Source organism: Coffea arabica, chromosome 8e (assembly GCF_036785885.1).
Source record: "Coffea arabica cultivar ET-39 chromosome 8e, Coffea Arabica ET-39 HiFi, whole genome shotgun sequence".
Taxonomy (NCBI): domain Eukaryota; kingdom Viridiplantae; phylum Streptophyta; class Magnoliopsida; order Gentianales; family Rubiaceae; genus Coffea; species Coffea arabica.
The window spans coordinates 45,981,053-46,223,198 of record NC_092324.1 but is presented as its reverse complement, the minus strand read 5'-3'; the positions used below and the strand labels follow the sequence as shown (position 1 = coordinate 46,223,198).

The following is a 242,146-nucleotide window of genomic DNA, read 5'->3' as shown; positions in this document are numbered from 1 at the left end:
TTTATACACTTGACTTGATTAACTGTATTTTTCCAAAAATTTAATACTAGAACTACATTACTGGGCACTAAGGGTGATACCGAGTCGAGTTGAATTAGAGTATCGCCGTACTCGAACTCGAGTTCGATGCCTAGTAGCAGTTATTGAACTCAAACTCGAGCGAGTTGCTTGAACGAAACTCGACTTGACATAATATTGAGAAGGCTCAAACTTGACTCATTAGAGCTTGAGAAGTTAGCGAACTCAATATTAAGTTCGAGAGCTCGACAAACGGTTAGGGTCGTAAATATTGTAAATAATCAATCTAACAGAGTAATTTAATTATTTATAATATATTAATTAAATATTACATCGAGTACTTGATAGAATTCGACAAACTCTCGAATATATGATATACATACTTGAGCTTGACTCAAAAACTCAATCTGAGTAGCTCAACCTTGGCATTGGTCAAGCTCGATTCGAGAAGTTGATTGAATTACTCGCAAGTTCGAATCAAACTGCTCGATTGAGTAGCACACCTATCGGGCATTCATTAAACAAACCATTTTCTATTTATTCCAATTATACGATTGTTATATCATTAGGTGGAAAAAATTACCATAATGAAAGTTGTTTGGAAAACAAGTATGGGAAAGTAAATCAAAAGTTATTCTTTTTCCCCTTATGTATGTTTTGTTCGCAAGAAAGTTTAAAATTTTTCTTATATTTCGTATCGAGCCAAATTTACCTAATTGCAAACAAAAATAGCTAGTTAAATGCAAAACTCACAATAACTATCACTAATGATCATTAATTTTTTTTTTTTATCTTTTCTCAAAAAAATTTTTGGTAATTGATTGAAAATAGAACAATATTTTTTTATTTCCTCTACTTCATTTTCCACACAATTTTCTTTCTACTCAAATAGAGTTATATGTATTGAAAAAATTTTGGGATTTATAATATACAAGTCTTCAATACATCAAAATTCAAAGGACAATTGCACCAATTGCTCCTCACATGTTATTGATGTAAAATTTTAATTCCTCATATTCAAAATGAATGATTTTAGTCCATAACAAATAAAAGAAAAAACATTCATTTATGTCTTGATCACCTTTCCAATTGAATTTTGGTTGGAATATATTACGAACACATCACGTGGTCAAATTTTTAATGGCAAATATGACAATTTCCTTAATATTGACCCAATTTTTCACTTAATCTACCAATATTTCTAATTCTTTCCATTTAAACCCTAATTTCGTAAATCCAAAAACACATACACCCATTTTGCTCTTCCACTACTGCCATATTGCTCTACCATTCCCACGTCACCACCATCCTCGACCCTTTTTTTACTTCTTCACTGTCACCATTTCTCCTTTGTACTTTATCCTCTACTTCTTTCCCCACATTCTTTTCCTCCTTCCCATTTTTTTGCTTGCCACCACTCTTTTCTATTCCTCTCCTTCTTTCTGATTTACCCACCCACCACTTGTTCCCTTCTTCTTTCTTGTTTTCCATTTCCTCAACTTTTCTCTATCCCTTTATTTATCACCCAAGTTTTGTATCCTCTCTGTTCCTTTCACTCATCGATTTGGTCATGAGACTAGATCTAATCTAGTTTTATGACTAGATCAATAGGTGAGAGGAGACCGGGGGTAGAAAAGAAGAGAAAATGCAGGGAGAAAAATTGGGAGAAGTGGTGAAGGTGAAGACATGGGGAAGGGAAAGAGGAAAATAGGGTGGTCAAATGAGCAATGATAGGAGAAAGAGAAGGAAGAAGAAGGAGGAGAAAGCGTTGGGAGAGGGAGGGAGAAAGAAAAGAGGTCGTGGAAGTGATAATGGAAGTCAGAATGGTGGAATAGAGTGATAACATAAGAGTCAAGAATGAAAATGGAAATCAGAATGGTGGAATAGAGTGACAATAGAAGAGAGAAAAACATATGTTTTTGGATTTTAGAAAAAAGAAGAATCAAGTGAAATGGTGAATGGTGAATATTTTTTTTTTGTCAATTGTAAGGGAGGTGATCTAACAGAATCACGGAAACCAACGGAGATTGAAACACTATTGGATCATATGAGTTCATTACGCACCTATATGGATTTAAGAGAAACCATATTAAGTGGTAATTTTGATGGGAGGTAAGATTTGAATCCTTCACCTCCCACCGCACAAGACATGTGGTGGCCAACTATTCCAGAGGTAATTGGTTAACAAATGAACTAAATATGGAATTGGGTTAACAAATGAAGTAAGTTGCAAGAACTGTTTTTTAAATCTGATCACGTGATGTGTATGTGACTTATTCCGATCAAAATTTGATCCAAAAGGTGATCAAGTGCCAAAAATTATGAAAAAAAGTAGAAAAAATGAGAGTTTTTTATTCGTTAGGGACTATTACTCATTTTGATTTTGAAAACTAACAGTAGAAACCAATTGTTCATAATATGTGAAGGACACAATTTTCTAAAATTCAGAAATAGAAATTTGAAATTAATTGGTACGAACTACGAAGTAGAAACCAACCCTAGCCGAAGCAGAAACTGTTCATAGATACTATGCTGTACCACATACGAGACCATAGGGTTGGATGGTGTGACGCGTAGGGATGAAAATGGGAAGTGGGAACAAGAAAAGAACGTTGTCAGTGGGCCGGTTAGGGCGTGAGCCGACAGGGATTGGCATGGGCCCATGATAGCGGCGCAAAAGCAGAGGATGAAAGAGAGAGATTAGGGCTTTTGGGGCCAGAAATAGTACCAGGTGGCAAATCGTTGTGTTAAAATATAGCAGGAGGAATATTCGGCGGCGGCTCCTTACCTGAAGGGTAGTAATCTCACAATTAATTTTTGGAACGCAAATCTCGGTTTCTTTATGGGAATGTTTACGATGTTGATCTTGGTTGGTCCCATTTCTGGATCTCACAGTTCATTTCGTTGAGATGCTTTCCCTTTTTTTTTTTTTATACTTTATTCTTCTTTATTACTCAAAAAAAAAAAAAAGAGAGGATAAAACCTTCCTTTCATTTTTTTTTATAAAGCAAGAGCTGAGACCGTCGAGTCTTGAATATTGTACGTGCAAGTAAAAATGATTATTGATTCCATATGAGAACAATAGCTCAGATTAATTATATAGAATTTGTCTAATTAAAATTTTTTTTTTTGTAAGTGTGAAATTTTAAATTTAGGACATTCTATTTACCAGTCTTCTCATCGTATCGCTTGATTCAACCCACCTACTAATTATTTAGAATTTGAGTATTAGAGTTAGAGTGAATGGTTATTTCGTCATAAACATACAGTGTGACTATAATCGATGGTCGTAAATACCCCTAACCCTATACCAAAATTTCCCATCTTCATTGTGATACATTTTTTCCTTTTTTAACCTTGTCTTCGTTTCTATTGTTTGAGTTTAATTGAAATAACTTTCTTTTTTTTTTTTTTTTGGGGTTCAATTGATGTGGATTTAATCTTACAGAGGGTATGTGAATTGTTGGAATAGCTATTGGTTAAACGAATTACTACAATCCTATCTTTGAATGGACGGACCGATTTGGTTTTTAGCCTAAACAAAAATTAGGAAATAAACTGATACCGTGTTATCCAATCGTTTTCAGATCTAATTACAATAATGAACTCCACTTTGGATTTAATCCAGGGCAAAATTATTGATGGTGGTATTGTTTCAAAAGCGAATGAAGAAATGAAAAGTCAATGAAATTGTTAGGCAGTATTATCAGTGACTGATTTCAAAAAGCCTATGAATTGATTGTTTCCAAGTCCACTGAACACCACCAAATTCACCTCACTTCCAATAACACTACTGTTAGTTCATACATGAGGTGAGCAGGATAGAGCTATATATGTTAAATATACAATGAAAGAAGGTACAGAAAACAGACTGTGGTATAATTCTGAGAGCTGATGATCCAATTGGTTCATTATGGGATAAGAGTGAGCTTTTCTAGTAAAGTTTAAGGATGGTGTTTGGCGGAACAAATATCTTTCTTTTGTGCTAAAAGCCTACAATCATTCTTTGGAATAATTACTATTGTCCTTCGACTATATCCAATCTGACTTTAATTGATTATATCTCTTCGACTTGACAATAGTTAATCCATCCATCCATCCATCCATCCATAGCTCTGTTAGAGTTGTACTCAAACAATAGAAATTGGTAAATTTCAACAACGTGATGAAATATGCACGTTAGTGAGTTTCACATTGTGACAAAAACCAGACAAGTTGCCAGGTTTTATCACTTTACCATTTCCTTACACAAAAGTGCCAAACCATCATAATATTGAATAGTACCAGCTATAAAGTTTTATCACTTTACCACAATTTAAGACAAAGCACCGAGCAAAACAGGCAAATCTTGCATAATATGACCTGAATCATGAGAGAGTTTTTTTTTTCTTCTTTTTTCTTTTGAGTATAATAGTCTGCCTTATCGACAAGGGCGGAGTTTGTAGCCAGTTGAGGAACATTATGTGTAAATATTCTCTAAGACAAAACCCCTGTCAAAGCCCATTTTGACAATAAGAATTCCTCATTTCAGATGTATTCAGTCAAATGTACAAAGACCACTTGAAAGAGGGGCAAGTGTTCAATTTCACGCCATACCAGACTTTCTTTGGTCAGAATTAGATGTAAGAAAAGAAAAGTGCCGGGCTTTGGTGGTTGGTACATGTGGAGATCACATACCGAGAAGACTTTCAGGCCGGCGAATTAACGCAGTAGTTGAAAAGCAAGCAAAAGAAAGAAATTAGTTTTTCTTTCTCTCTTTCTTTTTTTCCCCTTTCTACTTGATTTACGCAGGAATCCTGCATATCCTACCTAACTTCCTACATGTGCAACAGTGCAAGTTCAGTACAAAATGGCAGTGCTCAAGTTAGTAATTTGACCAAATCACCGTTCAAATCAAAGACCGACTAAAATCCATATAGTAACTGGCTTGAGAGCCTTTTATTTAATACCGGCCAACCAAGCAGCGATTTAAATGTTCCTTCTTGCTTGATCAATTTGTCAAGAAAGCATGTTATAGTTATACATACCACGATTGAAAAGCACTTGTACCATATAAAAGTTTGAAGTTTTTGTCCCAGAGGACAGCTCATGCGGATGCAGTCCCGCATTATTAACAATAATAATGAGGTATCATACCTCAAGCTTAACAAGGTACGTTTGAAGAACTTGTAGGACTGGAAGTTACTGTTTAAAGTAATCAAGGGGCTTACAGTAGTATGAACTCAACAATTTAATTACTAGTAAATATGAGCACATCACTGTTAAAACCCTTTTACAATGTGAGTAGTGTTCCAAGTTTTACCTATTTGCCGTTCACGTAATCCAGGAGAAGCTTGTCCAGCTCAAAATGCCGGCAAAGATGTTTCTGCATTTTATTCACAACAAAATTATCACAATCACAAGTTAAAGAATTAAAGAGTCCAAAAAACATCTACATCATTTGTATTGCACAAAATCATGTTGTAGCAAAAAGGAGGTAGAGACCAGGTTGATCGTATGTTTGAATAGCACAAAGTAGCCAATTCAAGCAGTGATTCGTCTGTTTTATAACCAATATATATTATGACAGGACAAAAACAAATTTAAAACTGGCGGTTTTCGAGGATTTTAGCAGTTCACCAATTCCACGAAGTGGTGCAATGTTAGGAGACTTGGGAAGCTCAGAGTCCAAATAGGCCTTGGCAGCTTTTGACAACTGTTTGCCGGAGTTCAAAGTTATAAGTAATTTAGTGATGGGAATCATTCTATAATGCCACAGTTTCCTCTAGACGGAGAAAGATAAGGATCGTTATACTGTTGATGAGGTAATATAAATCTTTTCAGACATCCATCTCACTCCAGCGACTAGTATCAACCTAAACACTAAGACGGGGTCTTAAATGTTTGCTATCAACAGCTTCATCTCCCAGTCAATTTATTGTAGTTATCTAGCAACTGAGTGTCCCTTTGTATGGTTCATCAGAAACAAAATCCAGACTAACTATGAAACCACACACAAGTTCAAAATCTGTTATGAAACACGGAAAAACTGCAGGCAGCAGAACATCATTACAGATTACGCAGTCCAGTACTTATGATGTTCTTCAGCTGCCTCCAGCACACATATTGATAAGAAAGATTTGGAGAAGCATCCATGCACAGCAAAAGAATAGAGGCTAATTAAGAGACCTTATACCCCGTCTACTTATTATGGTAAACAAAGACAACCACACAGGCTAATCCTACATTGATTGTTTAAAGAACTAAAATAATATCTACACTCTCTTGTCTCTACATCTTTATTTTTTGTAATTGCTGTTCCTTTGTTTCTCCCTTTTTGTGCTGCTTGATTCAGAGAAAATGGGGAAATATCAAAAGGGGCTGCTGGGACAAGATTAATTCCTATAATTGGTGCTACTGCAACAATGAACTTCCACTTGTTTTCATTTTTATTCATCTGAGCAATGACTCATAAAGCAAAAAACCTTAGAATGATTTACACACATGCTTGATTATTACCTAAATAATCATCTAGATGCATGCTGCAAATAAAAAAGCTATTGTCAAATACCCTAAGTTTGTACAGTCAACAACAAATTACAGGCAACCAAGAAAGATTACCTTAGTCAGAGAAGGACTTAAAATATACGTCTCAAAATCCACCTCTGAAAGGCTTGAGACCTCTGTCCCATTGTCAAATAATTTGTAGATTGGAAGTTGGTTTAGGCTATCTGTTTCAATTATCCAATAACTCTTTTAATCAACAGGAAAACATCAATTTTAGGAAAACTATTTACGCCAGAAGTTCTTTAGAAGAAGAAATGAAAAGTTCCTACCAAGAGAACTTGCAAACTTTTCAGCAGCATTTGGAAAAAGCCCCAGATCAACTGTCCCAAATGACAGCCTTTTATTTGAATATCTGTTCAGGAAAACATAGACATTATTTGCAAAACGAGATGAATTTGAAACAGACGAGGCTTGAAATCCAACGTCTAGAGAGCATAAAAATGGACATTTCATACAAACATGAAATCAGCAACCTTTATCGATGGTGCAAGACTTAATATCACTACTCCATGAGCCAAAAACCGGAGACTGGTCTACAGTTTTATTGTTTTAAAGTCTGTATGTTTTCTTAAAAGAGATCCACAAGGCAGGTCGAAATAGTGGACATAATTGTGAGAGCACGTACTAGTGTCTAAGGCACTCCATAACACAAATTAACATTCCACTGTCTTAGCCCAAACAGCCCTGTTTTTGCTCCCATCTTATCAAAAGGAATAGCACTCACGTAATTGAGAGTTCTGGGAAGAATGAACTGGTTCGTATACACGAAGATACGGATGAAGCACGGAATTCGACCTGCCAAAGTGGATGCCAGAGGTAAACAAGAGCAAAGCAATGAGAATTGGGTTAGGTACATGCAAAACATATAAGCCGAACCAATCATTTTGCATGATATCTAGTTTGGCAGCCATTCATGTTCATAGTTACAAACAAAAACCTAAAAGGTAAATCTGTCCCTACTCATAAAGCAGAACCAGAGAATTTGCACTACCCCTCTGCATCCCAAATGATTGAACAGATTTGGGATGAACAAAAGAAAAGAACAAATAAAGCAACCAGTTTGGGTGAAATATCAACAGACTGATTTTGACAGCATTGGCCATGCATCATCCGGCAGCAGTACCATGCAATTGGGAATACATAGCAAAAGGACCTACAGATTTTCAAAATCACGAAAAGCATGTAAAAAGAAATGAATAGACAATAACTGGCACCAAAACGAAAAGTTTTTTTTTCTCCAAAATATGTTGACAAAAGGTTCATTTCAAGCTACAATCAAATATCATGTTCTGTTGGAAACAGATTTTCGAATTTGAAATAGCAAAATGTCCAAATGTTAGCATTTCTTACAGATCAAAGAATGCATAAATTTCTCATAGACATGCAGAGACCATATACGGATGACACATTGATACGGACACACCTCTCCTAGACTGATCTTTATATGTGAATTTTCTATAAGGTTCAGTCAGTAGAATAGTTATGTGGGCAAACCATAGCACAAAGCAATTTATCAAAAAATCCAAAATTTAGATGGAATAAGGAGAATGGTCACCAACCAACCAGAATCTTGATGTGTTTCCTTCAGTGAGTAAAGTTTCCAACTGCAATGGTGTTAAATGGTTTAAATCACCTAGACAAGTCAGGCATAAAAATCAACCAAAGAAGGAGCACAAAGAAAAGTTAAGTTCATCAGAAAAATATGACCTATCACTCCAAAAAGAAAGCTTGCCAAATGCTTGTGGATAAAATGTAAAGAAACACATGTATGAGAACACCAGAAATATAGATCATCATACCTAATCCTTCATGAGGAGGCTGTTGTGCTGAGAGGTAAATAACTGTGATAAAAAGAAGACAGATTCAGTTAACATCAGTTTATAAGCCTCCTGAGATACATTATCATGTAAGTTGGCAACTTCGCTGTCACAATATTTGTAATATGGGACTGACAATTAAAAAATAAGATTGCTACAATATGAATACCAAACGAGCAACTTGACAAATGCACTGATTTTCTTACAGTACAGTCACAATAAAGACACCTAAAGGCAGGTTCAGAAAAGGCTATAAAGCCCTAACACTAGACAAAAGAACAATTAAAATGTATACAACTATCCCACTAAATTGCAGATAGACATGGAAATTCTTCAGCTTAAATTTTTACCATCTTTACAAACATATAAAGAAGTCCTACCTAAGAAAGCCAATGTATACCAGAGTGCCACGTGATAATCCATGACAAAAGCAATGGCAGCAAGGAAAATCTGAAAACAGGAAATATGGACTCATATTAGAGGTTTCCCTTTTTGTTTTCCAAACGGGTACTGAGAGGACATATTTATTTGTCTCATCTTAAATTTAGAGAAGTGACACTTGAGCTATCATGAAGCTTTGAAACCACATGGCTGTGAAAGCATCGTGGGATGCTCCTTAAAAGGTTAGTACATCAACTTTTTACATGTCATCCTTAAAAGGTTTCGTTCACCTCTCTCGCAAAGTCTTAGTCAAGATTGCAATTATGCAGATCGATTCCAATATTAATTAATTTGGCAATAATTTCCCATTAGGTACCTGCCAACTGGATAAGAAATTCATGTGAAAGGAAGACATAATGACAAAAGGTTTTCTGAATTACAAAATTCAAAAAGCTACTTATTACTGTACATCACATGTTATGAACTTATCATGTGAATATAATACCCAAATTCAATATGTATGAGTAATAAGACTCCATTGATACAGAACCAAGAAAGAATAGATGCATATTCACCACTGTATAAATACATAGGCAACCATTTTCCATCAGGTAGATTATCAAATTGGCTTGAAATTCATGGAAAAGAAACATGACATGAGTTTTAAGAAACGAATTTTACGTTTATTATCAATCATGTTCTTTGGTTTTTTTTTTTAATTAACTAACTTTAAACTAAATGAGAACAGATGCTGTCAAGTATAGCTATTTTAATTGTCGTTATAAAGATGGTAAGCGGATTTGAAAGGCAAGCTTTTAGCATCCTGCTTGGCAGTTGCCTTATTCAATTGAGATAACATTTAACAGTCCTAATGTGGCAAGCAGAGATATTCAGCAAAAGATTTACAATCTACAGAGTTAAACAAACAACAACTTCTCAGGGATGAGAGATGACAATGATTTAAATAATCATAGTAAATTTACTTGGTCCATCCAAGAAGTTACTTTTTCTGGGAAATGGGGTAGAAGCCAATAATTTTAGCATATATCTACCAAGCTCCCCTGAGCTTTGTTGGGAATATAAGGATCTTTCCGCAATTCACCGAACTTACAGAGAAACCTCTCTTTACTTTCATTTAAATTTAGATAGAATTCCTCTACTTTTAACATCAAGTTTCCAGAATCCTTCAGGTCATTAGGAAAATTCTCAGAAGGGTAAAATAATTATTAAAAAAAAAAAAGGAAAGGAGCCGGCATTGTTCCATGTACAGTCAGACTGCATCATACCAAATATGATAAACAAAAAAAAAAAGCCAGGATGGAGCCACCTTAGCAAAGAAGAACGTGTTGGCAATGAAGGTCTCCCATGTTTCTTCTCTCACCAACTGCCAAATTTGAATAAAAGACAAGAAAGCTGAATTAACAACATATAGTAATTCAATCCAACGATCTTTCATCACTCAAATCACCCACCAAATCTCTAATCATGGATGAAAAAACTTCAGTTATTACACTTCTATCAATTTCACTGTCAACCACATGGCAAGCATGACTCAGAAAATTAACACAGAAGAAATAATAAATTCTACAATACATTTTACCATCAGCAATGTGGTTCCATCACGTACTTTCAGCAAAGTTATTGATAGCAAAAAATAAAAATTAGTCAAAATTTGAACCAAGTTGCTACAGTTTTTGGCCTTTTGTCCACTTGGAAGCTCTGATCAGGTCTCAAGCGAGTCCTAAATTCCAGAATCAAATAAATATGCTTTCCAGAATGGCCGTGTTCTACATGTAAGAATCAACTCCATGTCCATCTTTGAAATCGTCAACACCATATAAGCCTAATTATCTCTTTGACTATAATAATATAATTGAATCATGAAAATGTTCTAAGTTTTAGTTCTGATATTTATAAATAGAAACTAACACACTTTTAGGTAACTCAAGTCTACCAATGGTAACAATAATAATTCTTCACAAATCTACTAAACAATGAAAAAAAAATACCAAAGTCAGAATTTCATCCACATTCCCCTCTCTCTTAGAACATTCAACTAATTACAAATGCACAAAGTAAATGATCAATAAAAGTACACAATTAAATAATTACACTACAATTCAAGAAAAAACACACAAAAATTATATGATAAAGAATTTACCTTTATAACAGTCAATATACAAAACGCAACCACGGCCTGAATTTCCTGTTCAAAAAAAAAAAGGAAAATCACGATTACTAAGCAGATTACAATTTCATTACGTAATGATCAATAGAGAAAGAGAACGAAAAATGAATAAAAGGAATTAATACACGGATGAGAAGAGTGCCGGAGCGAGAAGGAGAGAGGACACCGGCGGCGGAGAAGCGTATGGGGATATAAGAGAAGAAAACTAAGAAATGTAACAAATAGTACGGCTCCGACGCCGTTTTGTTCCAAATTCTCGCTACAAAGTCGATCAAATCTCCATCTCTCTCCACGCTACTGCTGCTTCTGCTACTCTTCCTCGACATTTCTACTTAGCTTATTCTTCAATGCCTTCGTTTTAGGCGATCCCAGAATACCGGAGCTTCGAATGCTAGTATATACTAGCTCTCCGTTCCATTTTGATAATTCTAATTTTTTTTCATACAATTTCAAAAAATATAGTTAATTTTGTTGAAATAATAAATTTAGGTTGCTATTTTTTTAAAATATCCTTACATTAAATAGAATACAATTTTATATTAATTATTCATAAAAACTTGAATTGATGATTTATGAAAATTTAAATTGATGATAAAAAAAGAATCAATCCTCATTCTACATTATTTCACATTTTAGCTTGAAAAAAATAACAAAACTGGCTTTTCATATATAAATATGTTTTGAAAAATCTAAATGTATTAAATAGGGTAGGTTAACAATTTATATTAAATAAAGTAATTTATACTAATAACAATCTACATTGGATAAAAGTATTTTAAAAAAATTAAAAAATAATATATTTTTTTAATTTGAAAGTGAACTGTAATTTGAGACAGACGAAAAAGGAAAATATGACTATCAAAATAAGACATGGCTATATAACAAAGATGACATGGGCCAATAATAGACCCACTGTGTAAAGCGCTGATTTTGTATTGGGCCAACAAAGGTGTTTTTTGACTGACATTGGGCCAACATAGTTGGTTGGGTCCAATGTCTTGAAGTAACCAAATTCCGAACAAATTTGTAATTAGCACAAGCTTAGATAACACCAATGTTGGACAATTTTTTTTTTCTGTAGATACAAATATGAGAATCCCTATAATAGAGAAGATGGGCCATTTTTTATTTTATTTTATTTTTGCCATCTAAATTGTGTATCGTTTAATACAGGTCCTCGGCCCTGTAATAGTAACCACATGAAAATAATGGAGGACATTGTTCACTCATTGTTGTACAACAAGTTTTGTACTTGATATGTTTAACTTTTGTTTTATAAGTTCAAAAATGTGATCCATAGAAACCATGGGTCTAGGGCTAATTTTGACGATACATAGGGTTGTCTGACAAGTTTTCTGCCAGATTTGGGGCTTTAAGGAATATGAGGATAATATAAATCCACATTGTAGTGAAATCTTCGAGACTTTTCTTTGGAATACAAAGGACTTTTCTTTGCTTTTAATGATTTGAGCATGTAATGTTTTACGTCTATGTTTCTGATAATTGAAATTTGTTGGTACATAAATAGGGTTGGATTTTGGCAACTTGTCCACATGAATATAGACTTAAAACAAGTTGGTATATAAATAGTGTTGGATTTTGGCATAGAGCTCGGCTCATTAAATTGCTCGAGTTTGAAATTTGAAAATGGAGAGTACACGGCGGACATCTTGATCTCAAAAATTTCTAAAATCACAGGGTGAAAATTTCTAAAGGAGACAAGGGATAATATACTATAGATGTGAAAGAAGTAGTGATTAATCGTGGTGAGAGTTACAGCATTTTATGAAAATCTTGTTTTTCTTAATCAATAATAATAAAAAAATAGTAATCAGATGATAGACAAGTTATGGACGAATGTGACACTCCTTCCAATAGTATTTATATGGTTTAGGATTTTAAATAATTAGAAAAGTATCTAGAAATTAGGGGGTGAAAATATCTAAAAGATTGAAACAAAGAGATAAGATAATGATAGATTTTAAAAGAATCCGTCGTGATTGAAAGTGGTTTATAACTCTCATGGTTCTGGGCAATAAAGTGATAGGCTTTTTGGTTTGGGCCTACTCATATGAAAGAAGACCTAAGCCCGACAGACCATACCAGATGAACATTTAAGTCTTGATATTTCAATATCTCCTCCAAAGTAATTTATTATGAATTTGGGCCACTCAATAGAAATGGACCTAAGACCAATCAATAATCCAAAATTGTAAAGTAAAGAAATTATAGTTTTATTTAAGGAAGACATGAAACATATAATCTGGAGGGGAGAAACAAATATAGCAAACTCATTGCTCGTACACTAATTAATCCTAATCTATGGAGAAATATCCTAACATCACCGTTAGAATAAAAGTAAATCTTATATACACTGACAGTGTACATATTGTCACCATCGAATACGTAATATATGTATAAAAGTTGAATTTTAAATTCAAATTTTATATGCTTGGCCCTGTTTGGAAGCTAGTTTTTTGGGCAAGTTTTTTACCTACAAGTTTTTTGACAACTTTTGCTACAGGAACCCAAAAAACTTCTCAAAATTTTTTACCTACACACTTCAAAATACACAAAACACACACAATACACAAAACACACATAAAAAAAATTCCCTTCCCTTTGGCTTTCTTCTTTCTCTACCATCCCAACCCAGTCCACCACCTCCGTCGCCGACCACCACCACCTCCGGCGCCATTTTCTTTTTTTTTTTTTTTTTTGCCTTTCTCCCTCTCCCTGCCATCATCCTCCTTTACCCAATTTGACTGCCTTCCTCTTTTTTTTTTTTTGTGTCCCCCGCAACCCTCCCCCTCTCGCGACCAGATCTGGTCCCATGACCAGATCGCAAAAGTGGAGGGGAGGGGAGCTGCGATCTGTTCGCGCGAGGGCGACGGGGCTGCTGAGGGTGACGGGGATAGATGAGGGGAGGAGAAAAAGGAGGTGACGGGCAGAGGGGGTTGGCGGGGCAGAGGGAGAAGAGGGGCGGCGGCGGAGCGGGGAGGAGAAGAGGTGACGGGCGGAGGAGACGGGAGAGGAAAAGGGGTGGCGGGTGGCGGGGGAGAGGGGAGGAATATGGGTGGCGGGTGGCAAGGAGAGTGGAGGAAAAGGGGTGGAGAGCAGAGGCGGGTGGCGGGGGAGGGAGAAGAGGAGTGGCAGGGGAAAGAAGGGGAAGGGGAAAGGGAGGGAGGGGGAAGGGGAGAGGGAGGGTGACGGCAGAGGGAGGGAGAGGGGGAGGGGTAGGGGGTGCTGCGTTGCTGCGGGGAGGGGTCCTGGTAATGGGGAAGGGGGAAGGGAAGGAAGAAGAAGAAGAAGAGAAGAAAGAAAAGAAAAAAAAAAAAGTTTTTCCTCTTAAAAACTTCTACAAAAAAAATTTTCACCTTACAAAAAATTTTACACAAATTTTTTCAAAAACTTCTACAGTGTACTACAGTAAAGTTTTAGACAAACTCCCAAAAAACTCAGGTTCCAAACAGGCCCCTTGTCATTCATCCAATAAGTTTTTTAGGACGACAAATTTGCTGCAACGTGCATTTACTTTTTCTCTCTCTCTTTTTTTTTTCTTTTGAATTCTATCATCTATATTTGCTTTTGGTAAATTCACGAATTCAAAGCCTGTACTATTCTAGCTTGTAGAAAACTTTAAACTCCGCGCGAATTTTAAAAAAGTCATGATGTGGAGCGAAATTTGTGGGCAAGCGATTGGAATTGGATCGAGGAGCAAAAGGAAGAAATAATATGCTCAAATCCACATTTTCAAAGGATCTCCGCGCGAATCCTTTCCCTAGCGGATACGACTCAATAGTTGAGTAAACTTCTGGGCACAAATCACTACCCGATTCAGGAATTCGCTTCACCTTTTCTATTTCTCCTTCCCTATGTTCCTTCAAATTTGTTTACAAGGACTTTGGTTGGGATAGAACTCGAAGGGTCATGAAATGGCACGGAAGCACGTTCGCAGTTGATTCATCACAACTATATAATTCCTGATAAAAACAAATGTTCAAGAAATTGCCAAAGTAAAATAATGACATAGGTTTTGTTTGATAACTCAGTTCAGCACTTAAATTTAAATAGATTTACATCTTAACATATTCAAATCGTTTGATAATTAAAAATTAAAAATTTGAATTAATTAAGTGGCACTGAATTTTTTAGACAAAACTTGTTTCGAAAATTAAGTGATAAACTATTCACTTATAATTGAATGTAATATGCACTCAAAATGTAATAGATTTAATACTTAACAATTCAATGGATTCATACTTTAAATTTCAAATTTCAGATTTCAATTTTATCAAACACACTCATAATGAGGCTGAAGACATAGTAATCATTAAAAGCTTTACATTATCATTATTATTATTATTATTATTTGATTGACGTGATGGGGTTGCATTTCTTAATCCAAATCTAATAAGGTGTTGATGACAAAGCAAAACATGAGCAAAAGTAAAATAGGGCATCCATGGCACGTGACAGGTCACAAGAAGACCCACATCAGGTGCGTTGCATTATTGCGTGTACAAACTATACAGAATACCCAGCATTAGACTCACGTGGATTGACGGCACGTGCACTCACGTTAATAGTCGACCAATGGTTCGTGTGTTAATTAATCTTCTACAACTACCGGATTCCTCGACGGACGGAGGGGCAAAATCTAAAATGAAGAAAAACAGCCCACTCAGATGCCTGCCACGTGGTATTTGACCACCGTCACTGGTGGCTTTTGACGCCAGCCGAGCACTCGCACATGCTCAGCTGACACAGCATCAACCTCCATCACGTGCAATTTGGATTTTGGACCCCAACTATTTGTATTTTTAAGAATAAGAATTCTTTTGAGATAAAAAGTGAACATATATATATATATATATATATATATATATATATATATATATGTATTAGGAAGAAAAAGCAACAAAAAAAAAAAGGCCAAACCCTGCGAGTTCTTGTACTGGTAAAGCCTCCCATCCAAGCAACGACTTGGGTTCCTTTTCTTTTTCAGTGTTTCCTTTATTTCAAATTTAGGCATAAAAGTGTACTGCAAGAAAAAGAAGAACGAGTTGATACAAATCGTTCATAACTAAACTTGTAAAATTACCTTTACCCCCAATTTTCGATACCAAATACAAAATAGTGAAAACCCTTAAAAATGGTACTAGTGGATAACATGTGGGTTTTAGATTTAGAATGACGTGCTTGTTAAATATTAATATGATACATTTGGGCGTGTATCACATTTGAGTTATCATTTATTTTTTTGGAGGGAATTTTACTTAGAAAATTCAGTGTCACTTAATTAATTCAAATGCTATATTTTTTACTACCAAACTCGTTCAAACATGTTTAAGATATAGGTCTAATAAATTTAAGTGTTGAATTGGATTATTAAACAGGATCTTAGAGTTACTAATAAATTTGTGCGATTCATGACTCATCTACCATATAAGGATATAATTATGGCATAATTCTGCTGATTCGATCGAGTTGAAAAGATTTTATGGAACATATATCTTTATGGAAAATAATAAAAGCTACTGAAAATGGTGTTACGTATTCAACATCAATTGTGGCTTTGAAACGTCGCAGTCTATGATTGCAAATTGCAAATAATGTCAAGGCTGAAATGTAAGGTGAAAATAAAAACAAATGTTAAATATTCGCAGAATCAAATTTACAAGAGTAGTACATCCAGTAAGCCATTGACCAATGGGGACAAAGATCACATGTAAATGCGTACGGTTCAATCATATTCATCTATATGGACTTGTACGCCGAAATTTGCATGTTAGATGGACTTACAGAATTCGAATATTAATTAACATGCTTTTTTTCCAATGTTGAAAATTGAGCAAGATATTTGGTGTTTTCAAAAATCAGTCTTGCACCTTTTACTTAAAAAAAAAAACATGGTTTGCTTTCCAAGGTTTTTTTAAATGGTAAAATCATGGACTCGAGTATTACGCAAGGAAAATTCTTTGTGGTAATACTTAATTGGTAGCTATGTAGATGTGAATGTAACATTTCTTCTTCTTCATTTTTTTTTTTTTTTTTTTTTTTTGCATATCTATCATTTCTTAACTTACTCATTGTAGGCTCATAATTATACTAAGGCTCGGAACATTATTAATTGTCCTATTTTTTTTGGTACTTAAAATATAAAATTTTAAGAGATCGTTGCAGGAAGTTCATGTTTAAATTCAATTATTAAGTTGTAAAAAGAACCTTTTTTTTAAACCTCAAACTTACTGAGTAAGGCTCAACATTTTTTTTTGTTTTTTTGAGTGATTGAACGAGTTTTATCTTGTAGAATTATTATTTTGTGTAATGAGATAATTTGGTGGAGGGGTTTGGTATTTTCTTTCATACTTTCTTTGTCAGCAAAAATGGGATAGATTTTTGGCTAAAAGAATTGGATAAATTTTGATTTTATAAATTATAACAAAAAAAAAGTGGAAAATGAATGTGAGATCACACGTACAAAAGACTCCAAAGAGCAAACCAGGCCAACCATCAAAAAATCTCGGGCTTAGCCCGACTTGCTCCACATTTCTAGATTAGTTATTTTGCTGGTCTTAACGGATAGAATAAATATCTAAAAATTTTACTGCTACTTTTTCTGCAGTTGAATTGATCACGTCAATAAATGACAGCAGCGGACACCTTATCGGGTCTCTCTTACATAGGGATTGCTAACGTGGGACCCACTTCAACTAATCTACCTAGACAACTGACACGTGTTCGCCGCCCAGGTATTTACCATGGGATTGCTCAGCATCCTATGTGGCAATGACGGCTGTAAAAAAGAAAAGTGAAATAAAAACTTGAGAACCCATTTCGATTACTATTTTCTGAAATTCTTATCACAAGTGTACTGTAATAATTTAATACTACATATTCAATAAAAAGATAATTAGGAAATTTAATTACAAAAAATATAAATTTTTTTTTAAAAAAATGCAAAGCCAAACAAGGTCTAAATTCGTGAATTAAGTTCCTCTCCAGTGAATTCTCTTTCTATTTTCTCCAGTACACGTTTTAGTCAAATTGAAAATGATCAGGTCCCTTCTTAAGAAATGAAAGCACATATCATGCATTTATACGTGTTGCAAACAAATAGAGAGAAAATTCATTGGGAAGAAACCAAATCCTTGACCGGTGGCAGGCTTAGGGCCCGTTGCCGGTAGACACGTTGAGAGAATCATGACCGTCCGATCATGGCAAGCCTAGCTGTATCTGTCGTGCTTACTGGTGGGAAGGTCAGAATTTAATAATTAGAGCAGCAGTGGGAAAAAAAATTGTTAAATAAGATAAAATAAAGATGAAAAATCAGAGTTTATTTTATTTTCTATGGCAGAAAAGTAAAATAAATTAAGCGCGAGTCCCGATGATAAAATATAAAAGCTGAGGAATCGGGCTGTTAACTTGGACACTAATGCACGAGTCGCAGCGACAAACCTGCTAGATCGGTTCCAAAGGGGGTTGAATAATCAACACTTAATTTTGCTTAATCTACTAATTAATCACTTTTTTTTTTTCTAGATCAATTTACTTCTTTAACCCCCTAAGACAAGGGTTAACTTGTCTTGCCAATTTACCAACATGTCCTCAAGAAAAGCATTGGATTTCAAGCAATCTTTGCATGACTTGCAATTTCAGTACATGAGCTGCATTATTGTCCCACAACTAGTCATGAATCATCCATCATTGGGATGATTAGCCAATTTCTTCTTGGTTCTCAACCTAATTAGCTAAGAAGAAAGAGTGTTTCTTTCAATCCTAGGAGCTTAATTTAAAGACCAAGAATTGCAAATACATCTAATTGTGAAATGATTCAAAACCTTTAGCCCTACTCTATCATGGTCCCATGAGCACTTTTTGCAGAGAATTCTCTCTTATCTTATAAAGCTTGGGAGTTTGTGGGGGTGGGGGGGGGGGGGGGGGGAGGGGGGAAGGAGGAAGAGGAGGTGGGATGACCTAGTTCTCAAGTAAAGGCCATTCCTACACATTCATTTTCATTCATTCTAGCAACAAACACTCACGTGTGGTCCATCATCCAATTGAAGGTCTTGATCATAACACCCCATGACCATTTACCTCATTTTTTTGTCTCCAAATTCAATGAGCTAGAAAAATGGAAGGCCACACACACATGCAATATTAAGGTCTTGAAAACCAAGGACACTATGGTAAATTCATAATGCTAATAAGGCCATTTTTGTATGTAACTAGCAATTTAAAGACACTTTATCGGTTTTTTTTTTTTAAAAAAAAAAAAAATCTTTTTCCGTTTCAAAGTGACCAAATATCAACCTTTTTTTAAAGCCATAATTTCTCCTCGTCAAAATCCAATTTTTTAGCTGTCTGCCTGTCCCCTTCAAGCGCAAATAAACCCTCTCTTTTCTCTCCCTCTCCCACCTCTTTCCTCCAAGAAAACTTCACTTCCCTCAAACACATTCACACGCACAACACACACACAACACACACTTTCTCCATCTCTTTCACCTCCCACCCCACCAAGAACACACACAAATTACACACACTCGAACACTCTTTTCATCTTTTCACCAGCTACTGGTATATATACACACTTGCTTGTAACATTGACCTTGTCTTTAAAAATTTTTTTGGTTTTGAATGGAGACCCCGGAATTCTTTCAAGGAGGCTACTACAATACACATATGGCACCAGAAAAACGTCTCTCCGACGCTAAAAATAGCGACCATTTTATCATCGATGACCTCCTGGACTACCCTAATGATGATGGCATGGTGGCTGACGGCACTTTTGACACTACCATCACGGCGGGCACCTCCACTGATTCTTCCACGGTCGTTGACACTTCATGCAACTCTTCGTTCTCCGGTAGCACCGAACCTCATTTCCCCGGCGGCGATATGGGGTGCCGGAATTTCACTGATGGCCAATTCTCCAGTGAACTTTGCGTGCCGGTAAATATAAAGCATACTTGCAATTTCAAGAAATTATGTACTAATTTATTGAAAGTGCGTCATGCGACTAAAGCCTAAGGAGACTACTAGACGTGTGACTTTTACACTTTTGTACGTTAATATGCTCAGAGAATTTTGTTTTAATGGCTTTTGTTTTCTTCTAAAAAGAGCAACTTGGACCTTTTTCTATTTGGTGGCTTTTTCTTTTTTTTTTTAGGCAGAATAATTACTATTTGGTTGCTTGAAATATAAAAGAAAGAAAAAGATAGTAACATTATAATTATTCAAATTCTTGAACCTTATGTATGGTCCAGCTTGCATACTTGATTTTTTCTTTCTTTTTCCAAATCAAAGTTGCTTGAAATTGAGTTTTTCCGGCTAGTTGTTATGTCTAAGGGATGCACTGATCATCCAATTTCAAATACAAATTTTGCACGTACAATTTGGTAGTTGGAACATTTAATTATATGAGTAAATGAAATTAGTTTGTCTTACTAAAAATTTCACTCTTCTTTTCTTTTTTTTTTTCCCTTGGACTTGACAGTATGATGATTTGGCTGAGCTGGAATGGCTATCGAATTTTGTGGAAGAATCCTTTTCCAGTGAGGACCTGCAGAAGCTGCAGATAATATCAGGTATGAAGGCCCGTACTAATGAGGTATCAGAAACTCCTGACGACCAGCCGGAACCCAATCGAGAAACTGCCACACCCATGCTTCGGCCCGAAATGTCGGTCCCTGCGAAGGCACGTAGCAAGCGCTCACGCGCCGCTCCATGCAATTGGACGTCTCGCCTACTCATGGTCTCACCTTCCACTACTACCTTGACCGCGGCCACGACCACCACCATAATGGCGGCGGCAATGTCATCATCCTCGGACTCGGAAATGACCCCGAGCACTGGCAAGAAGGCGGTGAAGGCGCCGTCGAAGAAGACGGAAGTTTATGATCAAAATGCTAGCATGGCCAATGGTGAAGGTAGGAAATGCCTTCATTGTGCTACAGATAAGACACCACAGTGGAGGACTGGTCCTATGGGCCCCAAAACGCTTTGTAACGCTTGTGGGGTTCGGTACAAGTCGGGCAGGCTGGTGCCAGAATACAGGCCCGCTGCAAGCCCGACTTTTGTCCTCACCAAGCATTCCAATTCACATAGAAAAGTGCTAGAGCTGAGGAGGCAAAAAGAGATGTTGAGGGCTCAACAGCAGCAGCACCAATTTCTTCATCAAAATATGATGTTTGATGTATCATCCAACGGTGATGATTACCTGATTCATCAACATATTGGGCCCGATTTTCGGCAGCTGATTTAGCTATCATTCGAGTCCTAATCATAGTTTAGTGAAGTGTGGGAGGAAGAAGGAATGAAGCTTAACCAGAAAAACTTCTCTATAATTTTAATTTTTATCTAATTGATGATTTCTGTAGCTAGACTTGAGGTTTCCTGACTTAAATGAATTTTGTAGTACTCCTTTTTTGTTGCACATGAATTTTGGATCATTGGATGGAGAAAGAGGGCAACAGAGAGAGAGAGACAGTAGATGATGTAGGCTCTAGTCTAGTGTCCCTTTTGAGTTTCATCTGCCTCAACTTCTGGCGAAATATTGGACCAAAATTTCATTCCATCTCCTTTTGTTTAATTTTCGTTACAATTTCTGGTTTACTGGAGTTTCATTCAACCAGTTAAACTACTTCCAACTTACAATATCATGTTTATTTACTCAACAGCTAAGCTCTTGTTATCAATTTTAACATTCAAAGCCAGGGCTCTAGCTCTACTCACATTTTAATGGAAATCATATATATATATATATATATATATATATATTGATGATATATAAATGTACAATTATGTAGATACGTCCAATAAATATACATTGGCCTACACCATTTAACTACTGGTTTAGACAGGGAACTCACAGTGTCTGTACAAGTTTGGGTGATTGATAAATTGGTTCATGTCAGTGTAAAGAAGTATTGATGTTGATTGTGGGGGGGGGGGGGGGGGTTCTTTCTTTTCCAACAAGAAGAAAACCCTGTTCTTGTAGTTTCATTTGCCATAACCAATCTGGCACTTGCTGTTATTTCCAGCTTGCAGTTCTGTAGATACATGCAATTTTGCAAGAATATGTCCTAACTAAACCTGCTGTTATTTTCAGTAGCCAGTCAAGTACGAGCTGCATATATGTACAGTTTTTCTGTTTTCTTACTCAGAAAAAAAAAATATTGACCCTGGCTTCTATTTTGTGCTAATTAAGATAGCAATTATAACATGTCTAGACTTCACGATAGAACCCTATTTTTTTTTTGGTTTCCTATTGCAGGATATTCTAAGAAAAAGAAGAGATCAAATTCCTTAAGACTAGTTTGCAAAATTCCTTGTACATTTAACCAGTAATCAAAATACATGAATAGGATTAGATTAAAAGAAAAAAAAGACTAAGTTGAGGACACTTTCCATTTGTAACTCTTTCACAATAAAGGGATCATTATCTAAGTCAAACCCTTGTAGTATATCTCTGTCCTTGTCCAAATTAACAGACAATGAAAAGAAATGGACAAAAATGAAAATGAAAGCCAAAAAAAGGTTCCAATTTCTTGATTTTCGGTTGTCTAAAAGGCATGAATTTCAGTGAAGATGGAACAGATGAATCTGGTGGTGGTGAAATTCATCCCTCAAGATCAATTAACGTAATACAGAGAATGTTAGAAGCAGCACCATGGGATTTTACATCGTTTTCTGCTACGTATATCTTCGCACAGAATTCAATTCCACCACAACCCGCCCCTTGGTCCTCGAGAAAGAGGCTCACATATTATATGTAAGACTTAAGGTCAGTCCTTGGACGTGCCTACTTTTATGCACACCATGTGATAATCCATAATTCAGACTCTATTCACTTTCCCCCAAAATTCTTAAAGAAAAATCATGCCTCAACTTAACCAACACACTAGACTTGAATTGTACTCGCAATATTTTATTTAATTCGTTTCCCCCAATTTGGCATTTAAACTCTTACTTCAATGATAAATATATGAATTGACGGTAATGATTGTAAACATTTTGTTATTTGTAATTGATTTTTGCCTAATACGTTTCCAAACACATGAAGAGCAAAGGTATAAATAGAGATGACGTATAAATACAACTGGGTAATTATGCAAGATCGCTTCTTTTTTCATAATCAATACAAGTTTGAACACTGAACTCCATTTAATATGTAAATCGTCTTCTATTAATTCTTTCCTCAAATGCACGAAAGGTATTCATTTTTCTAGATTATATGTTTTGTGAAAATTTATGGCCCCTATATGATCACAAAATTAGATCTATATTGTAATTTAATATGCATAGATGGTTGGATAGACACAGATTATACGCATTATGCATATGTATATATACCAATTCACTACAATACAAGAATCAGAAATGTGTGTGTTGTGTGTAGGAAGAGAAAGAGGGATAATTAAGACTTCAATTTGTACTATTAATTTGTACATATGTGCGATCCTAGGCGTTGGTGATCCATAGACTGCACGTAGAATCTTAATAGATGGATGCCAATATGTGATCTGATTCTCTTTAACTCTGATCACTAGATGAAATTTGAGAATCTTTAAACTAAAAAAATTTCTGAAAAAAAAATAAAATTATATACCAGCATGTCTACTGCAGCTACAAGATGCCCTCAATGCGTCTTTGATTAATCTTCTGTACTCCTTTGTCATGCAAAGTAATAAATATTTCATTAAACAAATTTAGGTACTCAGTAGAAGCTGCAAAAAACTGTGGCAGGCAGGTGAATGAAGTATTAATCTGTGTTTGCAGCAGCTATTTTAGCAGTGTTCACATGCTTCCTTTTTTACTTTTTTTTTTTTTTTTGGTCCCCCTCATGTAAGCAAGTTTTAGTGCTTGTTTTTAGCTAAATTTCCATCTTTATTCTTCTCTTTCATATACGTAGGCACATGCATGAATCTTTGATAGCAAACTGTAAGAAAAGGACCAAAGTTTGCAAGGGCCAGAAATTGGTGTAATTTTTATAAAACAACTACACTTGAAAAAAAAAATTAATATCTGTGACCTTTCTTAACAAGTACCTATTAAACACCTGTTCGCCAAACCCTTATTTATTTTATGAATAAGGATAATAAGTTGATAACTATCTGAGCTTTTTGTTCTTCCTTTTTTTTTTTTTTTTTTTTTTGGGTGCTAACTGCTGAGTGTTTGGCTTTGTTTTTGAGGCAAAAGGCCTTCCACCGGCCAAAATACAAGATCACAACGATGCCATTGCATGCACGTGTGTAGCGCAATCCATGGGAGACATTGTGAGCACTCTTCTCTCACAAAATTGTAGCAAATGCTGCTTATTCAAGAATCATTACAATTGATTACTTAGAAACATATATGAATTCAAGAGCCCTTTATGCCTTGTAGAAGTATATGCTCTATCTTCAACGCTACTCCAATGAAATAGATAAAAAGTACCACTTAGTGCACTGAAAGTGCCTGAGAAATTATAAAAATTGTGTAACAAGAAGATGGCTGTATACATCCCAAAAATATTTTATTGTGAAGTGGTTATATGGGCTCCCATGCATGAGGATATTTCCACGTTCACTTGTATGGTGTCTGTCTCCTCTTTTACGTTTGATTCTGCTAATTACAGTAATTTACATGGTGACTATGGCTCCAAGCATGGATTCTCAAGTGATAATTAAAGACACTTAGACTTTATTTAATGTTTCTGAGGATTTTTATTTTCTCTCTTAGAATCTCATCACTGGCAATGTCTCTTGTGACTTAGATCTAAAACAGCTTATTAGTAGTTTAATATTCTACAGTAAGAAAAACACAAAGATAATTCCTAATTTTGAACTCCCAAATTCAAGCCCTTGATAAACTGCAACAAGAACATAGAATCCACTGTGAAAAATAAGAACTTTAATTATGAGACTTGAAACCCTTCAAGACTTCAATTTGATTAACGTTTATTGACTATCAAATCTAAAATCGTACTTCATCTTCACATAAGAAGATTTACCCTTTTTTTTCTTTCTTTTAAAGCAAATTTTTTTCAGCTTGATAAGAAGACTGGAAGGAGGAGGGGTTCATTAATAATAGCTGGGACAAGTGATAGGAAATGTACCATGAATGATTGATAGAAGCTAGGGCAAGTTATAATCAAGAAATTAAGAAGATAATGAAAGATGTAATGAAAGATGTGAAGCTTTTTATTATTTTCCGAGGAGCAAAAATGTCAAGAGTTATCCTTGGAAAATCGGCCATTTGGAGCAATCAATTTGAACTAAGAACAAAGCTCGTATTGAGCCAACTCAGGGTCAGCTTGAAAGTGAGACTACACCATGCTTTGACCGCATTTATTTCAAGCTGTTCAGTGGATTAATGAACAAAACTGCTGTCAGATAAATTCTCTGAATCCAAGCCCTAATTGCCTTCTTAACAATCTAAACTCCCAAGTATTTGAACTTGACTGAGGGTTCATTTGTATCCAAACTCAACCAAAAAGTTGTGTCAAACTTCAACTTGTAATCCAAACTTATTTGGTGATTGATGGACCATTGAAACTCAAATGAAAGAGCAAACATGAATGATGCGATGCATAAACTTGTCTGTCGAGCAGGAAATTTCGTACACAATATCCCAATGGTAACAGGAAGAGGTACATCTTTATGCCTTATGCCAGTCCATTTAGATACCCTGAGCAAAAGAATTGGTAAAATACTAAAATTGAACTCTTTCAAGAAGTTCCCTCTAGACCCTAAGAATTCTTCACTGCAGCAAACAAGACTGTAGCTGCGCATGGATGATTGTACAAGCTAGAAAGGAACTATAAAATACGGACTGTAACATGACATGAGTGGGAGAAAGAGGGAGAGGCCGACATGGAAATGTATTGATATATCAAGGGAGACAAGGCTGCAGGGGCCAAGGATCCCTTTCGAAGGGGCAGGAGACACATTAACGATATGCATCATCAACCTTCACACTTCCTCACGTGACATGCACGTTCCCCACACAATCCTACTTAAATATAGGCAAAATCCATTTAAGTACTTGGCTTATTCTTGGAGTTGGTAGGCTGGCCTCATGTGGTGGAAAGTGGAAACACTTGGTAAAAATTTGACATTGCTAATCCTCCAATATGGAAGGACTCAAATGCATCGGTTGCGGCAATGCATATGAGCTCTCTGCTAAATATTGAGACAAGCAGAAATTTTTTTTTATCATTACTCATTTGCAAGCTGAAGACAGGGAGCAACTGCCCAAAGAAAAAAAAATCCAACAGAAAAGTTCAGATTGCTTGAGGGTCATTCTTTTTAAGGGAATGGAATAGGAAAGGCAGAATCAATGGTCTGTAAGTAACAAGCAGCAAGAACATTAACATGTGCTAACCCAATTTGTGCATTTTCGAGTTCTGCCAATGTAATCTGATCATCACTACATTGTTTTCAAAATAAATTTCAAGTTAAAAAAGGCAAATCGCTTGAGAATGTTCAGAAATAATCTGCCATAATCTATAAGTTACACCAACGTATGTATTATACAAAATTGTTTCAAAGAAACTGAAGTTAGAGATGAATGAGTATTCTTCCCAAGAAGTCATCACTTTGATGGTGCAAATCAGTCCTCCACCTTCAACATTTGTCTCTTATCGGGGAACGCAGAGACCCAATTCTGGAGATAAGGAGAAAATATGTAAGCAGACAGTGAGCCAATAAAATGAGGAACAACTTCTATTTCTCAAAGAAAAATCCAGCAATGCTTGCCTCCACAAACTTTTGCAAAATCAGTCGACTTGAAAACAAATGTAGATAAGAAGAACAGCAATTTAACATGTTTAATCATGAAAATAGTATTCCTGCTGGTAGACACCATAAAAAAAACTAGGCAGTATGGATGCTACTATCCCATAGCACATAAATGGACAGGCAGCTAGGGATGCAATTGCCTATCAGTGAATTGATTGCAATCCCAAACATGTATTGACATGGCAGTGGAGCATGATAGAACTCCATCGAGGTCAAAATGCCCATGAATATAAGCTTCTTGAATGTTGGATCACACAAATATCTATTTTTTTCTACCTTTAACGGTCAACACTTTAATCACGTGTTCTGCTGCCTCATCATATTACTCTAAATCAGCTCACACAAAACCCAAAAGCTTTATGCCAGGCCCCAATTCCTAGCTTGCATGAAGAAAATGGAGACAACCCAAAAATTGCAGTAAGATCCAATCATGTCACATCTCACAACTTAATTCATAGGTAGTAAGCGCCTTAGCAAATAATACTAGTCTTGGGCGAAACACTATAATTTCCCTCATACACTGTTCCAATATGAAGTAGATAAAGAAAAGTTTCTGCACTTCCTTACCATGCAGAAAAGTAGCAGCAGATGTCCACTACATTTAACATGTGCTTGAAGTAACAAGCAAGAATGATTACTTAACAAAGGAGAACATCAACATTGGCAGACCAGAGCAAGACAAGTTAATATTTTCCATTCCTGACAATCATCTAATGAAGAGCCTCCCTTGCTTTTCCATCTTTTGTTCATAATGGTGCATAGCAATCCTAGTGAAAATTTTCTCTTCCGTAGGATTACTTTCCCTTGCTTTTGAGGGGTAAAACATAGATATTACACTTCAAAATAAACTGTAACTTTCCCAATTTTAATCTGTAAGGGAACTCTCTTTGACGGAAAGCTTTATCCATGAGGAAGCAAATGAAAACCATTAGATCATAGTGCAAAAACACTCAACTCCTTAAGAATATACAGAACCGTGTGGTCATAGCCCTATATGCCCCATGTGAAACGAGGTGTTGGAGCAAAACATTATGTATTCTCTTTATCCATAGGCAGGCATTATCACTAAACAGGAAGTAACCCACAATTAAAATTATATGAGATGGCCAAATATTATGAAGAAGTGCAAGGCAAGCAACGAACTTCTCTGTCTGAATATTCCCGCAAAAAAACTTTTAAAGCAGCCAAAAATCCTTGTTGTGTGCAGTGAAGAGAAAGTAATTAGAAAATGCAGCAACTTCAGTAAAATGACAGCAACACTTATCACACCCTCAACAATATTGATGATACACAGCTCATTGTTGATATAAACCAAAAAAGGAGTTTGTTAGCCCCATTACCTTATTTTTCATGCAAATCTTGAGTTTTATCTCTATGGGTCAATATGACATATTCGTCTATGAGACAATGTAGTGGTAACAATGACCACTACATTCTCTCAGTAATAAACATGACCTAGCTCAGTTCTTCAACAAACATGCTATGAACAGTTCTCCAATTGTAGCCAAGTTTCCAGAATTGAAATTTTAACTGATGCAGGAGCATCTTAGTCATATAATTGTACGTTGTTCTAACGTAATCATTCAGTAGGGTTTTACTTGAATGCTGCCAAGTACTGTAAATACAATTGTTTAGTAAGTACCCATATGTTACACATGCGCTTCGTTGAGGGTCCTGCATCATTTGCCATTATTATGCAGTCCTAATGTGATTCATCAAGTCGTACAACTTGGTCATCAACGTGGTTATTCTAAAACCTTACATTGGTCATCAATTCCTACTACCTTTTTATTGTCATAGGTAGATTAGTCACTGGCTCTTTCAACATCAAGTTCCGTGCCTATAAATACCTGCTCATACGTTCTATAAGCTTTTAATCTCAGGATGGCTGCAATTTGTTCAAAGGCATAAGGAAAAGAACTTCAAACTGCACTCAATACTTGAAGTTTACAGCACGTATGTGCGCTATTTAAGAGATAGTAAAATAATAAACTTAATGACTAAGTTGAAAGAGTTGATGAGTCACCCTCCAGTTCTATAGGTATTCCTGTTGTCCACTGCAAAAATAACTTTCCTCATTTTATCACCCAGTTCTGTAGGTAGTAGAAGTTGATAAGTAAGAACTAGTAAAATAATAAACTTAATGACTAAGTTGTAGGAGTTGATAAGTTGTCCTCCAGTTCTATAGGTATTCCTATTGTGCACTGCAAAAATAACTTTCCTCATTTTATCACTTAAATATCCAATTCAGTTCTCTTGGGGAGTAATTATACCCAGAAGCTATTCTCCTACAAAACTATTATGCCTTCTCTTCACCAATCTAATATCTGATGTGCACTGTACTTTTACGTTAACTATTGTAAGGATTGCTGCATTTTGATCAAATCTAAGTCTCAATACCATAGACTGGAGGACAACTCAAACTATATAACTATGAAAAATTTCTTCCTCCTACCTTCACATATGTCCCAAGGAGTGTGGTTGCCTTGGGAAATTCCATATAGGCAGCAGCAGAGCAGCTTCTTATTACCAGATTATGGACTGTCCTTGAATAAATGTCTAATAACAAAATTGGTTAACAGGTGGACGTCATCTTGCATTGTTTCCATTTCTATTGCTCCTGGGATAACATAATCCAACCACTCCCCAAGCTTTTTGTGTTATTTATTTTTTTTGGGGGGGGGGGGGGGGTGGTGGGTGGGGAACCACCGGTGGTGAAAGAAAGTAGGAAATTCAGAAGACAACGCAATCATGCCATCGGAACTTGTCAAATAACAAGCATAACTGGTTGCAAATTCTCACTTATCTCCACCATGTCCTTTTGCGGGCACAAAGTTTTTTACTTGTAAAACAAATATGCCTCAAACCAGAACCACTTGTCTTTACCAGATACATTGCTTGTAATCAAATTCTTCAATTGTTGTTTTCGGCACTTAATCAAAAACCATAAATCATCCAACATAGTGTAGCTTATATGGAACAAATATGGTACATTTTGTGTAGCACCATATACAAAATGCCACTAACGTTTTACCATTACTAGACTGAAAAGCTGCCAGAACACGCATAGAAAGAACATGTATTAAAAATATTAAAAAAATGAAAAAATTTTGCAGAAAATGCGGAGAAAGATGAAAAGCTAACTATAAGCGCACAGAGATATGATCAATCCAGTTGATGGAGTTTGCTTACAGATACATTAGAAAATAGTATCAAACTCCTGGATTGGCACTGCAGAGCATACCCTGAGACAACGACCTGGAGCCCTTCGAGTCCAAACCAAGGCACGATGTCAGCCGAGCTGAAGATACTGCTGTGTGGAGTGGCAAGAGAGATTGGAGACAGCCCATTTGAGCTAACGGCCTGAAAATTCCCAAAAACTAAAGATTTAAAAAATTGAATCTTGATAGAGACAATCTTGAACCAAATAGCAAGTTTCATCCAGAGTAACAATTCAAAATCAAATCTTTGAAAATAAATAAGAACAACCACAGAAGAAAAATGGCTCAAATTCACATTAGACGGTCAAAAATCAAATCTTTATGGAAGATTTGGAAAAACCCATTTGAGAAAAATCATATTTTGAGGAAAGAAATGAATAGAAATAAGAGGGCTTTGTCTGTTTAGGGTTGAAGGGGATTGCCTTGAGAGTGTTGTTGTCGTGGGAGAAGAGCGTATAGGGATGCCAAATACTGAAGATGAAGGTGAAGTGGGTCTCCTGATTGATGAGGGCTGTGTCATGGTGGATTTGAAAAGGGAAAATGCTGGTCTTGAAAGGGTGCGACAGCGAGTTGCCATTGGAGAGGAAGCGATCAGTTTTTTAGCCGGGCACTTATGGGTTTAGGGTTTAGGGGTATTTGAAGCAGCAGAGTGAAACTGTGAGAGATTAGAATTAGGATTTGGGATTTTCACTGTTTTTTTCCAGTAAAAACACAAAAAAAAAGGTGTGGTTAAAAAAAAAAGAAAAGAAAAAAGTTGATTTCTCAAGAATATGACTTTGCTTTGGTTAAATAACCTTTTTCTCCTCAAATTTATTTCATCCTATTGACAACTTGATGAATCTATTTTAAATGCGAGACTATAATGACAGTATAGATCTCAGTAAATGTTACAAATGTTATAATCTTTCCTTTATCTGAAATGTATGCAGTCATTCATTAGGAGTAGGAATTTTTTTTTTGGTCCTCAAGTAGAAAAGTGTTAAAAGGAACCTAGCTGCATATTTGGAAGAAGTGAAGCTACTGCTGCCTTGCTCCTTTCCTGGTGGCAATTCAGTCGATTAAATGAGATTCTTACAGCCAATTTTCATCAACTCTATATCTTCCCTGTAACGTTGCAGAAGCAAAAGAATCTCCCTCCAAGAAATTGATAGTTCAGCACAGATGTACAACTGAGCTAACCAAGTATTTGGTTTAGCTGAGATCATTATCAAAAAGGGATATGTACTCTCCAATTACACAACGATTAGCAGGACGAAGGAAACAGAGCAAAAGAGCCTTGTGCGGATTTGGCATATTGGTATCAATAACAAAGGCAAATAAAACAGCATATCAAGAATAAGAATCTGTATCTAATTTTGCTTAATAAAACATAGATACAATGTTAAGAAGAATGCTATGTTGGAGTTCTATCTTGTAAACAATGCACACATCCAAAAACTCGAAAGCAAGGACACTTGTGCAAAGGCCGTCCTTTCCCAAGATCTGCAATGAAGAACTCTATCGGTCAAGAACTCCAGCTGCTTTAGTAAGCTGTCACTCGAAAAGTTATCATCATCATAGGAGGCGTAGTTTCCCAGTAACTGAATCTACAGTTGATCTACTTCCTGCAAAACAATAACAAGTAATTGACAAGACTAGACACGGATTTTCACAAATAAAGCTTGCAGGAATTCAAGGTATAATTGAACAGAAGCAAACCAGGCCCAATGGCAAGTACAGTCTTCGACCCAGAAGAGACCTGCATAAAGAAATAGGTCTGAGCATTGTATATGTTTCCAAAGAGTCTATTACTTGTAAGGAGAGCAAATAGTATGGTCCTGAATGCATTACTTTGAGTCCTAATTCAAGGCTAGACTAGTTCTGCACTCTATTAATCGGACTCTTTGTTTTGCCCTACCATACCCATGCTTAACTCTTCATTTTGCAATATAGTAGCCATGTCGGGTGGGACTCCATAACTCCAAAATTACTTTGACTCTTCGTTTACACAGAACTGAAGCTATCTGTTGCAGCTTATGACCAAATCTTGTACCGTGTTGCTTTATTCTTTACGTAGTGATTAATTCTTAGCAAATAGAGTTCATAATATGAGGTTTCATTCTCTGCTTTTTTAGCTAGAATGACTCACATCAAACAATATGCTTGTGTTCTATGTGGGCCTATAACTTCCCTCATCCCCACATAATATCTGAAAATACAAAATAAAAAAAGCAGCTTTTATAATTCAGAACCCGAAATAAAATTCACTGTGCAATTTGTATACACATTAGTTTCTACGTTGTTACTCCTTGTACATTGTGAGTTTCAAGAGATGAGTAAAGGATATGCAAGACAGCAAGCATTACCAGAATGATAGCAATAAAGAACAACGGCTAATCACGGTATTGAAAAGCATATATCAATTCATCCTAATCATCATCTCCTTAGTTGGTTAGTTCAACAGTTTGCACTTTAGGTTGTCCATTGCACTATATTTCCAGCTGGATACAAACAAATATTTCAATAAGTCGAAGTGGATACCTGGGTCCGTCCTGCATCAGCCACAACAAAAGTTGGAAGACCAATGGACTCAGCTGCTTCCTTCAGCTTATTCCTGATAAAAACCCAAAAATTACCGAAGCAATAACTATTGTGCCAGCAAAGATGTTCCTTGAATACATCTAAGTGAAGAAAAAGAACAAGTTCAGATCACCTGCTTACATTTCTTGCAGATTCTTGCAGGTAACAACTATTTTGGCTTGACCACAGAGTTCCCATTGTCTCAACAGAGACCGGTGGCTGCTTTCAATACTCATGTAGTCAACAGAAATGCAGTATATGTAAATTTCATGGGATAATCTGATGAATTATATAACATCTTGCCATAATCCAAAACTCTTCTGGCAAAGTGACAACATTCTCTAATACCTATTCAATGCATTAAATGTGGATTGGATGTTCCTTTATGCCAGCACAGATAAGAAACATAATAACACTTTTGTGAACAAACGTAGGTGAGCATGTTAATATGCATGTACAAAGAGATTGTCTAGGTGCTATATTAATAAGTTATTTCAGGAAATATCTGTAATAAAAGGAAAACCTTTTAATCTTTGATAAAACATACAAAATTGCAGCAAATTGGACACTTTAAAATGGTGATTATAAACATACCTTTGAACGAGTTCTGAGTAAATGCCAGTTGCAGCATCTGCAGGTACATCAATCAATGAAATGAGCAATGAAGCAATAGCAATAAAATAGCAAAATGGAAAGAGGAAACCCTGAAAACGTATCAAACCAAGAATACTAAAATCTTACGAGCACATTGAGATGCAATTTTTCCTTGCCCCATCTTCAGGTCTTGTCTAACTACCAAAACCTGCAAATCAACATGCCCATTTTCAAACTAAGATGGCCTACAAAAAATATTCAGATTGCCTCTGTAACAAAGATGAATCAATACCTCACCATCTCTATTTTATGAGATTATGTAGTTTGCAGCAACCCACAACCAAGACAAACCTTTCCTAAATGACTAAACCCCATTTGCTCAATAACTAAAGAAGGGCAGTTGAAAAGGAATCCATCAAACAGGAAGACTCTATTGAATAGCCATCCCATAAAAGAATGGTACACTTCTATATTGTAGAAAGTTCCAATCCAATAAAGGAGACGTAATCCCTCAAAATACTCATTGTCAGCAAATAACAATCGAATTTAGCAGAGAGTAATAGAGACTCAGATATAGACAAAATCAAACATAAGCTTATATCCAAAAGCATTCAAATTAAGCATATTTCTACATGGTATAACAGTCAATAGCAACTCAATAGATGACAAAATAGTGATTACAACCAGTGGTCTATTTGCATGTTCCACAACCAAAAATTTTCTCAATGGAATACTGCACAATTCTCTCAAACCAAGGTTCTACACTACTGCCTCTCCTTCCAATTTGTTTATATGACTAGCATGTATTAGTATCCACTGCTATTCAGTTTCAAGATTACATGAGGGATTAAAGCAACCAACAAGAACTGCATCACAGTTTCCATAGGATACCTTCATCCTAAAAGCCAAAAGAAGCTAAAAATTTACTAGTAACTCGGTATTTCAAATGAAACAATAAAAATCAGAAAGTACCAAAATGCTATCAACTTTTTAAAATAGGACAAAGCATGCAATAAAAAGGACTTAAAAAATGCAGTGAAAAGTCACCATTTTTAGCTCTTCATCAGCAGCATCAGCTAATGATGTCAATCTTTGATTTTTGCTGGGTAACAAATTTCTCCTTTTAGTAGCACTAGTAGAAGCTTTATTGGGCTTGGACAAATCCAAGAACAACCCAAAAATAAAGCCAATTATCAACCCTGGAATGAAGTTTTCTGGCTTGAAACTTACTCCCAACCATTCTTTCTTCTCTTCTTTCTGCTGAATTATCATTAAAACATCAGAAAAGCTTAGTAATTAAATGAATAAAAAAAACAACCAAGAAACAAAATAATGACATGGGATTTTTTTTGCTTTTTCTGTTTTCTTTCTTGAATGTAATATGACCTTTTTTGATGGCTGGGAAGTGTTTCTATAAGAACCCAGCATTGGGTTTTTAGCTGTTGCAAACTTTCTGTTCTGATACGGTGGGCGACAGAAAAGAGATGGTTGGCTGCATTTATATTTGCAGAGCGAAGCAAGGTACGACGTCGTTATAATTGGAGTATTGACTGCATTTGATCTTTCACCCTCACGGGCCTTCAAACGTTTTAGGTGGAAATGTCAAGACAAGAACAAAGTCAATGGAATTAAGACGGGCAGCCCAATCCAGCAGCTCAACAGCCCACCGAGCAAGGTCCAAAAGACTATTTTACAAACCTCCCTAGAGATTTTTGACAATTTCAAACAGTACCCCTCAAGTTTTAATAATTACACGTACCTCGCGTATATAAAAGAAGATACTGACCATCCCCACATCACAATTAAAGTCTAAACTGAAAAATTTTTCCAAAAAGAAATATTGAAAAAAAAGAACTCAAAGTTAGATTTTAATTCGTCTTTAATTAATTCCTACAAACCAACGACCCCCCAATAATGGACATTCTAAATGTCAATTTCATTTTTATTTGCTAGATGTCAAATTTATTGGAACAACTATTTTGGTAGCTGGTCTCAATAATACGTAGCCAATAAATACAACTATGTATATGTGGATTGAATCCTTATTGGGAGAGGGTTTGGATTTGAACTTCAGAGTTTGACCAGTGAATGAGTTTTGGGCATTAAGCGGTGCCCTATTGCTTGTAGATTGAAAAAATAAATAAATTTTGAGAGGGTTGGGAAACTTGACCAGATAACAACATTTGGCCAATGCTGGGAGATTGGAAATTTTTTGTATACTAGTAGACTTATATATTTTTAAACAATATATAATGATCAATTTGTGTACAATATATTTGAGATAAATTTCATAAGGGCAATGACTTGAAACTTTGTTAGAGTGGTAAAAAGTTTAGAGTGGTAAGATAATATAAATTTCAAGAGATTCCAAATTTAAGGGTTTGCAGATCCAAGAAATTACAATAGACCTTACAAAAAATTTCCTCATGCGCCAGAAAATGTTTCCACTTTTTCTCTTTTTTTTTTTAAAAAAAAAAAAAAAAAATTCAAGCAAAAACTCTTCGGATTTTGTCCCTCCATTTATTTGATTGATGATATACATGTCCATGTAGCAATTCATAGCACATAGAAATCAATTATTAGCCTTCAACTAAATTATGGGAATACGAACCAGTCATATGACTCTTCATGGAACCTCTTAGATTTCTGCTCTTTTGAGGTCCCAACCAATTGTTCTCTTTATTGGAACTCTAAAGGTATAGTTCATTATTTATAGCTCTGAGATAACACTACTGTCCCAGAATTCAAATAGACAGATGTAACGATACATGAACTTTTCTCCTCCATAAATATGATCTTTTGCAGCTTCAATTGATGTCATAACCTCAAAACTTTCCACAATGCCATCAGGTTCAAAGAAGAGGAGAGCTGCCAAGAGAAAGAAGGAGGAAGAGCTCCAAAAAATCTTGGTTTCAAGGGTTGCAACGATATCTGAAGGTAATATCAAGTAATTATTCTTGTTCTTTTCTTTTCTTCTTAAATGAACCATTTCAGCTACATTACCCTTTTGAATATTGTGCAGTATTCAGTCTATAAGGTTATGTAAACATGACATTCTGATTGACTGTATTTTGTTATAGATGCGATTGATAAAAGCAACTCCTCAAAAGATGCTAATCTAGGAGATCATCCAGTCGTAGCAGCAAGCACTATTGTTGATTCGACGGAACCAGAAGGTAAATCTGTAAATGATGATGGCGAAGCTATTTCAGATGAACAAAATGTGCTGCCCGCAGTCGGTACAAAGACTTCTTCTTCAATTGTTCTAGATTTGAAGGAGGAAGAAACTTTGCATGAAGTGATATCACCACTGTATAAACAAGGCTACCTGGTTGCTAATGACGATGATCCCATGATCTATCATGCAGCCGAAGGTGAAAATTGTGCGAAGGAATCCGAACTTGGCTTGACATCCAACCAGGATTCTGCAAACGTTTTCCCTAAGAATTCATCTGAAGATGCAGTTCATGATGTTGATGCTCCAGTTGACATTTTGCATGAATCAGTAGAAAAAGGAAATGGAGATACTTATGTTGAAATGAATGATGATGCACCTTTCGATTCACAGACAACAGCGATATCAAGGTCTGATAAAGGAAGCCCAGTTCAGGAAAAAGGTGATGCAACTTTGACTGATCATATGGCTTCTGAAGCCAGGGAGGATAGTCTTTGGCAAGATGATGGGGCATTACAGGCTTCTCACAATCGCCTGGTAAGTGATCATAATTCATAAATAATACAGAATTTATTAGACATAGAAGGTGATGTGATTAACGAAACATATGAGATTCATTCAAGCATTGTGATTCTTCCAGTTTGTTTTCCATGAACAGGTTGGGATTCTTTCTCACAAAGAAATTGCTGTTGAGGATAAAAATATTGGGCATGACAGGAAGACTTTGGCTGTTTCGGAACAGGATGACATTTTAAAGAATGCTATTGAAGAAGTATTGGATACAACAAATAAATTAAGGGAACTTCTGATAAAATTACTTCATGGCCTTGATACTATTCAGCCTATGGAAGTTGCATAATGGAGTCAGTTGTCTCATTTACTATTGTTTGGTTCAGTAAAGCTGAGTGGAATTTTTTTTGTCATCCTTAAATATATTAGTAAGAAGATTGGAATCATTTCTTTGATGGATTTGATTACGGAATTATCAAGAAGTCTATGGATTTCTTTTTCCAATTATATCATGTCTTCAGTAACTATGTTGTTTATTTTTGTTCCTTTTCTTTTTTCTGTTTGATTCTTTTCTGAAGCCATTGCAAGTCTGCCAGACAAGAAAATACATTTTGCAGAATCGAATTTCGGGTGGACGAGTCTTGCTGCAAAAAAAATTAGAGAACGTAGAAACGGGTGCCGTAATTTAGAAGTAATCGGAATCTTTCACTTTTCGTCTGAAGAAGTGAAGCACTAATTAGTGGTTAAAGATAATTTTTAGGCCTAAATGGCTTTAAAAGAAAAATTATCCACAGCCATTTTGCGTATGGTGCAATCCATCTGATATATTATGATTGCTAAATAATTGACGATTTTTTTTGGGAATGTAATTGAGTTTTAGTTGAAGATTAGGGAGGGACTCAAACTCCTAATTCGCATCCATTATTTATATTTGCTGTCATTAGAGTGGAATTATCTTATTGCTTATCAAAAAAAAAAAAAAAAACTCAATTTGCATCCTTTTTACCAAACCTAACCTCTCAATTTGCATCCTTTTTTAAGTTTTGGAAGTCATATTGTATAGGCATATCCATACATGTTATGTGTTGCACATCTCCTCCTACCCTTTCATATTCTAAGTATGAGTAATGTCCAAGTCGATTAGTATTAACTATTTTGCTACGTTTCATTGAAAAATGACCAGAGTCTCTGTTCAAGGAATCTTTGTGAAATCTAAGGAATCAAATCTAGACATCCCATAATTTGTATTTGATATACACTTTTTTGTTAACAGAAACTGTTATTAATGGTTAACTCAATAATCAACAAGACTGATGATCACCTCGTCTCGTTTCGATTATTATTTTTAGAATTTTTTGTTAAAAAAAAATTACTGTATCAATTTGATATATATAAGGTAAAAAATATGTTCACAAAAAATATAAAAATTATTATTCGTAAAATAAATTACAGTACAAATAACTTGGCAAATTAAGTAGCATGGAGAAGTTGGATAACATCTGACGTGCCTTGAGGGCAACCATTGGAGGGGTGACCAAGTCAAGTCAAGATTTTCCATTTCTTCACCTTACACAATCCCCTCACGTGTCCCTCAAAACTGTCCAAAGAATCCCATCCACAATATTCCTCCCTCTACAAAACAACGCCACTTCCTTTCACATTATTTCTAGCAGCATATGATCCTTTTATCCTATCCTATGACAAAATAAAAAAACATCTTCCCCTCCAAAGAAAGACCTAACTGCAAATAACTACCTTTCTATACCTATTTCCCCGCATATGGAATCCATTGCATCCAGTTCATCCCCTCCTCACGACCAGCAGCACCACCGTTTGGAGCCGACGCAACCGCTCGCCGAGCGCATTATCCGAGCCCTTCGCCACCGCCTCCGCCTCCTCCACAGGTTTGATTCCTCCTTCTTTGTGTTAGGCGCCACAGGAAATGTTTACACTGTCAACTTATCTGACACCCCATCATGCACCTGCCCTGATCGCACCGTCCCTTGCAAGCACATTCTCTTCGTGTTTATACGCGTTCTAGGCGTCCCCCTCGATGATTCCTGTCTCTGGAGGAGGAGTCTGAGGCCGTGCCAGCTCAACCGCCTTCTCACTTCGCCTACGTTGACGGATGCCTTAGCCGGGGCTACCGTTCGAGAGATGTTCCACCAGCTGTTTTTTCAGGCTGGGCCGAGTACTTCAGGCGGCCCTCGTGTTGACATGGAAGATGGCACGGCTTGTCCGATATGTCTTGAGGAACTGGGGAAAGGAGAGAAAATCGTAGCTTGTGGGACCTGCAGAAATCCAATTCATGAAGAATGTTTAATGGCGTGGAAGAAAAGCAGCAGAAGAAGATCAACCAGCTGTGTACTTTGTCGCGCTAGGTGGAGAAATACGGCTGATCAAGACAAGTACTTGAACTTATCAGCATATATTAGTGAGGATGACATGGTTGAAGATGAAGGCCATTGCAGCTAGCAACTCTTCAGGCCTTCAAGCATCCTCTGTGGGGATGTTAGATAGAGCTGAAGGAGTGGAAATTAGGGAAAGAAGACTATAACTGTATATACATGCCAAACAAAACAAAACAAAACAAATTTGGAAAAGAAAAGAAAGAAAAAGTTGATTGTTTAAGAGTCAATTTTGTTGGAAACGGAATTAATATTCCAACTCTCGTGCTCTTCGAATTATGGTTTTCTCGCAAGCATAAAATTAAAAGTTTTAGGGCCTTGTATGTGTATGTGTATGTGTGTGTCTCTATATATATATATATATATATATATATATATATATTTATATATACCATTGCTTAGGGCTTTCAATATATAGTTTGCATCTTGTATTTATGAATTTTAATTAATTAACATGTAGACCGCCTTTTATCTATATTTCCATCAATTAAAGTAGTACTTGTAAGTCTTCTCTTCTTGAAAAGAATTTCGTGCTTGAAAGGAAGGGAGGGATCATTCGATCGATTGCATTTTGGTCTAGATTGGAAGTACTATAAAATTTCTTGAAAGCAACGGCATCTATAGTAATATGTCAAAATCAACAATAACTTATCGTGTCATTTCCGCTAGAAAACTTTCATAAATTAATTTGGTTTCATATTCCCTCTCTAGCCAATAACCTGAAACATCCTTAGTTTGATTTATCATGCATATCATCTAAATTTAAAGGGAAAAAAATCTTTTTTTTTTTTTTAAGTCTCTTACATTTTCAATCTGTACTTTTTTTTTAAGTCCCCCATGCTTAAAATTCAACTTTATGATCCTTTGTTCTTAACAAACGTTGTATTTTGATGTTTAAAAGTTTGTGGCACATAATAAATAAATAATGCATGCCAAGTGCCCTACGATAATGCGACAGAACATGAAGAGTTATCACCATCCACCGGATAGCAACACGCAAGCATGCACCACGTAATAATATGTGTCAAAATCTAATGGACTAAGCAAATCAAATCTTAACACATCGACCCGACAAACGGCATTTTGATTTGTGCCTGATCAATTAAAAGTCTCATGAGGATAAGAAGAAATTGATTGATCATCATGTTTTTGGAGTTTCTTATCAGGATAATGAGAACAAATGATGGGCCTGATCAAGTGAATTCTCCAATAATATAGCAGCTGTCTTTGGATTCTTCAAACTTCATCGTTGCCTCTCTTCCTTTTTAATTGATTTCAGTTCATACCAGCACAATACGATCTCACGGTTAAGTATTTCTGGCAGAAAAAAAACGAGTTTCTGGCTCAATTTGAAGGATAAAAGGCAACGTATGGGAAACTTTTAATGCTCTAAGTCTTTTTGATGTATAAATTTTGTTATTCTTTTGCTGATAACGAATGCAGTATTCATTTCTGTTGTTGTTGTTGTTGTTGAACTTCAAGGAGGTCTTAACTTGTGCTCATATTTTGGTCTCCAATCAATTGATGGATTTTGAGCAGGAAGTTGTACAAGTTACACTTTCATGAAGCATTTTTGGTATTCTACGTATGGGTTTTAGATGTCAATTTTCAAAAATTTACATGACTATGAAATTCAACAAAGGTGGATATGTATTCAAAGATTCAGGGGTAAGAACCATAGGGCAATTGAAAAAAAAAGGAGAGACAATTAATCATCTAAATTAATCTTCATAAACATCATCGATAATGAATTTCTATAATATTCATGTGATATCATCAAAAATTTTTTTTTTTTTTTTTGCTTCTATAGGTAGAAATTCAATCATTTGACTAAACGAACATTTTTTTTATGCCGCCTCGAGTTCGAAACCTTTCACTTACACTATTTACTTATATTTATTGTCTCGTCATATATATAAAATTTAACTTTGCACGTACATATTTTTAGTCCTCTAGACATATTTGTTCGACTTTTGATCCTTAGTTTTTTCCATTTACCAAAGATTCAAAGTGTCTCTTAAACCACAAAAATGGGTTTCATACTACTAGCAGAAATATACCGTGCTTGCGCACGGTGAAGAATTAATGTAATGCCCACAATGAGCATCACAGAGCATGAATTTAATAAAGTACTATAATTGGTATTTGCGGTATGATGTGAATAAAGTATGCAGTGCAGGGGAGATTAATTAGAAAGGAGATGATTAAGGTAGAATATAACAAAATTATTTGGCGCACGTTTAGTGTAACAGTTTTTTTTTTAAAATTGCAAGCAATTAAAGTGAACTGATAACTGCTTGTAGGCCAAAAAATTGGTGTAATTAATAGAATTAAAGAATATTTATGCACAATTAATATATTAACACAAATGTAGCTGATTGCAATTTCATCAACGCACGAATTATGTTAAAACAAATGTACAATATTTTGACTGGCCATGAATTTTCTTAACGTATTCTTTTGTTTGATAGTTTCCTGGTTTACGACACAATATATTTCAATTGTACCATAGTCATAATTATCACACTGTTCTTAATAAAGGTACGAGTTTAAAGATAAAATTGGTATTTTGGCTTTGTGAAAAAGCCTCATAAAGGTGCATATGATATGAGAATAATGAAGCGGTGACAGTCGAGGTTGTAAATTTATTTAAAGTTTTTTACAAGGAACAAGCACGGTCCTGGATACAAGAAACGACAATAAAAGCTGGCATTCATATGTTTACTGAACATATAAGGAGGACAACGTTTTTCGCAGAATAAATGTAAGACAAGTTATCTAAGTTCTACCGGTTGGTGAATCAGAGAAGATGCAGAACTTATTGTACCAAGGAAACAGTTTTTCCACTCCACGTTTGTCGAAGATTAGAACAGTATAGCAGAACTGTGTTTCAGGGACAAATAGTAAAGCGTCGCCAAATTGTAATCGATGCTCAAACTTAAACGTGTTCCAATTAGTTGTAAATTGTCTCCGACGCATTCCAAGAGAGACTGTCTTGTTTCCAGTTCTTAGGGTGATCAGAGGAATTTTGTCACCATGTATGAAGAAGGATACAAATTTGGGGACTTTCTGTTGGTCAGCGAAAAAAAAAAGCATTATTGGGAAAGAAAGTAATGAATGAAAAAATAAAGCAGGAGATAACCGAGGCTCACAAAATTATGCTGGTTTTGCTGAGTGAAGATCTCATAGAATGATAGACCATCAGCGATGTCTTGAACGAAATCTGGTTTCATTGCGGATGCTACTCTCTGACAATGCATTTTGTGTTCCGTGTTTCATTAAAAAAGGTAAGTGTACAAAGCTGGCAAATAAAAGAAGAACAATGCTAAAATCTGGAACTGTCTAAGCACGAGTAAAACTAACTTTTCAGGATAACATGCTCCAGAGTATCTAACAGATTAGGTAGTGGCTGAGTCCAAGGTAAGTAGCCATGCGTTTTTGTTGCTGAGTAATGGAGCACGTCGAACAACAAGTTGCCGGAATGTCGAAGGAACATTGTGTCATTTTCACGGATGATATTATTCTCGCAGAAAGCTTGCCATCCTTCTCCAAACCAAGAGTCTGAAATGCTGATTGTCCATGTTCTATACCCTTCTCGAATAGTTATCATACATTGGTGGTGTTTGCTTAGAAGCAGCATAAACTCAGCAGGGAATATCTAATAATATTGAAAACAGTTTGGTTATCATTAAAGAATTTACATTGCATGAGAAAGACTAAATTAGATGGAAGCAAAAGAACCAGCTTATAACTGTCACTCCTAAAGAAGAAACAGCATTCCATGTTGCCAGTAATATTTGGTGGAAGACTGGAGGATCCAAAACTTTCAGAGAACTCCATGCTTGTTTGTTAGAACTGTAATAGGCTGTTGAGACTGTAGATTTGAGTAGGTTGTTCTTGTCATATATATATATATATATATATAGGACTCATAATAAGAACAGGTAGCATTAATTGGTCTGTGAGAGTAGCTGTTAACCAGTGAATTTATTTACAGTGGTTGAACGAATAGCTATAGGATATGTAATGAATGCAGCAAGGCAGTCTTGGGAAGGTTCAATGTGGTTTGATGTTTGGAGCTAACAGTTAATTCATGGTACATTATTTGAGAAGAAATGAACTGAAAAATGAAAAGCTCTGATAAATATATTGACTGGTGAAACGTTCTGTTGTTGCCAATCAATGCTACTCTGAAACAGCATGAATGGTACGGGATGATGTGCAAACATTATAGCGTCTATGGTACTGTAAAAGTAAGTTGAAAAAAGTCATGTAGATTAACAGGTAAAGCTTAAAAGTGTGTAGAAATACACAGTTCAGCTGTTATGAATGCTTCAGAGCATTTCAAAGGCACAGCAGTAGCATCACAGTGCTAAAAAAAATGTTTAGACCTGGTTGGCTTAACCACAAAAAAGGGACATAGCAGGGAATGCAGTAAAAAACAATACAGCCTGTTTGGAAAGGGAACTATTCTAAGCTTGTCTGGTTTTTTTGCTGGGGCTGGCCTGAAGAGATTCAGAATTGAATTGTCCCCTATCATCAGACTCGTCAAATTTTTTAAGAAGGCAAACTTTAGCTTTGGAAGAAGACGTTCCACCTGTTGAAAGGAATAACCATACTTGACTAAGTAAGCTGGCTCTTGCATAGAAAAACAAATATGTCTATAGTGCAGATTAAATGTAACAGCACTTCTTATTTATAAAGTTATTCATTCACATGTAAAACAAAGATGATTAAGTAGAGGTTATAACCTGATGAAGGACAAGTGAAGGTCTGTTCACTGGAGTCTGTAACAGAAATGCGTTCATGAGAAGCTTCTTTATAGTATATCAGTGTGAAACGCTGCTTTGCATCAGCCAAGGGAACTTGCACAGGCCTAATGTACGCAAGGAACTTTTTTGTTTTCAGGTCCTCGTGCAGAGTTTCAAGCGGTAACACCATATTCTGTAATGTACAAAACAAAAGAATATATATATATATATATATATATATATATACATTTATATGCATATGTAGTGGTGCGGCATGGTAAGAGAAAACCTGAAAATAATGGTCCATTGCTTCTTTTGCTGTGAACGTGAGCAGTTTCTCAGCTAAATCACCAAACAGTGTGGCTGTGACAGTTCCAGTGTCATCAGAGAGGTCAACATCAAATTTGTACCTGTTAAATATGCAAGCTTTATATAAGGAACAACAGAGGAAAAGAAATGATAATAGAGTGAGCAATAACAGCAGAAAGATAAGTAACAAATAAGCAAATCATGAGCAGACCTTGGTTCAACCTTGTGCTTTTGTTTACAAGTATTGCACATGAACAAGACACCATAATCCGCAGACGTGGAACGGAAGCATTTTTCACACCCCATGTACCAAAATTTTTGAAAGATGTGTTCAAATGAGATAGATGCTTTCACCCACACATTCTAAGAATAAAGTCAGCATATAAATTAGCCAAACTATTTGCAGGTTGAAACCGACTGATCATGTTGCAATCAAGACAGTACCTTGTGTTTCGAGCTGATATTTGATATATCAGTAATTTTTTGATCTGCTTGGCAAGAGATATCAGGATTGTATCGATTGTATGTTCTCTTTTCAACAATGTCTGCAAGGTACTTGGCATTTCTACTTGCCCTGTATGTAGGATAGAAAAAGAGTCAGCCAGACAGGGAGAATCTCATTTTTTTTTATTATGCACCTGAGAGTGAAAATTACAAGAGGGAAACTAACTCTGAAGTATCCCTGATTCTAAAAAAACAGAGAACTTATGAAGTTTATAGGCAACAAGTATTGAAAGTATAAGGGCAGAACCAGTTCTTGAGTTCCCTTGCTTCCTGGACAGGTGGATTTACAAGGATTGCTGAATCAAACCAAGTAGAAAGAGCTACTCCTATGAAAAAGAAAAAGGTGAGCAACACTATGATTTGGAAAAAGGCACAGATAGAAAGAGGTTAGACGGCCAAAACATGTAAGCGGCAATTGTTATACGTACCATTATAATTTTGAACTTTTAGCCTTCTGCCAATTAGAACAGGATAGGTCTGAATGTCCGAAATAATCTTGGAGCCTTCATTGTTGATAAAAGCATTCCACAAAGATAGCATAAGGGTCTGCAACCTGACATGTTTGAAAAGAGCAAGTGCATAATATTTTTCTTAGAAAAGGCTGCAATCTGTAGCAGCAGATAGTCACTGTATAAAAAACAAAGGCTTCTTACTCTTCATTAGCAATGACAATTTTCTGGACCCGTGCTTCCTTTGAATTAATCATGACTGTTTTTTCATCCATCGCAGCAATAACAATTCCTATAATATCTATTGAGAAGAACTTTAAAAATAAGGCTAACATCATATAATAATGAAGGTGATCAGTTATGGTTGAAAAGAAAAACACGCACCAACAGAAACGTCCTTGCGATCCATGTACTGTGCCAAGTCCCTAAAGTTGGTATATGTAAACTTTGCAGCCATAACATCCTCATCGTCTACAATTTCTTCAATACTTGTTCGGCAGGTGATTATCCACTGCTTTGCTAGATCGGTGGTTCTGAAGGTATCAGGGATCCTTTTCACCTGAGCATTGGAAATAAGGTACTTTTTGTAAACCTCTATTCTGGGGCTCACTATAGCAATATCAGCATTGAAGATGATGCCTTCAACCTTCGATCCCTGAGGAAGAATCAGTATGATGGGGGACAAATTAGTAGTGCAATTGCAGATAGGATTTTGAGGATAGTTGCTAAGAATAGAAGTTAAATAGCAGTAAGTACCTCTGAATCAATAAAGATAAATTTCTGTTTCCTAGTTGGTGTGCTAATTGATGAGGTAACTTGCTGTTTTTCCTGGACAGTGATCTTTGCTGTCCACTTCTCCATCCCGACCTCAACATCATTGATAGCTAATATAGTGCACATCCTATACATATTAGCAATAATAACAGTAAATAAGCAAGAACTTTCTGCTTGGAAGGCAAAAGGAAACTGTAAGCTGTGTTTCAGCAGAGGCAATGTTTCAGCAGGAAAGTCGACAAAAAGGAACAGAGGCAACCCAAAAAACTAGGTACAATCGAAAGCAAAAAGTGAAGCCAAAACAATAAGAGACAACAATGGAATGAAAATGAAAATGAAAACGATAGAACAAATACAAGCGTAAAGCAACTAAGAATGCAAGATGAATAATAGTAGCACAGTCAGGCAGAATAAAGCAGTAAGCATGCTGAGTAGAAAAATATGGGGGAAAATTAAGCAGAAAGATATGTGGGGAGGGGGAATAAGGCAAAGGGAAGAAGGGCAAAGACTATTACAAGAATAGGGATACCGAAATCGGAGCAACACTTACAGCAGATGCAACAGGGAACAACAGCAAAACAGCAAGAAAGCTGACCGAAGAAAGGCGCACAAGAAACAGAGGGAAGGGAAAGCGCGACGAAGAAGAAGCGGAAGCAATGCACAAAACGAAGTAAAAAAAGTAGGAAAGCAGGTTGAAATGAAAGGGGAAGAAATTAAAATGATTACCTTGCTGCTCTTGCATGCATGAGAACCCGGGAAAGCATGTCTAAAGACGTGCAAATTGTACATGGAGACGCCCAAAATTAATGGATTGTAGGCTGCGTATGCTCAGAGGCGAATCCGCCGACCAATAGAAGAGAAAGGGAAGGCGTCTGGTCATAATGGCTCGATAATAAATTTTCTATTTTTTTTAGTCGACTAATCTAGCATTAGTATTAGCAGCATAATAACAAGTGTTGTTATTATTATGATGAATAATAACTGAATAACAGCATAGATAACACATGAATATGAATAATTCAATTACAATATAGATAAGACAGATAATACAAGGAAATAAAATGAATGGAGAGGCGAAAAAACAAGTAAAAGTATCATGCAATAGATAGGATATGATTAATAATAATTTCATTACAATTTAGATAAGATAGTTCAAATGAGAAAATATACAAAAGGGAAATGGAAAAAGGAAAATTTAATGAAAAAGTTATAATGCAAAAGCGGAAAAAAGACAGTGAGGTAGTAATAAGAATAGAATAAGCAAGATTAAATACGGGATAAAGGAAAAATAATTTTGTAAAGAATGGACTAAATGTTTATTTTAAAGGAGGAGAGAAAAAAAGCAGCATGGGTAGTATAAAAAAAGAAGCAAATACTGGAAAGTGAAATAATATATAAAACGAAGAGAATAAAATTAATATATCTAAAAAAGATTTAGACTAAATAGAAGATAGGTATATAATATATATATAATAATAATAACAACGTATAATATAAAAAAAACAAAGAAGAAGTGGAAAAAAAAAAGCATGAGTATTAAAAAGAAGGAAATAATGGTTAGTGACCAATTTGAGTTGAGGTGGAAAAAAAAAATAAAGAAGGAAATAATGGATAGTGACCAACTTGAGCTGAGTTGGAAAAAAAAAATAGAGAAGAGAAAAGATAGGTGGTGCATGAATGACAGAGAAGCAAAAAGAAACAACCCATATTTGCATTGGGGTCTGCAGGAGCACGTGATTTGCACTGGAGTAGAGGACGAAAGACCACCAACAATCCAAACAGCATTCCCACTTTATATAAAGTTCTTTATATACAATACTTCCAAAGTTAAAAAAATAGGTTTCAAAGTTAATCATGGTGATACTTTATAATTTGGTTATGTTTAATTGCGATGACTTAACGAGCATAGTTGGCATGATTCTATGCATTGTGTGATTAATTGCTTTATGTTAATCATGGAGGTTCCACGACAAGATCAAGACAGCAGACCAGGTCATAGTTTAACATGGACTTATAGTAGCATTTATTCATTGCTATCTCTACACAAGTTGATCAACTGGTAACAACGATTACTTTCTCGTAAAAGATCGTGTGACTCATGGTGATGATTCATGATGGTGATTGGAGTCGAATCCATCCAAATATATATATATATATATATATATATATATATATTTTACAAAATGAAAAAAATTTATTCATTGCCTACTAGCAGATGGTTTGCAAGATTCCAACTTCAAATGTCACATCCACCATATCGGCTATAGGAGGTTTTACTTGGATTAGATATCACACGCGGCACTGCCCTGAGAGTCTGAGACTGCTTTCTTCTAAATCAACCAGTCCAAGTGAGTTATCCACTGCAGAAGTTTTCTATTGGAATGTTGGTTTGAGAGATCAAATTATGTGGCTTACTACAATTATAGGTTGAGCAGGGGATGAAATCTCAGTAGTATCTGACGCCATCGCCGCCCTTCACCTGTCACTACCAAACGCTGGCCAACAGCAAGGTGGAACGCTGGATCAGCCATTCTTCTCCAAGTTTAAACTTAGCTTCTGCCTTTTGATTTCCACATTTGTGTGCCTCCTTTGAAGAAATCAGATTTTGAATCCATTATTGAATTTGTTTGGCTTGTGTGAAGTTGGAGTAGTTATGTTTGGACAAATAATAATGTATTACATTATTTTCTACTTTTATAGTGTCTTAATTTACCTCAGATTTGGATTTGAATTGTTTTACGAGAGACTTGATTTTTTGATTGTATAATTGGTCTTGAACGAAGTTGGAGCATATAATTCGAGCTAAGTTTCCTGTTATGTCTGGATTTCAACCCGATTCACTAATTCATTACTGACCTAATTGCCACTCCTAGTTCAAGGTGGCTTAGTCCTCCTTGATTCCTCTAGATCTACTCCTCCTTTGATAGTGTAAAAGTTGGAATAGGTTAATATTATTGTCAACCAAAAAAGAAAAAAAAAACTTAATCTTTACTAAAAAAAATCGGTAAAAAATAAAAAAAACCCCTGTGATAAGCCTAATACACAGAAAAATCCCCTTATAGTTTTAAAATATACAATACAACATCTCATGCTTTGAACTAAATTATAAAGGTGACGGAATCCGTTAAACTTAACGAAAATGATTTATTGGAACCTAAAAAAAAATTTTTATGCCTAATTTTTATCAAATATACCTATTCTACCCCTTAACCCTCAATTCTCTCTGCTTAGAGAATAAAACAAATGATTTTTTTGAGCTGTCTTTTGCTTAATTATATCAGTGCATTTTGATCATTTCGTCCATTTCCGTTAAGTTTATCTGTAAAAGTTGCTTCTCCATATATGATTTGTAAATAAAAACACACAATTATATGACACTCCTAATCCATTTATTCAACAGGGTTGTTTAGAACTGAGAAATTTTCTACTAATAGACCAATGGCAAATGTAAAGGTTTATTAAAGGATATGGCAAATTGTCGAGTGCCACATCCCATCAGTGTTCTAGCAACTTTTCAAAGAACTTTGCCCAACTCAAAATGCAAACCGAGAAGTCTTGTCGGTCTAACGATAGATAAAATAGATGATCACTTGACACCTGCAGCCTGCAGGGGTATATAGAAATCGAATTTGGTAGAAAAGATACAAAGTAACACCTGCAGTCTTTGCAACGTCAAGTCCACCTCTGTTTTTTACTACTACTATTTTATCTTCTCTCAGAAGCAACCGGACGACTACTATTGACTTTGAATCCTGAATTCTATCTTTTGAGCTGAACATGGATAAACCCACAACCTCCAACTTCCTAGACTCGGGCAGCAACAACATGGCTCACAAAGTCATTGCAATTGCCACTGGTGAATCTCACACTCTGGCTCTCACCGGTAATTCGAAATTAATTGACATGTGTTTCTGTAATCTTGTTGAATTTTTGGATATAACTCAGTAGTGCAGTTTTTGTAATGCATCTTTTTTCTTGGTGAAACAGGGGATGGAAATGTGTATTCTTGGGGCAGAGGAACCTTCGGTCGTCTGGGCTCAGGTTCAGAATCTGACCTACTTTTGCCGACCAGAATCAGATTCTTTGAAGAAAACAAGCTTAAAATTGTTGGGATTGCCGCTGGGGCTTATCATAATCTTGCGCTTGCAGGTTCTTTTATTTTCAAGATTGATTATACAAGCTTTATTATTTATCTTCGGTTGCTTTGCTTTATTTCCTATTAGATGATTTGTTCATAAAGAAATTTTGGGTATGCCAATTATTTTACTACTATATTTTAACTTGAATTATGATTGAATTTATGATATGGCGGTGGCAGATGATGGATCAGTCTGGGGCTGGGGACATAATGTATGTATCCTTTTGCAGTTATTTTTGCCTGTAACCTGTTTGATTTAGTGATCAAGATTGAATATTGAAATTTCAGTTCATTTCTTTTTGTGGGTTTGCCATTTTTTTTTTCTTTTTTGGTGGTGGAAATCTGGTCTATCCTTGACTCTTTCATGGATGGCCAAATTGGTAGCCATGAAGAGAATTCTTCATTGCCTTGCTTGTTAGAAGGGTTTCTCGGATTGGGATCACCGAATTTGGTAACAGATGATTTGGAGACTGTGACGAAGACGCCCTTTAAGGTATTGAATAGCTTGCATTTCTGGGTCATCTTGGGGTTTTTCTGGGTTTTGACATTGAATTTTTAGGTCTCTTCTGTCAAAGCTGGAGGAATGATGTCTCTAGCAATTGATGATCTTGGTGGTCTCTGGATATGGGGCAACTGCCCTCATCCTCAGCAAAGCATGTCACCCCAGGGGGAATTCTCTCTTGTTAGCTGTTCTGCCCCAATTCCCCTCTGGAGTCTTCATGGTCAGACTGTGGTTAAAGTGGCATGTGGGAATGAGCATGTTGTAGCGTTAGTGAGTGCTGAAGAAACTTATAATGGCAATGACCTTTTATGCTATTCCTGGGGTTCTAATAGCCATGGCCAGTTAGGCTTGGGAGATAAAGAGAGCAGGTTATACCCTGAAGTTATTCAAACATTTAATTTGGAATCTCCATGGGAAGTGTATGAGGTAGCATGCGGTGCTTTCCATACAGCAGTTCTGACTAACAAAAAGGAACCAAGTGACACATTAGAGAGCTTTTGCTGGACTTTTGGCCTTGGGGACAATGGGCAGCTTGGTCATGGAACAACAAAAAGTGTCCTATCCCCTGAACCTGTGTTGGAGTTGCCACAAAACACATTCCTTATATCTGTTGATTGTGGGTTATTTCACACCAGTGTTGTTTCATCAGCTGGAGACGTTTGGTCTTGGGGAATGGAAAAGGGGCTTGGTCTGTGCCCTGATGCTAGTTTCACGGGAACCGATTCCGGAGATGCTATTTCTCCCCTGTTGATTACATCCAGTAGCCTCTATGGGCCTAGAAATCCTGAACCTGTTCAAGTTGCTTGTGGTGCAGCCCACACTGTTCTTGTTGGAGATAAAGGCTATAAGCTCTGGTCTTGGGGAAGGGGACGAAGTGGAGTCCTTGGAAATGGTAAATCAGATGATTATTTTGCTCCTACCCTTGTATTGTGGCCACCGCTGGTAGAGGACTTCAGGAAAGAGGTATCAGGAAATGGTGGTGGTGGTATGAAAAATGAAGCAAAGAATCCTGAAGCAATTGCAGAGACGGAGAAGATGTTGTCTGCCGCAATGGAGGAGATGAAGCTCCTTGCTTCCAAACTTTCCGTAATGGAAAGGTATGCAAGCATACTTCATGGTTCAGTCTTTGGGAAGGCTTTTGAAGAGCAAGATATCCCAATGTCGCTGCAGAGATCAGGTACATTTGACATTGCTAAAGAGTGGGAGAACATGTTGGAGTCATTGAATCATGGCAACCTTGTCCGACTGGAGAAGTTTTACCGTAACATGCTTGCAGGCGTTAAAGACAAGCTGATGAAGAGGAGGATACAGGAATTAATTAAAGAATGCCGCAATTCAACAAGTAATGGAAACTAAAGGAAAGGAAGTAATAGCATGGTCATGAAGATTTGAACTTTGTTACGAATTTGTGCAGGATGGAGTGCTAAATTAAAGTTTTTCTTTGATCAGGAAGCTTGTATACCTATGATATTTTATTTTTTTTTTGTAAAATTTAGTTTGGAATAATTTTGTATTTATGGTTAATAATACGAATATCAATGGTCCTGGGATAGTTACTTTTGAACGATTGATTACTGGTCCTATATTGGATCTTGTCAAAGGATGGGAATCAGTTTCTTCTGAATATGTTAGAACACATGATCTGGAGATGCTTGGCATATTCAGTTTTATATATCAGTTCCTGCATATAAGATAGCGCTTTGGAAGACATTTTTCATTCATCAGGCCATTCCCTGCTTAAAAATGTGCATGCTTTACCGTGTCCAAACACATGACGAAGTGGCAGACAGAAGACATCACGGAGTGACTGCAACCTATCTTTGCCATCTTGTAGAGAAGGAGTGTGATATAATTACAGCCCAGGTAGATATAGTCGCTAAATAGAACAAGGCCGTAGATAGCTGCAACCTCAAATTTTGAAACCATAGAATGATCCAAGGCGCACTGTACAAAGAGAAAGTTGTAATCCTCGAAAGTTTTGTTGTTTTTTGGAATAAAAGGTCAAAGGACTTTTAACTGATCTTTACTCGAAGTTGCTTTTCAAATTATCTCTAGGATTTAGATTGAGAATAATTCCAGCAACGGGTTGACTAAAACCCTGTAGTGTGACTTGAACAATTCATTGGTCATTTGTAGATTCACCCTTCCATCATATTTCCTCATGACCAACAATGATGAATAATGTAACAGAAGTAAATTACACTAAGATAGATGTGCAGGATTCTGCCCCAGAAAGCAGTTACCTCCCTGTGAAATAGAAACGGAGAGCTCCTTGAGTTGCTAGCTTAAGAATTTTTCTGGCTTTGTTTGGATTGCATTTTTTTGGATTTTCTGTAGAAAAATTACTGTAACGATTTGATATATATGAGATAAAACAGTGATTGGAAAATGTGTTCACGGAAAACGTAGCAATTTTTCAAAAAATTGCTTTCAAACAAAGCCATTCTATAAGCTGCTTGTAGAATCAATCCTTACTTTTTCCTTTCTATAATCTGCTGTTTAATCAACTGTATAAGAACATTGCTTCCTTTTAGGCACCCGGTAACTAACCTGGACACTCATGGTATTAAGCTTAACATGGATAACAGACGTCAATAGTTTGCTAAAAGTAATTTAGCATCTCAATTATGCTTGTTTATAAACCTTTATTAGTATAAACCGGATATTTTGATATTCATCTCGGAGAAACAAAGATGTTATTGGAATAATTATTATGATAAATCAAGATTTACTATATAAGAATCCTATTATGAGATCTGGCCTTATTTTCTTATAGTACATAACATGAAACCAATGTCTTCACCATATGCTTAGTCAAAGAGTGAAGAGAGATTGATCATCTCTTGCATACCACACCACGGCCATCAAATCCACTTGCACAATTCATGTTAGAGTATTCCACATTATTTGTAGTGGTGATTGGAGGAGTTCCACTGAATTGATCAACAGAACAATCTGTGGAGAAGAGGCTTGAAGAAGCAAACTCCTTCTGTCCTCCCAAAACTGGCATGTCCACCCCCATCTTGGCCCTGCTGACATAATTGCTGCTGTATGTCTGACCCAAGACTCCATTTACTGCACCGCTCAATGAGTAGAACTTAAAGCTCAAATCAAGATGGGCAAAGCAGTCTTCATCAGTTACGCCATACTTGTGTATCCTTGATTCCTTCTCTGTGATTGGAACCACAGTTGCTTTTATCTGGAAGTTCCCTTCCACTTCTATAACTGCAGCATTGACGTCAAGAGACCTTGTGATGGAAACGCCAGGTGCTGTACCTGGTAGCCATTTGGAACCTTCACCTTCGGATAGGAGTATTTGTTGTCCATCAAAATCTAGGTCTAGGCGATCAACTGCATTGTCCCATGTTGCTGTCCTCTTAGCACCAACAAATATTTGATGGTTGTCAAATAGAATACCAAGGGACTGAACCCAAGTAAAGTCCCTTGTCCTGTTCTCGCTTTTCTTTCCAATGAAGTGAGCATTGATGTGTAAATTAGAATCGGAAACTATACAGAAGTCTTGATCCTTTTTGCCATGGAAGTAGAAGGTAATTCCATCAGCCCCAATAAATCGTGGATCCTGGCAGACAGCTCCTGGCTTGTTGCAGTCTGGACATGAAGAATAGGATGTTTTGATTAGTCTATAATGTTTTTTGTTACAGTAGAATTTGGAAAGAAACAAAGACATCAATATTGAAATCACCCTAGCTTCAGACAACCATTTTAAGTTCTACGAATCCTAACAAAACGAAGTGTGATTTTTCTTTTTCTTTCCTTGATTGACCAGAAAAGAAGATAAAACTAGAAGAAACGGGACTTACTGCAAACAGGACTGCAGGTGACGCAGTCAACCTCACATTGGTCTGGACAAGAACTTGGGCAACGTTGTTCCATGCGGTAGCACTTGGTGTAATTTTTGTTCTTGCAATGGACTCTTTTTTCAGATACTTCTGGTGGTGGACTAGGTGTAGATGGAGGGGGGCTCAAAGTTGGTGGGGGTGGTGGAGCATTGACAGGAGGAGGTGGTGGTGGAGAACGAGGTCGAGGTGGTGACCGTCTTCGTCTTGGTGGTGGTGGAGGACGAGGTGGAGGCGGTGACCGTCTTCGTCTTGGTGGTGGTGGTGGACCTGGAGGTGGCTTTGGAACACAAACAGGTAGGCATCTAAAACAGTCAACTGCACAGTAATTTGGGCATTCAGCGGGGCAGTACTGTGCCGGCTGACTGTAACATGCACTGAATTTCCTGTCAGCACATCTAGCCGTCCGATGTTTGGAGCCGGTGGGTTGCCCGTTTGCCATGACCGCCATAAGGAGAACAACGCTTGCAAGAAGATGGCGAATCATGGCTGGAGCCATTGATTCTCGTTCTTGATTCTTAATGCAGTTTTCAGCTATGTTGGAGAGTTGTGCTTCGATAACGTTTATTAGCACCTTGTATATAGGTTGTAAAAGGTGAACGCACAATTGCTTGTTAAGCCATCTACCCTTGAAATGGCACCAATGACCGACTGGCCAAACTATGCCTGGTGGAGTTGAAAATGGGAGTGTTCCTTACTTCATGCCTGTTAGATTTAGGTTCATTTACGTTCCACATGGCCTTAGCTTCAAAAATGATCAAAAAACCACCGAAATCTATCAGAAAGCTTCAACTAGTTCTAGCGTACCTTTTCTTGGCTCTTGCAAGTTGTCAAACTCAAGGAATTAAGGGTATGTATTAGAGACAAATCTATCTTCCATTCAGGTTTTCTTTCTACCACTTAGATTGCAGCTTTATCTGGCGGCGACTGGCATTCACTTTGAGTTGAGTAGAATCTATATATATAATTTTCACTTTCATCATCCATTATTAGATGTGAAGGACAAATGCATAGCCCCTTTTTAACCACACGGGATCCTCAGTACCACTTTTCCAGTAACAATTCAATGTCACTTCTATATTTATGTCAAGTGTCCTGTTTATTTAATTTGTCATGTGCTATTTATTTAATTTTTTTCTACCATCATGTGATAAGTGGGATTGACACTAAATTTGATACCGAATAGTGGCACAGAGAATCCCAAGTGCTTTTTAACTTGCTCGTGCTCAAACCCTGGATGAAAGAACAATAGACCACTATCATAGGAAAAAGGGTTCATTGTGTATTCTAATGATTCAATTTTCACACACAAGAATAGAATATTCTACAAGTTGTACTTTTTCTAGACTATATATGAAGTTACAAACACACGTGTAGAACTCCTCTTGCCATGAAATATTCTTATAGATATAGAACTCCTCTTGTAAGATTTTTTTTTTTTTTTTTTATATATAAAGTTAAAAGTCCTTTGGATCTAGTTTCTAACCCCGCAAGCAAAACGACACTCAATTTTGAGTTTTACACGAAAAGATATGCCTTCGGATTTACTAAAAGCACGATGGTACTGCAATGGGGATCCCACCCGAAGTATTTTCAGCCTCAAATTTAGGTCTTAGCCCAATGCATTCTACAGGGAGGTGCCATTTTGAGCCCTTTCTCTTTTTTTTTTTTTTTTTTTTGTCGACACAGGGATGTTCGGATCAATCCTTATAGGGTCCAACTAATTCCCTGCGACCCGGGCCTTGGCGCCCTAACCCGACCCAAGCACGGTAAGTGCGCGGAGGAATCCAGCAGCGCAGGGACTCGAACCTGAGACCTAGAGATTTATCAGGAGGAGGTGCTGACGCTGGACCATTCACGCGGGACCCATTTTGAGCCCTTTCTCTTCATTTTGAGCCCTTTCTCAGCAGCTCACATTCGAACCAACCAAATCAATCACTTTCCTTCCCAAACCCATTTTAACTCCAATATCATCATTTTTCCAGCCTAAATCAAGCCGAAACGATCACAATTACTCGATAATAAAGTTCTAAAGAGCAAATGGACAAAATGATCACTAAACTTTTTTTTATGTCCAAAAAGAATATTCATCCAAGTGAGAGGCCCACTCAACTAGTTGATTTATCAGTAGAAGGCGATTAAATTAACCATATAGTTCGTTTTTTCAAGTTGAATGACCTATTTTACCAAAAAAAAAAAATTTAGTAATCAACGCGTTCCATTTTAAATAGTTTAATGACCATTCTGTCGGTTTACTCAATCTTACACATCAAACTATCCTCAACATATTATCCAAACCCCTCAATAACCAAATAATTCACCAACTCACATATAAGAAATTTAGCAAATCATTCATCCAAGTCCAACTCAACTAAAAGCATCATCAATCACCCCAAATCTTGAATTTAATGTCAAATCATAATAAATACTTAATATTATCTTAATCAAAACCCAAAACATCATAGAAAATCAAAGAAACATCCTAACTAGGCTTACCTTGATTAAATGGTTCAATGAAACATCCTAACTCCATTTTAATAGTTGGGTTAGATTCTTCTAAGATTATACCTTGGAAAATCAAAGAAGAAGAAAAGGGATTCTTCGAAAAAAATGGAGATGAAGAAGAATGAAGGAAGAAAGAAATGATAAATATGAATAGTAAATTTTACTACAAAGATGAGTGTACAGCTTATGTTTGGTCAAGACTAGAGAATCTATCTCTAAATCAGACCGGTGCACCATTTTAGATACCTTTGGCCTGCTCTAAACCTGTGAAAAATTGTAAACTTGATAAGTGGGCTACTTGACCAACTCAGATTGGATTTGAATGTAAATAGCTGTTTTACCTTTTAAAGGTGAGTAAAGATTGACAGACTAACAGCATGTTCACCCAAAGAAGTAAAGCTTGTTATTTGCTTGAAGTAAACCAAAAAGATGCCAGTCAAATGCATTTTATTTATAATTTAAATTTATATAAACTTCGAACACGTTACAATCTTATGGTCTGGACTCATATGACAGCATACAAGTTAACTCGAACGAACAATCAAAAGAGAGATAATTATTTCTTGCACACCACACCACGGCCATCAAGCCCACTTGCACATTTCAAATCAGAATACTGATCAACACTCTTTGAAGAGGTAATTGAAGGACTCCCATGGAATCTTGCACCTGCACAATCCGTTGAAAAGAGATTTGAAGAGGCAAATTCCTTTTCTCCACCCAAAACTGGCATGTCAACTCCCATCTTCACCCTGCTAACATAGTTACTACCATAAGTTTGACCCAAAACTCCAGTGACTGCACCACTCAGCGAGTAAAACTTGAAGCCCAGATCAAGATGTGCGAAGCAATCTTCATCAGTGATCCCATACTTGTGAATCCATGAATCCTTCTTGGTGATAGGCACGACAGTTGCCGTGATCTGGAAGTTCCCTTCAACTTCAATGATCACAGAATTCGTGTCGTGAGACCTTGTGATGGAAACGCCAGGTGTTGTAATTGGTTGCCATTTAGCACCTTCACCGTCGGTTAAGTATATTGGTTGTCCATCAAAGGCCAAGCCCAGATGATCGACTGCATTATCCCAAGTTGCTGTCTTCTTGGCACCGACATAGATTTGATGATTGTCAAAAAGAATGCCAAGAGATTGTACCCATGTGAAGTCCCTCTTCATATTTTGATTCCTCCTTCCAATGAAGTGAGCATTGATGTGCAGATTAGAATCGGTAACTATGCATAAATCGTGGATCTTGGCATACAGCTCCTGGCCTATTGCAGTCTGCTCATGTATTTTAGCAAACGCGGTATGTTATAAATCTATCAAGAACTTAATATGCAGTTTTTCTGGAGGCATCAATATCAAATTACCCTGAATATAAGATTAACCAAAAAGTTGTACTAGTTGCCAGTAATTATATTACTTGACACAATTTTCAGTGAATACCAAGTCTTTTAGGTCTCAAATAAAAGGTGGTAATTGTTATACATGAACTGTCTCCTCCCTCTTATTCTTTTTGGTAAATTACCAATGTATTGATTTAATATTATTATTTTCACTTCGGTGATTAGTAGCTCCATTGTGACAGAGAAAAATTAGCATTTTCAGTTGTTTTTGTCACTCTTACATTGTCAGAATTTGCTCTTCTTGCTTAATCGGAAATTGTCATAAATATTAACTCCTCTTGGCACACTCTGCTCATGCATGTCAACTATCTGCTCATGGAAAAGTATGTTACCTGGATATATATATATATATATATATATATAGCTTCGTCACTATTATTTGCTAGTAAATCTCTCTAGAGGAATGCCCAAGTTATAAAAGGTTGCTATCTGTCCGTTTGTGTATTGGACGTTTGTTTTTGTTGTAAAATCTGGTGTACAATCAATTGTTAAGCCACATGATGTTTGGGGTGGGTGGGAAGACTGCCCCCTCAACTTTCAAGATATTCAAATCAACATAGTAAAGCTTTTAATGTTTAGGATTTGCATTACATTTCTCACCCCCGGCCCCTAAATTAATTTGGAAAAACTTCCTTCAACCCTTGCCTTCCTAAGCAATATTAAGTTTTATGTCTACCCTATTCAACAAGAGCCACCTAATGAGAAAAGAAATTCAAAGACTTGGCTACTAAAAAGAATAAAACTAACATGAAATATCTGTACCTCTACTCTTCTTATTTAGTGATGTAAAGTGTAAACTCAACTCCCTTTTTGAGGGTTGTAGGCTCTGAAGTGAAAAATTACTCACATGATTTATCCTCCTCTTCCTCCTATACTTTCTAGGGAAACTAATATTTGGATGGCAAACAATATTTTTTTTAAAATTTTATTCACTAATAATTCATGTGTACAATGGGGAAACTCAATAGTTATAATAAGTCAAATAGCTTCAAGTTCAACTAATTAATATGGCAAATGGCTGACAGGTCAACTATAAGTAAGTTGGCAAGAATGTAAGAAATTAAATGTTTTGGCAGAGTATAAAATAAGGAAAAGGAACAGAAAGGGAGGGAAGAGAGGAGGGGGGGGGGGGTGGGGGAAGACTTACTGCAAACAGGGCTGCAGGTGACACAGTCAACCTCACATTGGTCTGGGCAAGAGCTAGGACAGCGTTGCTCCATGCGGTAGCATCGGGTGTAGTTTCTGTTCTTGCAGTATACTCTTTTTCCAGATACTTCTGGTGGAGGAGTAGGTGTAGATGGAGGAGGGCTCCCAGTTGGAGTTGGTGGAGGAGAAGAGCTCGGAGTTGGTGTTGGTGGAGGAGGTGGGATGGAAGTTGGAGGAGGAGGTGGTGCAGAAGTTGGAGTCGGAGGAGGAGGTGGCGAATGCACGTAAGGTGGTGGGGGAGGATGTATTATCTCCGGCGGTGGAGGAGGCAGCAGAGACGGAACATCACAAACAGGTTGACATGAAGCACAGTCAACATGACAGTCTCGAGGGCAAACATCAGGGCAATACATATGGTCATGGTAACAAGGGGAAGCTCTATCTTGACATTGCACCATCTTATTCTTGGGACCATTAGGTTGAGCCTCGGCCACGACCACCACAAGGACGAGGACAACACATGCGAGAAGGCGAATCATGGCCTGAGCCATTCTGGTTTTGATCGAATTACTAGCTAATTATTACAACGTAGGATCAATGTAATAGGATTTTGGTATATGCAAGTTCGAACCTGGTTTCTTTTATAGGCTTCAAAAAGGGAACTACAAAATTGAGTATGAAGTTGTGTGACCTTTAATCTTGCATGCATGGCTAAATAATAATACCTTCTTGCCTTGAGAAGTAAAGTGCTCCTCACTTCAAGCTGCTTCTATGGTTCCACATGGGCTCATAATCACGAATTTCCGGAGTGAAAACTTGAGATATTACTTCTTTTTATTGTGGTACAAAGTGCAAACCTCTGCATAAAAAGGTCACAGCTTAGCACTAATTAGAAGTCAATTCGGAATCAAAGCAATCAATTAATTCATTGTACAGGACAGAGTCTTTCGTCGCAGGTTTCGTACCTTTAAGCTGTTGATTCTTCAAGTAGCATCAACTTTTCCAAGAACCCTTTTGACCCTTCTAAAATAGTGTGGTTTGTAAAATACTAAGCCGACACTATAGCTGGGCTAAGTAGTTTTGTGGGAAAATGTCCATGCAGAATTGGCATTGCAGACCAAAAGCTTAAGACACTACAACTAGTAAATAGTAAAACGCATGGCCTAAAGATGGGATCTATTAGATGTAATAAATTTGTAGGTTTTCTATATAAAAAAATTTTGCTTTTTTTTTTTATACGATACACCTATACATAACTACACTAGGGGAGAGGGACCTGAATAGGTCTAAGGGAAAATCGGAGGCTCATCACCGATCCAAATGGGTACACTATGCACCCATCTAGAAAGACACTTAAAGTGGTATACCATAAACAGTGACAAATAGTAGAAGATAAGATTTGAATTTTTAATTTTCCACTTCACCAAACCTTACAAGCTATGGTGGTGAAAAAACTTCTCATATCCGTACTTTAAGAACTTTGACTCAGTCCTGCACTTCCTCACTACGGCTGCCAAGCACGTACGCCCAGACACCCAAGACAGGAAGAAAGAACAAATGATATACGTATAAATCAGTTAGCAAAATATCTATTCATCAACATCGCAATTAATCTCTAGCTTGACAGTGTTAACTCGGATTCTAAGAAGCAAAACTTCTGATTTCAATTTAATTAAGCTTAGCAAAAATTTTGATCCTTCAAGGGATGGAGGATTTTCGAAAATTGGTTCTTGCTTTCAAAGCTTTCGAAGACAAAGCCCTTTTAGTTTTAAAGTTTTTGAACCTACAGTCATTAAAACAAATTTTCACATTTCCAAATTCAAATCATGCAGGTACAACATATATTCAAAATTGTTAATAGAAAGAAATTATTAGATTGTCACAGTATAGAAGGTTAATTTTTTCAAATAACTATATAAAGTGTCTAATTATCCGCCCTCCACCCCCAAAAAATAATAAAAAGAAAATATCCGGTGCAATATATAAGATGGATGATTAGTCATATTGGACTTCGACAAAGCTGAGCAAATTTGGACTTTGTCAGCCAGTCGATGGTTCTTGTACTATGACTAGAGCTCGTTAGATCAGCAGGAAGAGAGTCCCCATATCATAACTTGGTTTACCAGATCTGAAAGTATGTCAACAGGGACTGGGAATGTCAGCTACAGCATGCATGGAGGGAGGCCAATAGATGTGCAGATTGGCTAGCAAAACGGAGGATTGCAAATCATCACAGAACCACCTAGGGAGCTTAGAATGTTGTTAGGAGCAGAAATGAGTGGGGCTGCAACCCCACGTTTAATCACTGTTTAAGAGGCTTGGCCTCATCCCTTGTACACAAAAAAAAAAAAAAAAGGAAATACTTTGATGGGTGAGTTCCGATAAAACCGATTATTCAGAGTAATGAAACCGATTTCTGGCACCAAGCGCTTCAGATAACATGAAGCCCGAATAAGGTTGTACAAGGTGACATGGTCAGCCGAAAAAGATAGATTCGGATAAAATATATGTTTATATACCATCTGATACGGTCATACCAAGAACAAGGAACAAAATACCAAATTGTCTTTAGTCAAGTAGTTCCAAATTCTCCAGAGCAGGGGCGGAGGGAAGGGGGGGTCCAGGGGGGCAACCGCCCCCCTCCAATTGTTAAAAAAAAAATTTCTAAGTAAAAAAATTTTTATTATTATATTTTGCCCCCCCAAAAATTGATCAAAAAATTCACTTTGCCCCCCAAGTTTCTAATCTTGTGGTATATATGTTCACATTATTTTTTTGTAAATATATTTTACTTTCATTGCTATAGACTCGCCCCTCCTAGCTCCGCCACTGCTCCAGAGTATCCTGTTATTATCTTCCGGACAGTAGCAATCCCAGAAAACAGAATAGCCATTGTTAGAAGTCAGGATTCTCGGGTAAGACCCCGCATTTCTACAACTGGCCGGCACAATCTCTGCAGATTTACTCTAGAGTCTGCCTTGCTCTATAAATAAAGTGCTACTTTTTTCATAATGAACATTGTGAAGTGAGGGGGAAAACATAGTCGAAGATAACATAGACATGGGGTATAGAACTTTGTAATTCATTTTGCTTGCTTCTATTCTAAATTTATCATCAAATTCAAGTTGAATTCAAGTTCCATTCATGGCTTCCCAGCTGGGCTGTATCTGGGCTTAGGAATTGGCGGACACTTTAGTGGTGGCGGAGTCGGTAACCTGATCAGAAAGTACGGGCTAGCTGCTGATAATGTCATTGATGCTTGCATCATTGACGCTAATGGTCAAATTCTCGATAGTCGATCGATGGGAGCTGATCTTTTTTGGGCCATCAGAGGAGCTGGAGGAGCATGTTTTGGAGTCATAGTAGCATGCAAAATCAAGCTTGTGCATGTTCCACCTGTTGTTAGTGTTTTGACAATATCTAAGGCTTTAGAGCAAGCAGCCATAGACCTTATTCACAAATGGCAATATGTAGGACACAAGCTAAGTGAAGACTTGCTCCTGAGCATAGTTACAACATCAGGAAATGATGGAACAATCCAAGCCACATTCAATTCTCTGTTCCTTGGAAAAGCTGATCAGCTCCTTAACATGATTGACGACAGCTTTCCCGAAATTCATTAGAAAAAAGAAGATTGCTTAGAGATGAGTTGGATTGAGTCAGTCTTCCATTTTTCTGAGTACCCAGGAGGGGAAACTATAGATGCAACTAAAGAATTGAGTAGCTCCTGCACCTCATATGCATTTCAAGAGCAACTCAGACCTGGTTCACAACACTCTACCTTATGAAGCTGTAGAAGAGTTCTGGAAATGGTGTTCAGATATCAACTCCTCCGGGCTAGTCATACATTTACATCCTTATGGAGGAAGAATGAATGAGATATCAGAATCAGAAACCCCATTTCCACACAGGAAAGGCGTGCTATATGAGCTACTACATGTAGTGATGTGGATGGAGGATAAAGATGGTGAATCTTTAGAGAATTACTACAACAAATGGATAAGAGGGTTGTACGAGTTTATGGCTCCTTATGTGTCAAAACGGCCAAGAGGTGCTATTGTCAATTCCAGAGACCTTGATTTGGGTTCCAATAATGTCATTGGCAATAGCTATTCTATAGCTCGGGTATGGGGATCCAAATACTTCAAGAATAATTTTAAGAGCTGGCACTTATTGAAGGTATAGTCGATCCTGATAACTTTTTCTATCATAAGCAAAGCATTCCACCACTGGCTTCCCCTGCAGAAAGAAGTGGAATGCGATAATTCTGATCTACCATATCAATGCTCTTCTGAAGTGTCTTGTTGTTTCCATTTTTTTTTTTATTCTTTTATTGTAGGATGTTTGTGGTAAATTATTTGCCCCTTCACCTGTAGTTGACATATGTCAAAATAAATGTTTTGCATCTTTCCAGCTCTTTTCCAAAGATTGCTGGTACGAAATTCTTGCAGCAATTATCTTTATATTATTCCACACGAAAGCCAAAATGTTGCAGCAATTTCTGGTTCAAGAAAAATATTTATTGGAAAATTTCTGGTTCAAAAAATCGGTGCTCTATAACCATAATTCAATCAAATGAAAAAAATAAATAAATAAAAATGAAAAAAAGAAACAAATGCAAGACCTAGGTCTGACAGTTAGGGATGGAAAGGGTGTTGGAGGTTTTAAAAAATGCAAGACATTAGTTCATTGTAATACTTAGCTGACAAGGCTACCATTTCCATTCCATTAAGACCCTTTGCTGCAAATTTGGAAATTAGATCACTAAGACTTGCAGAAGGACTTAGATGATTTCAATTTGGCAGAGAATGACTTGTAGAGCATGGTTGAATCTCTTCTTCCAAGCTTTACTTGCCATGTTGGAGAAACAAATCGGAGACATATCTTTCTGAACTCCCGTTTCGCGGCTTCTATGACTTAAAAACTCTAGCTGAATTAATTTTTTCCAATTCTTTGAGTTGATAAGAACTCGTCAAGCAACACTGATCCATCACAACCATAAAAAAAAGGGAAAATCGCCAATTTAGTCCCTAAACTTTTTTTTTCCGTCAATTTAGTCCCTATATATTATTTCTAGCCAATTGGATCCCTAAACCTATATATCGGTTCCAATCAAGGATCTTTGCAGCGGCGCCACCGTATAATTTCCATTAGGTTCATAATCGTGCAATACAAAAGGGGCATTTTAGGGAATTCCATTCTGGCGCCTTTTCCAATTAAAAAGTAAACGAAACAAGTCTGCGATAAATACACACCCAAAAATCCAAAATGAAAACAAAAAATGTCTTGGACAAAATCCAGGGCTTGAGTCGATGATCTGCTAAATAAAATCAAAGCAAATCGTGTTAAATAAGGAATCAGAGGGCATAAGAAAGCAAATGACTCGACTGAGCAACAATTTTTTAGGGTAAACAACAAAAAAGCCCCCTGTGGTTAAGCAATCATACATAAAAGCCCCCTGTGGTTTCATATCATACCAGTCGATACCCCGTGGTTTGAATTAACCTGAAAAGTGGACGGAAATCGGCAAAACAGACGGAGCTGAGTGAATAGACGAAAATACCCTTTTGAAGAACGCAGCTTGCATGTAAATTTTTTTTTTTTTTTAAGTAATTTGTTAAATAGCCTTCCTGAAACCCGCTTGCGGGTTTCCTGAGTGAATAGACGAAAATACCCTTTTGAAGAACGCAGCTTGCATGTAAATTTTTTTTTTTTTTTAAGTAATTTGTTAAATAGCCTGTCTAAAACCCGCTTGCGGGTTTCCCCCTTATGTAAAATGACTAAAAGCTGCGTTTCTGTTCTATTTATATCAAACACATACTCTCAAACCCTCACCTGAAGGGTGAGGATGAGAGGGGAGGTTTGCTGGGCATCCTAGGGCCCTCCGATGGGCATGTGCAACTCAACGCAGCTTGCATGTAAAAAAAATTTTTTTTTTTTAAGTAATTTGTTAAATAGCCTGAAACCCGCTTGCGGGTTTCCTTCTTTTTTTTTTTTTAAAAAAATAAATTCTATGCTAAAATGACTTAAAACAAAAATAAAAGACTAAAAGTAAATAAAAACTAGCATGAAAAATAAAAATAACAGTAAATAAAAATACACTAAAAATTTGGTGTCTACAGTAGTTAATGAATAATCTGGAAACAGATTGAATGAAGACTCAGAAGAAACGGAAGCTGGTCTCTTATTATTAAAGAGTGAAGGCTAAAATAGGCATATCAGGTGAAAGTTTGTGGTGGAAATCTGTTTTTCGCATATGCACGCGCCTTTGCAGTTCGTTTAAGACACACGCCGAATATTTGACGATTTCCGTCCACTTTTCAGGTTAATTCAAACCACGGGGTATCGACTGGTATGATATGAAACCACAAGGGGTTTTTATGTATGATTGCCTAACCACAGGGGGCTTTTTTGTTGTTTACCCAATTTTTTAATGGCCATCACTTCTGCAATTCTTCCACTTCAGTCAACATTGTCAGCATAACATTGAACTTGTCACAGAAACTTACATGAGCAATCCAGATGCAAAACAGAGTAATAACAAATCCAGAAGCAAAACAGAGTCAAACATAGATGAAAACTCAATTGTATTTACTTCATTTTAAAGTACAGATGAACCATACAATTCCATACATTCTTCAAAACTACTGCAACATCTTCAATTCCAGCAAACCTTGTTTCTTCCTTTCCTTGCCTCCAAGTACAAAAACAAGTAAAACGCCAAAACAGATACAAATTATAAACAATATTTTCACTTTTGCCTTCAACTTGTTCATTTCAATCAATAATGCTGCGTTTTCTCTCTCAACACTTCTCAGGTCCCTTAAAAGTGCACCCATTATATTTTTCATCTTTTGGGGTATGGGTGGATCATACCACAAAAAAAATCTGCAAGCACCACGTTTCTGCATTTACCACCATTTCATAGTTAAAAGACAAGAAATATTTTAACAAATTCTAAACTTTATGCACATACAAAAAAATTACCCCATAATTTCTGCAACCATGAAACCTTCTTGATGGATTTGCCTCTGTCCAAGCAGTCACAATTCGGCATTGTTCTTGGCAATAGCATCGCACGATGTTGTCTCCACTGTAGTATTTCTCGTTTCCTTCATAAATCGAGTTTCCTGTTTCTGAACCATTTGATCCTTTGACGGTGTTAATAAATTGATCACTGGCTGAGCTTGAGGATGCTTTGTCCCAATTCTTTCTCGAATGCATTGAATTACAGTGCTTTTTCTACGCGGGTCTGCAAAAATTGGACAGCTCTCTTTGGTGCAAGAGAGGTAGTACCTAGATTTGGGATTTACATCGATTTACTTTTTAATTGGAAAAGGCGCCAGAATGGAATTCCCTAAAATGCCCCTTTTGTATTGCACGATTATGAACCTAATGGAAATTATACGGTGGCGCCGCTGCAAAGATCCTTGATTGGAACCGATATATAGGTTTAGGGATCCAATTGGCTAGAAATAATATATAGGGACTAAATTGACGGAAAAAAAAAGTTTAGGGACTAAATTGGCGATTTTCCCTAAAAAAAAAAAAATTTCGGAAGTTGCATACGTCAAAAGAAAAGTTTTGTATCCGTCAAGCTCTTTGATTCAAGCCTTGCTGGTAAGAGTTTCTTGCAACAATTATATTCTAATAAACACGTATTGGTATACCAAATTTGAGTGTCGGAATAATAGAGAAATTAGGGTGGTCAAAAGTCAAAACCAATTCAATTTCTAATTCTGTGATGATAATGATATTGAGTATATTATTAGCAGACAAGACAGTGAGATTAACAAATGATTGTACTGTCTCAGTTGAAAAAAAAAAAATAATACAAGAAAAATTCACTTGTACACGGGAATAGAGCGAAGATGTACACTTGCAAGTTACAAGAAGAACAAATGAATGAAAAACTAATTATTTTTGGACGGACAAGAAAAGTTTATTGGACGTAATTATTCTTCCATGTGGACTCTGAAGGGAAAGCCATTCAAATCAGAATTATTTCTAGTTCACAGCACTGCATATTTTCCTTATGATACCATTTTGGCCTGTGAGGGGTTCAATATCTCCCATCTTCACCATGGCAGAAGCGAAATCGGACAGAAAAGTCCTGGGATTTTTGCTGTATTCGGAGACAATGCTGTCGGTTGATCCTCCACTGAAAAGGACTTGGTCTGATATAAGAAGACCTTTCTTCCGCATCAAATTCTTGAAGTAATTATTGTCAAATGAATTTGGTGTAACCAGATCAAGTGGTGCCAGCTTGCTATCTCCCACTCCATTGGCTGCTGGGCATTGGCGCCTGCGGGTGCTTGCAAATCCAGCATCAATATCTGTTCCATTGCTATATATTCTGTTGCGAAATACAAAGCATTGAGCCTGGCCTAGGGTGTGTGATCCTGCATTTTGTTTTTGATTGGAGATTTAGATACTTCGAAAATGTATTAATTTTCTGTAAACATAATCAATGCAATTTTAACCAACCAAAAAAAAAATTTTTTTTTTTTTTTTGTGTGTGTATCCTCCTCACCTGACAAGGCAACCATTTCCCTTGCACTAAGACCCTTTGCATCAAATTTGGAAATTAGATCACTAAGACTTGCAAATGGACTTGGAAGATCTCTTTGTGCCAGAGAAAAGCTTGCGGTGGTCGAATCTCTTCTTCCAAGCTTTACTTGCCATGTTGGACCGCCAACCTATAATCATGCAGGAAATCAATTTTAGATGATAACTGTTGATCTAAGCCTTCAAAAGCTAGCTAGCTGCCAATTATCATGAAGAATGTTTACTTGAACAAGCATGAATTTTGTCAATGTTAATACTTACAGCAACTGATGCATCTCTTGCTGCGACTGAAAGTATGTCTGCACAAGAAACAACTCCGGGGCATATTTTTTCTACCTCGCGTTTCGCGGCTTCTATGACTTCAAAACCTCTAGCTGAATTCCTGTTTGCCGGTGCCGTTTTCTCGCTTTGAAATGAAGAGGTCGCATCAAGTAAAACTGATCCATCACAGCCCTGTAAATAATAAATTCTCTTAATCTTGCTTAGCATTGAATCAATTTTTTTTTTTTTAAAAAGCATATAATAATAGCGGTAAATTTTGCATTTTATTCTAACCTGAACAAAGCAGTCGTGAAAATGGAGGCGAATGAGAGATGCTGCCATGCGCCGCTCACGTGACACTGCTCGACGAATAGAATTTCGGATAGTACTCAGTGCTTTTGGACATGTACCATCGTAAAATTTTGGAGATAAATATGCTTCACATTGTATGTTAGCTAGCAAGAGTACAAGTACAGAAAATATGACACCCTTTGCAGCAAAAGAATCCATAATCTTTGTTTCGAAATATTGAAGAAAATGAAGATGCTTGAAAATGCCTCCAGAGAGAAGATCTTTGTTGTTAGAAACTTAGAATTGAAGATGTTTGTGAAGGCCTAGGACAAGAATATATTTATAGGGATTCAAGGTCGATGCTGCTCCCTTTCTTGGTTTTTTTATGGTCACTGTTTTCTGCTACGCGTTACTTGCCAGTTTTCCTTGTGCCAGTATGCCAGCCAACAATCGAGAAATTTTTTTTTTTTGTAAGCCTGACTTGTTCTTCTGCAGTAGTTATAATTTGAACGCACTGGACACAGCCACGCAGAAAAGTAATATAGGGTAACTCAGAGGTTCAGTTTGGACTAAACAGCTCCCCTTTTTTCATACTACAGCTACTATAAATCCAGAATTTTCTTTCTTGACAATTGTTACTCAGGGAAGCTTTTTGTTTTGATTTCTGCATTCTTTCTAAATATTTCCCACTAAAGTTTTCCCCATAATGCAATGTTCAAGAAAAAGTTATTTGAAATTCATTCGGAATTAAAAAAACTATTCAGTAGCTGTGATTCTATGTTGATTTTGCTAATGTTACTACTTCACAAGGGGCACTCTCCCTGTTTTCTAATGTCAACTTTTAGTTTTCAAAACTTCTAAAAAAGATATAGTAGTTAATTTTCTTGGACCTTGTCTTTTGGGGCTTGCCAAGACAGTCAATCGCCAAAAATCAATCATGGGTACCAGCAACTTGCTTACCTAATACCATCAGGAATCTTATTCAATGCATGAAGATTTATAATAGTAGTACGTGTTGGGAGAGGGGGGCTAGTGCTGTTGGGATCTGGTAGGATCAATCTGATTATTATACATTTTACGTTAATCGGTGTATAATTATATTTATATTACATTATTACATTGGGTTAAAAACAAAAAGGCCCCCTGTAGTATACCTAATGCATAGAAAAGTCCCCCATGATTTCAAAACATACAAAAGGACACCTCATGTTTTGAACTAAATTGTAAACTAACAAAATTCATTAAAATTAGTGGAATTCGGTAAACTTAACAGTAAACTTAACGGAATCCGATAAGTTTAACAGCCGAAACCGTCATTTTCGTTAATTTTAACGAATTCTGTTAGTTTACAATTTAGTTCAAAACATGAGGTGTCATTTTGTATGTTTTGAAACAACGGGGGACTTTTTTGTGTATTAGGTATATCACATGGGATTTTTTTTTATTTTTAACCCTATTACATTCGAGGTGAAATTGACATACATAAATAAAATATTTAATATATATTCAGTTCAATATTATGATATAATTGTACACTAAAATTTTAAATATGTACAACGATCGAATGGAGTCGCACAGAATACAATTGTACTTAATCCTTATCCAATAAGTGTTGGCTATATTGGCTGATTTAGTCACAATTGACATTAGATAAATTTTTTACACTTGTTGACAAATCTAAAATATGCAGAGTCAATTGTACACCTAGACACGTAAGTTTGTAATCAAATGAACTATAGGAAATTTCTAGGATGGAAGGGCGCCTGCGGTCGAAGGTAGAAACCACCATTTTTTTTTATTGCTTTGCTATCATTTTCAGACGGTTCTTTGTTAACAGGAATGGATTAGGTAATGAGTACTTGAGAAATTTCGACTCTAGTCGCTTTGTGGAGGTTTCCCATTTAATCTTCATTTCAGAGATTGTTACGTGTGGCTAAGTGAAGCCCATGAAGAATTCACATGCGGCTAAGTTAAAGAAAATATTTAGGTAGACTAGTCTTGTAAATAAATTGTTTTAATTAATTATTCATTGGTATTATTCTTTGTATCTTCTAAAAAAAAAAAAGGTACAAAAAGTACAAAGATTTTTCTTTAAAGCATAAAAAAGGTGTAGAGATTTAGAGCACGTTGATCGGAGAGACAAAACGTCCGTTAAGTACGGCCGTTGAAATGTAGGCTCGTTGACATTAATGGCGGACTTAGGGATGGTCAGAGGCCCGCACCCAAGTTTAGAAATTTTGATTTTTTTTTGAGTTAATTTTATATATATTGACAGTGACAGTGTATGCATGGTTGGAATTGGATGGTGTCTAGATGCATTTAAATTTCAAATTTAAGTTCAAATTATGTATTTACGTGTCATGCATCTAATAGTACAGTGGTGAAAATGTATATGTAGGGGTCAAATTTGAAATCTTTCACTTAGATCCTATTTGATAATCTAATTCAACACTTGAAGTTAATGGATTCAGATTTTAATTAAAATTAAAACATCTAAATTCATTAAGTGGTATTGAATTTTCTAAAAAAAAAATTTTTTTGATAAAAATTTTCTAGACAAAATTTGCTTCAAAAAATAAGTGATGAATTATGCACTTATCACTTACTGTGATATACGCTCAAATGTATTAAAATTAGTACTTAATAATTCGCTAATTTAATATATCCAGATTTCAATTTTCAGTTTTCAAATTTCAATTTTATCAAATGCACCCTTATTACACTTTTTTCTCTCGAATCATCCAATCCATCCTCTCATTCAAACTTTTACTATTGCGAATATAAGAAATTAGTTTATGCAATATACTTATATTTAGACATCTTAAAATTTGCTCAATCAACGTAAATTTTCTTATTTCATCTATGATGTTTCGATAAGATTAGGACATAGAATCCGATGGGGCAGTACAATCCGGTCTCGCGGGGTTTGTCAAATCAATTGTTTTAGCTTGATCAATTGTCACGTGTTTGGCATTGAAACCTCAATCTATTTCTTGGCCCGCAACGGAACCAAAATTAAAAGGGAAAAACAAACGCCCATAGGTGATAAGGGGTTTTGGCTAAAATAGTTATTAAATGCTTAGTCATACTTACTTGCGTACGAACTTTTTTGTTTTATAATGTGTAAGTTTGAATTTTTAAAACATATTATCTCTTCATTTAATTCAAAGTTTATAATAAAATGGTTAAAATTAATTTTTTTATTTTTAAGATACAAAAATTATTCTAAAAGCGCCAATTTTGAATTTATTCAAAAAGTGCTCTATGACCAAAATTTCGACTGCTAAATTCAAAGAACGATACTAATCAAATATGTTAAAAGTTTTTTTGTCTTCCAAAAACACCTTCCTTTTTTTTAACAAAAATACGATAGCTCTAAACGGTCCATAGTGTCACTGGGAAGATAAGGGCTGATAGGGGCAGCTAAATCTTATCATCTAGACTAAATTTGAGTCTTCAAACTACTTTGAGATTATATTCGGGTTTCCACGTATTTCCCTTTTCAGAACTTCTTAATTGAGAATTTTGAGCTACTAAACAATATTCTTTTTGTCCCAAATTGATTCGTTTCTAGTTGTCTCTTTTTACCAAACTAATGACCAAAAAATGTTGAAGTTGGAATTGGTTTTTCCTTAAATTTTTTATCAAGCCAATTTTGGTTTTTCCTTATGTTTATATCTTAACTAAAGTTCTTATTAAAACAGCTTAGTAACCTTAATTGCACTCCTTACAGATAATTACGTTATAGATTATGATGGTAAATGAAGTCCAGTATACCATTCACGTACGTTTTTCTAACAGGTGTCATTAGAGCACTCGTTAATGATACTGTAGAGGAGATGACAAAATGGATATATGAACCGTAATTGGTTTCATATAAATGGTTCATCGATTATATCATCCAATCTGTTTAAATTCATATGATAAATGGTTGTATGTGAATTGGATTTAAATGGATGATGGATATCCAATTATTTCTGATATCCAACTTCAAATTATAAATTGAGTTGAGCTGTATACTGGATTACTTTCTGCGTATGAAGAAGGCTTCTGATGCCAAACGGACTTACATTGTGCGCAGCCTGCTTCCTCGGTCCTTGATTAGTTAAAACATTTTAATAGTTTGAGTGAAAATCAATAAGAAACAAACAACATCAACAATCATTCCCTGATCAGGTTTAGAGTGTCTCACAAGCTTTAAAAAAAATTAAACTTACTAAAGTTTTATGTGTACATAACCTTTTTTATTAACTTTGTATTGTGTATAGCAAGCTTTAGGTAAGAATTGCACACTTTTAAGACTCAATTTAACCGGTAGGACATTAGTTTTGGAGACTCAAATTCTTCAATCTCTTTGTCTTTCTCCCTTTCTATTAATCTGAAGCCCAAAAAAAAAAGAAAGAACCCTCCCCCCTGGGGAATTGATCTCATTAATTTTTTGAGCAATGATGTACTAACCAATACCTATTGAGCATCCATTTAGAAAATCTATTTGTTAAACTGGGGCAATAATATTGGTTATTGGAATGAATTACCTTTCAGCAACAACAGTGGCTAAGTTAAAACCAACTAAATGTTGGAGTCCTTTATTGTTGATATAAGTATTAATTAAAGTTCATCAAAATAATAATGACACAGATTTTGGCCAGTTAATCAATTGTAATTATAACTGGCGTTTATTTTTCAAGATACCATGAGAACATTATTATGTAGGAAAGGAGCATTCGTTTGTCTCTTGCACACCACTCCACGGCCGTCAAGCCCACTAGCGCAGTTCAAATTGGCAAACTCAAACTTCTTGGAAGAGGCCAAAGCAATTCCACTGAATTTAGCTACAGCACAGTCAGTTGTAAAGAGGCTTGACGAGGAAAATTCCTTTTGCCCTCCCAAAACAGGCATGTCTACTCCCATCTTCACCCTACTTGTATAGTTGCTTAAGAGTTTTCGACAAGATGTGCTTAAAATGGCCCCAAGCCCTAGTGTCAAATGTGATACTGTACTTGGTCATTTTATGGATGGCTTTTCGCAAAAAAAAAATTGAGGAGAAACTTAGCTAGGCGTCCATTGTAATTGCCATTGCAGCACGCGTGTAGCCAAGCCCATCCATCATAAGTGTACGCAACTCATTGAGTAGAGTCTCTAATATTAGCAGGTTCCGTAGTATTATTGAAGGCTCTTAGCTACTCCCTTTAGGTTAGGACCAAAGTGCTGAATTAGGAAAAGCCCTAGTCATGGGAAGAAGTATAGCGTTTTGTTTCACTTGGTTACCTCAATAATTGGAAGTCAGGCTCAAGAAAGGAAATTCAAGATTACTTCCAAGTTGCAAGTAGTGGTGGGAGGTAAAATCCTGCAAACGGAGGTACTAAATTGATGCATCCTCTCACGAATCAGTTGGAGATTGAACTCGGATTAACTATACATATTTATTTGCTAATTGAATCAATTTGGTAGCACTAAGAGACATGATTGGATGCCCATAAAAAATGTATGGATGCATCCTCTCACCAATCCCGTCGTTTTCTATTCAAGAGAACAAAAGAAATGTAATCATATGTGTAACTCTTTGAGCAGTCCACATTCTATAATGATGCAAAAACTGTATAAAAAACAACCCATTTCTACGAAATGCCATTGAGGTGATATGTGTATTATTTTGTAACCACAATGATCTCAATCATCATGTGCTATATAGTTGACTCGACTATTCTATCCTATGAAGACAATTTTAACAAAGATAGATTGCTTTAAATATTCTTACGAAAACGATAAACACACAAGTGGCATATTAGCCTTAAAATTTATTGAAAAACATACAATAATTTGACTTTTTCTTGATTGTCCAACCTTCAAACTCAAATACAATATTGGAAATCCTAAAAGCTTAAGTCCAAATTATAGTTCAAGGCCTTTACTCCATATCAAATATCAATTAGCTGTCGAGAACAACACTAATGAACTGAACAAATAAAAAGGCAAATTCAACAACAAAGAAGAGAAGAACTACTTGTGAAAGAACAAGACAAAGACTGAAGGCACTAAACGGCCAACCTTAATCACAACAAGCAAAGAACCAAACAGGCTATGTGTTCAAAAGTATAAGACTATAGTGCAAAAATTTGTAGCTCAAGTCATATTGAACATTTTCACAAGGTACAAATAGAACAAATAAAGCACTTTCGCTTCTAATAGGGACATATGGTTAAATAATCAACTCTATTATTTTCACATACCAATGGGTCTTTCCAAGCAATATGTAATTGCATGTGTTATATAAATTTGGGTAAAAAACAAAAAGTCCCTTATAGTAAATCTAATATATTAAAAAGTCCTCGTGATTTCAAAACGTACAAAACAAAACCTCATGTTTTGAATTAAATTGTAAAGGTGACGGAATATGTTAAAATTAACAAAAATGACATATTGGAATCTAAAAACAAATTTTTTATACCTAATTTTTAACAAATATACCTGTTCTACCCTTTAACCTCCAATTCTCTCTCTCTAGAGAATGAAACAAATGATTTTGTTGAGTTGCCTTTTGGTTAGTTATATCAGGACATTTTTGTCATTTTGTCCGTTCTTATTAATTGTACCGGATTCCATCATCTTTACAATTTAGTTTAAAACATGAAGTGTCGTGTTATACGTTTTGAAACTATAGGGGGCTTTTTGTATATTAGATTTATCACATGAGATTTTTCTATTTTTTACCTTTAACTTCTCGTCTCATTTTCTGTTTCTCAATAAAGAAGTGCAATTGTAAATTGATTAGTTACTCCCGCGGCTAAAAGCACTTTGTATACTGCAATACTAACCAATCCATCACAAACTTCTTTTTCTTATTATTGATTAGGGGGAAAAGCCCGCGCAATGCGCTGGAGTTTAGTATCTGTAATTAAAAATGTTTGATAATTATTATTTGGTATTTTGTAGTATAAGAATTGAAGTATGACAATTTTATTATGTGATATTAAACAGAAAAATCATAAGTTACATATTGAGTCAAAAAAATATAATATGCAATGAAACATAATTATAAAATACGATCAACCACTTTGCGTCTGACGCAGTAAAATAAAAGACCTACTTATATATGCTCATGCACATTAGGGATATTAAAATCTACTATTTAGTTTGAATTTGATCTTGATATGAGGGCAATCCATCATATTATCTTGTCATATAAGTGAGATTTGAATAATTAGCATACTTAAAGAAATCATTGCTAGTGGAATTTTGGTTCTTGCAAGCCAAATTCTTGAATTTATATTGATTCCAAGAACATCATCATGAGGTCTCCACCTTGACCAATCAATCAATTGTGATTTATGAGCAAATTGCGCGAAATGTCACTAAACTATTGCGATGTGTCGGTTTTGATCACTAAACTTTTTTATTAGCCAAAAATATCACTGAACTAGTAAATCTGTACCGTTTTGATCACTCCGTGTACTTATGTCGTTAGGAGAAACGGAAAGTAACTTTTTGATGGGCAATTTTGTCTGCACAGCGTTTTCCTTGAAGCTTTTTAACATAAATTGCTCTCAAATGTGTCAGACAACTCGTAAGTTCAATATGAATATGTTACTACCAGAATATCAATGACAGTCTCGTAGGAAGGCATCTTAGCATAACCGGAAAAGTAGTTAATATCAATGACAAGGTACTGATTCCCAAACCAACTGTCTTTGATTACGTCAAAGTTGAAGAGATGCAAGCCCAAGGCATTCCTCAAGGCCTTGGCCAAGCGAGTAAGGAAACTCACCGGAAGCATTTGGGCGGTTGCCTCCTCCTTTATCACATCCTCCTGCTGCTGCTCATCATTGTTCTTAGAAGACAAAGAAGAAGAGGCGGCGGCGGCGGTAAGATTTGAAATTTGGGAATAGGTCAACAAATTGCGGTGAGAGGCCTCTAATATTCCTAATGGTTTGTCGTCATCGTTATCCATGAGGATGTTCGGTAAAGACCTCCGTTTGACACATTGCACGTAGTCCCCAACAACATAGACTTTGAAGACAACGCCGCCGTGGTTCACAAACTTCTGCAGTACAAATGGTGCCTCCTCCTCCTCCTTCTCCTCTAATTGCTTCAATCCTTGCTGATTGAAGACCAAGGACATCCGGTGAGAGCTGGCAATGCCATCGGCGAGCAAGGGCTTCGCGATCACCGAAAACTCGAGAGGGCTAGGCAATTCCTGTCAACAGAGATGTTGGGAATCTGGGACCAATACCTAGTGAGGGATTCCGAAAATGCAAGAAGAAGAAGAGGAGGAGTCGGATTCGTCAGACTGGAATTCGATTGGTTCCCGTAGATGTATGTCGTTGGACTGGAACTTATGCCTAACAGGAGCTTGGACTATTTTATCTTCGGTCCGATTTCCTTTCTCTAATCTTTAGGAGAATTAAAGATGGCTTACAAAAATAACAGAGAATCCACTGATAATACCACATCCTGCCTGCAGATCAGAGTAGAAAAAAGTTGCTTGCTTGGAAAAATCACTTTGAAACTGCCTTGGGAATATCAAGAGGACTTCTTTATCTTCACCAAGACTCCAGATTAAGAATTATCCATAGGGATCTCAAGGCTAGCAACGTTTTGCTACATAGTGAGTTGAACCCAAAAATTTCTGACTTCGGTATTGCTAAAAGTTTTGGAGGAGATCAGACAGAAGGCAAGACAAGAACGGTGATAGAAACATAGTAAGCACTGACAACCACTAGCCCTGGATTTGTGAAGTGGCAATTTCTTCTGACTTAAAAAACGAGTGGCTGGAATGACCAAAACGGCATAAATAGATGAAATTGTCCCTCAAAAAATTACTTTCCGTTTTCCCTAATAGCATAAATAGACGGAATGACCACAACGGTATAAATTTACTAGTTCAGTGATATTTTTTGCTAATAAAAAAGTTTAATGACCAAAATCGGCACCTCGCAATGGTTTAGTGACATTTCGCACAATTTGCTCGTGATTTATTGTATGATTTAAGATATATAGCAAAGCATCTCCATCTTGATAGGGGTTACAATCATGAAGCATCAGTTTTTGAGTTAGTTGCAATGATATACAACAATTAACATGCTAATTTAGAGGAATAATTACCTCAAAAAAGTACTAATGTGGCGACCCCACTTCTCCCTAAGGCGAACCAGAGGGTTGACGGGTCGCCTGCCTAGCTCTCGCCAGGACTCACGCAAGCAAACCGACCAAATATCCACGTATAACTTAAACCAAAACACAATTCGCCATCCGAACATGCCAACTTTTAAGCGGCTTGAATACTAAAACACATTATCTTCAAAGATAACAGCATCCGAAGTTAGCCAATTGGCGGCTCCTAAACACCTCACGCATTACATTCAAGAAGTAAAGTCTTACAGTTTCCAAAACATAAAATTTCATACAGCCCGAGTATATATACACATACAAGCCAAATATTATAATCAGGGTTTACACTTTTCCAGCTTCAAGTGGTAATCCCAAAACAAAACTATATCGTTTAATTCAAATACATTACAAGCCACAAAACGAAGTAGGTACATTCTTAAGAAGATATAAGTAGCTCAGATTTCTCAAACCTCAGTACCTGTCAAGGAAAATAAATAAACGTGGGGTGAGCTAACGCTCAGTGGTGCCTCAAAATCATGCAATCACTTGAAACAATTAACACGTATTGATTCGACTGAAGTAAACAAATAGGGAAGCAATAATATTCGAGTATACCTTAGACTGGTCGAGGGATTCACCCAACGACATTACGTCCAACACTTATATTTATAGACTGATCGAGGGATTCACCCAACGACTTTACGTCCAGCACTTGATTGTTATAGACTGATCGAGGGATTCACCCAACGACATTACGTCCAGCACTTATATTTATAGACTGATCGAGGGATTCACCCAACGACTTTACGTCCAGCACTTGATTGTTATAGACTGATCGAGGGATTCACCCACCGACTTTACGTCCAGCACTTGATTACCAGGACAGGATAAGAGACCCTCCCACCCTTATGGTGTGGTACACTTCCCTGCCTAGTAATTTAGCCCTTAGCAAACGCAAGCAAGATATTCACGAAAAACACTTCAAGCAAGTCACCACTCGAAAGGCAAGTGTGATAAAGTTCACACTGCTCACTTCGATGGATCAGCAATCATTTTTGGCAATTATCACAGAACGAGTCGATAAAGCACTTTAATCAAATAGTCATAAAACAGGCAGGGACACTCACCAAAAGTGAAGTTCAGAGTTCAAGCTGGGATTCAAAATTTCGCGTCCTCGCTATACCCTAGAAATCCAGAATTTAAAACTATAAGTGTTGTTGTACGGTTCTTGGTTTATAAATACAAAGTTATCTGGTATATAACTAGTTTATCTACTCCAAATAAATTAACAATTTCCCTAGAGTTAAACTAGTGAAGGTGATAAAATACTTCAAGGATTTCTTTCTTTCTAGAGGTGCAAACCAGAACCAATTTGCTTTGAATAAGGTTTCTTGTCAAACAAGTTTTCTGCGTGAATTATTAAAATCAAGTTTGACCTTTAAAGTACAAATATAACATTTTCAATTTCTATTCAAGTTCTAGGTTTATAAGTATAAAAGATTCTCTAGTTTATAAATGGTTTATTCTCTCGAAATAATTCGACAATCCACTAAGGATTAAGGGTTAGTAAAAGTAGGAAATGTTTTACATGGCTTTCCTTTAAATACTTTTCTTTATAGGAGTGCGGCTAGTATTATTTCATTTAAAGTAAGTTTTCTTGCCAAGTAAGTCTCCCAAGCTTTTCACTAAAATTGGTAAAGCTCGTATTTTAGACCTTTTCCTATAGTTAACTATCCAAGTGCAAAGCTTAAAGAAAGAAAAGAATTAAGGTAAGACTTAGATTTTCCAAAAGCTATATATAACTTATTTACTATAACTATCAAGGCTAGTTTGATCTGAAGGAATTTGTCGAGATGGAAAGTTTTAGGCAAAAACACTAGGTATAGAATTTTATAATATAGTATTAGCTGGAAAATATTTTTGGTTAATTTTGAACGCAGCTACTCGGGTTCGCAAGGTCGATACAAATTTTCCCCGCTCCAAATCCGTTTTGAAATCACAATATAGATCAAAATATGGCAAAAATCACATAGCAAGTTACTAGGGCTTCGTCAATCATTAGCCCTAGTTTTCAACAATTGCACTTCCGAATAAAATAGTCAACCAAGGCTTCATCAATCATTAGCACTTGGTTTCAGCAAACCCAATATAAGCAAGTCAAATAAAAGTGAAGTCCCAAAGACATTCTAGCAATCTAACTTCCATCATCCAGTAATACTTTAAAAATCATTTAAATGGCCAAGGGCTTCATCAATCATTAGCCCCTAGCACCCATCCAGTAATTCATGTGACAACCACGCTAATATTTCAAGTATTTAAATCTACTAACAGTAATTTAAAACCAAAGACCACATTTGCAGCAGCCTCCTACTCAAGTATTTGGTCCAAAGCCAAGAAATTCCATCCATGATTCTTTATCAATCAAGACCAAGGCTGGAAAATTTTCCAGCTTATCCAAAGCTACACTTTACTTCTTTCCAAAATTGGATTCCCAAGATATCAAATGATTTATTGCCAAACAGATTTACAGGCTACTTGTGCATTTAGTCATGCATTTCGAATTCCTAACATCCCAAAAACAATTCAAGACTCTATCTAGCAAGCCACGGATGAATCTTGTATGAAGGAATTTTCTGTTTTCACGTTATTTACTCAGGTGAAGTAGGCTATTAAACTCTCACTTTCTCATGCAATGACTTAGCTAAACAATGCACAATTTCCATTCAGGAGTTGAAGTTATACCCCTGTTAAAAGAAATCTTCAAAATTTCCAGGTTCAAGTTACCGGTAATTCACAAAGGAATTCCAGCAATAGCAATGATTCCAAAACAGAATTTTTCTTTGGTTAAAACAGGATTTTTGGTACTCTATTAGCTCTTGAAAACATGTGGTTAGCTAGTAAAGATTTCCAAATCAATCCAGGTTCATACTATAACTGTATTCATCAAACACAAATCCAGGATTTATATCAACTAAGCTCGAATGATAGTTCATGAAATAATTTTCTGTTCTCATTTTATTTCCTTGGTTAGCCGAGCTACTTAGCCTCATGCAAGACTTAATTTCCTTCTTATTAGTGAGCTAATCATATTCGCAAGCTCTGGTGTATCAATTAACCAAAATTACAGCTGCGTTTCTGGTTTAAGCTCACGGCAAGTCTAAATTTCTTGCGCACAACAGAAATTCTGTTCTTAAAATTCCCATTCGAGTGCCTAACATCAACATGCATGTCCCTAGCTGACTTATCCTTATTGTAATTAATTAGTTAAACACTAAATCAAACTCAAATTGTCGCAGGAAATCAGAAATAATGCTACATTTCTAAAATAGCTATTCGGCAGAATGTTTAGCCCCAAAACAGAATTTTTGTATACTATACCACATCATCCGAATGCACAAATCAACATGCATGGTATTAGACTTCAAGTTTTCATTCAGCTAAAGTCACTTAGGTGTTCAGATGTCCCAGAAAAATGAACTTCTCAGCAGAAACATCAACATTCAAAACAGAAATTTTCTAATGGCTTAATCTCATTCATCCGATTGTACCATAGTACATGCATGCCTCTAGATAGCTCAAACTACCTCTGATCAGTCCTTAAACGATCCAGAAATTTACCTCACAGCAAGCTAAGCTTTCACGCAAAAATTCTGGAAAATTTCTGCTCCCTCTCGGCTCTCACGAACACTGGTTGGTCCTGGTTCGATTTGCAGCTGGAAATGGTGGTCTGAAGTGAACGAAAATGGTGATGATCAGCAGCTCCTCCGACTTCCACTTGCTCTCCCTGGTTTCACTCCGACTGACGGACAGAACCAAAAACATTCAATCCTGCGGTTTCTTTTCTTCCTCTCGGCTGCAGAATGCAGCTCGGCCTCTCTCACGCTCTCTCGGTTTGTCGACACTAGCAAGGCAGAGTGAATTGCAGTTGTGGCTTGAGATGTGAAGTGGAAAGGAAATGAGGAGGGTGCCGTGGTTTTGAGAGGTGTTTGTGGGTAGAATTGGTTGAGTGTTTGAGAGTTTTGAGTGTTTGATTGGGGAAGCTTTTCATTGGCCGAATGAAGAGGTTGTGAAGATGTTGTCCGGCAGGTTTGATTTTGGGATTGCATGGCTATTTTGAGATTGTATGGAGGGCATTTTGGTCTTTTCACATCTCCTCCTAATATCCCCTTAAGTCCTTGGCCCTAACTAAAGTCCAAAAATTATCCCCAAGTGTGATTTAAACGTCGAATTATACACTAGTCCTACAAGACCTTAATTATCGTAAGTCTTACGTCCTAAGTATATCTAGGATACTTTTATCGTTCTTGTCCAAAATTTATCGATTGCATCTTAATACTAAGGTTTCTGTATACTCTTAATCTTATTCGTAATAAAGTTAGCTATTGCAAATTAAGGAATTTATTTAAAGAGTAAACTTAATATAGCTCAAGAATTATTACTTTTAGTATAATAAAACCGAATAATTCAATATTGGCACAGTTATATTATTTATTTCATAAAATTTATCTTTACACTTTTATTTCAAAACAATTAGTTACAAGACTAGAATTCAAAGAAATTAGTGATTAAATCAGTGAAATAGTTTACCAGCGAAATATGAAGTTAATGTAACAAAACTAAGAAGTTTAGTAGTTTAGCACAATTCTTTTATTAGTATTTAACGTTATTCACTAATTAGGACTAATTATTGAAATTCAAGAAATTAAGTAAAAACAATGGCACACTCAACGTCAAGAATTATTACTTTAGCTTGGCAGGAATTCAAATAATCTAATGTTTTGCACAATTGAATTATTTGTAATCTATAATAAATTATTTTTGCACACTTATTTAAGATCAAATAATAATAAAGTTTATTAAAAATCTAAAATGCACATAAAATTTATTTCTACGCACTTATTTAAAAACAATTAGATTTACTGCTATAATTTATTAAAGAATTAAAGATGCAAATGAAATACGCACTAATATTTATATATATATATATTTTTTTTTCAGGGTTCTCACAACTAAAGCATCTTAATCCACTCTATTTAAGAAAACAATTAAAAGTAATGAAGTACATACTTTAAATTTGCAACCAAATAGTTTTAAGTAGATAGTTAAACATATTGGCAAATCAAATGAAGTAAAAAAATTGCCTAAATGGAATCGTTTGAAAATTTCCATAACCAATAGTTAAAACAACAAAAGAAGTAGATGCAATCTATAAATGAAAAAATTTATAATGATAAACTTATTTTAAACCACAAATAACAATTAACAAATGTGATCTCCTTCCTATCAAGCCTGTCTAACATGGACAATTGAATTGAAATACTAAAAAATTATCGCACATACAACCTACAAGATTACAAATTTCTTACAACGAAAAAGTAAATTGATTAAAGAAAACATATCTATTGAGAAAAGGTGTTGCAAAATAGGGAAGAGAAGTAACTAATGTAGAAACATCTGAATTCAATAGGCTGCATGATTGTGGTGTAACAAAACTGTAAGTAAATGAAATGAATTTGAACATGGGGTTTACTATGGTGACGGATAAGAAACCAAACTTATCTACTAATTGGCATTAATTGTCTTACATCTATATATCATAAGTTTTTAAATAATTGATGAGAAAGGTTTTAGAAAATTAAGAGACTTGGATGTTAATACAATTAAATGATTAGAAGGGTTTTGATGTAATTCCACTAAAACACAAGTTGAATTTAGTTGTTCCCATGTTCAATCGGATATTGAACACTATTACATGTCAAACTTGCCCCTAACTATAAATGTCTGAAAGAACATTTAAGTAATTACAACAAAACCAAATTAGCCATAATGACTTGTATTCAATACTTCAATTACTTTCACATTCCTAAAATAGCCCCACCCTTGCAGTTGAAATCCAAAAACCATCTTTGCCCTAAACTCATTCTTATATAATATAAGAATTTTGTTGATGAATACTTATTATTGCACCTAATTTATACTAGAATTAACACATGACCATGCCCCAATTAACATGTCTCCTTTTGCACTTGAAAATTTTACCTAATTAATTTCAATTTTTTTTTCGAAAAACTAGCAACAACCCTTCTCCTTTAACAAGTGCACATTAGTTAAGCTGTGTTGATATCCTCTGAGTCTTGATGGACTAAATGACTTGAGCAGCTAAGCATGAAATGTATATTAGTGGTTGGAAGTTGGAATGCTTAGATCAAAGGAATCACATATTATTATTTCTTTCTTTGTATTCCTCAATTTATGCTTAGATCAAAGGAATCACATATTATTATTATTTCCTTTTGTTTGGCTTTCTCAATTTTTAAAAAACAAGTTTTTCATATATAATGTTACAATAATAAGCAAATAAAAAAACTTAAAAAACATCACATCAATACAATATATAAAAAACAACTCTAAATATACCAAAAAAGTACACCACCACCACCACCACCACCACCCATCACTCTCCACCACCATTGCCACCACCTTATCGTCACCACTCCCACAATCACGACCCTTTCTCCTCTCACCCCATCTTTCCTCCCTGTCTCCTCTTCCTTCTCTCTCTCCTTCTGCTTACTCTCTTCTTCCTTCCCTTTCCCCAATCCCCAATTCCCCCTCCCCTCCACTGACCGTAACCTTCTTGGTCGTGACTAGAGTGGTGACTAGTCGCAGTCATTACCTGCGAGTGGAGAGGGGTTTAGGGTTGGGGAAAAGGAGAAAAGGGGGGAAGAAGGGTGAGGAAAGAGAGAGGAAGAGGAGGAGGAGAAAGAGGAGGAGAGGAAGAGAAGGGCCGTGGTGGGTGGTGTAAAATTTTAAAAAAAAAATATTCCAAAAAAATTGTAAATTATAAAAATATCCCAAAATATATTTTTAAAATACGTCTAAAAATAATTCAAAAAATATTTACAATAAAAGTTTTTTATATACAAAATTACAGTAAAATTTTTGAAAAACACTTTTTAAAACAACTAATCCAAACGCCACAGTAAACAATTGTTACCTTACCAACGAGGAAACTAATATCCACCTTTGAGTACACACTACACTGCAGCGAGTACAATCGTCAAGGCATACGGTACTACCTTACAACATCGATTGTCATTTCCTACGATTTTAAACAGTCAAAAACCCTCCAAAAACGACACCAAAACCCAGCAAACATTCAATCAGTCAATCAAGCTAAGGCCCTGAGGGTCTAATTGTTTCTCCGGCGAAGATGCCCGGAATGACATCAGATTCCGGAGACCACTCCACTTCCGTCGTCCCGATATCCCCAAACCCCCAGCCTACAACCTATCCTCTCCACCACGGCCTTAAACCCCCAATCGCTCGACTCTCAATTTCATGGGCGCGTGGAAACACGCTTCGCGTCACTGTTCTCCGTCAACCTCAGCCGTCTGCTGCCAACGGCGAGGAAGAAGCCGGCGGTAGAGTTTTGGAAGTGAAGCTCAGCGACAACGGGGACGGCGAAATTGACGATGCTCAGTGGCGGAGGATCGCCTACGGCTCGGTAACTCCATTTGCGCTGCTTCAGAGCCGGAAGAATTCGACTTCGACTTTGTCGAAAATCTCAGCTTTGGACAGTACAGAATGGTAATAAAAGTAAAACAATGGAAGAAAGTTGATAATTTTCCGTTGATTTTTGGGTTAATTATTACTATGGTGATCCTGCAGAGTAGATATTTTCTAGTTCACGTTTCCTTCTATTTTTTTCCCTTCTTCTGGCTTTCTTTGTACATAGTGACTTAAGGGCAATGCTCAAATGAAAATGTCTTCTCTTGATGACATGGGGGCCTTGTTCTACACTTAAAGCCAGGAAACTTTTGTAATTTGTCCAAGAATTATGATATCTATCCATTAATTGATCAAGGTGAACTTTGAATAATTAGGTGGCAATACATTATGGAATATAGTAGGGAGATAAATTCTCTCCTTGGTAACCCAAAGCCGTCTCCTAGTTTAGCCATTGAAGATCAAAAGACAGTGCTAAAGGTGAATCTTTACCTTTGAGTGGTTCCTTGCATCTATTAGTGCACATTAGCTCTTTGCTTGCTTATCCATCTTGTGTCTGTTAATTTTAGGATGTCCAAAAGCCAACATGTTTCAAAGCTGCCTGGGAGCTGATGGAAATATTTTATGCAGACCAGCACTCTCAAGCTTGGATCCCTGAAAGGCTTCTTGATTGGTTGGCTGTATGGATATTTTCTCTTTATAACCTGTGGTTTACTTTTTTGGATCTCTATTTCTGCTGTTACCGTCTGAATAAAGTTTAGGTGATCTAACGATTGGTTTCTCTTTCAGGATTACGATTGTCTATTCTCTGGTACTCAGCCAACTGTCCATTCAGAACTTGTAAACTTTCAAAAGGAACTGGTCACTCGGCAGGTTGCTACCCTGATAATTAACTTATTATCAGACAGAACTAGGCACTTATGGCTCTGGCCATGTTCTTAGAAACTACTTTTAATTCTTATTGTTTCAACGATGAACTGAGTTTTATAAGCTTGCTTTATATGTGACTGGGATTGGCAGACATGGAAATTTCTGTACCAATTTCTGAGGCAAGATTCAAAATAGAGATATTCGTGTAGCTCTTGATGTTCACAAAAGACTCAACATTTTTGTTCTCACTCCTTTCCTTTCAGTTAAATATTTTGACTGTAGTACTCCTTTTTTTTTTGGGGGCTGCATCAAGGTTATGCTAAATTTATTTATCATTCTGGACTAGCACTTAGCATCAAATATTATTGATCAGTTAATGCATTTTCTTCTGGAAGCAAACACTTGTTTGAATCATTATACTCATTGATGCCTTATTTTCTTTAGAAAATGTTTTCATTTGGTGAACCATGTGATGTCTCAGGCAGTTGAAGATCACCCCAAGTATTGGGAAGCAATATCATCAACATTGGCAATTGGCTGGCTGGAAATTGGGGTATTCATACCTTGTTTTTCTATACTTTTTTCGACAGTGAATTTTACCATGAAGCCTTTTACATGAAAATTAGGAGTGACTGAGTTGTACTTTATGATTCTTGTATGAATGTGCATAAAAGTACAAGTTCTGCTGCAGGTGAAATTGCTGCGGTTGCATGGATCATATGACTTTGATCAGCTCGGGAGTCGTGAAGTAAGTTATGGTAGTTAGTAGTTTGTGGCATGACTGTTACCTTCTCATTGTCTGCGTGTCATGATTTTCCATAAAGATAATGTTGCTGTGATCTGGTTGATCTTTTCTGGAGTACATAATATTTGCTTCATATTTCAGAACTTCCTTCTGTAATGGAATGAGAATCAAGCATTATTGGCTAGTTTGGGAGTTGAGGACAGAAAAGAAAAGAAGAGAAACCTTAAGTTGTGAGAGAAAAGAAACGGTAAGAAAAGAAGAGGAGATTTTAATGTTTTTTGGGAGTTTATGAAAGAAATGGGATGATTTTGGATATAGACATCATTAAAATTTTAGTTTAGAAGTCATTCCAGGACAGAGTTGGTATTTTCAAAAATTATACAATGCTTTCCCAGCTTCCTGTCCAAATCTGGCCATAAATGGGCAGAAAACTTTTGAATCTACAGCAGCTACATAATCTGTCCAATTCTGGCCCTTTCCATTCTTTTCTGTCTGAAGAAACTTGCAAACGTAGGAATAGTTCTGATTTCTCTCACTTTCTCTTCTTTTCTTATCAAATCCAAGCTCCCAAACAGCCTGTAAAAGAAATTGAATGTGCCAGGGAACCATTTTGTGTTATTTGTAGTGTATGAAAAAATGACCCTTATTGCTGTATATCTCCGTTGCTCCATATTCTGGCCAAAACAGGGGAAAAAGTTTTTCTGTTTCTCCTTTAACTTGAGGAGGATGCTAAAAGGAAGCAAATCAAATCTCCTAGTTTGTTCTTGATATTCAGTTCTGACATTTCTATCATGTAATAGATGTTTGGGTTCAAATCTTTTTTTTTTTGGGGCAAGTTTTTTAAAGAGATACTACGGCATAGATGTCATTTACTTACTGCGAGTGCCCCATATGAACTGAAAGCCTCACCCTTCTTAGGGTTTTCTATACCTCTTTTATTGTTTTCTTGCCAGATATATCTGTGCTCTATTAAGATAAAAGGCTGCTAGAATACTCGTGGGGCAGTGAGGGAAGGGGGGGATGGCAACCAGGTCCATGAAGCTTTTGCTAATAGGAGGTCATGGAAGACTTAAGTTGATGAGGATCCGGACTGTATGATTTGGATCCTTTGTACCAAAAAAAAACAGTTCAGATATTTCTTTGTCCTTGGAAAATGCTGGTGGGTATGTATTTGAACATTTGAGTGCTTCAAAACAGATGCAAAAATGAAGGGCATTTACTTTCTTTGAGCAAAATTTATATCTGCTTGCTACTTACTCCATACTGGCAATTTTGCATCTTTAACCTTTTCTTCCTTGGGGTTGGAAAACACATGCATGTAGCATATAGTTTGTGCTTAAGTGGAATATCCAGTGCTGCTCATCAAATGGAGTTCAAATGTAACTGTTTCTCTTCAAGGTTTTACTTCTATTCAACTGATATAGGAATGGAAGCTTTCAATATTTGACTGAATTTTTTTTTTGGGGGGAGGAGGGAGAATCACTGAAATTTGGTTTCATTTTTGACTGTGTTTTTATTTTTTCCCTTTTTGAAAAAGAAGTTGATCTCTTAATTAAGAATATCATTTAAGTTTCCAGACATGTAACATAGTACTTCGTGCCTTTCACCCTTTCTAACAGACTGAAAATGGATTAGTGGAAGCAGTCGCTGTGCTTATATCAAAGATGCCACGTTTGCGCGCTGATCTGGGAGCAGACAAATTAGGCGAATGTTATAAGAACAAGCCTGATTTTGTGAAGGTAATTTTGGTACTTTTGGTTGTCACATAACTCGTATCTAAGGTAAAAAGATATTTGGCTGATTATAAGTACATTATTCTCTGCTAGGCTTGGGAGAAATGGCGAGCACAAATAACTAAGCTGGACTGCAGTGCATTTTGGCTTCAATGTGAGCACCACCAGACAAGGGACGGGCTGAAAAATATACTTCAAACCATGCTTGGAAACTCCACTAGTTTGTCCAATGCAACATTTCATTGGATGGAGTTGTACATTGCTCATTTTTTGTACATCAGACCCTTCACTGCTGTTAGTAACTCTAAAATCCCTATATGTACTTGATGATTACCATCATGTATTTGCTGTGACTTCTGTTCAGTGTTAGACTGGAAATTGGCAGGAAATAGGGTTGATCATTTTTCCTGGTGCAGGGTTTAGAAAGCATGTACAACTTAGCTCAAAAGTGCATGCAGATAAAACCAGTTTCTGGTCACCATAAATTGATTGGACTTCTAATTGGAATTCTTGGCGAAAATCCAGAGGTTAAATAAGTAATTTGGTTAACATGATGTTCATATTGTGGCATTTCATCTGAAGATAAATAATTTGGTTTTTATTTCTTATTCAGGTTGTCTTAGCAGAGTGCTCAAAATCATTTGGCTCCTGGTAAGATTGCTATGGTTATTTTTCGTTTACTGATTCTGCGAGTAAATTATGGTGGTTTAACAATGAATAGAGAAGTAGAATCTAAGTTTTCTTCATTTTTCACTCCCTAATCTCGGGGGAGTATGGATTACATGATAGCAGCCAAAGGGGCTTTTTCTATTGAACAAAGACCAGACTCCATAATAACACAGGCAACCTGAATCAAAGCAAATTCTTCTCTTACCTTACTCTGGACCTGTTAGATGGATTGGTCATTGAATCCTTCCCGAACTCAATTTTCACATGCCTCTGAAAATTTTCATTAACAGTTTTTTATTAATCACTGATTCTTTAAAGGTAAGCACATGGCATTTTTACTTAATAATATCCAGCAACCGTTTTTCTTGCTCATCGTGAAAAAATTTTGAATCTCGCATATGGAGCATGAATGGTCCATTTTACTTTAACTTGATGGAATCCGCTGGAAAACTTGCAATATATCAGTTTTAAGTCTGTGTAGCATTTTTTGCTCCAAAAGAATAGCAAAAACATTAGAAACTTCTGCAATATCTGATCATTTTTCCCAGGCAGCATGATACTGTGACTGCAGCCCTTCTGTTTGTCTTTTTCAAAATACTTCCTGTATTTGTTAATAATTTATCAGGACTGTTTTATCTTCTCTATGTGGTGTTTGAATACATAGGGACAAGTAAATCCTCTCACTTTGGAGCCATTTTTAGTAGTTTTCTTTGGCATATAGTATGTTGTAAGAAGAACACACGACATTTTTAGTGATGACACTGCAGGTGGGGGATTTACATCTGGCACCTTTAGTGTCTGTGAGTGTCCTTACTGACCCAAATGAGGTGGTTGGACCAAATACTTATGACATTAACCTGCATCTTGTACTTAAAATTCAATAGGATGATGGCACATGCTGCAGAATTGTTGACAGCTGGGAACATTCAAGCTGAAATGCTTTTGCAGAAGGAACAATTTCAATTGGGGGGAATCTGCATTGAGGAGCTGAATCGACTTGTATATGCCCAAGTTCTATCTTCTCATGCCTTGACTTGGCAGGTAAGTGTGAAAAATAATTAGACATTACCTTAACAATTTCATTTCCTCGGCCTCTTTATTTCCTTTCAGTTAAAACATTTGCATGTGTTCCCCTGAATATTCATATGCATGAGGTAAAAGAGACACAGAAACTACTATTTGAGTGAAAGGACTGCCTAAACAGAGAAATGGATTGATTTATTTATACTAGAAGGAAATGGTCTTTGTATGCACGTCAAGTGTATTTCATGGGATATCTCTGGGGTTGGTTAACCTTTCTTTCGTTGCTCTATTAGTTTGTATATGTTGTTTGCCAAATAGTATATATTTACGACATACAAGTGAAAGTTGCGGGCTGTGCTATTGTTTTCCTTTCCACTTTTTCCATTATGGTCAGTCCTCTGAATGTACTTGATTTACCTCCCTTCGTTTGTCAACTACTAGTTACTATCCATGACGTTCATTATTTCCCTGATTTTGATATTCTCACAGATTGCTCCAATATATTTGTCTTCCTGTATGAAACAAGGAATGGGTTTGTTGGAGACAGTATTGAGCAAGCAAGCCCTACAACATGATCAAGTACTTCTAAAGGTTACAGACTCAATCTTGTATGACCACCTATTGAATGTCTAACACCCTTCCTCCCACCCCCCCCCCCCCCCCTCCTCCTCCTCCTCCTCCTCCTCCTCTGGTTACCTTTCTGTCTCCACGTATTGTATTTGAAGTGATGGTTTCTTGTTTTCTGATGGAACAATGAATTGCATTTTGCTTTTAAGCAGAGCATAGAGATTTGCCGCCTTTACGAACTTGGAACTGTTAGTTCTAACCTGATGAAGGTATGCTAAGATGCAAATGGTGATTGATTCATATTATGGTATCAGCAAGCACATTTGTAGGATATTTTTCTTTTGTAACTTAGGATAGTGTTCCTGATACAAGCATCCTTTTCTTGGTGAGTCTTGAGACTGCAGAACAAAAGAATAAATGTATTTGTAGTCTTCACTAACATTGTGCTATATTGTCAAATAGATAACTGCAGTGCATGATTGGAAACATGGAAAGAAAGGTTCAGGAGTCTTCTGGCTTCAGCAAGCTCGAGATGAAGTCCGTTTAAATAGAATTGCAAAGCATTTGTTTGATTTTGTCGGAAAGTCATTATCTGATGACAGTTTCAAGGTAATGCATGCATAACACTAGCCACTAGGTTAAATTAATGAAACATTTTCTGTTATTTGAATTGCTAAATTTGCAATGGATTTGAGTGACGGGGAATGGAATACCTTTTTTATTTTTCAAAATTCTGATTTTGGTAAGGTTTTACTAGTAGTTTATCTGGATCATAGGTGATGTTTATGCTAATATATTCTGGTTGTCCTTTAAATTATATATGTGATCTTTATAGTATACATTAAGGATATATTCGAAGTACAAGCACCATCTTCTTGGCCACATAGCCATGAGGTGGTTTATTATGTATCATGAAAAATTTTTACTGGAGTAGTTACTTCCAGATTCAGAAGGGGAGGTTTTGCAACTATGACAAAGTCAATTTTGAGATGTGTCATTTACCCTGACATCAATCATAAATATTTGATCTTCCCTGGAATTATGCTCTACTTTTGAACTTTGGTTTAACATTATGGAAAGTTACCCAACTTTTATGAGTTATTTGCTAGCTCTTAGCTGTTGTGAAAGTCAATCAAGCAAGTGAAGTCATGTTACATTGGATCATAAACAAACTAAATTTTGCAAATTAGTGTGGTGCCTTTACCTAATTACTTCGCTTTTGTTGTTGCTTCCTCTGTAGCAATGGGAAGGACTTATTGAATTGCTAGGACCTGAGTCAGGGATTGCTGGGGGACTCGAGTTTTTGAACAAGTATGGACTTGCTGATCTATATGATTGTTTGTTCACACAAACCAGACTCAAAATTAGTAGCATTATTCTCATTCTCATTTCATTCTACCTCTCCAATTTTGTTGACAGGTACAGGGAATTTAGGCGTTCTCTTCAGCAGGTTCACAGTGGAACAGCTACTGATGCTGCTCAGAGAGCTGCTGAAGCCCTTATATCAGTATGTTCCACACATTTTTAACCCATCACATATTTGCATCCATATTCAATGAAGAGACGATGATTGATTTAAAAGCAACAACAAAGAAATTAATCTTTAAGAAATTCTAGGTTTACAAGCTTTCGGTACTTTGTGCTAGTTTCTAGACCTCTTATAAGAATTGATAGAAAGCCTTTTAATGGATATGATGGTCTTTTGTGATTGTTATCATGGTGCACTCCCTTTAAGGATAACCTATTGTCCATTATTCTGTATAGATAAATGAAATACTTTACTATTGCAATTTCAACTTCATATTCTTCTGAGCAATGATCAGGCTAGTAACTTTGTGCAGCTTATGAAAAACCCCTCTACACCTCAGAGATTTTGGCTGCCTATTCTACATGATTCGGTAAGCTGCTTCTAATCCTATATTCTTTAGTTTTGCGGCCTTGCAAGTTTTAATTAGTTCATGGCTTTCCCTACACCCTGCACTTTTCTGTGAAATAGTTTGATGCATGGAATATAAACAGCACTGCCCCACTATTAGTTGGTACTTACAGCCGATCACATAGTTGCAAGATAATAGTTTGAAGATGCTGTATGTGTTAACTCATAGTGGTTTCACAGAGTCCCTGCTGACCTGTTTTTGTGTTTTTGCAGTTGAAATTGTTTAACTGGGCAGGGCGTCCATTGCTTAATGTCTCACAGACTAATGTGTTGTTGAATAAACTGCAAGAGTTGTCAATGGCAAGATTGCGGCCAGATTTTGTCAATGCTGACTTGCCACCTGAAGCCTTGAACTCTGTCAGATTAGCTATTGCCACTAATCTTGGACGTGCTATTCTTGAGGAGTGACACCAGTGATTTGCTGGATTTTCTCCTTATAGAGTTGGTGGCGCTTTTCTGGATCATCCTGTTTGCTGGGCTGGGTTCATTAATTGTGTACCTCATAATCTACTTTGGCGAGTGACCATTGACAGGATTGTTATGCCCAGAGATGTAATAATTTCCTGCCACAGAGATATAATAATTTCCTGCCACAGAGATCATTCAAGGTCACCGATTGTCCATGCTCTTGGGAAAATGGAGAAGAGAAAGGACACTGGTTCATACCTGCACTAATTGATTTGTGACGTGTGTTGGATGATCATTATGTGCTGAGAATGTTGGTACTGTGCCTCAAAAAGAAGGGACCTTTCAACGTAAAATTACTCTTAGATTACAGGATTAGAAGTTGCTTTTTGCTCAGTGTGATGAGATGTATGGTGACTGAATTGGTCTGTGGTGAAGGTTCCCTGTGTACCAGTTGACGCTATTGTAAGTTTGTAGCAATACTGTAGAGATTAACCGCTCTCATTGTACATTCTTTTTTAGTACAAGCCACGTGTTACTTTTCAAATTGAACACACAGTGCTGCAGTATTTGATTTTGTAGCTTGGTCCCGTTTGGATGGTTATGTTTTGAAGTTTAAATAGGAAAATATATTATAATGATTTGATATATATATATATATATATAAGATAAAAAGTGATAGGAAAATATGTTCACGGAAAACGTAAAAATTTTTCATTAGAAAGAAAGAATCCAAAGTTTTCAGTTCTGCTCTTGGGCTTTACTTAGCATGAAAAGTTTTAATGTATTATGGAGAGAACTACGAAACTCGTAATGCAGGATCAACCAACCTGACTATTTGACTCGCATAACATTAACTTATTTTATGAATTTGATGATCAACCTTATATACGGATTTAACAAAAAAAAAAAAAAAAACTTATGTGTGGATTAATCTACTATTATATCTTGAATAAACCAATTACATTAAGTGTAATTGCTTTATTGGATAATCTCCAAAAGGGTGCATATGAACAGTTAGGTTTATTCTTTTCCTTGCACAAAATAATAAAAAAAGAAGAAAACATGTTTGGCTTCTGGGAAATGCTTTAACTTCCTTGTTAACATAAAAAGACAAACAGAACGCCATGGTAATTACGTGGTCTTCTTTATACATTATGCAAGTTTCCTATGAATTCCTTGATGCTAATTCCCAGTCCCACTTACAAGGCGAAAAGTAAAACCCCTTCATTTTCTTTTCCAGGTTTCTAACCTACGAAGGGCAAGACCAAGCTTTGCAAATTCAAATGCTATCTTGAACCAGAAACTGATTTACCCTAAAGATATATAAACAGACATTAAAGAAATGGAATAAACTAAAAAGGTAAGGGACGACATGATACCAAAAAGCACAACACATTAATCAAATATTACTACATTGCTGCAATAAGGGGTAAGGCCCCATATCTACATTACAGGTGATCAGAATAAAGATTATAACCAACAAATGAATATGGAAAGACCAATGATGTCAATGAAACGAATAAGAATAAATGCAACGCAGAGAAAAGAACAAAACTCTATCCTATAATCTACAGATGATCGAAACCACTAAATACCATCTCCCACTACCACTCCCTCCCTAGGACAAACCTTTAAATATTTCTAGAACCCTTGATCCTCAAGAAAGCAGTGAACAGGAGATAAACAACCAAGATTTGAATGTTTCCTATACAAGAAATAATCTACTTCTTAAGGCACTCGGAACTCTGAAATTGCACTAGCAACGCTTAAGTATGACACAAGCATCCTTGATCAATATACTAATTACAGGCCAGAATCTTTTCAATATGCTGCCGGTATCACTCTTCTGAGTAGCAGGTTCAGTAGAAACCCAGGCACACCATATATCCCTACAGTTTTTTGGGCAAGTTATAAGTCTTCTTAAGGAATCTTGATGCTGCTTCATCATTCCGATGACACAAAACACGCAAAAGCGTGTTTGGTTCAGTTGGATTCCACTGGCCAGATGTTGGTGGCAGTGGAAGCCTAGATTTTGCCGAGGAACCATATGCTTCCAGAGTCAACCGTCTGAAACGCTCAATCAGGCTTTCTGTGTCCGTTCGGAAAAGAGGAAGGACATCCCTTACAGTGGTAGAAAACTTGTTTATTACATCAGTTGGTAATCCATCACCATTGGCCCAGAATAAATCTTTGAGGGACTTGAAATCATCCTCAATTATCTGGAAGTCCTGCTTGGAGAAAGCACGGGTAGGTCCTCCAGCCAGCAAAACCAACAGGAAACCATCAAAAGATGCTCTCATTATGTCGGCAACAATACGCGTACGAACCCTTTCATGAATAGTGTCAGCTATGACTGTCAGTTTCTGCTCAAGCTCCTGAAGGAAAGGCTCAATTCTGGATGAAGCAGGCTCCCCAGCATACAAACCATCCCATAGGACATGACCAAGATCGTGGAAAACGATTCTATAGGCCACTGCCTCGCAAATATGTTGAATCCCCTCAACACAAGCAGCTGGCGTAAGCTCAAACTTTTTGACCAATCCATTTGAAAAGTCTTCTGCATGAGCCGATTCAGAGTTTCGGAGGAGGGTAATAATTCTCTTTTCCACAATTTCCAAATCTACCCTCAGCCTCTGTAAAGTATTGATACGCACACAAAGTTGTGGTATCCCAAATAAGTCATCCCCATTCATCGTAGCAACCTGTGAGTTCCTTTTCTGGGTATGAACTGGCTTCTCTTTCTTCTTAAACACCCCCTGAAATTTTGCCCCCATTGTGCATCTTGTCAAAGCTGGCATAGTTGGCAGATACATGTTCCTTGATCCTACATTTGAGTGCAATTAGGGAAAAAGAAAATATGAGAGCAGATTCTAATCGCAAATTTTCTACTGCAAAATCATTGAGATCTACAATAATTACCACAGCCAGATTTTGCCTTTGTTGCATAGTATTGAAGGCATCTGTCAAGGCCCATCATCAAGTCAGGAAGGAGTGCTGGATGCATTGGTATTGGCAGCTGAAAGAATGCATCCAATGTTTCATCAATTATTCGTAAGACCTCAACAGCAGATGGGGCATATCCTTCTTGATTAGCTTGGGGATTCCATACCTATATGTTGAAGGCCGCAAAGCAACAACTTTTAGCACTAAAGTTAAACACAAATGGTCATTGATAGAATTGCAATAGTAGCACATATTGTCAGATTCACACGAGTAAAGCTTTTCAATCTTCAGACAGCACAAGTAATAAACTGAGCTGTAAAGGAATAAAGAGAGATGAAGTGTATGAAAATAATTAGTTCCCATCAAGCCTACATATCCAGTTTTGTCATTACTAATCAATTCAAATAGCAAACTTAACTACAAAATATTGAGATTCTTCATGCTTATTTCTTATCTCAGTTCAAAGATTCTTCCGTCTCCTTTCCCTTTTAGCCGAAACAAAGTCTGGCATAATTTTGAGGGAATCATAGAAAGGTTGAAAAGTATATTCCATCACAAGCATCCTGGGGAATGCAGAGCAATTAGCATACCTCTTGTTGCAGATTTCTGTCAACCCATTCCTTTAACCTGTCTATTCTTGCCTTAATCCAATCTTTCACCATCTTGGCTATTGCACCTTCAGCTTCATAAGGCGCCATTTCACGAATAATCGCCTTTCCACCATCATCACTGTCCACTGAATCTTCAACGGCAATCTGGACAAGATCTTTTTCCAACTTATCTGCAGCTCTCAATACCTGAACAGCATCTGGTGTCAACTCTGTTATACCTGAAATAAATTGCTTCAGCTCATTTCCATAGCAAGCATGAAGGGTGGCAACAGCAACACCTGCAGCAAAAGGATGCCAACTCTTCAGGATAGGACTAAAGACCTCCTTTTCATTACTAGCTAGTTCGCCAACATCTTTAGCAAGAATGGCAAGGACTGGAAGAGGATTTGGTTGATTTCTCAATGCCCTCCTGCTTGAATCTGCCTTCTCCATTCTCTGCAAGTCAAAATTCAGAAATCTTTTTACTTACTAGATAATTTACAATCCATTCAGAATAGTTATGCAGTTCTTTCTTATATCAGCAAACAACAGGACAGTATGAATCAGCAGTCCTTGTTATTATTATTTTTTTCTTCTTTTGCAATAGAGAGCAACGAATGACAGAAACCTTTATAGCTTATTGCAGACTATAAATTGTATAAACTATTTAGACATCAGATTGATTCACTAATTGTTCTATCTTTATTCTGGAACACCAATCGAGTGAAGCTTTGAACAAATCAAGCCTGAGCTGTTTGCGAGGAGCTGAGACCCAATTTGTGTCTTTTGATAACAGCAATAATGAAGTCAATGCACCCTCGTAAACAGTCTGCTGATTCGTCAGGATCTTGTGGCCCTTGAACCAAATATCAACAATTTGTTGTATTCCCTTCAGTAATGAGTACATTGGCAAATAAATTTATATCAGAGCAATCAAACCTCAATAGTCCATATTCCTTTCACGGTTATAATACAATATTACCAAAGTCGAGCAATTGGTAAAAATTGTTCAAGGACCAGTTGAAACCTGACTTCACCAACTGTCCAATGTTTCTTCAATTTTGTTCATGGATGTTTCCTCAGCTACCGAGCCAGAGCATGTCAAATTATTTTGCAGCAGCTCATTTATTAATTCGAAATCAACATAATGCACATCAACGATGTATCACTAATTCTCTCTGCCAGCTATGTTGCCAGGATGAAATGCTGCTAGATAAACATATCTCCATCATAACTATTAGTAAATTTGTATGCCCTTAAGTATCACATACTCCCACAAAGTTGCCACCAATTTGGTTGGTCTGCCACCAGATGAGCACTCCAGAGAGAAACATTAGATAATTCCTGCACTCTTAAATAATAGATGTATATAGGATGCTATAATCACAGTTCTGCTGTAATGCAGCTTTTAAGAGATGGTGAGCCACAGTGCCACCATTCCTTAGATCCCTGATACCCCCCACCTTGCCCATCTTTGTTTAAAAAAAAAAAATAGAAGTAATGGAATTTTGGATAACTTTGCAGTTTGTTAAATTTTTGTCATATTCTTTTGACAAGCATGCATGACTGGAGGGAAAATCATCTGTAAAAATTCCTCCATACAAAATTCAAATATTGATTCCATTGAAAGCTGCCTTCTGTTTCTCAAAAGCAGTAAAGACTGCAAGTAACACAGAATATGAACTTGCCTGAGCAAAAGCAGTGCGAAGCGAAGATCTGATATAAGTGTCAATCCTGCTGCGGACAACATCAACTTCATTCTTCCTCCGGCGGCGGTATTCATTAGATATATCTTCAACCAAGATTTTAGCTGAGGATACGCCTAGAGAAACAATGCTTTGCATGGAATCAATATTTCCACTATCAAAGGTGTCATGATAAGCAAGAAGCCTTTTCTCAGCCCAACCAAGCATAGCGGTTAAAGTAGAACTCAAGATCTTTGCATATGATGGATCTTTTGTTGTTTTTGCATCTTTTGCTACCTCAGCAAGCTGATTATCAGCAGCATCTAGCAAATCATTTGCGACTTGTCCAGTTGCTACATATCGGTTGAACAAAACCCAAGTAAAGCAAAGATTATGGAGCATTTGATTTAATCCAAGAATACCCCATGTTTTCTTTATGAGTTCCATAACCTCATCAACTTCCTCGATGATAGATGTTTCATCATTAATGTCAAAGCAGGCTTCAAGAAGCACTTCGTAAAGTCTGAGATTCAATGGAAAACCATCAGCCCAGTGGCATGAATCCAGGATTCCATCAGATGATCTGCCTGCTAAAGCCATGACGGCACTGCGCAAAACTTGCAGCGGCTCATTGTTTCTGCCGGTTTCTATTGGCCTATCCAAGGCCCCTTGAATAATTTGCCTCAGCCGCTGTGCAGCAGCATTGGACTTGTTATCAAGAGGAATCTGAGGATGTAAAAGAAGCCCAGCCTCAAGAAGCCTCAAGTTTCTTTTCTGCCACGCATCATATTCATGTGGACCAGTAAAATCTGATGACTTGAACTGCTGTAACAGCTCTAGAGGAAGAACCATTGACTCGATTCTTCTGCCAACCTATTGCAAGAAAAGTAAGAAACTTTATGATATCAGTCAATGTAGAAGAAGCGCAGGCCATTTGTAACCTATAAAGCTCCAACATTGAAGCAAAGTCTGTGTTAAATACAGAGAAAAGAAATCCCACGACGACTTAGTTTTGCATTAAATATTCACTTGACCAGCTTTTATTTTTTACCATAATTTATGAGTACTAGCGTCCAAGGGAGACATTTGTCTGCAACATTCGTGACAAATTAACATCTAAACAAAAACTTCTCAAACAGACAAATGGTGCAAAACAAACATACCAGGTTTACAGAAAAAGACAACAAACTGCCTCATTAAGAAGTTTAATACTACTTTGGATACTAAATGTTGTAAAGGAACAACGAATCAAAAGAAATACAGACTTTGAATTAAACCAGGATAACAATACCAAGAATTTCAGGATACATGAACAAATTTAATGACTTGACATAGCTATCAACATATCTGTTTGACAATCACATCAAATTGTTACAATTCCATCAGAGAACTTAATTTAGAAGCAAAAATTATAGCCTTTGACTGCTTTCTCGTGGAGAAGTCATGTTAAGAAAGATATGCTAATCTGGATCAGAAGAAATCTAAAACTGAAAACCTCAATACAATACAAGGTGATTGTGTTTCTAGAACCTTCCATTCGCCACAAAAACAAAACCACAAAAAAAAAGGAAATATTATAAAGAATCAAACTTTTTACAAATTGTTCAGCAACCAGTCATTACAAAATTACCGATAAGCAACATGTCTTAAAAAGTGAATAAGCATCCCCAGTGCTCTGTTATTCCTAAAACTGCAAGAGGATCACCCAGATCCCATAAAATCAATCTCACCCCACTACAAAATAAGCATAATTCCTGAAAATTAACTCCCAACCAATGCTAAAAGTTGAAAAAAGGATCATAATTTCCCCATTCATCACCTAAAACTTCTAAAGATTCCAAATTTAAAGTCTTTTAGCATAATAAATGAACACTAAAAAAGGAGAAATGTTGACTAAAAGCAGACCTGTCCAGCAGAAACTCTAAGCAAGGCCCTACGAATTCTCGAATCCACACTCTCCGAAACCCTCATTTGAACCCTCATTAGCTCCCCAACAGTCACCGGCTTCTTCCCCTTTCCACCCGAGCCCGAACCCGAACCCGGACTACCCTCCCCTTTCTTCAAACTAGAGCTGGATCTCAACCCCAATGCCTTCTTCATCTTGGACGCCGCCGTCGACGTCAGCGATCTCTGCAAAGACGGCGAACTCGAGTTCGAAATCGGAGAGGAACTCGCATGATGATTATTAACATGCCCATTAACCGCAGCAGTACTCGTAGGACTGCTTGTGTTGTTATTGGAAACGTAAGCAAGTGGCTTTCCGGTGGAAGTCCGACAAGCGGCGACAAAGACCTCGAAGGCGGTTTCCCGGAGGTCCGAGGAGGAGAGAGTTGAAGTGAGGTCCCCGAATGGAGAGGGCAGGGAAGAGAGAGACAGGGTCGTTGTTGTAGCAGCAGCGGTGGAAAAACGGGAGCTGGCGGAGGAGGCAGCGGCGGCGGCGGCGGTGGCGGTGGAGGGCATTGTGATGGTGGTGGTGGGGGTGGAAGAGGAATGGGAATCTCTTCTGGAGTGGCCAAAAGTCCTCTCCCTACTAAAAAGAGAAGCCATTGTTATTTTTCCTTGGAAAGGAAAAAAAAAAGAGAAAATACCAGAGAAAGTATGGTAGTAGTTTGGCAGTAGAAGAAAGAGTAGAGGAGAAGACTAGAGAGTTAGTGTGTGAGTGTGTGAGAGAGAAAGATAGAATGTGATTGGTGGTTTGGGTCGGATTTGGGTTCCCTCTCCATTTCTCACAACGTTCTCTTCATTTTTTTTACTAGTAATTAACAGCGTATCATTTTAAGTTTGACTAATGCTAATCAGTTCATACTACTGAATCGGTTGCTTTATTTTTAATACCAACAATTAAGAATTGTTTTCCCCGACTTTCGATTACAACGATCAAGTCACGAGTTTCTGATAGAAAACGAACAGTTCTAGTAAGATTTGTAATCTGAGTACCTTTACGTTTAAAACACGTGTCATGCATTCAAATGTACAGTGCAATGCGAGAAATAGAGAGATAATCCATTGTAGTCCAGAAAAGAGTCAAGTTTTGTTTGGGTTTTTGGGATTTTGATTACTATAAGTTATGATTTTAATGTGGTTTCAGTTTTTTTTTCTTGTTTTAATTTTTTTTTGCTAATTTTGTGGAAATAATTTAGATGGAGAGGTGGGGAGAAATAATCCTGACGTGTAAGGATTGAAAGAGACAAATATTTGCATGGTTTGCCGGAAACGATAAGGTGATTGCACAAATATAGAGGATGATGTTTAGCGGCAGCAACAGCACAGTCCATTACGAGTAGAATAAAAACAAAGGGTTGTATATGCAAAGTGATTTGTCTGGGAAAAAACCAAAATATTTGACACATTTAACAGCTGAATTTTTTTGCTGAGAATCGATTTGTAATTGTTTGCAAAAATCTATAGTGAATTACTTTTGTGATGCTTTTATTTTTATAATCTGATACACAAATAAATATTAATTTGAAGTAACGTTTAAGAAAGCATTTTAGATAAAGATAAAAAAAAAAAAAAGTTAACGATGCTTAATGTTTATTATGGGCATAATAATCTTTTTCTTTTTTAATAAGTCAGAGGATTCAAACTCGAACTCAAATCTCTTACCTACCGTCCTCCTCTCGTATCAACATCGTTCAATCCATCCCTTTCAGTGAAGAGTTATTATTGCTAAAAACAAAGAAAATCAATCGGGTTAAAATTGAAAAAGGACTCTCTCAAGGTGGTTGGTATTTCATCCAAATTTTTGTTCTACTAGTTATTTCATTTGTAACTAACAACCTGCTAGTAGTAGGTACAAGATTCAAGAATGATGGCATGTCAACCGGCATCCTCTGGCTACTATAGCGGGAAATAAAGAAAAGGTCCTTCTCTTGCCCCAAAGAAAGAAAGAAAGAAAGAAAAGAGAAAGTTTCATAGCTGCAGAGCACTGACGAGTTGAAATTTACTGCGAAGTAACATATTATTGTGCTCATCAATTTTCACCCAAACACTTGAGGAATATTATGAATCGTTAGATATACTTGGATGTTATCATTTGTCATCAAGAATTTACTTGTGAAGATTATTAAGAAATATTTAAAATAACACTGTAATATTTTTTGTAATATGATGGATGTGAAATAAAGATGTTGTTAGAAATATTTTTAAAAAATATTAAAAGATATGTTTCTGTTATAAGAAAAATAATTTTTTATAAAAAAATTTCTGCATCCAAACAAACAATTTGCTCCGAAAATGCTAAGGGCTTTATTTGTTTATAATTACCTCTATTTTTCCCAAAAAAAAAATGCATTTGTAATCAAAAGATGGCTAAATAAAAATGCTGGTCAAATGGCTCGCATATTTATCCGTGTATCATGTTTGAGGATATTCAATCTACTCTCCCCATTTTAAATATTAAAAAAAAAACATGAATAGGACATCTTACCTACTTTACTTCATTATTTGGAACAAAAAATGAACAAAAAAAAAAAAACCATTTACACATTTGATCTAAAAGCCACTGCTTGTTTTCCTTTTTTATGTCTCTGTCCTTTTCTCCCAATGTTGTGAAAAGATCAAGTATCACAAAAAGCTGGAATAAAGAAATAGCTTGCTCAAGTGATAAAGCTATTCCTATTCATAAACAGAATCCTAATTTCTAACTGTTCAGAAAATATGAGATATTAAAGAATGGGAAGCAAGATCCAACTGCAAGAATTAACGATATATTAGTACTTAACTACTTGTTTATCAAGGGCTGTGATCATGATTGGATAAAAAAAAAACAAAAATCGAACAAGATGCCAAACGATATCTAAAATTACAATTATCATACAAGACACACAATTAAACTCAATTTTTTTTTTTCAATACGAAGCGGATGAGATTTAAAAAACGGAAAGACAGAGAGAATTTGATCCCAATACCTCTACACTTTAATGTCTCAACCGTAAGTTGGCAGAAGAAGCGAAGAAGAAGCCCATATGGGTTAGACAATTTCTTTTTTTTTTTTCCCCTTTTGATCTATACTTAATTATATGCCTTGACTTTGGATTACTAGACTACTAAACTGAAAATATACAACTGGCTAATGGTAATAAATAAGCATAATCGTGGGATTAGGGTTTTCTCCTTTGCCTGGATCTTGAAACATTGGTGCGTCAGCACAAATCTATTTACGTGTTAGAAAGTTCTGATATTGTATGTGTTAGAGAATTGGATGTCGAAAACTTTTCAGTGAAAAAAAAAATGTGGTGACAGTTGCTTTCTTCTAGCAAATTGGTGAAGTTGGAAATGGATTACGATGGTGAGTTTGTCTTGTAAAGCAGCTTAGTTGTCAATTGAATAATGAAACCTACATCTAGCTGTACATTACTAATGCCCCATGTTCCCAATATTGGTTCCTTTATGTAATAGTATTTGTATATACTAGTTTTTATGTATAGATGGATTTTGTAACTGTAGGAGAATTTGTTTAAAAATGGGTACAAAACATAAATTATGAGTCATCTTGTTGGCAGCAAATTTTTGGCAGGTTTTAAGTGGTGAATGTTTAAAACTTTCCATTGTTGATATGTTAGGGAATGGACTAGACACAGCTACATTGACTAATTCACAAGAAGAGTTGCAAAATGATTATGGTTTAGTAGCTAAGAAGTCATTATCACAAAGTTGTGGACGCAGCTTTGCTATCCAATGGGATTGGTTGCTTCGATTTTATTTCTTGTCAAGTCATCAAGTGCACAAAGATTTTGGGATAATAAGTACAATTATCTCTTACTTGGCCTTTTAAACAAGGACCATGGTTTCTCGACTTTTTAACTCCACTAAAAGTATTAGGCTCAGCATAGGACTTCATATTTGTGAAAATTTTGATGAAGAAATGTTGGCTCGAATGGCTAATCCAATGCACTAACTAGTAATAGAAAGGGTTCTATAACTACTAATTGAGTTTTTCTAGCAGGTGTTCAATAGATACTCGTTAACACGTCTAAATTACGCTTAACCTATCATATAAACGCATACTCTAATAATTAACTTCCCAATTAACTTTACTTTTCTAAAACTGAACACTTGAACTATATATTATCGAGTGCTCGAGTGCCAAGTAGACACTCGTTAAACACGGTACTCAATTAGACATATCGCTATTAATAAAGTTACATGTCATTCTTCCTTTGTACTACAATTTTGTGCAAGAAAATTGCTTTGTACTACAATTTTGTTAAAATGAGAAAGCAATTCAGTTTGGTACTACATTCTATGCAATCTTCGGATTGGACATGGTCTTATGCTTCAAATCTCGAAGTACAATTTCCTCTCATGTTTTGTATTCCTTCTTCCCGTGGTTTCTTCAATATCTTGACCATCTGATTAAGTTCAGCAGCCTTTTTCAAGACAATTAGCTTTACATCTCTCTGCAAGAATGAGGGCCTCTAACGTCATTATTAATAATACCATTCATTACTTTATAATAGTGATTAGTACTGTTATTCATATAGGGACAGATTGTCCAATGAGTTGGACAGCTGCCCCGCCCTGTGTATAGATGCCAAACTGTGAAAGATTTAAGAATCAGATAGAAGTTCTAAGAAGACAAATTGCCACATGCTCCTGTCATGCAATAAAATGTTGGAATTAGCAAAGCATATTTTGACAGTATAGTTGCAGCAATCATCTCTAAACTAAACTGATAAACTTATGAATTTGGTGATAGATTTTTAAGATAGAATCTGTAATCTTTCAAGTCTTTGCAAATGTCACATTAATGTCTTGACCAGTTTCAGAATCCACTAAGGTTACCATTTTGTCTTTCTGATTTTTTTTTTCCCGGCCCACAAGTCTATAAAATTTTATTATATTTGAGTTTCTTCTCACATTTTTTGTGGCTTATTTGTAGTATAATTGAGTTGTAATTAATACCATTAATGAGTTAGTTTATTGATTATAATACCTCCACCATTATAAGTTGTTTGCAATCTTATCAAATGAAAAACGAATGATTTGACACCGGCTAGAATGTTTATCTATTTCCTGACCGACAATTAGCAGCGCCGATGCGGGGAAACATGGTACTAGTAGAAATTGCATAAAACATTCCAAGGCAGCGACCCGGATCAAGAAGAAGCCTACAAGACTTATAACATTCTTGATTTCATATTCGATTTTCATTAATTACTACAACGAAAAGGATGATATTCTCTCCTTGGAGAAGACGAAAAACAAGAGTACGATTTTAGTTATCCAATGAGTATTTTAACTACAACTTTTTTGTTAATATTTGATAGACGTGTCAATGGATAGGATCTGAGTTGCATCATTTGATTCAAATTTAAATTCATTAAATTTAGATAAACCTCGATTCAAACTCAAATCTAAACCTTTATGAGTCTGAAAAAACAAATCGAAATTCGGACCCTCGTGGATTTGATTATCTAATTAGTATCCATGGATATTTTTCTAGATATACAGTCAAGAACTAAAATAAAAATATTTAAAGTTAAAAAATGGTATAAATATCATTCAATTTTTATTTTCAAATAATAAAATTATCATTTAAAACGTAGAATGCAATGTTATGAATTCAAAGAAAGAACTATTGTCAATTACTTCTATTTAGGTGGTGTTTTCTTGTATTAAGAGCACATCTTTTAATCTAATAGTCACGAAGTGCTATTGTAATCAATCCAATAAATATATGTGTGTATGTGTGCACTCATCTATATCTATAAATATTGTAATTAGACCCTTGGATTGGGTCTGATTTGGATTTGAGTTTGGATATGAATTATAGAAAATTAGACCCTATCCATATCTATAATATTCTTACAGGGTTTGGATTTGATAAATTAAATTCAAACCCTGTCCAAATATATTAGATCTGGATTAGATCTAAGTAAGACACGACTCGTTGTCATGCCTAATGATATCAGTAGCATCCAAAGGAATATTTTCTATTTACTTCTCATTCTAGTTAATTAAGGTAAAAGAGTGTAGCTAGGTAACAAAAGTTGCAGATGTTTTTTAACTCTATGGGGCTCAAGTTTTTAACTTCATAATTAAGCAATAAAGTACTTGTTTTTATTCATGTTATGATACTTAAAGAATATTTTCTTTTGGGTTTAACTTGATTCAAATGTAGTTGGATATTTTCAACCTATCATTTTCAATAACCGAAAAGAATTAGATCCTAGCTCTGATGACTATATTACAGAGGTGAGTAAAAGTCTTGCATCCAACCAGTCATGGTAAAATTAAACAAAGTAATAAAAGGTCTGTACGAGTTCAGTAGAAATCGGCTTCTCAAACTCGAAAGAGAAAAACTTGGCCGAACGTTAAAATAAACTCTGAAGATCGATCAAAAGTCAAATTAATCATATGAGAAAGCCCACTGGCTGAATGACATAAGGTGCATAATTGACCAAGACAACTAGCTTCAAAATCTGAAGGGGCCCCAAATAGAAACATGTGTGTTGTTAACAAATGGTATTTTTGGCGACGGACTACAATCCGTAATAAAATGGACCCAAGGAAATAATGGTGAGCCCATGTAGTTTCTAGCACTTGACTTAAAAGCCTTGAAAAGAAGAATTGTCATTTATTCTTGGGTAAAATACATAAAATTCTCATGTGGTTAAGAAAATTGACACGAAACTTCCTCATTGTTTAAAAACTCCCACATAACCTCCTTGTGCTTTGGACTAATTTGGAAAACGGACGAAAATCATCCAAATTAACGGCGTTTGAGATGCACTCGTGTATTAAGAGAGCTTCAAGTGACATTGTCAAGGACAATTTAGTATTTTGCAGTGTTTTGTCATTTTTTTTTGTTTATTTTCCTTCTCCATTTCTTCCCTGCTTGCAACCAAACTGGTCAATAACACCAAAATGGTCAATGACATTGGTGAACACCAATCATCATCAGTACCGCCACCGATCACCAGTAGCTCCACCATCACCACCAATCACCAACAACTCTAGATTGTGTCCTTTTCTAGATTGTGTGTGACGTCCATAGCATTTCAGCAGAAAGAAGAAAGCTACCATTAGTTGTCATCTCCTACCGGACTGTCTTTTTTCGGAAGTGGATTCCCTTGCTGGGCTACTTGACATGCTATTCTTGTGACAACATCAGGCACATTAGGAAGAGTTCTAGTCTTGAGAAGGTTCAAGTACTGGAATGGGAGTTCCTGGTATGACGCCCTAAAGTAAAGAAGAAAATGACCCTCGGAGTCAATCGCTTCCTTAAGCCCGGAACATCCACTTCTGCTTCCACTTTTCAGGAGAAAGGGGAGGATGCTAACTGTCGGGCTTCTATGAGTGGCGTTTTCGATTCCTCTAAGCTAAGAAGACGATCTTCAACACCAGAGATCCTAGACCCAAGTACACTCTTCTAGGTACGAAAGCGGTTGGTTTCGTAAACAAGAAAAGAAGATTGGTTTGGGAAAGGAAGGAAAGGGGGTCCACTAGTAGATTATCCATGTGCAAATCGAGATGCGGTCCGGTTCGAGCATATCCAGTTTCATATCCATATCTCGCAGATCCTGATTCTTTGATTACATACCTATCAGCAGGAGCAGTACTTCTGAGCCACTCGAGAGCTTGTAGTTGTGGATCCTCTAGATCCCTAAGATGTAGTTGATCCCATGGACGCAGAGCGTCAGAGCCGATTCACTAAGTGGATTACCCAGTTAAAGAACCACACCATCAGTTGAAACTCTTAATTTTATAAAACCCTGCATGCGCTCTAATGATTCAGACGAGAAAGAGACTAAGCAACCCAAGTCTTCAAAGAAAGTTGCTGCTTAGATTTGGGTTCTTAATTTTACAAAAGAACACATGAAAAAGTGTTGAATCTGGACTGGCAGTGATAGAGATGCTATTGAAAATGAAGATGGTGAGATGGTGGCAGCAATGAAAGGGTGCTGTTGGTTGGATTGATGGGGCAAGAAAAGGAATGGAAAATCAAAGGGGAAAGGGAAAACAGGAAAAATGTTAAAAAAAAAGGAAGAAACAAAAGCCCAGAACGTTCTGACATTCCCTTGAAGAAGATGATACATCTTATAAAATTTCAAATGAGCCCCTTAGTCCTACCTTTGTTTCAAATGAAGGAAGAAAGTTTTTAAAACTTTAATTGAGCCCTGAGTTAAACTTCGATTCAGTTTGTAAATAGGGTTAATATAGGAAATTTACATCTTTCCGTCAATTTGGATGATTTCCGTCCATTTTCCAAATTAGTCCAAAGCACAAGTAGGTTATGTGGGAGTTTTTAAACAATGAGGAAGTTTCGTGTCAATTTCCTTAACCACAGGGGGGTTTTATGTATTTTACCATTTATTCTTTGGGATCAAGATGGGATGTAATCAAATCGAATTGAATTAGTGTCGAATCGAGTAGTGTACTACTCATGCTCGACTCAAGTTAAAAAACTTGAGCTCGAGTTCGTCGAACTTTTGAAAGTTGAATTCGAACTCAGTTTTGTTTTGTTTTACTCGAGCTTGTCAAGTTCTTGAAAGTTGAATTTGACTTCGAGCACGATTTTGTTTTGTGTACTTAATTAAATCAAGCCCAATTTAAGTCGAACTTTTGAAAGTTGAATTCAAACTCTGTTTTGTTTTGTTTTACTCGAGCTTGTCAAGTTCTTGAAAGTTGAATTTGACTTCGAGCACGATTTTGTTTTGTGTACTTAATTAAATCAAGCCCAATTTAAGCTAAATTCAAATTCAAACGAGTTTAATCAAGCTCAATCAAGTGTAAGTAATATAAAATTATATTTTATATAATTTTAAACTGGAGACAAGAGAGACATTTCATACTAATAAATAAATAAAAATATATATACATAAAGCTCGATTAAATTTGATTAAGTTTAATGAATTTTTGAGTTTCATATATTAAGCTCATTCTTGAGCTCGTCAAATTGTCGAGTTGCTCGAACTCAAACTTGAGCTTGTGTCGAGTAAGCCCGCAAACTATTCAATTACGTTCAACTCGTTTGCATAATTGAGGAATATTCAGGATTTTAGCTGAAGGAGCTTTAGTACATAAATTGTGCTCTAGAATTTATAATTTTCAATTTTTGCTTATTCTCATCTTGCATGTTCGAAGCAATTCTACTTTTTGACCGGTAATCATGAAAGGTTCAACTACATTACATGTCAATATTAGTCATTAGCGTTAAATCCATCTTCTCATTGCTGTTATATTTCCTTAGCATCTTTTCACAATTTTAGCATAGAGTGCATAGATTAATACGCTCTGAAGAAATGTACACAATAGTTGTTTCTTCCTTTTGGATTGTATAAAATACAGGTCGAGATAGACATGAAGAATGTAACACCGACAAGACTTGAACTTTTTTCTCTTTTTTTCCTTCAAGAAACAAAAATAAAATGGGAGATGAGGAGAGCTATTAAGAAGATTGATTAATCTAACTAACGGGTGTATGTAGAATAAAAAAACCCTTCTTAGACTTGGTCATCGTCTCTTGTTCTTTAGCTTTTTCCATGTTTAACAGCTATTCAATTGTAGCCATCTCATAATTTATTCTTATCATATGCTAATAACAACATAAGAGTTGTTCATATGATGATGTAAATCCGTGTCAATAAACTACTTAGTCATACACCAAACCTTACTCCACTTCTTCTCATCATTGATCCATCAATCCTGTCCTCATCCTCCAAGTTGACCTGAAAAAATTCTTAAACCCTCCATCGTAGAATCTTATTCTTTTCAAATCCTTTTGATTTTAAGAGAATTTAATGGGACAAGGAACCAAAAGACTTGACGATGAATATGAGGTGACTGATGTTTTAGGAAGAGGAGGCTTTTCTGTTGTAAGAAGAGGGATAAGAAAATCCAGTGGTGGAAAAATTCAAGTTGCTATCAAAACCCTGAGAAGAATCGGACCATGGCAGCCTTCCCCTGGCGGTCGCGGCCGGAGCGTGACTGCTCCAAACTCAAGACAGGCCCTGGTTTCTGATGCTTTACTGACAAATGAACTATTGGTCATGAGGAAGATTGTGGAAGATGTTTCACCTCATCCGAATGTGATTCATCTTTATGATGTTTGTGAAGATTCTAATGGGGTTCATTTGATTCTTGAGCTTTGTTCTGGTGGGGAGTTGTTTGATCGGATAGTTGCTCAGGAGAGGTACTCAGAGGCTGGAGCTGCGGCTGTTGTCAGGCAAATTGCTGAAGGGTTAAATTCTCTTCATAAAGCTAAGATTATTCATAGGGATTTGAAGCCTGAAAACTGCCTGTTTTTGGATAAAGATGAAAATTCTCCGTTGAAGATCATGGATTTTGGACTGAGTTCTGTAGAGGATTTTACTGATTCTGTTGTTGGATTGTTTGGTTCGATTGATTATGTATCGCCAGAAGCACTTTCCCAGGACAAAATTACTCCCAAGAGTGATATTTGGTCACTTGGTGTAATCCTCTATATCCTCCTCTCCGGGTATGTTAACTGACTTCGGGCAGTGATGTTTTAGTTTCATGTTTACCAATTTGCAACTTTGGAGCTTAAGTTCGACCAAAAATTAGTTTAGAACTCTCCAGCCAATTTTTTTCAAGGGACAACAAAGAAATTCAAGAAATTACATATTCCAGCTTCAGTAACAATTGAAAAAAAAAACTTGGGTTTTTGTTCAGCCTTTTTTTTGGGGTGACATTATTGCCTCAGTCGGACAAATATTAGATTTAACAGAAAAAACACACAAATAGACCATTGAAGCCTTTTTTTTTTTATTAATTGTGGGCTTTGATTTTAGCTCTTGTTAAAGGTGAAACAAGACTAACTTCATCTTACATCCTTGACAAAAAAAGAGTATTTATTCACTCCCTTGTCGTTCCTTGACAAAGAAAGAATGCTAAGGAAAGGGAAACTAAAGTGAATGCTGAAGTAGGTTTGGAGATTTGCATAGGATAGTAAATTACGACTGTCCCCCCCCATGGATTGAAATTTGATACAGTATAATTTCTTCATCTTTTTTTTTTTTTGTTTTTGGTAAGAAATTATTTCTTCGGCTTTATCAATATACTGTTAAACTAACGATATATTCAATGTTGCGTTGCTAGGTATCCGCCTTTTATAGCACAATCAACTAGGCAAAAGCAGCAGATGATTATGCAAGTGAGTCTTCCTGTTTATGTATATCTTGCATACTGATCAGTTGTGGAATTGTAGTTCTTTACACACAATAATAAATGCCTACGCTAAATCTTAAACATGCAGGGATACTTCAGCTTTCATGAAAAAACATGGAAGAGCATTTCTTCTTCAGCTAAGCAACTGATTTCCAGTCTTCTTACTGTTGATCCTCAGTTGAGACCAACGGCTGCTCAGGTCTGATGTAAAATAGGTTAAGCACAGTTTGTTCGCAATTATATGCTAATGGGATCCTAAAAATCATAGTAATGCAGACTCAAATGGTCTTAAAAATTTTGCTTTGGAATAATTAGTAGTCGAAAGTCGAAACAATCCCAAAATTTTTTTTTTTCATTTTGTAATTATGTTTTAGGTTCTTCAACATCCTTGGGTTACTGGGGATTTGGCAAAGGAAGAACAGATGGATGCAGAGATTGTTTCACGCCTTCAGAGTTTCAATGCAAGGCGCAAGTTCCGGGCTGCTGCAATGGCAAGCGTGTTAAGCACTAGTTTTTCCTTGAGAACCAAAAAGCTTAAGAATTTGGTCGGATCCTATGACCTCAAGCCTGAGGAACTGGAGAATCTCAGAATACATTTCAAGAGAATGTAAGTCACCAAACCTTGTTTCAAAAATAATACTACTATTTTGTAACTTTTTTTTTTTTCTACAGCACTCGAGTACCACGATAATTTACTTAAAGTGTGTGGGTAAACCTTTGAATTTGCTCAACTTAATACTTCATTTAGTATACAGAATTAGAAAATTTACTTTTGAGTAGGCAAACTTTTTGCATATTTTGAATTTAAGAAATAATATAAAATAGTTTCAAGTTTGTGGGGGCAAAAGTTTGTGCTTATAAACAAAGATTAATCTTTCCTACACCGACAGTATATATACTGTCAGTATTAGATGAATGACAACTGTGCAAAATTTGAATTTGAAATTTAACTTTTGCATGTATATCATGAATCTAACGATGATAGTGTATACACTGTCACTCTGTCAGTGTATATAAGATTTATTCTATAAAGATTTTGAACTTGCTAAGGAGCGAAACCTAGTTTTGCAGTAATTCAACTTGGTTTGCAAAACTGGGTGCAGTGTTCTAATTCTTTTCCCCGGTCAAACTTCCATTCTTCATGTGTTTCTTCAACTGCAAGGGTTTATATATAATTAGTCTTTCCTCGCCAAAAAAAAAGAAAAAAGAAGCCTTTCCTCGCAGCCAAAAGTTTACAGATGGTGAAATGAACATTTTTAAAGGATTCAAGGGCCTTTGAGCAAATTGTGAGAAGTTAATAGTACTAAACTTTGATGTTTTCGATTCCAATTGTCATTTTCTGAATTTTTTTGTGTGTGTTTAATAAGAGTATAAGAAGCCCAAAATTTTATTTTATTTTTTTTTGTATCCGTTCACGTAATCCATAAGTTAAACAAAATTCACAGATTTTAAATAAATACTTTTAAATTTTATGATCTCAACCTTGACCATTAGATCAAGACCTCATTGGCTGGATTTTTTTTGGTTTTGGTTTCACCAACTAAAGCATACAGAACTAGGGGAAAAGGGGAACTTCAAACAAGACTTAATGAGAGTAGAATGAGTAATTTGCAATTGTATCTTTTCATTGAAATATCTGCAGATGCACGAATGGTGAGAATGCCACATTATCTCAGTTCGAGGAAGTGCTAAAATCAATGGAAATGTCATCACTGGTTCCTCTAGCAGCTCGGATCTTTGATTTGTTCGACAACAATCGTGATGGCACTGTTGACATGCGAGAGATAATAGGGGGCTTCTCCTGTCTCAAATATTCACAAGGAGATGATGCACTTCGCCTTTGTTTCCAGGTATATTAATTTGGTCCCTCTTCAGATGCCAATGATCCACATCCAGCAATGATTCTTTGCTTTAGACTGCCAAATTGATCTAGCACTGACAATAATTAAGGGGAAAAAAAGAACATGACATGAAGTATTTTATTTATCTTCTGTACATTAATTGTTGAACAACATGATATTTGGTTAAAGTGAAGAAATTTGGTGTTCAGATGTACGACACAGACCGGTCAGGATGCATCAGCAAGGAAGAAGTAGCCTCAATGCTTAGAGTAACCCTCTTCCCTTTTCCAACCACAAGCTAATTCTTGAGACCTTTTGGGTTGTATATATAAATTCTTGTACCATAACATTTATGTGATACACTAGAATTTCTTGAAACAAAACTTGCAGGCATTACCTGATGACTGCCTTCCGGTGGATATAACTGAACCTGGGAAATTAGATGAGATATTTGATCTAATGGATGCCAACAGTGATGGAAGAGTCACCTTTGAAGAGTTTAAGGCTGCAATGCAAAGAGACAGCTCACTCCAAGATGTCGTCCTCTCTTCGCTTCGCCCTACCTAATTAATCTATTAATAAATCTTATATGCACTGACAGTATATATATACTCTTATGATTAGATGAATGACATATCTGCAAAATTTGAATTATAAGTTTAAATTAGATTATGTGTCATTTATCCAACCATAATAGTGTATACACTGTTAATATATATAAGATCAATCCGTAATTCTATATGTTCATTCTAGATTTGCCAATAAGTTCTGTGCAACTCATTTGATTCTCATTTTAATTAATCCGTATTCTGCAGAAGATTTACTTGTATGAGCAGAACATGGTAGTTTTGTGACAGAACTTACTCTAGTCTTATGCAAAGTACAGGTACACACCTGTGTTGAGAATATTAATAACTATAATTTTGTGGTATAAATGTATTCGATTTCCACAGAAAGTTTTGGAAAATAAATAAATAGATTTTAACAGCTTCTATAATATGTATTACACTTAATTTATTGTGCGAATAGTCCATGAATATTGAATATAATCTGAATGGTGGTTCAAGGATATCTAGCACAAGTTGAAGAAGAAATTTTCTCTAAGCATACTTGACAAATTTGATCATTGTTCTTCCTTTGCACTTTCTTTAGTTTTTACCTTAATTAGTACTTTCTGTTTATCCAGATAAAGTTGTTTGTCACATGCATTTGCAGTTTACCTAGAAGCATTATATGTAACGACTTCAATAATTGGGGAACGGAGTATAAGTGAGAGATCCCAATTTCGAACTATCTCACTTACACTAACAAAAAAAAAAAAAAAAACTTCAATAATGTATGAGCGCAGGTTAGGTGTATCATAATTTTTATTAGTCTAAAACCTAGTCAATATTAAAGAAAAGAAAGATCATAAAACTTATCGATAATTCTAGGAATATAAAACATAGAGAATATGCAAGCCTTTCCTTGAAATAGTTCTATGGATATGATTTACTGAATTAATATACAAATAATAGAAATATTGAAATAATATATAATTTATTCTATGTGTGGTCAAAGGTAACATTATGAAAAAAACCAATAACTCAAGGACTATAAAATTTTGAAAATATGCCCTTTCAAATCTAATAAATGAAATGTTAACTTACCAAAACCATAGAATATTCAGTTATGAAACAACATGTAAAAGCGGTAAAGAGTGTTGTTACAAACATTTAGACTATCAGGATAACAATAATTTTCGAAATTGCACTTTGACCCTCTAAATTTTTACAAAATCATATTTGACTTGAGAAAATAGATGGAAAAGGAAAAAAAAAAACTAAGATATTAAAAAGAAAAATGCAAAAAAAAAAACTAAAATTTGTGAAGTTATGAATTCATTTATTTTGTAGTTGAATTTGACAAAAAAAAAATTAGATAATTACACTTTAATCCAAAGTACGACGAACTAAAATGTGTAATTTACCTAAAATCGAGTTAAAAACTGATTTGGGTCATTTTGGGTATTCGGGTTTGAGTGAACCCAAGTTCACTTTTCCCAAAAGTAACCCATTGAAAGTTTAGACTAGTTGGATCATAGCCCAACCATAATAGTAAACCCATCAATAGGTGGCCCAATTCCTGCTCCACCCGCCCAATTACCGCCGCCTCTTAAAGAACATTGAACCCCCTCAAACTCAGTTCTGAGCATTAGGGATTCAAATATTTTTGCAAAATCTTAGAACTCACATCAGCCGAAATTGTGAAATGGATAGGCTTGGGGAAGATGAATTAGCCTCAATTTTGGAATGGATTCAAGACCCTCGTGACAGAAATTCATTTTCTCTGGTTTGCAAGCGTTGGTGCAATGTTGAAGGCTTGAATAAATTTTCTCTCCGCGTTTTTGAGCCTAATTACCTCCTAAGTTTTCTACCAAGATTCCCAAATTTGCTTATGTTTGAATCATCGGAGCCAATCTCAGATGCCCAGATGGAGTTTCTTGCAAGAACATGCCCCAGCATTCAGAAACTCAACCTCTACTACCACGAGGCATTTCACACCTGGGCATCAGCTAGACATTCCGACTTTGGCCATGTTGGTTTACGTGCTCTGGCAAAAGGGTGTTGCAATTTGAGGTCAGTGGTGTTGAGGCGGAGAAGAGGAGTCAGCAATGCTGGAGTTTCTTCGCTTGTTAAGCTTTCGCGAAATTTAGTGAATTTGGACGTGAGATGGTGTAAAGGGATTAGTGATGAAGCACTTGAGGCAATTGGGACCATGAGTGCTTTGACAAGCTTGAATTTGCAAGGTTGTTGTTTAATTTCTGATGAGGGGCTGGCTTCTTTGGCAAAAGGGTCTCTGTGCAAGTCCCTTGAGTTCTTAAATCTTGCAGAATGTGATCGAATTTCGGATGATGGGGTGATGAAATTGGTGGCAATGAAGTCCTTGGAGGTATTGAAATTGGCAGAATGTGGTCCAAAAGTGACTGATGTTGGTGGGAGGGCTGTGGCTGCAATTGAAAGTCTCAAGAGATTGAATTTATCGTGGCTGATAAATGTATCTGATGACACAGTTTTTGCTCTGGCTCAAAATAGCAAAAATTTGGCGACACTTCATTTAGAGGGCTGTGAATTGGTTACAGGAGATGGTATCCGTGCATTTACTAGCCACAAGTCTTTACGTAAGCTAGAATTGTATGGTATTTATAAATTTAACGTAAATGATGTCGAAGAGCTGGTGCTTGGATGCCAATCTTTGGAGTTTATTGGGATGGATCAAAGATTGAGAAGTTGGATTCCTGTTACAGAGCAGGGGAATATATTTAGGCCAGATTGTCGGATTTCTTGGAGGTTATAGACCAATAAAAGACTTACATTTGTTAGTAGAAGGAATTGTTCTGCAGGTAACTGTGTCCTTTTCTTTTACTTCCCGTTCCTGTATGCCATTTTTATAAAGCAATTTGGTTTCAATGCGGGTGACAGCTCTTATACTGTGATTTTTGCTCCTCATTGTATTCTAGACAAACATGATGATGATAAGTGCAAAGGCAAAGACAAGACAGAAATTCAAACTTCTATTCTAGGTGAAGGGATTTCACATTAGGACGTATCCCTACTAGAAGGCCAATTTGGTGAATCTGCAAAAGAATTGGATATCTTGTAGCATGTGGTGCCATTATAATATCCTTTACAAGATGCTAATGTAATGCTCATTCATAAAAGTTAAGGTCAAGAATAGCCTGTGGTTCGTGAACCATTATGAAGTATAACATAACATCCCTGTAGTTTTAGAATGCTCACCTTTCGCATGTGGTCTGAAACGTGAGCCAACTAGAAGTTGGAGTTCGTACTTTCTCCAGACAGCTATGTTCGTGTCTGACTGGTGATTTTTCTTTTTCATTGTTTTATATTTTTTTTCTTTTTGTTTATGTAGAAATGTCAAATGGATTTGAGTTAATGGTGCTCAAGTTTGTCAAGGTATATTCTTTCTGTTTTTCTAGTTGTCCACTTTCATTACTATCGTTCCCATGTTTCTGTCTCATAAAATTTATTTATATTCTTTTGTGAGTCTTGTTAGATCATGTTAAAGACTCTCTGTTTGGGTAAAGAAGCAGTTAAGGAGCAGTTGCATGGAATCCTAGAGATGATAGTTGTAATGATACAAAGCTTCTTTGTGTATGCTGGATGTACAATTCGTTTTCCTTGCGGGGATATTGTCTTTCTGTTTGCCAATAACCTTCAAATGTTAAAGTAATCTTGATTAGAATTTTTAGCAATCTGATCTAGTGTCTAGGAAAGATTAGATTACTTGTTAGTACCTAAATGGCTAAATCTGGTCTGCTCCCACTTAAATCGGCCTTTGTATCTTTACAGTCACATCACCCTACTCTTTGCTGGCTTTCACTTATGTTGTGTGACTGACTTGCTCCCAGGATTTCATTCTGTTCTGTAAAGGTAGGCTTTTTACTAAGTCTAGATTGCTGGCCTAGGGATCCTTATTAATACATCTTGTGTGCTATGCGATACTGATGTAGAAACCACAAATCATTGTTCTTGCGTGTCCTTTCTTCTGCCATATAACGTCATGTTCAGGCTCTTAACTCCATATACGAGGGTGTAATCTCTAGAGTGAGGAGTTACCTTGGGCTTGTTGTACTTGATCAACATTTTTTCTCTGTTGAATTTGCAGATTGTCTTCAGCAGGCACAATATATCATCTTTAGAGGGCTAGGAATGGAGGTGTTCAGTTGTTCAATTACACTTGATATTGCTAGCAGTACAAGCCTTGATGGTCTTCTCAATGTGTTCCAATACGTGCTTTTGATGTTGTCAGCACAAGTTTTAAGTATTGGCATATGAATTCTTGCCTTTCAGGCTTTTATAGAGGAACTCTGTCTACATTTACTAGGATTTTAGATTTGTGGTTAAAGATGTGCATTTAGCAGCCTTCGTATGCAGGAATTGCCATATAGAAGTATTTGAATTTGATAGTTATATACATCTAGAAAACAAGAATGCTTGCATTACAACTGAACACAAGGGGAGTTACAAACTTACAATTGTCACTCCATATGTGCTGCATATATTTCTGTTCCTTTTCCAGGGTCTGAACTAGAAAGTGCCCTTCTCTTGAATGAGTTACGTTGCTCCTCTAATTTGAGCTTCAATATTTAGTGTTTAGAACATAAGTTGGGGTTAGGCACTCACATAAGTCAGGTCATGGATTAGTTGTGTGTATCGGATTTTTGTATAGTTTTTTTCCGCAGAAAATTTTTTACGTTTTCCACGAACATATTTCTCAATCACTTTTTTACCTCATATACATCAAATTGCTACAGTATATTTTTCTACAAAAAACTCTTAAGAATAGCAATCCAAATGGAGCTTAAGCTTTCTATATTTTGTGAGGAGGATGTTGTCCTTTTTCCTTGCACACATTTAATCTAATGAGTGGATTTTCTCATCTGCATTGTCCTTTCACTTATTTAGAATCTGGTTTCATTTTGAAGGGATAACAGATTATGGTTCTATATTTCAGAAGATTTGACGCGTTGTTAACGAATTGGTTATCATTTCTTCTAGTTAGAGTTACAACTGCTACAGTTCGTTCGATACTTAGTATGAATTCATTACTAGTTTGAACATCCTCAAAGATGAATGTATTCTACCTTACTAATACTTGAAGCCTCAATTTTTTTCATAGCAATCTCCATGAGCAAGCCCAAAATATAAATGCATCCGAGGCACAAAATCACGCCTTCAGATTTATCTTCTCTAAAAAACATCAAATATTTGGTTCATTTCTTTTTTTTTTTTGGTCAAAATCAAATAGATAGTTTTGAGGGTCCTAACAACAGCATTCTAAAACTATCTATGTGGGTTCTTTTGGTTATCTGTATCCGTTCTCTTGGTTCTTGGGACATTGGAACGATATAAAATTGAACTTGATTTATGCGATGATACAAGATTGAATTACTAACATGTATATGTATCTGTACCTATACCAGAAGTGTGATGGCGCTCTTGACACTTTTTGGTTTTTTTTTGTCCCCCAAATTTAACCTTATAAATCCAATAAAAATAATTATTGATTTGTTTAGATGTCAATTCAATATTTCTATTGGAGGTTGGGGAGGCGGGAGTGGGGAGCGTAGGAGGGGCTTATTTCACCCAGAAATTCTTTCTTAGATATGAATAATCTTAGGGTGCATTTGATAAAATTAAAATGTATTAAGTATAAAATTTTAACATTTCAGCATGTTTTGCATTAACTGATAAGTGAGTAGTTTATCATTTATTTTTCGGAGTTAGTTTTGTTTAGAAGATTTACTGTTACTTAATTAATTAATATATTCTATTTTTTTGTTATCAAATGCGTCTGAATATATTATAACCTAAATCCATTAAATTTAAGCGCTGAACTGGGTTATCAAATGGGGCGTTACTCTCAGTCTCAACCTTCGATTGGTTTTAGAAGGACTTTTTATCTATATTTGAGAAAATTCTTGCACACAACAAAGAAAAGAGAAGGATAAATCCAGAAATTAACCCTGTTGTGCAGGTCACTTAGTGCTCAAAGGAATAAACGACATGCAGGAAAAACATGTAAAAAGTTGGAAATTCGGAGGATACAAATTACAGTCGCTTAAACCTTATACGCTCATTTACAAATTACATAGCTTCCACAATCCTCTAATCGAAATTCCAGTCAACATAGACACCCGAAAGGGGAATGTGACTGCCAACTGAATTGGAAAAAAAAAAAAAAAGTGTGCAGAGATAAAGAAGAGCAATCATCAGTATGGCTTCTTCTTCTTCAATTAGATCGTTTGGTTCATTGATTTGCAGATTCTCAAATGGGGTTTTTCTTAGGCCCTCTCACTCATTCGCTCTTCAAAGTAAGCACATTTTTTCTGTGTCGCCCCGCCACAGACAACTTCTTTGTCTTGCTACATAAAGTTTTGAACTTGTTTCTTTGGATCCAGGGAAGCTATTTTTCAGCGAAAAGCTATCATCTTGCTCGCGGTATTCATCATCAGGCAAATGGGTTTCGGCATTTCACTTCGGAACTGGGAATTCTGTTAGAAAGATTCGAACTTTCGCCCCTCTTTTTATGGGGAGGCGCTCCTGCAAAATTGCTGGTAGAAAGGTAAGTACTTGTATATCTCCAATTTCGTTTTTGTGTGATATTGGTGGCTCTTGTGACTAGTTGTTCATTGTTATTTGTTGATAATTTGATGATACGTGGGGTTATTGAGCAACTCTAATTCAACTTCAAGATGTACCTGTTTGATTAATTGCTTGAGAGAATATATTGAATTAACTGCAAAAGGTATAATTTATGAATATTTCCAGTGAAAAACTAGTCTATGTCGTGTGGCTGAAGATGAGTGCAATTTCTTTGGCAGTCGCCATGAATGGTGTTAATCAATGTCCTTTATTAGATAGTTAGCTTGAGCTTTGAGTACATATTGAGTTGTAGAAAAAATGATTTTGGTAGTAGATTTGCTGATCTTACGAATGTGGAGCTTGTTGTATCAACAACCCTGTTCAAAATGATAAAATTTCGATGATTGCTTGATCTTGTGTTCTATTGGCATTTCATTCAATCACTTTGTATAACTGTGTTCTTTCTGGTTTCCTATGGAGGCATGCAAAGCATATAAAGTTGGTGATTACTGCAAATTAAGAAAAATTTGAATTGGAGGAATATCAACGCATTTCTATTTTGATCTTGTGCTTCCTTGGCATTGGATTAGAAGTTGAGGGTCTGCATTTATAATTAACCTCTATGTTCAGTGAATCTCTTTTTGATTGCAGACAGCCCAAGATGCTAAGAAGACAAAATTGTATTCAAGGATTGGAAAAGAGGTTGTATCAGCGTAAGTTTGCCTCTGATCACCAATTTAACAAATAGGTTGAACCTTTAAAGTGTACAAGGAACTCCTATAGAAGTCTTATTTCTGTTTTTCATAAACAGGGAAGTATTTTCTGGACTGGTTACCCCGAGCGACATTGCTAACTGATAGTCATGATATGTCTATTATAGGGTTAAGAAAGGAGGTCCTAATCCGGTATCTAACATAGTTCTTGCTGCATTACTTGAGAAAGCTAAGGAGTTTGATGTGCCTAAGGAAATTCTTGAGCGTAACATTAAGAGAGCTTCAGAGAAGGGTCAGGAAGCTTACATCGAGAAAACATATGAGGTAGCATTCATCTTGTATGTATCGTCCAGTCCATGATTAATTTTTTGCGTGCTACATGTTCATCTCCATTTCCATGCTAGTTTTATGTTTACAACTTTGATGGATATAACAAGCTCTGAACTTTCTGCCTGTTATATTCAGGTATATGGTTATGGTGGAGCTGGTATTGTTGTTGAAGTATTAACAGATAAAATAAACAGATCAGTGGCAGCTATCAGAGGCGTACTTAAAGACTGTGGTGGAAAGATGGCTGATTCTGGTTCAATAGCATTCAAGTTCAAACGTGCTCGGGTTGTGAACATAAAGGTAACAGATGTTGAGAAAGACCAACTTCTCTCTATTGCTTTAGATGCTGGTGCTGAAGACATCATAGAACCTTTACTGGATGAAGATGATTCTGAAGAAGACAAGTCAGAAAGGTGTTTGGAGCTCGTTTCCATATGTGTAACTTGAGCTATTGCTTTTATTGTTGTTGTGCAGATTTGCTTGTTTTTTGTCCCTTAAAATCATAACTATCTGCCTGAAAATATATTTTGCCACAAGGAAATTCTGTCACAAGTCCTATCTCTCTCAAGGTTCCCTACTTTATTGGTGAATCTTGTTCATTATTAATGTTCATTTGGGTTGAAATGGTTGAGAAGTGTGGCCTTGAGCAAATTCCTAATCTGTTATAATCTTTAGGTGGTGATGATAACATGTAATGTCTGCTCCAACCGCAAGAAAGAAAAAATGGTGTGTGTGCGTGTGTCCAACAGAGAGGAGAGAGAGAGAGAGACTACAATCAGTTGTGTCATTCGTAAAAATTCTGAAATCTCCTTAAGTACATTTGGCATCAATTTAATTGCGCTCTACCTTATGCAGCATCTGGAGGAAGTACTTTGACTTTTCTTTTAATTTATAGTGCTTAACTGTTGAAGTTTTTAATGTTTTCATGGTCCTTTGGCAGACATTATAAAGTTGTGAGTTCAGCTGAGAATTACTCTGATATGCTATCAAAGCTTCGTGATGCTGGAATTCCATGTGAAACTGATAATGGATCTGAGCTACTTCCCATAAATCCGATTGAGGTAAGTAAATGTAAAAGACTGTTTTCCCTGTCCTTATCACTCTATTACGGGGGAAGTTCCTGTCTAAGGTAGACGCTATCAACTGATCTGAATGATGGTAATAAAGATTCTTGCGTCTAGTGAACTTTGAAAATGATTCTCTGATTCTACGAGAGACGCATAAATCCAGCTTTTTAATTTTAGAATGATAATTATGACCATGATGACCATCAAAGTTCTGCATTTTACTCGCGTTTTTCTACGAAAGAACTTCTGATGTTTTGAGGAACACTTTGGTAATGAGGTGGGGAATTATTAGGCAACAACAAAGAAAATATGTAGGAAGATGTGCCATCTTTTATCTCAACATACCCAAGAACAGCTAACAGGCTTTAGACATCGAAGCCTCAGTGAAGAGAAGAAAACAACTCTATTCAGACTGAGACAAGAGTGAGGGCTGATAAAACTATAAATGGTCTTATGATGTTTTCATCTTATTATTTGGGGTTAAAAACAAAAATGCCCCTTGTGGTAAACCTAAAATACAAAAAGTCTCCATGGTTTCAAAATATACAACACGACACCTCATGTTTTGAACTAAATTGTAAAGGTGATGGAATCTGTTAAACTTAACGGAAATGGATGAAATGACAAAAATGCCTTGATATAATTAAGCAAAAGACAATTCGACAAAATCATTTGTTTTATTCTCTAGAGAGAGAGAACTGAGGGTTAAGAGGTAAAACAGGTATATTTGGTAAAAATTAGGTATAAAAATTTTTTTTTTAGGTTCCAATAAGTTATTTCCGTTAAGTTTAACGGATTCCGTCACTTTTACAATTTAGTTCAAAGCATGAAGTGTCGTGTTGTACGTTTTGAAATCACGGGGGATTTTTCTGTATATTAGGTTTATTACAGGGGGCTTTTTGTCTTTTGCCCTATTATTTGATAAATTGGAGAGAGCTTTGAAGATCTATCACTTTGCTTGGAATAATTATTTTAATTACAATAACCATTTCTCCGAGATTTGTTATCTCAGGTAGTTCTTCTGGTAAACTGACATGTTGATACATATTTGCCAAGTATATAGCAAATACTTTAACTTGACTAGTTTATGCGGTCCATACATTCTGGATATTATCATGTATGATTTTCCAGTTATCTCAAGATTTTTGTTTGCTTTAAGAAGCATTGCAACAATAAATCTATTGTTCGAGTGACTGAAAGGCTTTCTTGTGGTCTGCAGGTAGATGATGAGGCTATGGATTTGAACAGAGAACTCATGTCCAAACTGCTTGAACTTGATGATGTTGATGCCGTGTATACAGATCAGAAGTTATGAGATCAATAATTGTAATAAACACCTAAAATGTCACTGAGGTTTAGATCTGTTAGGCTTAGCATAAATATTCCATGGATGATGCGGATGGCTTCATCCAACATTCATTGGAGAACATTGCTTAGAAATATCTGGTAGCAGTAGCATTGACAGAATATTGCACAGGAAAATATACATATTCGATTTTCAGTTTTGATGAAAAGATCGAGTTGTAACTAATGCCATATGCTCTTTTCTTCTAGATACTAGTTTAGATTAACCCGTAGATTCCGATTTTGAAGACAACCCTGGAGAGCGACCCTTTTCATCATGATCTCATTGGCGCCTGAATTTTTGCTTATAGCTCCTCTAATTCATCTTCTGTAAGGTTGTTCACAATCACAAATATAATTTACTGGAGTCCTGAAATTGATTCATGATTTGCTTACTGACACTCATTTGCTGTTGATCCTATTTCATTGGTATGTAATGTATTCTCTTTGTGAAAGTCTAATCGTAATAATTCTTTCCCTTCTTTACCTTTCCAGAGCCTGACAGATTTGCCATTTTGGTAGGCTGTTGCACCGATATAATCAGAACTTTTATTGTCTCAGTCCCTTGACTCATTGCCCCTTCACTTGCTACAAAAACATTTGCTCAGCTGTACATATGTTTCCACATTCATGTTTATGACTCATTTTCCCTTGAATCAAGAATGTAAGTATCTACGCATTCTCTGTGTGACTTCTTGCTCAGAATATGCAATTTTGCAGCTTAAATGCATCTTATAGAACATGGAAGATGAGAATTACCCATTGGCAAAGATGAGAACACACATTAGAGTTGTTTTACCACAAGAGTTCGTTGATGCAATTTTCTTTCCAAGAAAGAGATCTCGACCGCCTGACGCTAACATTATTTAATGTCTCCACGAGGTTCAATCTCGTCTTTAGCCATGTACCCAATAGATCATTAGAGGTATAAAAACACCAGAATTTTGTTCACCTAATAGTTGCGAGTACGTCTTTAACTGGTTGTGTAAGAAATTTCACACCCTCGATTGCAATTGCTGGCCTTTTTTTTTTTTGTTTTAGCAGACCATTTCCTCTATGATTGCATGAGGAGTTGGTAGTCAACGTTCAGGTGACCAAAAGGACATACTTTTGTTTTCATTTCTATGTTTGTGCACATTGCCTGTGTACTTTAGCTAGAGCTTTATAATTCCTATATTAATATTGATGTATTCTGATTTTGTTTCTAACAAAAAGACATAAACAAATAAATTTCTCTCCCTCACATTTTCATTTTTTCACCAGTTACACGGTATTAGTAAAAACTTTTAGCAGTTGGAGTTTCGGAAATTTGCCGTTCTTCACTGTGAATAATATATCACAATAGATCTTCAACTTCATTACCAAAAACACAGATTTACAAGGAATATCATCGCCTCAGTGTTCAGTTAACAAGAACACAAAAGCACTATACTGATAACTAACCACATTGCTTCACCATATATATATATATATATATATATATATATATAGAGATGAACAAAATTGCTTATTGATGGCTAGTTTATGATGCCCAAAGATATCAAATCACCATAAACATGGTGGTGTTTCTTGATTAGTTCAGTGTATAATTCTGATGGATGTCTGTCAAATATCATCTTCTTTTCTCTGTTTTACTTCTTTGGAACCCAGCAGCCATGTAGCCCATATGGAAGACCATAGGGGAATTTTGCTCTGGCAATTTCTTCAAACGTTGTTCCATCCAATACTAAAGCATATCCGTCCCCATTTTTGTCACTGATCATTGAGATCACAGCTCCTGTATACAAATGGTAATATGATTCAGTCCCAAAGCCAAATGTACGTACGGTGTTTTTTCTTTAATTGTTTTTCTGAGATTGCGTAGTTGGTGGGAATGGATGATGAAGAACAGGCCAAAAACAAATTAGTGCTACAATTAATTGACTTTAGTTCGGCTGGATTATATTATTATCATTATTATTATTATTATTATTATTATTATTATTATATAAAGCAATGGGAAGAGGCCTAATCAAACCATACCATCATCTTCCCTTGTTGCACCTGGTCGAGCCACAAACAATGGTTCAGAGGGCACGGAGCCCTCATCATGCCAATTCTTTGCCTTCTTTTCAAATAAGTCAATCTGCAATAACACAGCAATATTTTAACAGTCAATTGGAGTTTGCTTTTCGCAATCCGAAAGTAGCTCTTTTGGATCTATTCTCCCTCCCAAATTAAATGGCTACAAAAATTATGAACCAAAAAAAAAAAGAATTGGCCCTTAAAGGATCAATAGTATAGTACGTACCTTAGTGAGTGTATTTGGGAAGTTACAAGGCCTTTGAGCTCCACAGGCGTAGGCATATCTGTACTTCTTTCCTAAATAAGCAGGATTTATGCTACACATATCCATGCCTTTCCCATGTTCATCAGGGTTCAATGCTGCCTCTAATTTCCCATATCGGCTGCCATCCAACGGTATTATGAATCGGCCAACCCTGTTAATATCATTCATACACTTCTGTCAAATTTTGTTTTTTTTTTTTAATTTCCTCCACATCAAGAATCAGTTTACAAGTCAATGACCCCTTGATTTGCGGCCAAAATGTGTTCTTGGATTCAAGCCTAGGCAAATAATCTGAAAATGATGTGTAACTGGATTACACCATTGTTATGAAAGCAAAGAAGGTTCTTGTAAGTCAAAGTGATGAATGGGTGAACTAGCTAGCTAGAAAGAGACGTGCATGCACTATCCGAGGCCAAAAAAACAAGCAGACGAAAAGCAGATTTGACGAAATATGGGCAGCCGAAAGCCGGCGCTTTGATGTTATAATGCGATGTGTTGACCATGCATGCAAAAGGGTTCTTATATCTATCGTTTTCTTCATCAACTTTCACTAGGTTAGGATTCCTTGATGAGGCTTTCACTTCTTGTCAAGTCAGATATATATATATATATATATATATATATGGCCATGGGTAACTATTTTCCAAATTGTTCCCACGATGTTTGGCCACATATATATGACACATATGAGAAAGACGATGATTCTTAAAGTCCATGCATCTGCATGCAGAGCCGACTGTTGAAGAAACTCGATTTTATTTTCCCTTCTGAAGATAGAGTTCTTCAGAAGGGAAAATGAGTTAGACAATCATAATCACTAATTTATTAAAACGTTTGTTCTTTTGTGATTTTGGACGGGAAAGTTTGACATGAATCATAATTATCATAAAGAAAATCTTGATAACGGTTAGACTAACTCGGTTGGTGATAATGACAAAGAATTTATTACATAACCTAGAAAATGACAGGCTAATTATCAACTGACAATGAACCAATTCAAGATTTGCAAGGAAACAGGCCTGCGTAATTATGCCATTTGATCAAGACAAATTAATATCCTATTTGTGGAAATGTTACTAACCAAAAATTTGTATACCTATTTAAAGTTGGATTAATTAACTTTCTATATATTAACAGTGTATACACTATTTTCATTAGATGCATGATAACTAATCTGAAAATTTTCAATTTTCTATACTAATTTCAACTATAATGGTAGTGTACATAGGACCAGTGACGGAGCCAGGATTTTTTTTTGGGGGGGCCAAAATTGAAATTCCATTCAAAGATGACTAATTCATATATATATATATATATATATATATATATATATATATCAACTCTCATAATATAAACTAAAATTGAAAAAATTTAGGGGGACCAATTTTATTTTACACACATATTTACATATTATGAATTAAAATTCTCAAAACTTAGGGGGGGCCATGGCCCCCCTCTGCCCCCCCTTGGCTCCGTCATTGCATAGGACTAACTCTAAAAAATTTGATGTATATATAAGAGCAAGGTACCTTGCATCTGGAAGGACATCTTCGCCATTGAATGATCTAAGATGCTGTAACCTCAGCTTTTCAAGAATTGTTGTATCAGCATTATGCTCACAACAATCAGCAATCACTGCCTTAATCCTTCCATCTTCGTCTGTCTCTTCATATGCATTGATGAAGTGGAATGTGACAAATAGGGGAACTTCTACGCTTGCCACCTTAGCAACACAAACAATAGCAGATCATGATCAAGGGAACAAAATTGGACCAGAAAATGATGGCAGCATACATCGTATTCATACTGGACAAGAGTAGACATGTTATCAAGATTCAGAACATCGAGCATATAAAAATTCGATGTAGGATTCTCTTGTGATTTCCTGTAAAAACAAAGTTAAACCGGCTTCTTCTTGGTTAATTTAATGTCTCTAGGATTGATGTCATCCATACCCTCCTCTTGTTTGTAGTTAAATAAATGCATCCATATATGATATGATAATAGATTATAGTTAAATCAGATTAACAGTGTGTAGGGAGTGAATGAGGCAAGCAAACTTAGATTAACATTATTTTATACGAGTACCTTTTTTTGTTTTTTAAGATTTCTTATCAAACAAGGTTAAAATTTATATCCAAACTTGTTTTACTACTCAACCAAAAGTCGTAAAAAATGTAGGGAACCAAGTCAAATCCAAGTCGAGCAGATCCTTAAACCATTTGGAAATGATTATCAATTAGTCTACTTTACGAGTTGGGCTTGTCAAATAAAGAAAAGCTAAAACCAATAGTTTTGATTAGTTAGCGACTCAACTTCAAGCAAGTTCACGAAATACTAGAATTAGCAGTCCAGTTTTGTATAGCATAAATTTGTAATTATCTCTATGTATGTATGCGGTGTTCGAATTGCTTCGTGACAATGAGAGAGAGAGAGAGAGAGAGAGAGAGAGAGAGAGAGAGAGAGAGGGACGTACTAATTTGCCACTGGCTTTACAAACGACATGGATAAACCCTTTGGACTTAGGGTGCCACTCAAACTTGTATAGTGGAGTGGGCTCAGCCCTGAGTAGGTTTTGTGCACAGTATCGCAGCGGCATCTCCGGTACAATCACATAGTGTTCGGTCACAGGGAAAGAATGGACCCAACCAGGCGCTGGTCCTCCTCGGCAATCCACCCTTCCAATATATTTCCTCTCGTTTGTCCCTGGTTCCATCCTCACAACAGTATATCCAGGGTTGATCAGATCAGGCAACAAAGATATAAATTCCTCATCTGTCACAATTGGATGAGCCGAATGAATCAGCCCCCCAAAGTTATCATCGTACTCGAACTTCCCAATCGTTTCTAAAGTCGCAGGATCGACCACGATCGACCCTTTGATGGTCTCCGTAAGGCAAACGACACGGCCATCGCCGAGCTTAACGACGCCGGTGTTGGCATTGTCAGTCAATGAGGCACCGGAGAATAACTTAGCCATGTCTCCAATGTAGGACAGGAAATTATCAGGTTTAGGTACCTCGGAAAATTCTCGGTAACAAAGTTTGTTGTTCTTCTTTGCTGCCTTGTATGCCTCGGACTCAAGCTGTCGGTGTCCCATGATTAGACGGCCATTTTCGAAGTGCAGTCGAACAAGGGTGGCGTAACCATCGAACAAGTGTCGGAAATTGTACTCACCTAAGTGCCACAAACCTGGGCCATTCCTTAGATATGTTCCATTCTACCAAAAAAAACAAAAAAAAAAAGACATCGGCCACTGGTTGATAAATGCGTCACAGGAAATAAATAAATCTGGTAGTGGGAATAAGGCTTTATGTTAGGAAATTGATTTGATTTGAAACAGATGCTATGATCATCATGCAAGCCTTACCAGTTACCAACCAACATGCACTATCTCACAAGACAAGTTCTTTCAAAAAATTATATAATCAGAATCAATTCAATTATCAGTAGAATGAGGTAATCATTGATGCAGCCGGATCAATATTCCCTGCACAATAAAAAAAAATTAGAACACCTCAGGACATCTCATGTGTAATCATATCTGATTGTATTGGGGACCGGTATGAAAAAATATTGGTGGTCTCCATTTTCATTCTCTGGGATATGATCCCACCAGAACAAAATATTTACGTGCAACATGACAACACTGCGACAAACAATTATCTTATATTTAGCTTCCATGCGTTGGATACCGATGTGCAAAGCATCACAATAATCAAAGTTAGAATATTCTTCATTAGATAAATCAAAATCGTACAGTTTTCGCTAGATGTTGGGATGATCAAATTTTTTTAAAAAAAAAAAGGAAGAAGGAGAGGGGCTTCTCTAATGGAATATAGTTTGACTTACCAGCCAGAGTGGTATTTCACCTTCAACCTCAAGCTCTCCTTCCCACCTCTCCTGCTGGATGCTGGTCCATGCTCTGAGCTTGCATTCGTTTTCGACAGTTTTCGTCGTTGTGGGAGGTGGAGCCGGTGGAGCCACCACTGGAAGTTTGCTAGCAACGTTGGCAATAGTCAAGTCCCTTTTCTTGCAGTTAACCTTCCCAAAAACGGAACGATCATTTTTAGGGCCGTCAAATTTTTCGAGAAGGGTCATGTACGTCGGACTGCCCCAAGTGCTGGTGGCAGAAAATGCTAAAGAAGCCATTGGAAGTTTTACGTATTTTGGAATATAAAGTCTAAAGGAAACTATATATGTGTAGCCAAGCTGGAGTGAGCTGGAGAATGGAGGCTTCAGGTGGGCTGTATTTATAGGACCAAGAAATATGCAAGTCGTAATTGGTTTTTAGTCCCTAACAAAGGCAAATTCCCCCCATGATCCGTAACCCCACAAGAAATATTGAAAATGTTGAAAAAGGGAAAAATGGTGCATTCAAATGTTGGTATCTTGATTGGTGGAATTCCTTCTCACTTGAAGACAGGTTACAAATAGTTATGCCTACTTGCAAACAGAAATATACAAATCCTACCAGCTGGGAATCAGTGGAAATCAAAGTTGAGTTGACACGTAAACCCAAGTTGTCTGTTTTGTACTAATGAATCTGATTAGCTTAAGAAAAAGGTATGTGAATCTGATTAGATGGGGTAAAACCACTAAGCTGTTGGGATTGGGGTAGGATATCAATATGCTAGCTACATGCTGATAATATGCTTACGTTACCTTTTCAGTTCAACCTATTTAAAGATCAGTTTTTGAACAGAGAAATGAGCATGGGAGAAAGGTCAGTGCAAAAGGTGTTTTTATTTTGTTGCTTCCGAAGTTAAGTAAATATGCTAAAGAAAAGCAAACTTGGTAAACTTAATACTTACCTGGAAAACCTTTTGGGGAGAATAAAAATGTAGAGAAGTTAGAAGAACAGTAATTTAATAGAGGAACACAATTTTATGGCGGTGGAGTACACTCTAAAAATAGTTGGAGTTTTGGATGACCATCCTAAATAGCTTTTTGGATACCCCTTCTCGATGAAATTCGAGCAAACTTGATGTACATATATAATTCAACAAGGTAAATTTATTTTGGGGTTCTTTCCGAAACTAACTAATGTAAGGTAAGAGGGTGAAACCCTTCTACATAGAATTCCAGAGACTTGGCTTCTAGATAGAATTTCCTCTTCGAAATGTGCATCATGCTTTTGAGGCAGGGGTGATGCATGTACAAAATTGAACAAGGTAAATTTATTTAGGGTTCTATCCACAACCACCTAATGTAAGGTAAGAGGACAATTCAATTGGTTTCTAGATGAAATCTTCTAGATATAATCTTTAGAGACCTGGTTTCCAGATAGACTTTCCTCTTAGAATGTGTGTCATACTTTTGAGCGGAAGAATGAAGAACTCGAAATTTTTTTTTCTGTTTTCTTATCTTAGCACTTTCTAATGTTTTTCTTGGTTTTTTTTTTCTTGACTACAATCCCTCACCATCCTAATTAGGGATAAGGAATGGGACAATTGTATGCTCGTTTCAAGCATGAAAAGATTTACTTAGGCCGAATGTTCTATACTCCAAGGCATACACACACTCTGATAATTGTTGGAGCAATTTCATTTTTTTAACAAAATTAGCATTTCATTAAAAGAGCAAACAAGGGAAAACCCACAAGTACAACAAAGCTGCATATACAACCAATTTCATAAATAATACCAAGCAAATTACAATGTAAAGCAAACGAATATAAAGACAAACTAAACAACAAAATTAACTGAAAATTTGCTGATTTAAGTCCCAACCTATTATACTCAACTCTCAATTCCTCTTGCTTCTTTCAACTTTTCTACAATTCACTAGTGAGGATTTGACATCACTAACCACTCTTTGAAACACATCAGAACAAGGCCCCTTTTACCTTTTGAAAACTTACTAGGTTCCAGCAATTTTATGTCCTTGAGGTTTTCTATTGTTAAAAGGGTTTTTCTAACGGGTATTCAGCGAACACTCATTAAAACACTTAAATTATCATGTAAATATACACATTGACACATCTATCTCACATTTGTTGCACTCCCAGAGTTATAACTTTTTTTTTCCAATAAACTACATTTTTCTAAAAAACTAACACGTGAACTTCCTCTTATCGAGTGTCCAATAGACACACATTAACTAAACTATTGTTAGCAATATGTAACTCTTTGATAATTAAAATTCTAGGAACTGATTAGGGCGATGTCATATTTCAAGTTTGGCAAATTGCAAGAATGCATTTGTAAACAGCTGGATTCTTCCTGTCAAGTCCATTTCATGAGGTAAAGAAGCCAAAAATCACGTCCTAATAACGTGGTTGAGTAGCTGAGAAACCTATACCATTGGAGAGAAGTTGGATACGGAAGCATTTAAACTCGTCCTTTTCATTTGGACGAGAAGCTCAATGGACTTCCTCAACATCGCTTTTTAACTCACAGTTTGAATACTTTTAAGAGTAACATCTTCTAACAAAAAAAATGTTCCTTTTATAAATTACAACTCCTTTGTTGTTTGGACTTTGGCATACTAAGAGTATATACATGTCCCTATATTCGGCTAAATTAATAGATTCTCTACTGGGAGAGGAATGGTGAAGATTGGAAAATGTCAATCACGTATATTTTTGCAGGCCACGAACTGATTATTTGTTAGCTATTGTTGTAGTATCAATCTTGGTTCCATAGACATCTCATTTCGAGCTTGATTCTTTGGTTGCTAAGCCCTCTGATTTTGCCACTAAGCAACTGAAGATGAGTCAATAGTTTAGTCTCCGGCCTAAATTTTTTATTATTTTTCCAGTCCAAAGTAAAGAGAGGAGAGTTTGATCTTGATTCTTTTCTCACGAGCATGTCATAGAGCAGTGTAAAGTAAGATTGGATAATTTTTGTTGATGTCCTTCAACTTTTTTCACAAAGTTTTCTAACCTTAAAACATAGAAAAGGTCTTTTTTTTTTTTGTTTCCTTTTCCTTGTAGTATAGGATCTTAATAAGGAAAAGTGATTACCCAAAGAGTCACTGGTTTGACAATTGAACTAACTGAATTGACCCACGAGCTGTAGATATATCACATAGTAATTTCAATACTTAAATGGGTAATCAAATTAATTATTTCTGAAATTACTGTTAGTGCCAATTTTGAACACAACCCTAAAGACACCCGAATTTTCGTTGTTTTCAGTTATTTCTACAAAGTAATGGGGGTTTCTATATTAATTAGTGTACATTTATAACTTATTCCGTCATACTCTTAAATGGAGAGGGAGCCCAACTTCTATAACCTATTAATTAAAGTACCAAAATTACTTATATAATTTTTTTTGATGTATCAAAAGTTTTAAGCTTGAAAACTTTTTTTTTTTTACGCCTTTTAAGCTCGGAAACTGAAGTACTGTATCTAACGTTGTAAATCAAAGGGATGATTTCAGAAACCTCCCCTAAGTTTCTGATAATTTCACTCAACTCCCCTGAAGTTTAAAAAATTACACATACCTCCCTTAATTTGATAGTTTTGTAGCAAAACTTTAGAATAATATTGACTTGGTCAAATTTTTAAATGAATATCCAAAAATATCCTTGTGTAATGAATTTTAATTTACTTTTCTATAGAATTATAAGAATATATAATGTAATTATAAGGAAAAGGTGCCGAATTTTTCATGTCCATACCTACTATTTGATAAATAACTATAATAATAATTTTATCAGTATGATAGGATACTTTTGATGGTATTTTATTATGAATTTAGATTTATAAAATAGAAATAAAATGTTGAAATAATTGATTCAGAGTTTATGAATTTTTTGAGTAGTGGGATTATCATAATTTAGTAGTGATTTTGGACAATTTTTTGATTTATTGTTAATTTTAATACCAAAAAATAGAAAACAAAGATTAGCAAAAAACATCGGATTACGTATAAAGTTAACTCATCAAAAAAATCATTAGTTCGACATTTAGTTACAATAAAAACTATAGATAATAGTGGTAATTTTACAATTTTATTGGCAACAAATTAAAATAAAAAGGAATAAGAAGGAAAAAGAATAAAAAAATAATTTTAAAGTCATTTTAAGTATAAGCATACCAAACAAGGGAATTTTATTAAAACATTTAAGAGTAGTATTGTCATTTTAAATGACAAGGGAGGTATGTGTAATTTTTTAAATTTTAGGGGAGTTCAGTAAAATTATCAGAAACCTCAGGAGAGGTTTTGAAATTATCCCTAAATCAAATGTCGAATAAGGCTAGGCCGACATAAGAACTAGTTAAAATGATTCTGAGCTGATTGCTATCAATCGTTTTTCTTGCCTACTTGACGTCATGATAGGCTCCCCGGATGAGCTTGACCTTGGCTTCTTTAGCTGTTTTGTTGAGTATATGTGCAGCGAAAAAAGTTTTGTCGATCTAATCTTAATTGGAAAAAAAATTAAGCATTGTTTGAATTGCAGTTTTTTAAGAAAATTTTTTTATAAATTTCATGAATATATTTTTCAGTCACTTTTTTATCTCATATATATCAAATTATTATAGTTCATTTTTCAATGACGCTTAAAACAAGGCTTAAGTTGAACTTATTCACAATAATTAGAACGTCACCCGAGCAAGCACTACGAAAAGAGAAATTGCATTAAATATATGCCAACAAAAAATGTTCTAAAACAAATATCCTGTGGCCTAAATGGCCTAAATATCTTGAGGGTCTTGGGTCCCATCAAGATGCATAAACACTTGATTGTGGAGTTGAGTAGGTGTTCAAAGATTATCAATTTCCATCCTAGAGGAAAACAGTGGAGACTTGCCGGGTATTGCCAGGTAAAGAAATAGATTTTTATGTTAAGCTGATTGTAGTTTCTAAATCGCATAAAATTTTTTTGTGATGCTTTCACTACTTTTTAGTAGCATGTTGAATCTCAGTTGTCAAAGGATATTCATGCACTGGCATGATGGAATCAGAGATGGAATTTGGAGGCAAGACTGGTGAAGATGTATGTATTTAAGGTGGTACTCTTATACTTTTAGGGATAATTTCAGAAACCTCCTTCGATGTCTGTGACAATTTCATCCAGTACCCTTGAGATTTTCAATATTACACATACCTCTCTTGGCCCTACAAAATGACCATAATAGTTTTAACATATTAATAATTTTTTATGCAATTAAACAATTCACTTCTAATCTTGTTCATATGAATGAATCACACAATTAGACATTTAATAGAAACAAAAATAAAATTCACTCGTGAAATAATCGATCATGTCCTAGACACAATAATAACATATTAAAAATTAATTTTAACTTTACTTGGAGGATCTGAATATGAATAGAAGAATATGTAAATTGGGTTTAAAAAAGATAGGTTCGTATTGATACTTCAATATATAGTTGAGGGATAGGATGTTATATTGATGCGGTAATTAAAATTTTTTGAATTTAACAATACAAATTTTTTAAATTTCGATTGAGGTTTTAGAATGTAGGAATTGGTAGTGGTAATGGTCATGGTCATGGTCATGGTGATAATAGTACTAATTTGAAATGTGGTAATATGAAAAGGGTTAAAATAGTAGAGATGAGTGTTGAAAATGAGTTTGAAATTTTGTGCATGTTCCATAGTTTGTGAATAATTTTGTAAGAAGATAAAATGAACTTCACAATTTCATGAGGGCATTTTGGGTTATTCATTTAAAATTTTGACCATTAAATAATTTTTGTTACAGAAACGGTAAACTCGAGGGAGGTATATGTAATTTTTCAAACCTCAAGGGAACTAGGTGATATTGTTAAAAACCTCAAGAGAGGTTTCTGAAATTATCCCATATCTTTATAAGAAACTTGAGGGCAAAGTCTAATAGTTATAATGATATAAGTGAACATTTTAATGTTTTAAGAAGATAGAAAAGGATATTTTAAATCTTGGGGTTGGACAAATACTAATTTCTATAACGATATATATATATATATATATATATATATATATATATATATGAAATGTTTAAGAGTTTTTAAGGGATGTAAAAGAATTTTTGTGGTCTTCTAGGGGTGGTAGCCCCTCCCCGCCTCCCTTACAATCCAAGTGTACTAATGTAAGATATAAATACTTTTGGAAAACAATATAACGATGCAACCTACTTTATATACGTCCATCATAAATGTAGTAAAATTGAGAAACACCTGCAGAAATGGAGGAGGAACATACAAAAGAAAATAGTGGGTTTCCACAGCCATCCAAAAGAAAATCTATGCATCCTGCAAATTTCAAATTTTATTCGCAAAAACTCCTGAGGAAGTATATCATCCATTGCTCGCCATAGGGGTCATATGGAGATTTTGGCTCTATAGGGTACTTTCCATGTACCCTTAGCTTCCAATATTGTGGAATGTTCCTAAGGGAATGAGCACACAGCATTCGGAATATAGTAGCAAGTGTCTACAAAATTATCTACTAACTTCTTGTCATCATATAATTGATCAATAATTTCTTTCTTTTTTCAATTTCTGCACCAAAATCACTGAATAGAAGAACATTCATGAGGATATCTGGAAAGGAAGAAGGGGTGTTTCCTGTGGCCCATTTCAAGCTCAAGGCGATGGGGACACCATTTTCATTCTTTTGGTAGTCCACACCCTTTGGGAAAGTGGTTTCTCAAGAACTCCCTCTTGATTCATCAACGTTGCTGCAATCAGCAAACATTTTAATGTCCGCAAAACAAATCTATATGGGTCCTCGTGTCTGCCACCCGGCATCCTTTCATGCCAAAGCTTCACGAGTCTACTAGTATTTACTTATAGTTTACTTCATGGGGAATAAAATTTCTTTTCTTTGTGCAGAGTTGTGGTGGAAAATGACAGACCTTAATTACGCACTTGGAACTCTTAATTATTACTATTCCTGAATTGATGGGAATCTTTCAAATGTTGAATTGACGTCAGACACTGTGCTCGGCCATGCACACGACAAGAAATGCCCAGTCTATCGTGGATCGGCAGCTCTCCAATCACATAAGTTGGTTTAGGACTCACATTGGATCATACTTGTGGATCCACGGTTCTGGTTTAATATTTTAGCTCGGTTTATTATTTTTGGATCCGAGGCTGTGGTTGCAGAGAAGAGAAGGTTCACATTGTCAATATAAATTTGTTTAATTGATAAGAACGGATCATTTTTCTTGCAAAATATTATGCATTCAAATTTTGTTACTAATTAAGGTTTCTTTTGATGAATAATCTGTAAATCTCTCGACAAGTAACTTATGATAGTGAAAACGTATCATGATTTGAAATGGTGACCAAAGTTTTTTTTGTTTAAAACAAAAGAAAGGAAAAAAAAAAAGCAAAGATTGGTTCATGACCGGAATTGGCTGAAATCAATCCTGGTTGTTGCATTCAAATTTGAAAAACACAAAATTTGCTTTCAAAATTTACCATCCAGACCTTGGTAAAATTAGCTCGACTGCTCGAGCTGACCCTTCCACTCTTGATTTGTCTACGTTTGGTCTCAATTTTTTCAAGTTGAGAATATAGTTTAGATACTAAAATTCATGAATGAATTTAACATAAGAAATTCCAAAAGAACTGCATCCATATAGTCAATATTCACCTTCATGTTCTTGTTTATAATCCAAATAGAACGGACTCAAACTTCTAAAAAATTACATCGTTATCTTATTTGTAAGCACTCCCCCCCCCCCCTCTCTTAAACATATCAATTTTTTGTTGTTTTTTCCATTTTCATAAATAAGTAATTTCAGATGAATAATAGGATTTACTGATAGGATACCAATAATTGAGAGATGAAAATGTGATCATATTTGGATAAAGAAGTATTATTGGCTTTAATAATAGGATTTTCTCACATTCCCTACTAAAAAAAATAATAACAAACCATATTTGAGTATTACTAGATGGTTCGAAATTGATTACACTTACACAAGGTCAATTAACTGCATTCAGTGCCCTAATTTTATTGGGTAGAAAAGAAGGCAGCGGTACAGCTGAAACTGATGGGAGCCCTACATTCTCTTTTCCTATTCTTTTTTTGAGGGTTAAGTCGAGCCCTACATGTGTAATGGCTAAAGTGATTAACTTATAAAATAACTCATGAATTATGATCCACTAAACCTAAAATGCCTTGAAAGATGTGTCCTATCTGGCTTGCAATTGGAGGATTATACATATTTAAGATTGTTGAAGTGCCTGTTGTAATTGCTTCTGTCCCTTCATGCCTTCTTTGATTCCCACAAACATCAACCAAAGAGTCATGGGCTGACCTAATGTGGCAGACAAAATTAGGGTTTCCCAATGGCAACACTAAAACTCAGAGAGAGAGGGAGAGATTAATTTGGCCTGTCAACTAACTTAGAATTCACTAATGGGAGGCCCCATTTACACATGAACCATCATTTGGAATTTGGGGCTAATGCTGACTCGTACTCACGTGTCAGGTTGGTAATTTATCTGATAACCTCCCTTGGTGTAAAAGAATATTTGACGATTGATTGATTTACTTGCACTAAGCTTTTCTTTCTCTCTGTTCAATTTTTATTATGTGCTTTATCATTTCAAGCTTATCAAAGTCAAAATCAATACATCAGAAGTGGGAAGCGAATCAAAAATGTGGAATGTCTCAAGGGCTTTAGTTTGTGAAAATCGAGATACGGATTAGACCTCATGTGTACGTCCAGTCCACTGAACTTTGATTACCATTTCTTTGGCTTTGAAAGAGAGAATCTGAGGGTGAAAAATGAAACGTAATTCAATACAAAATATTACCATTCAATGAATCCAATTCTTTCAAATGTAAAATTCAACTTTAATTCATTAATTAACTGATTTAGGCCTATATTAGAATTTTTGGAGTTGGGATTTTCAAATTTAAGAGATGACACAAATTAAGTACAAAAGAGTTCAGCAAGCAACCAAAAAAGCCAATGTTGACATTTGATCTAAGTGTTGTTTGATGACACAAGTTAGCTTCTAGAAAACCATAACTTACCATCAGGAAAAACAAAGTAGGAAACAACTAAACTTGGAACAAAAAAGTATGAGATATTTCATCCAAATATAAAATGGGAAAAACTTTCTCAAAATGGATGTGAGAAAGCATAATCTTTAACGCATATTCTAGCCTGTACTTTCTGTCAGAAATGTAAGACATCTTAACTCCAAAATAGGTGATATACTCGGTGCTACAATTAAATAGTATGTACGTCTTTTTTTTTTTGGTCATATTAGACAAAGTATAATAGAGTCCGAATATTCCTCTAATTGTCATAACTTAGTTTTGTAAGCATATGATTGTACTTTCTCTTTTCCGCTGCATGCTCCTTGCGGCCGTGTGGTTTCTGTATTGGACCTCGTGACAATTGACATTGATGTGCATATTTGAAAATATGAGATGATGTAATTATATTATTCTTTCTGTAAACATCAACTTAGACTTCTACATGTTCTAGAGCTTGTTCTTTATCCATAGACCATGATTGCTTGCTCTTAATAATTTTTTTTTTCTTGACCATTTACAAAGCATTCCATAACTTCACCTTTCCTTTTGTCATATTGTGCATAGGGCCTTGTGAAATTGTGGGATCATTAAAAGGCATTCATAGTCTATACCAATATTTAATCCGGTGGACTAATCCAACACTGCCATTTATTGTTGTTTGGACGACCAAATCTTGGGGCTTTCGAAATTAAAGGAATTGTTTTCTGTATTCGTTTGATTGATTTCACTGCACACTCATAGCCTTCATAGGGATTCTAATTTACACTCTCGAGTTATTTATTGCACACCACCTATTAAACCTATTGTATGGTGTCAATTGACTTCATGTTTCATTTCTTTAACTTTGATCAGCTATCAGAATTACATTGAAATGATGCAATAGCATAAAGTGGTAATTTGTCATGACAATGGTAAGACAAAGAACGAATTTCTTAAAAAAGTAAAATCGTGCTGTATGATTTTTAACAACGTATTAATGAAATTTAAATTTTATCAAAACAAAAGTACGAATTCCTAATCACTACCATAAATTTTTTTTTTTTTTTTAAAAAAAAGGGTTAAAACGTGATTTGTCCTCTTCCTACCAAAGAAACTTGAAAAAAAGAACCAGGAAAAGAAAAAAGGAAGAGAATTGTAAGGCGTCAAAAAAATATCAAAATTTTTTTTTGAGTTTTGATGAATTCACCTTTTGTCAATTCAATGGAAGGCTCCAAGCCTTACAATGGAAAGATTTTATAATCATGTGACTAATGGTCTTATTAGTTAAACTAGGTTTTGGGGCAATTAACTTGGCCTTAGCTGTGGCCATGATTACTTCTGTGTTTGGATGGAAAGAAAAGCAAAAAGTTTGGAAAGAAAAAGCAAAATGTCCTTCACTTTACAAGTTTTAAAAGAAATGGAAAGAAAAGAGATGGGAGGATTCTTTATACATTATACTTGTCTAGTTCCTTTCTTCTTCTTTTTTTCTTAGAATAATCCCTAAGAGGAGAGCAATGGAGACAGACAACATGAGTGCTCTCAATCAATAATGTATTACTATCATTATTGTCTACCCAACAAATCATCATGATTCCAAATTTAATGGTACATCAAACATGTCAAAGACCCATATCCTTATTTTATTTGCTAAAACTTTCCAACAACTCGAAAGAAAGTTGTAATCATTTTCTTCTCCTCTCTCTCCTAAGTTTCCTCAAGGAAAAATTTTCCCCCACCTAAACTCTCAAACATGGCCCTACACATCGGCCCAAGAATGAAGTATAAATCCAATTAGAGTTTGTCTAGGTGTAAATTCTAATTCCCACTTAGAGATCATTTATGGGCCCAAGATTCACCCTGGCCGAGTCCCGTTACGTCTAAACGAGTTGGGTCACCAAGTCCATGTTAAATGGAGAGTAACCAAGTGACCGCGAGGTAGACTCTTGAATCCTGTTCTTCCTCCAGCCTGTTGGTAAAGTTTGGAGTCTCCTAAGGAACACATACAAGGGAAAAAAAAATTCAAAGTTCAATTTGGACTTTTTGGTGGAATGATCTAGGATTAGGTTTCTTTTCATTGAATTAGAAAGAACTTCTCTCTATTACGTCATGATAAATTTAACTTGAAAATTATTTTAAAGATCAACAATGTTCATGATATATCTCATCACTTGCATTAATTATATAGAACAAAATTATGTGTGAAATTGACTATGTTTTACCGTCTGAGTAATCATTATAAATTTTGAACCCATTTTTTTATCATTTAATGTTTCATGCAAGTTGAATGTCAAAATATTTTTTTTAAAAAAAAACCATTTTCTAGTATGTTGATATAAAAATCAAAAGAAAAGTAATGACATAATTGGGTGATTTAATAAAAATATACTAATTTAGATATAAATAAATAAAGAGAACAATGGAGAGGATTCCAACTCGGATACTCCTTACAACTGATATTCTACTAGGTTTTTTGCATATTTACTTTTTTTCCCCATTCTCTTTTCCTACTTTGGAGTGGAACTATAGATAATTGATTGCTAAACTAAAAGATGGAAAATGATTCACCGTTTGAGTTCTGATCTCAGAATAACATTTGGTATCAATATTATCACTCTGAAACAAGAAAAAGAAATATTATGTGATATTATACAAGATTTTCTTAGAGTAAATCTTATATACACTGACAGTATATACATTATCATAGTTAAATGCATAATACATATGCAAAATTTGGAATTTCAGAGTTCAAAGCATATATCACCACTCATAAGGGGAAAAAACACAAGGAGAAAAAAAAAAAGAAAAACAAAGGAGTTTGGTATATGTAATTAGATTGACTTTTGAATTTTGAGAGGTTTTAAGACGGCAAAAGCATTGGATTAAGTGTTCCAAATTATGCAGCGTTATCCATGATTTTTGTTTTGAATTCCTATCTATAAATAATTCCTTAACTTTGAAGAATTGAACCACAACGAGTTGGAAAAAAATGCAATACACTATGGATGCTACTTAAAGTAAAAGAAACTAAATGAGTAAAGCATAATTAACTTGAAATTTTAAAATGATAAAAGTAGAAATAAGGAAAAAAAATTTGTTGGGGGGGGGGGGGGGGGAGGAGGTTGCCCCAAACTCCAAAGGAAAGCAATTCATGAGGAACATGTTAATCATAGTCTAATTTTGAGAAAGTTTCAGAGTAAGTCCAAATTTTACAGGTTTCAAACGCATTACTGCACATTCAAATTTTAGTCGACTGCAAGAAAGATTGATCTTAGTGGTAAAGCCACCTTCTTAGTCGCAGATCAGGAAAACCAGACGAAATGGATGCTATACTTTAGATAGTATAGCAGAATGGATCTTCAACTGCATTACTTAAAAACATGGATTTACGTATTACAAGTTTACAACCAATGTTTCGGGCGATCCCTCAGAGTTCAGCTGACGAGAAGACAAAAGCACTATGATGACAACTAACCACAATATTGATTCATATAATACATGGATGAACAAATTCCTTATTGATGGCTAGTAATAATACTAAAGATACTCCATTAAACTGCAACATGACTATTTCACTTCTTTGGCACCCAGCAGCCATGGAATCCATATGGAAGACCATAAGGGAATTTTGCTCTAGCAATTTCTTCAAATGTTGTTCCATCCAACACTAAAGCATAACCATCCCCATTTTTGTCACTGATAATTGAGATCACAACTCCTATATACAAATTGTAATATGATTTAGTCCCGAAGCCAAATTCGGAAGGGTTGTTTTTTTTTTTTTTAACGTCTTATTTTAGATTGGAGGGTTGGTGGAATGGACAATGAGCAACAGGCACAAAATCAAATTAGTGCTACAACTTAACTTTAGCTGTATTATATTTATTATGTGTAAAGCAACGGGAAGAGGCTTAATCAAAACATACCATCGTCTTCCCTTGTGGCACCAGGTCGAGCCACAAAGAAGGGTTCGGAGGGCACGGAGCCCTCATCACACCAGTTCTTTGCCTTCTTTTAAAATAAGTCAATCTGCAGAACAAAAATTTTAAGAGTCAATTGGAGTCAGCTTTTCCAAAATTGGAAAGTAACTCTTTTGGATATATTCTCCCTCCCAAAGAAAAGACAAAAGATATGTACAAAATAGGTAACCACCCTTTTGATGTTGAAGGGATGAAGAGTGCTATACCTTAGTGAGGGTGTTTGGGAAGTTGCAAGGCCTTTGAGCTCCACAGGCATAGGCATATCTGTATTTCTTTCCTAGATAAGCAGGATTTATGCTACACATATCCATGCCTTTCCCATGTTCATCCGGGTCCAATGCTGCCTCGAGTTTCCCATATGGACTACCATCCAACGGTACTATGAATCGCCCCACCCTGTTACTCAATCAAACTCTTTTTCAATTTGTTTCCATCATAGAAATTTAGCAACAAGAAATTTTTTTAAAAAAAAAATACAGTTTTGGTGCTTAATGTTTAGCATGTGTGCCAAACTACTTGCTAATGTTTTGCCGAAAGAATTTTGCCCTCAAATTTTCTGATTTCAGGCATATTTAACACGACTAATGAAAAATTGACTACTAGTTAAAATCAAATTGTCGTTAGTCAAAAGTTTGGACTTATATTTTTGGTCGTTAGTATTTGAAATTTCGATCCATATGGCCCCTTGAATTTGAAACAGTTATAATTAGGGGTTATAAGATGAATAAAATATGAACAAAAATAAATATATGACAAATGTGTTCCAACGTCCCTATATAATTTTATGAAAACACGTTAAATTGGCACAAAATCATTGATTAGCCTAAAGAGCATCTCTTTGTTAAATAAGTTACAATTGGAGAACAATATATGGATAACTGCAAATTAGTGGAAGAAAAAGAAAATTTTAGTTTTGACATTCAAGGTCTTTATAATTAATCCTATACAAATTTTGTAGTGAAAGGCCTCAAATTATTGTAGTTAGGAATATGTTAAAAACTACTAAAAGTAAGTACCAATATGAATTGCTTTTGGAGATTTTGGAAAATTTTTCCTTTCTTTTTTTTTTTTGTCTTTCCTACCTATTAAAATTTAATGTTCTAATACTAAGGTTTAAAGTATTTACTTTAATATAAAGTACATTGATAACTGTTGAATAATTCAAATAATTTTACAAAACATTGTCATCATTTTAATTTGCATGTATCATACTTTCCTTATATATGAAAGGGATAGTTAATTAAGCTATTTAATTATCACTACAAGTGAAAATATGATAGAACTCTTTATAAGATAATTATTAATTGTGCAAAATGACAATTACATATATTATACCGAATCTGAGGCCAACTAGCTCCAAAAAAGAAGGTAAGTGAGAAGTTACTGGCATGAATAAATGACAAAAAAAAAAAGACAAAATAAGTTTAGTTAGCCTTTATACATTTTTTATTATTAGAATTCCTATTACTTGTTTAACACAATTTTGTTTTGACTTGCATCTCAGTTCATCTTAAAACTCATAATATCATCACTTCAAAGTTAGGGGATATAATGATTCAAACTCCGAATATTAAGGATCAAAAGTACAGAGTTAAACTTGTTGACTAATGGTAATTTGATTTTTACCTGATTATCAACTTTCCTTGGTTGTTTTAAATATGCCTAAAATCAAAAGTTTTGGGATCACATTTGTTTAGGTCGAAATGTCGGGGGCATCTTCACCGTTCAAATATTATTTCCTAAAAACAAGCCTGCCTAAATATCCTATTTGATCTAGACAAATTAATATCTTATTTACAGAAGTGTTGTTGACAGAGGACTTCACAACTCTTCAAATATTGATACCTAAGTGCTACGTACCTTGCATCTGGAAGGACAACTTCACCATTGAATGATCTAAGATGCTGTAAATTCATCATTTCAAGAATTGTTGTATCAGCATTAATGTGCTCACAACAATCAACAATGACTGCCTTAATCCTTCCATGTTCATCTGTCTCTTCATACGCATTGATGAAGTGGACAGTCATATATAGTGGAACTTCTACGCTTGCCACCTTTGCAACACAAACAGTATATCATGATCAAGGGAAAATAATTGGACCAAAGAATGATTTGGTATAAACTCGTTAGTGTTAAGTACTGTTGAGTTCAAACCAATTTATGTAATTGTTATCATATTTGATATAAACTCGAACAGTTTTGATGCAATTTTGAAATTTTCGTCAATTTAGTTGAAAGAGCATACACCAAAAATCATAAGAATTACATTTATCAATTTGAATTCGATGAAACTCAAGCTTATGAAGCCTCGTTTCCAAGGGAGACTTGCTAATTTGCCACTGGCTTTACAGACGACGTGGATAAACGCTTTGGAGTCGGGGTGCCACTGAAACTGATAGAGTGGAGTGAGTTCAGCTCTGAATAGGGCTGCAAACGAATCGAGTCGAGACATAATTTCATGGAACTCGAACTCGATCTCGAGTTCGACGAACTGCCAATTTCAAGCTCGAGCTCGAGCTAGAGCTAGAAAAAAATAAAAAATAATTATTTTATTTTTTTAAAAAAAATAAAATAATATTTTTTTCTTAATAAATAATAAAAATATTAAGGATATATATGTAATTTTACTATTAAAATTAAAAAATATAAAATATATATATACTTAAAATTAAAAAATAAAAATATATATACTTAAAATTAAAAAAATAAAAAAAAAATATATATATATATATATATATATATATACTCGAACTCGCGAATCAGCTTGCGAGCTAACGAGCTTAATATTTTGAACTCGAGTTCGAGCTCGATTTCGACTCGAGCCAGCTCGAACTCGACTCGAGCGGCTCGACTCGTTTGCAGCCCTAACCCTAATTAGGTTCTGTGGACAGTATCGCAGTGGCATCTCCGGCACAATCACGTAGCGTTCAGTCACGGAGAAAGAATGGAGCCAACCAGGTGCTGGTCCTCCTCGGCAATCCACCCTCCCAATAAATTTCCTCTCATTTCTGCCTGGTTCCGTCCTCACAACAGTATATCCAGGATTAATCAAATCGGGCAACACAGTTATAAATTCCTCATCCGTCACAATTGGATGAGGGGATTGAATTAACTGCCCAAGACTATCATCGTACTCAAACCTTCCAATGGTCTCCAATGTCGTTGGATCGACCACGATCGACCCGTTAATGGTCTCCGCAAGGCAAATGACACGGTCATCCCCGAGCTTAAAGACGCCGATGTTGGCATTATCCGGCAGCAAAGCACCCGTGAATAGCTTAGCCATGCGTCCAATGTAGGACAGAAAATTATTAGATTCATAAGGTGACTCTGAAAATTCTCGGTGACAAACTTTGTTGGTCTTCTTTGCTGCCTTGTATGCCTCGGACTCAATCTGTCGGTGTCCCATGATTAGACGGCCATTTTCGATGTGCAGTCGAACAAGGGTGGCGTAACCACTGAACAGGTGTCGGAAATTGTAGTCACCTAAGTGCCACAAACCTGGGCCATTCCTTAGGTATGTTCCATTCTGTACCAAATATTTGGACATGATAGGCCACTAATTGATAAATATGTCACAAGAAATAACAAATGCGGTACTGGGAATAAAGCTAGAAAACTGATTTGGTCTATTGGCGATTTAGTGCTGCTAATACTCCCAATAAAAAGCATCATTTCACGCCACTAATTTGGTGCTTGGCATATCTCAAGAATCTTTTTCTAAGTTTAGTCTTGGATTTATTTATGCTGAAAAGATTCGATAGTTTCTAATTTCTTTTCTTAGCTCTATTTTGTTTTGTTAAGCAATTGAGTTTCCTTTTAACCCAAAGACTCGATTTATAAGACCAATTTATTGGTGAATGAGAGAAAATTTACCATCTCTATTGTTTCATCTTTTCCTGGTGTGTAATTATTACACTTGCATGTTGTGTGCATGATCTATACTTCCATTAGTTTTTCTTAGCAGTGCCAAAAAGCTGGACTCAAAGGTGAAGAATCAGAGAGTTTAGGGTACAATGCATGCAAAATTAAAGTTTATGGTGTAAAGTAAAAATTGGGTACAAGATATGAGTGTAAAGTGAAAATCAGATATAAGTTAGGGGTGCCAAGTGAAATTAGTTCTTTTAATCATGTGCAATTGCTATACTAGTGCATTTTGAAATGCTCCTAAATTTGTTAGTTTTGCTAATAGTACTAATAATTTGGCACGAATGGGACAGACTTAAGAGTTTAGGGTATAATTTATTTGAAATTAAAGTTTAGGGACCAAAATAAGAATTACATGCAACAATGTAAGAATTGGATGCAAGCTAAGAGTGCAAAATGGAATTGGTCCTTTTAACGACATGCAATTGCTATACTCATGCGTTTTGTGCTCGCTTCTTAATTCTATTAATTTTGTTTATAATGCTAACGATTGGACTCTAATTAGACGAATATAAGAGTTTAGGGTAAAATATATCAAAAATTAAAATTTATTGTGGAAAGTAATTATATGATCCAATTTAGAGGATGTAAAGCGGAATTAGTCCTGAAATAAACAAAAAGGCAACTCAAATGGAATATAGTTTGGCTTGCCAGCCAGAGTGGTATTTCTCCTTCGACCTCGAGCTCTCCTTCCCACCTCTCCTGCTGGATACTAGTCCACGCTTTAAGCTTTCGTTCATTGTCGACCGTATCAATCATCGTCGTCACTGTTGGAGCCAGCGAAGCAGCCGCTGGAAGTTTGCTAGCGACGTTGGCAACAGTCAAGTCCCATTTTTGGCAGTTAACCTTCCCAAAGATGGAGTGATCATTTTTAAGGTGGTCAAATTTTTCGAAAAGGGCCATGTGTGTTGTTGGACTACTACCAATTCTGGTGGCGGAAAATGCAAAAGAAGCCATATGTTTTACGGAAAATAAAGTCTCAATGAAACTATATACTTGAGCCAAGACTGAAGTAGTGAACTGGAAATTGAAGGCTTTACTTGGGAGATATTTTTAGGGCCAAGAAATTAATGTGCAAGACCTTGCTTTTAAGTCCTCAAGAAGGCCATAGCCCCCTCCAATCAGTAACCCCACAAGAAATAATGAAAATGTTGAAAAGAAAAGAATGGTGCATTTAATTGCTGGTATCTTTTTGGTAGAATTCCTTCTCACTTGAAGACAAGTTACAATCAATCATGCCTACTTTTTTTTGGCTAAATCTCAAGGCTCGATCCGTAGTTTGGTCAAATCTTAGAGGAGGTAAATATAATTAACCCAAAATCAAAGTACCCTTCTCTTTAGAAGCTTTGAAAGAAATGAAAAGAAAAGAGATGAGAGGATTTTTTATACTTTAAACTTGCCAAGTTTCTTTCTTATTATTATTTTTTTAAAAAAAAAAAAAATAATCCCTAAGTGGAGAGCAATGGAGACAAAATGAGTGCTTTCAATCATTATATTAAGTTATCCTCAATGGCTACCCAACAAATCATCATGATTCGAAATTTGATGGTATATTATACATAGAGGTGGCAATTTGGATTGAAATCCATTTATCCATCCATATAATCCATAATTAAATGGATTTGGATTATCCATTTATAGTGTTGGTTTTAAATGGTTCATCAAAGTAAAACCATTAAATTAAATGGATTTATATGGATTATCCACATAAACCATATATATCCATTTACTTAAAACTAAATAAAAGAAATGGACTTTCAGTCCCCATTAATCCCCCAAATCAAAGGTTTGTTTATCTTTCTTCATTCTTCCTTGTCCATACGCGTACATATTCAAAATTATCAACATCGCTCCTCCAACTTGAAAGATGTTCTCGGCTACATTTTTTCATTTCCTGTCATGTGTTTTCTAGTGGTGGTTCAACGTGGGCAACATTTCACTTTTGTGAGTTCCTTGCAGAGGCCGTAGCCTACGAAAATCACAGGGCAATCCTCATATTCGACAGTCATGGAAGAGTTAACTCTAGCGCAACAGATTTACCGTTGCTCCTGTGTTGGAACAAAAATGTTGCAACGTTGATTCGTAAATGATCACGCAAGGGAACAGAAATCAACATTGCTGTTTTACAAATATCACGTCGTGGAATTGCAGAGCTCTTATATAGTATTAATTAGTACTTTTGTTTATCAAGAAAAAGAAAACGAAACACTAGTAGTACTTGTGTTCATGGAGTTCAAACTTGAGTTTGAACAGCTCGAACTGCTTCACGAATTTAGTTTCAGCCTAACATGTGAAGTTTGAAAGTTCGTCGAATTTAATCGAATTTCATACACACACGCACACGTGTATATATATATATATATATATATATATATATATATTATTTATTAGTATAAAATGTCTATTATATCCCTTGTTTAAAATAAAATTATATAAAATATAAATTATATGACCTCCCTCCTTTGATTATGATGTGATTCAGTCCCCATTAATCCCCCATTAATTACCATATGGTTATTTGTACAACAATCTTCATGGTTAGTTCCAATTATTTTTGTAATTTATTGATTTTTGTCATTTTCAACACCTAAAATTTACAAGTACATAAAAAAGTATCTTCATATTACAAGAAATGGTAATACAAAAAAAAGTAATCAAAATATTTAAATGGATTATAAATGGATAATTGGTTTTTATTTAATCCATTTAGATCCATCCATTTAGATCCATTTAATAAATGGATCTAAATGGATTGGATAAATTTAATCCACCATCCATTAAGTCAAAACCAATTATGAACCATTTATCCATATTGCCACCTCTAATTATACATGTGTCAAGGACACATATTTTATTTGCTAATACTTTCAAACAACTCGAAAGAAATTTGTAATCATTTTCTCCTCCTCTTTCTCCTGTTTCTCTCCTGCAGATCGGCCCAAGAATGAAGTGACCAAAAAGGAGATAAATCCAATTGAAGTTTGCGTAGGGTAAAGTCTAACCGCGACTAAGAGGTTGTTGATTGGCCCAACACTCATCCTTACTGAGTCCCGTTACGTCTAAGCGTGTTGGGCGTCAAGCCCATGTTACATGGCGCCTTTTGACTCTAGTACCCTTTCCTCCCTTCCCTTTGTAAATTGTATAGTTTAAATAAATTCTTCCGATGAACACACAAAGTAAAACCAAAAAAAGAAAAAAAAAATCAAACCAATCCAAGGTTTGTTTTGAGCTTTTTCTGTGGAATGATCTCGGACTAGGCTCCTCTTCATTGAATTGGAAAGAACTTCTCTCTATTACATCACAACAAAGTTAATTTGAAAATTTGTTTTTGAAAACCAACAAAATTCATGATATATTTTTATCGCTTGTGTTAATTATACACAAAATGACGTATGAAATTGACCAAGTTTTACCGTCTGAATAATCATTTAGATTATTTTTGTAATTTGAACCCATTTTTTTGTCATTCAAGTATTTCATGCAAATTAAATGTCAAAATATTTTCAAAAAAAATCATGTTCGAGTATATTGATCTAGAAATCAAAAGAAAAGTAATTAGGCGGCGTTATACAAGATTTTCTTATTGTAGTTTGAAAGCTCAAAGCATATATCACCACTCATAAGGGGAAAAATACACAAGGACACAAAAAAAAAAGAGGAGTTTGGTATATGTAATTAGATTGGCTTTTAACTTTTGAGAAATTCTAAAATGGTAAAACCATTCAATTAAGTCTTCTTGATTATGCAACGTAATCCATAAATTTTATTTTGAATTGCTCAATTTAAATGATTCCTAAACTTGTCAGAACTACACCAAAATGAGTTGGAAAGAATGTGATGCACTATGAATGTTACTTCAAGTAAAAGAAATAAATGAGTAAAGTATAATTAACATGAAAATTTAAATTGGTAAAAGTAGAAATTAGAAAAAAAAAAAAATTACAAAACTTACACCTCCAAAGGAACGCAGTTCGTGAGGAATGTGTTAGTAATAATCTAATTTTGAGAAACTTTCACAAAAGTCCAAATTTTTACTTAAAACGCTGCATATTTTTACTTAAAAGGAGCGAGTACCAGTGGGACTTTGATAACAAAACTCAACCATACACGTTCTTATCACTAGATGGTACGAAAAGATTGAATATTCACGATTAATATTCATAGAACCAGTAACCTGCCCGACCCACCCTCTTAATGAAAGTCAAGAAAACCAGTGGAATTGGATGCACTATTTTCACTTAAAGAAAGTATATCAGCGTACAAAATTTATCAAGGAAAGTAGGAAGAACGAATCCAAGATGTCAGTCAAAAAACCTTATCTTATCGGATCGGGGCTGGAGCGATTGCAGAAGCAACTGTTTCAAAGGTTATATATATTTTGCACACGATGTAACTCTGTTTGCACACGGTATAATTTACTTTTAAGAACGTGTAACACTAGAACAAAATTTTATAAATCCCATATATATTAAAATCTGGACCTTATAATTTTGTTTGGCCAACTCTTGATCGTAAACGGTAACCGTCCCTGCCTCTCGTCCTTATCTTATCATAGTATCGTCACGATTCTCAAAAAAGCATATAACACTCAATAGTCCATGTCAGTTTGAAATTCAGAAAAAGGTGTCCCTTCCACCATTGGAAAGAATCAGACAGACAAACATGGATTGGAGTCTGAATGCTGTCCAAACTTCGAATTAAATGCTTGATATCCATCACCGAAATTTTTTTGGAAGGACGGCAGGAAGATAATAAATGAGAACTGTCTTCACATGCATGCATGATATGATATTGACAGTTAACGTGAAAGAATGGAGCAACATTCCAGCCCAATGATCGTTCTCAATCCTGATATTTTCGACCACCATTCCCACCATGGAAATGTTAGTTATACAGATCAATAGTAGCAGCAGGCTAGTCTCACATGGGGCTTGACTAGTTTGTCTCCAATATTAGGGATCAGAATTTCCGACAACAGCAGGTTCATAGGCATATGTATCAGCCAAATGCTTGCTGACATTATTGTTACCATCTATGAACATCAGTGCATGCAAGTCACCAAAGAATCTCTGAGTTTATTGCAGCTGGTCAATACTGTTCACTTTCTCTATTTATGGATTTACAGTCTTCTGTTGATAATAATTGATCATGGCAGAAAGCTCAAGCGAAGAAAAATGAGTAGATGGAGAACTTTATTGCCTAGAGAAGCCAGCAGACCTGCAGACGATACTATGCAACATCCAAAATCGAAGGATATATATATATATATATAGTTGTTCCACTTCAGCTGTATTTGACGAGCTGCATTTGTCTTTCATCAATCATGATCATCCATCATCTTTTTTTTTTTTTTTTTTGGTTATGCTAGTATAAATTCATCACTTACGTTGACCAATCTTTTTTTTTTGATACGTTGACTAATCTTAACCCATGATATCAGAAGCTTTACCTATTAAACATAGCGATTTGGTGCGTGACTATAAATTGATATCATGATATCAATTTTATGTTATGCTTACAGTACTTATATATGTAGTATTGCATTTCATGCCAAGAAAAGCAATTTTAGCTATAACAAGCAAATTCGGAAAATAAAATTACAGATTCAAACTTATGTATAGCATTGCATTTCATGCCAAGAACAGCAATTTTAGCTAAAACCAGAAAATTTGCAAAATAAAATTACAGAATCAAAGAACAAGTACTAGTTACATTGGACTTGCCAGCATGGGATGGATTTAGGGGTGAAGGGGGCTGCCACGGGCAACCACCTCTAAAGTTTTCCATTTGTTTTTTTCAAATGTGTACAAGGACTGGTAGCTTTCAAATTAAATTTTATCTTCATATATTTATTATTAGGCTTTTTACTTCCTTTAATTTCTCATTATATATATAAGTGCACTAGAACAATTCAACTCTTAGTTTCCTCATTTAATATGCAATTAGCACGACTTTACTTTTAGTAGATGAGTAATAGTCAGTAAATTTGAAATAGCAATCAATAAATCTCCTTTAATTTCTCTTTAGAATAATGTTTAAAGCAACCCGATCGATTCTTTATTTCTTTAATTAATATACTATTAATGTATTAATCAATGTTCTAATAGTAATATACTATTAGTATATGACTTTAGTAGTATAATTTTGAAATAGGAACTAAAGAAACACTACACAAATAGAAAAAAAAAATACAAAAAGAAGGAAATTTAACCATTGGTACAATTTTATTAAAAACAATGGTAGGAGTATTATTAAAAACAAACACGAAAAGTGTCGACTCTAATCAAGCATCAACTTACTCATCTTCATCGAATTTATTTCAAACGCTGACTCTTCCCCAAACTCCATTGTTTCCAGGCAATTCTTTTTTTCTTTTCTTTTGTTGCATCACAATTTTTTCTATTGTAACTTAGTTATTGGCTATTATTTATTTAAATAACTATTTTTATTCTAAATTCGTGATTCAAAATTTTATAATGATTGCTAATATGTCTGTTTCTTATTAATATGGTGAATGTTCTCGCCCCCTCCCCTAACCAAGATCCTAATTCCATCCCAGCTAGCCAATTTCATTGTAGTTTCTTAGTTGTTCTATTTGTTCTATGTTTTAGCTCTTACCTATTGTACTATTTCCATAGGGTTTACCCCTCACTTGTGTGGATAACATAAACATACTGTACTATTTCCACTTGAATATATTACTACACGAGGAAGATTATCTTTTCAGATTATTCAAGGGAGAACATTGAAAAAGAAAAAAGAAAAAGAAAAGAAAACATTGCTCTCATTTTTACCCAATTAGCTTGTTCTAGCAGCTATAGTGTTTTTGGAACTTGTCTGGTTGCAGAAGACAAAGGGAGGGAGGGTAATTTTATTATAAAGATAAACCAAAGAAAAGTTTAATTTTATTGTTATGATTGTTTGGATAGGAGGTTATTTGAAATAACTATTGTAGTATTTTTTGTGATGTGATGTATGTGAGATAAAAAGGTGATTAAAAATTGTGTGTATGATGCAAGCAAAACAAAATTTGCGATTTTTATTTGAAAGTCTTGCAATCCAAACACACGTGTTGGGGAATTGTTTTGAAATGCGAATATTTTTCGATCATCTTTTCATCTCACATACATCACATCAAAAAAGTGCTATAGTATTTTTGTTTTAAAAATTATCCCAAATAACCACCTATCCAAACACTTATTTGCCTAAACTTTGCTATACGGTATTCAGTTTCGCAACTACAGGCTGTTTCCGTACTGGATAAATCGACGGGCTAATTAATGTTTGCAACAAACTTGGCCCATGATTTTTGTGTTAAGGCCCAACTCTTAGTGGGCCACAAGTTTTAGAAGCAAAGGGCAGCGGTTTTATTCATATCTCGTTATCTTATATTATTTTTTATATCATGAAATTTGTATATTTACACATCTGGTGTTCTTAAATTTTTGCAAAACTTCTAGGGCTGATGAACTATAGAACTTCATGAACGGTAATGGCGCAACCAAATGTCTAGGCCACAGCTCTAGGATTCAAATGCTGTATCCTTTCAGAATTTAAGCCCAATAAGCAGATTTTATGTAGGGAGAATTGCAGTTTTGATGTCTATTATTTAACATATATGTCAAATTGGTCCTTTATGTTTCGACTAAAATAAATTTGATCCTCAAGATTTTAGGCACAATTAGGACAATTGACGACATTCAACAATGACTAATGCTTAAAATTAAATTGCTTTTAGTCAACAGATTTAACTTTGTACTTTTTGTCACTAATATTATAGATTTTAACTAATGTGGTCTCTTAAGTTATAAATAATCACAATTAGCTTGCAAAGATGAAATGAAATGTGAATTAATTAAATATATGACATATGCACTCCTAAATCCATACAAAATTTCATAAAAGAATACTTTATACGGGCACCATATCGTCATGTAACCTGATGACCTAATGAGTACCTTTTCTTTGTGCAAGTTACAATTGGATAACAATAAGTAACATATTGTATAAAAATTATTAGAAAAAAGGGAGAAAGCATTATATTTTTAATATATAACTTTAATAATTATTAAATATCAATTAAAATATATAATTTTATTAATTACTGCTAAGCAAATTCTTGCATGACTAATGAATGCTATAGTTTTCAAATGGTTGTAGTTAATAATTGTGATTATATAAATTAGTAAACGTAATTTTAAGTATACAAAGTGATTTTAGGAATTTTTGAAAATAAAACTTTCTTATATTTTTTGTTATCTTGTCTACCTATTAAATAAATACGTTCCAATTTAAAGTTTTAGAGTATTGATTTTTCTATTTATGTACCTTGGTAATTTTATTGAATTATTCAAATAATTCAAAAAAAATCTACTTCATTTGCAAATGCAATTGATAACCTATTGAAATAGGGGGGATAAAAAGACAATCAACCTGATTTACATATAGAATATATTCCTCATAGTTTAAAGAGATATTTAATTGAAGGTTTAATTATCAATAGAAGTGAATAAATGATAGAACTCATTATTAATTAATAATTTGCAGTGCAAAATAATAGATACATATATTGCCAAATTTGAAACTAGTTATGCATGAGAGAAGAAAACCTATGAGAAATTAGTGGGATGAATAAATAAAAAAAAGAAAAAAATTTAATTAGCCTTTGCGTGTTTTTTAACATAATTTTGATCTATTTCACATTTTCTTTTCATCTTAAAACCCTCAATATCACTATTTAAAAATTGAGGAACATGATGAGCTAAATTTGAAATACTAAGTGGGCGTTTGGTAAGAGGGTATCGGATTCGGAGAATGGAATGAACCCCATAAATGGTGTTTGGTTCACTGGAATGGGAATTGAAATCTTGGAATGATTTCTAAAAATTTGGTGTTTCTCCATTCCCAAGTATTTTGGTGGGTTTTGTCCGATTCCCAAGTTTGATTCCAAGAAACAAATCCAATTACATATTATAATTATACAATGATATAATTAATATTTATATTTATTATATTTATTATATATTATAATATATACATATATATAATATATTATAATTATAATATTAGTACATTATATAAATATATATTATAATTATAATATTAGTACATTATATAAATATATATTATAATTATTTAGTTAAATATAATTATATTCATATAATATATATTATAAATTTATTAATATTATATAATAATATATTTATAATATATATGTATATTTATAAATGCATATTATATGTGCACATGATTATAATATACACATGTATATAATATTAATAAATTATATAATTATAATTATATTTATATTTATTATTTTAAATACAATAATATATAATAATTACTATATCTAATATTAATATGCATTATACTTGTATAAAATATGAGTACAATTAATATTTATATATTATATAATTATAATTATGTATTTATTTTATAGCGTTTGTATAATTATAATTAATTATATATATAATATTTAATTTAATTAGTTACAAACTTATAATAATGATGTTATTGTTTTATATAATTATATATTATAATTATTTAGTTAAATATAATTATACTTATATAATATATATTATAAATTTATTAATATTATATAATATTATATTTATAATATATATGTATATTTATAAATGTATATTACATGTGCATATAATTATAATATATACATGTATGTAATATTAATAAGTTATATAATTATAATAATAATTATTTTAAATATAATAATATACAATAATAACTATATTTAATATGTAATATATATTATATTTATATAAAATATTATTATAATTAATATTTGTATATATTATATAATTATATAATTATATATTTATATTATAAAATTTGTATATTTATATTTAATTATATATATAATATTTAATTTAATTAGTTACAAACTTATAATAATAATAATATTATTTATATGTATTATATAATGTATATTAATTTATGTAATATAATTAATATTATCCATTATACTAATAATTATACATGTTTACTAATAGAAATTATTAATTGTTAGACTAAATTTACTAATACATTTATACTAATATATTTAATTAGTGAAGATTTCTTATATGCCATTTACAAAGAACCAATAACTATCATTTACGATGGAGTTTATAATATATTTATTATATTCCATTCCGAAAGAGTCGACGAACCAAACATCAACTATAGTAATGATACACATTCTAGGTACTTGAACCAAACAAATATGTTGGAATGAATGACCTCATTCCAAACCCAAGATATCCGATTCCGAATCCGAATCCAATACCGATGTGCGAACCAAACGCCACCTTAGGTGCCCAAAAGTGCAAAGTCAAAGTTGTTAGTGCCCAAAATCTTAAATTTTGAGGACCAAATTTGTTTTGATTGAAACATTCAAGACCAGTTTTACATACAGGCCAAATATTGGAGACTAACATTACAACTTTTCCAGAAAAAATTAACAAACTATGGATTTAAGACAAAACAATTACCTTTAGGGTCCGTTTGGTTGGAAGTAAAATGTTTTCCTTGGGAAAATATTTTCCATGGAAGTAATTTTCCAGGAAAATCATTTCCCTTTCATCATTTTCAGTGTTTGGTTAGCCTATTGAAAATATTTTCTTACTTCATTTTCTGATGTTTGTTTAACTTTTGAAATATTTTCACTTTTACCTCTATCTATACTTTCTACACATTATAACCACATACATCTTCCCATGCAAAATAAAAAAAAAATTTATCTCATTGTTTAACTTTAAAAAAATCTTGGAGAAATGTATATATGAATAAAAAATTTATCCTTAAGGAATAAACAAATTGTTGGCCATTCATTATCAAATATCAATCACACGCAATGCTTATTGTGATATATATCTTGCATTCTCATTGCTAAAAGTTTCTCTAGAAAAGAATGTCCCTATCATATATAATTAATTACTAGCATAGGATGAGCAGGGTGAGATCTTTTTTTTGATTTTGAACATACTACAAGTTTTGAAAGTTTGACAGATACCTTTATCAGTTGGGATGCATGCATTTCGGAAAACAATTTCAGTAAGTTTGGAAGGGAAGCTGTTTTCCATAAGATGAGTGAAAATCTATTACACAGTAAAATATTTTTAGTAACTTTTGTGTAACCAAATACGGAAAATTAGAAAAATATTTTCCTGGAAAAGATTTTCACCCGAAACAAACGGACCCTTAGTCATTGTTTGATTTCTAAACCAACAGAGCAACTTGTTCATCGTTTAGTAAAATGATTAACCAAATCCAGAAGGTGAAAAACTTAGTGTGGATAACCCCAAAGCATTTCTTATGTCGATTCACCAACAAGTAAGTGCTTCCAATACCCCAAAATTCAGAACTATGCTCTCTTACCATGAGAAAATTACTGTGGCCACCTAACACTATATGTTGAACTAGTTTGGTGCATGGTCTTGTAAACTGACTCATGCATATGAAGATAACCGGTTATGATTGTGCCTTTTGGATCCAAGAAAAAAGAAAAAAATTTGCAGATTATTAGATGTGTAACTCATTATATTGCACGTTAGATCCTCAAAAAAAAAAGTAATTTGTTTGCTTCGTCTAAAGCCGCTTTTAGTTGGTTCGTATGCTTGAATAGCTGTTAGTTACATGATTGAATTGCCTTCTTACGGCAAAAAGTAAAGAACCAAAAACTTTTACCCCAAAAAAAAAATAGTAATCCAAAGCAAATGGCCAAAATATCCATGAATTAGTATGACAAACAAAGAGAAAGGTGATTTACATCCACCAGGTCAGTTCATAAAAAGGCCTCCCTTTGCAGCCCCAGAAAGAGCTCAGAATTGGACAATAGATGAATGATCTCGAATCCAATTCTTTCCAATCTCTCAAAAGGTTTTGGAAGGACAAAAGAAGTATAACAATTATTGAAAACTGTCTCTATATGAATGCGAATGATTTTGACAGTAACTACTGATCAAATGGAGAAGGGTCCATCCTTCAGCTCACTGGTCCAGAATCTTGATTTTTTTCCTCTTCCGTACTCACCATGGAAAATACCTTCGTTGTTGTCACACCTTTATACCGGCACAACACCTTCATTTGACCTAATGCGCATCTTTTCTTTGTGTACGTTACAATTGGATAACAAATAATACTATATAAAATAAAAATTAGCAGAAAAAAGGAGAAAATGTTATAGTTTTAATATATATATATATATATATAACTTTTTTAATTACTGCTACGCAAATTCTAGCATAACTAGTGCATGTTATAGTTTAATATATAACGCTATAGTTTTCAAATGGTTGTAATTAGTAATTGTGATTATATAAATTAGTGAATGTAATTTAAGTATACAAAGTGATATTAGGAATTTTTGAAAATAAAACTTTCTTATATTTTTTGTTTTCTTTTCTACCTATTAAAATCATATGTTCCAATAGTAAATTTTTAGAGTATTGATTTTTCTATTTATGTACCTCGATAATTTAATTTAATTATTCAAATAATTCTAAAAAATATCAACTTCATATGCAAACTCCATTGATAACCTATTGAAATAGGAAAAAAAAGGACAATCAACCTAATTTATATATAGAATATATTCCTCATATTTTAAAGGAATATTTAATTAAAGGTTTAATTGTCAATACAAGTCAAAAAAATAATAGAAGTCAATACTAATTAATCATCATATTGCTAAATAGTAGATAGATATATTGCTAAATTTGAGACCAGTTATGCAAAAGAGAAGAAACCTATGAGAAATTAATGGGATGAATAAATGATAAAAGAAAGAAAAAAAGTTTATTAACCTCGCATGTTTTTCAACACAATTTTGATGTATTTCACAATTTTTCATCCTAAAATCCTCAATACCACTACTTAAAATTTAAGGAATTATAATGATCTAAATTTGAAACATTAGGAGCCAAAAGTGTAAATTCAAAATTGTTGACTAACAGCAATTTGATTTCAATCGCTAGTCATTGTTGAATTTTTGTCAATTGTCCTAAATATGCATAAAATCTAAAAATTGAGGACCAAATTTGTTTTAGTTGAAACATCAGGAGCCAGTTTTATTTTTATACACAAGCCAAACATTGAGGAAAAACTACAAATTTTCCAAAAAAATAACAAACTATGGATTTAAGACAAAACAACTACATTTAGTCAATTATTTAATTTCTAAACGAACAGAGAAACTTTTTTTTTTAATGTTTAACAGGAGATGAATGAGATTTTACAAGCGGGGTGGAGGTAAGGGGAGTACAATTCAGGACCTCTAAATCCTAGAGCCACCAATAGAGCAACTTGTTCATTGCTTAGTAAAATGATTAATCTAATCCAGAAGGTGAACAACTTCTTTTAGAAAACCCCAAAGCATTTCTCATGTCCATTCGCCAACAAAAAGTGCTTCCGGTACCACAAAATTCATAACTATTCTCTTTTACCATTAGAAAATTACTGTGGCCACCTAACTAATGTACTAGTTTTGTTGTGCATGTTCTTGTAAACTGACTCGTCCGTACGAACATAAAAATTAATCATTTGCAGATTATCAATATGGTTCGTATTTGCAGATTATTAGATGTGTAACTCATCATATTGTTTGTTAGATCCTCAAAAAATTAATTAGGTTACTTTGTCTAAAGCTGCTTTTAATTGGTTCGTATTCTTGAAGAGTTGCTAGTTATATGATCGTAGTGCCTTCTTACGGGAAAAAGTAAAGAACAAAAACTTTTACCCCAAAAAAGATAGTAAACTAAGGCAAATGGACAAAATATCCGTGAATTAGTATCACAAACAAAGAGAAAGGTGATTTACATCCACCTGGTGAGTTCATAAAAAGTCTTCCCTTGCAGCCCTGGAAAGAGATCAGAATGGACCATAGATTGATGATTTCGAATTGAATTCTTTCCAATCTCTCAGAAGTTTTTGGAAGGACAAAAGAAGTATAAGAATTATTGAAAGCTGTCTCCATATGAATGCGAATGATTTGGACAGTTCTTACTGATCAAATGGAGGAGGGTCCATCCTCCAGCGCAATGGTCCAGAATCTTGATTTTTTTTTCCTCTTCCATACTCACCATGGAAAATAACCTCGCTGTTGTCTTACCTTTCCTAGCTAGCTACATGAGATGAATCGTCTCTGGCCACTCTCACATGGGCCTTTCTTCAAATTGTCTCCACTGTACGAATCATCAGCCGGACAATAGGCTAAGATAGAGCTACCATAAGCCTTGCGACTGGCTGACATTGACTATCTACTGGTCCATGCACCATGCACGTCTCAAAGGATATCTTCAATTCATTTTCATTTTCTGTTTATTCTTTGCAGCTCTCATGCAAGAATCTGATGAAATTTGAGCTATGGCCCAATTTTTATCAAAAACAATGGGGGTGTTTGATTAGGAAAATATTTGAAAAAAAAATTTATTTAGAATAACCCTGTATTGTTTTTTGTAATATGATATCTGCATAATAAAAAGGTATTAAAAATATAAAAGCTTGACTAAAGGATGTATTTATAATGCAAGAAAAATAGTATTTGAAAAAAAAAATTCATATCCAAACATATCGATTCTTATCTTTCTTTTTTTTTATGGTAAGATATTGGGGCTAAATGGTAGTTGCAGTCTTGTAGATGAGGATTGGACTAGGTGAAACTTCATTTTCCTCGATCCTTATGGCATCAAAAGCTTGTACTTTCTAACCGATTTAAAGCCTTTCTTATAGGCGATATGTCTCTCTATTTAGATGCAATGATTGAGTTGGGATGGTACTTGCTAAAACTATGTGTTTCTCTATGGTAAATTTGTTAAATTCTTGTGTGTTATTCTGGGCAGAGAGATTATCAGTTTACTGCATTAGTACATGTTTTTGCGCCTTTCTACCAACATCCCTCTATTTATTGAGAAGTAAAATTAACTGTACTCCCATATGGAAGACAGCTCAATGCATTTGTATTTGATCAATCATGCTGGTCCATATTCCTCAACCCAAAAATAGGGAGAAATAGAAATGAAAAAAAAAAGGGTCGCTGGTCCAATGTCCCAGAGTTTTCTGCTTAAATTATTTTTGAATTTTGCAATGTCAAAGTTTAGCATTTTGTTTCGTATTTTGCCAATGACGTCTCGATTTAGTTGTTAAAGTTGAGATTCCAAAAGTCTTAAGTCCTGATTTTAAATCTCTTGTGTGTACATACATACATACATATATATAACAAGAAGAAAAAAAAAATTATTCACGTTTTAGCGCCCAATGACTAGAAAAAATCTGGTTCTCATCTCAGATACAGTAAGTTAAAGTTCATACAAAGAGGGTGTTTGGATACCTTAGTGTTTCTACATAAAGAATAAATGCATGTGGCTCACCTGGTGTTTTTAAGCTAAAAAGTGGTTAGACACTTAGGTTGAGACGAAAATTTATTAACTTGAATATGTAAAGGACGTAAAATTAACGTTTTAAAAGTGAAGGACGAAAAAATTTATTTGAAAAAATGCGAGAAGTGTTTTGAATGATTTTTTCCTAAAATAATATAGTAGAATGTGAGGAGAAATGAGAAGGTAAATAATAATAATAATAAGAATAATAAGAATGATGATGATGATGATCATAAATCATGAGGTATCCATATTTTTTTTTTTTTGGTTGGAAGGAGAAATCCGCCTAACTAAATAGAAGTCCATACTTAATGGAAAAAAAAAAAAAAAAGAAACGTGAAAAATGAGCTTCGGCCCGTACAAGGATCATAGTTCTTCCAAAACTTAAAACAGTGACCACTATTTGGATTTGTAGGAGCCCATGTGGGATTGGGCCGGATAAGGATCACAGATCCTCCACACATGCACATCTTGAGAATGAGCTTTGGTCGTACAAGTCCAGCTCATTGATTGAACTTGCAAAGAAAAGACTTTCTGTTTGGGACTTGTTTTTACGATTAAGCCACTCTTTTCCTCGGCGTTATGCTGTGCTTTCATCCTATTAGGCGATAGCTGCTTGTGTTTTGGCTGGATTCTCATAGTAGCTTAATGCCTGTTCTTTCTCTAGTGATTCTTGAGTCAAATAAGTTCAGTTGAACTGTAGATCACCAAAAGATTAGCATTTTAATTAGGATTGAAAGATGAATCAAACTATTCATTACTTCAATCGAGTTCAATTTGATAAGAGTTTGTTCGAGTTTGGTTCACCAACGAATCAAGTTTGTTCGAGTTTGATTTACCAACGAGTCAAGTCAAATTTGAACAGTATTTTATGATCGATAACTTTCAAATTCGATAAAAAAAAAATTGTTCAATCTTGATTTAACAAATAAACAAACCAAACCCGTACAAAATCTCAAATTCGTTAAAGTAATGAAATAAATTTGAGCACTAGAATGTTCGTATTAATTAGATTCATTTAAATCTCTAATTTTGACGCAAAAGTGAATTATACGTACCCGTGATATACATATGATAACTTTGTATATTTTTAACTCGTACAAACACAAGTGTCTTATCAAATGAAGATTTTTTTTTTATTCAAATTAGGATGTTTAACTTAATTAAAAACAAGCAAATTGTTAAGCTATATATGTTGTCCAGGCTTCTAACTTAACCATCAAGAGGGCTCAGCAGTTAGAGCCCACAAAATTGTACGTGGTGCTGTTACAAAGAATAGCTAGTGGCTCTGCGACTCTCTCTTTAAGACGTCCTCTGCAGGGCCGCTTTCTGTCTTGTGTTGACAATAAAAAGGAAAAACACGATCAATTTTTGTACGGAAAACGTGTTAAGGAACGTGGCGACTTCAACATCAACAAAAAGCAGCAGGACGAGGGCTGTGACCTTTGTATCACACTGCAAAGCTAGCCATCTGGCTCGTCATGGCTCATCCCCGGCCCCTAATGATGGGGAATTGCGTACTTAGTAGGACATGAGCCAGAGTGACTACCAATTAAGATTGAGATATAAGCAAAGGGTAATAAAACCAAGTGGAACCCTCTTGTATTCCAGCTGTTGAACCAATGCCCTAGTCTTGTCCAATGGTTTGTTTAGGGCTGTCAACGGGCCGGAATTCATTATTCCGGACCCAAACCCGAATTACTATACCGGATCCGGATCCGACCCGTTTACCCGACGGGTCTTTTATTCTATGTTCCGGATCCGAGTCGGGTCTACTCGAACAAATTTAGCAAAATTTATAATTTCTAATAAAAATGAGAAAAAAATATATTTGTAAACTAATTTCTAACTAATGCAAAGAAAAAACCAAATAAGAAAAGAAATCAAATTGACTTTACTCAAATACATCATCCTAATCAAATTATATTGATAAATATATATATTTTAAATTATTAATTCATTTATAACCGGATCCGGGTCTAATACGGGTCGGAATACTATATTCCGTATCCGACCCGTTTTTTTGTTTGACAAAACGGATCCGAATCCGGATCCGGGAAACGGAATTAAATCCCTACCCATACCCGCAATAATTTCACGAATCCGGTCCGGATCCGGGTCTAGACCCGACCCGTTGACAGGCCTAGGTTTGTTCTAGGGGCATGCACCCCATGGGCTGCCACGACTAGTGTGTGCGGGCAAAGCATCCCAAACGATAGAAGCTTCAAAATCACTAGTTTTGGGTTGGTGGGCACCACCAATGAATTAAGACTTGGTGGAGTGGGTGATAAGGATTCAAACTTTGCCTCCCATCAATTTGTCACAATTAAATGTGGTTTTGTTTAAAAAATTCACGCATCCATCTGGTTCGGTGGTGGTTCAGTTTTCTTCGGGTTACTCCAAAACCTCTTCAGACCCTCCTCTCCCCATAATGTAGGAAGCTATCGTATCGACAAAAAAAAAAAAAAAAAATAGAAGCTTCAAATTTGTAACTCTAATATTATTAATATGTATAGAGCTCACATGAATGGATGATAACAGGATATTTTGTCATTACACTGAGTTCAATAATTAATAACTGTCATACTGTTCAAGATCAGCTGCGTTGTTGTCCCTTATTAATGGATGTTAGCCACTTATATATATATATATGGTTGTTTCGAAAGACTTCTTTGATGTGGTTTATGAAAGGTTAATCAAAGAGATGGCAATTCTAATTAGTAGTAATATGATAAAACAAGTAGCTAATTATTAGTCAAATCACTAGATGTGTAAATTAATTTTTACACATAGTAACACAGGTATACGGTTTGTATAACTTGGCAACTTCCAGGTGCACTAAAAGGTACGGATTCAAAAAGAAAAGGAAAAAAGAGATGCCCTTTTTGGTATTGAAAAGATAAATCATCATGAGTTTCATTTCAAATATATTTATCATAGCCAATCTTTTAGGTCTCTTGACAAAAAGTGTTTTGGCACTTTAATAAGCAGGACAAAGGAAAAAAGATTACCATCACATCTCAACATCTTGAATTCATTAAACAAAAGATTGATCTTCCTTCTTTTGCTCATAGGATGCAAGATTAATTTGCAATTTGACACTGATAGGCTGGAAATCTCAATTATAAGGTTGGTGTTAAATTGACTTTGTACACGGTCCAGCTTCCATTTCATCTTCATCTTACCGATGCCCTAGTGTCCCCTATAAGCAGATTACTTTGTTTATATTCTTCTTTTTGCTTATAATAAGCCTAATTGCCATTGTTTTTTGTTTCCTTTGATTTAAAAAAAAAAAATTGGCTTAGTGGAAAGGGACATATCTGTTTCACAATTCTCCAAATTTTATTAATAGATAATGGAGGTTGTCAAATTTGTCTGTGTTAAGAGAAGTTTTCCGTTTTAGCCTGCCAAAGCTAAACAAATATCCACCGTCCGGGGAAGAAATGATTGATTATAGCCATTCTCTACTACTAATCTGTCTTTCATAACAAAAATGGAAAAGTTTAACGCAGGAATAAAAATAATAGCTAGGATAAGGGAACCATTTATCCAAAAGAGAAGCCTATACAGAAAATCATCATTGCAGCCCGTAGAAGAGGAAAGATGAAAAGTAAGAATGCTCAAGCAAAGAAATTAAAGTAGGAGTTAATTTGATTTGGAGCTAATGGATTTTAGCACGCCATTCATTATTTAGGACTAGTGGTGCATATAGCAGATCCTAGTTGATTGTGTTTTTAGGGGATGCAAATTTCAAACGATCTGTCTTGAGAAGGAATAGACTAGCTCTAGGTGCCTCTGGATTACTCCGACATGATGGTGTGCTTTTATCTGTAAACATCAAGCTGACCTTTTTAAAAAAAAAAAAAAAAAAAGTATGTCCAAATTACTGATTTGAGGATGCATCTCCATTATTGCTAGTAGATTTGTATGGTTACATCAATTATGAGTCCAGAATATGTCACAAATTTAAACTGATTGGACTGATTTTTCTTTCTGAGAAAATATGTAATCCGGGTTCGAATTGTTAAAAGAGTTTCCACACAATATAGCCATACAATTAATCAGGGTTCAAAATAATTGGCCTGTTAAGGTCTCAATCCCCTGTTCGAATTGTCATTTTTCACCAAAATTTTTTTATATTTTTCGAGAACACATTTTATAATCACTTTTTTATTTCGTATGTATCAAATTGTTCAGTACATTTTTTTTTTTACAAAAAACTTTAGAAAACAGTAATCCAAACAAGCTAAATTATAATGGCTTTCCAGTATCGTGTATTGAACTTATTAATTGACCTTGATGTTAAAAAGGATGACATTAGAACCATTTGGCTCGCTCTCGTTCTCAAATTTCCTAGTGTCACTAGCACAATCATCAGAAGTAAGCATTATGCAATTATGTAGAGAACATTCTCCAATAAGACACTATAATCTAGATGCAAACATCTAAAGGAAAAATCGGAAAGAAGTTTCTAAAAAAAAAAATGCCAGCTGCTAACATATATTGCCACCATTAGGGTTGCATAATGGCGAAGCATAAAAGAATCAAAAGGAGTAACCCCACTCATTTCTTAATTCAACAATACACGTAAGCTTCTTTTCGTACTCGTTCCTCTTGCTGCATTTCTTTTCACAGTTAACCAACTGCAAGGACCTGATGTAGCACGATAATTCCATGCAACCAAGGGCCTCATTTGACAAACGAGTTTTTTGGGTATTTATCTAAAATTTTACTGTAACTTACTGTAAAAATTATAGAAATTTTTTTTGAAGTATGTAAATTTTTGGATACTTTGAAGTGTATAGTTTAAAATTTTTTAGAAATTTTTTGAAATTACTGTAGTTAAAGTTGTTAAAAAACTTGTAGTAGACAAACTTGGTCAAAAACTTATTTGCCAAACAGACCCGATTTTCTTATAATCTCCAAAATGCACAAAAAAATTTCCATTGAAACTAGTTTGTTACTTAAAATTAGAAATGTTATACTTCATGGTTTATTCATGTAGGGGAGCACTATTTGAAGTCAGGAGATATTTGCCCAAATATATTTGCTTACATCACCATTACAATTTCTAATACACCTTTTTATCTCATATACATTACATCGTAAAAAGTGCTACAGTAAAAATATCTCAAATAATTTACGATCCTAACACACTCGCATCATGCCCACTGTGGACCCAAAGATAAGCACTTCAGATTAATTAACCAATTTATTTGTAGGTGCTCATTAGTTTAATTCTTTAACTACAACTTGGTGAATTGTTAATTATAATTTGACGTGTACAGTTTCTATTATTGGAAGCTGGAGCTTTGTCTCTGATATATAAACTTGTCTCCAGATTCTTATGCTGGAACATAAGGTTAAACAAAGGCAATGATGTTCCAACATGATTAATCCTTAATGACTATTGCTCAACCTAGATCATTCCCCAACATTAATTATAACTGAGGATCTTGGTGACAGTTACATGTAATCGTACAAAAAATGGCAGTAGTTTTTATATTAAATAATCAAGGCTACGTTTTCGGATACGCGTCACTTTGTACACCACTCCTTATTTGTACAGTCCCCGAGAGAAACACAAAGCCCTTAGTTTGGCATAAGAAGGCAGTGAGCTGACCTAATACTAGTTTAAAGACCTTTATATCCTAGCTAGAAATATAAATGTTGGAGGACTTTTAAACCAATTTTATTTGCACATTAAGATCCCATTTGAATTGCTATTTTTATGAGTTTTTATTAAAAAAAAAATGTATTGTAACGATCAGATATATGCTAGGTAAAAAAATAATCGAGAAATGCTTTCAAGAAAAATATAAAAAATTTCTTTAAAAAGCTGCAATTCAAACGGGACTTAAGTCAACTATTTTTTTTTTCACTTTAAACTTGCATTTGTCGTATTCAGTTACATACTATTGTTATTTATTCTACTAAACCAATGACAGGTTCATGTATATATACTTTAAGAGCAATGGTACTATAATTTAGTACAAAGAACTAGTCAATTGTTAGTCTTAAAAACAAAGCATAGTCACCATATTTATCTTTTGTGAGAACCCGGGAGTGATTAAAATGAGTTATGGTTGAAGTTGGGAGTACTAGAAAATTAGAACAATGCTAATTTTTCAATTATGAATACACTAAATAGGGTACTACTTGCATGGGTGAAAGTATAAGAATAATCTAATTGATCATCTTATTCATTGTTCTGTAATTATGCTTCTTTCTTCTAAAAAACATGCAGATTATCAGGGCAAAAGAAAAATTGTATTTTTTTTTGCAGAAGGGTGATTACGAATGTGCTTATTCAATAATTAGCTCAAAGTTTTGCTGTCTTTATGAATTAGCAATTAATTAAACAGATTGTGAACTTTTAACCAATTTCTTTAAAAGCAAATAGTTCCCTCACTAAATAACTACTGTCTTAGAAAGATTTTTTCTATTGAAACAATAGCCGTTGAATTACACATGCCTTACAGAAACCATCTGTCTCAAGATTAGCTCTTGAGTAATAATAAAATTCATCACAAACCTTACAGAAAAGATCTGTCATTACAAGCAAAAATTGAGGATAAATTGTTAAAAAAAAACCATAGTAAAATTGTTCGAAAAGTGCTAATAACCTGAAAAACACTTCTTGCAAACATGAGAGCTAAGCGTACTTTAGTTTTATTACAAAATCTTTGAATTCAAGGTTGAAATTTTTTAGAGCAGAATGCCAGCTGCCTACACTTACAAATTTTTTGAAACTTGTGACACTTTTTGGGTATAAAAAGTCTTCTCCGACACAATGTTAATCTACCAGAACAAATTAGAAAATGAGGGTTGGATCGATATATGCTGGAATTGCAATCCCTTTCATGAATTCTTAGATGAATCTTGTTGTGGTACCAAAAACTGCAGACACTTTTTTATTTGCTTTGCTTTTCAAAAGAAAGAGGAAAAGCTGCCGACCTCAGTGCTGCAAAGTGAAATTACATGTCGGAGCGGTACCGAAAAACAGAAGCATGAATAAATCTTAAGAAGCCGCAAAAATTGAAAAGGACTGTCCTTTTAATACTACTGTGTCATCATCCTATGTGCACGATGGTGACAAATTTATTCAACAATGTGGATATTGTTATCTACAGTGCGGTTATACTGATACTACATTGTATAACAATGTACTTTTATTGGGTGATTTTTTGTGGGGGAGGGGGGGGGGGAGGATGATTCAAATGTTCCTTGCCAACTAAATTCATCTGTAGTACCGACTTCTACATTAGTGAGACAAGTGTCGAAAAGTAGCAGGCCATTTTACATCTTATAGTTTTAGTTATATTTAACTTGGAAAGTGACAATTGCTTTCAGATCTTGTGATGGATGTTAATTTGCAAGATAAAGCTCACGAATTGTTGTCCAGTTCAGGTGGCAGGATTATCGATCAATCTAACAAAATAGACCAAGGGTCAATGTCTAAATCAATTTCCTCATGGTCCGCTCCACCTGTAATCTACAGTTTAATCTATATATTCAAATCAAATAAGAGTTATTCAGAGTTTGAACAAGAAATGAATGTCTCCGATCACCAATTGAAAATGTTTAATCTATATTTTCAAATCTTTGTTATGATGCTAAACTTTATTCTAAGTCATGTTTGAGCAATTTGTTAAAACTAGACCTGAACCGTGTAAAACTGCCTTGTTTGGATTGTAGTTTTCTTAAAATTGTCAATCATTTTTTTATTTCACATAAATTAAATTATTATAATATATATATATTTCTTTGACAAAAACTCTGATAAATAGCAATCCAAACGTGCTCGAAAATTGATTGCCAAAGCTGTTTGTTTTATTGCGATGAAAAAAAAAATCTTCCACCCTCATTGCGAGGAATTAATTGTGTGATTGAGGCTTAAGTAGCCCTAAGTTTTACGTAGAGACAGAACCGAAATATCCATAAAAACAAAAATGCCCTCATACAGTATTCTTGTTTATCTTTCTACTATTAAAAGTCTGATTTCATTTTTCTTTTGACAAAAAAATATTTGATTTGTTGTATTAACGTATATTACTACTAGTATCTTTATATCATTTCATTGTCCTCTGGTCGGGACTACTTCAAATGGACACGTTGCAAGAAGTTAGAGTGCCGACAGTCGCTATCACATCATTATCTCATTAATACAACCTTATACTTTTAGTCGTTGAATTAAAATGAGTATACAATTCTGCTTTCTTGGAGTATTCTTTCAAATTTTTTCTTCTCCTTTTGCACTCTTTCCGACACCGGTTATTTTCTACGTTCTAAAAGGAGGAGAGGGACAAATTGACAGCGATGTATTATCTGCCATTATACCATATTGCTGCACCTTTCGCTGTTCATTAATATGTACTACTCAAATTGATTCTTGGACCATGTATAATTGCTATTTGTTCTTTCCAAAGGTGTAAACATCTGTTGCAATCTTGGTTTTATAGCCATTGAAGGGTTTCAAACTTTAGGGTTATCTTGTCATGACTCGATATCCTAGCCAAATTTCAGGGTTGTCTTGCAGGGAAAACTTTTTTAAAAGGGTTAATCACAATTAATCCCTTAAAGTGTACCTTATTTTTCACTTTATCCCGTAACCAATTTTTTTTCTCACGTTATCACCTATTGGACAAAATTATCCCTCTATTATTCTAAACTCTTATTTTTCTCTTTTTTTCCCTTTCCCCTTGTGTGCTCTTTTATTTTTTTTGCCTCTTTCTTCTTTCTTTAATTTTTTCTCTTTCCCACAAAAATCTTCATCTTAATGATTGAAATTAAAAAAGAGGAATTGCAGAGATCTATCTTCTCCTTAAATGATTAAAAAAAAATTCAAATGACTTTCCTAAAATACAATTTTTTTAGCCTTTTAATTCTTTTAATTTTGATTTTTCCTCTTTCCTTTCTAGTTTCTCATTTTATTCTAAAAAAATATCATAAGATGAAATTGTGACCGGATTAATAATCATCAATTGAAATTTGTGACACGTGACATCATACAAAAAATCAAAATTAGTTTTTTATACCTTTCAAACCTTCACCCAAAATTGCAATTACAACTCAAAATAAAAATTTCTGTTGAGATAGAGTTTTCTATTGGGAAGGATGAAAGAGAGAAGAAAGAGAAAAAGAAATGAAGGAGAGGAAAAAAGGTAAATGAAAAGTCAAAATCATGGAAGGGTAATTTTGTCCTATAGGGCGTTAAATGAGCAAAATTAAAGATTAGGGGGTAAAGTGAAAAATGAGATATATCTTAAGGGGATTAATTGTAATTAACTTGCACGACCTATTTACAAGAGGCATTTTCAACTCGGATTGTAGTTTTTCAAAGAAAATTATTTACATTTTCTATGACCGTATTTTTTAATTATTTTTTATTTCATGTACATAAAATCGTAACAATATATTTTTCTATAAAAACTCTTAAAAATAGTAATCCAAAGGAGGCCATAATACATATATGTTCCATGGGTAATGTATGTATATAAAACAGGAGTGTCTTAAATAGGTATGAGAAAATTATGTCACAATGCATCAATACATATATGTTCCATGGGTAATGTATGTATATAAAAGAGGAGTGTCATAAAAAAGTATGAGAAAATTAGGTACACGCTGCATCAAGTGTAGAGCGTAAACTTACCGACGAAAGTGTGAGACAAAAATTTGTTTTTTTTTTTTTGACAAATTCATCTGTAACATGAATGTCTAAATCCTAACTATTCCTAGTTTTTCAATCTAGGATCTTTAATCAGGTCGGTCAACGATTTGTGCACTAAGAATCATATATTCTTTTGGAAAAGTGGTTTGACTTTCAAAAAGCGAAGCCACCCTTTGCAAGTGACATATCAGAGAAATTTAGGGTAGGCCAAGGATGCATCCTGTGAATCATTTTCTTATATGACCAGCAATTATAGAAGTCATACAACATAAGAAGCAAGAATACTTATTCTCATGGGATAAATATGAATAGATATTCATTTGCATTGACGGAACTCTATAGTCTATGCATCATGGTGCCAATTCACATAGGGTTTAATTTGTGGTTTGGATCTCATCATCTCATTCTTTAGGGATACTTAAGAAAATAGATGGTTAAATGTTTGAATATCTTCAAAACGTAGATGATGGAGTTCTACCTTGAAGAACATTTGGAAATGATCTTTATTGATTTGGAAATATTTGTTATAGATCCAATCTACATGGATTGTATGTTACAAGAAAGTGAGGTTTAATTAATATGTAAACTTCGTTATAAGACCTGCAATTTATGTGAGATAGTTCGTTTCCATAGCATAACATCCCAACTGTGAATTCTTGCACAAAAATTCAGCAAAGGAGGGGGAAAAAAAATCCCAACACAAGGTATGAAGCAACAATAAATTCGCTCTGCATAGGCTTCCAAGAAAAAGTTGATTTCCATTCATATGATTGTAGAGTATAAGAACTCGAGCTTGAGTTCAAATTTTAAATTTCCAAATTAACACTAATTAGTTTACAAAGAATTTAGCAATTGCATCAATTAAGCCAGACGTGTGAATTTGATTGGTTTCAGCTCCGATCTTTAATCATATGTTGTCCGTAAATAATTGGTTTTGCTGAAGTTTAGTCTCCTTTATCAACAAGGAAAATATTTGAGCTCTCTTCATTTACTTTATATTTATATATATAAGCCTACATCTAAATCCTTGAAGAGGCAGAAAGTTTAAATATCATTGATCAAATCAGACTAATCTTGAATCTTGGCCTATGGAATTGTTGCTTTAACCAGCTGTTTCGTGTCCCTTATTCTTCTAAATCCATAAGAAAAATACAAAAAAAAATCCAACATGATTTGGGCAACTGCCCATCACCCTAATCAACATCAGGACTCTGGTCGACTGATCTGTGAGTCAAAGAAATCGAGTGTCCTGTGTACGCCTTCAAAGAAACATGTACATGTGTATCCAAAAAAAAGTACAGTTATCTGTTGCTACGTGATTCATTTTCAACCATGGATATTATTAGGGGGGAAAAAAAGAAAAGAAGAAAGAATTTATACCATCAAATCCGTTAGGCTGGTAATTTGTCTGTGTCAAATCATGTAATAACTTCCTCTAAATGATTTTACGTTCCTCTTTTCTTTGGTTTTTAGTCATCTTTTTTTTTAAAAAAAAAAAATATCCTCTCCTGTGAAATATGATTATAAATTTATGAAACTGATATTAATGGGAAATAATAATAGTAGGCATTAGGCGATGACTTCTCATCCTGAGTGGTGGGCAAGGCGGTGAGGAAAAGGCCTAAATCAAAAGGACCTGGAATTGTCCCATCACCCCAAACATGCATTATCCTGGATAGCCTTTGATAAATGGCAGTAGCCAGTCCCATAGCAAAATTTATTCTTCTTCAATTTAAATTAGTTTATTTGTGCTACTACCGCAAATAAAACTATATATGACCCATCATTTTCATGTCAATTTTTTGGTTCATAGAAAATGTCCAAACAACCCCTATAGAGGTTGCAGTGCATTAAAAGATGTTGGCTAGATTGAAATTGTTCTGTGTTCTGTACCTTTTGGGCTTACAATGTGCCCTCAAATCATATCTGGGCACTAAATATACGTTTAATTTTTTCTATATTACTATTGTATATACTCGTAGGTCTGGATGCATGTCATATTACTGCAGTATACATCGTTAGCGTAGAAAAAATTAATCCTATGTTACAAAATCGTGTTTTTTTTACTCCAATTGCATATGAGATTCTTTTAATGTCTTGATAAACAATAACAAGCCACCATGAATAAGATAGAAGGAAATCATGTTTACAAACACCACCATGAATAAGATACCCAAGTTACATGTTAGGATTGCACTGTTACATGTTTGGTCTGTAAGCTCTACATGGTCGTTAAAGTAGTTGATCAAGTATGATTTGTTAAGATTCCATTATTATTCTCTTGCTTGGGAATCATTATATATGTTTCTTATATGATTCCCAAGCAAGAGAATTATATATTACTTGGGAACCATATATTGTGTCGTTTGATTTTGTAAATGTAAAGGAATCACTAGTTGATCAAATTAATGGCGAATTATTTGTGAAGATCCTATAGGTCATCAGGAAACAACCAATATGTCTTGTTAATCTTATCATGTCTTTCTTCATGCGGAAAAGAACCTGAAACTTTAGCTTGACATTGTCTCTTGTTTTCAGATATGAACCAGAAGGCACAAAATAACTTTTTTATGATAAGACTTATAAAACTACTAAGAAATTGTTTGATACTTCAATTCAGCACTTAAAATTAATAAATTCAGATCATAACATATTCAGACTGTTTGATAATCAAAAATTAAACATTTGAATTAATTAAGTGGCACTGAATTTTTTAGGCAAAACTTGCTTCCAAAATTAAGTGATAAACTATTCACTTATCACTGACTATGCTATGCACTCAAATGTATTAGATTTAGTGCTTAACAATTCAATAATTTAATGAATTCAAACTTCAGATTTCAGATTTCAATTTTATCAAACGCACCCTAAGTTCAATTTTACTAAACACATGTTAAAGTTTATTATTATTGTTTTCCACAATAGTTAACAATATATATCTTATAAATAAAAAAAAGGTATTTAAATCTCAAAACTAACTTTGTCTACCTCCACTTTTCCAAATTCCAAGACTTCTTTTCTTGGTGTGATAAATCTTGAGAATTGTAGCTAGTTCTTAATACATTTACAATACCACCCAACCCTCTCAGAAACTAGGATGAGGAGAAGATGGTCCGATGATTACCATCACCATTTGGTTATCTGAATACAGAAAAGAAAGAAAGTAAGAGCAACAATGCAACTCGTCTTATTTATTACTTCAGCAAAGAAGTTGATGAAAGGCCTAAAACTCAGAAGGAAAAAATGCCATATTGACAATATATATGAGAAAATAGCACACGCCAAAACAATAAAAAAAAATGAATGAGATTATTTAGTTATTTTATTCGTCATTGCTTTTCTATTTTTTAACTTCTACTTGACAAGTTGCACCTAGATGACGCAACATTCACAAGCAGCAAATTTTATTAAAGATGCGTGCATGTGCATGTGCTTTGATTGATTAGCAATTAATAGTTCTTAATTATCCAAGTTGGGATAATTATGTTCTAATTAATTAATAAATTAAATAATTAACATAATTAATTATGCGTAAAATAATTGGTCGTGCTGCAGCGTATTTTTATATATATATATATATATACAGACGTGAATGACAATAGATTTGCTTGACATGTTTCATGTTTTGGTGGATGAAAGTCATTAACAGGTTAAGAAATCGCTATCCTTAAAAATATTGTTGTTGCAAAAGAATGATTAGTTGATTGATTTGACCGAAAGGTGAAGTTTATGAATAGATTGAGGGTGCAATATCCGCTAATACTAGTTATTCATGAACCCTAACTAAACATGTTTGTCTATGATTAACAGTATTAGTCACGTGGTTATTGTTATTCTTTTGCTAATAACAAGGTCGAACAAACATTATTGGTAAACATAACTGTTTTACGTACAAACATATTAATCAACCAACTCTGTTAGGGGAAAATAAAGTCAATAAATTAAATTTTATTTATTAAGGATATATAAAAGGGGTTCATAAAAGAGTCAGAACATTTAATGGTTAGGGTAAATAATAATTATTCAAAAGTACTGAAAATATGAGTTTAAATTATATGTGTCAAATTGTAATAAAATAAAATAAGTAGGTTTTTACCTTTTCATGGTCTACACCTTGGGAGTAAATACAAGGAGTTGGGTATCAAAATTGAATAAAATGTTCCAAATTTCATGAGTCTTTTCTTAGGAAACCAAAAGTTAGCTTTTTATGTTAACAATTTATGGAAATTGAAATTAATATACCATGTGTATGGATGATATAAAATCTACTGAACCAAATTAGATCCATCTTGTCTCTGAAAATTACCCTAACAAGCGATAAGAGTACTAAGAAATTAGCGTCCAATCTACAACTACCAAATTGAAGAAGAAGATATTGTACATATTCATCAAGATAAATGGGACAACACGATCAAGAAGGTTTGTTTGGTAGGATCGTAGTTTTCCAGATTGGTAGCTAAAATACAAAGAGGAAAAAAAATTTTAAAACATGGTTCCTCAGCAACATGGGTCCTTGAAAAACTAGTGGTTCCAAGAATTGGCTAGAGTTTTCGTCTTCACAGCTAAGTATGGGGTCCGGGTGATTTGATTTCTCGTACGAAAAATCTCTTGCGATTGAGAAACCATACTCTCTTTTAAGAGAGATGGGATGTGTCGCTTGGGGATTCAAGATTTTGGTGTCTTATGTGAGTGGAATGCATATATGAAACAAGGAGATCCATTGAAAAGCTGCCCTTTATCTTTGCTCAATTATTTGGGTTCCCAAAAGTTGAATTATGTGAGTGAAAATATATACAAAGGATGCTACAAGTGGAGGTGTGGCCTGGTGTTGAGAAAGAATATGGGTGTGTGGAAAGCGCCAGCCGCCGTGACTACAGAAGTTCCTAGGCCTCGAATGGTAGACTTCTTGATATCATCCTTCTGAGATAAACATGCTATGCTTTTAGACAAAACAAAATAGAAAAATTCTGAAAAGGACTAAAATTTGATATGCATTATGCGAAAACACTGTTAATTGTACTGAGACTTGGATGTCAAGGACAATTAAAGGTATCTAGATAACTGTTACTTGTGCTACTTACTCAACAAACTCTATATTATTGTGAGGACAAACTTTGAGAAGGTTAATTTTGACTTTTCGACCTTTATTTCTAATTTTGTGAGGATCTATTTGCAACTCTTACAAATATCATTGGGTTTGTTTGGACTAACTTGATTTCAGATAAACTAATTTGCTTCACAAATTTCAACCATCTTTTTATCTTCCCAATCACCTTTTTATCTCACATACATCACATCACAAAAAGTGCTACAGTAATTATCTCAAATAAATCATCCAAATAAATTTCTATCCAAACAAACTCGTTGATTATTGATTTAAAAAAGATTCTTCTACTCCATACCCTCAGAGCATAGCATAGGACATTAACTTTTGTTCACACAAATTTATCTGGGTGGATGATAATGGTTAAATTTTATTGGGAGCCCATCTTTTCAATGTTGTGCGCTTATCATGTACCCTTAAAGCACTGAATATATAGGAAAAGCCTTTTAAAAAATAGGATTAATTTTTTATACACTAACAGTGTATACATTAGCGGGTCTAGAAGCACAACACATATATAAAATTTGATGTTTAAATTCAAATTCAGATGCTGTGATATTCATCCAATTCCGTTAATATATACACTGACAGTGCAGGAGAGATGAATCCTTTAAAAAATATATAGTTTTAGTGGAGACAGTTGCAATTTTTGCAATCGTGGGCAGGCTATTGCCTCCCAACCACCTTAGATCCTGCCCTTGTAACTTTCTGATTTTTCTTAAGTTTGTGACCGTGAATAACAGTTTAGCATATCATGCAAGATTTCGTGCTAACCAATCCCACACTTGATCATCCTCAGAATGCACAGTTTACATAAAACTAAAAATTGTACGTGTGTTGTTTGTTTGCCAAGTAAATCACGGAAATTCATTCACAGAGTTTTTCATATAAAATTTATGGAGCATTTACATCCCACAGCATAACCAGAAGTGAGACAACGGATCATTTGATTAGTGTTTTGATTGGACTCGATGAGGTTAGCCATTTTTCCTTGTCGACTACAAGGTTTGCCTGAAAGAGAAACCAAAACGTACGTGGGCTAAAGTCATCGAGTGAAAAAGATTGCTGTTTGTCTTCAGTTCAGATCTAAAAAAAAATGTGCCAAGTAGTCTAGCTAAGGTTGCTTTAGTCATGCTACGGGTTCCATAATGAACCAATTGATTAGTCAAGATATTGGATACCCTTTCCTCCAACCATGATCATGACTTAGCTGCCGACCTCAAAATTCATTCTTTAATTCAAATTGCATTCAAAAAGTAGAGGACAAATCAATTCTTGAAGCCTCGTGAATAGATTAGAGAAAGTTCAAATTGCAGTTTTGGATTTTTAAATTCGTCTACTTGACAAATAAAATATCTCGTACATGTATTTCTATGTATATTTGCATTTTATGACTGATTAAGCATATGAAATAGAACAGAAGATCGATCATATCTAAGAGTTCATGAATTTACTACGGACATGACTCATTTTTATTGGAATATTCAAACGTAGGAAATCATGTAAAACTGTATTGGATAACTTACGATTTGCATTAATAAACTTAAATGTCAAGAACCCAAATCAATTTTGTGAAAAAAAAGCTTAATTTTGATTCTTGATTCCCCTTTCCTTTCTATTTTCTTTTTCTTTCTTTTCTTGGAAAGTGCATTGAACGTTCAGTCCTGCATAGAGAAGAATCTACTCAAATTTTGTGTGGTTCTGACTTCATGGGTTGGGATGTGGTGCCTTTGATATTGTGACACATGTCTAGATGTTTTTTTTTTAATTTATTTAGCCTTTGTCTTTTTATTGTAGCTTTGCTGCGAAAGCCCTTTATGGAACAAAGCCCCAGAGGGACACAGCCTATTGTTATGACCCCTCCACAACAAATTGATTTTGTAATGCTGACTTTTCCAATTAAAGAAATGGCAGGAAAAGTCATACACATCAAGATAATATATCAAACTCAATAAGTAGAAAAAAGCAATAATAACATTATGTACTTGATAGCTAAAAAATATTCTTACACGCATTTTCTGTAAAATATTAACTTGATAACAAAAGATTCTCACATTCATTTACTGTAAAATATTAAATTGAAGATATTAATTAGCTCAAGAACACCTTTTCTCTTGCCGTTTTACTCTATAGATACCTTCCATATTTACAAGTAATTGTTTGAAGATATATGATTTAAAGCTAAAATTGACAAGATTAAATTACATCTATTTTATACCCGGAAACAGAAGGCTAAATTCAACTCATCTAACTAAAACAGGCAGAGAAAATGAAAAAGAAAAAACTAAAACAGGAAGAGAGTAATTGCATTTACAAAATTATTTTTCCAAGGTGCTAACAAAAGGTTGAGTCAGTCATGTTATATATATGCTTACATAGGTGTTACTTCGTAATAAATGGGAGTTTTTATTAATTCTTGATTTCAGAAGTGGAATACAAAATTAAGTTGAGTCTTTGACCAAATTACCACAAACTCATGGAAGACAATTTTTTTTTTTTTTTGTAATATATTAGAATTGAATCCCTTTTAGAAGAATGTCAATTCAATACCTCTTGGTAATGTAATTTGAGGTACTAGAGCCAAATATAGGTTTTTTTTTTTTTTTTTGGAGCCAAATAGAGAGCTTAAATGATTCTTTATAGCTGAACAAGAAGCCAGTAATTCAATATCCTGCTTTTTGTTTTTCGTCTTCCTCCTTCTCCTATTAAAACATGTTTAAAGTTTTTGAATAACTGCCTTGAGTTATTGTTTTTCCAACAAACGTCATATTTTTTTATCTTTCACTCCACCTAGTCACCAAATATTATCCATAAAATGACTTTCTACTATTCTTGTGAAAAAATTATAAAATTTGAACACAAAATGTGGAGCGGGAATGAAGAGTATAATATTCATCTTTTGGGTACTTTAAAGAAGTGTCAATCAAGAAAAAAAAAAGAGAAATGTCAATGCATAATGATTTAAAACTATATATAATGATGATCAAAGCTTTTAGGTCAACGTCCAGTATTGTAATAGAAATGAATACCCAAAAAAAAAAAAACTTAACAATATCTATAATTGACTTATAAAAATGTAAAATTGTCGATTGATTTCACTTGACTTGATATTCGATTTTAATGTGGGTTAATCCAACTAAAATTAATTTTAGGGATGGATATGCCCATAAAGGGGTGCATTATTAATCCTTCATTTTGTTACTTGTTAGTACTCGAGTATTACCTTGCAATTTACAAGATTAGCACATAGCAATGGGTTTTATGGCTCTCGGCGATGTTTGATCATGAGCTCCACTTTCTGAAGTTATGTGTCCTGATTTTCCAAGTCAAACTCAAAACCGGGAATTATTTTAATTTTCACTTTGTCAACCCCAAAGAAGGAATTCAGATGTACATGGGCACGCCACTTCCTTAGACTTCCTATTAGATTTTTACGTTTACTTGGAAATTGATTTAATTTATAAAAGCGTGACTTTTTGGGAAAGAGAATACCGGAGAACGAAGACTAACTACTCTCTCCGTCCCACTTTGATAGTCCTGGTTCATTTTTCACACAATTTAATAAAAAGTAGTTAACTTTGTTGGAACAATCAATTTAGGTAACTATTTTCCTAAAATATCCTCACATTAATTAGAGTACAACTTTATGGGAACTTGAATTGATGTTAAAAAAAGAATCAACTCTCATTAAATGGAGTAGGTTTATAGTAACAACAACTTACATTGAATAAGGGTATTTTAAGAAAATTAAAATACAACTACATTCTTCAATTGGAAAGTGGACTACAATTTAGAACAGACGAAAAAGGAAAACATGACTATCAAAGTGGGACGGAGGGAGTATTATATTTCAGTCAAACACCTTACTGTTCATTTGTTTTGGCTAAAAGGTGCCTAATGGGCATTCACTAAAAAGGATATCAGGTGCTAGTTTTTCAAAAAAATATATAAAAAAGTGTAGTTAATTGGGAAAGGTGTTTAAATTTAGAGGTATAACAATTGTGATTTTGTGTATTTATGTTTGGATAGGAGATTATTTGGAATAATTACGTACTGTACTTTTTCTAATGTGATGTAGCATGTGCGATAAAAAAAGGTGTTTAGAAAGATGAGCAAATGATTAAAAAAACGTATTTATGATACAAACAAATAATATTGAGAAAAAATTTCTATCCAAACATATACATTTGTATGCAGTATCTCAAGAAAACTCGATACTAGGAGAATGACTGAATTAGGCAATAATGCGAAGAAAATTATAAATAAAAAGTTCTAGTTTCAAAACCTTCTACTTACACAGATACAAAATAAAATAAAATAAATACCACTGTATATCATTACCAAATATGGAATGCGGAGGTGACTTGGGAAAGCACTATTCTTAACTAATTTAAGAAAAACACTATAGGGAGAGCGGCATCAAATTCAGTTCACACTTGATAATCCAAACCTATGTAGGAGTGTTAAAGTCTCATTAATGTTGGCTCAAGAAAGTAAACTCGACAGCCCTACAAGGCGAAGCTGTACCCTATGCTTTAGCTGTCAATTACTATCTTTCTTATCCTAAGCCTATCTTGGACAGAATTCCAGCCTGCAGCATTCAAAGTACGTATTTCCTCGGATCCTCCATTCATAATATCAGCACTCCAATCAATCATCTTCCAATTAGTGTATGCAAATGCAAGAACACCATAATTGCAATCTCTAGCCAACCATTTAAACCCCTTGTCTCGGACGGCATCTTGAAAGGATTCATCAAGTGAGGTAAAAGCCTCGAGGCGTTGTGGGTGCATATGCCTCGCAAGTTTATAAAATGTGAGTAAAAAAAAAAAAAAGAAAGAAAAAGATTGATAATATTAAAAGTATATCTTATAATATGCTATATAATTTAACTATCAAGTAAATTATTGTGTTAAATTAACGGTTATCTTGACGAGAAATATGAAATTAGTTGAAGAAATTATAGAAGTTTTATATAATTTAGGGCTCAATTATAGTTTTACAAAAGGTGAAATGACAATAAGCTATAACAAAATAGGGACAATTAAGTTTAGAAATTGAAAAGTTTGAGGGTGTATAGCCAAAATATGTTACACCCAACCCAATCTCTATCTTGTTGTCCTTCTTGCCACATTTGTCCCTTTCAAATTTTTATTTTTTTTTTCATCTTTTTTTCTTTTATCTCACATCAGAATGTGTAATTATCAAAGGCGATAATCGCTCATTGTGAGCCCTAAGTGTTTGGATACCACAAATATCTCAAATAATATTTCGCTTGCATCATAAACACATTTCCCAACTCACCTTTTTATATTCCTAATTACCTTTTTATCTCACATACATCACATCACAAAAAGTGCTACAGTAATTATTCCAAATAATATTTCAAATAATACTCTATCCAAACAATATTACGTATGTGTGCCTTGGGGGCTCTTCCCAATTTAGCATTTTAAAACATTAGTCTCAAAGCATGCACTACCTAGAAAATTATAAAAAAATTTTAGCTGAGGCTGTTTGTATAATATTCGAATGGGGTGAAAAGAATCATAAGTTATGGGTGTATAATGTTTAATCCTAAGAATTCATATGCTAATGCAGTATTTTAACAAGAACGAAATGGTGGTAAAGAACTTGAAAAATCAGAGCCTAATGAGGAATTGGAATTTTTTGCCAATCGAACATTAATTTACACATAATTACTTTTGTGAAACACTTTAGAGTGATATATTATACACAGTTAGATTTGAGGAGCACAATTGGATTTGGAAGGCTAGCCTGCTTATCTAAAACAAAAGGCAAAAAGTAAATTTGAGCCCACCTGGGGAACTAGAAACAGGTATAGGTACACTTAAAAAAGATTTCTGAATTCATCAGTTATTTTAATCTCTTTAAATAAGCTCAAGAAGTACTCCTCTCCACGTAGGAATTGATTCACGAAGTGCACAAAAATTCAAAATCCGGTTTTAGAATATGTTGGGAGAAGAAACCATCAGATCTGATTCGAGCATTCCTCGAGAGTCAAGACAGATATTCTGTACAAACATACACATAAAGGCAAAGGTGAGACAAGAGAATTTGACCTTCAAGAGTGTACCTTGGCTGCTCTTTTTTCAATCCTTTTTTTTTTTTTAATTTGCAATTATTGTACGTGATGGTTAAAATTTCTAACTCCTTTTTCTTGCGAGTAACTTTTTGATACACTATCAGTAAATAATTTTTTTACAATACAAATTTAGATCATATTACATACCATGATTCAAAATTGAAATTTAAATCATGCACATATGACATATATCCATAATGCATCCATAACTGCTAGCATTGAAAAAATTATTAGCATATATTCATAACTGCTAGCGTTAAAAATGTTACTATACTGCCAATGTATAAAAAATTAATCATTTGCTTGCTTTGTTGAGGGAAATATAATTACGTGGCTAAATCATCACCAATTTATACTAATCCAATCTAAATAAGTGGGCTGTCGACAATATTAGTCAGAAATCTTCCTTTTTCCTTCGAGGGGAGGGGATGTATTAATTAACATTACGAATAAAGGCAAACTGTTTCAATTTAAAAAAAAAAAAAAAGCTCAAATGGCATATCCTCCTAAAAAAATCTTTTGGCAAAAAATCAAATCATTAACAGGGCTTGCAAATTCTGGGAACTATAAAGTGTTGAGGTTTTTGTGACATATTCCTCCTATTCGGAAACCGAAATGGTTTCAAAATATCCCTTAATGTATTGAAACTTTAAAATTCTAAGTATTCATCTTTGCCTCTGTCACACAATCAAACCGAACTTGAACTTCTTGTCATTTGTCTATTAATTCTGTTATTCTCAGTTTATGTGAAAAGAAGGCTCGCCTTGGAGAAATTCATTTTTCATATATATACCAGGAATGAGGAAGAAAAGCATCGGAAATTGAGAAAACAACGGTCAAAATCACCTTTTTTTTTTGGCCCATACTTTTGTACAAAAACAAATACGGAACATGTGGTGGCAGAAAAATGATGGTCCTATAGTCCTTGCTGGCTGCTGTTTTTATTTCAGCAGGTCATAAATGTTTCTCTTTAAAAGAGAAAATATCCATAGCTTCTCCAAGCATAGGTTGAATAGTGAACAAGAAAATCCATGAACATGCAACGTCTGTTACCATAAGTAGAAAAAGAGAATCAATATCACACAGTTCCATAATTGAACACGTTGCTATCTGCCAGATAGCAAATTGCTCAAGCTGAATAAAGAAACTAGGGTTTTGAGATGTTAAAAAAACCTTTGCAAAAAATGGAAACTAGGAATGGCAAGGAGGAAAAACAAAGGTCAGTGGGGGATCCCTTCATAATCAGCTTCTTTTAGGATAATTTTCTAAAAGGCTTACTGAGTAAAGTTCCTCTTTCTGCTTTTTCATGATTGTGTTACTGTACAATGTCTTGATGCTAGGACCAAGGGCCTCTATAATTGTAGGTCTAATTGTATCCTGCCATGAAATGTACATCTCAAAAGAAGTCTTAGCCAAATTTGGAGGGCAAAATCCCTAAACATAAATTAGAGATCACTTGGACTTTACCAAAAATGAGTCTGCATCCAGCACCTGCAAATTCTTTAGCGAAAGCAATCATCTCATCTACCCTCAGTTCCCCAGTCCCTTTGTCCCAAAAGAAAAAAAAGGCAAAAAAAAAAAAAACGAAAGAAAGAGAGAAAGAGGGAGGTGTTAATGTGTGTGCAACAACCATTCAAAGGAATTTATGACATTTTCTCTTTGGCTTCTAACACTGTACAGTTAGATTCATTGAAGAGGTTACAGAAGCAAGCAGACAAGGACAGAGAGAGAGAGAGAGAGGGAGGGAGACAGAGAGATTATTTTCAGCCCTCCAAGAAAAAGTAGGAGGAGCTAAAATTCATCACACATGTACAAACAACACCAGCACACAACAAAAATTAATCAACAACAAGCCCACCCACATATGAAAAATTCACCAATATCCCATCCCATCCCATCACTAACTATCTAACTAATAATAATTCCACAACAAAGACTCAAAGCTGCTCGAAAATCCACCTTGATCATCTTGATCATCATGACCATTCCTGCTCATCATCCACAGCTGCTGATCAGGAGGAGGATACAGCCATCCATCTACCGAATCAGAATATGCAAAATCATCATTCCTCAGCTCCATTGATGTCTCGTTAAAAATCATCGTCCCTAGACTTGGCAACTCCACAATTTCGCTCAATTCCTCTGAGGTGGTTGACAAGTCTATAGCCGAGACTAGTGATGATAATGACGACGACGACGACAAGGTCAATGACGTGGCCGTTCTTCCATTCGACGACGATGGTGACGTGGACGACGTGGATGACGATGAAGATGATAGAGAATCAAACTTTTCCATGGCTGCAGCTTTCGCTGCTGCTGCCTGGACATCTCGTGGGCTGAGCGATGCTGGCCGCGGGAGCGACCCCGCCAGTTCTGGAAAATTCAATATTGCAGACGTGCCTTTAATGCTTAAGGCCGCCACGTCGTGTGCCCGGGCAGCCATTTCTGGCGAAGGAAAAGTCCCCAGCCAAATGCGGGATTTTTTCCGGGGCTCGCGAATTTCGGATACCCATTTGCCCCAGTTTCTCATTCTCACCCCGCGGTAGACTGGATGCTTGCTGCTATCTCTGATTCTCTTGATTTTCTTGGACTCTGCATCATGACTGTTGTTGTTGTTTGATTGGTTTTGTGATATTTTTAAGGCTGTGTTTGGAGATAATGGGGAGGTTGGGGATGATGAGAATGAAAATATTGAGTTAGAACTGCTCTCAGGCTCTAAACTCTGAAGTTGATCAGTAGTCATAGTCAAACAAATCATCAAAGTTTTTTATGCTTTTCTATAATTCTGTATAGCCAGAAGACAGTAGCAAGTGCATGTAAATATGCAAAATTAGGAAAGGGAGAGTGGAAGTAGTTGTAGTAGTAGTACTAAAGACAAAGAAAAATTGAGGAAATGATCAAGATGGATGTTTTCAGGATTGCGTGAAGACTTGTAGGAGAGAAAAGGGAAGGAACATATATAGAAATGCAATGAGGTAATGAAGACCTTTTTTTTCCATCATTTCCCAATGACTCATACCACACTTATAAGGGGAAAGAGATGGGGGTCAGAGAGTGAATAGAGGTTGGAGGAGAGAAAGGAGTATCTGGTGTTGGGTAGAGGGATAGGTGATGGAAGGGGAGGGCAGCCGGGGGGGGGGGGTGGTGGGGGGTTGGGTATGGGGTCCCAATGAAGAAATGGGTTACCTTGCTAGACCCTATGAAGTATGATGCACTGGGGTCCCTTCTCTGGTACCACGCTACCCTTACTGATTTTATCATCTATTTGATATCTTTCTGGTTTCACCTATATTTCACTGTACATTTATCCCCTTATGTATCATTTTCAAAACTGTAGTCATATGTGTAAGTGTCCTTATTTATAGTCCTCTCCTAGCATGTCCATCTGTACCCTTGTGTGTGAGTATGTGTATGGACGATTGATCAGTTGATGTTGCCTTTCTTCACATGTATGATTGCATGGATTTGGTTAGGAAGATAGGTTAATTAAAAAAAATTACACAATCATGTTAGCTAGTATAATTAACTGTTAACAAGGAATGTTGTGCTACTAGGCCGGAAAAAAAAAGCTACAATTCTCAATCTAGGGAGTGTAAAAAATTGGAAGGGTAAAAAATCTCAACGGCTACTAAACTATTGATCAGATAATATTTTGACCATCAAATTATTTTTCGTCAATAATTGGCTACTAAACAACATGATCAGTAAACGTGTGACCATTTGATCGATAATTGTTCTTAATTTATGAAATTAGGAGTTAATTTATGAAATAGGATCGCGTAGTTGCTGGACAAAATTGCTCCCGCACTTTGCCATGTGTATTTCTAATTTCACATATTAAGAGCAATTATCGACTAAATGGTCGCAGGTTTACTGATTAAATTGTTTAGTGGCCAATTACCGATGAAAATAGTTTGATAGCCAAAACATAATTCGACCAATAGTTTAATGGCCGCTGAGATTTTTGGCCCAAATTAGAATCACTACTGCAACACTAGTACAATGGAACATGGTTGGTTGAATTGAATGTCTTTTTCTTTGCTATATAATTGTAGTATAATAAAGAGATATATCTTGATACCCAAGATTTTGCTAACCCTTGTTATTAATATCTCTTTTGGATCTTTGTATAGGTCGACCGAGTAATAATCTATTTTACTTATCACAGCAGTACTGTCATCATGCTTACAACACTACCAATCCTCCATTATAATAGTATTGGAGCGCCTTAGGCTATTAGGTTCAATTGTTGGGGAAAATGCATGGAGAAAGTTACCCCAAGAGTTTAAACAATGGGAATATTTTTTAATAACTTGTGGACAATGTTGAGTTGATCCCATTTGTAATCAAGAAGCAAAAGAAACAACTTGAAGATTTCAGCAAGGGGTCCATTCAAGAATTGTATATATATTTGTATGGGTCATTATGTTTTGGTACATATATCTTCATATTTGCAGGTGCCTCTTACACTATTTCTTTAATGAGTGCATACAAATATGTGACAAGATATCTTGTCATATTCACACCACAAAAGGAAAAACGGAAAAATATAAAAGTGTGATTTTTTTTTTATTTCTCCTAAGAAAAAGTTTTGTTTGGATAGAGGATTATTTACCAAAATTTATTTGTTTACATCATCATTACAATTTCCAACACACCTTTTTATCTTCCCAATTATGTTTTTATCTCACATACATCACATCACAAAAAGTGTTACAGTAAAAATATCTCAAATAATTTACAATCCAAACTGACGTGCCCAACACCCAAACAGGAAAAAACTTCAAAACCCCAAAAAAGAAAGCCAAAAAGGAAACCTTAATTATGAGCTGCTGAAAATAACTACACAATATAAACTACCATATACTATATATCTCCAGCTGTTGGGGCCTGATCAAGCATGAAATTATTGGTTTACGGTTCCCTCTGCCCTATTTCTGCCGCTTAATGCTGATTAACAAAACATGAACTAGAAAAAAAATATTAACTTGTCAATTTGGCTTCCCTCTAACCTTATTGTACATTTACTATTACCAATTACTTTTATTTCTGAACCACTGAGCTAGGCCACCGCCTCTCCTGGTGGGGTGGGAGGTCTGGGGTTCAACCCTTGTCTCCCACCAAATTGTCTGTCCCTCATGGACAACTCAGTTGGTCTCAGCAAACCTCCTTAGGAGCTGGTGTCCAGTGCCCGCAAGGGTTCGAGTCCCGTGGTTATCGTGTTCGGGGGGATAGGGCCTCTCCTCCGGGATCGAAGTGGGATTAGTCGGGCCCGTAAGGATTGACGGTCTAATTGATCTATAAACTATTACCTCGTTCATTGATTTCTTTGTGGATCAAGTTACTTGAGCAGTAAATTCACCCAGGTCAGGCAAACAAATGAGCTAAAATCATGCAAAAAAGAAAAATGAATGGTAGAGATTGACCTTAATAATTGGGATGCCAATTATTTAGGGAAAACATTGTCCTGCTAGTATTTTATCTGTTGATTCGTACACTCTCAGAAATCAATCATTGTAGTCGTACGATTTCAAAGGGTTCATTAGAGATTTAAGTCTTTCTTATTGAATCCCATAACAACTCCGTTTCCGAAAGCATCAATTCCCCTTGTCGTCATCGATTACACAGCATTTTCCACACAGTTAATGCTTCAGTCCAAAATATTAAGAAATTAACTTCATCACAGCAAGACATGCAAACACAAGAAATTAACAACAATTTGTTCTCTGATTAAGAGTGAAAAAAGAAAATAACCGGGTCCCAATTTGTGTGTTTTCAGAACTTGGGATTGTTCTTGGTTTGGTAGTAGTTTGCATTTATCCGTTGCCTCTTTAAGTTTTGAGTCCCCATGCAATAGTCACATCCAAGAAGGGGTCCCTAAATAACTTAAGTTTTTGTGTGGCTCAAATCCTCAACCCCTTGACCAATTCACTCTTGCCTTCTCCAAAAAGATATATGGTCACATATCACAAATCAGAAATTAATTTCTATAGTATGGTTTAATTGAAGTTCAGTTAATGTACTTAACCGCCGTTTCTTTATCCATATTCATCATTCTGTGTAGTTTATCAGAGCAGTGTTGACGGACATATCAATGATGAAATTGAAGGAAATTACTATAATGTCCTGAACTCCCGGGCTAGCCCAACAACCATTGAGCAAAATCATGGGTTTAAAATGGTTAATTCAAACTTTTAGTAGTCCATGATGATCATATATAATTTCATTCCACCCCAAACTTTCCAAGTGTGGGACAATTGTGGGTGTTACAATTAATACATTACTGGCTCCTGTGAGGATGGATTGAATCTTATAGAGAAGAATTTAATGGTACTGCATAAATTTTCTAATGCATCCTTTTCCTGCATATGAATGTTCATTGCCCAAATGAGGATTAACTAGATTTATAGCATTCCATCTTCTTTTTGCTGCATAATCTGTTGATTTATGAGTTATGAAATTTTAGTTTTAAAAAGTAAATATGACCAGAAAATATTTCAGAATAAATAATGAAAGGGTAAATAAAACATTGGAAGAAGGGATGGCAAAGGAAAAGGAGTTCTTGAATGGGACAGATGTTAAGAGAGAATAAAAGCAAAATATCTTTTACACAGTATAGGGCACTTAACAGGGTAAAATGCTCTTTGTCCCTTTGAAGTTTAAGATCTCTTAACTTGTTTAATTACATAAATGATATAAAATTTGTTTGAGTTATTCAACAGTATTGCACTCAAAGTCAAGGTAAAACCACCTACCTATACCAAAATTAAGGTAAAATTCACTGAAACATTTGAAATCTGTTGGCACAATTTTGTTTCACTTGAGGGATTTGTGCCTGTATTTGCTTATACCCTTTGGCTGCAGTACTGTACAGATTGCTTGTTCAATTTATCTTGATTTTATGCTTAAAGCATGCTAGGAGATGTTGTGTGTTCCGTAGTTGTTGAATCATTGGAGCACCTATTTTATTAATGTCTTTCTTATGGAGACAAGTCATCCAGTTTTTAAGTCTCCTATGCAGGGGATATCCAAATCCTTAAAAGATAAATTGTGTAAACTTGCTTTAGCAGTCACTAAGTGTGATGTTGGCAATTAAGGTTCTCTGTTAAAAGAGAAGAGAAAAAATGTAAGAAGGATCGAATTGGAGTTGAGCATTGGCTGAGAATTGAGTCTAGAGACTTACAATCTGCAGGATTTGGTATATCCAAGCATTAGTCTTTTTCCTTGTGTAGCCTGTTATTTTGAGGTTGTCGCATTATTCGTATCGAGTACTTTGGCCTCTTCAACTCATCTTCTTGCTCCATTGACACGAGACTTCAGAAAGTACGACATAGATGCTTAAAGTTTTAAACAATTTATCAAAAAAAAAAAAAAGATGTAAGAATAAGTAGGCATTATATGTGTTATCGTGTAGCATATGAAATATGTCAAAGTAACGTGTTACCCTCAAGGGACAAACTTGCATTCGAGTCTCGAGACTCTTAATATAGCTGCGCAATCCCAAGGGCAAAAGCAGGTGATGGTCAGACACAGATCATTCTATGGTCACTCAAACCCTTGCTCCGGCCTGGTCAATGCTATCTGCTGTAGATGCATTTAAGTTGTCTCTAATTTTACAGGTCCAAATCAGAAGTTAAGTTGTACCTTCTGTACCCAGATACCTTTTGAAAGGAAAAGGAATATCAGTAAGATCAGGTAATGGACACAGAATCCAGAAACGAATTTACAAAATCTGCACAGCACTTTGTAGTCTTGAAGCAAATTATTCACAGAACTGAGTCACATTGACTAGTTATTCCTGCGCGATCAGTAGATAAGTTGGCACTTCTGCTACATAAAAGAAAGGGAAAAAACATGACAGAAGGGAGTTGGCCTTATGTATAATACACTATTATTGATGGTTTTATTAATGAGAGTGAATTTTATTAATTGTATTTTCACCCTAACACGTCCAACCACTCTTAGGCTTCGCTAGAGTGCAGATTTTCCTGGGTTGTGTTCGATCGCAAAGAGTCAAACCAGCTGCAGAAAGTGAAATACTTGATCTGTTTTAACCAAATTTTATCGTAAGTTTATGCTTTTAGCAATGGTACACTAGTAACTTTGTCATTAAAATATACTACAAGCAAGAGCTTGGCCTTTGCACCTGTTTTCGTACTTCCACTGCATAATCGTACAAGAACAATATGAGTTGTTGATTGACACTAATTTGTACTTGTAAAGAGAACATCAATGGTTCACTGTGCTCAAGCATGGAAGACACATTCACATCCATGTCCATAACTGTTATTAAACTGTAGTAAAGAACAAAACTATACTAGACAAATACAGAGACTTTGAGGCGTGAAAGCACTTTCCTTAAGGTGTTATTTGCCTCTATTAGACAAATTACCTCTAGGATACAACAAAGTCTAAGAACTATCAAATGAAAAGTAAAAGTGATTTAATTCTGTCCCTCTGATTGACACCCTTTCAGAAAGCCCCAAGGTGCCCCAAGTGCCCAAGTGCCCAAGTGCCCAAGTGCCCTTGTCAAGATTTTATATATCTTGAAATAAGTTTCCCACCAAACTTTCCCTCCAAACTATTATCTTGGAACAAGTTTGTAAAGGAATAGGACAATGACTCATATATAGGCAACATGCACTTTATCCTCTTTCAATGTGGGACAATGGATTTCAACATACTCATTACAAACTATTACCAACAATCCCCCACTTAGTTTGTAATGAAATCAAATCAGCACTCATATTATCTTGCATAGAGAAAGGTGTTTGTGAACTTAAACCCTTCTCTTAGTGTAAATATTTCACTTGTTCTAACAAGTTATGGTGGCTACATTGCTTAAACCATAACTTTAAAGTTAAAACAGAAATAGCACACACAAGATTATACCTTTTCGGAGAATAGTTCACGAAATGATTTTAGCACTTTTACTGGCCGTGTGCTCCATCCTAGATTCATGATCATTTACAAAAGAAAACCCCCACTTTTGCTGGGAGCGGCACCACTCCCATGATCATATAGGTGAAGTACATTTCTAGCCTTTATTACCAAGGCACTATGAAACCATATTTAACTTCATTAAGAGTATGATACTCAGCCTCTTATGTATCAAACTGCACTAGTACCTTGGAATGGTATGATACAATTTCTAGTGCTCACAACCACTTATTAGTAACTTGTTATTACCCTTTAAACCTTTCACCTAGTGTTAGTGCTAGAAGAGAGGTTGGGTTACCATTACTAGTGGTTTTAGACAATGGGTTTTAACCCCATTCCCAATGACGTTGCTTTCACTACATCTCTTGAGAGAGCTTTAGTGAATGGATCCGCCAAATTGTTGAATGATCTAACATACACTACTGTGACTATGCCATCATTCAATAATTGTCTGACATATTCATGTCTTAGACTTATATGTCTAGATTTGCCGTTATATATTCTATTTAACGCTCTAGACATAGTGGCTTCGCTATCACAATGCAAAGAAATGGCTGGCATCGGGTTTGGCCACAACTCGATGTCTAACAGTAAGTTTCTTAGCCATTCGGCCTCTTTGCATGCAGCTGCTAAGGCTACAAACTCAGCCTCCATGGTGGAATGAGTTATGACTGTTTGTTTCTTTGATGCCCAAGAAACAGCTCCTCCACCCAACATAAAAATCCATCCAGAAGTAGACACTTTGTCACATACACTGGTTACCCAACTTGCATCGGAATAACCTTCAAGTACAACCGGAAATTTGTTATAGGAAAGCTCTAAATCTTTTGTCCTTTTAAGATATCCAAGCACTCTACCTATAGCTTTCCAATGCTCTATACCAGGATTCTTAGTGTATCTAGCGAGTCTACAAACTGCATATGAAATATCTGGCCTAGTACAATGTGTAGCATACATTAGGCTACCAATTGCACTAGCATACTCTAATTGAGCAATTGGCTTTCCAGAATTTTCAAACAACTTAAAGTTAGGATCATAAGGAGTGCTTACTTCTTTTATCTTCAAATGTTGATACTTGTTCAAAACTTTCTCAACATAATGAGATTGACTTAAAGAATAGCCCCCACTATGTCTCTTAACTTTAATTCCTAAGATAGTATCTACTTCTCCAAGATCTTTCATCTTGAATATAGAAGACAAATACTTCTTAGTTTCTTCAACGCCTTTGTAATTAGTACCAATAATTAGCATGTCATCTACATATAGACAGATTATCACACCATACTCTCTAGTAAACTTGGAATAAATACACTTATCAGCATTATTATATTTAAAACCATTAGAGAGTATAGCAGATTCAAACTTTTGATGCCACTGTTTAGGCGCTTGTTTTAGACCATACAAAGACCTTGTTAGTTTGCAAACTTTCTTTTCATTCCCTGGTAGAACAAAACCTTCTGGTTGATCCATATACACCTCTTCATTTAAGTCACCATTTAAAAAGGCCGTTTTCACATCCATCTGATGTACACACAAATCAAACATTGAAGCCAATGCTAATAGTACTCTTATAGATGTAATTCTAGCCACTGGTGCATAAGTATCAAAATAATCGATTCCCTCCTTTTGCCTAAATCCTTTTGCTACTAATCTTGCCTTGAAAGTTTGTACAGATCCATCAGTAGCATATTTCTTTCGAAATACCCACTTACAGCCAATTGGTTTAGAACCCGGAGGCAAATCAACTAGGATCCAAGTATTATTACTTAATAATGAATCCATTTCATCATTAATTGCCTCTCTCCAAAACGATGCATCTCTCGATTTCATAGCTTCACTAAAAGTTTTAGGGTCATCTTCTACAGTTAACAAGATAGGAATCTTGTCAAGTAGAAACTGTCTATCGCCTTCAACTAGGAAAACAATAGCTTGTGAATCTATAAAATCAGAGGATAAATGTTTTTCTTTCCGTTGCCTTTGACTCCTCCTTAACTCACTTGGAATGTCCCCTGCATTCCTTTTATTATTATTGGAGGGTCTAGCATTGGAAACAGGCGGTGGCTCTTGGCTTGGATCTGTACTCATTGTCGAATTATAAAGAAATTTATCTTCTAAAAATTCGACATCTCTAGATTCCACAATGACGTTAGAATCTAAATCTAGCAACCGATATGCTTTTGAATTTTCAGCATAGCCTACAAACACACTTTTAAGTGCTCGAGGTCCCAATTTTGTCCTTTTATGATCAGGGACTCTATAAAAGGCTATACAACCCCAAACTCGAAAATACTTCAAGTTTGGTTTTCTACCTTTCCATAATTCATATGGTGATACCTTCGATTTAAGCGAAGTTACTCGATTATGTATGTGACAAGCAGCCAGTAAGGCCTCTCCCCACAAATTTTTAGGCAGTCCAGAACTTATAATCATGGCATTTACCATATTTCCTAAAGTTCTATTTTTCCTTTCTGCCAAACCATTTTGTTGCGGAGTATAAGGTGCACTAGTTTGGTGCATAATTCCATTTTCTTCACAAAATTGAGAAAAATCAGCAGGGAGATATTCCCCACCTCTATCATTCCTCAAAATTTTAACCTTCTTTCCTAGTTGATTTTCCACCAGATTTTTGTAACACTTAAACATATGAAATGACTCATCTTTCGTTTTCATCAAGTAAACATACACATATCTTGAATAATCATCAATGAATGTGATGAAATACTTATTTCCTCCTCTTGTTAGAAACCCATTAAATTCACAAACGTCAGAATGAACAAGATCCAACAATTCATTGTTTCTTTCTGCTTTAGGAAAAGGTAATCTGGTCATTTTTGCTTGTATGCATGTTTCACACCTTTTTTCAACATTATCTTTGAACGAAATTAGCCCATGTTTAGACATAAACTGCAAAGTTTTATGATTAGTATGCGCTAATCTACCATGCCAAAGAGAATATGAAGCATCAACAATATACACAGAAACATTATTTTTATTGATACATAACTTGAACATTCCATCACAAGAGTATCCCTTGCCTACAAATACACCATTCAAAGAGAAGATAAGCTTATTAGACTCTATTACAGCCTTTAGCCCCTTTTTGTTTAAGGCATCAGCCGACACAAGATTTTTCCTAATTTCTGGAACATGAAGTACATTGGCCAGTATAAGTTTCTTTCCGGAAGTAAACTGCAAGTCTACACTTCCTATGCCAATGACCTTTGCTGTATCATGGTTTCCCATCAATACTTTATGACCATCAGGAACTTCTTCATAAGTCTTGAATTGGGACTTATCATTACAAACATGCACGGTGGCACCAGAATCATACCACCAGTCACACGATTTGGTTGCAGCAGCCACATACAACTCAGAAATCATGCCAATGTTCCAATGCGAAATCATTGCAACAATCTCAGCAACATCTTGTTCAACCAGATTTGCATTTTTGGCATTGTCTTTCTTTTGCTTTTTGTTGCTATCTGCTTTGCACTCACGCTTGTAATGTCCCTTCTTGCCGCACTTATAGCAGATTCTATTCTTCTTCTTGTCCTTAGATGTACTTGCATCTGGAGACTTTCTTTTGGAACCAGAAAAATTCTGTGAATTCTTCTCACTTAAAGCATTCACTTTGACATCAGATTCTATTTGCTTCTTTTGAAGATTTCTGGTATCTTCTTCAATACGCAAATGTTTTAAAATCTGATCTGTAGTGAATGATTCAGTAGTATGGAGCAACTTTTTCTTATAGTCATTCCAACTAGTTGGAAGTTTGGCTATAATTGCTCCAACTTGCAAGGATTCAGATATCTCCACTTTCAGATCATGTAACTTAGACACAATCACTTGGAGATCATGAATCTGATCCATAAGAGAAGAATTCTCAATGATACGAAAATCAAAATATTGCATAATCAGAAATTTATCCGCACCTTGTTTCATCGTATTATACTTGTATTCCAGCGCATTCCAGATTTCCTTTGGCGACTTGACTGCAGTATATAGATCATACAAGCGGTCAGAAAGAGTGTTCATGATGTGTCCTCTGCACAGCAACTCGTCCTCTGCGCGTTTCCTGTGTTGTGCCTTGACTTCATCAGAATCACCATCTTTAGGTTCTGGAATTTCAGGAAGAGAAGGATCCAAAACGTAAGCAATCTTCAAAGCCGTCAGGAAAAACATCATCTTATCCTTCCAACGGGAGAAGTTAGTGCCGTCGAATCTGTCCAACTTCACGAAGTCCTGATTCATCACTTTGAACGCAGATTCAGAACTTGACTCCATTGTTGATAATAACACCTTAAGATTGTTATTAAACTGTAGTAAAGAACAAAACTATACTAGACAAATACAGAGACTTTGAGGCGTGAAAGCACTTTCCTTAAGGTGTTATTTGCCTCTATTAGACAAATTACCTCTAGGATACAACAAAGTCTAAGAACTATCAAATGAAAAGTAAAAGTGATTTAATTCTGTCGAAATCCTACTATTTAAAAGGATTGAAGCACCTATTCAAGGCACTATCAGAGGATGCAATCTTTATTGAATAGGCGTTTGGGTAGTTAGCCAATTAACAGATATGTCTGCAAAATGTAACCGCCAACCGCCATTAACTACCTCTGATTGACACCCTTTCAGAAAGCCCCAAGGTGCCCCAAGTGCCCAAGTGCCCTTGTCAAGATTTTATATATCTTGAAATAAGTTTCCCACCAAACTTTCCCTCCAAACTATTATCTTGGAACAAGTTTGTAAAGGAATAGGACAATGACTCATATATAGGCAACATGCACTTTATCCTCTTTCAATGTGGGACAATGGATTTCAACATACTCATTACAAACTATTACCAACAATCCCCCACTTAGTTTGTAATGAAATCAAATCAGCACTCATATTATCTTGCATAGAGAAAGGTGTTTGTGAACTTAAACCCTTCTCTTAGTGTAAATATTTCACTTGTTCTAACAAGTTATGGTGGCTACATTGCTTAAACCATAACTTTAAAGTTAAAACAGAAATAGCACACACAAGATTATACCTTTTCGGAGAATAGTTCACGAAATGATTTTAGCACTTTTACTGGCCGTGTGCTCCATCCTAGATTCATGATCATTTACAAAAGAAAACCCCCACTTTTGCTGGGAGCGGCACCACTCCCATGATCATATAGGTGAAGTACATTTCTAGCCTTTATTACCAAGGCACTATGAAACCATATTTAACTTCATTAAGAGTATGATACTCAGCCTCTTATGTATCAAACTGCACTAGTACCTTGGAATGGTATGATACAATTTCTAGTGCTCACAACCACTTATTAGTAACTTGTTATTACCCTTTAAACCTTTCACCTAGTGTTAGTGCTAGAAGAGAGGTTGGGTTACCATTACTAGTGGTTTTAGACAATGGGTTTTAACCCCATTCCCAATGACGTTGCTTTCACTACATCTCTTGAGAGAGCTTTAGTGAATGGATCCGCCAAATTGTTGAATGATCTAACATACACTACTGTGACTATGCCATCATTCAATAATTGTCTGACATATTCATGTCTTAGACTTATATGTCTAGATTTGCCGTTATATATTCTATTTAACGCTCTAGACATAGTGGCTTCGCTATCACAATGCAAAGAAATGGCTGGCATCGGGTTTGGCCACAACTCGATGTCTAACAGTAAGTTTCTTAGCCATTCGGCCTCTTTGCATGCAGCTGCTAAGGCTACAAACTCAGCCTCCATGGTGGAATGAGTTATGACTGTTTGTTTCTTTGATGCCCAAGAAACAGCTCCTCCACCCAACATAAAAATCCATCCAGAAGTAGACACTTTGTCACATACACTGGTTACCCAACTTGCATCGGAATAACCTTCAAGTACAACCGGAAATTTGTTATAGGAAAGCTCTAAATCTTTTGTCCTTTTAAGATATCCAAGCACTCTACCTATAGCTTTCCAATGCTCTATACCAGGATTCTTAGTGTATCTAGCGAGTCTACAAACTGCATATGAAATATCTGGCCTAGTACAATGTGTAGCATACATTAGGCTACCAATTGCACTAGCATACTCTAATTGAGCAATTGGCTTTCCAGAATTTTCAAACAACTTAAAGTTAGGATCATAAGGAGTGCTTACTTCTTTTATCTTCAAATGTTGATACTTGTTCAAAACTTTCTCAACATAATGAGATTGACTTAAAGAATAGCCCCCACTATGTCTCTTAACTTTAATTCCTAAGATAGTATCTACTTCTCCAAGATCTTTCATCTTGAATATAGAAGACAAATACTTCTTAGTTTCTTCAACGCCTTTGTAATTAGTACCAATAATTAGCATGTCATCTACATATAGACAGATTATCACACCATACTCTCTAGTAAACTTGGAATAAATACACTTATCAGCATTATTATATTTAAAACCATTAGAGAGTATAGCAGATTCAAACTTTTGATGCCACTGTTTAGGCGCTTGTTTTAGACCATACAAAGACCTTGTTAGTTTGCAAACTTTCTTTTCATTCCCTGGTAGAACAAAACCTTCTGGTTGATCCATATACACCTCTTCATTTAAGTCACCATTTAAAAAGGCCGTTTTCACATCCATCTGATGTACACACAAATCAAACATTGAAGCCAATGCTAATAGTACTCTTATAGATGTAATTCTAGCCACTGGTGCATAAGTATCAAAATAATCGATTCCCTCCTTTTGCCTAAATCCTTTTGCTACTAATCTTGCCTTGAAAGTTTGTACAGATCCATCAGTAGCATATTTCTTTCGAAATACCCACTTACAGCCAATTGGTTTAGAACCCGGAGGCAAATCAACTAGGATCCAAGTATTATTACTTAATAATGAATCCATTTCATCATTAATTGCCTCTCTCCAAAACGATGCATCTCTCGATTTCATAGCTTCACTAAAAGTTTTAGGGTCATCTTCTACAGTTAACAAGATAGGAATCTTGTCAAGTAGAAACTGTCTATCGCCTTCAACTAGGAAAACAATAGCTTGTGAATCTATAAAATCAGAGGATAAATGTTTTTCTTTCCGTTGCCTTTGACTCCTCCTTAACTCACTTGGAATGTCCCCTGCATTCCTTTTATTATTATTGGAGGGTCTAGCATTGGAAACAGGCGGTGGCTCTTGGCTTGGATCTGTACTCATTGTCGAATTATAAAGAAATTTATCTTCTAAAAATTCGACATCTCTAGATTCCACAATGACGTTAGAATCTAAATCTAGCAACCGATATGCTTTTGAATTTTCAGCATAGCCTACAAACACACTTTTAAGTGCTCGAGGTCCCAATTTTGTCCTTTTATGATCAGGGACTCTATAAAAGGCTATACAACCCCAAACTCGAAAATACTTCAAGTTTGGTTTTCTACCTTTCCATAATTCATATGGTGATACCTTCGATTTAAGCGAAGTTACTCGATTATGTATGTGACAAGCAGCCAGTAAGGCCTCTCCCCACAAATTTTTAGGCAGTCCAGAACTTATAATCATGGCATTTACCATATTTCCTAAAGTTCTATTTTTCCTTTCTGCCAAACCATTTTGTTGCGGAGTATAAGGTGCACTAGTTTGGTGCATAATTCCATTTTCTTCACAAAATTGAGAAAAATCAGCAGGGAGATATTCCCCACCTCTATCATTCCTCAAAATTTTAACCTTCTTTCCTAGTTGATTTTCCACCAGATTTTTGTAACACTTAAACATATGAAATGACTCATCTTTCGTTTTCATCAAGTAAACATACACATATCTTGAATAATCATCAATGAATGTGATGAAATACTTATTTCCTCCTCTTGTTAGAAACCCATTAAATTCACAAACGTCAGAATGAACAAGATCCAACAATTCATTGTTTCTTTCTGCTTTAGGAAAAGGTAATCTGGTCATTTTTGCTTGTATGCATGTTTCACACCTTTTTTCAACATTATCTTTGAACGAAATTAGCCCATGTTTAGACATAAACTGCAAAGTTTTATGATTAGTATGCGCTAATCTACCATGCCAAAGAGAATATGAAGCATCAACAATATACACAGAAACATTATTTTTATTGATACATAACTTGAACATTCCATCACAAGAGTATCCCTTGCCTACAAATACACCATTCAAAGAGAAGATAAGCTTATTAGACTCTATTACAGCCTTTAGCCCCTTTTTGTTTAAGGCATCAGCCGACACAAGATTTTTCCTAATTTCTGGAACATGAAGTACATTGGCCAGTATAAGTTTCTTTCCGGAAGTAAACTGCAAGTCTACACTTCCTATGCCAATGACCTTTGCTGTATCATGGTTTCCCATCAATACTTTATGACCATCAGGAACTTCTTCATAAGTCTTGAATTGGGACTTATCATTACAAACATGCACGGTGGCACCAGAATCATACCACCAGTCACACGATTTGGTTGCAGCAGCCACATACAACTCAGAAATCATGCCAATGTTCCAATGCGAAATCATTGCAACAATCTCAGCAACATCTTGTTCAACCAGATTTGCATTTTTGGCATTGTCTTTCTTTTGCTTTTTGTTGCTATCTGCTTTGCACTCACGCTTGTAATGTCCCTTCTTGCCGCACTTATAGCAGATTCTATTCTTCTTCTTGTCCTTAGATGTACTTGCATCTGGAGACTTTCTTTTGGAACCAGAAAAATTCTGTGAATTCTTCTCACTTAAAGCATTCACTTTGACATCAGATTCTATTTGCTTCTTTTGAAGATTTCTGGTATCTTCTTCAATACGCAAATGTTTTAAAATCTGATCTGTAGTGAATGATTCAGTAGTATGGAGCAACTTTTTCTTATAGTCATTCCAACTAGTTGGAAGTTTGGCTATAATTGCTCCAACTTGCAAGGATTCAGATATCTCCACTTTCAGATCATGTAACTTAGACACAATCACTTGGAGATCATGAATCTGATCCATAAGAGAAGAATTCTCAATGATACGAAAATCAAAATATTGCATAATCAGAAATTTATCCGCACCTTGTTTCATCGTATTATACTTGTATTCCAGCGCATTCCAGATTTCCTTTGGCGACTTGACTGCAGTATATAGATCATACAAGCGGTCAGAAAGAGTGTTCATGATGTGTCCTCTGCACAGCAACTCGTCCTCTGCGCGTTTCCTGTGTTGTGCCTTGACTTCATCAGAATCACCATCTTTAGGTTCTGGAATTTCAGGAAGAGAAGGATCCAAAACGTAAGCAATCTTCAAAGCCGTCAGGAAAAACATCATCTTATCCTTCCAACGGGAGAAGTTAGTGCCGTCGAATCTGTCCAACTTCACGAAGTCCTGATTCATCACTTTGAACGCAGATTCAGAACTTGACTCCATTGTTGATAATAACACCTTAAGATTGTTATTAAACTGTAGTAAAGAACAAAACTATACTAGACAAATACAGAGACTTTGAGGCGTGAAAGCACTTTCCTTAAGGTGTTATTTGCCTCTATTAGACAAATTACCTCTAGGATACAACAAAGTCTAAGAACTATCAAATGAAAAGTAAAAGTGATTTAATTCTGTCGAAATCCTACTATTTAAAAGGATTGAAGCACCTATTCAAGGCACTATCAGAGGATGCAATCTTTATTGAATAGGCGTTTGGGTAGTTAGCCAATTAACAGATATGTCTGCAAAATGTAACCGCCAACCGCCATTAACTACCTCTGATTGACACCCTTTCAGAAAGCCCCAAGGTGCCCCAAGTGCCCAAGTGCCCTTGTCAAGATTTTATATATCTTGAAATAAGTTTCCCACCAAACTTTCCCTCCAAACTATTATCTTGGAACAAGTTTGTAAAGGAATAGGACAATGACTCATATATAGGCAACATGCACTTTATCCTCTTTCAATGTGGGACAATGGATTTCAACATACTCATTACAAACTATTACCAACAATCCCCCACTTAGTTTGTAATGAAATCAAATCAGCACTCATATTATCTTGCATAGAGAAAGGTGTTTGTGAACTTAAACCCTTCTCTTAGTGTAAATATTTCACTTGTTCTAACAAGTTATGGTGGCTACATTGCTTAAACCATAACTTTAAAGTTAAAACAGAAATAGCACACACAAGATTATACCTTTTCGGAGAATAGTTCACGAAATGATTTTAGCACTTTTACTGGCCGTGTGCTCCATCCTAGATTCATGATCATTTACAAAAGAAAACCCCCACTTTTGCTGGGAGCGGCACCACTCCCATGATCATATAGGTGAAGTACATTTCTAGCCTTTATTACCAAGGCACTATGAAACCATATTTAACTTCATTAAGAGTATGATACTCAGCCTCTTATGTATCAAACTGCACTAGTACCTTGGAATGGTATGATACAATTTCTAGTGCTCACAACCACTTATTAGTAACTTGTTATTACCCTTTAAACCTTTCACCTAGTGTTAGTGCTAGAAGAGAGGTTGGGTTACCATTACTAGTGGTTTTAGACAATGGGTTTTAACCCCATTCCCAATGACGTTGCTTTCACTACATCTCTTGAGAGAGCTTTAGTGAATGGATCCGCCAAATTGTTGAATGATCTAACATACACTACTGTGACTATGCCATCATTCAATAATTGTCTGACATATTCATGTCTTAGACTTATATGTCTAGATTTGCCGTTATATATTCTATTTAACGCTCTAGACATAGTGGCTTCGCTATCACAATGCAAAGAAATGGCTGGCATCGGGTTTGGCCACAACTCGATGTCTAACAGTAAGTTTCTTAGCCATTCGGCCTCTTTGCATGCAGCTGCTAAGGCTACAAACTCAGCCTCCATGGTGGAATGAGTTATGACTGTTTGTTTCTTTGATGCCCAAGAAACAGCTCCTCCACCCAACATAAAAATCCATCCAGAAGTAGACACTTTGTCACATACACTGGTTACCCAACTTGCATCGGAATAACCTTCAAGTACAACCGGAAATTTGTTATAGGAAAGCTCTAAATCTTTTGTCCTTTTAAGATATCCAAGCACTCTACCTATAGCTTTCCAATGCTCTATACCAGGATTCTTAGTGTATCTAGCGAGTCTACAAACTGCATATGAAATATCTGGCCTAGTACAATGTGTAGCATACATTAGGCTACCAATTGCACTAGCATACTCTAATTGAGCAATTGGCTTTCCAGAATTTTCAAACAACTTAAAGTTAGGATCATAAGGAGTGCTTACTTCTTTTATCTTCAAATGTTGATACTTGTTCAAAACTTTCTCAACATAATGAGATTGACTTAAAGAATAGCCCCCACTATGTCTCTTAACTTTAATTCCTAAGATAGTATCTACTTCTCCAAGATCTTTCATCTTGAATATAGAAGACAAATACTTCTTAGTTTCTTCAACGCCTTTGTAATTAGTACCAATAATTAGCATGTCATCTACATATAGACAGATTATCACACCATACTCTCTAGTAAACTTGGAATAAATACACTTATCAGCATTATTATATTTAAAACCATTAGAGAGTATAGCAGATTCAAACTTTTGATGCCACTGTTTAGGCGCTTGTTTTAGACCATACAAAGACCTTGTTAGTTTGCAAACTTTCTTTTCATTCCCTGGTAGAACAAAACCTTCTGGTTGATCCATATACACCTCTTCATTTAAGTCACCATTTAAAAAGGCCGTTTTCACATCCATCTGATGTACACACAAATCAAACATTGAAGCCAATGCTAATAGTACTCTTATAGATGTAATTCTAGCCACTGGTGCATAAGTATCAAAATAATCGATTCCCTCCTTTTGCCTAAATCCTTTTGCTACTAATCTTGCCTTGAAAGTTTGTACAGATCCATCAGTAGCATATTTCTTTCGAAATACCCACTTACAGCCAATTGGTTTAGAACCCGGAGGCAAATCAACTAGGATCCAAGTATTATTACTTAATAATGAATCCATTTCATCATTAATTGCCTCTCTCCAAAACGATGCATCTCTCGATTTCATAGCTTCACTAAAAGTTTTAGGGTCATCTTCTACAGTTAACAAGATAGGAATCTTGTCAAGTAGAAACTGTCTATCGCCTTCAACTAGGAAAACAATAGCTTGTGAATCTATAAAATCAGAGGATAAATGTTTTTCTTTCCGTTGCCTTTGACTCCTCCTTAACTCACTTGGAATGTCCCCTGCATTCCTTTTATTATTATTGGAGGGTCTAGCATTGGAAACAGGCGGTGGCTCTTGGCTTGGATCTGTACTCATTGTCGAATTATAAAGAAATTTATCTTCTAAAAATTCGACATCTCTAGATTCCACAATGACGTTAGAATCTAAATCTAGCAACCGATATGCTTTTGAATTTTCAGCATAGCCTACAAACACACTTTTAAGTGCTCGAGGTCCCAATTTTGTCCTTTTATGATCAGGGACTCTATAAAAGGCTATACAACCCCAAACTCGAAAATACTTCAAGTTTGGTTTTCTACCTTTCCATAATTCATATGGTGATACCTTCGATTTAAGCGAAGTTACTCGATTATGTATGTGACAAGCAGCCAGTAAGGCCTCTCCCCACAAATTTTTAGGCAGTCCAGAACTTATAATCATGGCATTTACCATATTTCCTAAAGTTCTATTTTTCCTTTCTGCCAAACCATTTTGTTGCGGAGTATAAGGTGCACTAGTTTGGTGCATAATTCCATTTTCTTCACAAAATTGAGAAAAATCAGCAGGGAGATATTCCCCACCTCTATCATTCCTCAAAATTTTAACCTTCTTTCCTAGTTGATTTTCCACCAGATTTTTGTAACACTTAAACATATGAAATGACTCATCTTTCGTTTTCATCAAGTAAACATACACATATCTTGAATAATCATCAATGAATGTGATGAAATACTTATTTCCTCCTCTTGTTAGAAACCCATTAAATTCACAAACGTCAGAATGAACAAGATCCAACAATTCATTGTTTCTTTCTGCTTTAGGAAAAGGTAATCTGGTCATTTTTGCTTGTATGCATGTTTCACACCTTTTTTCAACATTATCTTTGAACGAAATTAGCCCATGTTTAGACATAAACTGCAAAGTTTTATGATTAGTATGCGCTAATCTACCATGCCAAAGAGAATATGAAGCATCAACAATATACACAGAAACATTATTTTTATTGATACATAACTTGAACATTCCATCACAAGAGTATCCCTTGCCTACAAATACACCATTCAAAGAGAAGATAAGCTTATTAGACTCTATTACAGCCTTTAGCCCCTTTTTGTTTAAGGCATCAGCCGACACAAGATTTTTCCTAATTTCTGGAACATGAAGTACATTGGCCAGTATAAGTTTCTTTCCGGAAGTAAACTGCAAGTCTACACTTCCTATGCCAATGACCTTTGCTGTATCATGGTTTCCCATCAATACTTTATGACCATCAGGAACTTCTTCATAAGTCTTGAATTGGGACTTATCATTACAAACATGCACGGTGGCACCAGAATCATACCACCAGTCACACGATTTGGTTGCAGCAGCCACATACAACTCAGAAATCATGCCAATGTTCCAATGCGAAATCATTGCAACAATCTCAGCAACATCTTGTTCAACCAGATTTGCATTTTTGGCATTGTCTTTCTTTTGCTTTTTGTTGCTATCTGCTTTGCACTCACGCTTGTAATGTCCCTTCTTGCCGCACTTATAGCAGATTCTATTCTTCTTCTTGTCCTTAGATGTACTTGCATCTGGAGACTTTCTTTTGGAACCAGAAAAATTCTGTGAATTCTTCTCACTTAAAGCATTCACTTTGACATCAGATTCTATTTGCTTCTTTTGAAGATTTCTGGTATCTTCTTCAATACGCAAATGTTTTAAAATCTGATCTGTAGTGAATGATTCAGTAGTATGGAGCAACTTTTTCTTATAGTCATTCCAACTAGTTGGAAGTTTGGCTATAATTGCTCCAACTTGCAAGGATTCAGATATCTCCACTTTCAGATCATGTAACTTAGACACAATCACTTGGAGATCATGAATCTGATCCATAAGAGAAGAATTCTCAATGATACGAAAATCAAAATATTGCATAATCAGAAATTTATCCGCACCTTGTTTCATCGTATTATACTTGTATTCCAGCGCATTCCAGATTTCCTTTGGCGACTTGACTGCAGTATATAGATCATACAAGCGGTCAGAAAGAGTGTTCATGATGTGTCCTCTGCACAGCAACTCGTCCTCTGCGCGTTTCCTGTGTTGTGCCTTGACTTCATCAGAATCACCATCTTTAGGTTCTGGAATTTCAGGAAGAGAAGGATCCAAAACGTAAGCAATCTTCAAAGCCGTCAGGAAAAACATCATCTTATCCTTCCAACGGGAGAAGTTAGTGCCGTCGAATCTGTCCAACTTCACGAAGTCCTGATTCATCACTTTGAACGCAGATTCAGAACTTGACTCCATTGTTGATAATAACACCTTAAGATTGTTATTAAACTGTAGTAAAGAACAAAACTATACTAGACAAATACAGAGACTTTGAGGCGTGAAAGCACTTTCCTTAAGGTGTTATTTGCCTCTATTAGACAAATTACCTCTAGGATACAACAAAGTCTAAGAACTATCAAATGAAAAGTAAAAGTGATTTAATTCTGTCGAAATCCTACTATTTAAAAGGATTGAAGCACCTATTCAAGGCACTATCAGAGGATGCAATCTTTATTGAATAGGCGTTTGGGTAGTTAGCCAATTAACAGATATGTCTGCAAAATGTAACCGCCAACCGCCATTAACTACCTCTGATTGACACCCTTTCAGAAAGCCCCAAGGTGCCCCAAGTGCCCAAGTGCCCTTGTCAAGATTTTATATATCTTGAAATAAGTTTCCCACCAAACTTTCCCTCCAAACTATTATCTTGGAACAAGTTTGTAAAGGAATAGGACAATGACTCATATATAGGCAACATGCACTTTATCCTCTTTCAATGTGGGACAATGGATTTCAACATACTCATTACAAACTATTACCAACAATCCCCCACTTAGTTTGTAATGAAATCAAATCAGCACTCATATTATCTTGCATAGAGAAAGGTGTTTGTGAACTTAAACCCTTCTCTTAGTGTAAATATTTCACTTGTTCTAACAAGTTATGGTGGCTACATTGCTTAAACCATAACTTTAAAGTTAAAACAGAAATAGCACACACAAGATTATACCTTTTCGGAGAATAGTTCACGAAATGATTTTAGCACTTTTACTGGCCGTGTGCTCCATCCTAGATTCATGATCATTTACAAAAGAAAACCTCCACTTTTGCTGGGAGCGGCACCACTCCCATGATCATATAGGTGAAGTACATTTCTAGCCTTTATTACCAAGGCACTATGAAACCATATTTAACTTCATTAAGAGTATGATACTCAGCCTCTTATGTATCAAACTGCACTAGTACCTTGGAATGGTATGATACAATTTCTAGTGCTCACAACCACTTATTAGTAACTTGTTATTACCCTTTAAACCTTTCACCTAGTGTTAGTGCTAGAAGAGAGGTTGGGTTACCATTACTAGTGGTTTTAGACAATGGGTTTTAACCCCATTCCCAATGACGTTGCTTTCACTACATCTCTTGAGAGAGCTTTAGTGAATGGATCCGCCAAATTGTTGAATGATCTAACATACACTACTGTGACTATGCCATCATTCAATAATTGTCTGACATATTCATGTCTTAGACTTATATGTCTAGATTTGCCGTTATATATTCTATTTAACGCTCTAGACATAGTGGCTTCGCTATCACAATGCAAAGAAATGGCTGGCATCGGGTTTGGCCACAACTCGATGTCTAACAGTAAGTTTCTTAGCCATTCGGCCTCTTTGCATGCAGCTGCTAAGGCTACAAACTCAGCCTCCATGGTGGAATGAGTTATGACTGTTTGTTTCTTTGATGCCCAAGAAACAGCTCCTCCACCCAACATAAAAATCCATCCAGAAGTAGACACTTTGTCACATACACTGGTTACCCAACTTGCATCGGAATAACCTTCAAGTACAACCGGAAATTTGTTATAGGAAAGCTCTAAATCTTTTGTCCTTTTAAGATATCCAAGCACTCTACCTATAGCTTTCCAATGCTCTATACCAGGATTCTTAGTGTATCTAGCGAGTCTACAAACTGCATATGAAATATCTGGCCTAGTACAATGTGTAGCATACATTAGGCTACCAATTGCACTAGCATACTCTAATTGAGCAATTGGCTTTCCAGAATTTTCAAACAACTTAAAGTTAGGATCATAAGGAGTGCTTACTTCTTTTATCTTCAAATGTTGATACTTGTTCAAAACTTTCTCAACATAATGAGATTGACTTAAAGAATAGCCCCCACTATGTCTCTTAACTTTAATTCCTAAGATAGTATCTACTTCTCCAAGATCTTTCATCTTGAATATAGAAGACAAATACTTCTTAGTTTCTTCAACGCCTTTGTAATTAGTACCAATAATTAGCATGTCATCTACATATAGACAGATTATCACACCATACTCTCTAGTAAACTTGGAATAAATACACTTATCAGCATTATTATATTTAAAACCATTAGAGAGTATAGCAGATTCAAACTTTTGATGCCACTGTTTAGGCGCTTGTTTTAGACCATACAAAGACCTTGTTAGTTTGCAAACTTTCTTTTCATTCCCTGGTAGAACAAAACCTTCTGGTTGATCCATATACACCTCTTCATTTAAGTCACCATTTAAAAAGGCCGTTTTCACATCCATCTGATGTACACACAAATCAAACATTGAAGCCAATGCTAATAGTACTCTTATAGATGTAATTCTAGCCACTGGTGCATAAGTATCAAAATAATCGATTCCCTCCTTTTGCCTAAATCCTTTTGCTACTAATCTTGCCTTGAAAGTTTGTACAGATCCATCAGTAGCATATTTCTTTCGAAATACCCACTTACAGCCAATTGGTTTAGAACCCGGAGGCAAATCAACTAGGATCCAAGTATTATTACTTAATAATGAATCCATTTCATCATTAATTGCCTCTCTCCAAAACGATGCATCTCTCGATTTCATAGCTTCACTAAAAGTTTTAGGGTCATCTTCTACAGTTAACAAGATAGGAATCTTGTCAAGTAGAAACTGTCTATCGCCTTCAACTAGGAAAACAATAGCTTGTGAATCTATAAAATCAGAGGATAAATGTTTTTCTTTCCGTTGCCTTTGACTCCTCCTTAACTCACTTGGAATGTCCCCTGCATTCCTTTTATTATTATTGGAGGGTCTAGCATTGGAAACAGGCGGTGGCTCTTGGCTTGGATCTGTACTCATTGTCGAATTATAAAGAAATTTATCTTCTAAAAATTCGACATCTCTAGATTCCACAATGACGTTAGAATCTAAATCTAGCAACCGATATGCTTTTGAATTTTCAGCATAGCCTACAAACACACTTTTAAGTGCTCGAGGTCCCAATTTTGTCCTTTTATGATCAGGGACTCTATAAAAGGCTATACAACCCCAAACTCGAAAATACTTCAAGTTTGGTTTTCTACCTTTCCATAATTCATATGGTGATACCTTCGATTTAAGCGAAGTTACTCGATTATGTATGTGACAAGCAGCCAGTAAGGCCTCTCCCCACAAATTTTTAGGCAGTCCAGAACTTATAATCATGGCATTTACCATATTTCCTAAAGTTCTATTTTTCCTTTCTGCCAAACCATTTTGTTGCGGAGTATAAGGTGCACTAGTTTGGTGCATAATTCCATTTTCTTCACAAAATTGAGAAAAATCAGCAGGGAGATATTCCCCACCTCTATCATTCCTCAAAATTTTAACCTTCTTTCCTAGTTGATTTTCCACCAGATTTTTGTAACACTTAAACATATGAAATGACTCATCTTTCGTTTTCATCAAGTAAACATACACATATCTTGAATAATCATCAATGAATGTGATGAAATACTTATTTCCTCCTCTTGTTAGAAACCCATTAAATTCACAAACGTCAGAATGAACAAGATCCAACAATTCATTGTTTCTTTCTGCTTTAGGAAAAGGTAATCTGGTCATTTTTGCTTGTATGCATGTTTCACACCTTTTTTCAACATTATCTTTGAACGAAATTAGCCCATGTTTAGACATAAACTGCAAAGTTTTATGATTAGTATGCGCTAATCTACCATGCCAAAGAGAATATGAAGCATCAACAATATACACAGAAACATTATTTTTATTGATACATAACTTGAACATTCCATCACAAGAGTATCCCTTGCCTACAAATACACCATTCAAAGAGAAGATAAGCTTATTAGACTCTATTACAGCCTTTAGCCCCTTTTTGTTTAAGGCATCAGCCGACACAAGATTTTTCCTAATTTCTGGAACATGAAGTACATTGGCCAGTATAACAGATTCTATTTGCTTCTTTTGAAGATTTCTGGTATCTTCTTCAATACGCAAATGTTTTAAAATCTGATCTGTAGTGAATGATTCAGTAGTATGGAGCAACTTTTTCTTATAGTCATTCCAACTAGTTGGAAGTTTGGCTATAATTGCTCCAACTTGCAAGGATTCAGATATCTCCACTTTCAGATCATGTAACTTAGACACAATCACTTGGAGATCATGAATCTGATCCATAAGAGAAGAATTCTCAATGATACGAAAATCAAAATATTGCATAATCAGAAATTTATCCGCACCTTGTTTCATCGTATTATACTTGTATTCCAGCGCATTCCAGATTTCCTTTGGCGACTTGACTGCAGTATATAGATCATACAAGCGGTCAGAAAGAGTGTTCATGATGTGTCCTCTGCACAGCAACTCGTCCTCTGCGCGTTTCCTGTGTTGTGCCTTGACTTCATCAGAATCACCATCTTTAGGTTCTGGAATTTCAGGAAGAGAAGGATCCAAAACGTAAGCAATCTTCAAAGCCGTCAGGAAAAACATCATCTTATCCTTCCAACGGGAGAAGTTAGTGCCGTCGAATCTGTCCAACTTCACGAAGTCCTGATTCATCACTTTGAACGCAGATTCAGAACTTGACTCCATTGTTGATAATAACACCTTAAGATTGTTATTAAACTGTAGTAAAGAACAAAACTATACTAGACAAATACAGAGACTTTGAGGCGTGAAAGCACTTTCCTTAAGGTGTTATTTGCCTCTATTAGACAAATTACCTCTAGGATACAACAAAGTCTAAGAACTATCAAATGAAAAGTAAAAGTGATTTAATTCTGTCGAAATCCTACTATTTAAAAGGATTGAAGCACCTATTCAAGGCACTATCAGAGGATGCAATCTTTATTGAATAGGCGTTTGGGTAGTTAGCCAATTAACAGATATGTCTGCAAAATGTAACCGCCAACCGCCATTAACTACCTCTGATTGACACCCTTTCAGAAAGCCCCAAGGTGCCCCAAGTGCCCAAGTGCCCTTGTCAAGATTTTATATATCTTGAAATAAGTTTCCCACCAAACTTTCCCTCCAAACTATTATCTTGGAACAAGTTTGTAAAGGAATAGGACAATGACTCATATATAGGCAACATGCACTTTATCCTCTTTCAATGTGGGACAATGGATTTCAACATACTCATTACAAACTATTACCAACAATCCCCCACTTAGTTTGTAATGAAATCAAATCAGCACTCATATTATCTTGCATAGAGAAAGGTGTTTGTGAACTTAAACCCTTCTCTTAGTGTAAATATTTCACTTGTTCTAACAAGTTATGGTGGCTACATTGCTTAAACCATAACTTTAAAGTTAAAACAGAAATAGCACACACAAGATTATACCTTTTCGGAGAATAGTTCACGAAATGATTTTAGCACTTTTACTGGCCGTGTGCTCCATCCTAGATTCATGATCATTTACAAAAGAAAACCCCCACTTTTGCTGGGAGCGGCACCACTCCCATGATCATATAGGTGAAGTACATTTCTAGCCTTTATTACCAAGGCACTATGAAACCATATTTAACTTCATTAAGAGTATGATACTCAGCCTCTTATGTATCAAACTGCACTAGTACCTTGGAATGGTATGATACAATTTCTAGTGCTCACAACCACTTATTAGTAACTTGTTATTACCCTTTAAACCTTTCACCTAGTGTTAGTGCTAGAAGAGAGGTTGGGTTACCATTACTAGTGGTTTTAGACAATGGGTTTTAACCCCATTCCCAATGACGTTGCTTTCACTACATCTCTTGAGAGAGCTTTAGTGAATGGATCCGCCAAATTGTTGAATGATCTAACATACACTACTGTGACTATGCCATCATTCAATAATTGTCTGACATATTCATGTCTTAGACTTATATGTCTAGATTTGCCGTTATATATTCTATTTAACGCTCTAGACATAGTGGCTTCGCTATCACAATGCAAAGAAATGGCTGGCATCGGGTTTGGCCACAACTCGATGTCTAACAGTAAGTTTCTTAGCCATTCGGCCTCTTTGCATGCAGCTGCTAAGGCTACAAACTCAGCCTCCATGGTGGAATGAGTTATGACTGTTTGTTTCTTTGATGCCCAAGAAACAGCTCCTCCACCCAACATAAAAATCCATCCAGAAGTAGACACTTTGTCACATACACTGGTTACCCAACTTGCATCGGAATAACCTTCAAGTACAACCGGAAATTTGTTATAGGAAAGCTCTAAATCTTTTGTCCTTTTAAGATATCCAAGCACTCTACCTATAGCTTTCCAATGCTCTATACCAGGATTCTTAGTGTATCTAGCGAGTCTACAAACTGCATATGAAATATCTGGCCTAGTACAATGTGTAGCATACATTAGGCTACCAATTGCACTAGCATACTCTAATTGAGCAATTGGCTTTCCAGAATTTTCAAACAACTTAAAGTTAGGATCATAAGGAGTGCTTACTTCTTTTATCTTCAAATGTTGATACTTGTTCAAAACTTTCTCAACATAATGAGATTGACTTAAAGAATAGCCCCCACTATGTCTCTTAACTTTAATTCCTAAGATAGTATCTACTTCTCCAAGATCTTTCATCTTGAATATAGAAGACAAATACTTCTTAGTTTCTTCAACGCCTTTGTAATTAGTACCAATAATTAGCATGTCATCTACATATAGACAGATTATCACACCATACTCTCTAGTAAACTTGGAATAAATACACTTATCAGCATTATTATATTTAAAACCATTAGAGAGTATAGCAGATTCAAACTTTTGATGCCACTGTTTAGGCGCTTGTTTTAGACCATACAAAGACCTTGTTAGTTTGCAAACTTTCTTTTCATTCCCTGGTAGAACAAAACCTTCTGGTTGATCCATATACACCTCTTCATTTAAGTCACCATTTAAAAAGGCCGTTTTCACATCCATCTGATGTACACACAAATCAAACATTGAAGCCAATGCTAATAGTACTCTTATAGATGTAATTCTAGCCACTGGTGCATAAGTATCAAAATAATCGATTCCCTCCTTTTGCCTAAATCCTTTTGCTACTAATCTTGCCTTGAAAGTTTGTACAGATCCATCAGTAGCATATTTCTTTCGAAATACCCACTTACAGCCAATTGGTTTAGAACCCGGAGGCAAATCAACTAGGATCCAAGTATTATTACTTAATAATGAATCCATTTCATCATTAATTGCCTCTCTCCAAAACGATGCATCTCTCGATTTCATAGCTTCACTAAAAGTTTTAGGGTCATCTTCTACAGTTAACAAGATAGGAATCTTGTCAAGTAGAAACTGTCTATCGCCTTCAACTAGGAAAACAATAGCTTGTGAATCTATAAAATCAGAGGATAAATGTTTTTCTTTCCGTTGCCTTTGACTCCTCCTTAACTCACTTGGAATGTCCCCTGCATTCCTTTTATTATTATTGGAGGGTCTAGCATTGGAAACAGGCGGTGGCTCTTGGCTTGGATCTGTACTCATTGTCGAATTATAAAGAAATTTATCTTCTAAAAATTCGACATCTCTAGATTCCACAATGACGTTAGAATCTAAATCTAGCAACCGATATGCTTTTGAATTTTCAGCATAGCCTACAAACACACTTTTAAGTGCTCGAGGTCCCAATTTTGTCCTTTTATGATCAGGGACTCTATAAAAGGCTATACAACCCCAAACTCGAAAATACTTCAAGTTTGGTTTTCTACCTTTCCATAATTCATATGGTGATACCTTCGATTTAAGCGAAGTTACTCGATTATGTATGTGACAAGCAGCCAGTAAGGCCTCTCCCCACAAATTTTTAGGCAGTCCAGAACTTATAATCATGGCATTTACCATATTTCCTAAAGTTCTATTTTTCCTTTCTGCCAAACCATTTTGTTGCGGAGTATAAGGTGCACTAGTTTGGTGCATAATTCCATTTTCTTCACAAAATTGAGAAAAATCAGCAGGGAGATATTCCCCACCTCTATCATTCCTCAAAATTTTAACCTTCTTTCCTAGTTGATTTTCCACCAGATTTTTGTAACACTTAAACATATGAAATGACTCATCTTTCGTTTTCATCAAGTAAACATACACATATCTTGAATAATCATCAATGAATGTGATGAAATACTTATTTCCTCCTCTTGTTAGAAACCCATTAAATTCACAAACGTCAGAATGAACAAGATCCAACAATTCATTGTTTCTTTCTGCTTTAGGAAAAGGTAATCTGGTCATTTTTGCTTGTATGCATGTTTCACACCTTTTTTCAACATTATCTTTGAACGAAATTAGCCCATGTTTAGACATAAACTGCAAAGTTTTATGATTAGTATGCGCTAATCTACCATGCCAAAGAGAATATGAAGCATCAACAATATACACAGAAACATTATTTTTATTGATACATAACTTGAACATTCCATCACAAGAGTATCCCTTGCCTACAAATACACCATTCAAAGAGAAGATAAGCTTATTAGACTCTATTACAGCCTTTAGCCCCTTTTTGTTTAAGGCATCAGCCGACACAAGATTTTTCCTAATTTCTGGAACATGAAGTACATTGGCCAGTATAAGTTTCTTTCCGGAAGTAAACTGCAAGTCTACACTTCCTATGCCAATGACCTTTGCTGTATCATGGTTTCCCATCAATACTTTATGACCATCAGGAACTTCTTCATAAGTCTTGAATTGGGACTTATCATTACAAACATGCACGGTGGCACCAGAATCATACCACCAGTCACACGATTTGGTTGCAGCAGCCACATACAACTCAGAAATCATGCCAATGTTCCAATGCGAAATCATTGCAACAATCTCAGCAACATCTTGTTCAACCAGATTTGCATTTTTGGCATTGTCTTTCTTTTGCTTTTTGTTGCTATCTGCTTTGCACTCACGCTTGTAATGTCCCTTCTTGCCGCACTTATAGCAGATTCTATTCTTCTTCTTGTCCTTAGATGTACTTGCATCTGGAGACTTTCTTTTGGAACCAGAAAAATTCTGTGAATTCTTCTCACTTAAAGCATTCACTTTGACATCAGATTCTATTTGCTTCTTTTGAAGATTTCTGGTATCTTCTTCAATACGCAAATGTTTTAAAATCTGATCTGTAGTGAATGATTCAGTAGTATGGAGCAACTTTTTCTTATAGTCATTCCAACTAGTTGGAAGTTTGGCTATAATTGCTCCAACTTGCAAGGATTCAGATATCTCCACTTTCAGATCATGTAACTTAGACACAATCACTTGGAGATCATGAATCTGATCCATAAGAGAAGAATTCTCAATGATACGAAAATCAAAATATTGCATAATCAGAAATTTATCCGCACCTTGTTTCATCGTATTATACTTGTATTCCAGCGCATTCCAGATTTCCTTTGGCGACTTGACTGCAGTATATAGATCATACAAGCGGTCAGAAAGAGTGTTCATGATGTGTCCTCTGCACAGCAACTCGTCCTCTGCGCGTTTCCTGTGTTGTGCCTTGACTTCATCAGAATCACCATCTTTAGGTTCTGGAATTTCAGGAAGAGAAGGATCCAAAACGTAAGCAATCTTCAAAGCCGTCAGGAAAAACATCATCTTATCCTTCCAACGGGAGAAGTTAGTGCCGTCGAATCTGTCCAACTTCACGAAGTCCTGATTCATCACTTTGAACGCAGATTCAGAACTTGACTCCATTGTTGATAATAACACCTTAAGATTGTTATTAAACTGTAGTAAAGAACAAAACTATACTAGACAAATACAGAGACTTTGAGGCGTGAAAGCACTTTCCTTAAGGTGTTATTTGCCTCTATTAGACAAATTACCTCTAGGATACAACAAAGTCTAAGAACTATCAAATGAAAAGTAAAAGTGATTTAATTCTGTCGAAATCCTACTATTTAAAAGGATTGAAGCACCTATTCAAGGCACTATCAGAGGATGCAATCTTTATTGAATAGGCGTTTGGGTAGTTAGCCAATTAACAGATATGTCTGCAAAATGTAACCGCCAACCGCCATTAACTACCTCTGATTGACACCCTTTCAGAAAGCCCCAAGGTGCCCCAAGTGCCCAAGTGCCCTTGTCAAGATTTTATATATCTTGAAATAAGTTTCCCACCAAACTTTCCCTCCAAACTATTATCTTGGAACAAGTTTGTAAAGGAATAGGACAATGACTCATATATAGGCAACATGCACTTTATCCTCTTTCAATGTGGGACAATGGATTTCAACATACTCATTACAAACTATTACCAACAATCCCCCACTTAGTTTGTAATGAAATCAAATCAGCACTCATATTATCTTGCATAGAGAAAGGTGTTTGTGAACTTAAACCCTTCTCTTAGTGTAAATATTTCACTTGTTCTAACAAGTTATGGTGGCTACATTGCTTAAACCATAACTTTAAAGTTAAAACAGAAATAGCACACACAAGATTATACCTTTTCGGAGAATAGTTCACGAAATGATTTTAGCACTTTTACTGGCCGTGTGCTCCATCCTAGATTCATGATCATTTACAAAAGAAAACCCCCACTTTTGCTGGGAGCGGCACCACTCCCATGATCATATAGGTGAAGTACATTTCTAGCCTTTATTACCAAGGCACTATGAAACCATATTTAACTTCATTAAGAGTATGATACTCAGCCTCTTATGTATCAAACTGCACTAGTACCTTGGAATGGTATGATACAATTTCTAGTGCTCACAACCACTTATTAGTAACTTGTTATTACCCTTTAAACCTTTCACCTAGTGTTAGTGCTAGAAGAGAGGTTGGGTTACCATTACTAGTGGTTTTAGACAATGGGTTTTAACCCCATTCCCAATGACGTTGCTTTCACTACATCTCTTGAGAGAGCTTTAGTGAATGGATCCGCCAAATTGTTGAATGATCTAACATACACTACTGTGACTATGCCATCATTCAATAATTGTCTGACATATTCATGTCTTAGACTTATATGTCTAGATTTGCCGTTATATATTCTATTTAACGCTCTAGACATAGTGGCTTCGCTATCACAATGCAAAGAAATGGCTGGCATCGGGTTTGGCCACAACTCGATGTCTAACAGTAAGTTTCTTAGCCATTCGGCCTCTTTGCATGCAGCTGCTAAGGCTACAAACTCAGCCTCCATGGTGGAATGAGTTATGACTGTTTGTTTCTTTGATGCCCAAGAAACAGCTCCTCCACCCAACATAAAAATCCATCCAGAAGTAGACACTTTGTCACATACACTGGTTACCCAACTTGCATCGGAATAACCTTCAAGTACAACCGGAAATTTGTTATAGGAAAGCTCTAAATCTTTTGTCCTTTTAAGATATCCAAGCACTCTACCTATAGCTTTCCAATGCTCTATACCAGGATTCTTAGTGTATCTAGCGAGTCTACAAACTGCATATGAAATATCTGGCCTAGTACAATGTGTAGCATACATTAGGCTACCAATTGCACTAGCATACTCTAATTGAGCAATTGGCTTTCCAGAATTTTCAAACAACTTAAAGTTAGGATCATAAGGAGTGCTTACTTCTTTTATCTTCAAATGTTGATACTTGTTCAAAACTTTCTCAACATAATGAGATTGACTTAAAGAATAGCCCCCACTATGTCTCTTAACTTTAATTCCTAAGATAGTATCTACTTCTCCAAGATCTTTCATCTTGAATATAGAAGACAAATACTTCTTAGTTTCTTCAACGCCTTTGTAATTAGTACCAATAATTAGCATGTCATCTACATATAGACAGATTATCACACCATACTCTCTAGTAAACTTGGAATAAATACACTTATCAGCATTATTATATTTAAAACCATTAGAGAGTATAGCAGATTCAAACTTTTGATGCCACTGTTTAGGCGCTTGTTTTAGACCATACAAAGACCTTGTTAGTTTGCAAACTTTCTTTTCATTCCCTGGTAGAACAAAACCTTCTGGTTGATCCATATACACCTCTTCATTTAAGTCACCATTTAAAAAGGCCGTTTTCACATCCATCTGATGTACACACAAATCAAACATTGAAGCCAATGCTAATAGTACTCTTATAGATGTAATTCTAGCCACTGGTGCATAAGTATCAAAATAATCGATTCCCTCCTTTTGCCTAAATCCTTTTGCTACTAATCTTGCCTTGAAAGTTTGTACAGATCCATCAGTAGCATATTTCTTTCGAAATACCCACTTACAGCCAATTGGTTTAGAACCCGGAGGCAAATCAACTAGGATCCAAGTATTATTACTTAATAATGAATCCATTTCATCATTAATTGCCTCTCTCCAAAACGATGCATCTCTCGATTTCATAGCTTCACTAAAAGTTTTAGGGTCATCTTCTACAGTTAACAAGATAGGAATCTTGTCAAGTAGAAACTGTCTATCGCCTTCAACTAGGAAAACAATAGCTTGTGAATCTATAAAATCAGAGGATAAATGTTTTTCTTTCCGTTGCCTTTGACTCCTCCTTAACTCACTTGGAATGTCCCCTGCATTCCTTTTATTATTATTGGAGGGTCTAGCATTGGAAACAGGCGGTGGCTCTTGGCTTGGATCTGTACTCATTGTCGAATTATAAAGAAATTTATCTTCTAAAAATTCGACATCTCTAGATTCCACAATGACGTTAGAATCTAAATCTAGCAACCGATATGCTTTTGAATTTTCAGCATAGCCTACAAACACACTTTTAAGTGCTCGAGGTCCCAATTTTGTCCTTTTATGATCAGGGACTCTATAAAAGGCTATACAACCCCAAACTCGAAAATACTTCAAGTTTGGTTTTCTACCTTTCCATAATTCATATGGTGATACCTTCGATTTAAGCGAAGTTACTCGATTATGTATGTGACAAGCAGCCAGTAAGGCCTCTCCCCACAAATTTTTAGGCAGTCCAGAACTTATAATCATGGCATTTACCATATTTCCTAAAGTTCTATTTTTCCTTTCTGCCAAACCATTTTGTTGCGGAGTATAAGGTGCACTAGTTTGGTGCATAATTCCATTTTCTTCACAAAATTGAGAAAAATCAGCAGGGAGATATTCCCCACCTCTATCATTCCTCAAAATTTTAACCTTCTTTCCTAGTTGATTTTCCACCAGATTTTTGTAACACTTAAACATATGAAATGACTCATCTTTCGTTTTCATCAAGTAAACATACACATATCTTGAATAATCATCAATGAATGTGATGAAATACTTATTTCCTCCTCTTGTTAGAAACCCATTAAATTCACAAACGTCAGAATGAACAAGATCCAACAATTCATTGTTTCTTTCTGCTTTAGGAAAAGGTAATCTGGTCATTTTTGCTTGTATGCATGTTTCACACCTTTTTTCAACATTATCTTTGAACGAAATTAGCCCATGTTTAGACATAAACTGCAAAGTTTTATGATTAGTATGCGCTAATCTACCATGCCAAAGAGAATATGAAGCATCAACAATATACACAGAAACATTATTTTTATTGATACATAACTTGAACATTCCATCACAAGAGTATCCCTTGCCTACAAATACACCATTCAAAGAGAAGATAAGCTTATTAGACTCTATTACAGCCTTTAGCCCCTTTTTGTTTAAGGCATCAGCCGACACAAGATTTTTCCTAATTTCTGGAACATGAAGTACATTGGCCAGTATAAGTTTCTTTCCGGAAGTAAACTGCAAGTCTACACTTCCTATGCCAATGACCTTTGCTGTATCATGGTTTCCCATCAATACTTTATGACCATCAGGAACTTCTTCATAAGTCTTGAATTGGGACTTATCATTACAAACATGCACGGTGGCACCAGAATCATACCACCAGTCACACGATTTGGTTGCAGCAGCCACATACAACTCAGAAATCATGCCAATGTTCCAATGCGAAATCATTGCAACAATCTCAGCAACATCTTGTTCAACCAGATTTGCATTTTTGGCATTGTCTTTCTTTTGCTTTTTGTTGCTATCTGCTTTGCACTCACGCTTGTAATGTCCCTTCTTGCCGCACTTATAGCAGATTCTATTCTTCTTCTTGTCCTTAGATGTACTTGCATCTGGAGACTTTCTTTTGGAACCAGAAAAATTCTGTGAATTCTTCTCACTTAAAGCATTCACTTTGACATCAGATTCTATTTGCTTCTTTTGAAGATTTCTGGTATCTTCTTCAATACGCAAATGTTTTAAAATCTGATCTGTAGTGAATGATTCAGTAGTATGGAGCAACTTTTTCTTATAGTCATTCCAACTAGTTGGAAGTTTGGCTATAATTGCTCCAACTTGCAAGGATTCAGATATCTCCACTTTCAGATCATGTAACTTAGACACAATCACTTGGAGATCATGAATCTGATCCATAAGAGAAGAATTCTCAATGATACGAAAATCAAAATATTGCATAATCAGAAATTTATCCGCACCTTGTTTCATCGTATTATACTTGTATTCCAGCGCATTCCAGATTTCCTTTGGCGACTTGACTGCAGTATATAGATCATACAAGCGGTCAGAAAGAGTGTTCATGATGTGTCCTCTGCACAGCAACTCGTCCTCTGCGCGTTTCCTGTGTTGTGCCTTGACTTCATCAGAATCACCATCTTTAGGTTCTGGAATTTCAGGAAGAGAAGGATCCAAAACGTAAGCAATCTTCAAAGCCGTCAGGAAAAACATCATCTTATCCTTCCAACGGGAGAAGTTAGTGCCGTCGAATCTGTCCAACTTCACGAAGTCCTGATTCATCACTTTGAACGCAGATTCAGAACTTGACTCCATTGTTGATAATAACACCTTAAGATTGTTATTAAACTGTAGTAAAGAACAAAACTATACTAGACAAATACAGAGACTTTGAGGCGTGAAAGCACTTTCCTTAAGGTGTTATTTGCCTCTATTAGACAAATTACCTCTAGGATACAACAAAGTCTAAGAACTATCAAATGAAAAGTAAAAGTGATTTAATTCTGTCGAAATCCTACTATTTAAAAGGATTGAAGCACCTATTCAAGGCACTATCAGAGGATGCAATCTTTATTGAATAGGCGTTTGGGTAGTTAGCCAATTAACAGATATGTCTGCAAAATGTAACCGCCAACCGCCATTAACTACCTCTGATTGACACCCTTTCAGAAAGCCCCAAGGTGCCCCAAGTGCCCAAGTGCCCTTGTCAAGATTTTATATATCTTGAAATAAGTTTCCCACCAAACTTTCCCTCCAAACTATTATCTTGGAACAAGTTTGTAAAGGAATAGGACAATGACTCATATATAGGCAACATGCACTTTATCCTCTTTCAATGTGGGACAATGGATTTCAACATACTCATTACAAACTATTACCAACAATCCCCCACTTAGTTTGTAATGAAATCAAATCAGCACTCATATTATCTTGCATAGAGAAAGGTGTTTGTGAACTTAAACCCTTCTCTTAGTGTAAATATTTCACTTGTTCTAACAAGTTATGGTGGCTACATTGCTTAAACCATAACTTTAAAGTTAAAACAGAAATAGCACACACAAGATTATACCTTTTCGGAGAATAGTTCACGAAATGATTTTAGCACTTTTACTGGCCGTGTGCTCCATCCTAGATTCATGATCATTTACAAAAGAAAACCCCCACTTTTGCTGGGAGCGGCACCACTCCCATGATCATATAGGTGAAGTACATTTCTAGCCTTTATTACCAAGGCACTATGAAACCATATTTAACTTCATTAAGAGTATGATACTCAGCCTCTTATGTATCAAACTGCACTAGTACCTTGGAATGGTATGATACAATTTCTAGTGCTCACAACCACTTATTAGTAACTTGTTATTACCCTTTAAACCTTTCACCTAGTGTTAGTGCTAGAAGAGAGGTTGGGTTACCATTACTAGTGGTTTTAGACAATGGGTTTTAACCCCATTCCCAATGACGTTGCTTTCACTACATCTCTTGAGAGAGCTTTAGTGAATGGATCCGCCAAATTGTTGAATGATCTAACATACACTACTGTGACTATGCCATCATTCAATAATTGTCTGACATATTCATGTCTTAGACTTATATGTCTAGATTTGCCGTTATATATTCTATTTAACGCTCTAGACATAGTGGCTTCGCTATCACAATGCAAAGAAATGGCTGGCATCGGGTTTGGCCACAACTCGATGTCTAACAGTAAGTTTCTTAGCCATTCGGCCTCTTTGCATGCAGCTGCTAAGGCTACAAACTCAGCCTCCATGGTGGAATGAGTTATGACTGTTTGTTTCTTTGATGCCCAAGAAACAGCTCCTCCACCCAACATAAAAATCCATCCAGAAGTAGACACTTTGTCACATACACTGGTTACCCAACTTGCATCGGAATAACCTTCAAGTACAACCGGAAATTTGTTATAGGAAAGCTCTAAATCTTTTGTCCTTTTAAGATATCCAAGCACTCTACCTATAGCTTTCCAATGCTCTATACCAGGATTCTTAGTGTATCTAGCGAGTCTACAAACTGCATATGAAATATCTGGCCTAGTACAATGTGTAGCATACATTAGGCTACCAATTGCACTAGCATACTCTAATTGAGCAATTGGCTTTCCAGAATTTTCAAACAACTTAAAGTTAGGATCATAAGGAGTGCTTACTTCTTTTATCTTCAAATGTTGATACTTGTTCAAAACTTTCTCAACATAATGAGATTGACTTAAAGAATAGCCCCCACTATGTCTCTTAACTTTAATTCCTAAGATAGTATCTACTTCTCCAAGATCTTTCATCTTGAATATAGAAGACAAATACTTCTTAGTTTCTTCAACGCCTTTGTAATTAGTACCAATAATTAGCATGTCATCTACATATAGACAGATTATCACACCATACTCTCTAGTAAACTTGGAATAAATACACTTATCAGCATTATTATATTTAAAACCATTAGAGAGTATAGCAGATTCAAACTTTTGATGCCACTGTTTAGGCGCTTGTTTTAGACCATACAAAGACCTTGTTAGTTTGCAAACTTTCTTTTCATTCCCTGGTAGAACAAAACCTTCTGGTTGATCCATATACACCTCTTCATTTAAGTCACCATTTAAAAAGGCCGTTTTCACATCCATCTGATGTACACACAAATCAAACATTGAAGCCAATGCTAATAGTACTCTTATAGATGTAATTCTAGCCACTGGTGCATAAGTATCAAAATAATCGATTCCCTCCTTTTGCCTAAATCCTTTTGCTACTAATCTTGCCTTGAAAGTTTGTACAGATCCATCAGTAGCATATTTCTTTCGAAATACCCACTTACAGCCAATTGGTTTAGAACCCGGAGGCAAATCAACTAGGATCCAAGTATTATTACTTAATAATGAATCCATTTCATCATTAATTGCCTCTCTCCAAAACGATGCATCTCTCGATTTCATAGCTTCACTAAAAGTTTTAGGGTCATCTTCTACAGTTAACAAGATAGGAATCTTGTCAAGTAGAAACTGTCTATCGCCTTCAACTAGGAAAACAATAGCTTGTGAATCTATAAAATCAGAGGATAAATGTTTTTCTTTCCGTTGCCTTTGACTCCTCCTTAACTCACTTGGAATGTCCCCTGCATTCCTTTTATTATTATTGGAGGGTCTAGCATTGGAAACAGGCGGTGGCTCTTGGCTTGGATCTGTACTCATTGTCGAATTATAAAGAAATTTATCTTCTAAAAATTCGACATCTCTAGATTCCACAATGACGTTAGAATCTAAATCTAGCAACCGATATGCTTTTGAATTTTCAGCATAGCCTACAAACACACTTTTAAGTGCTCGAGGTCCCAATTTTGTCCTTTTATGATCAGGGACTCTATAAAAGGCTATACAACCCCAAACTCGAAAATACTTCAAGTTTGGTTTTCTACCTTTCCATAATTCATATGGTGATACCTTCGATTTAAGCGAAGTTACTCGATTATGTATGTGACAAGCAGCCAGTAAGGCCTCTCCCCACAAATTTTTAGGCAGTCCAGAACTTATAATCATGGCATTTACCATATTTCCTAAAGTTCTATTTTTCCTTTCTGCCAAACCATTTTGTTGCGGAGTATAAGGTGCACTAGTTTGGTGCATAATTCCATTTTCTTCACAAAATTGAGAAAAATCAGCAGGGAGATATTCCCCACCTCTATCATTCCTCAAAATTTTAACCTTCTTTCCTAGTTGATTTTCCACCAGATTTTTGTAACACTTAAACATATGAAATGACTCATCTTTCGTTTTCATCAAGTAAACATACACATATCTTGAATAATCATCAATGAATGTGATGAAATACTTATTTCCTCCTCTTGTTAGAAACCCATTAAATTCACAAACGTCAGAATGAACAAGATCCAACAATTCATTGTTTCTTTCTGCTTTAGGAAAAGGTAATCTGGTCATTTTTGCTTGTATGCATGTTTCACACCTTTTTTCAACATTATCTTTGAACGAAATTAGCCCATGTTTAGACATAAACTGCAAAGTTTTATGATTAGTATGCGCTAATCTACCATGCCAAAGAGAATATGAAGCATCAACAATATACACAGAAACATTATTTTTATTGATACATAACTTGAACATTCCATCACAAGAGTATCCCTTGCCTACAAATACACCATTCAAAGAGAAGATAAGCTTATTAGACTCTATTACAGCCTTTAGCCCCTTTTTGTTTAAGGCATCAGCCGACACAAGATTTTTCCTAATTTCTGGAACATGAAGTACATTGGCCAGTATAAGTTTCTTTCCGGAAGTAAACTGCAAGTCTACACTTCCTATGCCAATGACCTTTGCTGTATCATGGTTTCCCATCAATACTTTATGACCATCAGGAACTTCTTCATAAGTCTTGAATTGGGACTTATCATTACAAACATGCACGGTGGCACCAGAATCATACCACCAGTCACACGATTTGGTTGCAGCAGCCACATACAACTCAGAAATCATGCCAATGTTCCAATGCGAAATCATTGCAACAATCTCAGCAACATCTTGTTCAACCAGATTTGCATTTTTGGCATTGTCTTTCTTTTGCTTTTTGTTGCTATCTGCTTTGCACTCACGCTTGTAATGTCCCTTCTTGCCGCACTTATAGCAGATTCTATTCTTCTTCTTGTCCTTAGATGTACTTGCATCTGGAGACTTTCTTTTGGAACCAGAAAAATTCTGTGAATTCTTCTCACTTAAAGCATTCACTTTGACATCAGATTCTATTTGCTTCTTTTGAAGATTTCTGGTATCTTCTTCAATACGCAAATGTTTTAAAATCTGATCTGTAGTGAATGATTCAGTAGTATGGAGCAACTTTTTCTTATAGTCATTCCAACTAGTTGGAAGTTTGGCTATAATTGCTCCAACTTGCAAGGATTCAGATATCTCCACTTTCAGATCATGTAACTTAGACACAATCACTTGGAGATCATGAATCTGATCCATAAGAGAAGAATTCTCAATGATACGAAAATCAAAATATTGCATAATCAGAAATTTATCCGCACCTTGTTTCATCGTATTATACTTGTATTCCAGCGCATTCCAGATTTCCTTTGGCGACTTGACTGCAGTATATAGATCATACAAGCGGTCAGAAAGAGTGTTCATGATGTGTCCTCTGCACAGCAACTCGTCCTCTGCGCGTTTCCTGTGTTGTGCCTTGACTTCATCAGAATCACCATCTTTAGGTTCTGGAATTTCAGGAAGAGAAGGATCCAAAACGTAAGCAATCTTCAAAGCCGTCAGGAAAAACATCATCTTATCCTTCCAACGGGAGAAGTTAGTGCCGTCGAATCTGTCCAACTTCACGAAGTCCTGATTCATCACTTTGAACGCAGATTCAGAACTTGACTCCATTGTTGATAATAACACCTTAAGATTGTTATTAAACTGTAGTAAAGAACAAAACTATACTAGACAAATACAGAGACTTTGAGGCGTGAAAGCACTTTCCTTAAGGTGTTATTTGCCTCTATTAGACAAATTACCTCTAGGATACAACAAAGTCTAAGAACTATCAAATGAAAAGTAAAAGTGATTTAATTCTGTCGAAATCCTACTATTTAAAAGGATTGAAGCACCTATTCAAGGCACTATCAGAGGATGCAATCTTTATTGAATAGGCGTTTGGGTAGTTAGCCAATTAACAGATATGTCTGCAAAATGTAACCGCCAACCGCCATTAACTACCTCTGATTGACACCCTTTCAGAAAGCCCCAAGGTGCCCCAAGTGCCCAAGTGCCCTTGTCAAGATTTTATATATCTTGAAATAAGTTTCCCACCAAACTTTCCCTCCAAACTATTATCTTGGAACAAGTTTGTAAAGGAATAGGACAATGACTCATATATAGGCAACATGCACTTTATCCTCTTTCAATGTGGGACAATGGATTTCAACATACTCATTACAAACTATTACCAACAATCCCCCACTTAGTTTGTAATGAAATCAAATCAGCACTCATATTATCTTGCATAGAGAAAGGTGTTTGTGAACTTAAACCCTTCTCTTAGTGTAAATATTTCACTTGTTCTAACAAGTTATGGTGGCTACATTGCTTAAACCATAACTTTAAAGTTAAAACAGAAATAGCACACACAAGATTATACCTTTTCGGAGAATAGTTCACGAAATGATTTTAGCACTTTTACTGGCCGTGTGCTCCATCCTAGATTCATGATCATTTACAAAAGAAAACCTCCACTTTTGCTGGGAGCGGCACCACTCCCATGATCATATAGGTGAAGTACATTTCTAGCCTTTATTACCAAGGCACTATGAAACCATATTTAACTTCATTAAGAGTATGATACTCAGCCTCTTATGTATCAAACTGCACTAGTACCTTGGAATGGTATGATACAATTTCTAGTGCTCACAACCACTTATTAGTAACTTGTTATTACCCTTTAAACCTTTCACCTAGTGTTAGTGCTAGAAGAGAGGTTGGGTTACCATTACTAGTGGTTTTAGACAATGGGTTTTAACCCCATTCCCAATGACGTTGCTTTCACTACATCTCTTGAGAGAGCTTTAGTGAATGGATCCGCCAAATTGTTGAATGATCTAACATACACTACTGTGACTATGCCATCATTCAATAATTGTCTGACATATTCATGTCTTAGACTTATATGTCTAGATTTGCCGTTATATATTCTATTTAACGCTCTAGACATAGTGGCTTCGCTATCACAATGCAAAGAAATGGCTGGCATCGGGTTTGGCCACAACTCGATGTCTAACAGTAAGTTTCTTAGCCATTCGGCCTCTTTGCATGCAGCTGCTAAGGCTACAAACTCAGCCTCCATGGTGGAATGAGTTATGACTGTTTGTTTCTTTGATGCCCAAGAAACAGCTCCTCCACCCAACATAAAAATCCATCCAGAAGTAGACACTTTGTCACATACACTGGTTACCCAACTTGCATCGGAATAACCTTCAAGTACAACCGGAAATTTGTTATAGGAAAGCTCTAAATCTTTTGTCCTTTTAAGATATCCAAGCACTCTACCTATAGCTTTCCAATGCTCTATACCAGGATTCTTAGTGTATCTAGCGAGTCTACAAACTGCATATGAAATATCTGGCCTAGTACAATGTGTAGCATACATTAGGCTACCAATTGCACTAGCATACTCTAATTGAGCAATTGGCTTTCCAGAATTTTCAAACAACTTAAAGTTAGGATCATAAGGAGTGCTTACTTCTTTTATCTTCAAATGTTGATACTTGTTCAAAACTTTCTCAACATAATGAGATTGACTTAAAGAATAGCCCCCACTATGTCTCTTAACTTTAATTCCTAAGATAGTATCTACTTCTCCAAGATCTTTCATCTTGAATATAGAAGACAAATACTTCTTAGTTTCTTCAACGCCTTTGTAATTAGTACCAATAATTAGCATGTCATCTACATATAGACAGATTATCACACCATACTCTCTAGTAAACTTGGAATAAATACACTTATCAGCATTATTATATTTAAAACCATTAGAGAGTATAGCAGATTCAAACTTTTGATGCCACTGTTTAGGCGCTTGTTTTAGACCATACAAAGACCTTGTTAGTTTGCAAACTTTCTTTTCATTCCCTGGTAGAACAAAACCTTCTGGTTGATCCATATACACCTCTTCATTTAAGTCACCATTTAAAAAGGCCGTTTTCACATCCATCTGATGTACACACAAATCAAACATTGAAGCCAATGCTAATAGTACTCTTATAGATGTAATTCTAGCCACTGGTGCATAAGTATCAAAATAATCGATTCCCTCCTTTTGCCTAAATCCTTTTGCTACTAATCTTGCCTTGAAAGTTTGTACAGATCCATCAGTAGCATATTTCTTTCGAAATACCCACTTACAGCCAATTGGTTTAGAACCCGGAGGCAAATCAACTAGGATCCAAGTATTATTACTTAATAATGAATCCATTTCATCATTAATTGCCTCTCTCCAAAACGATGCATCTCTCGATTTCATAGCTTCACTAAAAGTTTTAGGGTCATCTTCTACAGTTAACAAGATAGGAATCTTGTCAAGTAGAAACTGTCTATCGCCTTCAACTAGGAAAACAATAGCTTGTGAATCTATAAAATCAGAGGATAAATGTTTTTCTTTCCGTTGCCTTTGACTCCTCCTTAACTCACTTGGAATGTCCCCTGCATTCCTTTTATTATTATTGGAGGGTCTAGCATTGGAAACAGGCGGTGGCTCTTGGCTTGGATCTGTACTCATTGTCGAATTATAAAGAAATTTATCTTCTAAAAATTCGACATCTCTAGATTCCACAATGACGTTAGAATCTAAATCTAGCAACCGATATGCTTTTGAATTTTCAGCATAGCCTACAAACACACTTTTAAGTGCTCGAGGTCCCAATTTTGTCCTTTTATGATCAGGGACTCTATAAAAGGCTATACAACCCCAAACTCGAAAATACTTCAAGTTTGGTTTTCTACCTTTCCATAATTCATATGGTGATACCTTCGATTTAAGCGAAGTTACTCGATTATGTATGTGACAAGCAGCCAGTAAGGCCTCTCCCCACAAATTTTTAGGCAGTCCAGAACTTATAATCATGGCATTTACCATATTTCCTAAAGTTCTATTTTTCCTTTCTGCCAAACCATTTTGTTGCGGAGTATAAGGTGCACTAGTTTGGTGCATAATTCCATTTTCTTCACAAAATTGAGAAAAATCAGCAGGGAGATATTCCCCACCTCTATCATTCCTCAAAATTTTAACCTTCTTTCCTAGTTGATTTTCCACCAGATTTTTGTAACACTTAAACATATGAAATGACTCATCTTTCGTTTTCATCAAGTAAACATACACATATCTTGAATAATCATCAATGAATGTGATGAAATACTTATTTCCTCCTCTTGTTAGAAACCCATTAAATTCACAAACGTCAGAATGAACAAGATCCAACAATTCATTGTTTCTTTCTGCTTTAGGAAAAGGTAATCTGGTCATTTTTGCTTGTATGCATGTTTCACACCTTTTTTCAACATTATCTTTGAACGAAATTAGCCCATGTTTAGACATAAACTGCAAAGTTTTATGATTAGTATGCGCTAATCTACCATGCCAAAGAGAATATGAAGCATCAACAATATACACAGAAACATTATTTTTATTGATACATAACTTGAACATTCCATCACAAGAGTATCCCTTGCCTACAAATACACCATTCAAAGAGAAGATAAGCTTATTAGACTCTATTACAGCCTTTAGCCCCTTTTTGTTTAAGGCATCAGCCGACACAAGATTTTTCCTAATTTCTGGAACATGAAGTACATTGGCCAGTATAAGTTTCTTTCCGGAAGTAAACTGCAAGTCTACACTTCCTATGCCAATGACCTTTGCTGTATCATGGTTTCCCATCAATACTTTATGACCATCAGGAACTTCTTCATAAGTCTTGAATTGGGACTTATCATTACAAACATGCACGGTGGCACCAGAATCATACCACCAGTCACACGATTTGGTTGCAGCAGCCACATACAACTCAGAAATCATGCCAATGTTCCAATGCGAAATCATTGCAACAATCTCAGCAACATCTTGTTCAACCAGATTTGCATTTTTGGCATTGTCTTTCTTTTGCTTTTTGTTGCTATCTGCTTTGCACTCACGCTTGTAATGTCCCTTCTTGCCGCACTTATAGCAGATTCTATTCTTCTTCTTGTCCTTAGATGTACTTGCATCTGGAGACTTTCTTTTGGAACCAGAAAAATTCTGTGAATTCTTCTCACTTAAAGCATTCACTTTGACATCAGATTCTATTTGCTTCTTTTGAAGATTTCTGGTATCTTCTTCAATACGCAAATGTTTTAAAATCTGATCTGTAGTGAATGATTCAGTAGTATGGAGCAACTTTTTCTTATAGTCATTCCAACTAGTTGGAAGTTTGGCTATAATTGCTCCAACTTGCAAGGATTCAGATATCTCCACTTTCAGATCATGTAACTTAGACACAATCACTTGGAGATCATGAATCTGATCCATAAGAGAAGAATTCTCAATGATACGAAAATCAAAATATTGCATAATCAGAAATTTATCCGCACCTTGTTTCATCGTATTATACTTGTATTCCAGCGCATTCCAGATTTCCTTTGGCGACTTGACTGCAGTATATAGATCATACAAGCGGTCAGAAAGAGTGTTCATGATGTGTCCTCTGCACAGCAACTCGTCCTCTGCGCGTTTCCTGTGTTGTGCCTTGACTTCATCAGAATCACCATCTTTAGGTTCTGGAATTTCAGGAAGAGAAGGATCCAAAACGTAAGCAATCTTCAAAGCCGTCAGGAAAAACATCATCTTATCCTTCCAACGGGAGAAGTTAGTGCCGTCGAATCTGTCCAACTTCACGAAGTCCTGATTCATCACTTTGAACGCAGATTCAGAACTTGACTCCATTGTTGATAATAACACCTTAAGATTGTTATTAAACTGTAGTAAAGAACAAAACTATACTAGACAAATACAGAGACTTTGAGGCGTGAAAGCACTTTCCTTAAGGTGTTATTTGCCTCTATTAGACAAATTACCTCTAGGATACAACAAAGTCTAAGAACTATCAAATGAAAAGTAAAAGTGATTTAATTCTGTCGAAATCCTACTATTTAAAAGGATTGAAGCACCTATTCAAGGCACTATCAGAGGATGCAATCTTTATTGAATAGGCGTTTGGGTAGTTAGCCAATTAACAGATATGTCTGCAAAATGTAACCGCCAACCGCCATTAACTACCTCTGATTGACACCCTTTCAGAAAGCCCCAAGGTGCCCCAAGTGCCCAAGTGCCCTTGTCAAGATTTTATATATCTTGAAATAAGTTTCCCACCAAACTTTCCCTCCAAACTATTATCTTGGAACAAGTTTGTAAAGGAATAGGACAATGACTCATATATAGGCAACATGCACTTTATCCTCTTTCAATGTGGGACAATGGATTTCAACATACTCATTACAAACTATTACCAACAATCCCCCACTTAGTTTGTAATGAAATCAAATCAGCACTCATATTATCTTGCATAGAGAAAGGTGTTTGTGAACTTAAACCCTTCTCTTAGTGTAAATATTTCACTTGTTCTAACAAGTTATGGTGGCTACATTGCTTAAACCATAACTTTAAAGTTAAAACAGAAATAGCACACACAAGATTATACCTTTTCGGAGAATAGTTCACGAAATGATTTTAGCACTTTTACTGGCCGTGTGCTCCATCCTAGATTCATGATCATTTACAAAAGAAAACCTCCACTTTTGCTGGGAGCGGCACCACTCCCATGATCATATAGGTGAAGTACATTTCTAGCCTTTATTACCAAGGCACTATGAAACCATATTTAACTTCATTAAGAGTATGATACTCAGCCTCTTATGTATCAAACTGCACTAGTACCTTGGAATGGTATGATACAATTTCTAGTGCTCACAACCACTTATTAGTAACTTGTTATTACCCTTTAAACCTTTCACCTAGTGTTAGTGCTAGAAGAGAGGTTGGGTTACCATTACTAGTGGTTTTAGACAATGGGTTTTAACCCCATTCCCAATGACGTTGCTTTCACTACATCTCTTGAGAGAGCTTTAGTGAATGGATCCGCCAAATTGTTGAATGATCTAACATACACTACTGTGACTATGCCATCATTCAATAATTGTCTGACATATTCATGTCTTAGACTTATATGTCTAGATTTGCCGTTATATATTCTATTTAACGCTCTAGACATAGTGGCTTCGCTATCACAATGCAAAGAAATGGCTGGCATCGGGTTTGGCCACAACTCGATGTCTAACAGTAAGTTTCTTAGCCATTCGGCCTCTTTGCATGCAGCTGCTAAGGCTACAAACTCAGCCTCCATGGTGGAATGAGTTATGACTGTTTGTTTCTTTGATGCCCAAGAAACAGCTCCTCCACCCAACATAAAAATCCATCCAGAAGTAGACACTTTGTCACATACACTGGTTACCCAACTTGCATCGGAATAACCTTCAAGTACAACCGGAAATTTGTTATAGGAAAGCTCTAAATCTTTTGTCCTTTTAAGATATCCAAGCACTCTACCTATAGCTTTCCAATGCTCTATACCAGGATTCTTAGTGTATCTAGCGAGTCTACAAACTGCATATGAAATATCTGGCCTAGTACAATGTGTAGCATACATTAGGCTACCAATTGCACTAGCATACTCTAATTGAGCAATTGGCTTTCCAGAATTTTCAAACAACTTAAAGTTAGGATCATAAGGAGTGCTTACTTCTTTTATCTTCAAATGTTGATACTTGTTCAAAACTTTCTCAACATAATGAGATTGACTTAAAGAATAGCCCCCACTATGTCTCTTAACTTTAATTCCTAAGATAGTATCTACTTCTCCAAGATCTTTCATCTTGAATATAGAAGACAAATACTTCTTAGTTTCTTCAACGCCTTTGTAATTAGTACCAATAATTAGCATGTCATCTACATATAGACAGATTATCACACCATACTCTCTAGTAAACTTGGAATAAATACACTTATCAGCATTATTATATTTAAAACCATTAGAGAGTATAGCAGATTCAAACTTTTGATGCCACTGTTTAGGCGCTTGTTTTAGACCATACAAAGACCTTGTTAGTTTGCAAACTTTCTTTTCATTCCCTGGTAGAACAAAACCTTCTGGTTGATCCATATACACCTCTTCATTTAAGTCACCATTTAAAAAGGCCGTTTTCACATCCATCTGATGTACACACAAATCAAACATTGAAGCCAATGCTAATAGTACTCTTATAGATGTAATTCTAGCCACTGGTGCATAAGTATCAAAATAATCGATTCCCTCCTTTTGCCTAAATCCTTTTGCTACTAATCTTGCCTTGAAAGTTTGTACAGATCCATCAGTAGCATATTTCTTTCGAAATACCCACTTACAGCCAATTGGTTTAGAACCCGGAGGCAAATCAACTAGGATCCAAGTATTATTACTTAATAATGAATCCATTTCATCATTAATTGCCTCTCTCCAAAACGATGCATCTCTCGATTTCATAGCTTCACTAAAAGTTTTAGGGTCATCTTCTACAGTTAACAAGATAGGAATCTTGTCAAGTAGAAACTGTCTATCGCCTTCAACTAGGAAAACAATAGCTTGTGAATCTATAAAATCAGAGGATAAATGTTTTTCTTTCCGTTGCCTTTGACTCCTCCTTAACTCACTTGGAATGTCCCCTGCATTCCTTTTATTATTATTGGAGGGTCTAGCATTGGAAACAGGCGGTGGCTCTTGGCTTGGATCTGTACTCATTGTCGAATTATAAAGAAATTTATCTTCTAAAAATTCGACATCTCTAGATTCCACAATGACGTTAGAATCTAAATCTAGCAACCGATATGCTTTTGAATTTTCAGCATAGCCTACAAACACACTTTTAAGTGCTCGAGGTCCCAATTTTGTCCTTTTATGATCAGGGACTCTATAAAAGGCTATACAACCCCAAACTCGAAAATACTTCAAGTTTGGTTTTCTACCTTTCCATAATTCATATGGTGATACCTTCGATTTAAGCGAAGTTACTCGATTATGTATGTGACAAGCAGCCAGTAAGGCCTCTCCCCACAAATTTTTAGGCAGTCCAGAACTTATAATCATGGCATTTACCATATTTCCTAAAGTTCTATTTTTCCTTTCTGCCAAACCATTTTGTTGCGGAGTATAAGGTGCACTAGTTTGGTGCATAATTCCATTTTCTTCACAAAATTGAGAAAAATCAGCAGGGAGATATTCCCCACCTCTATCATTCCTCAAAATTTTAACCTTCTTTCCTAGTTGATTTTCCACCAGATTTTTGTAACACTTAAACATATGAAATGACTCATCTTTCGTTTTCATCAAGTAAACATACACATATCTTGAATAATCATCAATGAATGTGATGAAATACTTATTTCCTCCTCTTGTTAGAAACCCATTAAATTCACAAACGTCAGAATGAACAAGATCCAACAATTCATTGTTTCTTTCTGCTTTAGGAAAAGGTAATCTGGTCATTTTTGCTTGTATGCATGTTTCACACCTTTTTTCAACATTATCTTTGAACGAAATTAGCCCATGTTTAGACATAAACTGCAAAGTTTTATGATTAGTATGCGCTAATCTACCATACCAAAGAGAATATGAAGCATCAACAATATACACAGAAACATTATTTTTATTGATACATAACTTGAACATTCCATCACAAGAGTATCCCTTGCCTACAAATACACCATTCAAAGAGAAGATAAGCTTATTAGACTCTATTACAGCCTTTAGCCCCTTTTTGTTTAAGGCATCAGCCGACACAAGATTTTTCCTAATTTCTGGAACATGAAGTACATTGGCCAGTATAAGTTTCTTTCCGGAAGTAAACTGCAAGTCTACACTTCCTATGCCAATGACCTTTGCTGTATCATGGTTTCCCATCAATACTTTATGACCATCAGGAACTTCTTCATAAGTCTTGAATTGGGACTTATCATTACAAACATGCACGGTGGCACCAGAATCATACCACCAGTCACACGATTTGGTTGCAGCAGCCACATACAACTCAGAAATCATGCCAATGTTCCAATGCGAAATCATTGCAACAATCTCAGCAACATCTTGTTCAACCAGATTTGCATTTTTGGCATTGTCTTTCTTTTGCTTTTTGTTGCTATCTGCTTTGCACTCACGCTTGTAATGTCCCTTCTTGCCGCACTTATAGCAGATTCTATTCTTCTTCTTGTCCTTAGATGTACTTGCATCTGGAGACTTTCTTTTGGAACCAGAAAAATTCTGTGAATTCTTCTCACTTAAAGCATTCACTTTGACATCAGATTCTATTTGCTTCTTTTGAAGATTTCTGGTATCTTCTTCAATACGCAAATGTTTTAAAATCTGATCTGTAGTGAATGATTCAGTAGTATGGAGCAACTTTTTCTTATAGTCATTCCAACTAGTTGGAAGTTTGGCTATAATTGCTCCAACTTGCAAGGATTCAGATATCTCCACTTTCAGATCATGTAACTTAGACACAATCACTTGGAGATCATGAATCTGATCCATAAGAGAAGAATTCTCAATGATACGAAAATCAAAATATTGCATAATCAGAAATTTATCCGCACCTTGTTTCATCGTATTATACTTGTATTCCAGCGCATTCCAGATTTCCTTTGGCGACTTGACTGCAGTATATCAAGTTTGTAAAGGAATAGGACAATGACTCATATATAGGCAACATGCACTTTATCCTCTTTCAATGTGGGACAATGGATTTCAACATACTCATTACAAACTATTACCAACAATAACAACATATATACTCCTACACATCATTACTAGCAGCGTACACTATTCGTGGTGAAATGAAATGATTTTCTGACCTTGATGTCTTGATAACTTAGAAGGTCGTTGATCCTATTTATTAGTGGTAATTAATATCTTAAAACTTCTCATTTGAATAGCTGTTTTCTGGAGTTTTTGTAGAAAGATGTACTGTAACTATTTGATATATATAATGTAAAAGATGATTAGAAAATGTGTTTACGGAAAACGTAGAATTTTTTAGGAGAAAATGGCTTTCCAGACAAAAGTTTTGGATACAAGAATTATAATTGACATTCTGCAACATCTGCGGTCATGTTCATACCACTGTTGTAGATTTCTAATAGGATCCTTGTCTATGCTTAATATATTTAATCTGTCTGGCGGATGTAGAGGGAGGGCCGCCCCAGATTTTAGAAATTCTTCCATACATCCTTGAAAAAAATTGAAAGTCTTATATTTATATTCTCATAGAAATTCAGCTTGGCATTCCCAAAATTTTAGAAATCATTTTTCATCCCCTTAAAATGTTAAAACGGATTTGCTTGTATCCTTATTAATATTAGAACTTGCTTTCCATAAAATTATAAGAGTGCCCCTTTACATATACTTCTTTCTTAGTTTTGACCTCCCCTCGTTCCTCTCCCTCCTCTCTCTCCCAAAGAAAATCTTAACCTTGGTTCTATCAGTATCTATAATTTTAATTCGGGGATAACAATTTCTTCTATTGGGACCCGAAATGATTAAATGTTAAAGGAATAAGGAAAACAATATATATATATATATATATGTATGTATGTATATATATGTATATATGTGTGTGTACTGTTCAAACACTGTGACTACTATTTTGGGGGGTTTTTAAGACATCTATTACACAATTCAAATATCTTAAATCTTAATCACCTTCAATATGGAATCAAGCTTCCCTAGCTTGTATAAAGTCAACACAAAGATGCCAAATTAATGCTTTTTTTTTTCTTTATCATTTTCGTGCAACGGCAGTTTTATCACTAGGAAATTGTTTTAGCCAATTATGTCACCTTCATTTAAATTTTTGTTCCAGCTTTTATGTTGGGTAGGGCAGACCTGTCATAATCGAGTCATTTCTACAATAATTCGAGGTTTCATATGCAACCCATCTCTATAGTTTCCTCATCTTCCTTGGTAGGATTTGCTGATTTTCATCACCTTAAGGCTTAAAGGGGCAAAGCAAGACAAAAACAGATAACGTTTGGAAGCAAAGAGACCGTCAGGCTATAACTTAGGGGAAAGTTCTATAATTAATCCAATATAAGTTGAGTTATGCCCCAACAACATAATTTGGTGTATGACTTGAATTGGATTAGGGTCTCACAGTCCAGTTTAAATCGATTTGTGTAATTCTTGTTACTTTTAGTGTAAACACGTAGAGTTTTAATATAATTCCGAATTTTACATTCATTTAATTGTACGAATTGACAAATTTAAATTTACATTCAAATTGTACGAGCTTACATCAAAAGTCTTAAAAATTATATTAATCAATATGAACGAGACAAAACTTGTGACGGCCTATTTCCTACTTGAAGCACTCCAGTTTCCCTTTATCAATAAAAAAAAAAAATCCCAAGTGTGTCCTCTAAGGATGGTGCTATTGCTTTACTTTAATACATCAAAAAGATTAATGGATTTAAACCTTATTGTCCATTTGGGCTTGCGGTAGCTTATTAATTAAAATGTACTTCCTCAGTAGAGTTTTTAATAAAAATACTTATTAACTATTCAAGCGTTTTTAAATATATTGTTTGGAGATATATTCAATTGGTACCTGTTGCATTGGATAATGTGTAGTTTGAAATTTTTTAAAAGTGTTTAGCTCTTTATTTGGTTCATAATATAGGATAAAATGATTAAATTTAATATTTTATTTTTTAAAATCACAAAAGCTACTCTAAAAACACCAAATTTGAGTTTTTGGTAAGAGTGCTTTTAACACCAAAATCTCTACTCCTAATTTTATGGGATGATGTTCACCAAACACTTTAAAAGTACTTTTAGTGTTACCAAAAGCATCATAACCCCAAACAGGCCTAAAAGCTTAAAATTTCTGTTGTACACCTTTGTGCTAAGCTCCGTACAGAAAAGTTTTGTTTGATTGCTTCAACCCACTGTTGTCAAAATTGGATTAGATCCCAAGTGTCTAATCTCTCGTCTAATGCCCCAATCGGGATAGTTTAAGCTCTGATTCTAATTAATGCCAAAAACTCTAGAGTCAAGATTCAATTAATACCGACTAAGTAGCCAAATTGAGCTGGTTGTCAATCCATTCAGTCTCCATTCCAAGAATCTCTTTTTTTTTTTCTTTTTTTTTTTTCTGATGAGGAATCCATTCCAAGAATCAGGCTCATATATTGTTAGCTGTCACACAATAATAATCTTTGAAAGGCATGGCTGTCGCACGGAAAATCCATAGACAGATTAGTACTAAGGGTTTCATGAATCTTAACAGAGAAACTGAACAATCAGTAGCTAGTGGGGTTGTTCCAATTAATGTACCGAAGCATTACAGATATTACAGACAACTCACAAGTTCTAGAAATCACTCTATATGGGGTAAGTTTCAGTTACTATTTGGTAGATTTTTATACGTATTATGAAAGTCTAATTCTTCAGCATCAAATCGCAGTGCATGTTTCAGTTACTATTTGGTAGATATTTTGTACATTATGAAAGGCTAATTGTTCAGCATCAAATCACATGTTCAGCATCAAATCACAATGCACATTTTTTGTGGGATAATTTCAAAAACCTCCCTTGAGGTTTTTGATAGGTTCACTTAGCACCTTTAAAGTTTTAAAAATATCACTTGCCACCCCTATTTTCAAATTTTTGTAACATTCTCAACCCAATTCAAATTATGTGATTAAAATATGATATGCTATGTTTAAGAAAGAGAAAACCATTTCATTCCAAAGTTGCCCTATTTGTTGTAGTCCCTTAGTTGTAATGACAAATTAATGTAAATTTTTTTTACGTTTGAAAACTTGATGGATGCGTTCTTTAATGAAAAGTTATTAATTTATGGTTGAGCGATCCTTTAACAATTCTTATCTATAATTTGGAGACAAAATTTAAAATTTATGAATTATAAATAATTAACAATGCATGTAAAAACTATTTGAAATATCATAAAGATAAGAAAATAACTTTTTACACATTATAAACATCTCAAATAAGTTTAAATGTAATTTAAAAACTTTTTTCCTTTTCTAAATTTTCGAGACATCAATCTAGAGAAATAAAAATTTAAGATTCTAAACAATTCATAACATTTATTAAATTCAATCGAAACATTTTACATAAAAGAAAGATTTTTCTCATTGGTAGTCTAAGGGCACACGGTAAGCATTCGGATAAATGAAGGTGGACCCAATACTGAAGTTTTAAAATTGTAGCTAACTCCATTTTTGCGGAAGAAATTTACGCTTTTGCCAAAAAATAACAGTAATATCGGGTTTATTTCTTACTTTGTGACCTTAGGGTACTAAATAGGCAAACCCTAAAGGAAGATAATTATTTTGTAATTTAAAAATATGTTAAATAAACTTTTATTATTTGTTTGTACTATAAAAAAGTATATTGCTTATGGTTGTGGCTACTATATGTTGTCCCTTTAAAAAAGGTACATTTTATGCCTTTTGTCCTTGTTTTTAAAATTTGATTATTATACTTACTTTTTTTAAAAAAAAAAAGTAAGGCAACAAAAGGGCATTGTTGAAAAGAAATTACTTTTTCTTTCCTAAAATGAGTATTTTAATCATATAATTTGAATTGGGCTGAAAATGTTACAAAAATCTGAAAATAGGGGAGGCAAGTGATATTTTTAAAATAAGGTGCAAAGTGAAACTGACAAAAACCTCGGGAAATTTCCAAAAGTAGGGAGGGGTGTTTGAGCTAATCTTTTAATTGCCACAAAAGGTCAGTGACAGTATGATTTATCCCCTTTTCCATGAATCATTGTGGTAATCTAATAGAAATTCTGAAAAGTTTCTGACAAAATATTTATATCATTGGTAATAACTTCACCAGAGGCAATGTACCCCCATTACATTGCAATTTTTCCACATCTAGGCTGGACCATGAAGATGGATGTTTCATCATTGGTAGTAGAACCACATGATGCTTCTGACACTAACGATGTACAAGCTATCAATTCTATAAGTTTGGTATCTAAGCACGGATAAATTAATCCATGCACATCATCATAAGTTTGCATATTCTGCAAGTTGTCTGAATGCGTAAAACCTTCAGATGAACCGTGTCATCTTGCCCCTGCAAGTTTGCAACAAAACAATGGTCCATCAGCATCAGGTTTCAGGTTTTGAAACACTTTTGCAACTGAAGACTCAAATGAGAGAGAATTCCACTTGAATTATTCAAACACAAGCGCACGTATGCACCAGATACATATATGTTTGTTCTGAGCAGATGCATCGAGAAGTGGCTAGCAATAGCATATCAAATCCTTTGAATCTGTTCCACATGTGAATTATAAAAAGGATGGTTTGTCTTAGTCTGTCACATTATCATCAAATCGAGAACGTCCCCATTTACATTTAATGTCAAGTTGTTAATCATCCAATGTAGTTACTTGTGTTGTTGCTTTCAACTACTGCTCAATTTTGGCAGTATAAATGCGCTGCCAAATCTAATGCTCTTCACTAGTGATAATTAACCATTATTGTACGGTTAAAGTGAACTGCAACTTTAATACAACCATTTCCTTAACTGCCAAATCTGATGCTATTCTTTGACTTGTCACCATTTGGCTAGAAATATAAATGGCAAGCAAAAGGATTGTCATTACACTGAGTACAAACTTTGAAGACTTAGCCGGTTATGACAGCAATTGTAACATTCACCTATGACTTGCCATAGTAGGCCTAATGGCCATCGCAATAGTCTGCCATAACAGGTGAAGCCATTTTGCCTCAACTACATGGAAGTAAGAATCTTGACCCCTCCTAAAGATGCCAAAAAATGGAAAGGGAAGATTATGCGAATCTTAACAATCAAATACTGTAGAACCATTTGTACCTTGGAGGACAAATGGAGGGAATGGAGAGAGGTTATAAATTTTACCCTGGGGAACCATTCTACTAGCTAGGTGCAGATAGAAATTTTTTAGCATCTTCTGTTCCATTCATATGCAAATTCAGAGGCAAGCACGTCCTGTGTATTACATGTATTTGGAACTATAAGTTCTGGCCTGAATCATGAGCAGCTTTTTGTACATTCTGCCAATGTCAGTACTCAGATGTATATCCATTCATGTTTCTGTCACCAAGTTCTTGAACACTCAAGATGGAGCAAGTCCTGATCAATGCAGCATTTGTTGTATATCCTTGCGCACTT

At 35.3% G+C, this 242,146-nt stretch overlaps 19 protein-coding genes, 2 long non-coding RNA genes and 1 pseudogene across 28 annotated transcripts; 8 read left to right on the top strand and 14 right to left on the bottom strand.

The window, feature by feature from the left end:
- Positions 1-5,125: 5,125 nt before the first annotated feature.
- On the bottom strand, positions 5,126-11,369 carry LOC113703010 (uncharacterized). 2 transcript variants are annotated; one of them, XM_027224220.2, is made up of 10 exons: positions 11,076-11,367; positions 10,924-10,968; positions 10,090-10,146; positions 8,762-8,831; positions 8,364-8,405; positions 8,124-8,197; positions 7,289-7,359; positions 6,834-6,916; positions 6,619-6,728; positions 5,126-5,383 (listed from the first exon to the last, which is right to left on the bottom strand). In XM_027224220.2, the coding sequence occupies exons 1-10, from the start codon at positions 11,274-11,276 to the stop codon at positions 5,321-5,323; spliced, it is 816 nt and encodes a 271-aa protein (XP_027080021.2). In that variant the 5' UTR covers positions 11,277-11,367; the 3' UTR covers positions 5,126-5,320. The 2 variants fall into 2 exon arrangements, 1 of the variants encoding a protein (XP_027080021.2); XR_003451327.2 differs by having other exon boundaries at positions 5,324-5,383; positions 8,128-8,197; positions 11,076-11,369.
- Positions 11,370-19,331: 7,962 nt separating this feature from the next.
- LOC113703397 (GATA transcription factor 9-like) lies at positions 19,332-21,529 on the top strand. The gene is made up of 2 exons (XM_027224746.2): positions 19,332-19,905; positions 20,450-21,529. The coding sequence occupies exons 1-2, from the start codon at positions 19,591-19,593 to the stop codon at positions 21,215-21,217; spliced, it is 1,083 nt and encodes a 360-aa protein (XP_027080547.1). The 5' UTR covers positions 19,332-19,590; the 3' UTR covers positions 21,218-21,529.
- A 4,881-nt stretch (positions 21,530-26,410) lies between these two features.
- Positions 26,411-30,597, bottom strand: LOC113703260 (protein NONRESPONDING TO OXYLIPINS 2, mitochondrial). Of its 2 annotated transcripts, none has more exons than XM_027224564.2 (3): positions 30,379-30,597; positions 29,928-30,098; positions 26,411-26,601 (listed from the first exon to the last, which is right to left on the bottom strand). In XM_027224564.2, the coding sequence occupies exons 1-2, from the start codon at positions 30,531-30,533 to the stop codon at positions 29,948-29,950; spliced, it is 306 nt and encodes a 101-aa protein (XP_027080365.1). In that variant the 5' UTR covers positions 30,534-30,597; the 3' UTR covers positions 26,411-26,601; positions 29,928-29,947. The 2 variants fall into 2 exon arrangements, with proteins under 2 accessions (XP_027080365.1, XP_027080366.1); XM_027224565.2 differs by having other exon boundaries at positions 29,980-30,098.
- Positions 30,598-31,285: 688 nt separating this feature from the next.
- On the bottom strand, positions 31,286-34,610 carry LOC113703227 (uncharacterized). Of its 2 annotated transcripts, none has more exons than XM_027224525.2 (8): positions 34,496-34,610; positions 34,157-34,369; positions 33,257-33,317; positions 33,110-33,146; positions 32,657-32,734; positions 32,477-32,549; positions 31,655-31,694; positions 31,286-31,560 (listed from the first exon to the last, which is right to left on the bottom strand). In XM_027224525.2, the coding sequence occupies exons 1-8, from the start codon at positions 34,535-34,537 to the stop codon at positions 31,511-31,513; spliced, it is 594 nt and encodes a 197-aa protein (XP_027080326.1). In that variant the 5' UTR covers positions 34,538-34,610; the 3' UTR covers positions 31,286-31,510. The 2 variants fall into 2 exon arrangements, with proteins under 2 accessions (XP_027080326.1, XP_027080327.1); XM_027224526.2 differs by having other exon boundaries at positions 34,157-34,366; positions 34,496-34,596.
- A 3,773-nt stretch (positions 34,611-38,383) lies between these two features.
- Positions 38,384-39,531, top strand: LOC113704395 (uncharacterized). Its single transcript, XM_027226285.2, has one exon. The coding sequence runs from the start codon at positions 38,574-38,576 to the stop codon at positions 39,267-39,269; it is 696 nt and encodes a 231-aa protein (XP_027082086.2). The 5' UTR covers positions 38,384-38,573; the 3' UTR covers positions 39,270-39,531.
- Positions 39,532-49,477: 9,946 nt separating this feature from the next.
- LOC113704055 (ultraviolet-B receptor UVR8-like) lies at positions 49,478-52,253 on the top strand. Its single transcript, XM_027225693.2, has 5 exons — positions 49,478-49,872; positions 49,977-50,138; positions 50,308-50,343; positions 50,496-50,620; positions 50,687-52,253. Exons 1-5 carry the CDS (start codon positions 49,767-49,769, stop codon positions 51,983-51,985), a joined length of 1,728 nt encoding a protein of 575 aa, XP_027081494.2. The 5' UTR covers positions 49,478-49,766; the 3' UTR covers positions 51,986-52,253.
- Positions 52,254-53,379: 1,126 nt separating this feature from the next.
- On the bottom strand, positions 53,380-55,016 carry LOC113704910 (uncharacterized). Its single transcript, XM_027226775.2, has 2 exons — positions 54,451-55,016; positions 53,380-54,238 (listed from the first exon to the last, which is right to left on the bottom strand). The coding sequence occupies exons 1-2, from the start codon at positions 54,983-54,985 to the stop codon at positions 53,466-53,468; spliced, it is 1,308 nt and encodes a 435-aa protein (XP_027082576.1). The 5' UTR covers positions 54,986-55,016; the 3' UTR covers positions 53,380-53,465.
- A 2,491-nt stretch (positions 55,017-57,507) lies between these two features.
- On the bottom strand, positions 57,508-60,092 carry LOC113704909 (uncharacterized; annotated as a pseudogene).
- A 3,187-nt stretch (positions 60,093-63,279) lies between these two features.
- LOC113704908 (berberine bridge enzyme-like 28) lies at positions 63,280-63,726 on the top strand. The gene has a single exon (XM_027226773.1). The coding sequence runs from the start codon at positions 63,280-63,282 to the stop codon at positions 63,724-63,726; it is 447 nt and encodes a 148-aa protein (XP_027082574.1).
- A 2,387-nt stretch (positions 63,727-66,113) lies between these two features.
- On the bottom strand, positions 66,114-66,842 carry LOC140012498 (uncharacterized). Its single transcript, XR_011819660.1, has 2 exons — positions 66,529-66,842; positions 66,114-66,446 (listed from the first exon to the last, which is right to left on the bottom strand). It is a non-coding gene; the product is annotated as an uncharacterized lncRNA (long non-coding RNA).
- A 481-nt stretch (positions 66,843-67,323) lies between these two features.
- On the bottom strand, positions 67,324-68,952 carry LOC113702746 (lignin-forming anionic peroxidase-like). Its single transcript, XM_027223877.2, has 4 exons — positions 68,665-68,952; positions 68,371-68,562; positions 68,075-68,240; positions 67,324-67,943 (listed from the first exon to the last, which is right to left on the bottom strand). The coding sequence occupies exons 1-4, from the start codon at positions 68,878-68,880 to the stop codon at positions 67,549-67,551; spliced, it is 969 nt and encodes a 322-aa protein (XP_027079678.1). The 5' UTR covers positions 68,881-68,952; the 3' UTR covers positions 67,324-67,548.
- Positions 68,953-76,231: 7,279 nt separating this feature from the next.
- On the bottom strand, positions 76,232-77,612 carry LOC113704907 (inositol-tetrakisphosphate 1-kinase 1-like). Its single transcript, XM_027226772.2, has 2 exons — positions 77,592-77,612; positions 76,232-76,855 (listed from the first exon to the last, which is right to left on the bottom strand). The coding sequence occupies exons 1-2, from the start codon at positions 77,610-77,612 to the stop codon at positions 76,232-76,234; spliced, it is 645 nt and encodes a 214-aa protein (XP_027082573.2).
- A 368-nt stretch (positions 77,613-77,980) lies between these two features.
- LOC140013067 (uncharacterized) lies at positions 77,981-81,748 on the bottom strand. The gene is made up of 2 exons (XR_011820141.1): positions 81,388-81,748; positions 77,981-78,247 (listed from the first exon to the last, which is right to left on the bottom strand). It is a non-coding gene; the product is annotated as an uncharacterized lncRNA (long non-coding RNA).
- Positions 81,749-84,892: 3,144 nt separating this feature from the next.
- LOC113704165 (nuclear pore complex protein NUP85-like) lies at positions 84,893-93,778 on the top strand. Of its 2 annotated transcripts, XM_027225878.2 has the most exons (18): positions 84,894-85,359; positions 85,656-85,758; positions 85,848-85,958; positions 86,068-86,151; positions 86,630-86,701; positions 86,840-86,896; positions 88,513-88,632; positions 88,720-88,920; positions 89,043-89,153; positions 89,240-89,277; positions 90,180-90,336; positions 90,808-90,909; positions 91,098-91,154; positions 91,348-91,494; positions 92,126-92,196; positions 92,305-92,392; positions 92,727-92,783; positions 93,035-93,778. In XM_027225878.2, the coding sequence occupies exons 1-18, from the start codon at positions 84,983-84,985 to the stop codon at positions 93,227-93,229; spliced, it is 2,148 nt and encodes a 715-aa protein (XP_027081679.1). In that variant the 5' UTR covers positions 84,894-84,982; the 3' UTR covers positions 93,230-93,778. The 2 variants fall into 2 exon arrangements, with proteins under 2 accessions (XP_071917645.1, XP_027081679.1); XM_072061544.1 differs by lacking the exon at positions 89,043-89,153 and having other exon boundaries at positions 84,893-85,359; positions 93,035-93,458.
- Positions 93,779-94,624: 846 nt separating this feature from the next.
- On the bottom strand, positions 94,625-101,141 carry LOC113703711 (protein unc-13 homolog). The gene is made up of 5 exons (XM_027225168.2): positions 100,353-101,141; positions 98,451-99,320; positions 96,763-97,218; positions 96,149-96,338; positions 94,625-96,053 (listed from the first exon to the last, which is right to left on the bottom strand). The coding sequence occupies exons 1-5, from the start codon at positions 100,992-100,994 to the stop codon at positions 95,119-95,121; spliced, it is 3,093 nt and encodes a 1,030-aa protein (XP_027080969.1). The 5' UTR covers positions 100,995-101,141; the 3' UTR covers positions 94,625-95,118.
- Positions 101,142-109,900: 8,759 nt separating this feature from the next.
- Positions 109,901-114,378, top strand: LOC140012575 (calcium and calcium/calmodulin-dependent serine/threonine-protein kinase-like). Its single transcript, XM_072060811.1, has 7 exons — positions 109,901-110,892; positions 111,513-111,567; positions 111,670-111,780; positions 111,956-112,188; positions 113,224-113,431; positions 113,632-113,691; positions 113,813-114,378. The coding sequence occupies exons 1-7, from the start codon at positions 110,195-110,197 to the stop codon at positions 113,987-113,989; spliced, it is 1,542 nt and encodes a 513-aa protein (XP_071916912.1). The 5' UTR covers positions 109,901-110,194; the 3' UTR covers positions 113,990-114,378.
- Positions 114,379-115,586: 1,208 nt separating this feature from the next.
- Positions 115,587-118,311, top strand: LOC113702799 (F-box/LRR-repeat protein 4). 4 transcript variants are annotated; one of them, XR_003451273.2, is made up of 3 exons: positions 115,587-116,804; positions 117,335-117,378; positions 118,091-118,311. XR_003451273.2 is itself a non-coding variant. In XM_027223945.2 (2 exons), the coding sequence occupies exon 1, from the start codon at positions 115,673-115,675 to the stop codon at positions 116,756-116,758; it is 1,086 nt and encodes a 361-aa protein (XP_027079746.1). In that variant the 5' UTR covers positions 115,587-115,672; the 3' UTR covers positions 116,759-116,804; positions 118,091-118,311. The 4 variants fall into 4 exon arrangements, 1 of the variants encoding a protein (XP_027079746.1); XR_003451272.2 differs by having other exon boundaries at positions 116,922-117,378; XR_003451271.2 differs by lacking the exon at positions 117,335-117,378 and having other exon boundaries at positions 115,587-117,283.
- A 1,276-nt stretch (positions 118,312-119,587) lies between these two features.
- On the top strand, positions 119,588-124,408 carry LOC113703009 (probable transcriptional regulatory protein At2g25830). Its single transcript, XM_027224216.2, has 7 exons — positions 119,588-120,299; positions 120,387-120,550; positions 121,222-121,283; positions 121,451-121,607; positions 121,749-122,026; positions 122,554-122,674; positions 123,900-124,408. The coding sequence occupies exons 1-7, from the start codon at positions 120,203-120,205 to the stop codon at positions 123,993-123,995; spliced, it is 975 nt and encodes a 324-aa protein (XP_027080017.1). The 5' UTR covers positions 119,588-120,202; the 3' UTR covers positions 123,996-124,408.
- Positions 124,409-125,358: 950 nt separating this feature from the next.
- LOC113703585 (carotenoid cleavage dioxygenase 8 homolog B, chloroplastic-like) lies at positions 125,359-130,581 on the bottom strand. Its single transcript, XM_027224992.2, has 6 exons — positions 130,206-130,581; positions 128,830-129,573; positions 127,883-128,076; positions 126,315-126,504; positions 126,047-126,149; positions 125,359-125,801 (listed from the first exon to the last, which is right to left on the bottom strand). Exons 1-6 carry the CDS (start codon positions 130,503-130,505, stop codon positions 125,656-125,658), a joined length of 1,677 nt encoding a protein of 558 aa, XP_027080793.1. The 5' UTR covers positions 130,506-130,581; the 3' UTR covers positions 125,359-125,655.
- A 12,177-nt stretch (positions 130,582-142,758) lies between these two features.
- LOC113704398 (carotenoid cleavage dioxygenase 8 homolog B, chloroplastic-like) lies at positions 142,759-145,729 on the bottom strand. The gene is made up of 5 exons (XM_072060868.1): positions 145,544-145,729; positions 145,135-145,331; positions 143,481-143,670; positions 143,221-143,323; positions 142,759-143,012 (listed from the first exon to the last, which is right to left on the bottom strand). The coding sequence occupies exons 1-4, from the start codon at positions 145,727-145,729 to the stop codon at positions 143,309-143,311; spliced, it is 588 nt and encodes a 195-aa protein (XP_071916969.1). The 3' UTR covers positions 142,759-143,012; positions 143,221-143,308.
- LOC140012604 (carotenoid cleavage dioxygenase 8 homolog B, chloroplastic-like) lies at positions 145,386-148,300 on the bottom strand. Its single transcript, XM_072060867.1, has one exon. The coding sequence runs from the start codon at positions 146,825-146,827 to the stop codon at positions 145,946-145,948; it is 882 nt and encodes a 293-aa protein (XP_071916968.1). The 5' UTR covers positions 146,828-148,300; the 3' UTR covers positions 145,386-145,945.
- A 36,790-nt stretch (positions 148,301-185,090) lies between these two features.
- On the bottom strand, positions 185,091-186,562 carry LOC113704399 (ethylene-responsive transcription factor TINY-like). Its single transcript, XM_027226294.2, has one exon. It carries the CDS (start codon positions 186,214-186,216, stop codon positions 185,371-185,373), a length of 846 nt encoding a protein of 281 aa, XP_027082095.2. The 5' UTR covers positions 186,217-186,562; the 3' UTR covers positions 185,091-185,370.
- Between the last annotated feature and the right edge of the window lie 55,584 nt (positions 186,563-242,146).

What these genes read in the sequence shown, in the direction of transcription:
- LOC113703010 (XM_027224220.2), bottom strand. Translation starts at nt 11,276, where the DNA reads ATGTCGAGGAAGAGTAGCAGAAGCAGCAGTAGCGTGGAGAGAGATGGA. An exon ending in CCGGCACTCTTCTCATCCGT is followed by an intron (nt 10,969 to 11,075) that starts GTATTAATTCCT and finishes TTTTTTGAACAG; the next exon opens with GAAATTCAGGCCGTGGTTGC. An exon ending in GCCTCCTCATGAAGGATTAG is followed by an intron (nt 8,198 to 8,363) that starts GTATGATGATCT and finishes TGACTTGTCTAG; the next exon opens with GTGATTTAAACCATTTAACA.
- LOC113703397 (XM_027224746.2), top strand. Translation starts at nt 19,591, where the DNA reads ATGGAGACCCCGGAATTCTTTCAAGGAGGCTACTACAATACACATATG. An exon ending in CCAGTGAACTTTGCGTGCCG is followed by an intron (nt 19,906 to 20,449) that starts GTAAATATAAAG and finishes TGGACTTGACAG; the next exon opens with TATGATGATTTGGCTGAGCT.
- LOC113703260 (XM_027224564.2), bottom strand. Translation starts at nt 30,533, where the DNA reads ATGGCAACTCGCTGTCGCACCCTTTCAAGACCAGCATTTTCCCTTTTC. An exon ending in ACGACAACAACACTCTCAAG is followed by an intron (nt 30,099 to 30,378) that starts GCAATCCCCTTC and finishes GGGAATTTTCAG; the next exon opens with GCCGTTAGCTCAAATGGGCT.
- LOC113703227 (XM_027224525.2), bottom strand. Translation starts at nt 34,537, where the DNA reads ATGCTGGGTTCTTATAGAAACACTTCCCAGCCATCAAAAAAG. An exon ending in CTTCCCAGCCATCAAAAAAG is followed by an intron (nt 34,370 to 34,495) that starts GTCATATTACAT and finishes ATGATAATTCAG; the next exon opens with CAGAAAGAAGAGAAGAAAGA. An exon ending in CTGATGCAGGACGGACCCAG is followed by an intron (nt 31,695 to 32,476) that starts GTATCCACTTCG and finishes TTCTTTATGCAG; the next exon opens with GTCTCTTCTGGGTCGAAGAC.
- LOC113704395 (XM_027226285.2), top strand. Translation starts at nt 38,574, where the DNA reads ATGGAATCCATTGCATCCAGTTCATCCCCTCCTCACGACCAGCAGCAC.
- LOC113704055 (XM_027225693.2), top strand. Translation starts at nt 49,767, where the DNA reads ATGGATAAACCCACAACCTCCAACTTCCTAGACTCGGGCAGCAACAAC. An exon ending in TCATAATCTTGCGCTTGCAG is followed by an intron (nt 50,139 to 50,307) that starts GTTCTTTTATTT and finishes TGGCGGTGGCAG; the next exon opens with ATGATGGATCAGTCTGGGGC. An exon ending in GGGCTGGGGACATAATGTAT is followed by an intron (nt 50,344 to 50,495) that starts GTATCCTTTTGC and finishes ACTCTTTCATGG; the next exon opens with ATGGCCAAATTGGTAGCCAT.
- LOC113704910 (XM_027226775.2), bottom strand. Translation starts at nt 54,985, where the DNA reads ATGGCTCCAGCCATGATTCGCCATCTTCTTGCAAGCGTTGTTCTCCTT. An exon ending in CACCTGCAGTCCTGTTTGCA is followed by an intron (nt 54,239 to 54,450) that starts GTAAGTCCCGTT and finishes CTTCATGTCCAG; the next exon opens with ACTGCAACAAGCCAGGAGCT.
- LOC113704908 (XM_027226773.1), top strand. Translation starts at nt 63,280, where the DNA reads ATGCATTTCAAGAGCAACTCAGACCTGGTTCACAACACTCTACCTTAT.
- LOC113702746 (XM_027223877.2), bottom strand. Translation starts at nt 68,880, where the DNA reads ATGGATTCTTTTGCTGCAAAGGGTGTCATATTTTCTGTACTTGTACTC. An exon ending in CAAGAGATGCATCAGTTGCT is followed by an intron (nt 68,241 to 68,370) that starts GTAAGTATTAAC and finishes GCATGATTATAG; the next exon opens with GTTGGCGGTCCAACATGGCA. An exon ending in GGAAATGGTTGCCTTGTCAG is followed by an intron (nt 67,944 to 68,074) that starts GTGAGGAGGATA and finishes AACAAAATGCAG; the next exon opens with GATCACACACCCTAGGCCAG.
- LOC113704907 (XM_027226772.2), bottom strand. Translation starts at nt 77,612, where the DNA reads ATGTCACTAAACCATTGCGAG. An exon ending in TGTCACTAAACCATTGCGAG is followed by an intron (nt 76,856 to 77,591) that starts GTGCCGATTTTG and finishes CTCTGTTGACAG; the next exon opens with GAATTGCCTAGCCCTCTCGA.
- LOC113704165 (XM_027225878.2), top strand. Translation starts at nt 84,983, where the DNA reads ATGCCCGGAATGACATCAGATTCCGGAGACCACTCCACTTCCGTCGTC. An exon ending in AGGAACTGGTCACTCGGCAG is followed by an intron (nt 86,152 to 86,629) that starts GTTGCTACCCTG and finishes GTGATGTCTCAG; the next exon opens with GCAGTTGAAGATCACCCCAA. An exon ending in ACAAGCCTGATTTTGTGAAG is followed by an intron (nt 88,633 to 88,719) that starts GTAATTTTGGTA and finishes ATTCTCTGCTAG; the next exon opens with GCTTGGGAGAAATGGCGAGC.
- LOC113703711 (XM_027225168.2), bottom strand. Translation starts at nt 100,994, where the DNA reads ATGGCTTCTCTTTTTAGTAGGGAGAGGACTTTTGGCCACTCCAGAAGA. An exon ending in TTAGAGTTTCTGCTGGACAG is followed by an intron (nt 99,321 to 100,352) that starts GTCTGCTTTTAG and finishes TTCTTGCAATAG; the next exon opens with GTTGGCAGAAGAATCGAGTC. An exon ending in TTCGCACTGCTTTTGCTCAG is followed by an intron (nt 97,219 to 98,450) that starts GCAAGTTCATAT and finishes TTTGACTTGCAG; the next exon opens with AGAATGGAGAAGGCAGATTC.
- LOC140012575 (XM_072060811.1), top strand. Translation starts at nt 110,195, where the DNA reads ATGGGACAAGGAACCAAAAGACTTGACGATGAATATGAGGTGACTGAT. An exon ending in CACTTCGCCTTTGTTTCCAG is followed by an intron (nt 113,432 to 113,631) that starts GTATATTAATTT and finishes TTTGGTGTTCAG; the next exon opens with ATGTACGACACAGACCGGTC. An exon ending in AAGTAGCCTCAATGCTTAGA is followed by an intron (nt 113,692 to 113,812) that starts GTAACCCTCTTC and finishes CAAAACTTGCAG; the next exon opens with GCATTACCTGATGACTGCCT.
- LOC113702799 (XM_027223945.2), top strand. Translation starts at nt 115,673, where the DNA reads ATGGATAGGCTTGGGGAAGATGAATTAGCCTCAATTTTGGAATGGATT.
- LOC113703009 (XM_027224216.2), top strand. Translation starts at nt 120,203, where the DNA reads ATGGCTTCTTCTTCTTCAATTAGATCGTTTGGTTCATTGATTTGCAGA. An exon ending in GCAAAATTGCTGGTAGAAAG is followed by an intron (nt 120,551 to 121,221) that starts GTAAGTACTTGT and finishes TTTTGATTGCAG; the next exon opens with ACAGCCCAAGATGCTAAGAA. An exon ending in TTCCCATAAATCCGATTGAG is followed by an intron (nt 122,675 to 123,899) that starts GTAAGTAAATGT and finishes TGTGGTCTGCAG; the next exon opens with GTAGATGATGAGGCTATGGA.
- LOC113703585 (XM_027224992.2), bottom strand. Translation starts at nt 130,505, where the DNA reads ATGGCTTCTTTAGCATTTTCTGCCACCAGCACTTGGGGCAGTCCGACG. An exon ending in GTAAAGCCAGTGGCAAATTA is followed by an intron (nt 128,077 to 128,829) that starts GTACGTCCCTCT and finishes TGTGTTGCTAAG; the next exon opens with GTGGCAAGCGTAGAAGTTCC. An exon ending in TCCCAAATACACTCACTAAG is followed by an intron (nt 126,150 to 126,314) that starts GTACGTACTATA and finishes GTGTTATTGCAG; the next exon opens with ATTGACTTATTTGAAAAGAA.
- LOC113704398 (XM_072060868.1), bottom strand. Translation starts at nt 145,729, where the DNA reads ATGTCTCGACTCGATTCGTTTGCAGCCCTATTCAGAGCTGAACTCACT. An exon ending in TCGAATTCAAATTGATAAAT is followed by an intron (nt 145,332 to 145,543) that starts GTAATTCTTATG and finishes TGTGTTGCAAAG; the next exon opens with GTGGCAAGCGTAGAAGTTCC. An exon ending in GTTGTCCTTCCAGATGCAAG is followed by an intron (nt 143,671 to 145,134) that starts GTACGTAGCACT and finishes ATTGAGTAACAG; the next exon opens with GGTGGGGCGATTCATAGTAC.
- LOC140012604 (XM_072060867.1), bottom strand. Translation starts at nt 146,827, where the DNA reads ATGTCCAAATATTTGGTACAGAATGGAACATACCTAAGGAATGGCCCA.
- LOC113704399 (XM_027226294.2), bottom strand. Translation starts at nt 186,216, where the DNA reads ATGATTTGTTTGACTATGACTACTGATCAACTTCAGAGTTTAGAGCCT.